At 39.8% G+C, this 288,358-nt stretch overlaps 1 protein-coding gene across 1 annotated transcript; it reads left to right on the forward strand.

Moving 5' to 3' along the window:
* The first annotated feature begins 5,386 nt into the window (after positions 1–5,386).
* Positions 5,387–239,537, forward strand: LOC124799209 (chitin synthase chs-2-like). The gene is made up of 22 exons (XM_047262745.1): positions 5,387–5,454; positions 49,198–49,442; positions 57,470–57,763; positions 59,023–59,235; positions 74,243–74,442; positions 74,570–74,711; positions 83,746–83,948; positions 101,239–101,427; positions 101,526–101,760; positions 119,695–119,948; positions 123,238–123,448; positions 129,882–130,082; positions 130,154–130,380; positions 130,506–130,673; positions 144,838–145,143; positions 160,054–160,289; positions 187,797–187,945; positions 188,025–188,197; positions 196,283–196,459; positions 210,833–211,000; positions 238,897–239,119; positions 239,242–239,537. Exons 1-22 carry the CDS (start codon positions 5,387–5,389, stop codon positions 239,535–239,537), a joined length of 4,578 nt encoding a protein of 1,525 aa, XP_047118701.1.
* Positions 239,538–288,358: the final 48,821 nt, after the last annotated feature.

Here is a 288,358-nt window from a genome sequence, read left to right on the forward strand (position 1 = left end):
GTTTACATTGAGGTCGCTAGGGACCGGGCACTAGCGCCGTTGTACATGAGAATGAGTCGGGAAATCAGCTGTGGCCGTGTAAAAGAAATAACCACGGCATTCACCAAAGATGATTCAGGGAAAGCACACAAATCCTAGGTCGTAAAGTCAGAGGGAGATATTAACCACGCCGTCATCTCACTCGGTCTCCGTGACCATACGCTGATACGCAGTTACAGAAAAAGTATTACGAATAATTTCTTAGTCATTTAATTGCATTTCATATTTGTCGTTCCCGTTTCATATATAAAAAATTTACCACTTATGATGAGGTGGCCGAGCGGTTCTAGGCGCTTCAGTCCGGAACCGCGCGACTGCTACGGTCGTAGGTTCGAATCCTGCCTCGGGCATGGAAGTGTTTGATGTCCTTAGGTTAGTTAGATTTAAGTAGTTCTAAGTTCTAGGGGACTGATGACCTCAGATGTTAAGTCCCATAGTGCTCAGAGCCATTTCAACCATTTTGAACTTATGATGAGGATAGTTTCATTCTATGAGCTAAACAAAGAGGAAGTGGGAAATTCGCCTGCTAGAATCGAGAACCGAGTATGGATTTCATGGTATCCCACTTTTGAATATTATTCTTTTCTGCCTGTGTTTAATTTAAAAATGTAAAAAAGCGTCATCCGAAAATATGAAGTGTATAAAATGCAATGAAGGAAAAATCTGACACAACGTTGTATGTTGATCAACAGACGCGACACTATAAGACAGAAAAATTTTAACACATCCCTCGGATTTTAATAGGGAAAACGATTCTTAAAGTCACATTTATGCGAAATACGGAAGCAATTCCAGTCTGACTTTGTATTCGACAGCTGTGCCCACGACATAATGCTATCTTTAATGACATTCTTTCTGTAATAGTTTCAAATAAACATTGCGTACATCGACAGAATTAGTTTCTCCACTATCAAACAATATTTATTCTTGGGGTTTTGCGGTCAATGTAGGCAAAGTGTAAGTAGGAATGGTTTCTGATTAATTCATATTTTTTCTTTTTGCTAAACTAGGCAGTGAAACAATTTACAGTACAGTAGAAACACGATGCTCCAGAGGACGTTATTATTCAAATTGTAATCGTAGTTCTTTGTCATGGACGGTGAACAATTTCCATTACAACTTCAACAGTCTTCTCCAAGCACCTTTATTTCTACTTTGTTCACGTGTTCTTCCACTGTATTATCAAACCTGAAGAACAAAAAATTCAGCACTCAGAAACGCTATGTCTGTAGCAACTGAAGAATTATAAGGCTGAACATTACTGTTCTATTATTTTCTGTCATATCTTATCTGTTGTTTGTGGCAGATCTGTGCGTCTCTATAATCTCTCTCCCACTGAAACAGAGATCATTACAACAGAAAATGGCCTGCACAAAGCCCGCAGAAGGAATGAACCCTTGAAGATGGCATTAGAGACTAATATATCGTCAGCGTCCTGATCATTAGGGTAGCAACGTTAGCTAAGTTGGAAAAGAAGCGTGGAAGAAAACGACAGTGATCTATTTAAAGAACATTCCAAGCATTCAGCCCACCTAACTTGGTCAGGGAATGAAAAATAAAATATCAGTTGACGTGGCCGAACGCTAATTTAAGCGCCGGTCTTCGTGAATACGAGTCTATTATCTTAAAAAACTGCATCGTGTTGTTCAGTCTTTTCCAGGAGAGAGGCTGTAGATAATATAGATTTCAGCAATAACTTACGAGGCAATCTATGATAAAAGGTCGTTAAAAGCGCTGCAGACACGCCCAACTGTTTGTTAACAGCCGACTCGTGACTTGTATTACGCACCATGTAGCGAAAAGCATCTGGATTGTGATCAGAAAATGCAATTAACGTATCATCATGTCCCCTTCTCATGTATCATCGTCTAGGACGGGGTTACACTGTCCATTGCCGATATCAAAATCATTTATCGCTAGCATGTTTCCAGTAATAGTAAGCAATAGTTTGGCGAAAAGCGATAAGCCTATCTTCACCCAGAAAATTTACGAAAAAGATACCGTTGTGGATATTTCAGTAGTATAGTGAAGTATGTGTTCGAGAAGATCCTTTAAATGTTCAGTAAGATTCATGTTAGGAATCTGAGCTTTGTCCGGAATCGTTATGTTTTCTTCGTGAAAGAAACGTAGGAACATTCGGCGGCGTGCTGAAATGTAATGCCTCCGAATTTTTTATATAAAGACTTACAGCTTTTTAAATAAAACAAACTCTATTAATGTTCTACACGTTTATTTTTCATGTCTACATATTTATTTCTCAACATAGTCACCCTGGCGACGAACATTTTTTCTCACAAGAGACCAGTTCGTTGATACTGTCACTGCCACAGCCTCTCCTCTGCTTGCACCGGTTCATCACTATCAAAGCGAAGTCTTCGAAAGAGTTCTTTAAGCTTACGAAAGCGATGAAAATCAGATGGGGCCAAGTCGGGGAAACGATAAGGCTGATCGATGACAGAACCCGAGGAGTCGGATTGTTGCAGATGTCGGAGTGTTCGCGCTTGGTCTAGCTTCGTCGTGCTGAATGAGAGGGTGGTCCTGTGTGGTCGGACTTTACGATTTCGAAAATTGATAACAGGCCGGTGCTTCTGACATACCGAGATAGTCACCTTACATACCACCACGCTACAGCTCTACTGTTGCGGTGGAGGGCTGCAAAGAAGTAGACATGAAGAATAAAGATTTAGAATGTTGATAAAGTTTTTTTATTCAAAAAGCTTTAATAGTATGCGTCGTCGGAGTCTTTCGCTCCGGCACCGTCTGAATAACATCTTTTCTGTTTTCAAGCTGCGTCAATTAGAATATAATTCTCGACCTTTCAATGGCTGTTTCCGCCAATGTCGTCAGGAGTAAGTGGTTTTACTCCTGACGACGACGGCGCAGACAGCCATCGAAATCTCGAGAAATCTATTCGAATTGACTCAGCTTGAAAACAGAAAAGATGTTATTCAGATTTAAGAGTGTTCACATAAAAAATTCAGAGGCACTACTTTTCAGCACGCCTTCGTATTTCTGCTAGGCGATTGTCACGAGCAAAGACTGCAGATTATCTGAGTAGCCAACATTAAACATGCATCTTTAGGGGTGAAAAATTGCTACACCAAGAAGAAATGCAGATGATAAACGGGTATTCATTGGACAAATATATTATACTAGAACTGACATGTGATTACATTTTCACGCAGTTTGGGTGCATAGATCCTGAGAAATCAGTACCCAGAACAACCACCTCTGGCCGTAATAACGGCCTTGACACGCCTGGGCATTGAGTCAAACAGAGCTTGGATGGCGTGTACAGGTACTGCTGCCCATGCAGCTTCAACACGATACCACAGTTCATCAACAATAGTGACTGGCGTATTGTGACGAGCCAGTTGCTCGGCTACCATTGACCAGACGTTTTCAATTGGCGAGAGTTCTGGAGAATGTGCTGCCCAGGGCAGCAGTCGAACATTTTCTGTATCCAGAAAGACCCGTACAGGACCTCTAACATGCGGTCGTGCATTATCCTGCTGAAATGTAGGGTTTCGCAGGGATCAAATGAAGGGTAGAGCCACAGGTCGTAACACATCTGAAATGTAACGTCCACTGTTCAAAATGCCGTCAGTGCGAACAAGAGGTGACCGAGACGTGTAACCAATGGCACTCCATACCATCACACCGGGTGATACGCCAGTATGGCGATGACAAATACACGCTTCCAATGTGCGTTCACCGCGATGTCGCCAAACACGGATGCGACCATCATGGTGCTGTAAACAAAACCTTGATTTTAAAATAATTGAACAGCCACGATCGCTTCAATCGTTTATTAGATGACCGGTTTCAGCACTCTGAAGGTGCCATCATCAGATCTGAAACGTGGATTAACATTTATAATCCACGTTTCAGATCTGATGATGTCACCTTCTGAGTGCTGAAACCGGTCATCTAATAAATGATTGAAGCGATCGTGGCTTTTCAATTACTTTAAAAACCGACTGATCGCCACACGACACACCATGTGTTCACTGCAGAACCTTGATTCATCCGAAAAAATGACGTTTTGCCATTCGTGCACCCAGGTTGGTCGTTGAGTACACCATCGCAGGCGCTCCTGTCTGTGATGCAGCGTCAAGGGTAATCGCAGCCGTGGTCTCTGAGCTGATAGTCCATGCTGCTGCAAACGTCGTCGAACTGTTCGTGCAGATGGTTGTTGTCTTGCAAACGTCCCCATATGGTGACTCAGGGATCGAGACGTGGCTGCAAAACGATGCCCTTGCTCAACTTCCATAGACCGTTGCTTTGATTCTGGTGTGACGTAGGCCACCCATGTTTCATCGCCCGTAACAATTTGGCTTAACAAATCATCACATTCGATGTGGTACCGCTCAAGGAAAGTCAATGCACTGTCTAAACGTTTGGTTTTGTGCACATCCGTCAACATTTTCGGTAGCCAAGGTGCGCACAATTTTCGGTAATTCAAGTGCTCGGTCACAATGCCATACAAAACACTACGAGAAACATTAGGAAAGTCATGCCGCAAGGAGGAAATCGTAAAGCGTCTGTTTTCTCTCACCTTATTGTCCACTTCCTGCACCAAACTTTCATTAACGACCGAAGGACGCCCACTCCGTTGTTCATCATGCACATTTGTGCGGCCATCTTTAAATGCTCTCACCCACTTTCTTACCGTTCTATCACTCATAATGTTTTCTCCGTAAACTGCATAGATCTCAAGATGAATATCGATCGCTTTTAGGCCTTTAGCACTAAGAAATCTTATAACAGCCAGTATTTCACAGTCGGCGGGACTCATGATTATCGGAAGCATCTTAAACATTCAGAACACAACGTAAACGTAAACAAGGAAGAATCAGACTGTAATGGCGTCAGTGCGTAGATTCAGATACAGGCTTTCATGTAAAGATAAAATTATTGAGCTATCTTAGCACGTCTTTTTTAAATTTCAAAACGGTACTTACTTAAAAAAACAGGCCTCGTAATTTTCTTAATAATTAGTTTCATGCAGTTTATCACAAGAATAGCCGAATAATTCCGTCGCGTCACAAGTTAAATCTATTGATATTCGGCTGCATTTATTTAAGGGAAACACAGAACAATTAGGCTACATCTCAAGTATAGGATCCGAAATCCGTAATGTCAGATGTATCATCGTTCAATTCTTCGTTCTTTTCTCCCTTAGATTCCGATTCAGATCTTCAAGAGAGGAAGAGGTAATTTCTGGTTACAGTACGGGTGTTCCGTATGCGCACATTTTAACTATCATAACATATTTTAAAGTATATAATAATAATTGTTTCTAATTTCAGCAGGCGAAACACAGTGACAAAGGCCCAGGTCAGGGATGAATGGTGTGAATCCCATAGAATCCACCGAAGATGACTCCAGCTACGATGGGGACGAAGATGTGGGGTAAGTAATAAGACAGTTCATAATCGATTGACGTATTCGCTACAGAAGCCGAAGTGCCCTTCCGCAAGAAATGTAACACCTGTGTCTCATTTTCTTCTCCTATTGTAGTATTGTATTTCGGTCCCATACTAAAGCAGAAAATAATTGTGATGAAATTGGAAAGATTTACCTAGGACTCATTCACAGTACGTGGATCACGAATCTTATGCTGCCAGATGCTCACATTCGGTGTTCAAATACTTTGTTGCGGAGACAAGCATTGGACGAAGGAACTGGATGGGAACTGAATTGGGGAGGGGAACCAGGGTTGATTCTGGTACACTATGTGGTATATACCCTTGCTTACACACCACACGGTGACATTCGGGATACGGAATAGTCTTGTGCCTATATTCTTCAGGTGTGAAGGCGTTTTTTCAACGTGAAAAGCATTGTAGCAAAGCGAAGTGCGCCTAATGTAGAAAAATGTTTTAACCAGCTGAGCTAAAATATCACGCCCTTTCACGTTACAATCATCTAAAAAGTAAGTTAAGGTACGAAATGAAAAAATACACACGCACAAATAGTTCTTTAGCTTCTCCCCTTGTATTTGCTAACAGAACAGCGCACCTAATAACAGCGTCAGCATTGCTCGCTGAAGTATTGTGGCCGTTTGACTCCGAGTACCAGCAAGAAAAAAATGTTCAAATGTATGTGAAATCTTATGGGACTTAACTGCTAAGGTCATCAGTCCCTAAGCTTGCAAACGAGCATTCTAGATCTACATCCATACCTCGCAAGCCATCATACGGTGTGTGGCTGAGGGTATGCTGTCCCACGATTAGTCATTCCCTTTCCTGTTCCAATCGCAAACAGAGCGAGGGAGAAACGACTGTCTATATGCCTCCACATGAGCCCAATTTCTCGTATTAAGCTTGCCCTTATCCTAAGGACAAACACACACACCCATGCCCGAGGGAGGACTCGAACCTCCACCGGGACCAGCCACACAGTCCATGACTGCAGCGCCTTAAACCGCTCGGCTAATACCGCGCGGCGTACCAGCAAGAGCCCCTGGAATATCCTGTCAGCAGCAATATTGCTTATTGTACCCACTCGGCTGCATTGTCTACGTTGAAGAGACAATTGTAGCTTGAGACCAATTACTGTATATTCTCTTTCGAAGAAACTTGCCGTATGGCACAATAATTCGTGAAACATCTCCACGGGTCGAGGATCCAACCTCCTTTGCTGGTGACGGACAGGAGTCGAACCCGCGGACATAGGTTGTATGTAGCTGTCACGCCAATGCCTGCGGATCTTTCCCTGGTAATTACTGCTGTGGTTCTCGCCTTGCTCCCTGCAACGGTCGTTCGCTGCAGCACGGTAATCGAAGATCCGTCTATTTGATCTAGTGGTTCTCTTCTTTCTCGTTAAAACTATTGTCACGTTTCTGAAATACAATTGTGTCCCTGGGGGTAGTAGCTCTTCTCCACAGCGAGAACCTAGGGGTCCGCGAATTTTATTACGTTGCTTGTCTCTCACACCGCGTACTCATCGACGGCCGATTTCTCCACTGTTGGTTAAAGCAGTCACTTCTAGTGGTCGATTTCATTGCGAGCAAACTCATTTCTGAACTGACCGTTTGTAGCCACTGAAAAACCACCTATCATCTCGTTCCCTAGTCTGGGTAAACCTTAGGTACATATGTCGCTGAATATTGCTATGATTCAATAAAACTAACGATCTTCATCATTATTAGCATATTTCATCACTAGTACACTACTAGGGACTCAATACAAATAAAAGACGAACTTATTCAAAGTATCAACGTTCACCTAGCGTATGCGCAGAATAATATTGCATCGCAGTGTTGCAGAATTCACCAACGAGGCTGACGTCCCGAATCACGTGTCACATGTCATTGTTTCAGCGTTGGCCATCAACTGTAACCTAGGTTTGATGTAATTCTCCATTCCCGTCGCTTGCCATCCACATCCATTTCAGCGGAACTGCTGCGTATGGCATCATCGACATTCTAGATCAACATCCATACCTCGCAAACCATCATACGGTGTGTGGCTGAGGGTATGCTGTCCCACGACTAGTCATTTCCTTTCCTGTTCCAATCGCAAACAGAGCGAGGGAGAAACGACTGTCTATATGCCTCCACATGAGCCCAATTTCTCGTATTATATCTTCGGGGTTCTTACGCAAATGTTTGTTGGTGGCAGTAGAATCCTTCTGCTGTCAGCTTCAGATGCTGGTTCTCTAAATTTTCTAAATACCGTTTTTCGGAGAGAAAGAGGCCTTCCGTCCAGGGACTCCCATTTGTGTTCCCAAAGGATCTGTGTAACAACTGCATATCTTCGAACCTACCGGTAACAAATCTGGCGCCCGTCTTTGAATTGCTTCGATGTCTTCCTTTAATCCGACCTGGTACGGATCCCAAATACTCGAGCAGTACTCAAGAATACATCGCAACAACGTCCTATATGCGGTCTCCTTCACAGATGAACCACACTTTCCTAAAGTTCCCACAGTAAACCGAAGTCGACTATTCGCGTCACCTACCACAGCCCTCACACGGTCATTCCATTCCATATCGCTTTGCAACCCTACGCCCAGATATTTAAAAGACGTGATTGTGTCAAACAGGACACTCCTACTAATACTGCATTCGAACACTACGGGTTTGTTTCTCCTACTCATGCGAATTAACTTATATTTGTCTACAGTTAGAGCTATCTGCCATTCATCACACCAACTGGAAAGTTTGTCTACGTGATCCTGTATCCTCCTACAGTCACTCAACTTACCGTACACCACAGCATCATCAACAAACAACCGCAGATTGCTGCCTACCCCGTCCGCCAGATCACTTACGTATAAAGAAAATAATGATGGTCCTATTCACTCATTTGTAGATCTCCCTCTGCGGCTTTTTCCTTCCACCGTCCCTTCAACTGCCGTTTTCATTACGACTTGTGTCGTAATATGCGTCTCACCATTCTTTCTCTTCGATTTATTTCGTTATTTACTAGGAATTTTTTTTTCGTTGCTTCGTTGCAGGTCTTCTTCACTCTTTACTCAACAAAAGCATCTGATCTTCGCCAGTCTTCTGTAACACGATACTGCAAAGGTTTTTAGTCATTTCCTTTCTGTCTTCCCGAGCGTCCTTGTATCAGACGCACAAAGAACTGTTCTTCAAATATAGCTTCCCTTTCACGACGTTTATACACTGAAGAGCCAAAAACACTGGTACTCCTGCCTAATATAATGTAGGACCCCGCGAGGACGCAGAAGTGCCTCTGCACGACGTGGCATGGCCTTGACTAATGTCTGAAGTAGGGCTGGAGGGAATTAACAGCCTGAGTCCTGCAAGGCTCTCCATAAAGCCGTAAGAGTACGAGAGGGTAGAGATCTCTTCTGAACAGCACGTTGCAAGGCATCCCAGATATGTTCAATAATGGTCATGTCTGGGGATTTTGGCAGCCAGCGGAAGTGTTTAAACTCAGAAGAGTGTTCCTGGAGCCATTCTGTAGCAATTCTGGATGTCTGGAGTGTTGCATTGTCCTGCTGGAATTGCCCAAATCCGTCGGCATGTACACAGTGAGGTACATGGCAGAAGGTACGTGCCGTTGTACCAGTCATTAGGGTTTCCTTCTGTTCCATTCACGTATGGGGCGTTGGAAGAATAATTGTTTGAATGTCCCTGTGCGTGCACTAATTATTCTAATTTTATCCACTCGATCCCTATGGGATCAATACGTAGGAGCTTGTAATATATTCCTAGAGTAATCATTTAAAGCCAGTTCTTGAAACTCTGTTAATAGTCTTTCTCGGGATAGTTTACGTCTATCATCAAGAATCTTCCAGTTCAGTTCCTTCAGCGTCTCTGTGACTCTCTCCCACGGGTTAAACAAACCTGTGACCATTCGTGCAACTCTTCTCTGTATACGTTCAATACCCCTGCCAGTCCCATCTGTTAACGGTCCATACATTTGAGCAATATTATAGAACCGTTCGCACGAGTGATTTTTAGCAATCTCCCTTGGAGATTGATTGCACTACCCCAGTATTCTACCAGCTGCTTTATCCATGACTGAACCTATGTGATCTTCCCATATTTCTACAAAATGTTACACCCAGGAATTTGCTTGAGTTGGCCGATTCCAGCTGCGACAAATTCGTATTACAGTCATAGGTTACTATGTTTTTTCGTTTTGTGAAGGGCAAAATTTGGCATTTCTGAACATTTAGAGCAATATGTCAATCTTTACACCACTTTGAAATCTTATCAAGATCTGACTGAACGTTTACGAAGCTTCTTTCAGATGGTACTTCATTACAGATACCTGCATCATCTGAAAAAGCCCGATTTTACTATTAATATTGTCTGCAAGTTCATTAATAAACAATATGAACAGCAAGGGCACAAGCACACTTCCCTGTGGCACACCCGGAGTTACTTCCACATCTGACGATGGCTCTCCATCCAAGACAACATACTGTGTCCTCCCTGCGAAAAAGTCGTCAGTCCAGCCACAAATTTCACTTGACACCGCATATGATTTTTGAAGAACTCAAGCGGCAACGCTGACAACCGTACTCGTATATACTTAATCGTTTTGTAGGGAGTCGTCCTATTACGGTTAACATAAATAGCACACCCGGCATGAGTATTGAGCACAGGGGTTTATTTATGTGTCCAATCAATTTGATATTGACAATGAAGCGTTAATTTCGCGGCTACGCACGGTACTTGTAGATTATCATACACTGAAGCGCCAAAAAAACCGGTATAGACATGCGTATTCAAATACAGAGATACGTAAACAGGCAGAATACAGCACTGCGGTCGGCAACGCTTATATAAGGCAACAAGTGTTTGGCGCAGTTGTTAAGATCGGTTACTGCAATTACAATGGCAGGTTATCAAGATTTAAGTGAGTTTGAACGTGGTGTATAGTCGTCCCACGAGCGATGGAACGTAGCATTTCCGAGGTAGCGATGAAGTGGGGATTTTCCCTTACGACTATTTCAAGAATGTACCGCGAATATCAGGAATTCGGTAAAACATCAAATCTCCGACATTCCTGCCACCGGAAAAAGCTCCTTGCAAGAACGGGACAGACGACGACTGAAGAGAATCGTTCAACGTGACAGAAGTGCAACTCTTCCGCAAATTGCTGCAGATTTCAATGCTCAGTCATTAACAAGTGTCAGCGTGCGAACCATTTAACGAAACATCATCGATATGGGCTTTCGGAGCCGAAGGCCCACTCGTGTACCCTTGATAACTGCATGACACAAAGCTTTACGCTTCGCCAGGGCCCGTCAACAACGACATTGGACTGTTGATGACTGGAAACATGTTGCCTGGTGGGACGAGTCTCGTTTCGAATTGTATCGAGCGGATGGACGTGTACGGGTGTGAAGACAAAAATGGTTCAAATGGCTCTGAGCACTATGGGACTCAACATCTTAGGTCATAAGTCCCCTAGAACTTAGAACTACTTAAACCTAACTAACCTAAGGACATCACACACACCCATGCCCGAGGCAGGATTCGAACCTGCGACCGTAGCAGTCCCGCGGTTCCGGACTGCAGCGCCAGAACCGCTAGACTACCGCGGCCGGCGGTGTGAAGACAATCTCATGAATCCATTAACCCCGCATGTCAGCAGGAGACTGTTCAACCTGGTCGAGGCTCTATAATGGTGTGGGGCATATGCAGTTTTAGTGATATGGGAACCCTAATACGTCTAGATACGACTCTGACTGGTGATACGTACGTAAGCATCCTGTCTGATCACCTGAATCCATTCACGTCCATTGTGCATTCTGACGGACTTGGTCAATTCCATCTGGCGATTGCGACACCCCACACGTCCAGAATTGCTTCAGAGTGACTCCAGAAACACTCTTCTGAGTTTAAACACTTTCGCTGGCCACCAAACTTCCCAGACTTGAACATTATTGAGCATATCTGGGATGCCTTGCAACGTGGTGTTTAGAAGAGATCTCCACCCCGTCGTACTCTTACGGGTAGCCCTGCAGGATTCATGATGTCAGTTCCCTCCAGCACTACTTCAGACATTAGTCGAGTCCGTGTCACGTCGTGTTGTGGCACTTTTGCGTGCTCGCGCGGGCCATACACGATATTAGGGAAGTGTGCCAGTTTGTTTGGCTCTTCAGTCTATTAAAAATTCTCCATTCGTTATCATGATGGTGCCCCTTTGTCACCGCATTTATACGACGTCGCGTCGTCATCGTTCGATTCAGAGATGCGTTCGTTACCGAATAGTGAACTGAATTAACAAGAGGTATATTAGCGTGGTCGAAATAAATGTGCATGCGCAACCACGTTATTCCCCCCCCCCCCCCCCACCCCACCCAACCTCCCTCAGATTTCTAAAAATTGCTCGCTGGATGTCATCTTGTACATGTACTTACGGTACCATCCAGTTCCATTATGGGGTTGTGCAGTTACTGAACTACTTCGCGCCTGTATATAGGCAGCCCGCCGGCCGCGGTGGTCTAGCGGTTCTAGGCGCTCAGTCCGGAACTGCGCGACTGCTACGGTCGCAGGTTCGAATCCTGCCTCGGGCATGGATGTGTGTGATGTCCTTAGGTTAGTTATGTTTAAGTAGTTCTAAGTTCTGGGGGACTGATGACCACAGATGTTAAGTCCCATAGTGCTCAGAGCCATAGGCAGCCCAACGAATCGGCTTCCAAAGCAGGCTGTGGTCGCACCTTCCCACACACATTTCGTCGACCGTTGCAACGAGCTTCACACACTTACTGAAGTTTGCCACATAATAAATGATGCCAATATTAAGTATTTGTGATTTGACTTGGAGAAATGACCTATCCACTGATATGTGCCTATTTTATGAATCAGTTGTTGTTTTCGTACACTCATCTCCTGAAACACCAGACGAGCTTACGAAGAATGCTGTACAATGAACGATGAACTAATAATTTACAAGATATGATTTAACGATTTGGGCACCCACAGCTTAGATACACGATAGAAATATTTTACATTTTTTTTAGCTATTAAAATCTTCAAACAAATTTTTGGTAGTTGCTTTAGCTTTTAGTAGCTCTTTTATTACAGGATCATACACAACCTGTTTCGTGACTGGGTTTTAACGAAGCAATGTTAAATTAGTCATATTCTGCTGGTGATTTGCCTTCCCACGTGAAGAATAGTCATCTCCCCGTCATGTGGCTTTTGAGGGTAATTTTCAGCACTGGTGAGCGTTCATATTTTCTATCCAAACATGGGTTCATTCCAAATAGTTTCTTTCCGAGGTCTTATTTTAATTCCTTTTCTTTTGGTCCATACTCGCAGCTCCCATTGCTCATGTACAGTGCCTGCGCATATTACCCAACGAAATTTTTGATGTTTCATCTTGTAACCGATGAAATTAGGCGGTTCTGGGAATTCGAACGCCATCCGAACGTTGGGAGACATGTATTTTTAACGAACCAATGTTCAATTAGTTATGAATTTGTTCCCCTGTCATTCTGGGTAATTGCCTTATTTTTACAACAATTATACCTTACAATTCATATTAAATATTTTCACAGATGTATATACCTGAGAGTGCGATTAAATCATCGCGAAATCAATTATGTATGGTCCTGTGGTAAAGGAATTACTACCAGCCAATGCGGCTACCAAAAGCTTTTTAAGGAGGTTTTAGTTGATTTTAAAAGAATGTAAAATATTTCTAATATTTTACAGTTGCAAGTATACAAACGTAATAATTAATAAAGAGCAGGAAATAAGAACAAATATTAATTTGAGAGTAGAGAGAATAGCAGCTGATAAAGTTGCAAATAATGCATAATTTGGGAAACAAGTTTTAATTAAGAAAATCAGAGTTACTGTTATTACCAAGTTTTCAATTTTTTTCATTGGATGAATTCGATTCTCAAAAAGTTATTTGGGGCCATATAAGAGAATTATGCGTTTTGTATTTCATATTTATTCTAAAGTGAAATAACTTGTTTCATCAGAAAATGTTCAGAATTATAGTGAACTGTATATTTGGTGAGAGTACACCTATATACTCAGGGATTTTGACAACACAAAGTGAATCTGAGAAAGATAACCATAACTGTCAGATAAAAAAAATTAAAAGTTCAGTGACAGTTACAGTAAAATAGATTTTATTGTAACTCACACTAATTTTTTAAGGATTACTAAGGTTTGTCCTGATGACTGTAGTGGCCGAAACGTCGTAATAACAACTAAAACCACATTTCGCGATCCAGAGTAAGGCGTTATTCGTAAAGCAGTATAGTCTGCGAAAACATTTTTGATGCTCCTATTTATTCGTTGGCAAATGCATTGTTGGCCGCATGGTGTAACATTGTTCCCCGCATGGTGTAACTTCTGCCAAAATGATAGCGCTCCAACTCTTAATGCTGGAAATGTCAGTTACTGTCAGACTAATATGGAAAAATAACGTGTCCCTTGGCCTCTGCAGTCACCTAATTTAAAGGTTATTGAGCCAGTGTATTCAGTGTCCATCGAACACTGAAACTCATCAACCACACTTTTCTGGTCTAACAATGATCTTAATGGATGCACGGATTTGCCCCAAAATCATCATAGTATATTATGTTATGCAAAGTAAACAAATTTTCACTTTGCCCTAGAAGAAATAGTTGAAGCTTATTCTTACAGTACAGACAAAAGCATTTCATTTCTGCACAAGCTCCCGAATGCCATAGTTGCAAGGAAGCTTTTTATCTGTACTGACGTGAGTCGTAAGAATTTAAAATGTTCGCGTCCACTGATGGTGATGATCAACCTGGGCAGTGAAATAACCCTTCTGCAAGAATTCCAAATCAGAAAATGTATGCACTGTGTTTTGTTGCCGTTACCCATAGTAGATGGGCATTATTCGTGAGGTTCCAATTTAAATTGGTTTATGACAAAACTGCAAAAAGGCTGAGTGATAAACCCTAGATTTTCGTGTCTAGCAAAGAGACTGCTCTAGTCGTCATCACCGATTTCGCCGAAATTTCTGATACATGCGTGGCTAGGCCAGACGTAAAAGTGACAGAAACAGCCAACCGTTAAAAAAATAGAAAGTGGAATTTTTTGCGGTGCTGACGCTGCAAATAAACCGAAATAATACTGAATATATTGTATTTATTAATAGTTTCGTTAAAAGGCTTGAAAAGAAGAAGCTAAGGAAAAGTTTTACATTGCAAATAAACTCCCGCGAAGGGATTGTAAGGCGTACACGAGAAGTTGATATATAAAATAAAATACTATTATTATTTTAAAGCTGATGATTTATACGTTCGGGCCGATATTCAACATAAAAACAAGGGAAGCAGTAATTTTGTCGGCGTCTTGCACACGTTTATAGACTCATCATTTTAACCTGTACCTCTTAATTACAGTCCGTTCTTCGAAAGTTATTTGCAGAGACCTCGTGGGCGCCGTAAGTACAATCACTTTTTGAAAATTAATTTGCAATCTGAAATTGCCTTCTGTATTTTCTTTCGAGCCTTTTATGAAAATATTAATAAATTTGCGCTATAAGTAGCATAAAATTAAAAAAAAAGGCTTCTGCATAGAGATTTGACCTCACGACTTGGACATTACCATTCTGTACTTCTCCCGCTGCTACAACCGCTGCCTTGAAACTAGGCCAACATAAATGGATCATGCCTCGCCTGACAGTCGCAAAAAACGCTAATTTTTCTAAACGCTTGGCCATCTCGAACTCCCATGTCTTAATCAAGGATATTATTAGGTTTCTTACAAGGGAACCTCCCCATCGCACCCGCCTCAGATTTAGTTATAAGTTGGCACAGGGATAGGCCTTGAAAAACTGAACACAGATCAATCGAGAAACAAGGAAGAAGTTGTGTGGAACTATGAAAAAAAATAAGCAAAATATACAAACTGAGTAGTCCATGCGCAAAGTAGGCAACATCAACGAGAATGTGAGCTTACGAGCGCCGTGGTCCCGTCGTTAGCGTGAGCAGCTGCGGAACGAGAGGTCCTTGGTTCAAGTCTTCTCTCGAGTGAAGAGTTTAATTTTTTCTTTTCAGACAATTATCAAAGTTCAGACACTCACACATAATCAACTTCGCTCTCCAAAATTCCAGGACATGTTCAGATTTGCTTGGACATATGCAGGATTTGACGATCTACACACGGAAACATTTGAAAACGTAAAAAACATATGTTTTGACAGAGCACAGGGAAAACTGTGCGACTGTGAAACTGTTGCATTCATTTGTTGCAGTTTATGTGACAAACTCTTATGTTTTCATCACTTTTTTGGGAGTGATTATCACATCCACAAGAAAATCTAAATCGGACAAGGTAGAAGAATCTATTTACCCATTCGCCAGGTGTGCAAGTTAGGTGGGTCGACAACGTATTCCTGTCATGTGACGCACGTGCCATCACCAGTGTCGTATAGAATATATCAGACGTGTTTTCCTGTGGAGGAATCGGTTGATCTATGACCCTGCGATCAAATGTTCTCGTTTCCTATTGGAGAGGCACGTCCTTTCGTCTACTAATCGCACGGTTTTGCGGTGCGGTCGCAAAACACAGACACTAAACTTATTACAGTGAACGGAGACGTCAGTGAATGAGCGGACAGATCGTAACTTTGCGAAAATAAAGAATGTAAAGTTTTCACTCGAGGGACGACTCGAACCAAGGACCTCTCGTCCTGCAGCTGTTCACTCTAACCACGGGACCACGGCGCTCTTCAGCTCATATTGTCCTTGATGTTACCTATCTTGCGCATGGACTACTCACTTTGTATATTTTGCTTATTTTTTCGTAGTTCCACACAGCTTCTTCCTGTTTTCTCGATTGATCTGTGTTCAGTTTTTCAAGGCCTATCCACTGTGTCAATTTATAACTAAATCTGAGGGGGTGCGATGGGGAGGTTCCCTTGTTAGTAAGTATTCATTCCCTGTCAGTGACATGTGCAACATGTACCGCGGCTCATCAGTGCAAGAGATGTTTTCCCCTGCTTTGCAAGACACGTCGCGTTGTTTCAGCGCCCATGCCCATCCCCGAGGCCCGGGAAGTTCGGGGGACCATATCACCGACGAATCAAAACATTATGACCACTGCCCGCCGCAAGATTGGATGCCGCTTTGGGGCCACGTAACGAGGTGAGGAAAGTCAGTAAGCGGAGGAAATATGAATCGGATAATCATTCTAGAGACATACGGAGCGCAAATTGGGAAATCCGCTGACAGAAGCGGCTTTTAAAAAAGGGCAGATCGTCATGGTCTTGTCCCTGGAACGAGCATCTCGGAAACTGTGAAGCTGGTGGGCTGTTTGCGTGCTTCCGTCGTCAATATCTAAAGGAAGTGGTTGAAGGTCGGGGAAATCACGACTAGGGAAGAAGGTACCGGTAGTCCATCCATAATCACGGAACATGCATGTCGGAAGCTTTCTTGCGTTGTGAAGCAAGATAGGCACTAATCCGTGGCATACTCGTTTCTGAACATGCGACTATGCAGCAGTTGCCAAGCTGACCCAGTGACACCGTCTATCAATGAAGACGTGTCTCGTGATCGGATGAATCACGTTTCTTGTCAGTCAGCTCGGTGTTCGTGTCAGGGTACATGCATCGCACCATGGACGCTGCCGGTGGGGCCGTTTTATTCCATGGAGGATACCCACCTTAGCTTCCACGGGACCTGTGATAGTAATCAAAGCTGTGTGGACTACGTGAATAGTATTACGAACCACCTGCATACCCTCATACTTAATGTGGACAGCGATGGCATCTTCCACTAGGATAACTGTCCGTGTTGCAAGGCCAGAATTTTGACCACCAGTATTCTCTGATCTGAACCCGATGGAATATACGCTCTAAGACAAAAAGAAATAAACGACCTACCACGACAGAATTATCCGATTAGGACAGAAATCGTCAGATGTGATGTACATGTGCGGAAATGATTACAATTTCAGAAAAAATTAGATGATTTATTCAAGAGAACGAACTTCACACATTGAGCAAGTCAATAAGGTGTCAACCGAGCGAGGTGGCGCAGTGGTTAGACACTGGACACGCATTCAGGAGGACGACGGTTCAATCCCGCGTCCGGCCATCCTGATTTAGGTTTTCCATGATTTCCCTAAATCACTCCGGGCACATGCCGGGATGGTTCCTCTGAAAGGGCACGGCCGACTTACTTCCCCATCCTTCCCTAATCCGATGAGACCGATGACCTCGCTGTCTGGTCTCCTTCCCCAAAACAACCCAAACCAACCAATAAGGTGTCGGTCCACCTTTGGCCCTCATTCAAGCAGTTATTCGGCTTGGTATTGATGCACAGAGATATTGGATGTGCCCCTAATGGATATTTTGACAAATTCTGTTCAACTGGCGCGTTAGATCGTCATAATCCCGAGCAGTTTGGAAGGCCCTGCCCATAATGCTCCAAACGTTCTCAGTTGGGGAGAGATCCGGCGACCGTGCTGGCCAAGGTAGGATTTGGAAAGCGCGAAGGCAAGCAGTAAAAAGTCTCGCCGTGTTTGGGTGGGCATTATCTTGTTGAAATGTAAGTCCAGAGCATCTTACCATGAAAGGCAACAAAACGGGGCGTAGAATATCGTCGACGTACCGCTGAGCTCTAACGGTGCTACGGATGACAACCAAATGTACCATGAAAAGAAATGGCACCCCGGACGTCCACTCCTGGTTGTCAGGCCGTCTGGCAGGCGACAGTCAGTTTGGTATCCAACCGCTGTCCCGGTCGTCACCAGACACGTCTTCGCTGGTCACCAGGGCTCAGTTCGAAGCGGAACGCATCACTAAAGACAATTCTGCTCCAGTCAGTGAGACTCCAGGCAGAAGACGTGTCTGGAGACGCCTCGGACAGTAGTGGGATAGCAACCTGACTGTCGTTCAGTGTATGGCCCAACATCCAGGAGCGATGGTCTGGGGTGCCTTTTCACTTCACACCAGGACCCCTTTGATTGTCACCCGCGGAACCCCTACAGCACAGCCGTACGTCGATGATATTACCGTCCCAGCCTAGCTTTGTTCTCCTTCATGGCAAGCCATCCTCGGCTTGCATTTCAGCACGATAATGCCCGTCTGCACACGACGAGAGTTTCTTCTACGTGTCTTCGGGCTTGCCAAATCCTACCTTGGCCAACAATGTCTCCGGATCTCTTCCCAACTGAGAACGTTCGCAGCATTATGAGCAGGCCTTTCGAACCATTTCGGAATTTTGACAATCTGACGCGCCCATTGGACAGAATTTGGCTCTATATCGCTGAGGAGGATATCCAAAAACTCTGTCGATCAGTGTCAAGCCGAATAAATGCTTGCATAAGGCCCAGACGTGGATCAACGCGCTGCTGACTAGTTCAGTTTGTGAAGCTCTTTCTCTTGAATAAATCATCTAGTTTTTTTCTGAAATTGTAATAATTTCGTTCCCTGTAAATGTACGTCACATCTACCGATTTCTCTCCCGTTCGGATAATTCCTTCGTGGCGTGTCTTTTTTTTTATCTTAGATTGTATCTGGCACGCTACTGGGCGCAAGCTCCACACCCGTCAACTATTGTCCCATAATTTTCGGGGATTACATTATCGGTGCGTAGACATCTGGTGTCACATTCCTTCAAATACCCACCAAGGGCATGTCGGTTCCAAGCCACAGGGAACCGCTGCTGTATTGCGTTCCAAAGATGGTCCCAGCAAGCTGCTAAGCCGGTGGACATAATGTCTTGGCTCGTCAGTGTATGAGGACGACAACTTTTGTGCACTATAGCGAGGAAGTGAATCTGCATAGTTGCACTCCTCAACAATTCAAAAATGTTCAAATGTGTGTGAAATCTTATGGGACTTAACTGCTAAGTCATCACTCCCTAAGCTTACACACTACTAAACCTAAATTATCCTGAGGACAAACACACACACCCATGCCCGAGGGAGGACTCGAACCTCCGCCGGGACTAGCCCCACAGTCCACGACTGCAGCGCCTAAGACCGCTCGGCTAATCCCGCGCGGCCTCAACAGTTATTATTGCCCAGCACTGATGTGACTAGTAACTTCCCGCTTTCTGGTCCTTCTACCCGCCGTTACAATGCCAGATACGAGCAGTTGAGGGTGATTCCCGTCATCAACAAATTGTCCCTGCCACTTGAGAATGACGATGGATGCGACTTTTCTGAAACGCGGTGCCCTTGGCACTGTGCATTAGATGCCCATAGCCTGCACGACGTCAGGGATGGTCTGTAGGATGCGCTAGGCCACCATTAAATGCACTGATACTCATGAGCGCCTTGCCAATCTTCTGGTGGATTGTGTCACCGCTGGCCAGTGCAAGACTGGATGATGTACCAGTCGTGTATCAGCTCGAACAGTTTCAATCGTCGTTGACATAGCAGCGTCATCTCTCTTCTAAAGTGGTTACGTTGAACACCCACTAACAAGCTTTGTGCTCTCACTAGCTCCATTGAACTTTCCACAGTCTGATTTAAACTACACTACTGGCCATTAAAATTGCTACGCCAGGAAGAAATGCAGATGATAAAAGGGTATTCATTGGACAAATATATTATACTAGAACTGACATGTGATTACATTTTCACTCAGTTTGGGTGCATAGATCCTGAGAAATCAGTACCCAGAACAACCACCTCTGGCCGTAATAACAGCGTTGATATGCCTGGGCATTGAGTCAAACAGAGCTTGGATGGCGTGTGCAGGTACAGCTTCCCATGCAGCTTCAACACGATACCACAGTTCATCAAGAGTAGTGACTGGCGTATTGTGACGAGCCAGTTGCTCGGCCACCATTGACCAGACGTTTTAAATTGATGAGAGATCTGGAGAAAATGCTGTCCAGGGCAGCAGTCGAACATTTTCTGTATCCAAAAAGGGTCGTACAGGACCTGCAACATGCGGTCGTGCATTATCCTGCTGAAATGTAGGGTTTCGCAGGGATCGAATGAAAGGTAGAGCCACGGGTCGTAACACATCTGAAATGTAACGTCCACTGTTCAAAGTGCAGTCAATACGAACAAGAGGTGATATAACCAATGGCACCCCATACCATCACGCCGGGTGATACGCCAGTATGGCGATGACGAATACATGATTCCAATGTGCGTTCACAGCGATGTCGCCAAAGACAGATGCCACAATCATGATGCAGAAAACAGAACCTGGATTCATCCGAAAAATGACGTTTTGCCATTCGTGCACCCAGGTTCGTCGCTGAGTACACCATCGCAGGCGCTCCTGTCTGTGATGCAGCGTCAAAAGTAACCGCAGCCAAGGCCTCCGAGCTGATAGTCCATGCTGCTGCAAACGTCGTCGAACTGTTCGTGCAGATCTTTGTTGTCCTGCAAACGTCCCCATCTGTTGACTCGGGGATCGAGACGTGGCTGCACGGTCCGTTACAGCCATGCGGATATGATGCCTGTCATCTCTACTGCTAGTGATACGAGGCCGTTGGGATCCAGCACGGCGTTACGTATTACCCTCCTGAACCCTCCGATTCCATATTCTGCTAACAGTCATTGGATCTCGACCAACGCGAGCAGCAGTGTCGCGATACGATAAACCGCAATCGCGATAGACTACAATCCGACCTTTATCAGAGTCGGAAACGTGATGGTACGCATTTCTCCTCCTCACACGAGGCATCGCAACAACGTTTCACCAGGCAACGCCGGTCAACTGCTGTTTGTGTATGAGAAATCGGTTGGAAACTTTCCTCATGTCAGCACGTTGTAGGTGTCGCCACCGGCGCCAACGTTCTGTGAACGCTCTGAAAAGCGAATCATTTGCGTATCACAGCATCTTCTTCCTGTCGGTTAAATTTCGCGTCTGTATCACGTCATCTTCATGGTGTAGCAATTTTAATGGCCAGTAGTGTAGTTGCCACCTGACTTTTAAGTTCCACAGTCGTGACGCTGTCGGGAGAAGTAAGGGGAACGTTCAATAAGTAAGGCAACACATTTTGTTTTTCTCGGTCAATTTCGCATGTAGTTCCGAAAGATGGTGGCGGTATACGCAGCCTTGAAAATAGCGTCTGTAACGTAGGTATGTTCAAAGCAGAGAGCTGTCACTGACTTTTTTTTTTTTTTTTTGCCGGAAAACAAGAGCATCGCAAATATTCATAGGCTCTTGCAGAATGTCTATGGAGGTCTGGCAGTGAAATAAAAGCACACAGAGTCTTTGGGCGAGGGGTCTGTAATCATGGCAACAAGATTGCGTAAATCAGTCAGATCTGTTGCGTGCTGGCCGGCCACACACAGCTGTGACTCCTGCAAAGTGATCACAGTAAAAACACGTTGCTGTACAACTTGGCGTCTCTATTTATAGTGCTGACACACTCGTCCACTAGCTGGGGCACTCAAAGGTGTGTGGCAGCCGGCTTCCTCGTCCTTCACCCTGGATCTCGCACCTTTCAAGTTCCATCTGTTTGGCCTAATAAAAGATTCACTCCAATAAAGATGCGCCCAATAAAGTATGCAGTACATGGAAGCTGCGGTGGTCGTTGATACAGCAAGACGCTCCGGCGTCGACCACTAGAGTGCTACCATGCCGCATACAAGCCATCCCAGTAAAGTGGCGTAATGCTGTCACGTTGAATGGAGATTATGTCGAAAAATAAGGTTTTGTAACCAACAGAGTGGGGAATAATATGGTGTATCGGAATCATGCATGAAACCGACACGCCTTGAGGAAAGAAAGTGTTGCCTTATTTATTGGACGCCCCTTGTACTATACGGACAAAATGACTTCGTCCTTTTCTAGGAGCGAAACAATGGGTGGGATGACTTCCGGCCTGTACGGAGGTTTCCACCCGTAACAAGCCTTAGGCCGGTATTACACTATCAAATTTCTTTGTCAAAGGTTTAATCAAAGATGTGATCAAATATTCCCTCAAATATATTTGACAAAGATCTTTGACGTAGTGCTAGAAGGGATATTACACTGTCATCCAATTTTTCATCAAAGTTCAAGATGGCCGACAACAACAACTTGTTATTAACCGCAGCAGTTGCATGTACCACAATTGCACTGTGTGCATATGCGGAAGAGAAGCGGGGGGCGAAAAAAGGAAACATACCTGGGTGAAGCCGTGGGTTTTACGACGACGCAATAAAAGCATTCAACAAAACTTGTTACGTGAGCTTATAGTGAAGGATGTCAAGTCGTACATCAATTACTGAAGAATTAATGAGCATACATTTCTGTATGTGCTCAATGAAGTGTATCCTCATATCACAAAGCACAATATTCATTTAAGAACTGCTACACCTGCAGAAGACGGGCTCACTGTAACACTCCGATTCCTTGCTACAGGACAGAGTTAGGTTAGGTTAGGTCAGGTCAGGTCTGGTCTCCAATCTTCGTAATCTATTTTTGTATTCAGCGTGCCTCACGTTGTAAAGCGCCTCATCAGCTTCATACATCTCTATTAATTTTGTAGTTGTCGGCACACACCAATTGTATTTACCCGCAATGTTTATAAAAACACTACGGACGACAGAATGCAGCGATGCTAGCGCTCCACGTGGTAACATGTCACATTGCAGTGAACAGAAGACAAGCGACTTCTTTGATCAAATCTACAGCGAGGCCCTAGATTTGATCAAATATTGGACTACATTTGACAAAGTTCCCTATTACACCATCAAATATCTTTGACAAAGATATTGGACAAAGATATTTGACAAAGAAATTTGATAGTGTAATACCGGCCATAGCTATTAAACAACACTCCACGCCATAACATTGTAGTAGACACTGTGAATGCAGTGTTGATTCCAGTGTGCTGGCTGTTCTGCGAGAAAAAGGTTTGGTTTGCTTCCTCCATACTTATCCTCCCGTTGCATTCTTCATGGTTCCAGTATCCCCTACAAAAGGGCCAAGGTGAGTTGTGGGTTTACTACTGTCTACAGGCAGTCGACGGAGCCCCCGGCTCCTCGCGGCCATAGAAAAACACTTTAAAATTCTCCATCGCTACAAAACTCGTGCAAATGAAATCTGAAATTTGTGTATAGTACAGAGCTCTACCGCTGTCTCTAAGCATTTCAAAAATCTGCTCTTAATTTTAATTATAGCCATAGTTACATTAATATTTAAGGTATAGATGAAATTTTCCGTCTGGTACACAGTTTCACATTAATCACACAATATTTAGAATAATGTTGAACTCAGTGACACACACATTTTCGTTGATTACCTAAATACCTCGCTCGGAGGGGGTATTTACCGAGGCTCTGTCTCGCATTGCGTTTTATATAAACTTCGGAATATGGCCATTTTTAAATTTTGTCGGTATTTAACTCATAAGTATTAAGTTATTGTCTCTATCTCCTAAAAATTCCGTTAAAAATATTGTCGCCGAGCGGTTCTAGGCGCTTCAGTCTCGAACCACGCGACCGCTACGGTCGCAGGTTCGAATCCTGCCTCGGGCGTGGATGTGTGTGATGTCCTAAGATTAGTTAGGTTTAGGTAGTTCTAAGTTCTAGGGGACTGATGACCTCAGATGTTAAATCCCATAGTGTTCAGAGCCATTTTTTTAAATTCGCTAATGGTACAGATCTCTAATGTGTCTCCCCTACGGCCCCCTTTCGACTACTTTCATCATACATCTATCTACACTAACAGAAAAAAAAAATCGAAAAACCAAGAATCTGTGCGACAAAACTGAAGTTGGTACGCGTGCTTCTACATCTGATAGTAAGTTACATGTCCCATGGATCATTTTGCACGGTAGATTGTAATGATATAGAAGGAGTCATTTTACGTTCACATCGTAAATTAATTTGTACATACAGTTACATTCTGAGCATTTGTAACAAAAAGAAAAAGAGATGTACAAATGTGAGTTAGGAATTCCTACCCACCACCTTTTACAAATTACAGTAGAAGAAATTCTTCTACGGAATAGAAGGAATTGTCAAGGAGAAACTTTCTCAGTTTTATCAAATTTAAATTTGCAGTCTGTCAGACATTTCAGTACTGGAACTGTCATCTGCCAAGTTGATAACGAGTCGATCAACAACAGAACCAACGAAGCCACCCACGCGCCGCATTTCCGCTCCTGTTTTATGACGTGCTTTTCCATATCCCACCAGTGTTCGGCACTGAGTGGCACGTGAAAAAGCTGCGTGCGTTAGTTCCAGTACGTCTGGCAGCTTAACAGTCTTGTTAGTTCTTGGGTCAAATACCCTAACTTGGCTCCAGATCAATTCTGTTGGGCTCATATTGTAATGGTACAGAAGCAAATGTAAAAATGTAGCATTTGTATGGTGTTCTCGATGAAGATTGATTTTCATGTTTCTACGGCACGTATCTGCATCTGTGGTATAAAACAATGGACATAGTCTAAATATAGAGTATTTAGTTTTTCATTTTTGCCTTAAAAATTAAATTGTTATGTTTTCTTAATTTAAGCAACCTTTATTAACAGTCTTTCATAAAATAGTGGTAACTGAGAACTTACCGGGGTGATCAAAAAGTCAGTATAAATTTGAAAACTAAATAAATCACGGAGTAATGTAGATAGAGAGGTACAGATTGACACACATGCTTGGAATGACATGGGGTTTTATTAGAACCAAAAAAATACAAAAGTTCAAAAAATGTCCGACAGATGGCGCTTCACCTGATCAGAATATCAATAATTATCATAAAAAAGTAAGACAAAGCAAAGATGATGTTCTTTACAGGAAATGCTCAATATGTCCACCATCATTCCTCAACAATAGCTGTAGTCGAGGAATAATGTTGTGAACAGCACTGTAAAGCATGTCCGGAGTTATGGTGAGGCATTGGCGTCGGATGTTGTCTTTCAGCATCCCTGGAGATGTCGGTCGATCACGATACACTTGCGACTTCAGGTAACCCCAAAGTCAATAATCGCACGGACTGAGGTCTGGGGACGTGGGAGGCCAAGCATGACGAAAGTGGCGGCTGAGCACACGATCATCACCAAACGACGCGCGCAAGAGATCTTTTACGCGTCTAGCAATATGGGGTGGAGCGCCATCCTGCATAAACATCGTACGTTCCACAATGGTGTTATCAGCCAGGCTGGGGATGATGCAATTCGTTAACATATCGACATACCTCTCACCCGTCACGGTGGCAGTTACAAAACCAGAATCACGCATTTTCTCGAAGAAAAATGCCCCGATAAAGGCAGACATGGTAAATCCAACCCATACCGTGACTTTCTCGTCGTGCATTGGAGTTTCCACGACAGTTCTAGGATTTTCGCTAGCCCAAATTCTGCAGTCGTTGGCGTTGACAGACCCTCGGAGCGTGAAATGAGCTTCGTCGGTCCACAACACGTTACTCAACCAATCGTCATCTTCCGCCATCTTTTGAAACGCCCACACCGCAAATGCCCTCCGCTTCACTAAATCGCCAGGTAACAGTTCATGATGCCGATGGATTTTGTACGGATAACATCGGAGGGTACGCCTCAGTGCCAACCAAACAGTAGTGTATGGAATGCCGGTGCGACGTGCGACTACACGAGCGCTGACTTCCCGTGCATAGACGAACCCGCTACAGTCTCCATTTCTTTCTGAACTGTCTCAGCAGCATTACGCCTTGTGCTCGGTCGGCCACTACGGGATCTATCGTCTAAACAGCCCGTGGCTTCGAACTTCGAAATCATTCTCGCCACAGCTGCATTTGTCAACGGACCTTTACTCGTTCGAATCCCCTTCCTATGGCGATAGGACCGTAACGCTGAACTAGCACATTCCCCATTACGATACTACAGCTTCACTAAAAGCGCCTTTTCTGGTAACGTCTACATGCTGCGACTGCTGGCGCATCTGATTCTCTCTCTCATTACAGCTCCTTTTATACACGATTGTCATGCGCAGTCACTGACTTTTTTTTGTTCTAATAAAACCCCATGTCATTCCAAGCATGTGTGTCAATTTCTACCTCTCTATCTACATTATTCCGTGGTTTATTAAGTTTTCAAATTTATACTGACTTTTTTATCATCCAGTATATTTGAAATGAAAACAGTAATTTCGCGTGCAGTATGTAATTAGAGACAAGAAGACGTGCATTATTCATAAAAAATGATGATGAATTTTATAATTGAAAGAGAAAAAAAACTTCAGTTGGGCGAGATTTGAACCAGCGAATATTTACTGAGTTGAATTACCAAGCAACTACGCTACCGATTTTTTTTTTTTTTTTTTTGCAGTTTGTTCATTATTTTTCGGGGTATTTGGTCGTAGCGGAAGTCACATGACATCCGATTATTTCGTTGTTGATCCCTAAGTCAGCTTTTTTATTTTTTTTACGGAGAGCAGCCAGTTCTCTGATCAACACGCTGAGTTACCGTGCCGTCTAGATTCCTCTATACACGAACGTGTATTAGTGTGCCAACTTCACTACGGAACAGCAAACAGCCTCAGCCATTTTCATACTGCATATTAACAGCGCGACAATCAGACCACAACAGTGCAGAGGCGATCACTATGCATGATTTTTTAAATAAAAGCTACATAACTAAAGTGTGATTAAGGAAAACGTTGGTCGCTGCTAATACGTTTGAATATCTTAAAGCTTCATTTAACGAAAGTCTGTAACGATATATCTAATATACAAATAGAACCTCCTTCCAAGAGCGCAACAACACCAGTGTGCATGTGCAACGGCTTCTGACCAATCATCGCATTTGTGTTGTTTACATCAGGTTTATTCTTATGATGAAGGGAGTATAGTTGCGGTCCTGAAAGACAAGTCTTAGTGATGCTCTCATTAAGCTTCTTGACAACACAAGGTGATGTTTCATCAGCGTCTTCGTAAAAATGTATAACAGCTAAAATCGTTCCCATTTCTTGGTCGAAGTACAGGATGGCAACTGGAAATAATTTCATATTTACATTATTTGAAGCATCACATGCAACGAGAATGGAGTTCTACCAACTTTTTCAGAATTTGATGCAGAGAGTGTGGAGCCAATACCTTCTCTACTATAGCTTCACCTTTAGTCCGTCCAAGTGAATTTTGGACAATATTTCGAATCTTGAAACAAAAAGTGAGATAAGAGAGCATTTGCATGGTCTTGTGAAAGGTAACTGAGCTGATGTTTCACTCCATGGTATGTTAATATTAGTTCCGTTCTGACACTTCCCCTTCCTGACTAGTTCCCGCTGGCACGAAATATCTTTGAACAACGGAGTTTCTTAACATATCCCACACCTTATCAATATACTAAGATGAGTCTTGGTACCTGTATGATGCTTTATCGCCTTCACTGAGCCGTATTTCATTGTAAAACTTACACGGCATGTTTTACAATATCCATTATATTCATTCTTTTCCGAAAGCGTTATATTCATCCTTTTCCGAAAGCCATCGCGAGAAGTCTGTTTTTTGTAGCCATTTGTCATTGAAATGACACTCACGGCGCTGTTTTTTAGCCTGTTGTATTTAAGAAGCTCACAATAATACCATGTTATAGACATACACGTGATATTCAGTCACTACAATGCCGTTCCTAATCACTTCAATTTCAAACTAAACGCATTCCGTGTGCGGTTCACTTAATATAGCCACGAGAAAATACTTCACTATATCAATCATCCGCGCGCAACATACTTAGGGCGTTCACTTGATCGACAGCAGTATTCCTTTTAAAATTAGTAGGTCTTTACTGCAAGTACCGATAGTAAAATGAAAATGTGACATTGTCACGGCTTGTTTTGTTTGTTGCTTTTTGCTGCTATACAATATAACCGTGAAGAAGAACAAATAGACACAAACTGATATTGTAACTTTGCTTTTGTCCGCGTGGATGTGACAAGCAGCTGTCATAAGACAATACAAGCTGTTATTGGCCTGCCTTTCGTAGTTTGTTCTCATTGGAGCGGTGTACAAATGACTTGACGACAATGGCCACCGCGTTCTAATAAAAATACAAAGCCTCTTTGAAAAGTTTGTCGAACAAATGAACGCGCTAACTCATATTAAAATACATTGGAATTTAAGGTTTATAATTTATAAAAAACAGCTACCAGCCACATGTATGGTTTAAAAAGGTTTATTATCTTCAGACCATGACCGGTTTCGGATTTTTCTTTACAAATCCATCTTCAGATGGTAGTTACAAGCATTCTTAGTTGGACCTAGTTTTGTTTTTGTTATTCGTTTGCTGCACTGGGAAAGAAAAGAAATATTTTTGTTGTCATATCGGTAATGGTATTTTTACGAAAGATTTACTTCTTTTACAAAATCTAATTGCTCATGAGATAGTTTTTTGTTTTAAAACTTAGTAAACGTGCAGGTTAGTGTACTTACGAGCTATGTGGTTCTGCCTGACGAAATATTCGTGCGTTTATGTTTTCGAACGCAAGCTTATTACACTTTTCAATATGCATTATGTGAGTGCTATTCCAGTCAATGGACGTCACTTTCAACCTCATCATCTTAATTACAGACGCAGCACACACGAGTAAGCTGGGCCACGTTTTGTAAACATTATACATTTTCGTGTACATGTATTTTAAATTGTAATGTTTATTGACAAGTCCTATGTCATTTTGATGATGTACTACAAGGACGCCAATAAATTGAATTGAATCTTTTCATATTGACAAAGGAAACGTAAACAGCAATGCACCAAAGTTAAACATCGCCTCGTAAAGTGTTTCTACGAATTTTCACAAGCAGTCGTCAGATTCCTGAGCAAACTACGTACCGTACGTAAGATGACGCACGTCGCAATGTGGTTAACGCCCATCATCACTAACCTGAGATAACAAAAACAATACTGTTAAGACACTTTCCCCTTCCGTCACAATGGCAATAATGAAAGAACAAATGGAAGTCAATCGCTGAATTTAAGGTTTATGTGCGTTGCATAACATTAATTTCCATGTTTTGTATGTTCCCTGTAAATCACAAAAACTATTTTAAAACAGCATGAGCCAAACTCCGTTTATCAGTCATCAGCCGATGATAAGAAGAAATCCTCTAAGAAGTGACGCACGTTTGTTTAACATGACAAGACAAGCAGTTCACAGATAATGATCAACGAATGTAGCGTCTAATCAAACGTGCGATGTCTGTCCCGCCCTGTGACGTCAGAAAATCCCGCAGGATCGATAGAAGTGTTTATCGAATCGCAAACGTCTGCAGCCTGTGTAGTGTGTATTTACCTCACAGTGGTATATCGTGCCGCTGGATAATCTCTCACACTCACGTCTTTATTGTTTGCTCACACAAATGTTCAACAATTTGCCAAGGAAATATGTACTGCTTCATTTTCTGTTAAGTGTATGTCACTGTTTGGAAAACGGTTACGATCACACACTTACTATGTGATGGGAAGTCAAACGAAGAAAAGACAGACGCAAAAAAAGTAACGTAGTTTAGGCAGCGGGCTGATTTTTCTTCGTCAATAGTATATGCCGCCACACAAAACACATCAGTTCGATGACAATAAAAAAGTATGTTGACACTATCGCTGTACTATTACAGTATTGTTTGGACGCAAGGTCGGCAAAGTCATGAAAAATGATGAATGCTCAGCTGATGTATTCAAAAATCTCCTGATTCATCAAAGGAGCAGCAAACTGCCTGTAAGACACTGGGCAGTCCATGACTGTCACCAGGTGACACCATAAGATTGTGGAAAGTAGTGCAGTAGTGTTTGTGTAGATATTGGTTTGAAGTAGGGTTTGACATATTGACAAAAATACCGAACGTTGCCTGACGAATTCATCTGCTGACTCAAGGTAGAGTGCGAACACAATAAAACGCTTAATAAACATTAAAAATTATATTTATTATTGCTTGTGACAGCTGTCAACATATTTTTGTTACCTTTGATAAAAGTCGTTGCATGTTTTAATCTTAAAATCACAACGAATTCATAATTCTGCTTTCATAATATCGCCAATCAGTTTGTTTCTAGCGCCAGACCGTACGTGATTCAGACTCGTTCCACATAGGTATTGCTGCATGGAACCGCCATTATCCTTCTGATAATTTACTGATACTAATAGAATTATAAAAATGCCAAGCCACTCATCCTTCGTTACCGATACGGGGCTGAAATACCGAACAGATCGGTATAAAACTGAATACCTAATTACGAAATATATTCCCCAATGGAAAAAGAAAGAGCGTTTAGTGGTTGCCTCAGAAGCAGCAAGAAAGGCCCTTTTAATGCTGACTGCAGTGGTTGTGATGTAAAACTTACTTCTGGTAAAAGTGATATAGTAAAGTACGCGAGTGGTAAGAAGCATACAATTAATTGCGGTGCCCAGCTAAGGCAGCCTAAACGTACCGATACCTCATCAGTTCGTGGCAGTTGAAGATTACGTGTGACACAGTTAAGGCCACTGAAATTTACCTTGCTAATTTGATTGCAGAGCATTATTTACCACTTTGGGTTATTGAATCATTTACCGAAACTCATCGAGGAAGTGTGTCCGTTTAACAAGCTGCAAAGCATATTCGCTGCGGCAGAAGAAAAGCCGCTGGGATCATAGATAATGTTAATAGGCAGGTACCCCTCGGAGCCTTGGGTTGTATTAACTTCACACTCTGGTTGGTATTAGATGCATGAGGTTTCATTTACTCATTAACAGAACTTGATGTGTTTGCACCTTGCTGAGGGTAAATGGGATAAAGAAAATAAGATGAGGTGTCCACACTAGAAAAAGTTATTTAAGGAAGTGATTGCAGTGCTCGTACCTGATGGGGGAGGAGTGGAAACAGAAAAAAAATGAGATGAGGAAGGTATGCTTGGGGAATAATCATCATTATAATCAATCGTCATCAGTTCAAACGTACGGCAATAGATGGTACCCCTTAGAGAAATGGCAGCAAGGGCAGGAATAGGCACACTCAGTGTATAAGCCTAGGGGCCTTATTCGACTTGCTGAAAGGGTTATTCCAGCAGCTATTGAGGGAACAGGGTGCAACCAACTGCAGATTGTGGCGCACGTTGGAACAAATGATGCCTGTTGTCTGGGCTCCAAAGTCATTTTTGGGATATTCCAGCAGCTGGAAGAGAAGGTTGGGAAGACGAGCCTTGTGCGTGGAGTTTCAGCGAAGCTCACAATTTGCAGCATTGTCCCCAGAACTGATCATGGATCTTTGATTCTGATATGAGTGGAAGGACTGAACCAGAGACAGAAACTTCTGAGGCAAGCTAAGCGCTGGCTTCCTGGACTGGCTGCATAGGGTTGAGAACTGGTAGTGTCCCCCTGAATTTGTCAGGTGTGCACTACACATCATACGCTGCTACTCTGGTAGCGGACTGTGTGTGGTGTGCAAACAAGGCAACACTCCATCCAGTCCAGATAATGACAGTTGTAGGAAACCTAGAAGTATCGGAGTAGGATCAAAAGAAATGCCTCCCACAGGTGAGAGTATTAAATTCCTAAAGGTAAACAGCCAAACATTCGCAACAAGCTGCCAAATTTGAAGCGCTCATTTAAAGCAGTGAAGCTCACATAATACTAAGAACAGAAAGCTGGTTGAAACCTGAAATAGCAGTGAGATTTTTGGGGAAAATTTTGAAAGAATAGGCAGATAGCAAATGGAGGTGGTGTATTTGTCGCAGACAAGAAACTCAAATCCACCGAGGTAGAAACTGAAGTTGCATGTGAGATTGTTTGGCAAGACTCAGTATCAGGGTTGGGCATAAAATGATAATTGGATCCTTCTATCGCCCACCAGACTCATCTCCTGATGTAACCAAAAACTTTAAAGACTACCTCAGTTCACTTGTATGTAAATTCCCAAAACATAGTTACTGGTTAGCATGATAAGACATCCTGTGAAACTTTCTACATGTCTTCTCTAAAAACTATCTAGAACATACAGGAACTCAACTAATGATGGAAATATATTCGATCTAATGACAACAAAGAGACCTAACCTCTTTGAGGATGTCCACATCAAACCTGGTATCAGTGACCATGGCATAGTTGTGACAACAATGTTTACCAAAGTACAAAGGGCAATGGAAACAAGCAGAAAGATATATATGTTCAACAATCTAGATAAAAAAATCAGTAGTGGCATAACCCAATGAGGAACTCAAAACTTTTGTTACAGGGCAGGGGCATGTAGACAAACTCTGGGTCAAGTTTAATAGAATGGTTGACGTAGTGGATAGACAGGTGCCCAGTAGAACAGTTTGTGGTGGGTGGGAACTTCCATTATATACAGTGACTGTAAAGAAAGAGAGATTACGTGCATAATAGATGTAAAACAAAGAGTAAGGCTACAGATGGAGATATGCCGAATGAAATGCGTTTGGCTGTCAAGAAAGGCCTTCGGTGGCTACTGTAGCAGAGCTCCAATAAATTCTGGTTGTATGTAAAGTATGTTAGTGGCATCACAGTTAGCATCTATTCCCTGGTGAATTGGGTCAGGAACTGAAACTGAGGGTAACGAAGCAGAAGCTGAAGTGCTGAACTCTGTTTACAGATGTACCTTTACAAAGGAAAACCTCTGAAAAGATGAATGAAATAAGTATTAATGTCAGTGGTGTTGAGAAACAGATGAAACTATTAAAACTGAACAAAGCTCCAGGGGCTGATGGAATTCCTGTCAGATTCTGTACTGAATTTGCGGCTGAGTTAGCCCCTCTTCTAACTACACTCCTGGAAATGGAAAAAAGAACACATTGACACCGGTGTGTCAGACCCACCATACTTGCTCCGGACACTGCGAGAGGGCTGTACAAGCAATGATCACACGCACGGCACAGCGGACACACCAGGAACCGCGGTGTTGGCCGTCGAATGGCGCTAGCTGCGCAGCATTTGTGCACCGCCGCCGTCAGTGTCAGCCAGTTTGCCGTGGCATACGGAGCTCCATCGCAGTCTTTAACACTGGTAGCATGCCGCGACAGCGTGGACGTGAACCGTATGTGCAGTTGACGGACTTTGAGCGAGGGCGTATAGTGGGCATGCGGGAGGCCGGGTGGACGTACCGCCGAATTGCTCAACACGTGGGGCGTGAGGTCTCCACAGTACATCGATGTTGTCGCCAGTGGTCGGCGGAAGGTGCACGTGCCCGTCGACCTGGGACCGGACCGCAGCGACGCACGGATGCACGCCAAGACCGTAGGATCCTACGCAGTGTCGTAGGGGACCGCACCGCCACTTCCCAGCAAATTAGGGACACTGTTGCTCCTGGGGTATCGGCGAGGACCATTCGCAACCGTCTCCATGAAGTTGGGCTACGGTCCCGCACACCGTTAGGCCGTCTTCCGCTCATGCTCCAACATCGTGCAGCCCGCCTCCAGTGGTGTCGCGACAGGCGTGAATGGAGGGACGAATGGAGACGTGTCGTCTTCAGCGATGAGAGTCGCTTCTGCCTTGGTGCCAATGATGATCGTATACGTGTTTGGCGCCGTGCAGGTGGGCGCCACAATCAGGACTGCATACGACCGAGGCACACAGGGCCAACACCCGGCATCATGGTGTGGGGAGCGATCTCCTACACTGGCCGTACACCACTGGTGATCGTCGAGAGGACACTGAATAGTGCACGGTACATCCAAACCGTCATCGAACCCATCGTTCTACCATTCCTAGGCCGGCAGGGGAACTTGCTGTTTCAACAGGACAATGCACGTCCGCATGTATCCCGTGCCACCCAACGTGCTCTAGAAGGTGTAAGTCAACTACCCTGGCCAGCAAGATCTCTGGATCTGTCCCCCATTGAGCATGTTTGGGACTGGATGAAGCGTCGTCTCACGCGGTCTGCACGTCCAGCACGAACGCTGGTCCAACTGAGGCGCCAGGTGGAAATGGCATGGCAAGCCGTTCCACAGGACTACATCCAGCATCTCTACGATCGTCTCCATGGGAGAATAGCAGCCTGCATTGCTGCGAAAGGTGGATATACACTGTACTAGTGCCGACATTGTGCATGCTCTGTTGCCTGTGTCTATGTGCCTGTGGTTCTGTCAGTGTGATCATGTGATGTATCTGACCCCAGGAATGTGTCAATAAAGTTTCCCCTTCCTGGGACAATGAATTGACGGTGTTCTTATTTCAATTTCCAGGAGTGTATAATCTATTATAGATCCCTTGAACAAAAAGCTGTACCCACTCCTTGGAAAAATGCACATGCTACACCAGTCTACAAGAAGGTTAATAGAAGTGATCCACAAAACTACTGTCCAATATCCTTGACATCTAGTTGTAGAATATTAGAACATATTCTGAGCTCAAACGTAATGAGGAATTGTGATCAGAATGACATGCTCAATGCCAAACAGGATGGATGTCGAAAACATTGGTCATGTGAAACCCAAACTTGCACTTTTCTCACATGGCATACTGGAAGTTTTCTATCAAGGCAGTCAGGTAGATGCTGTATTTCTTGATTTCAAAAAAGCATTTGACTCATAACCACACCTACACTTGTTGTCAAAAGTGCGATAATATGGAGTATCAAGTGAAATTTGTGACTAGATTAAGGACCTTTTTGGTAGGGACAACGTAACATGTTAACTTGGTTAGAGATCATTGTCAGATGTAGAAGTAACTTTGGGTGTGCCCCAGGGATGTGTGTTGGGATCCTTGCTGTTCATGTTGTATATTAATGAACTTGCAGACAATATTAATCTTAAAGTCAGGCTTTTTGCTGTTATCCATAATGAAATACTGTCCAAAAGAAGCTGCATAAATATTCAGTTAGATCTTGATAAGATTTAAAAGTTGTGCAGAGATTGTGAGTTTGCTTTAAATATACAGAAATGTAAAATTTTGCACTTCACAAAACAAAAAGTAATATCTTATGACTGTACTATCAATGAGTCACTGCTGTAATTGGCCAACTCATACAAATACCTGGGTGTATTACTTTGAAGGGGTATGAAATGGGATGATCAAATAGGTTCACTTGTGGGTAAAGTAGATGAAACACTTCATTTATTGGCAGAATACTGGGGAACTGCATTCAATCTATAAAGGAAATTGCTTACAAAACACTAGTGTGACAGTTCTAGAATACTGCTCACATGTGTGGGAACCATATCAGATAGAACTGACAAGGGATATTGAACATATACAGCGAAGAGCAGCAGAATGGTCACAGGTTTGTTTAATCCATGGGAAAGTGTCACAGAGATACTGAAGAAACTGAACTGGAGGACTCTTGAAGTCCAGTAACAAAGCTTCAGGAACCGGCTTTCAATGATTACTCTAGCAATATACTTTAATCCCCTACATATAGCTCACATAGGGATTGTGAGAATAAGATTAGAATAATTACTGCATGCACAGAGGCATTCAAACAATCATTCTTCCCACATTCTATACATGAATGGAACAGGAAGAAACCCTAATGACTGGTACAGTGGGACATACCCTCCGCCACACACCTCATGGTGGTTTACAGAGTTTAGATGTAGATATGAGTTTGGTCATAAGATAAAAGATAAGTCCGATCTGAAACAGCATCCATATTGAGTTGATGGATACCTGTAGCCCTAAATGCTGAAATTCCATTCTTAACATTAGCATGCTGAATTCAATAACTCCCAAAACTGAGATCTGAAAATGTTCTTTATGCCATTGGTCACCCACATGAGCCTCTGGCAAGTGTTTTTCCAATATATCTTTGGTGTTTCAAATGATAGAGCACAGCAATAGGTCATCCTTTTCTTGCAGGTTTTATTCGGCACATTTAGATTCCGGCAAGTGCCTAGCCATTATCAGTGTACCACTTAATAGTATCAATACATGTTCCAGTGCATCAGTCCCTGTTGTTTGGGCTTCTGTCTCAGTTCTTTCAAGGCTACTAGTAGTGTATGACCCAGTAGAACATGCATTGATAGTATAAAATAGTGCATTGATAAGGGGTAGGCTCTAGCCGAAATCTAGATTTACTGAATAAAACATGCAAGAAAAGAATGACCAATTGCTGTGCTCTATCATTTGAAAGTCATATCACAGTCCTTGAGAGCATCCATGTTCTTAATGGAAGGTAACTTGATGTATTCAATGGTTTTAAAGCAACAAGAAACAGTGGCTGAAAATAATGTGTGGTATGACCTCCATAATGTGTTGTATGACCCAGTAGGCAGGTGATACTTATGTCATTATCTGTGGCTACTTTTAAAAAAGTGGCATTGTTCATATCTGAAGCATGGCCATCCCCCCCCCCCCCCCCCCCAAGATCTTTCCATGAAGGCTTTCTGGGATTGAAATGGTTTAGCAACCCAGTAGGCAGGTTATACGTATGTCATTATCTCTGGCTGCTTTTTTAAAAAATTGGCATTGTTCATATCTGAAGCATGGCCTTGCCTGGTTTGACTACATTCCATTTCCTTTGGTTTACTTTTATTGATGTCCAGCTTATAATATCTTTTCAAGATACTGCCCATTCCATTAAAAAGCTCTTCCAAACCTTTAGTCATGACTGACAGAATTACCATCACTGATAGAATTACAGTTTCATTGACAAAATGCAAGTTTCTGTTTTATCTCCCTGATCTTTAATTCCTTTACCAATTTCTCCTTGTTTATCTTCACAATTTGTTCAGTGTGCAAATTGAATAACATCAGGGACACGCTACAACCCTGTCTCAGTCCCTTCTCAGCTGTGGGTTTTCTTTTGTGTCCTTTAACTCTTATAACTGCAGTCTGATTTCTGTACAACTTGTAAATAATCTTTCAGTCCCTGTATTTCATCTGTGCTACATTCAAAGTTTCAAAAACTGTACCATGGTCCACATTGTCAAAGCTTTTTCTAGCACTACAAATGCAGGTTTGCCTACCTTCAAGCTTTGTTCTAATATAAGTTGCAGGTTCAATATTGCTTCACGTGTTCCCACATTTCTTTGGAACTCAAACTTTCTTGATTCTTCTGTTAATAATTTGTGTCAATATTTTGCAACCATCACTTATTAAACTCATGTTTTGGTCACCTTTACCCCCGTCAGCACTTTCCTTCCTGGGAATAGAAATTATTACATTGCTCTTGATGCCTGAGGGTGTTTGGTCTGTCTCATGTATCTTGCACACCAGATGGGATAATTTTGTCAAGGCTGGCTCTCCCAAGTTTGAGCTTACCTACTTTCAAACTCTTACTCTGTACTCAGTGTCTCATAGAGGAAAGTTCATTCAATGATTATAAAACTGGTGTTGGGGAAATTATTCCAATAATTTACACCTAACAACTTTTAACTAATGTGGCTTTTCCCACATTTATTGTCGTTATAGGCAGTACGAGTACCTGTTCCAATTCTCACAAAAAATTTTCATAGGCAGGCCCCTTCACTCTTCAGATTGGTACCAACAAAATATTCACAGGACACATTGATAAACAGGTTACGACACAATCAAAACAGTTATTACAGTGGCTTCAGATTATGTAGGCAATGACTACACAATAGTTGACACAAATACACTAAGGTGAGAAAAGTTATAGGATACCACCTGGTGTCGTCATGGACCTTCTTTTACCTACCGTAGTGCAGCAGCTTGATGTGTCATGGACTCAGCAAGTCGTTGGAAGTCTCCTGCAGAAATATTGAGCCATGTTGCCTCTATAGCCATCCATAATTGCAAAAGTGTTGCCGTGCAGGACTTTGCGTGTAAACTGACTTCCTGATTACGTCCCATAAATGTTCGATGGGATTCATGTCAGGCAATCTGGGTGGCCAAATCATTTGCTAAAACTGTCCAGAAAGTTCTTCAAACCAGTCGTGAACAATTCTGTCTTGGTGACATGGTGCATTGTCATCCATAAAAATTCCATTGTTGTTGTCCGCCTGCTTAGCTGGGTGGTAACGCGCTTGCTTCTCATGCACTGGGTCCGGGTTCGATACTCGGCCAGGTTGCAGATTTTCTCTGCTTGGGGACTGGGCGTTGTATTGTCCTCACCATCATCGTTATCACTGGCTGCAAGACATCAAATGTGGTGCCGACTGAAATAAGGCTTGCACTTGCCAGCCGAACCTGACTGGGACATCCTGGTCAACAATGCCATAAGATCATTTCATTTTTTTCCATCACTGTTGTCCTGGTCAACAATGCCATAAGATCATTTCATTTTTTTCCATCACTGTTGGGGAACATGAAGTCCAAGAATGGCTGCAAATGGTCTCCAAGTAGCTGAACATAACCATTTCCAGTCAATGATCAGTTTAGTTGGACTAGAGAACCCTGTCTGTTCTATATAAGTACAACAGACACCATTGTGGAGTCACCACCAGCTTTCACAGTGCCTTGTTGACAACTTGGGTCCAGTGCTTCATGAAGTCTGTATCACACGTGAGCCTTGCTGTGAGCTTATACCAACAGAAATCGTGGCTCATCTGACCAGGCCACAGTTTCTCCAGTTGTCTACGGTCCAACTGGTATGGTCACGAGCCCAGGAAAACAACTGCAGGTGATGCCGTGCTGTTAACAAAGGCACTCTTGTTGGTCGCCTGCTGACATAGCCCAACAATGCCAGATTTTGTTGCACTGTCATAATGGAAACATTCGTTGTATCTCTACATTGATTTCTGTGGTTATTTCATACAGTGGTGCTTGTCTGTTAGCATTTACAACTCCATGCAAATGCTGCTGCTGTTGGTTGTTAAGTGTAGGCAATTGGCCACTGCATTGCTTGTTGTGAGAGGTAATACCTGAAATTTATATTCTCTGCACACTCTTATGACTACGGACCACAGACAATTGAATTCTGTAATGATTTCTGAAGTGAAATGCCCCATGTGTCTAGCTCCAACTGCCGTTCTGCATTCAAAGTCTGTTAATTCCCATTGTGCAGCCCTAATCATGTCAGAAACCTTTTGATATGAATCACCTGAGTGTAAATGACAGTTCCACCAATGTGCTGTCCTTTTATACCTTGTGTATACAATACTACCACCAACTGTACATGTGCTTATCACTATTTTATGACTTTTGTCACCTCAGTGCAAATGATGGTTCATACTACACAGTACACAATTGGATCCCAAATTATTCTCACATTGACTCATAGGAAGTGCTCATAAAAGTTAATACCAATCACTAGTTGAGTTCGGGATGTTAAGTAACTCACCCAGAGACCAGCTTGCAAATACTGGGGACAGCCATTTTTTATTTATTTTATTTTAGACATCTAATTCACTAGGACCAAATTGACAAGCAAATCTCCAAAGTCTTAGAATGTGTCAGTACATGAAATTACAACATAAGGGTAATAACAAAACAATAAGATGTTTATGAACCAGGCCGGCCGGTGTGGCCACGCGGTTAAAGGCGCTTCGGTCTGGAACCTCGCGACCGCTACGGTCGCAGGTTCGAATCCTGCCTCGGGCATGGATGTGTGTGATGTCCTTAGGTTTAAGTAGTTCTAAGTCTAGGGGACTGATGACCTAAGATGTTAAGTCCCATAGTGCTCAGAGCCATTTGAACCATTTGTTTATGAACCCAAAAAAATACAAGCCATAAATTTAAGTAAACACAGTCAACAATAGGAATCAGCTAAAGTTTTCAAGGAAATCCTTGACAGAATAGGAGTGAACCATGAGGAAACTCTTCAGTTTTGATTTGAAAGTGCTTGGATTACTGCTAAGATATTTTACTTCTTGTGGTGGCTTGTTGAAAATGGATGCTGCAGTATACTGCACACCTTTCTGCATAAGAGTCAAGAAAATGTGATCCAAATGCAGATTGGATTTCTGTCCAGTGTTAACTGAGGGAAAGCTGCTAGTTCTTGGGAATAAGCTGACATCGTTAACAAGAGATGACAGTAAAGAATACATATATCGAAAGGCCAATGTCAGAATACCTTGACTAGTGGACAGGAGTCGACAAGAGGTTTGTGTACTTACATCACTTATTGCCCATTTCTGAGCCAAAAATAGCCTTTGGGAATGGGAAGAATTACCCCAAAATATAATACCATGTGGCATAAGCGAATAAAAATAAGCAAAGTAGACTACTTTTCATGTCTAATGATCACCTACTTCAGATACTGTTCAAATAGTAAAAATGGTAGCATTAAGTCTTTGAAATCCTGAACATGGGCTTTCCATGACAGTTTACTATCCATCTGAACACCTAGAAATTTGAACTGTTCAGTTTCTGTAATCATATGGCCATTCTGTGAAATTAAATTGTCGGGTTTTGTTGAATTGTGTGTTAGAAAATGTAAAAACTGAGTCTTTCTGTGATTTAGCTTTAGTTTATTTTCTACAAGCCATGAACTTATATCATGAACCACACTATTTGAAACAGAGCCAATGTTGCACACAACATCCTTTCTAGCAACCAAGTGTCATCAGCAAGCAGGAATATTTTATAATTACCTGTAATACTAGAGGGCATATCATTTATATAAATAATGAAGAGGAGTGGTCCCAGCACTGATCCCTGGGGCATTCTCCATTTGACTGTGCCCCACTCAGACCCCACATCAAAGCCATTCTCAACACTGTGAATAACGACATTTTGCTGTTTGTTGTTAAAGTAACAGCTGAACCAATTGTGAGTTACTTCCCATATTCCATAACCGTCCAACTTCTGGAGCAATATTTTGTAATCAACACAAACGCTTTAGTTAAATCAAAAAATATGTCTAGTGTTCAAAACCTTTTTTTTAATCCATCCAGTACCTCACAGAGAAAATATCCTTGCACACACCGCCTTTTTAATAACTTTAGCAAACACTGGTGGCATAGAAATAGGTATAAAATTGTCTGCATTATTCCTTTCTCCCTTTTTTAAAGAGTTTTTACTTCTGAGTACATTAATCGTTCAGGAAACAGACCATTATTAAAGGAAAAATCACAAATATGGCTAAGTACAGGGCTAACATGTGCAGCACAGTGCTTTAATATTCTGCTAGGCACTTCATCATATCCATGAGAGTGCTTAGAATTCAGTGATTTAATTATTGACTGAATATCCCCCTTGTCAGTATCACAGAGGAGTATTTCGGACATCAATCTCGGTCATTTTCCAAGAGAGTTATATGATTCCCTGTAGAAACTAAGTTTTTATTTAATTCACAAGCAATGCTCAGAAAATGATCATTAAATACTGCACATATATCTGACTTATCAGTAACAGAAATATTTTTACTACGAACAGACTTTATATTGTCGACCTTGTGCTGCTGACCAAACATTTACTTCACAACTGGCCATAAGGTTTTAATTTTTTCCTGTGAATTAGCTATTCTATTCGCATACCACATACTCTTTGCCTTTCTAATAACACTTTTAAGCTCCTTACAGTACTGTTTGTAGTGGGATGCTATAGCTTGAATGTGACTACTTCTAACATTTTGATGTAATTCACACTTTGTTCTACATGATATCCTTATCTCACAAGTCAGCCACCCAGGCTACCTTTTACTGCTAGTACCCTGTGTAGAACATTCTAATGGAGCATTATAAATGTGTTAAGGAAAGCATTATATTTGGCATCTGTGTTATTGGCACTATAAATATCCTACCACTCTTGTTCCTTAACAATGTTTAAAACACTCTCTATTTCCATTGGATTAACTTCTACATAGTTTGTAATTATATAATAACATTTGTTTCAGTGTAAAAGTTTTTTAGTCTTAAAATTTATGCTCCATGGTCTGAAAGGCCATTCACCCTTTTACTAACAGAATGCCCATCTGGTAATGAAGAACAAATAAAAATACTGTTTGTGGCTGTTCTACTGTTCCCCTGCACCCTGGTTGGAAAAAACACAGTCTGCATCAGATCATATTAGTTTAGGAGATCTTCCAACATCCTTATTCTTGCACAATCCCATAAAAAATTAATGTTGAAGTCACTACATATAACTAATTTTTGGTACTTCGTATAAAGTGAACCAAAAAGCCTCTCTAGCTTTAGTAAAAATGCTATGAAGTCAGAGTTTGAGATCGATAACCAACAACAACTAGGAGTTTAATTTCACTAACTTCAACTGCCCCTGCACAACATTCAAATACCTGCTCAGTGCAGTGCTGTGATATGTCTACGGACTCAAATGGAATACTATTTTTTATGTACATAGCCACTCCCCCACTCCCCAAAGAACTCCTTGAAAAACAACCAGCTAATCTATATCCTGGTAAAGGAGGCCTCTGAATTTTAAAATTATTTAAGTGGTGCTCCTAAATACCAATAATGTCAGATTCAACATCTATAAGGAATTCACTAATTTTATCTCTAAAACCTCTTATATTTTGGTGAAATATGCTAATTCCTTCTTTACTTGGATACCTGACCTCCTCTGAAGGTGATTCCTTTGTTAGAGGGACTTCCTTTAAGACCGAGCGAGGTGGAGCAATGGTTAGCACACTGGACTCACACTCGGGAGGACGACAGTTCAATCACGCATCCGGCCATCCTGATTTAGGTTTTCCGTGACTTCCCTAAATTGCTCCAGGCAAACGCTGCAATGGTTCCTTTGAAAGGGCACAGCTGACTTCCTTCCCCATCCTTCCCTAATCTGATGAGACCAATGACCTCACTGTTTTGTCTCCTTCCCCAAACAACCCAACCCAACCCTTCCTTTAAGCGGGTATACCTATCAGTTGATTTCAGTCTAAAAAAGGTGTAGCTCTAACACCAACTACTACAGGATTTTTTTCCATGAGGGATCCCACCACCACCCACTACTCTGTCACCTATAAGCTTTGCCAGCGTCCCCTTCCCTTACCAATTGAGGAGCAGGCCATGCCTAGTGAAACTTGATCTATTGATGGACTCAACTGGCACCACTGCAATGTGAGCCATGCCCTCCACCATCTGTGTCTTCTCCAGCCCCATGTTAACACGACTAACAGCAGCATTAAGACAAAGCCGATCATCACGCTGAAACAGTTGCATGAAGTGCACATTAGTGCCACCAGTTTGAGTAGCTATCTCTACCAGGTCACCACCTATACTATATTCTCCACCCCTGCAATGACTATTCCCTGCATCACCCACAATCACTACCTGATACTCTTTGGTAACATTCCTACATAACTCCCCTATGCTATCAGTCACCTGTACCGACCCTGTACTAGGCTTCACAATGTAGGTGACCTGGAACTCACTTACCAACACTTCTTGCAACTGCTGGACCGCACCTCTACCTTGTGAACCATCTGCTACCGAGGTGTAACGTGGACTTGCAGAAAAATATTTCCTAGAGTTACATCTAGGTGCATACTTTACTGTACGAACTTGCTACATGATGTTGCCACCAAGTTTTCCAATTCCAGACCTTTTACTAGTGTGAGTGACACAGAGACGTTAGCATGTTACAAGTGGTGCACAGACTGCCAATTTTGGGTGGAGTTGGCCTTGGCCTGGCAGATGAACATTGTAGTGATTTGGAAACTACACAGTGATTTAAAAAACTGCTATGTTTCACTGATTGGACTGGGTTATATGTTTTCACAATTATTCAGGTTACATAAGAAAGGTTGGTTAATATAGTAAAAAAATGACAGAACTATTTGGTATGTCTATGCTGTGAATTCAATAATTACAATTGTGTCAGCCAAATTTAGATTTAGAGTCATTCATGATAACTTATGCAGATTCTTAATAAATGACTTGATCAAGTAGTGACAAGTGTCATTCGATCCAGGAAAATTAGGGATACATGAGTGTAGAAGTAGAAGGTGGTATTCAACAAGTACAATGATTAAATTTGTAGTGAAAATGTTCGATGTGTACAGACTTTAATATTAACCAACTGGTAAGTTAATCAGCATGAGGAAAATTGAAATATGGCACTGTAAAGACTGGATGCTGTCCATTCTAATGAGTAATGTCAATATTTCTAAATCTTACTGTTAGCTCAGTTCATATCTAGTATTATACACTGTAGTCATAATTCAGTTATCAGTTACTTTTAATTAACATGGTTTCTAGCGAAAATAAATTCATTATTGGGATTTCCACATTGAAAACTATAGTCTGAATATTGAACCTACATGAAGCACAGTCTGATTAATGTTTTAAAATATTTGGGCACATGAATAAAACATTCTCGGTTTTCCAGTGGCGCCAATTCGAATAAAAATCCTCAAGCTTTCAATGGCCATCTCCGCCATCATCATCAGGAGTTCACTGACTGCCGGGGCTGCTACGGTTTCTCGTTTATACAGGCATGATGACATCATCAGCAGCCAATCAGATCGATCCAATGTGGTACGCGCGCATAAGTCGACCCGAGCAGCTAGCGGAGCTATTGCCCGTGGCAGCACTGGTGACGTCAAGTGGCGCCAGGGGCAGGCACCACGTTTGAAACTGCGTTGTGCATCTGTCTCTGCTTTCTTTCGATGTCCAATGCCCGTCACCATGCCCTGCTGAGTGTGTATCCCTGGTCTCTGTTGAAATTGTTGTTTAAACGAATCTCGGCTGCTTCCTTTATGACTGAGTCCCAATATGTAGATGCATGAGCCAACACTTTTGTATTTTTGAACTGTATTTTTGTCCATTTTCTAGGCAATGCTCCACTATGGCCGACTTGTCAAGCTCCCTTTGTTTTATATGGCGCTTGTGCTCAGTACAACGCTCCACAACTGTGCGAATTGTTTGTCCAATATACATGCTGCCACATTCACAGCGTATACCATACACACCGGACACTCGAAGAGCAATGTCGTCTTTAACAGGGTGCAACATATCTCGTATCTTGGAGGCGGGGTGGAACACTGGTCTTAGACCATGTTTCTGCAGCAGACGTCTTAACTTACTGCTAGTTGCTCTACAGTATGGCAGGAATACAGTCCGTTTGACCTCTTCTGCTGATTCACCAGGTCTCTTCCGTCGGCGGCCCTTGAAAGCGTTTGCGATGTCTCTTTTTGCTGTATCCATTTTCCCCAAAAACACATTTTAAGTTCTGCAGTTCAGACTGTAGGTGGTCATTGTCAGAGATAAACGTGGCTCTATGAACCAATGTGTTCAGGACAGCTTTCTTGTGTACAGGGTGGTGGAAACTATTGGCGTTCAAGTACCAATCAGTGTGTGTTGGTTTCCAGTACACTGAATGACCAAGCTGGCCTCCTGCCTTCCGCTCAACCAAAACATCCAAGAATGGTAGCTTGCCATGCTTCTCCATCTTGACAGTAAATTTAATGTTGGGATGGACACTATTCATATGATCGATGAAATGCTGTAATGTATCTTCACCATAAGGCCATATCAGGAAGGCGTCATCAACGTATCTTTGTTGTACAAAGATCTCAGTAATACTGTATACTCATTATTTTGCTCAATACACAGCATCAGAAAATGAAGAAATATAAGATGGACGGAACAGGAACTTTGGTCGTCTGAGTTACATTTTATAGCTCTCTGTTGACAATAGCTTAACAGTCATATTATACTGATAGCACAGTTTTTAGTCCAGCATACAGTACCTACTGCAACCTACATCCTTCTGAATATGTTTAGTGTATTCATCCCTTGGTCTCCCTCTACGATTTTTACCCTCCACACTGTCCTCCAATACTAAATTGGTGATCCCTTGATGCCTCAGGATATGTCCTATCAACCGATCCCTTCTTCTAATCAAGTTGTGCCACAAACTTCTCTTCTCCCCAATCCTATTCAATACCTCCTCATTAGTTATATGATCTACCCATCTAATCTTCAGCATTCTTCTGTAGCACCACATTTCGAAAGCTTCTATTCTCTTCTTGTCCAAACTATTTATCGTCCATGTTTCACTTCCATACATGGCTACACTCCATACAAATACTTTCAGAAACGACTTCCTGACACTTAAATCTATACTCGATGTTAACAAATTTCTCTTCTTCAGAAACACTTTCCTTGCCATTGCCAGTCTACATTTGATATCCTCTCTACTTTGGCGATCATCAGTTATTTTGCTCCCCAAATAGCAAAACTCCTTTACTACTTTAAGTGTCTCATTTCCTAATCTAAATCCCTCAGTATCACCTGACTTAATTCGACTACATTCCATTATCCTCATTTTGCTTTTGTTGATGTTCATCTTATATCCTCCTTTCATGACACTATCCACTCCGTTCAACTGCTCTTCCAAGTCCTTTGCTGTCTCTGACAGAATTACAATATCATCGGCGAACCTCAAGGTTTTTATTTCTTCTCCATGGATTTTAATACCTACTCCAAATTTTTCTTTTGTTGCCTTCACTGCCTGCTCAATATACAGATTGAATAACATCGGGGATAGGCTACAACCCTGTCTCACTCCCTTCCCAACCACTGCTTCCCTTTCATGCCCCTTGACTCTTATAACTGCCATCTGGTTTCTGTACAAATTGTAAATAGCCTTTCGCTCCCTGTATTTTACCCCTGTCACCTTCAGAATTTGAAAGAGAGCATTCCAGTCAACGCTATCAAAAGCTTTCTCTAAGTCTACAAAGGCTAGAAATGTAGGTTTGCCATTCCTTAATCTAGCTTCTAAGATAAGTCATAGGGTCAGTATTGCCTCCCGTGTTCCAACATTTCTACGGAATCCAAACTGATCTTCCCTGAGGTCCGCTTCTACCAGTTTTTCCATTTGTCTGTAATGCATCTGTGACTTATTAAACTGATTGTTCAGTAATTTTCGCATCTGTCAGCACCTGCTTTCTTTGGGATGGGAAATATTTTATTCTTCTTGAAGTCTGAGGGTATTTCGCCTGTCTCATACATCTTGCTCACCAGATGGTAGAGTTTTGTCAGGACTGGCTCTCCCAAGGCTGTCAGTAGTTCTAATGAAATGTTGTCTACTCCCGGGGCCTTGTTTCGACTCAGGTCTTTCAGTGCTCTGTCAAACTCTTCACGCACTATCGTATCTCCCATTTCATCTTCATCTACATCCTCCTCCATTTCCATAATATTGTCCTCAAGTACATTGCCCTTGTATAGACCCTCTATATACTCCTTCCACCTTTCTGCTTTCCCTTCTTTGCTTAGAACTGGGCTTCCATCAGAGCTCTTGATATTCATACAAGTGGTTCTCTTTTCTCCAAAGGTATTATAGGGGTAATATATTCTTACAAGGACACATTGCTAGAGTACAGTTATCAGTTCTCTCAAAAATAGGAAATTAAAAATAAAGGGATTGGTTCTGTGCCTGCTATTGCATAAAAGTATTTCCTTAGTACAAAGGTTATGGTTTTGGAATCTGCCGGAAGAGAAGGAGCTAATAGTACACTGTAGAGAGCAAGGTGACACGTGTATGTTTTCTTTAAGAAAACAAAATGCGTAGCCAACGTATCTGCCGCCAGAGTTCAGTCTGAAGATCTCAGTTCATTGTACTGTTTGGCTGATAGTGTGTTCTGTATTAGAGTAGGGTACTCATACAGTTTTGTGGACATATTGTGTATACTTGAATGGATTGCAAATTGTAAAACAATAAATGTTTGTTGTTCACACCTGTTGGAAGACAAACATGATGAAGCCATGGAACAGCAATTCATACAGACAGTAAGCAAAATACGCACTGGGTATATCTGAAACAGTTGCAGCCACAAGCAAATTTGAACTGATGGGACTTCGCTGGTCAAATAAAAAGAAGTCACTCAAAATAGTGAAAAATTGTTTAGAACATGAATCCCAAACAGCTAACATTTACAAACCAGTCATTGCACTCATTTTTAAACAGGTCTGTTGTAAAAATATGATACTGTAAAAAAAGTTTTATGCTTACCATATCTTCACAAGACTAGGATTGAAAATGACATGAATATGGCAGCACACTGCGTTCAGTTTAAGACACTCAAATGCTTTGTTTTTCTTTTTTGTTATGTCCTAATATGAACAAAAGATTGAAATCTTGAAATGATGGATTAACAACTCCACTGCTAAATTTTAGAGAAACGATATGGATTTACTTTAGATTATCAAAGTTTGTTTTAAGAATATACTTTAGAAAATGCTGTAAATGAGGAATTGGCCTATTTATGAGAAAGTGGCAGCAACTCTCATGACACTTGTCAGTTATGCAAATATAAATTGTGTAAGGTCTAGTTTCCATGTCATTTGAAATTCTATTTTACATTTACAGTGTTGTAAAACAAGTCATATATTACATGGAATTTAAAGCATCTATTTTAAATCTCATTGCATTTTGTATAAATTATAAAAATTTCCAATACAGTGACTCATCCAATCCGGTAATCCTTTTGTGTATCTGAAATGTTAGTTGACACGTTGAGTTGCAGACAGGCATAATGAAAAAACTGTTATATATTAAGAAAGAAAAAAAAAGTGCACATTCACACAAGCAAGACACCTCACAAGTACATGGTCACCATCTCTGGCTGCTTAGCCCAGACTGGCCCAGTGGACTGGCCTGAGCAGTCAAAAATAGTGGTTGTGTATATAAGATGTACCTGTTTGTGTGAATGCATTGGATTTTTTGTTTCTGATGAAAACTTTTGCCAAAAGCTTAACATGTAACAGTCTTTTCATTGTACCTGTCTGCAACTCAGTATGTCTTATTTATCGTGAATAGCAATCTATCCTTTTCCTAATTGTCGATATTTCAACCTGTACTTCCCATTGTTTGAAATGTTATTTGTTGACATTGAACAGCTCTGCCTCATTCTTACCTCGGCCTGCTACCCTTTTTTAGAATACAATTTTCTTAGCTCATGTAATAAATTATTTATCACAAGTTCACTTTTAACAGATGGTAATTGGCAAGAGGAGTGACTCATAGACAAAATTTGTAAGCTATGTAACTTGTAAATACCTAACTCATGATTAGAATCTACAAACTAAGTTATAATATTGATTTAATAATAATAATCTTTTGTGTTGCAGCCAGAGGACACAGCAGGAGAGAAAACCATGGGATGTCTTCCGGGATCCTCCTATACGAGAGAGCAGTGGTTCTGTTAGTGACAAACGTGCCCTAGTGACTCTTACTAAGTTAGTGAAAGTATTAGCTACTATTTTCACTACGGTGGTAGTGCTTGGTTCAGCAGTCTTAGTTAAAGGAACTGTGCTATTCATGACATCACAACTCAGAAAAGGAAAGCAAACAGTCTACTGCAACAAAGGACTTGGTAAGGCACATTGCAATATTTAATTGTCTCTTACCTGATAAATTGCTTAAAGGGAATTTTTTATGCAACTAAGAAATATTTATTTGCTGTTAAAAATAAAAATAATGTTGTTTTATTATAGCTGAGAACATCTTCTAGAACAGTCACAAAAAATTAATATTTTATATATATGTAGCAGAAGGCTCCTTGTCACATTAGTAAAAAACCATAACAGCCCTTTTTGTTAAGGAATTTTGGAAGGCTTGTTAAAATAACGGATTAATCATTATTAAAATTAGGAATTTATTCATTTATTCATTCCATCTGCTTTCAAATGTTAAGAGTTTTCATGTGTTGAGTTTAATAAAATTCTGAACATTTAGCTTGGATTTAAGGACCTGTAGACTTTAGTTAAGCAGTCACACAAAATTTGTATTTAATAATTTTCTTTTTAAACTATTTGCCTGGCACTGTTTGCATGCTTAGCTTTTTCTCATTTGAACTGGAGTTCATAACCTTTTTTAGCATTCTGTGTTGCGGGACCATTTCAGACCATGGTCAAACAACTCATAGAAAATGGTCAGAGTTGGGTTCAAGGTTTGCACAAATCACTTAACTGCACCCTAAATTTGTTCAATGTACTTGGCATTAGGTGAACTGTGGGGCCACACAAGCATCCTCATGGCTACTGAGAGTTTTACCCAGTAACCTGGCACAACTTGGGAGTGATGGTGTTCTGCTTGCTCAGCTGAAGATACTGGACCCTGCATGGTAGTGCATGCAGACAAACCAATGTACATGATCGGACAGTAGGTTCCTGTTTCATTTGTTAGTAAGAAGCAATGACAAGCATATCAGAGGCCCCATTTGATCACATGTTGTTTTCCCTCATATGATAATACCTACATTATCTCACTGCTGCATAAAATTTTCGCCTAGCAGCTTGCTTTTTACAAAATGTGTGCAAATAGATGCCAAGGCAGCTGACAGATGAGCACAAAATCAAAGGTTTGGTCACAGTGTTGACATTCTTCCACTGATATTGCCCCTAGGGATGATGATGTGGGTATTGCGCATCACACCACGAAACATTCAGTAGCCATTACAATCAAACATTCAGTCTATTCTGATAAAAGTTCTTAGTATTTATTGTTTTCTTTGTGGACTTTCTTCATGGGCCTCTCCTGAGCAAGAGGCAGTGACTAGGTGATGATGTTAAACATCTACTGGACATAACTCAAAAGACACTACTGTGATCTGATTTCAGAAGCATGAATAAATGCCACAGCCTCATAATCGACACTGGTGTCCTTAGGCCTTTATGATTCTCCGTGCCTCAAATGTATTACTGTATGATAAAACGCAAAACTCAATATATTGTCTCTCATTCAGAATCCTGCAGAATAGGTTTACTGTCATCATGTCTTTAACATACGTCCAATCTAATTTTACTACAGTATATAGTGTGAACTAGCATATCTGAGGAGTGTGCTATGATCTAGCAGAATTTATGCCAAATGAAGGGGGATAAAAGTCTGCTGCAGTGTGCTACTGCTTCGTGGCACTGATGTAAACTTGTTGAGTGGTAAGACCTAGCTGTGCACGTCACAAACTGTGCACCTTGTTTATCTAATCCATATGTATTTGGCCGATAAGACAATTATGTTACGTGAGTTAGCATGGACAAAAGCTCCTTAGAACGTGCACAACTGAAGGTGTGCTCATGACCTTATCAACTGAAGGTATGCTCACAACCCTATTGCCAAGTGTCACGGAGTCTGGAGAAGCAGCAGCGCGGTAGATTGAAGTGCTGTATCCTTTAGATTGCCGCATCTGTGTTACATTTAACAACTTTCAAAGAAAAATAACCAATAAATCTGCAAGCTGTCGAAAGTTAGGGTGTTCACATGCACTCGTGCTCTTACACAGGAGCCACCACTGTCTATAAATATAGAGAAAAAGAAGTTTCACTTCTTGATGTTTTATGTTTACCATCCACTTGAACTTACATTCTGAATAACACTTGTACCATATTACTTCTCATTGTATTCTTCTGTTTTATAAATTTATGTTTACATTGAATGACTTCAGTCTTCTTCATAACAAAGTGTAAGACTTTATAATATTATTTGTAATTTAACTGAATGATTTATGCTAGTCTTTTGCTACAGATATCTTTCTTACTTGTATCTCTTATCTTTCCATTTACTATCCATTCCTGCTCCTCATTAATACTAAATCTGACACAGACGCGTGAAATTTGGCACCGACTTCAATGCGAGATGCCTTTAATAGGTTCCACAATGAAACATTGTCTCAAAATTTGGTAGAAAATCCGAAGAAATTCTGGTCGTATGTAAAGTACACAAGCGGCAAGACGCAGTCAATACCTTCACTGTGCAGTGCCGATGGTACTGTTACCGATGACTGTGCCGCTAAAGCGGAGTTATTGAACGCAGTTTTTCCGAAATTCCTTCACCAGGGAAGACAAATGGAATATTCCAGAATTTGAAACACGAACAGCTGCTAGCGTGAGTTTCTTAGAAGTAGATACCTTAGGGGTTGCGAAGCAACTCAAATCGCTTGATATGGGCAAGTCTTCAGGTCCAAATTGTACACCGATTAGGTTCCTTTCAGATTACGCTGATACTATAGCTCCCTACTTAGCAATCATATACAACTGCTCGCTCACCAATAGATCTGTACCTGCAGATTGGAAAATTGTGCAGGTCACACCAGTGTTTAAGAAGGGTAGTAGGAGTAATCCTTCGAACTACAGACCTATATCATTGATGTCGGTTTGCAGTAGAGTTTTGGAGCATATACTGTATTCAAACATTATGAATCACCTCGAAGGGAATGATCTATTGATATGTAATCGGCATGGTTTCAGAAAACATCGTTCTTGTGCAACGCAGCTAGCTCTTTATTTGCACGAAGTAATGGCCGCTATCGACAGGGGATCTCAAGTTGATTACATATTTCTGGATTTCCGGAAAGGTTTTGACACCATTCCTCACAAGCGACTTCTAATCAAGCTGCGGGCCTATGGAGTATCATCTCAGTTGTACGACTAGATTCGTGATTTCTTGTCAGGAAGGTCACAGTTCGTAGTAATAGAGGGCAAATCATCGAGTGAAACTGAAGTGATATCAGGTGTTCCCCAGGAAAGCGTCCTGGGACCTCTGCTGTTCCTGATCTATATAAATGACCCGGTGACAATCAGAGCAGTTCTCTTAGGTTGTTCGCGGATGACGCTGTAATTTACTGTCTAGTAAGGTCATCCGAAGACCAGTATCAGTTGCAAAGCGATTTAGAAAAGATTGTTGTATAGTGTGGCAGGTGGCAGTTGACGCTAAATAACCAAAAGTGTGAGGTGATCCACATGAGTTCCAAAAGAAATCCGTTGGAATTTGATTACTCGATAAATAGTACAATTCTCAAGGCTGTCAATTCAACTAAGTACCTGGGTGTAAAAATTACGAACGACTTCAGTTGGAAAGACCACATAGATAATATTGTGGAGAAGGTGATCCAAAGGTTGTGTTTCATTGGCAGGACACTTAGAAGATGCAATAAGTCCACTAAAGATACAGCTTACACTGCACTCATTCATCCTCTGTTAGAATATTGCAGTGTGGGATTCTTACCAGGTGGGATTGACAGAGGACATCGAAAGGGTGCAAAGAAGGGCAGCTCATTTTGTATTATCACGTAATAGGGGAGAGAGTGTGGCAGATATGATATGCGAGCTGGGATGGAAGTCATTAAAGCAAAGACTTTTTCGTCGCGGCGAGATCTATTTACGAAATTTCAGTCACCAACTTTCTCATCCAAATGCGAAAATATTTTGTTGAGCCCAACCTACATAGGTAGGAATGATCATCAAAATAAAATAAGAGAAATCAGAGCTCGAACAGAAAGGTTTAGGTGTTGGTTTTTCCCGCGCGCTGTTCGGGAGTGGAATGGTAGAGAGATAGTATTATTGTGGTTTGATGAACCCTCTGCCAAGCACTTAAATGTGAATTGCAGAGTAATCATGTATATGTAGATTTAGATGTAGATGTATTGCTTTTTAGAGTGAACTTGACATTAAAATTTGCAGAGAATGAGTCAACGCTTTCAGTCGACGCTTTCATCAACCATGTTTCTTCCTCTTCTGGTTCTTTGTAGTGTAAAGCATTTATGATAACTTCTTTGCTTTTGACTCTTACAGCTTTAATATGTGTGTGACAAGTCACTGAATAGTAGAAAAACTTCACTATCTTTTGTGGGGACTGCAGTTTGGCAAGTAGACGGGGGTGGAAGGTTGTGTCGGGTGGGTTGGGTGAGGGGAGAAAAGAGGCGGGCCACAGGATTAAGGGTTGGTAATGGATGGCTGACAGCTCAGAGGTGGGTAACATGTGTGCAACATAGGAATGCAGGAGGGAGAGGCAGCAAGTGCTCAAGATAGTAAAGTGATTTATGGAGACACTAGAGCCAGTGTGTTCATACAGCGCATGATAATGTAGGGGTGTGGCTTGGGTGGGGTTGACAGAATAGAGGAAGGTGAGACTGCTGGGAGAGGATGTGGGTGCAGGAGGTTACTGGAGATTGAGGTCAGGAGGAATGCAGGAACAAAGGATGTGTTGCAAGGATAATTGCTATCTACATAATTCAGAAAATCTGGTATTGCGGGGAAGGATCCAGATGGCTTGAGTTGTAAAGCAGCCATTGAAATCAAACATGTTGTACTCAGCAAGGTGTTTCATCACTGGGTGGTAAACAGTGATTTTGGCCAGTTTGGCGGTGGCCATACATTCTTGTGTACAACTGTTTGGCAGTCATGCCCACTAAAATACTGTGCAAAAATTGCAGCACAGCTAATATATGGTGTGGCTGCTTTCACGTGTGGCTCTGCCTCTAATGGGGTGGGATAAGCCTGTGGTGGGTCTGTCCACAAAAATTCTAGATATTACAGAAGTTTCACTCCTATGCAAAGGCTTTTCCTTCAGCCCTACACCTGACACCAACCTACATGCTTCTCAAAATCTATAAACCCAACAATCCTGGATGCCCCATAGCAGCTGGTTACCATGGTCCCACTGAAAGAATCTCTGCTCTTCTCAACCAACATTACAACCAGTTGCCTGTAGCCTAATTTCTCACATTAAAGATGTTAACCACATTTTTCACTGACTCTTGACCATCGCCACCCCATGACCACTTGGATTCCTACTCATCACTGTTGATGGCACCTTTCTATACACCAGCATTTCCCATGCTCATGGCCTTGCTGCTATTAAACACTATCTCTCCCAATGTCCTTCCAACTCCACACTCCACCTCATTCCTTATACATCCTACCAATTACATCCTCACTTCTCCTTTGATGGGAAGGTATATAACCAAATACATCCCTGTTGTGAGAACATGCATGGCACCTTCCTATGCCAAACTGTTAGTAGGCCCTTTGGAGTAAACCTCCCTAGTTTCCCAAACCCCTTCTCTGGCTCAGGTTCTTTGATAATATCTTCTTGATCTTAACTGAGGATCAAGACACCATATCCTAATTTCTTCAAGGCCTTAGTTCCTTCACTCCCATTCTTTTCACCTGGCCCTCCTCAACTTTGGGGCATTCTTTGTGGACACCTTGTGAACTACTGTGATTATGAAAGATCATGTCTCTAGTTCTACTTCAACTATACTGCAATACAAAACATCTCAGTACTTATTCACAAATATTTGTAACCTGTAGCATAAGAGTGTCATGAATACAACCTGCAACACCATTCTTGTGTTAGTTAGCCAGCATTAAGAAAATCTAAGTTTTTGACTTCCATATTGCTGATGAAGTGCATTTAGTGTCTCATTTTGTAGCTTTTCATGATTTGGACTTCTGACTGCAGTTATACGGTGAAATATTTGAAAATACTTTGAGCTAGGCTGAAAATTTCAAGGCATCAGTGGTAACTAAATTTTGTTGCCTCCATGCCATTCCCTTTGCCATGTGTGAAAAGGTAAAAGTCTGAGTTGTAGCATAGGGGGTATCAAGGAGTTGTTTCTCCTATTCTCTTGAGTGAGTGGGCCATCCCTTTGGAGGTGATACAAAATCCTGACAGTGCTGTGCACCTTTTGAAGCAATTTTAAACAAATGGACAACATGCAACCCGTTACGGATTTGTATCCAGTTCTGTGGCTGGTGGAGTTATTGGCAAAATTGTCAGCGGGCCAGTATTTTTCCTGGACTGATCTGCACGAGGCCTACCTACAGTTGCCATTGGACACAGTCTCTCCAGGAATTTATCAGCAGTTGATTCAGGACACTCCCTGTTGCATCAGTTACGTGGATGACATCTGGGTAAGGACCCTATCAGAGAGGAGCATTTATTAAACTTTCAGTCAGTTTTCCAATGCTTCCTGGAGAATTGTTTTAGTTGCAAGCTGGAAAAGTGCAGTTTTTTCCTCCTCACAGGTGCATCCTTTTGGGATATGTGCTTAGCAAAGATGGCCTTGTCATGACAGACAACATCAAAGCTATCATCAACCTGTTGGTGCTCAAGAACCTGCAGGGGCTCAGGTCTTTTTTGGGTAAGATTTTGTATTATTTCCAGTTCATCTCCTGAGATGCTCACATCTTCCAGCCTCTTAACTGGCTTTGCCAGAAGGGCATTAAGTTTATCTGGTCTGTGGACTGTCAGTGGGCTTTTCATTCCCTCAAGTAATGCTCCCTGTCTGGCTTATATTTATGCTGGGTAAACTTTTAACCCTGGCATGTGATGCACCCCAGTACAGAATTGGTTTAGTCTTGTCCCATGACAGCCTGAATGGTACTGACAGGCCTATCACCTACTCATCGAAGACACCGAAGACCGCACAGCATAATTATTCAAAGGGAGTTAAAAAGTTTCATATTTTCATGTATGGGGCGAGGTTCCTCTTCATCAACAAACAAAAGCCACTGGTTTCCTTCCTTGGCCCTCATTCTAAGCTGCCACATAGTACTGCCCACCAATTGCAGAGATGAGCCCTCTTTCTCAGTGCCTATTGCTACGAAATTCATTATCACTCCTCTGCCAACCATGCCATTGTTAATGTGTTCTTGCGGCTTCTGGTGGGGTCCAATCCAGAGTTCAATCAGCAGTAGGCCAAACTGTCCCCCACATTGTAGACTGCCATTGTCCGTGCATTGTTGGTTATTTTTGCCATTGAGGGATTCTCCAGGACTGCAATCTCCAATACCAGTAGGCAATATGTGTTGTAGTTGCTTGAAGACTTGCATTTGTAATGGTATCTGGCATCTGACTGCTGCCCCATTTCATCAGGCTTCTAACTTGGAGATGGTGAACTTTATGCATATATTGAGGGCCAACAGTGTCTGCCTCTTCCCACAATGCCAATTAGGCCCAGTCCTGGCAGCAGGGTTGAGTATCCGGGTTTCATGCTGAGCCACAAAAGTCGGCAGTTGTTTGTGGTGGATGTCAGTAGGGATCAGCTGACCTGTGATGCAAATCAGTTGTCCCTCACTCTGTTGGGGCGTCACCACCAATCCTATGATCTATCAGGTGATAAGGTTGGTCACGATGTTGTTATAGGTACAGGCTACCACATGCAATTGTGTGCTCCCCCAGTGCTGTGTCCTCCACTGTCCTCTCATTGCCTGCAGCCTAGGGGCCCCAGTGAGACTTGCATCTCCACTTGCTGATGTGGAGCCCATGGATTTTGATTTGCCCTTCTCCTCCTCCTCCTCCTCCTCCTCCTACTCCTCCTCCTACTCTTCTGCCTCCTCTCCCCTGGTCATTACCAGCCTGTGAAGTGCCTGAACCGACCAGTGTAGTGTAGCAGCATTGTCACACCATTGCAGGTACTAAACAAACAATCTTTAAATATTTGTACTGTATTGAAAGTTTAGCATTATGACTTCTTCCTCAAAATGAAAGACAGACTGAGAGATGTGTTTTTCATTAAAATGTGCAGTAATCAAAAATATAACTTACTAGAAAATTATTTTTTAAAATGTAAGAATTATTTTCAGAAAACAGAAATTACAGGGGAATATAATTTTGCAGGTGGTGAAAAACAATTTGCTGCAGAACTACCTGAAGAAGAAAGAGTGGCATGGATGTGGTGTATACTGATTGCGTATGCTGTCCCAGAACTAGGCACATTCATCCGTGCATCACGAATGTGCTTCTTTAAAACTGTAGCAAAACCATCCCTACCAGAGTTCCTTATTGCCTTCTTTATGGAGACGTTTCACACAATAGGCATGGCACTTCTTTTCTTTGTAATTCTGCCCAATCTTGATGTGCTGAAGGGTGTCATGTTGACAAACTGCTTTTGCTTTATTCCTGGTGTGCTTGGTAAGTTTCTTGTTGAACACATTGACATATACACTTTTTTAAATCCAAGAAGTGATCAGAATAGCTGTTTATGCACTGTCAGAGGAGGCTAGCATTTGTTAAAGGAATGAAATAATTATTTATTGCTGTGATTTGGAAATGGTTACTAACTCATAGGATGTTATAGCTTTACTAATTTATATTTTTTCATGTAGTAATTAAACTGATAACATTTCAGTTACCTATGAAAATATGTTTTGACATTTTATGGGACTGCTAATGTTCATGTATATGGGAGGATATAAGACAGCTATTTTATTTTGTATGTAATACTACCAGAGATGAATTGCATTTTATGTGATGGTGCATTTTGTAGGGATGGGATGAGATATGCAGTGCAAAATATTTCACATTAAAAAAACTAATTATGTTCGTAGATTTTATGTGGAAGTTCAGGTGGGTAATTTGAAAATCTGAATCACAGTGCCGTGTTTTTGCTGTTCCATACCTTCTGTACCTTCTGGCAATGCTTTGAAAGAGTATTTCATTTAAGTAATAAGAATAGAAAAATTTATTGTAAATTACCAACATCTAAAAGCTGTAGGCATTGTACATTTGGGAAAAGAATTATAGACTAACTAAAATTTTCAGTATTTTAAACTGAGTCTTATGAATTTTAGGATTGTGAAATCTGACTGAAATGCCTATTTCTTAAGTAATATTTCTAAATAGCTGTATTTATACATTAACAACAATTTGGAAAATATTACTGCTTACCATATAGAGGATGCATTGACTCAAAGACACAATGAAAAAGACTACTAAAATATTAAAGCTTTTGAACAAAGTCCCTCTTCTGCAGTAGAAAAGACACAACACACATTCACACAAGCATAACTCTGCTACTCATGACATAGAAGACACAATGAGTCGCAGGAAGGCACAGTGATGAAGACTGCTAAAATATTAAAGCTTTTGGAAAAAGTCCTTCTGCAGTAGAAAACAAACACATATTGACACAACCACAACTCACACACTGCAACTGTCTCAGGACACTAGCAAGCTTTGTCTGAAAGCTTTAATATTTTAGCAGTCTCTTTAGTTTTGCTTGTTGGCAATTCAGCATCTCCTCTATATAGTGAGTAGCAATCTATTATTTTCATATTGTTGTTTTTCAATACTGGGCTTTCAAATGTTTCTATTTATACATTAACTCCATGTTATTAAGTATATCATACAATTTGAACTGCGGTCATAATACATTATTTGCAACTTCACAGCTATTGCCTCAAGAAATATGAATGAGCCAGGACGTCCTATTAAATTAGTTGCTGATGTTGCTGCTACAGCCATTCAGGCTACAGGATTTGTAGTATGGCCAATGTTAGAAGGAAGTGAAAAACTTCAGTTGTGGTTGATTCCAGTCACAACTATCTTTATTTCATGTGGATGGTGGGAAAATTATATTTCTGCAACAGAAAATGCTCCTCTAGGTAAGTTAAAGTACTGATATCACACTGTTCATTACTTTCACTTGAGAGGGTACAGAATTTTTTGCAATAACTTGCAATATTATTAAGACTGAAAGAAACGACCTGTTATCCTAATACTTGCATTTTTAATAAACTGGTTCAGCAAACATTATAAAACTCTGACCAGGTTTCTGACAGTACAAATTTATTAACTTTCCATTTGAACAGACAAGGTTAATCTCTTTGAACATTTTGGATGATGTAGGATGTGATAGAACCCAGCCACCATTCCCAGACAATACTTTCGTAATGATCACTCAACCGGTTTTTGATAGTGGCCACTATACAGAGAGTTGTATTAACAGGAAATGGCATTTACCTTTGGTTGTGTAGGTAATGAATTTTTTCCTATAAAACTATGATGTTATGTTGACAGCAGCATTTAATACAAACAACTGAACTAAATCCCTCAACACTAAAAATTGATGATGAGATATCTCAAATATATCATCATCCTAGGTACTGGCCTTACCTTTGTTTTTAGCAGACATACATTACTAAAAAAAATTAAAAGGAATTTATAAACTGTAATGATTACTGATGAAATGACTAATCAAAGGCTTTATGTCAACCACGTCAGCTACAACAATCCCCAATCTTTGTAGTAATGAAAATATAAATCTTACTGGGATCATAAGTCATTGTCCAGTACATTTAACCACACCCCTTGTACTTTACCTGGAATTGGTAATGGACGCTGTTACAAGCGTCTAAAGTACTGAAACTTCCTGGCAGATTAAAACTGGGTACTGAACCAGGACGCAAATCTGGGTCCCAGGTTTGAGTCTCAGTCCAGCACACACAGTTTTACTCTGCCACAAAGTTTCAAATCAGTGGACACACTACCGAAGAGTGAAAATTGTTTCTGAATATAATTTACATTTCAAGATTTTCATGACTAATATAATAGTAAAGAACTCTCCAGGATGCATGTACAAGGACTTGACATTAAATTTTTACTACCACCAAAAAAAATTCAAGCTGTAATCATAAAAATTACATATTTACCCTTCAGTGTGAAACATTTTTCCCAACAATGTATGACTTGGTGGAGACCTTGGTTGTAGAACTCTGTATTTTGGCTATTCAGGAATCACTTTAACTGGAAATGCCTGCCAAACAAGGGTTTATTTATTGAAGAAAGAGAAAAAAGAAAATTGTTGCTACGTTAGGAGAGTATGATGAGGGAGTTGAAGACAAAATTTGATAGTGCAAATAAGCAGCATTTGTGACTGTGTCCTGTGCAGAATAAACTAGGGCGTTGTCACAGAGAAGAGGCACGCCCTTGGCCCACTTCCTATGACACTGCCATCTTGATAGCCTACTGTCACCTTGTAAGGAGATTTTCAAGTGTGCTAATGTGATGGTTTACCCTGAGCAAGCATACCTGTTAGAATCTCACCACAACAGTCCCAAAAAACACTCAGAACCACTTGCTTTTTTGTGGTGGTAAATACATAAGTTTGCTCTTCTTACTTTGTTTCTTTGTCTTAGGACCAAAGTGATATATGCAGCACTCACTCATGGTGATTAAGTAGCCTGAAACAGGTGAAACATTTCCACTACTGGCTCAGTTTGGCAGGCTTTTTGAACAAGTGTGAGCAGCTGCAGAACTCAGGAGGTGGTGACCTTCATCACATTCAAAACGTTGTACAAGATGTCAAAAACTGATCCATGACTGACTTTCACTTTTTTCACTATCACTTCATATGTGATATGCTTGTCTTCAAGCACCAGGGTTTGTGGTTCTCTTTTCATTACCAACTCTTCACAGTGAGATGATCTGTCACTTTGTTCTTTGGCATTCAAACTCATCTGATCACAATGGAAATATATGCACCACCTAACCACTTTCATATGGTGGTGCATTGTTACTGTGCACTTCCACCAACTCAGCTTGTGTTGGCACTGTTACATGTGTTAGATTGTTCTTTTGTATCCTTTAACACATTGAATATCTTTAACAGTATCAAAAAATAAAAGGAATAAAAATAAGCAACTGAATACTGATGCACAGATTTTACTCTGGGTGGAATTATGACCATCATTGTTAGCAGTCCGTTTCAAGAGCACAACAAGCAAGACCAATCATTTATTCATTAAGTCAGTCAGTCACATATCATGTTTCACAAACCTCATCAAGATGAAGAGCCTACAGGAATGTGAAAGTAGTCAAGTTAAACATTAACAGGCAGAGGCAGACACTATGGGCAACTTCTATTAAAGTATACTAACCACAAATTGCGAATGGTGCTACTCTGCTTGCATCAGCATTTACAGGAACTACTTTACGTATGTGTAGAGGATTGGTTCAAATGGCTCTGAGCACTGTGGGACTTAACATCGAAGGTCATCAGTCCCCTAAACTTGGAACTACTTAAACCTAACTAACCTAAGGACATCACACACATCCATGCTCGAGGCAGGATTCGAACCCGCGACCATCGTGCGGTTCTAGACTGAAGCACCTAGAACCGCTCGGCCACACTGGCCAGCTATGTGTAGAGGAATAAAAAGTAACAACTCACCGAATAATAAAGCCACTAAGTATTCAACAAGCTTACACTTCACTGGCTTTTGAATAAATCCTTGACTGAGCTTGAGTACGGACACATGCACATGCATGCACTTGCTCTCTCTTCTCTCTCTCTCTCTCTCTCTCTCTCTCTCTCTCTCTCTCTCTCTCTCTTTCTCTCTGAAACACACATTTTGACAATATAATGTAATTGGATAGACATAAAAACCTACTCACCAAGCAGCATCATGAGAATACACACATAAAGAAAGGTTTTACTTATGAAAACTTTTGGAGCCAGTGGCTCCTTCTTCCAGCAGAAGGGTCAAAGGATCGAATTTGGGGGCACCCTATCCACATGCCTTCAGAAACTCAACACATTATCCCCCATTCACTTCACATGAGCCTAATCAACTTGAAAAGCCACCTTCCTGGATGTTGAATTCCAGCTCAAAGATGGCTACATCAGTACCTCTGGCCTTATCAAACCTACCAAACACTAGTGATATCTCCACTTCAATAGCTGCCACCCAATCCATACCAAGAAGTCCCTTCTATACAGACTAGCCATCCATGGTCATCACATCTTTAGTGACAAGCAGCCCCTCTTGAAATTCACCGAGGGTCTCTCTGAGGCCTTTGCAGACTGTAATTACCCTCCCACTTTGTATGAAAACAAATCTCCTGTACCTTATCTTTCCAGTCACCCACCACCTCTCAAAGTCCCATAATCCAGCCACAGAGGACTATTCCCCTCTTGAATCAGTACCACCCAGGAGTGGAGCAACTGGATTACATTCTCTGCCTGGGTTTTGACACCTCTCATTGTGTCTTGAAATGAGAAATATCCTACCCACTACCCTTCTCAACCCTCCCACAGTGGTATTCCGCCAACCACTGAACCAGCACACTATCCTTGTCTATCCTTACACAACCCCGGCTCCCACCCCCTCGCCTCATGGCTCATATCTGTGTACTAGATTTAGATGCAACACTGGTCCCATACCTCCTCCCACCACCACTTACTCCAGTCTGGTCACAAACACCACCTATCCCATCAAAAGCAGGGCTACCTGTGAAACCGGTCATGTGATCTACAAGCTGACTGTAACGACGGTGCTGCATTCATCGTGGGCATGACAACCAACAAGCTTTCTGTCCATTTGATGTCCACTGACAAACTGTGGCCAAGAAACAGCTGGACCATCCTGTTGCTGAGCACACAGCCCAACATGACACTCTACATTTCAGTGACTCTTCACAGTCTGTGCCATCTGGATCCTTCTCACCAACACCAGATTTTCTGAATCGCACAGGTGGGAACTTTCCCTGCAATATAATCTACATTTCCATAACCCTCCTTGCCTCAACCATTGTTTATCATTGTCCTTACGCACCTAGCCTCTTCCCTGTTCCCATTCCTGCACTACACAGGACTCTATTCAACCACTGCACCCTCAGTCTTTTTACTGCCCTCACTTCCACCCCAATCTCTGTCTAATCTATCGACGGCACCTAGCTGCCCTGCCCTCTCTCCAGTCATCCTTGTAAGTTCTCACAAGCTGCACTTTTCCATCCCCCATCCCTACTCTGCTATCCCTCCCCCTCCTCACCCCAGTCTCCTCCTTATCCTTACCACCCGACTTCCTCACCCATCGCACTCTGCTGTTCGCAGTGTGACTTCTGCTGCCAGAGACTGTGGTCATATGTGTGTGAGTTATGTTTGCATGAGTCTGCATGTGTATGTTGTCTATTTTCGATGACGGCCTTGTTGGCCAAAACCTCACTTTCCGGCAGTCTTTTCATTGTGCCTGTCTGCGACTAAGAATAACTGCTATGTGGTGAGTAGCAACTATCCTTTCCATAATACTGTTACATTCCATCTTGGGTTTACCATTGTTTGAAATTACTGCACTGTACATACTAAATGCAAATGTCTGAAATCAGAAGATATTAAACACACAGGGATGTAATATCATACACAATGGGTTCCTTGCATAGTCTCACTTGAACAGTGTGACAAGCAGCTAGCCGACATTTCACATAATGCCTTCGTGCAGTGCCACTTCTCCTGCCAAGTGTTGTGCTCAGCTGATCAAGTGGTGATCACTGACACCAAGTCTGAAGTTCCTCACTTCACCTACTGCTTACAGCCACTCTGTGCAATGCCAGTTGCTGCCTATGCTGCTGCAGTGCCGCACCATCTCAATATGACTCACTCACTCTGTTCTCTAGCTCTTTACGTGGGGAAAAAAAAACATGCCTTGCATGTTATCTGTCCAGTTTAATACAATGCATGGCCTCTGATGCATGCTATCCTGATGTGTTTTGCTGCACTTTTATGTAAATTATAACTCTCTGCGTCCTGACATGATACTCTTCAAGTATTTTCTCCATATTAAACATGGTAATAAGAAAATGTTATCCAAAATACACATAAAAGCACTGCACACTAGCCCACTGCTTGTAAAATAAAGATAGTCAATCAAACAATGAAAATAAGGCTTCCTCACTGCTATCACTCACTATCTAGTGTCTCTGTCACTTTCTTCTGCTAGTCATCATTTTTAAACAAGACTGTTTGCATTTGTGTCATGTGATGCCAACCAAACAGTCCACTTTTTACTTTTATTTTCCAGGACCCCATACACCATTTTCTTCATTCTGCATTTTTGTAGCTGTTGTAACTCTGTGTAGTAAGTGTACACAATTAAAGAGCATGCACCTCCATGGCTGGTCTCAAGAGACCGCCTCGCACAGATGGTGCAGCATGTGCCGTGCTGTGTGCAAAACAGCCTTATATAAGCCAGCGTGCCAGGCCCTAATATGATAAATGTGTACTTCACTGTTATACTGTGCCTTAATTTACGCCTTGGCTATGTGTGCTGATTATTTTTTAATTCAGTGTCTTAGCATATTACTTCATATAGTGGTAGAATAAAAATTGGTTTGTGGAAATTATGAATCTGTGTTTGTGCAACACTACAGTAATAACCATCATAATTTTCCTAATATTTAGGGATTTCTTTGACTTTTGTTATAACAGGTAAAAGGCATTTGGAGATGCCAACTTTTGAACTTACTGAGTTGACCTCTCGTGATATTTTTTGTGGGTCTTTATTAAGTCGTCAATGTTTTCTTCTATTTCCTTATCATATTCTTCCTTCCCCTCATCATCATAATTATCATCTTCCTTCTTTGAAAAACAATCTACTTTTTCCTACTTCTCCATGAGTTCTTCAATTAGTGTTTTCTCAACTACAGCTTCTGCACTACTTGCTGACACTCTCATTATTTGTGATGTATCTGTGTTTTTTCTTTATAATTTTCACTATCATTTTGCATCTTTGAATTCCTCCTCTGTTCCTATTTTGAACCTCCTCCTGTTTATCACATCATAAATAGTTTTGCATAACTTAACCATTGTTTTGCTACATTGTCTTACTGTTTGAAATTCGAATTTCAAATCTGTTCTCAATTTGCCATTGGAGACTTTTATTGTTATTTCAATTTTCTTTATATTACTCTCATTCTTGTCAATTTCTTCCTCAATTTTATGAGAGTTATTTTCTTGTCTGTCAATGTTTTCTTCACGTTTCTTTGAGTTGCTTTCCACTTGTTAGTTTTTTCTTCCAATTCATTCATGTTTTTTCTGTTAAGTTCTGCTATACTATCTATTAAATTTGTTAGTTTTTTCTTCCAGTTCATTTATGTTCTTTTCTGTAAGTTCTGCTACACTATCTATTAAATTTGGGCTCCTTCCTAATCATGTCTTTGGTAGTTCTGCATATTTGACCTTCCTGCCTCTATGTTTTCTCATCTTATCATTTGGGGAGTGCTTGAGTTTCTGCACTATGGTCCTTGTTACTGTTTGCTTGCCAAAATTCCACATTACTTACATTTTCTGTTTGACAATTTGTTGGTACTGATGGCTCCATTTAAAATTTCTACATTGACAAACACTGATCCAGAAAATATTACCCAATGCTTGAAACTGTTACAGTTTTCCCACACAAAGTTTCATCACATGCAATTATAGCACTACTATTGCTTACTGCAGCATTTCTAATTACACATCGACAGCACATTTGATACTCGCATTTATCACTTTCTGCTGCCAGTGGCTGCTGTGTGCTCTGATGTTCCATCTGCACATTTGAAGTTTAGTCATCACGTGGTCATCCTTCTTCTTCAATCTTCTCTGTTCCCTTGTTACGATCACAGCTTTTAGTTCAATTTCTTTGCAAGGCTCATTTTCCTTTTCTTTATAGTATCTGCATCCAGGAATTGATACACTTTCATCCTGTTTAAGGACCCAGTTCAGGGTGTATACATGGACAGGGAAAAAAAATTCCCGAATTTTTCCTGGTTGAAAATAGACTTTCTCCTAGGTGAAAATACACTTTTTTGTGTTAAGTGACAGTATATTTTTCCTCGGCACTGTAAAACTTATCAATTCTTTGAATGTTTATGGTTTTGTACACTGACGTAGAATTTCCCAACACTTTAGAAAACGAAACTCAGGGGGAAAAAAAACATGTTTTGGAAAGATCTTTGATGCGCAGCAACATGTACGCTGCATATTTTCATGTTACGACGGTATAAATTTGAATTTCACCAAACACAACATGTTACTTTCTGAAGCCTAGAAATTGAGATTGCGACGCGCTTTTGTAAGCCAGTCATAGCTCACGTCACGTGATTTCACCAGCTGATGACAGCATACGACACGTGATGTAGTCAGCCAATAGCGAGACCACTCGTAAGCAGCACGAACACACAAATAAGAACAGTTAATGGTTTAAATTAATATACATAGTGTTGCTACAAGAAAAACAAAGCTTTCACATATAATATTGGTCTCTAAGATTAATAAACATGTAATGTTGATCTTTTTTGCGCATGATACATTTTAAGATACACCACACAAATGTGCCAGTAAAATTTTTAATGACGTATATGTCTGATCTTCTGGGCTCAAAATTCTTCTAGATGGTCATCCTCAAAGAGTTGATTTTTAAACGAGAGTCAAACGCTCTGTGATTTAAGAAATTCATTGTCCATCTCACACATAGTTCATCTTGCGTAAAAGGAAATTTACTTTGAAAGTAATGCTTTTCAAACCACCATTAGCAATATTTTACCTGTTAGAAATTGGTTCATTTCAGCAGTTGCCAGAGTGTGCCAGGTAACAGGTGTCACTGTGCTTGCGCAGCTATGATGATGTAGGAAGCCCGCATGTTCGTATGTATAAAATATTAAAAGATATTGCATTGTGTCATAAAAGAAACAAGACATCAGAGGATACACTTCAAGAGAATAGGAATTCTGTAAACCATACTAAAATGCATAATTCAGCTTAAAGTGCACATTCATGTATCCAGAATTGGATGTACATTTTCTTGAGTACCAGTACTGTATTATCTCATGTTTGGTTCTTTATTATGGCATAATGCCATAAGAGCTAGAAGATGGAAAACATGCACTTGAAATGCAGCGAACAGTTGAAATTAGCCAACAGTGTGAAATTAAACACTTCATTTCAAATAAATTGACTGCCTCAGTGCAAAAGATTAATAAAAGCCAAATCTTTTTAGCAAACTGACAAAAATAACTTCATTGTTCTGCAAGGCAATTAGTCATTGACTGTCATAAAGGTGAAAATAAAACCTGAAACTAATAACATATTTTAGCCTTCCATAGTTATCCGAACATATTTTAATTCATTTGATAGCTCCCAGCCCCAGAAATCTGTATTGTTTTCATTTAATGTGAGAGCTATAAATGAAGAGGAAACAGTAAAATCACTAAGCGTAAACACGGGTTACGTGGAGACTACCCACCTCCCCATTGCAACTCAGACTGCTCTGTGGATCAGCCCCGGATCTCGGATATTCCCGAACCGGGTCAGTACTAGATAGTGGCGCCCAGCCACACACATCTACAGCCAGAAGCGGGAGAAGGTACTACTCATACGCGACTCAACTGCGCATGCACAAGAGCCCGCCCGCAACTGCTCAAATAAATCTAATGTAAAAAGCTGTCACATCACGCTCATCAGAAGCAATTTGTTGTTGGGAAGCCTTGCATAGTCTTCCTAAAGCCTCTGACACACTTTGCTGTTGGCAGGCACTTGTAGAAGCACTGTGTTTTATTGTTGTATATGGCATATTTCCTTTGCAACTTAAGTATTATTTTCGTTTTTTTTTTTTTTTTTTTTTTTTCCTGTTGTTCATGTTTTGTTGCTGCAGTATTATTCTGCAGAAGCAGGATACAGTAATATCCTTTGTTAGAGTATTGGTTCTTACCAGTCAAAATCACAAAAATGTAACTGAAAACTAATACAATGAAAAATTCCTGGAATTCTAAAAATTTTCCGGGCTTTTCCCAGATTTCTCCCAGATGAAAAAATTCTCGGGTTTTTCCTGGATCTCCCAGTTGTCCCGGGTGGTATACACCCTGCAGCTGTAAATGGACTCTTCTTCCACTTCTTTGTAGCTGTCCCATCTGAAGACTGAAACACTCGTGTCACAAGGGAGCCCCTATTTTATGTCCTTTTGCATGACCTGTGGATTACTGTTGTTTGTAATCAGCACTGGATTGTCTTCCCACAGCATTGCCAGACAAAGCTACTCCCACAGTACACGTATCACTGTAATAGCATTTTTCACCATGTGTGTGTGATAGGTGTCCTCTCACTTTGACTTCCTCTCTTCAGTATAACTTTCTCAATAATCATTCTATAATGAATAAGGCTCTTGGAAATAAACATTTTATAGGTAATACTGAGTTTACTGTATATTCAGTCCATAAAAACACTCCCTATGTCAATCTAAAACATCACGTAGCTACAGGAACACACATGCCATTCACATTGTCGTGCTAGTTAGCCATTGCTCTTTTAAAGTCAGTTTGATCACTGTTAGAAAAAAATAAATACTTATTTGGACGGCACAATATTACTTAGAATAAATGATTCACAATAACCTTTGTGTCAACGAGGTTGTACCCCAACTTGTACACATTCATTCCAAGATCTCACCTGCCGACTGATCACTTGCTTGACTTTTCAGCAAGTGTCAAAAAGCTTACCCCACTCCTAGCTAACAGGACATCCATGCATCAACTGTGATCCTCAGACCAGAGAGATAAATGGGGATAAATTTGATACGTAGTAGTGGTATCAATATCTGTGCTCTCATATTGTGGATTAGGAGTGGGTGATAGAACAGAGGAAGGGGAGTCTGTGAATGGGAGGGTCTGGGTGCAGGCTGAGTAAAGTTGGGGTCCTGAGGGGGGGGGGGGGGGGGGGTGGAGATGCATGTGGTGGGGCAGGGGTCTAGTGGAGATTGTGGAGATTGAGGAGGATTACGGTAAGAAAGGATGTGTAGCAGGGACAACTGCTATCTCTGCAGCTGTAAAAAGCTGCTGTTTGGGGGAAAGATATTGATGGTATGGGCTGTGAAGCAGCTATTGAAATTGAGCATGTGCCCAAATTGATGGACATCACTTACCTTCAGGAAGCAAAAAGTTTAGTGCTGCAGACAGGTACACATAAAAGTAAAAGTGATGACAACATCCTCACTTTCGGAATTATTAACTCCTTCCTTGGGGAGGAGAGAAGGAAAGCTAAAAAGGTAAGGTAGGTCACTCAGCTGCAGGATGATAGTGCCCACCTGCAGTAAGGACAAGGATAAACAAAGATGAAGGACAGGTATCAGAGAGAGACTAAAAGGTCAGAGATAGTATGTTCATAAGCAATATGTCAGCTTCAGACCAGAGATGACGCAGGCAAAGTGAAGAGTAAAGATAAATAAATGGGAAGACTCAGATGCAAATCTTTTACATACATTACCACAGCACATCCCTTTCCACTCCCAGCAACCCAAAGGAACTAGCAAACTTTGTGAATGAATACTTTGGTGGGATTGCTAAGAAACTGCAAGAGAAAATTCCAGACACATATGTTCTACACCAACAGGACCAGTCACCACAATGGTGCCCTTTACAACAACAGAGTAAGAGGTGGCACAGAAGATACATCATCTAAAGAATAAAAAATCCACAGGGTTGGATGAAATCACAGTCAGTGTGCTAAAGAAATGTATACACAACATAAAAACTCCATTAACAATAATAATTAATAAATCTTTCAGATCTGGCTGCTTTCCTTGATAACTGAGCAAGCAAAAGTAATAACACTACAAAAAAATGGTGATGCAAAAAATGTAGAAAACCACAGACCAATTTCCTTGATGTCTTGTATTTCCAAAATAATAGAAACCATAATGAAAAATAGGATAATGAACTACGTAGAAAAATTTAATCTTCTGTGCAATTATCAACTTGATTTCAGGCCCACAAAAAGTACACAGACTACCATAGCACAGTTTACCAAAGTCGTACAAGAAGCATTAGGCAAGGGTGAGAATGCAACAGGCATTTTGTTGGATTTATCAAAGGCTTCTGACACAGCTGACCACAGAATTTTATTACACAAATTAGAACTATTAGGTGGTGGTGGTGGTGGTTAGTGTTTAACGTCCCGTCGACAACGAGGTCATTAAAGACGGAGCGCAAGCTCGGGTTAGGGAAGGGGGGGGGGGGGGGGGGGGAGGAAATCGGCCGTGCCCTTTCAAAGGAACCGTTCCAGCATTTGCCTGAAACAATTTAGGGAAATCACGGAAAACCTAAATCAGGATGGCTGCAGACGGGATTGAACCGTCGTCCTTCTGAATGCGAGTCCAGTGTGCTAACCACTGCGCCACCTCGCTCGGTTAGAACTATTAGAAATAAGGGGTACGGCAAAGCAATTGTTTAAATCATACCTGGAAAACAGAGTGCAAAAAGTTGAAATCTCACATATTTGCAAAAGATTGGTAGTAAAACACTTATACAATCCAATATATGTTAATACAGGAGTCCCCGAGGGAAGTGTACTGGGCCCAATCCTCTTCCTTGTATATATAAATGATTTCCCACAGAGTGTCAGGCATGGGGAAAAAATATTATTTGCTGATGACAGCACTGTAGTGATTACAGACAAAAGCTCAACACTGTTAATATAAAAATCCAATGAAGCTCTCAGAGACATCCACAACTGGTCACTAAAGAATAAAGTAACTCTAAATGTTAAAAAGACAAACCATATAAACTTCCAACTAAATAAAAAACCCATTGACATTACAATGAAAGTAAACAATCAGGTACTTGATTGTGTAACAGACAGCAAATTCTTGGCGATGAATGTAGACTGTCTGCTAAAATGGATAGGGCATGTGAGAATTTTAGCAAAGAGGCTATCTTCAGCATGTTACGCCCTGCGAATCCTTGCACCAGTGTGCAATATTTCATCTCTCAAAGTAGCCTACTTTGGATACATGCATTCAGTCCTCAGTTATGGGATAATGTTTTGGGGGTTAAGTGCTGGAAACATACAAACTATTTTCAAGATACAGAAAAGAGCTGTTTGAATAGTAACAAATAGCAGTAACAGGGCACACTGTGAAGAGTTGTTCAAAAAGTTAGAAATTATGACAGTTCCGTGTGAATATACACTCCTGGAAATGGAAAAAAGAACACATTGACACCGGTGTGTCAGACCCACCATACTTGCTCCGGACACTGCGAGAGGGCTGTACAAGCAATGATCACACGCACGGCACAGCGGACACACCAGGAACCGCGGTGTTGGCCGTCGAATGGCGCTAGCTGCGCAGCATTTGTGCACCGCCGCCGTCAGTGTCAGCCAGTTTGCCGTGGCATATGGAGCTCCATCGCAGTCTTTAACACTGGTAGGATGCCGCGACAGCGTGGACGTGAACCGTATGTGCAGTTGACGGACTTTGAGCGAGGGCGTATAGTGGGCATGCGGGAGGCCGGGTGGACGTACCGCCGAATTGCTCAACACGTGGGGCGTGAGGTCTCCACAGTACATCGATGTTGTCGCCAGTGGTCAGCGGAAGGTGCACGTGCCTGTCGACCTGGGACCAGACCACAGCGATGCACGGATGCACGCCAAGACCGTAGGATCCTACGCAGTGCCGTAGGGGACCGCACCGCCACTTCCCAGCAAATTAGGGACACTGTTGCTCCTGGGGTATCGGCGAGGACCATTCGCAACCGTCTCCACGAAGCTGGGCTACGGTCCCGCACACCGTTAGGCCATCTTCCGCTCACACCCCAACATCGTGCTGCCCGCCTCCAGTGGTGTCGCGACAGGCGTGAATGGAGGGACGAATGGAGACGTGTCATCTTCAGCGATGAGAGTCGCTTCTGCCTTGGTGCCAATGATGGTCGTATGCGTGTTTGGCGCCGTGCAGGTGAGCGCCACAATCAGGACTGCATACGACCGAGGCACACAGGGCCAACACCCGGCATCATGGTGTGGGGAGCAATCTCCTACACTGGCCGTACACCACTGGTGATCGTCGAGGGGACACTGAATAGTGCACGGTGCATCCAAACCGTCATCGAACCCATCGTTCTACCATTCCTAGACCGGCAAGGGAACTTGCTGTTCCAACAGGACAATGCACGTCCGCATGTATCCCGTGCCACCCAACGTGCTCTAGAAGGTGTAAGTCAACTACCCTGGCCAGCAAGATCTCCGGATCTGTCCCCCATTGAGCATGTTTGGGACTGGATGAAGCGTTGTCTCACGCGGTCTGCACGTCCAGCATGAACGCTGGTCCAACTGAGGCGCCAGGTGGAAATGGCATGGCAAGCCGTTCCACAGGACTACATCCAGCATCTCTACGATCGTCTCCATGGGAGAATAGCAGCCTGCATTGCTGCGAAAGGTGGATATACACTGTACTAGTGCCGACATTGTGCATGCTCTGTTGCCTGTGTCTATGTGCCTGTGGTTCTGTCAGTGTGATCATGTGATGTATCTGACCCCAGGAATGTGTCAATAAAGTTTCCCCTTCCTGGGACAATGAATTCACGGTGTTCTTATTTCAATTTCCAGGAGTGTATTTATCAAAACATAATGTATAGAAGGAAAAACATTAATCTGTATACCACAAACAGCACAATTCACGACCATGGAACCAAATCCAGACACTGTTTACATCTAAACAGAATAAACAAGTCAAAAACTCAAAATAGTGTTTTATATCGTGGTATTAAATTGTACAACAGATGACAACTAGAAATAAAAGATGTAAATGATCCCTATACCTTTAGTCAAAGGCTAAAAAAATATTTACTAGATAATAGCTATTACACTGCAGATGAATATTTAAAATAACTATAGATTAATGTTCATGAACATTGTACTGCATAACAAATTTAACTTGACATGATTAGAAAAGTAGTACTAACTATAGGAGCTTTATATACTGTAAAGAGACATGTTTATTTTATAAGAAATATTTTACAATCATTTGATGACATCCATGCAATGTATATTGTTCTATGGATGAATAAACCAATCAATCAATCATCCCTCAAATCCAAATTTGTATACTTACCCTGCAATCCTTGCTTAGTATTGGTTTCCTTGTACTTGGGACATGTGAACTTGTCCTCCAACATATATTCTCCTCCTGTACCTCTCCTGGACTCAACTTCTATAAACAAACCCCAATTGTAGCATTTCATTATTTACTTAATTACATATTTATTTTAATTTTTTCATTACTATTTTTCTGTGAGCTCCCCCCACCCCCTCTAAATTTCCCATCCTTTCTATTTCTTAATTGCATTGTTTATTATACTTTGCATTTCCCTTCCTTTTTAATCCATGTTTACTTTTCACTCATCCCTTTCTGTCTCTGCCAATTGAAGCTGGCACAGTTCTTATCTGTGTACTGTCTTTGACCTCCTACTGACTATGATACATTTTCCTTGATGCCTTTTACAAGCAGACTCTGAGGGACCAGCCCCCACCCCTCTTTTCTGGTCTTCCTGAACCAATTCCTTTCCCTCCTCGAAGAAAAAAATGTAGGTTTCAAAATTAGGGATTAGTATTTTCTACTGTAAGTGTTTCTCTTGGCAGTACTTGGGATTTTGACTCCTGAAGATAAATAAAGGCCAGCCAGTCAGTCACTCTTATTGTACCTTTGAAATTTTTTTGCAGTTTCTGTTGTTATAATTTTTTTTTATTCTTTCCCCTTGTTAACTCTTTCTTATATTTGTCTTGGAGTTTTCTTTTGAATATCCATCTGTACTGGGCTTTTGGTGAATAATGAGACCTCAGGGTTTGCAAGATAATGTTGTTAGCAGGTTAATGTATTTTACTGTCAGTCAATTACAGGAAGTGCCAATGCACTTTGCACTTCTTATGAGCTACTGATCATTTTTGTGCACACTGTGTCTCAGAGTCTTATCAGCTAAGGTACATAATCATATTGATAAAAAATATTGTATATGAATCTCTCATATTTCCTCCATTTTGCAAAAATTGAATTCGAGCCTTAATCAGAGTTAATTCTTAATGTTTTTCAGGTTTTGTGAAGCCATTGCATCAAATAATGAAGAGACTATCAGCAACACGTTATTACAATTATCTGTTTATATCATGCTGGAAAATACTGTGCTTCTTTGTGTCTATACTGGTAATCCTTGCTCTGCAGAACGAAAATGTAAATAATTTCTTCAGTCTGCTTCCTACAGCTTTTGGACCACATAAAATAACAGTAATTGAAGTGAGTATTTGATAGCTGAGTGAAAAATATTATTTATGAGCAGACTAAACTTTCTGAAATCATTATAGTTTGTCTTACACTAAAGAAATTTCAGTTTATGATTATTTGTTGAATAATCCTCTTTCAGGTAATAAGTTCTGATGCTGGTACAAGTGTGTTAGATGAGGCTCTTACAACTCCTGAGAAGTTTCAAATGGACGCATACTATTATGCTTCAGTCTTTGTACTTATCATACAGATATGCGCAGCATATATCTGTTATATATTTGGTAAGTAGTATAGTAAATGCCTAGAGAGTAGTACATATAAATTTGCAACACCATTCATCATTTTGGAACTTAACTACAACACTAGCATAATGATTAAACAGCAAAGACAACAAAGTAACATTTGAAAATGTGCTGAGCAATCTCATTGACAACTCCTTTTATTCCATAGAAGAATTTCTATTACTATATGTATAAAAGATGGGGGTTAGGACTTATTAACTCACAACATCTGTATATAATTTTTCTTTTTGAAGAAAAAAAAAGGACTTATAAATCTTCAGAATGTAACCATATATAGAAATTAATTTGCAATGTGAAGTTAGAATGACTCATTCCAAATCATTACAAGCTATGATGCAAAATGAGCATTACAACATGAAACTAACTAATTAATCTCTATAAAATATAGCACAGTATTGACAGCAACTAAGATATTGAATACTGTGGTCTGACTAGGTACATACAATCAAGATTTGGGTCTCCTGTAGGAGTGCTCGGATAGCCAAAGTGGTTGAGGTGATCGCTTACAACAAGCAGGAAATCCAGGTTTGAGTTCTGGCCTGGCACAAATTTTCATTTGATCTGAAATATTTTACAGATGATGCATAACCAGAATCATAATTTGCTAGTTCATTCTTATTTTAATATAGCTGTTGATCATAAATGCTGTGTCTCACACTGCTCTACAGTATTTAATTCATACCAAGGCAAAACAGTGTCTCACCCTGTACAGGAATCATGATAATACAGTGTGAGCACAAAGGAGTGTATTTATTTAAATCTTACTCCATTGATCCAACTCCGATAAACTCACAAGGATATATACATAGGTAGTATTAAAGCAATCAATCATACAAAAGTAATACTCCATGTCTGCATTACACACAAGTGGTAAGAATGTGTGATTACAGCAAACGCTAGACACAGAAAGTGAAACACATATACAAAAATGGTTCAAAAGGCTCTGGACACCATGGGACTCAACTGCTGTGGTCATCAGTACCCTAGAACTTAGAACTACTTAAACCTAACTATCCTAAGGACATCACACACATCCATGCCCGAGGCAGGATTCGAACCTGCGACCGTAGCAGCAGCGCGGCACCAGACTGGAGCGCCTAGAACCGCACGGCCACCGCGGCCGGTAAAAACAAATACAGAACCAGTGTAAATAACTATGAATATTACATGAGTACAGTACCCACATCATTGCTCAAACTTACATTATGGGATATCAACTCAAAATTTCTGCTGCACAGATCTATTAGGTTTTTTTAATTGTGGCTAAAACAACTCTTCCAAACTGTAAAATCACCATTCCAGTAGAAATTGCTTCAGGTGCTCCCTAAAAGAGGAGTAGTTATCAAATTTGTTTTTAATATGTGGAGGGAGAGCATTAAAAACTTTTACACCAGGAACTGCACACCTTTTTGTACCATGGTCAGGTTTTTACAATCATTGTAGAAATCACACATTTTCTTTGTATCATATCTGTGGTATTCATTATTTATTTTATAAAGCTCAGTATTTTTGCAGATGAAACACACAAGAGAAAATATGTATTGGGAAGTAATAGTAAGAATTTTTAGTTTCCAGAACATTTTTTTACAACTGCATGTAGAGTATACACCAGTCATTATTCTTACAACACGTTTTTGATCCAAGAGTATTTTCTTTGCTAGTGTCTGGTTTCACCAAAATATAATACAATATGTTATAAGAGAATGGAAATATCCATAGAATGTTACTTACATTGTGTCTGTATTTCCATTCTTGGACAGAAAGTGTAGGGCAAAAACTGATGAGCTGAGTCTCTTCTGGAGATTTATTTTATGATGAGAGTCAATTACAGCACCTAAGAACTTAGTTGTTTCAACTCTTTCTATTGACTCTGTGCCACACTTCAGAGTTAACTCATCCTCTGTTTTAGCAGTTCCAGTGAATATATTTAGTCTTATTGCATTTCAAAGAGAGTCCATTGATGCTAAATCTTAATAGATCCTTGAAGATCTTCACACGTATGACCATCAATCATAATGTTGGTGTCACCTGTAAAAATAGTAAAAAGGCACTGTAGCTCTGAACATTGAGGTAGATCATTTATAAATATGAGGAACCGTAAAAGACTAAGAACAGATCCTTGGGACATTCCGCATTTAATGGTACTCCAATCCGGTGAAACCAAACCACTATGGATCTCATCAGTACTATCTACTATTACCTTCTACTTTCTATCTTTGAGGTATGATTCCAACCACTTATTTGCTACAGCACTTATTCATAATGGGTCTGCTTTTTGTAATAGAATTTGGTGCTTCACAGTGTCAAAGGCTTTTGACAAGTCACAAAATAACCGTATTGTTACCACTTTGTCATTAATTGAATCCAGAACTTTACTCGTGAAAGAATACATTGCTTGTTTGACTGACAGACCTTTTAGGAAACCAAACTGACTTTTCCTGAGAATGTTGTATTTATCTGAGGTTCATTCAAATGAAACCTGGTCAGTGCATCTACCTTCTCCTTACACGTAAGGTGGCAAAATGTAACTGCGGGTATGGTGGTGCCATCTATTGGTAGACAGACTGATGCGTGTGCACTGTTTGATGTCGCATAGTGCCAGTGTGGTTTCAAGCTGAAGAGAAGGTGGTCACACATGTTATCATCCACTACCGAACGTGCAGGCAAGTGAGCAGGAACAATGAGGATTGATTCGATTTTTGGTGGTGGAGGTAGTTGGAGGCCATGAAATGTATCAACAGATGAAGGCTGTGTACAGTGAGTACAGTCTGAGTCAGTCAAGTGTTGTGGAATGGTGCAAACGATTCCTTGAGGGGCACAAGTCACTGGAAGACGATGCTCGTCCTGGACAGGCTCATTGTGTCGTCACACTGGAAGTGAAGGCTTTAGTTTTGGACAACTGTAGAATCTCTGTGGACGGGATCCATAGGTTACTGGGTATTAGCATGGGCACCGCTGAAGTGTGTGACTGGGTCCAGGCCTGGATCCGACAGCAGCCTACTAGCTTCTTCAAGGATGGAATCAACCGGCTAATGTAGCAATGGGATAAATGTGGTGACAGTTTTGGCAACTATTTTTGAGTATGTATACTGTAGATAACTACATTTTTGCGTTAATAAAATTGTTACCATTACTTTACACTAGTGACTGGGTTTCATTTGAATGCTGTTGTAGATGTTTGAAAATTCTTGTATACATAAGCTTTTCCAGAATCTTTTAAAAAGCAGTTAGAAGGGAAACTGGTCTGTAATTTGTGACTTCAGTTTTGTCACCTTTCTTGAAATTGGGTTTTACAACAGTACATTTGAGGCTGTCAGGCACAATTTCTTGTCATAAGGATGCATTAAAATGTGGCTGAGTACATCACTAATAAAAGCACAGCTCTGATTTAGTAAATTACTAGAGATATTATCTACACCAGTGGAATGTGTATTCTCAAGAGAGATGATCGTTCTTCTAATTTCAGATGCTGTGACATGTCTGATATGAATTTTACCTGTATGTTTGGGTATAGTCTTTTGCATATGACTCAGAACTTCATTAACAAAGCCCTCACAGTGTATTTGTTCTGAAACTGACAAGAAGTGCTTATTCTTAAAAAGTTCTTGCGGTTTTCCCTGTCTCCCTTCTAACAATATTCCAAATAGTCCTCATTTTGTTATGAGAGTTATCAATTTATTGCTCATAATAAAATGCTTTTGATTTTTATGTTATCTTCTTTAATATCTTACTGTACATTTTACAATGGACAGTTTTCATTGTGTCCTTAGACTTTCTAACTGCAATGTAAAGTTCCCTCTTTGTTTAACATGATTGTTTAATTTCCTTTGTGATTCAGGTTTTGTTCAATGGTGTACCAGTATTGCTTCCAACAAACTTTTTTGGGAATACCTCTTCAAAGACAGCTGACAAGTCATTTATGAATATATTAAATTTAGCATTAACTTCATTCACCTTGTATACTGGGCTCCAGTCTATCTGTTGTGTTTAAAAACTTCCAGTGCATCACTAGTCATTGTGTTTAAAAACTTCCAGTGCATCACTAGTCACTAGTCATTGATCCAATAGACATCCAGGTGAGGATTAATTTCTTGAGGGGTATACAGTCATGCAGAGTGAGGAGTTGTCAATCATGGTCAGACAGTCCATTCAAGACAGGGGTGATAATGAAACCATTGTACCTACTTAAATCTATAAATATATTATCTATCAAAGTCTGACTCTCAGATGTGATTCTAGTGGAAAAGTCAGTTACTGGAATGAGATTATATGAATGCATAAAAAAAAAAAAAAAAAAAAAAAAAAAAAAAAAAAAAAAAAAAAAAAAAAAAAAAAAATGGTTCAAATGGCTCTGAGCACTATGGGACTTAACATCTGTGGTCATCAGTCCCCTAGAACTTAGAACTACTTAAACCTAACTAACCTAAGGACATCACCCACATCCATGCCCGAGGCAGGATTCGAACCTGCGACCATAGCAGTCTCGCGGTTCCGGACTGAGCGCCTAGAACCGCGAGACCACCGCGGCCGGCAATGCATAAGATGTTGGAGCTTTACTCTGTTGTTATTTTCAGTTAAAAAGTTTACGTTAAAAGCCCCCAGAATGATAATTCCATTAATTTTAGAAAATAAAACAATAACAATAATTCTATTTGAACCAAAAAGACCCTAAAGTTAGATCCAGGTATCCTGTAAATTGCCACTACTATTATTGGGGAGCTATCTGCTGTACTTTCTATTGCACGTGCTTCAAATAGTTGCTCTAAACAGTATTTACTTACATCTATAGATCTAAATGTGACCTTAACAAAATAGCAACACCACCTCTTTCCTTGTTGTCCCTAGGGTAGGAGCTTGCAGTGTTGTAGTTAGAACATAAATGTAATAAGTTAATGCCACTTGTGATATGATGTTCTGTAAAGCACAATATTTGAGCATTTTTTATACAATTTCTGTCATTTATATTAACTGATAGCTGATCTACTCTGCTGCTAAGCCCCTTAATGTTTTGATGAAATATAGGCAGATTAGACTTGTTTGTAGAGATATCACTTACCTTGGGTGCTCGAACTATTTCAAAATTTGTGTCTGTTTTACTATTTGATTGTTACTTTCTAGTCACCTGGTTTAAACTACTACATAATTTTCAACTCGTTGATGGTTTTACTGTTTGCTGCTCACCAAAAATCCTAGTTTCTTCATTTTTCCACGAAATACGAGGAAATATTTTACCAGCAAGTAACTCCTTTCCTGATGCATTTAAATGTGGGCCATGAGCCATATAGAATCTTGGTTCCAAAATGTTTATGTCTATAACATCAGCATTCTGGACATGGGCACATATTTCCATGAAACTCTTGTTTGTGATACTAATCTCGCAGAACACACATGACCAACTTGATAAATCATGATGTTGCAGGACATTCACAACAAGTACATTTGTATGAGTTAAATTATTTAGACATTTTCTCAGTTCTGTGCTAGCCTTGTAAGTCTCTTTTCTATAAACATCATTAGATGCCCCAGCAATACAACAAAATTGTCCTTAGTCAAACTAGTTACTTCACTTAATTTTGCTAGTGTTGTTAGTTCACATGACGGAGCCCAGGCTTCACGAATAGGACAGATGGAGATTTAGGCCACTTGTGGAGGTGTTCTTGGATAGCCAAAGTGGTTAAAGCCACCACTCGCCATAAATGAGAAATACGGTTTCAACTCCCAGTCTTGCACAAATTTTCACTAGTTCAGAAATATTCTACAGCTGACGTCAAACCACAATCACAATTTGCGAGTTCATTCTTAATTTCTTATTTGGGCTGCACTTTGCTGGACTTTTTTATTTACAATATAGTCTACTAGTTGCTTGTGGAAATAGCCTATATAGTTCATAGAGAAAAAATTGTATCTCAAGGAATTTTTGTAATTTACGATACCAGTAAACAATGTGCACATCAAAATTCAACTCCCCTAAAAATGGTTTGTTTTAAGAATGGTATAACTGATTTGAAAGCCCTCATTTTTTTCTTTTGAACAAACACTTTACTTTCTCCAGAAACTTGATATTACAGTAGTTATTCATATTCAGAATTTTTGTGTTCCAGAGCGTTGCAGTCTTAAAATATATTTCTCCTCAAAATCCACTTTTATGACTTTGTGGGCCAATTTTATTGTATCCAAGAATGTATACTTTTAAAATCTAGAACATGACTGTAAACAGCAACAGTAAACCGATGGTCTTGGAAAGGATGAAAAAATCAGCGAAGCAGTGCTTAACATGGGTTTATGAGAACCCTTGACCTGATTTTGATAATTATAAAATTATCTTCTTCAGAAGGAAATTTCGATGATTGTTACATTTTGTGTTGAAAAGGTACATTAGAATAAATCTATTTGGGCCCTGTCATAGTGAATTTTTGCTTGACAAGACACAGTTTTATACTAATGTACTGGTACTTTTTCAACACAATATCCAACAAGCATCACAATATCCTTCTGAAGGAGATGACTTTATATTTATCAAAACATAGGGCAAGGATTCTAATAAACCTGAGTAATGCAACTTGTTGGCTTGTTTTTTCATCCTTTCAAAGACAGTATACTTTCACTAAAATAACATATTAGTTTAATAATTATTCCAGTTAGAAAATTTCACTTTCTGGAAAATTCTTGGCAATCTTTGTGAATCCTTGTGCTTGTTGAAACTTCCCTCCATAAAATAGTACTTATTATTTTGTCATTTTCTAGTTATACAGCTTTTGATCAAACAGTAAATATTATTGGTAGTGTGTTGGTATTGCTAAGAGTATGTTAAAAGATATTTTCAAGTTCTGAACCCTTCTTACACATCATTACCTCTTCTGAAAGTGTGCTGTTAATATACATGAATAATAATCAATGACTGTTTATTTATTTTTTTGAAATGGGCATAATGTGCCCACCCTGTAATGGGCATTATGGAAAATAAATTGGTATTCCTAGTACTAAACTTTGACAGTTTACACTAGAGTGACAGTATTAATATTAATTATTTTTTGCTGTTCTCCACTTTGTGTTACCTAAATAATCCTTGAGCTTGTGATATGAATTATTTAAAAGGTATGCCTTAACCGATTTTTAAATATTTGGATTTTAGTTGACTCTTTAATCTTCTTGGCAATTTATTGTACAACTGCTTTTCTATATGGAAAATGTTCATTTGTGTTTTTTGTTAGTCTTGATAAATGTTTTGTCTGGCTCTTGTTCCATGATCACAAATTTTGCTGTTCATTAGGTAATTGCAAATGTTTTTCTTGACATGTATAATAGTTTAGCAGACATAGTCACATAGTGCAGTTATAATCCCCATTTGTTTAAAAAGCTTTTACAGAGAGCTTTGTTACTATTTTCAGTTATTATTCCAGTGGCCTTTTTCTATAGTTTGAATACTGTGTCCATGTTTTGCAAATGGGACACCTCACAAAATGATTGCACAACTAATGATGGCATGCATATAATAATAGTGTGTGACAACAAGATGTTGCCTGGAACATTGTGATGGCAGCTCTCTAAGGGTGTAGACTGCTGATTACACTTTGCTAGTGTACCTGTGTGTTCATTCCATATCAAGTGACAGTGAACATTAGTTTGTAAAAAATCTGTGTCCATTACATTATTCATGAAATTTTCATTTGCATTTAATTTTACAAAATTAATTTCCTTCTGTAAGTAGAGATTCATATTGTTTTGTTTATTTTCAGTGAAAGTTTATTACATGATGAGTAATTGCAAATATCATTTGGGGTTTCATTTGCTTTAATTATTAGGAGTTCTGATGTTTTATCTGTGATTTAAATGTTGCTGTTGTAAACAAGAAGAATTTTTTACCTATTTAGTGTATGGATAATTTAATCTGCTTCTGTTTTCAACTTCTACCACATATGAATAACCTCCTCCATATTGGTACTTCCAGGTATTCTTTTTATATTATTTTCTGTTTAAGTGTGCTTAAAATGCACTTTAAGGTTTTCATTGATATGAACAAAAATTTCTAGAACAGCTCTATTTTCTTGTGCTTCTTTCTTCCATCTTTTTTGTTTCATTTTGTACTTTCATCTCACAAACGCCAGTGGAGAAAGCTAAACCTGGTAAACTGTGAGCAAGTATAATTTAATGTGACAGCATTATCACACAATCTATGTCTCATATTGTGCTACATGCAATATTGTCTTGATCAGCAATGAACAGCCCTTGTTCAATAGTAAGAAACCTCCCTGCTTAATAAGAGCAGGGAATAGATTATACTTCTGTACTTCATATCTTACAATTTGAAAAGTAAAAACTCATGTTGAATACAAAGGTTACCTAGAAGATGATGTTTTAGCTTGATTGTAAAGTTAACTGAACTGTGGTATTCTTTGAAAAAAAAAAAAAAAAAAAAAAAAAAAAAAAAAAAAAAAAAAAAAAAAAAAAAAAAAAAAAAAAAAACCAGCCCAGTATTATCAGAGGAAGGTTGTGAAGAGTAGCTTGTTACCCCTGATAGCAAGATTTCAAAATATTAAAAGCAAAATGTCAAAAGAAACAATGTACAGAGTACAATAAAGAAGTTGTTGTGGAAATGCTAATCAAACAAGACTTTTGGTGGGACTGATTATTTCTGTGTTAGCAAATAATACATTACATGTGATGGATTTTACTTGATATACAGTTAGACAAAAGACATTATTAAAAAAATGGATACATACAACAGGAAAAAAGATATTGGTCTAAATCACTGAATTTCTAACATATAAAACAGAAATAAATTTGTTCTTGTTTTTTGACATTTTAACACATTTCAAGAGTTCAAATTTAGCATGTTTTTGTCTGTGTTGTTTATTAATATTTTATAGTAGTTTAGAATCATGGAGATTACTTGTATAATAACAAATATGACATTTTCTGGCACACTATCAATTTTTTTATGGTTTTGTGGTATATTAAAGAAGAGTTTTGGCTAGAAGAGTTTCGTCAATAACAAGATAATCTCTTGTTTCAGGAAAATTTGCCTGCAAAATAATGATCCAGCCAATTGCTTTTGCATTCCCTGTGAATGTGACAGTTCCACTGTCTATTTCATTACTAATTGTAATGTGTGGGTTAAAGAACACAGATCCTTGCACTTACCAGAACATTATACCAGATTACCTTTTCTTTGATGCACCAAGCTCTTACACAGTTGGTGACTTCTTGGGGACACAGGTAAGTATATTATCATTAAAAATTTACATTATTGTTAATTTTATTAGTAAGTTAATAGTACATCATAGTTTCGTGATGGCCATTCATGTGAACAGACATTTGGTTACCTGTCTGCTCAATAGAATGCTCGACATTAATACCAACATAGCTGATTTATAACATGGCTGCTTTCACATGTGGTCCTGTCCTTTATAGGGTAGGAAATGCCTGTGACTGAACTGCAGTAGGAGGTGTTGGGTGAGCATATGAACAAGTCTTGCAACTGGGTCATCTGTGAGAGAATGGCCCATGGTGTGCAGAATTGGGAGTAAGACTGGAGTAGGGATGGAAAAGGATATTTTGTAGATGTACTTTCTCTCCCACCAGTCTTCCTCCCCCCATGTGGGCATTTTCTCTCTCTCTCCCTCCATCTATCTCTCTCTTTCTTCCCCTATCATCTCTTTCCGTCCCTCTCTCCTTCTCTCTTCCCCCCATTTCCCATTTCTTGTCCATCTTTCTTTCTTTTCCCCCCTCTCTGCCGCCCTTATCCCTCTTTCTGTATCTCTTATATGGTCTTCCCATCAGAACTCCTTATTAATAGAAAACAGCAACTTACTTTTGACAGCCAAGAGTGGAAATATGATTGCTGCTCATGTCTCTTTTAGCAATTTAAGCTGATAAATTAGATTCCTGTCTAACCATAGATAGGAACTGAATATTTTTAAAGTCACAACATTACCCAAAAGCAAGCAACTCTCATTATACAGTGGTAGACATAACATAATAGTTCTGCAAATCAAATAAAATATGAGAAAAAAGGGAATGGAACAAAGAACATAAATTTTTTTATAAAAGCTCCACCTCCTCCATATGTATTCAAATAAATAGGTATCAGAAGTGACCTTACATTTATTGGGACATTTCATGGCAGACCGGTTGCCCCCAATACTGTTCATGCTGGCACCTGTTTCTGGGTCTTTGAAATGTATACTATGATCTATGATTTACAGATAAATTAACAAAACCATCTTTGAGGCAGTTGTACAAACTGAAGTAATCCCCAAACAGACTTGTTACTCCCTTTCTCCAAACCACCGAAGACCCACCTACCAACTACATGCTACCCCATACAGCAACTGTGCTTCCCATATTTCGATTCATCAGTCTCAACTACTGTCTCTGTGCAACCCAGGAGATCACCACTTTCGACAGTGCAACACATGAACTCCTCAGTGGAGGCTCCTGCCCTCAATGATGGTGTGTCTCAACAAATGTAATTATATCGAGATAAAAATATCGAAGCATTTGTTGACTCACAGACGTGTCATCTTCAGATCTCCAGTACCAGCAAACCAACTCCTCTCTCGAATGCTCAGTTGACACAAGTGGAACCCCTCTTTCCTGCAGCACCATTAGAGTCCGTCTGTACAATCCTTTCACAGAACAAGTACCGTTTCCTCAGGACATTTTTTATAAGTTATTTTTGTTCCAAGCAGTCCTGTTTGAAACACCAATCCAGTTTTTCAACATGCAAATTAAATCTGCTCCATATGAGTTACAATCAATCACAAAAACTCCTAAAATATTCCCACAAATAAAGACCTCTCCAAAAAGCACATAAGTAACTAATCAGCCTTAAAATCCATAACAAAACAACTGAAACAAAGCTATCGAGCTACCATCTTCAGCCCCCCCCCCCCCCAAAAAAAAAAAAAAAAAAAAAAAAAAAATTATGTTCAGCAATTATCATTAGCATTAGACTATTATGACACCCAAATAAGTAAAGGAGTATACAATCATAAAAAAAAATCACTAGTATGAAGCCCAATATCACAATGCTAATTACACACAATTAAATTCCTACAAGGCAAACAAACTATCATTTAACTTCATTTAAGAAATGGAATAAATGATACATGACAGTGGTAAAAGTCCACTTATAGTGTTGGTGGTAGCTAACTTCATGTAAATGAAAGAAATACAGAACAACATTCTCACTGGCTATAATTCTCATTGACTGTTTCCGTCTGACTCGTGATTGGCCATCTGATCACACTTTTACCAAGATCTACACCTCACGCAAAACTGCTGACACCATAACTGCTTTTCAATCCAATGTTCAAATTGTCTGAATTAGAATGAATTAGATAAACTTGAGAATTTATTTTAGACAATGGAAAATCCAGGATAGAATAATTACAATAATATGACAAGAACAGATTGCTACTCACCATATAGCAGAGTTGCAGATGGACACAACAAAAAGACTGTTAAACAAGTAAGTCTTTGCCAAAAATGACTTCATTGGAAATAGACCACATCCTCACACACATTCACACAAATGCAAATTGTGTTTATGTGAGTGTGTGTGTGTACGTTGTCTGATTCCGTTGAAGGGCTTTCTGGCCAAAAACTTACTTGTTTGGCATTCATGCCTATCTGTCACTCAGCATCTCCACTATGTGGTGAGTAGAGTCTATCCTATTCATAATATTGTCAGAATTTACTTTAGTTTACATTTCAACCCTATTTCCAAAGTTCTTCCACAAATCAACTCAAAGAATAAACACACATGTGACACATATACTCTTTCAAGTTACAATGACATTTACAGTCATAGAAGTATAATTCAACATAGTTTGCACAAGACTTTTGTATGCTTGCTCAGTCATCATATTGTTTTTGTATGTCATTCCCTTGACGCGATCTATCATTTACTTATCTTGTTCAACTATTGGTTGCTTAATCTAGCCTGGGGCTTCATACGGTCCCTAGTCAGTGATGTCAATCTTTCCTCCTTTGAATCAGTTTGGAAGCCAACATCATAGTCCCCATCCTTCTCAGTTTCTTGCAAAAAATAGAAATGGTTTCTTTTTATTGCTTTTAATAATGAAAGAGTAAGGTGAACTGCTCTCTCCTTTTCAAGGCTATATCTATGGAAATTCATGATCTTCTTAATTTAGGAAGATACGGTGCCCAGTGATTTTTGCATAATAGTATTGTTCACTCATTTGAGTTTCTTCTTCCCATTTTTGAGCAATCTTATCTTTGCCATGTCAGGCTGTAAATGATTTGGTATCATTGGTAACACCTTGTTTGTGCATCTTCCCATTGTAATTTATGCTGATGGAAGCTCACTGGAGGCAACACTTTGTGAAGTCCTGTAGTACTCATCTCTCTTCATTAGTCTCCATTAGTCTCTTATCTTCAAGAAATCCATTGCTTTGTATGCTTTACAGACCATTCTATTGCAGACAGGGCAAATTTGTGTGCGAGTAACTTTCCAAAATGTGTCCTGTCGTCACTCACAACTTTCTCCAGTGTAGCATGATAGGGAAATATAGACTTTAGACATTTTATAACATCTGACTCATGTAAAGAATACAAAACACAATTTTTGGATACAAGAATACCTGTCAGTTGCAAACAATACCATTTGCCAGACAATTTGAATAAATAAGCTCCAACTCGCTGCATGATCATTTTGGAGATTGTGATGTTTGAGTCTAATGTGAATTCTTTGTTTCCGTAGTGCACTGTGGACATTGTCTTACTAATTCTCCAGTGTAAGGGAAAATTCTTGGCCACCATATTTATTCATATTGTTGCTCTGCATTTTTTAATTCCTTGGTGTCTTTCATGGGTTCTTATTAAGATATTATTTCATAATGCTCTGTACTAAATACAAATCAATCATCGTTTCATCAGTAAACCTATCTGTATTGAAGTTTCAGACTGACATTGCCAGTATTCCTGTATAACTGATACTTATCCAGCATACATAACAACAAAAACAATCAATTTTTGACAAGATACGAGGCATATTCAGAAAGTAGGGAACGTTTCCATCTGATGCCACTAGGTGCGCACTGATTGCGTATATTTTGGTATGTGCGTGCTTGGCAGCTCAGTCAGCATCCATCCGTGACAGTGGGAATAGTAGTAGTAGTAGTAGTAGTAGTAGTAGTAGTAGTTTATTCATCCAGAGACAATTTACATTGCATGGATTTCGTCAAAAAAATACATAGTATATATATACACACATATAGGGTGAACAATACTATACAAAATACAGATGTGCATAGTAGACTATGTAACATCAGACCACATTGAAATAGCATGTACAACTTTGATTATTTACATTGATGCATGAGAAAGACTTTTTACATGGAATACACAGTTGATATTTAGATATAACACGTACAATTCTAGCACTTTTGTACATATTATTTATTTAGATCATAGCAACAGTCAGATAAAAATTACTATTGGCACAGAGTACATAAATATAATTGTTTAGTATGGAGCTATTCCAGGTATTCTTTTACACTATAATAGCAGTTGGTAATTAAAAATTTGAATACTGCTTCTTTAAATGAAGACAATTTTTTTATTTCTTTCATCTTTACCGGTAGTTTGTTATACAATCTACTTCCTTGTATGTTTGTTTGTTTCTGCGCCAAAGCCTTGTTAACTCTTTTTATATGAATGTCATTGCACTTTCTTGTGTTGTAAGTATGTAGATCCGAGTTGGATTGGAAATTGTTAATATTTCGTTTTACATTAATTACGCTTTTCTGTATATAGAGGCATGGTAGGGGTAGAATATTCAGCTGTTTAAATAATTGCTTTGAAGGAGTTAGCCTTGAACTTAATTACGCTTTTCTGTATATAGAGGCATGGTAGGGGTAGAATATTCAGCTGTTTAAATAATTGCTTTGAAGGAGTTAGCCTTGAACTGTTGGTAATTATTCTAACAGCTCGTTTTTGTAGAGTGAAGATGGTTTTGAGATTTTTCTTACTATGACCCAAGAAGATGAGGCCATAGGTAATAGCAGAATGTATATAAGCAAAGTAAACAGCTCTGCTACATTCCCTACTACATACAAAGCTAATAACGCATAAAGCAAAGCAAGCAGAGCTTAACTTATGTGAGAGATATAGGATATGGGATTTCCAGTCTAAATTTTCATCTATATGTACACCTAAGAATTTTGTGGTAGCAACTCTCACAGTTACTTTATTTTGTATTCTGAGATCTAGATCAGAGTGTGACTTTGCTTTCCTGTAATGGATATAATTAGTTTTAGAGATATTTATGGTTAATTTGTTCACTTCAAACCAATTTTGCAAATATTCTATAACTCTGGTTGCAGATGTTGGCAATACCCGGTTTATGTCAGTTACTACAATGTTTGTGTCATCCGCAAACAGGGTTATATGAGTACCATTTACTGGAATCTTGATATCATTTATGTAAAGAAGAAATAGGAGAGGTCCTAGAACACTCCCCTGCGGTACCCCTATTGGCACAGTCTGAATATCCGATCTGTAAACAATACTTTGGTTTTTGCTGTTTGTTGTTGCAATTTCTACTACCTGTTTCCTATTATGGAGATATGACTGAAACCACTTTTTAGCTACTCCTCGTATACCGACATATTCTAATTTGTCTAGCAGGATATCATGTTGGACAGTATTGAATGCCATTGAGAGGTCCAAATTTATTCCTATTGTACTGTTGTTCTTATCTAGCCCCGTTACAATATTTTCAATGAATTGGGTGATGGCTGACTCTGTACTCATTCCTTTGTGGAAGCCGTGTTGGTTTACAGACAATAGATTGAATTTCTCGAGGTAATTTGTAATTCTGTTTTTCATGACTGTCTCTATTACTTTTGAAAATACCGATAATAAAGCTATTGGTCTATAGTTTCCCACTTCATGTATATTGCCCTTTTTATACAGTGGTTTTACTTTTGCAATTTTTGATCGTTGTAGAAAGACACCTTCTGAAAATGATATGTTTATGATGTGTGAGAGTTGGTCTGATATGACACTAGCACATCTCATCATGACTGAGCAAGGTATCTCGTCAATCCCTGAGGACATTTTATTCTTCATTGTTTTTATTATTTGATTAACTTCCAATTTGTTTGTGGGAGGTAGCAATAATGAATTCACACTTTGTTCTTCTGGGACTGATGTTCTACTAATCTTAGGACAATTTTTATGCAGACTGATTGGACTATTTATGAAGTAGTCATTAACGTAATTTGCTAAAGTACGATTTCTGACTAGCACACCTTGATCATCTTTTAAAACAAAGTCATCTGAATTTCTAACATTTTTGCTTGGGCCTATTTCTTTTTTTACTACATTCCGTATAGCTTTTGATTTGTTTGCTGACCCAGCAATTACACTGTCATTGTGCATTGTCTTGGCTTTTTTGATCACCTTCCTGTAAATTTTCTTGTATGTCTTAACATAATCTGTGAAGTGTTCATCTTTGTTATCTTTTTTGAGTTGACTGATATGTTTTAGTGTTTGACTAGATACTCTAATAGCAGGTGTTATCCACTGGCTTGTGTTCCTAGGCATGACATTGATCTTTGTGAGCTTTTTTGGGAAACACATCTCAAATAGGGACATGAATGTTCTAGAAAAAGCATTGAAAGATTCCTCGGTTGTAGTTTGTGCAAAGACATCTTCCCAGGTTTCATTAGCTAACAACTGGATGAAAGTATTTACTTTTTCTATATAGAAGTGCCTTTTGTATCCCCACTTATATTTTACTGCCTTGGGGATAGAGTAATTTATGTATGTTAAAAGTGTATTGTGATCTGAAAGACCTAAGTTTATGTTTAGTTGCTCAGTGATACCATTCTCCATATTTGAGAAAATATTGTCTAAAAGAGAAGATGACAGTTCTGTTATTCTGGTGGCATCTGTAAAGAGTGGTTTCATGTGGAAGCTGCTGAGTATACTCAAAAGCTGTCTTTTTTCATCACTTTCAATTAACAGGTTAATATTAAAATCTCCACATAAAAATAATTTCACTTCATTACTATAAAAAGTGTTTAATGCTGCTTCTATTTTTTTGAAGAATATGTTTTTGTCATCCAGTGGAGATCTATATACTGTAATGACAACTAGTTTTTCACTCTTCTCCTCAGTTTTTAACTCTATGGCATGTTTTTCTATATTTAGATGGTCCAATTCTGTTTTCACTTTGAACTGCAGTCCTACTCTAGAGTAAATGCATACCCCACCATTTTTAAAAACACTTCGGCAATAATGTGTTGCTAAATTAAACTTGCTTATATTTATGAGACTTAATTCACTAGCCTTTCACCAGTGTTCAGATAAACAAATACAAGAGACATCAGCAAGATTATTTAAAGCTACTTCTAGATCTAGTACTTTGTTTCTGAGACATTGAATATTCTGACTCATTATCCTGACTGTTTTGCAAGTATTTTTTCTTTTGCTGCTTTTTCCATAGTAGTTGTGACTTATCTGCAAATTTTCTTGCTGATTTGTCACAATCTTTTCCATTTCTTTGTCTGAAGCCATACAAAATCCTTATTTAATGATATAGATGTACTTTGTCTTTGACTCCTCCTTAGGCAGTGTTGTGTTGCTGCAACTGTTGTTGATGGTTTTGTTGCTGCTGCTACTGTTGTTGTTGGTTCAGTTGCTGCTGCTGTTGTTGCTGCTGGTGCTTCTGTGGCCGGAGGTGGTGGTGGTGGTAATGGTAGTGGATGTGGTGGTGGTGCTGACAGCATTCTTCGTGCTGTTGGTTCAGTAGTAGGTTCCTCTGTTGCTACTGTTTTTTGGATGGTCCATTTGCGTGCTGCTCCTGTTTTGCAGGTGTTTCTGCTATTGGAGATTTATACCATCCCAGTTCAGTGGCTGTCACTTTGTAATTGCATTTAATTTCTTCCCTTATTAAGTTTCCTAACCTGGCCTTTCCATTTCTGTTAAGGTGAAGCCCATGTTTCGTAAAACATTCTCTGTCAAGTGTTCTTGAGTCAATTAATTTCACATTGCTGAATAGCCTACAACTACTTTTAAGTTTCGCATTAATTCTGTGAATTTCCTTATTCACACATGACCATTCAGGTAAATCATGCCTGTGTGTCTGGTTTTTTTATATATATATATATATATATATATATATATATATATATATATATATATATATATATATATATATAATGGAAGGAAACATTCCACGTGGGAAAAATTATATATAAAAACAAAGATGAGGTGACTTACCGAACAAAAGCGCTGGCAGGTCGATAGACACACAAACACAAACACACACACAAAATTCAAGCTTTCGCAACAAACTGTTGCCTCATCAGGAAAGAGGTAAGGAGAGGGGAAGACGAAAGGAAGTGGGTTTTAAAGGAGAGGGTAAGGAGTCATTCCAATCCCGGGAGCGGAAAGACTTACCTTAGGGGGAAAAAAGGACAGGTATACACTCGCACACACGCACATATCCATCCATGTGTGGATGGATATGTGCGTGTGTGCGAGTGTATACCTGTCCTTTTTTCCCCCTAAGGTAAGTCTTTCCGCTCCCGGGATTGGAATGACTCCTTACCCTCTCCTTTAAAACCCACTTCCTTTCGTCTTCCCCTCTCCTTACCTCTTTCCTGATGAGGCAACAGTTTGTTGCGAAAGCTTGAATTTTGTGTGTTTTTACGGTTTTTGTTGGCAAAAAACCTAAAACCTATAGAAATTTATCGTGAACTGTGCAAAATGTACGGAAACAGCGTAATGAGTGAATGTTCCATCTTTAAACAGTGCATTCGGTTTAAAAATGGCCGAACCAACGTTCATGGTGAACATAAAAGTGGACGCCCGAGCATTGTGACTGACAACCTTGTCGCTAAAGTTGATGAAATGACTCATGGAAACCGTCGCTTCACAATAACAGAGCTTTTGCTTTCTTTTCCACAGGTTTCATGGATTTTTTTTTTTTGTTGGAAATTGTCACTCAAAAGCTAGGCTACCACAAATTTTGTGCACAATGGGTGCCCAAAATGCTTACAGGGCACTGTAAAGAACAGCAAATGGGGGCAATGTTGACATTTCTGGAGGCCTACCACAAAGATGGTGATTCAGTACTGGATTGAATCGTAGCACACAAGGTGCCCCCAAAAACCAAGAAAATGTTTGCAAACCTTGTCAACAAGGAAGTTGGTAGTGACAGTGTTTTGTGATAGACAAGGTGTGCTTCTTATAGATGTTCTTGAATGTGGAGCAACCATAAACTCTGCCCGGTACTGTCTAACTTTGCAGAGCCTTAGAAGAGCGGTTCAAAACAAACACTGAGGAAAGCTGATATCAAAAATTTTGTTTTTGCACAGCAATGGCCGACCTCACATGGCAAACCACACTATGGAACTCCCTAATTCATTCAAATGGGAAATTTTCCCTCATCTGCCCTACAGCCTCGATCTTGCACCAAGCAACTTCCACTTGTTTCTCAAGATGAAGAACTGGCTTGCAATGCAGCACTTTGATGACGATGTGGAAATCCAGGCAGGTGTGACTCACTGGCTTTTGCAGAATTTTATGACAAAGGTCTTTCCAAGCTTGTCCTCAATGTGTTTGGTGACAATGTGGAAAAGTAGTATGTCAGTCGCTCTTTCTGATGTATGTAATAAAATGTATTTCTCATACTTAGTTTTTTTTTTTTTTTTTTAATGCCAAAATGTTCCCTACTTTCTAAATAGCCCTCGGTAAATTACGAGGACTATTTAGAAAGTAGGGAATGCCTAGATAAAAGAATCTGCTCACCAAGCAGTTACAGAACACCCACATAAAAGAAGGTTGTAATTAGGCAAGCTTTTGGAGCCAGTAGCTCCTTCCTCAGGCAGAAGGGTTGAAGGGGAAGGAAGAAGAGTGAAGGAAAAGGACTGGAGAGGTCTAGCAAAAGGGTTAGATTGCAGGGAAAGTCACCCAGAACTGCAGGTCAGGGGAGACTTACTGCATAGGATGAGAAGGAATGACTGATTGCTGTGGACTGCTTCAGACAAGATTTGAAAACCTGCATATTACCCTGTCTTCCACCTATAAGCTCCCAGGCTTTCCGATCTTGTCTGATGCAGTCTCCAACAATCAGTCTTTCCTTCTCATCCTGTGTGTTAAGTCTCCCCTGACCCACAGTTCTGAGTGCTTTTCAGAAAATCTACCCCTTTTCCTAGACCTCTCCAGTCCTTTTCCTTCACCTCCCATTCCTTCCCCCTTCAACTGTTCTGCCTGAAGAAGGAGCCACTGGCTCCGAAAGCATGCCTAATTACAACCCTCTTTTATGTGGGTGTTCTGCTGCCACTAGGTGAGTAGGTTTTTTTATCTATCCAATTGAATTATTTTATCCAGCACACATTTAGTTCTGTAATCTTGTAAATGCTTGGTGTTTGGATTTAATTGCTGGCCTTGAGTAATCTCTTAAAGTCTCTAGTTCATTGCAGAAAATATTAGTGGTTACCAAATTTACATGAGCCATGACTTCTCATTTCAAATGTTCATCAGTTTCTTCAGTGCATTACAATGGTTTTCATGATAAGATGTCTGCTGCTTCTAGCTCCTTTCTTGGAATGATATGAATTTTGTAGAAGTATCATATTTGGTGAATTCTTTTGAATGAGTTTTGGTGTAGTATCATCCAAATCTTTTGTGCTCAATATCACAACAAGAAGCTTCTGATCTGTCTCTAATGTGAATGTGTATAGGAGTTATGAGAATGATACTTGCTACTCACAATATAGTGGAGATGCTGATTAGAGATAGGCACAACAAAAAGACTGTCAGAGAACAAGGTTTCAGCCAACAAGGCCTTTGTCAGACACATGTCTGTGTCATACATACATATATTCAAGCAAATGCAACTCACACACACATGACTGCTGAGGTCACACTCGCCATATAACGGAGATGCAGGGCAATGTGGCCCAGGAGTCAGGAGTCAGAGATTGCGGTCATGTGTGTGTGTGTGTGTGTGTGTGTGTGTGTGTGTGTGTGTGTGTGTGTGTGTGTTTGGCTGCTGAGGTCACACTCACCATATAGCAGAGATGCAGGGCAGTGTGGCCTCAGCAGCCAGAGATTGCGTTCATGTGCATGTGAGTTTTGTGTGTGTGTGTGTTTTGTCTATCTCTGACAAAGGCCTTATTGGCCAAAAGCTCACTCTCTGACAGTCTTTTTGTTGTGCCTATCTGAAACTCAGCATCTCCACATATGGTGTGAAGCAACTATCCCTTTCATAATATTGTTACATTCCATCCATTGTTGTATAGGAGTCAGTTTATTTGTAATTTACTTACCCAGAATCTTACTATCCTTCTTTATTTTTTTAATTACTAAAATTACTACCGTACCCTCCTTTATCTTTCTTTTTAAACAGATCATCTGATGATGAATTGGTAATAAGCCAAAACCAATAATGACCTGAGGCTGAAATAGATAATTAAAAAATAAGTTTTCCCTAAGGCAAAATGCCTATAGTTTTCATAAATCGAGGGCATCTGTATTTGGTTGTTTATGAGTATGTGTAACTTTTCTGCCATTATGTCTAAGTAATCATTGTATTTGGCAGCCAGTGATTTGAAAGTGCCACCTTGCCATTTCCTGGAGGCACAACTTCAATTGGAAGACCATTTATGTTTGTTTCTTGTTTGATAATCTTCAGAATCATTTTTACCTTATTCTTCTAATTTTCTTTTTAACGTAGTATGCGAATTCCACTTTGAGCATAGTGCATGAATTGCACATTTGTAGTAACAGACTGGAGGGTTTTGCAATACTGGTGACCTTGAATACAGCCTGTCATCTGAATTAAGTACAGCTCTCTCTCTCTAAGAGAAGTTACTTTCATCCAAGGAGTTGTCCATCAATTATCCTTGCTTCTTTTTGATGTTACCTTTATTTCTTGAAAAAGAAAACAGGACTTGAAGTACTGTAGGAATATGTTTAAGGAAGGGTTGAATTTTCCATCTACACTGCCTACTTTATAAATTTCTTGTCTACATGTTTCCCATAAGTTCTGTAAGCATTGTGACTAACTCATTGTTTATGATTCTGTGATACAGTAGTTTCACGTCACTGTCATACTAAGATAGACCATTGCATATTGCTTTAAACCACTGTAGGTTTTGGGGCTAAAAACAAATTGTCAATGACTGTTGAACAATGTCCTCCAATCTACATAGGGATTTTTTTACTGTAATGTGGATTATTGTTATTGATTACCTTGCAAAGATTAAAACAGTAACTGGAAGATACCACTTAAATCCTGTCAACCAAAAGCTTATATGAAGTGAGGACTGGAGCACAAAAGAAAAAGAATAACCTTTAATCAGAACGCTTTGTAAATCTAAAAACTCAGGCATTTACAGTATAGATGATTGGGAAGTCACCATATTCATGACATTTGCACATACTCCATGCCCAAACCAAATTTTTGTCTGTAAAATGTTTTGAGCCCAATAAATAGGTTAAGACAACCATAAATGAGTAGTTTCTAGTACTTTGTGAATTGCAGTTCAAGAATGGAATCTTCTCATTGGAAAACCACTGGAAAAAATGCATTGACCTAAAAGATGATCTCCAAAATAAATATGTGTATTTATGTTTGCTCATGAGAGAATACAAGATTCTTTTCATCCAAGCAGGTACTTAATGCAAGTACCATTCTATAATGTAGGGCATGGAGTTCTGAAGACTCTTATTCCTTTAATAAAAAATAATAATTAAATTTTGAGACATCCAGTGAACACAAATGTTTGAATTAATAGAAGGTAACTGATTACTAGTGGGTTTACAGAAGGTAAAAAAAGTATTATGTAACAGCTTTTAATTCAGCAGTAGGTGAGTAGTATGCAAGAAGATTTAGTGATTGAAGTTTTAACACAACTTCAGAGTTCACTATATGTATGTTCTTCATCACAAACATTTGATGTAAACCGAGTGGAACCAGGAAGTTAAAAAGACTACATTTGACATCTGTAGCAGTAATTACTACAGTGCAATGCCATAATCCAATTTTTATACCACAAAAATAAATTCATCATCTCCTAGCTCTACACATGCATACGCAACACTCATATTAGTACAACTAAAAAAAAAGTGGACTGATAACATCTGTATGTGCTGAGTCTTAGATTTAGTAATCAGAGCTATGGTACTAAAACTCATCATGCCAGTCCAAAGTTTTGTTTACATCTATCCCTCTTGTTAGTGTCTAATAGAAATGTAGAGACCTGGCCATCAATATGTGTGTCCGATTCTGTCTAGAGTCTACCAAATCTGAAGTCACCAGATGTTGAAGAATCATGGAAATAATGTATGAATGCAGAATGGAAATAGTTCAAGAAAACTGGCTGTAGATGAGCCAGGATTTTGAACAACCATTTCCATCCCATTAGATGATAGTTTCTCTTGTACCCTACTATGTTTATTAATTGGAATTATCTTTTGATCTCTTTTTACTTGCTTTGTTGATTGATTTGGGAGAGGGGGCCAAACAGATCATTGGTCCCATCGGATTAGGGAAGGATGAGGAAGGAAGTTGGTTGTGCCCTGTCAAAGGAAACATCTCTACATCTACATCCATACTCCGCAAGCCACCTGACGGTGTTTGGCGGAGGGTACTTTGAGTACCTCTATCAGCTCACCCTTCTATTCCAGTCTCGTATTGTTCGTGAAAAGAAAGATTGTCGGTATGCCTCTGTGTGGGCTCTAATCTCTCCAATTTTATCCTCATGGTCTCTTCGAGAGATATATGTAGGAGGGAGCAATATACTGATAGACTCCTCGGTGAAGGTATGTTCTCGAAACTTCAACAAAAGCCCGTACCGAGCTACTGAGCATCTCTCCTGCAGAGTCTTCCACTGGAGTTTATCTATCATCTCCGTAATGCTTTCACGATTACTAAATGATCCTGTAATGAAGTGCGCTGAAGCAATTTAGGGAAATTACAGAAAACCTGAATCAGGATGGCCTGACCTGGGTTTGAACCGTCATCCTCCCAAATGTGAGTCCAATGTGGTAACCACTGCACCACCTCACTCAGTTTTCCTTCTTGTTCAAGGTTATTGTTTTCAGCAGTTCCGGATCTTCTGTCTGTTCAACAGCAGTGTCATATAATACAGCAATACTGAGATTTTGTCCATTCTGCTGTGTTCTGCATTCCTTGAAATGCAGTTGACGTCCTTGTGTTTGCATCTGCTTTTGTATACCACTTTGAAATTGTAATCCTGAAGGTTCAGTGCCCATCTCACCATTTGACCTGACGGATTCTTCAGGCTATACAACCAGGATGGAGAATGGTGGTCCATCACAACAGTGAATGGTTTGCCAATTAAGTCTGACTGGAACTTGTTAATGGCCCAAACAGCTGCAAGACACATTCCTAGGTTGTAGAGTGGTTTATCTTGGAGAATACTCTGGAAGCATAAGCTATCACCTTTATAGCACCTTCCTCAATTTGCACTAGAACTGCATCTATCCCATAATTGCTAGCATTGATATGAAGTTCTGTCTTGGCACTCTCATCATACAACATGAGGACTGGAGAAGAATTAGCACCCATTTAAAAACGAAGGGAAGATCTTTCTCACACCTCGTTCTGGTAAAATTTAGTGTCTCTGGCAGTAGTTCTTGCAAGGACATTCCTTAGTATATCACACTAGCCAGCGATGTTAACCACTATGCCACACAGCATGCAGCACATATTGTGGCAATGTGGTAATGAAAAAGTTCTGGTAGAATGTATTTAATTTAATGAATAATGGTAACAACTCACTTAATTGTAAGGGCACTGATTCATTAAAAGGCACGTAAACAAGACCAAGAACTTTGCTAGCTTTTGTAGGAATTCTTTTTGAGACATAAAGTCACACACACACTTCTGAGTGCTAAATTGTGCCAGCAATGCAGTTTGATTGGGGTGAAGGCTTGTGTCTGGTGGAGTGGGTGAGAGGAAAAAGAAGGTGGGGAAAGGGAGGGTTGGAAAAGGGTGCTGTTAACTGGGAGAGAGAGGCAGTAGGTGTTTGGGATATGAATCCTGGAGGGAAGAGCAACAGGTGCGTAGGGCAGGAATGTGGGACCAACAGAGGTGAGCTCCTTTTGGCCAGAGGCAGGAGGAGTTGAAGACAGCATGTGATGACATGGAGGAGTGGAAATAGGAGGGAGAGAGAGAACAGAGAAGGGGGAGACTGTGGTTGTGGATGGAGGATGAGTTTGGGTCCTATTGTGGTGTGAAGAGAGATGTGGGTCTGGGAATAGCATGTAGACCGTGGTCAGGACAACTGCAGGACAGAAGGATGGGTTGTAGTGACAGTTCTCATACGCATAACTCAGGGAAACTGTTCCTATGAGTAAGAGGGATCCAGATGTCACGAATTGTAAAGCTGGCACTGAAGTTGAGTGTGTTGTGTTTAGGGAAATGTTTTGCCACTGGTTGGTGAATTCTGTTCTTCTCCAGTTTGTTGATGGTCATTCATTCTCACTGGAAATATACTGGTGGTTACACTCACATAAAAGATTGTGCAGATTTGTTTTCACATATGGCCCTGCTTTCAATGACATATGTGTCCTGGGACTGAAATATGATGTGGTGGGTGAGCATGACAGGTCACGCATCTGAGACTTGCCTGTAGATATGACCCAAGTGGAAGGAGATTTGAAGTAGGCATAGCATAATGAAAGACCAGGATATTTTGTAGCCTAAGTTGAGCGGGTAATTGAAGTTATTTTTAAATTAATGGTTGGTAATTTATTTTCGTATAATTGACATTAAGACCTAGTTAATATCCGAAAAGCTTGAATTAGTTTATAACATGCACGGTCAATGAAGAACGCCAAACTTATTTTGAAGCGTCTATGTACATTTCTATGTCCTATTTTATATTGTAGGTAGTAGTTAAAGTTTTGAGTTCAGAGAATATATCCTTCACATACTGTTTCAGTGTCATAGACCCTGTATGAAAATTGCATTCATGTGCTGTATTATAACCATAAATGTCACAGTTAGACTTGAAAAAATTATCGTGATTACTGTGATAAATATGCAAATACTAAAATGTTGTTGTTGTGGTCTTCAGTCCTGAGACTGGTTTGATGCAGCTCTCCATGCTACTCTATCCTGTGTAAGCTTCTTCATCTCCCAGTACTTACTGCAGCCTACATCCTTCTGAATCTGCTTAATGTATTCATCTCTTGGTCTCCCTCTACAATTTTTACCCTCCACGCTGCCCTCCAGTACTAAATTGGTGATCCCTTGATGCCTCAGAACATGTCCTACCAACTGATTCCTTCTTCTAGTCAAGTTGTGCCACAAACTCCTCTTCTCCCCAACCCTATTCAGTACCTCCTCATTAGTTACATGATCTACCCATCTAATCTTCAGCATTCTTCTGTAGCACCACATTTCGAAAGCTTCTATTCTATTCTTGTCTAAACTATTTATCGTCCATGTTTCACTTCCATACATCGCTACACTCCATACAAATACTTTCAAAAATGACTTCCTGACACTTAAATCAATACTCGATGTTAACAAATTTCTCTTCTTCAGAAAGCGTTCACTATGCTGTTGGTAGTAGCTTACCCACACTCCTATTTTTTTTATTCATTATTAAACCTACTCCTGCATTACCCCTATTTGATTTTGTATTTATAACCCTGTATTCACCTGACCAAAAGTCTTGTTCCTCCTGCCACCGAACTTCACTAATTCTGACTATATCTAACTTTAACCTATTCATTTCCCTTTTTAAATTTTCTAACCTATCTGCCCAATTAAGGGATCTGACATTCCACGCTCCGATCTGTAGAACACCAGTTTTCTTTCTCCTGATAACGATGTCCTCTTGAGTAGTCCCTGCCCGGAGATCCGAATGGGGGACTATTTTACCTCCGGAATATTTTACCCAAGAGGATGCCATTATCATTTAATCATACAGTAAAGCTGCATGCCCTTGGGAAAAATTACGGCTGTAGTTTCCCCTGCTTTCAGCCGTTCGCAGTACAACAACAGCAAGGCCGTTTTGGTTAGCGTTACAAGGCCAGATCAGTCAATCATCCAGACTGTTGCCCCTGCAACTACTGAAAAGGCTGCTGCCCCTCTTCAGGAGCCACACGTTTGTCTGGCCTCTCAACAGATACCCCTCCATTGTGGTTGCACCTACGGTACGGCTATCTGTATCGTTGAGGCATGCAAGCCTCCCCACCAACGGCAAGGTCCATGGTTCATAGGGGGGGAATACTAGAATAAAAATTAGTTATTTGGACATGGAGGCTCCTGCAGATTGAGATTACAATAGTTATTTCTCTCTAATAAGGATCATTCAAGTATTAAATTCTCTGAATACTGTTATGGTTTGATTTACAGAAAGTTAAATGTGTATTTTTTGATTTAATTGTGCATACCTCTTTCATGTCTATGTAAAGAATACAGTAAATTGCATATTCAGAAAATCATGTAGATATAGTTTTTTTCTTCTTCTTTTTCTTCCAGCATGCATGGATTTGGTTATTGTGGCTGTTTTCTCAAACTTGGATTACGATTCACCTGTGGTCACCCCAATGCAAACGTCTTTCACCAACAGACAGGTTATTTGTGACTCCTATGTATAACTCACTGCTCATTGATCAATCTTTGGCATTAAACAGAAGGCGAGATGATACAAATATGCAAGTGATTGAGGTAAAGCTGAATTTATATGCATAGCTAAAAGAAGACTGTTTGCATTTTATTTTCATAACATTCTGTACTTTGTGCTAAAAGCATCTAAAAAATTGCAGCCCGATATCTTTGCTGATGATGAACTTGATGATGCACATATCACAGAGAAAGAGGTGCTTGGGCCTTCTGATGAGGTTACTCGAATTTATGCTTGTGCTACCATGTGGCATGAAACAAGAGATGAAATGCTTGAGATGTTGAAATCTGTTTTTCGTATGGATATAGATCAATCAGCTCGGAGACTGGCAAGAAAATACTTTGGTATTGACGATCCTGACTACTATGAATTTGAAAGTAAGTAAGGCCTGTGAATTGTTATCAGTGATTCAGTTAAATGGCATGGCCAACAACATGTTTAATTTATTAGTGTTAAGGAGAAGACAAAAGTGCAAAACTAATTTAAATCTATTTATTGTAAATTCCCTACACTCTATTAACAATAAAACGAAAACTCCTTTGTCCAATGCATCCAAATGGAAACAGATTCTTGTGCACTTTAGTACAGAATGAATGAGAGTAAGTTCAACAATAAACTACAACTTATTTGTATTCTTACTGTGGTCTGGTCATTGTTTTACTTGAGCAGTGTATAGTAATTTGAATTCCACAGCTTTCGTGCTTGGTTCCTAATACATGATTAGGCTGGGTTAATGTAAATAATTATAAGATTTCATTTCCAAATTCCATTTCTACAAGCTTGTTTTTTTCACATAATTCACAATACAATTTCCAAGACCAGTAGGAAAATAGAAAATGTCCTATATTTTCAACATTCTGATAGAGAAAGACACTACGAGGGTCTCCCAACTACTTGCTGCTATGAAATTCACATTAGTACTGGGTGCAACTGGACATTGTTAATGCCAAAACAAAAACTGACACAACTGCATGTTTTATTACTATGTTAAGTGAAGAAATTTACAGGCTCTTAAGATATTGTTACCTTACTTTTATTTTACACAAAGTAACCTTTCAATTAGGGAGAAAACCGGGAAAAACCAGGGATATTTTTAGAATTCCGGGCATTTTTCATTGTTTTACTTTTCAGTTAAATTTTTGTAATTTTGACTGGTACGAACCGATACTCTAACAAAGGATGTTATTGTATCCCGCTATTGCAGAATAATAATTCAACAACAACGCATAAACAAGAGAAAAAAAAAACGAAAATAACTTAAATTGAAAAGGAAATGCGCCATATACAACAACGATACACAGTGCTCATGCAAGTGCCTGTCAATTGAAAATGTGTCGAAGGCTTTAGGAAGACTATGCAGTGCTTCATAACAACAAATTGCCTCCAATGAACATGAAGTTGCAACTGTTTACATAGATTCTCCCTCTTCTGGCAACAGGAATGTGGCTGTTGGCTGTGCAAGCAGTCGCAACAAGCAGCTAGATGCTACCGGGAAAAGGGGGTGCCAAATTCATATTCTTGAGGAAAAAAACTTGTTTCACAAAGCACCTAGCATCCAGCGCACGTTTGTCTATCGATTATTCATATGATTTTGAAACGCTTCCCTGTTGGTTTTTGAGCATTTTTGAACACATTTTAAGTTGATTTCTGAATGAATCAGAAGTTGACTTTTGAATTCATGCGTAGTGTATGTGAAGTCACTATCAGGAGAATCCTCATCACATCTAGAAATAAACTTTCCGCAGACAAAAGTTCTATTCTGGAAGTAACGCGGAAAACATGTTATTCGAACATGTAACAACGCCTAACCGGAAAATAATCGCGGGATAACTAAACCTGTGATTCTGACAGGGTTAGTGAAGTTTATCGGCGAACAGATTTTGACAGTGGAAGCAATAGCTAAAATTGGTGATGACAAGATTGTTTGTTAGAAAGTGGAAGGAGAAGAAACGGGGACATCACACAAATTATGGAAGAATAAGACGATTCCAAATTTATATAAAAATTTCGTAATACTACTTTTCAATCTCATGCTTGAGAATCTGGTGCGTATGAATGAAATGTGAAACCATTTCCTGACATAAAGCTTTTTGCTGTTATAAAAATGGCCATTTGTGCCAAAACAGTCTCGTTTATTTGGTGTGTTACAAAATTGCTGCCATATTAGAAAGGCCTATTTTGTTTTATCTAGCAGACAGTGACAAAATAGATGCAATCAGATCGAGAAACTACACCCGTCTTGGGTATTATTTGTATTAACATCTTTTTCAGTATTAGATAACGACATTTCGATTCTTCATGTAGCAAAATGTTTGATGAACTTTCATGAGGTAATAGATTCTTTCGCAGAAAGGAAAGCACTCCATGTAAAGCTGTAGCAAGATTAGAGAGAAAAAATGCTAGAAGCTAAGGTTTGAAGAAATGTGAAATTCCTGCGTACCTCTTGTCAGTATTGGTTTTATATATCCTATATTTAATTTTATGTCACACAAAACAGCAAGTTATTAACTAATAGGCAATAAAGAGTTCAGATTTTCTGAAGAGTTCTTGTTCTCTCGATTACAAATAATCCCATCCGCTATTAATTGCGAGATTTTTTTAAAGAGGGGCAGGCTGTCAAACCGGCCGACTGGGAGCAGGAGACGCACCACAGGACATTTCAATTTCCACTCTCCTGAATATAGTTTGGACATGAGGTAGAAAAATGCTTTATGAAGAGGCATGGCACTGCACTTTGGCATATTTAAGACCAAATAATATGTCTTACATTTCCTCGAATACATATGTTTTATGTTCCAGACTTTTCAGAAAGATGTGCGCTACAAGATGAACATATTTTGAAAATTCGATTTTTTTTTGTATTGACCCGGTTCGCAAATGTCGTAGATCTGGGGCTGATGCGCAGAGTTATAGTGGGTAGTCTCTACATGACCCGTGTTTACATTTAGTGATTTTGCTGTTTCCCCTTCGTTTACTCTCACGTCAAATGAAAACAAAATGGATATCTGTGGCCAGGAGCTATCAAATGAATTAAAACACATTCACATAATTACGGAAGACTGAAATATGTCATTAGTTTCAGATTTTATTTTATTTCTACCTTCTGACAGTCAAGCATTAATCACCTTGCGGAACAATGAAGTTATTTTTGACTGTTTGCTAAAGAAATTTGACTTTTGTTAATGTTTTCCGCAGCGGCAGACAATGTATTTGAAACGAAATGTTTAATTCCACAGTACTGGCTAGTTTCATCTGTTCGCTGTATTTCAAGTGTGCGTTTTCATTTTCTAGCATGTATAGCATTATGCCATAATAAAGAACCAAACATGATATAATACAGTACTGGTGCTCCAAGAAAATTTACATCCCGAAAACCGCACTGAAAAGCTTAATATCAGGTTGAGGTCTACGTCATTGGAATCTGAACATATGAATGTGCCCTTTAAGTATGCACTTTAAATGTGCACATTTTAATATGGTTCACGACATTCCAATGCTCTTGCAGTATCCTCTGATGTCTTGTTTCTTTTATGACATAATGTATGATCTTTATATATAAAAACAAAGATGAGGTGACTTACCGAACAAAAGCGCTGGCAGGTCGATAGACACACAAACAAACACAAACACACACACAAAATTCAAGCTTTCGCAACAAACTGTTGCCTCATCAGGAAAGAGGGAAGGAGAGGGGAAGACGAAAGGAAGTGGGTTTTAAGGGAGAGGGTAAGGAGTCATTCCAATCCCGGGAGCGGAAAGACTTACCTTAGGGGGAAAAAAGGACAGGTATACACTCGCACACACGCACATATCCATCCACACATACAGACACAAACACTTCCTTTCGTCTTCCCCTCTCCTTCCCTCTTTCCTGATGAGGCAACAGTTTGTTGCGAAAGCTTGAATTTTGTGTGTGTGTTTGTGTTTGTTTGTGTGTCTATCGACCTGCCAGCGCTTTTGTTCGGTAAGTCACCTCATCTTTGTTTTTATATATAATTTTTCCCAAGTGGAATGTTTCCTTCCATTATAATGTATGATCTTTCAATGTTTTACATGTACGTTTATATGGGCTTCCTGCGTCATGATAGCTGCCCAAGTGCGGTGTCACCTGTCATCTGCGCTCTCTGGCAACTGCTGAAACGAGCCTATTTCTAACAGGTCGAGGGAAAATATTGCGAATAGTGGTTTGAAAAGCGTTACTTTCAAAGTAAATATCCTTTTATGTAAGGTTGAACTATGTGCAAAAATGTACCATGAATTTATTAAATCACAGAGTATTTGACTCTCATTTAAAAATCAACTCTTTGTTGATGAGACATTTAGAAGAATTTAGAACCCTGAAGATCAGACATTTATGTCATTATTAAAAATTTTACTGGCATATTTGTGTGATATATCTTAAAGTGTAACACGCACAAAGAAGATCAACAGTATATGTGAAAGCTTAGCTTCTCTTGCAGCTTGAGACCAATATTGTATGTGAAAATGAGATTTTCACTCTGCAGCGGAGTGTGCGCTGATATGAAACTTCCTGGCAGATTAAAACTGTGTGCCCGACCGACACTCGAACTCGGGACCTTTGCCATTCGCGGGCAAGTGCTTACCAACAGAGCTACCCAAGCACGACTCACACCTCGTCCTCACAGCTTTACTTCTGCCAGTATCTCGTCTCCTACCTTCCAAACTTTACAGAAGCTCTCCTGCGAACCCTGCAGAACTAGCACTCCTGAAAGAAAGGATACTGGGGAAACATGGCTTAGCCACAGCTTGGGGGGTGTTTCCAGAATGAGATTTTCACTCTGCAGTGGAGTGTGCACTGATACTTCCTGGCAGATTAAAACTGTGTGCCAGACCGAGACTCGAACTCGGGACCTTTGCCTTTCGCGGGCAAGTGCTCTACCAACTATGATACTGCAAGAGCATTGGAATTTTGTGAACCATATTGGTAGAGCACTTGGCAAAGGTCCTGAGTTCGAGTCTCAGTCCAGCACACAGTTTTAATCTGCCAGGAAGTTACTATGTATATTAATTTAAACTATTAACTTTCCCTGTTTGTGTGTTCTTGCTACTTAACAGTGATGTTGCTGTTGGCTGACTACATCACGTGTCCTACTCTCTGAATATCCGCTGTCATCGGCTGGTGATATCACGTAACATGAGCTATGAACGGTTTACAAAAGCCCATCGAAATCTCTATTTCAATGATTCGGAAAGTAACAAGTGGTGTTTGGTGGAATTCCAATGTATGCTTTTGTAATACAAAAATACGCCGCGTACATGTTGCTGCACATGAAATGTATTTCCAAAAATGTACTAAGTTAGCACGTGTGACATATTTGTTAGGTAAACTAAGGTCATGTGTTAGTGGTAAGTTATTACTCAATGCATACTATGCTTTTTTTCACACCCATTTAACATATGCCACTTTGTTGTGGGGAAACTCACCCGTAGCAAAACAAGAAGACAGTCAGATGCATCCATGGAGTCAGAAATAATGAGGCTTGTAGACCACATTTCAAAAATCTAAAAATACTAACAGTTGCAGCCCTCTTTATACTAAGTTGTCTGATACACACAAAAGAAAACCAACACAGTCACAAACTACGACAATCTATCCATCACCATGACACATGTATAAAACAGCAAATTGACATCCCAGCCCGCATCTCGTGGTCGTGCGGTAGCGTTCTCGCTTCCCACGCCTGGGTTCCCGGGTTCGATTCCCGGCGGGGTCAGGGATTTTCTCTGCCTCGTGATGGCTGGGTGTTGTGTGCTGTCCTTAGGTTAGTTAGGTTTAAGTAGTTCTACGTTCTAGGGGACTTATGACCACAGCAGTTGAGTCCCATAGTGCTCAGAGCCATTTGAACCATTTTTTGACATCCCAGTTGCTAGACTAAAGAAAACTCAAGATAGTTACAGGTACATGGGAGTAAAACTATTTAACATGTTGCCAATAGAGGCACATAACGTGTCACTGAATGAGTTTAAAAGTGTCACAAAGAAATGGCTTAGAGAGAAAGCTTTTTATACAATAGAAGAATTTATAATGTGCACTATAGAAGATCTAAAGTACTGGTACTAATATAGTTTCACTTAGATTAAACTTATACATGTAAATATAATGCAAATACCTTGTGCAGCATCAAGGACAAATTTTTGTATCTTATTAGACAAAAATGATCTACAATACATTACACCATTTCTTTTAGTTGTGTAAACTGTATATGTACACATATGATGACATCAATTGCATTTTTTATGCCTAAAGATGGATAATAAAACAAATAAATAAATGTCTTTTCCCCTGAGTTTTGTTTTCTAAAGAGCCGGGAAATTGTATGCCAGTGTATAAAACCATAACCATTCAAAGGATTGATAAGGGAAAATATACTGTCAGCTGGAAGAAAGTGTATTTTTAACTGGGAAATCCAGGAATTTTTTTTCCTTGTTCACGTATACACATTGCAATCTGATATTTGTGTTAGATAAAACTCTACTTTGGTAGTATATAGATACCTTACACGGAGGTGACAAAAGTCATGCAATAGCGATATGAATATATACATATGGTGGTAGTATCTCATACATGAGGTATCAAAGGACAGTGCACTGATGAAACTGTAATTTGTACTCAGATTATTCATATGAATAGATTGCCAACGTGATCATGTCCACACAAAATGAATTTAGCGACTTTGAATGTGGAATGGTAGTTGGAGCTACAAGTGTGGTGCATTCCATTTTGGAAATTGTTAGGGAATTCAGTATTCTGAGGTGCATAGCGTCAAGAGTGTGCCGAGAATAACAAATTTTAGGCATTGGAAACCATTTGCAGCCATTCTTGGATTTCATGTTCCCAAACAATGATGGAATTTTTTTGGATGACGATGTGCCATGTCACCGGACCACAATTATTCGCATCTGGTTTGAAGAATGTTCTGGACAACTCGAGTGAATGTGGCCATCCAGATAACCTGACATGAATCCTATCAAACATTTATGGGACTTAATCGAGAGGTCAGTTCGTCCACAAACTCCTGCACCAGCAACACTTTCACAATTTTGGACAGCTATAGAGGCAGCATGGCTCAATATTTCTGCACGGTACTTCCAACAACTTGCTGAGTTCATGCCATGTCAAATTGTTGCACTATTCTGCACAGTAGGTCTGACATGATATCAGGAGATATCCCATGATTTTGTCATCTCAGTGTAATGTGGGTTCCAGGTCAGTGGGCGGAAGTGTATGAAGAAAGGCCACACCGGATGTGAGTAGATAAGGTGAGGTTTGTGTGTGTGTATTGGAATAAGCCATGAGAAAGAATGGGTGGTGGGGAGGGGATTGGTAGCATGAGGTACAAGTTTGTGTATCAAAGGAAAGAATAGAAAATAAAATGCAAAAATACATGAGAATGACAAGGAAGAGTGATCCATGTGAAGGCCTAGGATTAATTATATTGGTAGGGTGATGTGGAATATGAGATGCAGCACCAACAATCAGTGTGGTCACAGAGACCTGGGCTGTGCATGAACAAGATGATTGATACAGTGTGGTTTGTAATTCAAAGTATGTGGTGTGGTTTGGAAGGCAATGTATAAAATACAGGAAAGAAGGAAAGAAAAGGACGGACAGTGAGTAGAGTAATGTGATAGAAAATAATAACAAAGGAATATTGCACTGGGGTACGGGTTGGAAGAAAAGCCATTAGGCAAAAATCAAACAGTGGTAAATCCAGGATGGAATAATGACAGTACATTGAAAAGGATAGATTGCTGCTCATCATATAGTGGAGAAGTTGAGTCACAGACAGGCACAACAAAATGACTGCTAAATTGGCCAAAAGGCCTTCTGGAACAGACAACACACTCATACATTCACAACTTGTCACTTTCTGCACATAACCACTGTCTCTGGTTGCAAACAACGATGCATGATGGGAGAAGCAATCTGGATGTTGGGGTAAGGAGGAGGTGGGGATGAGAAGGGGGAGAGACAGCAGGTTGTAGGTGGGGAACATTGAAGTGCTTCTTGTGGAGGCATACAGGGACATGGTGGGAGAGGGTAGGGCAGCTAGATGCAGATGGAAAGAAGACGGAGGTGAATGGAGGCAACAGAAAAGGAAAGAAATAAAAAGGGTGTGGATGCATTGGTGGAATAGAGGGCCATGTAGTGCTGGAGTGGGAACAGGGATGGAGATAGGTGGCTGAAAGACGGTGACTATCTGGGCTTTGGACCAGGAACTTAGGAAGAGATTTTTATACTGTCTTCTTTTTTATATATTTTTTGCATTTCCTTTTGTAAAAAATTATTCAGAAATGACAATTTGTTTTGACTCTCAGGTGTAGTACTTGAAGGTTATAATACTTATTTCTATAATGAGTCTTGAAACAGGACAACACATTATGGTATGTTACAACTTTTGCATATGTATCTGGAGTCTTGGCACACTTTCTTTTCCAGCAAACCACGTTTCTGTGTATTAGCATACTTTTCTGTGAATATCTCTGTTGTTACTTATATAACCAAAGAAAAAGCTTTCTACATCTACATCTACATCCATACTCCACAAGCCACCTGACGGTGTTTGGCGGAGGGTACCTTGAGTACCTCTATCTGTTCTTCCTTCTATTCCAATCTTGTATTGTTCGTGGAAAGAAAGATTGTCAGTATGCCTCTGTGTGGGCTCTGATCTCTCTGATTTTATCCTCATGGTCTCTTCGTGAGATATGCGTAGGAGGGAGCAATATACTGCTTGACCCCTCGGTGAAGGTATATTCTCGAAAGTTCAACAAAAGCCCGTACCGAGCTACTGAGCGTCTCTCCTGCAGAGTCTTCCACTGGAGTTTATCTACCATCTCCATAACGCTTTTGCAATTACTAAATGATCGTGTAACAAAGCGCGCTGCTCTCCGTTGGATCTTCTCTATCTCTTCTATCAACCCTATCTGGTATGGATCCCGCACTGCTGAGCAGTATTCAAGCAGTGGGGGAACAAGCATACTGTAACCTACTTCCTTTGTTTTCAGATTGCATTTCCTTAGGATTCTTCCAATGAATCTCAGTCTGGCATCTGCTTTACTGACGATCAACTTTATATGATCATTCCATTTTAAATCACTCCTAATGTGTACTCCCAGATAATTTATGGAATTAACTGCTTCCAGTTGCTGACCTGCTATATTGTAGCTAAATGATAAGGGATCTTTCTTTCTATGTATTCGCAGCACATTGCACTTGTCTACATTGAGATTCTGCTTTGTTCAGCAGAGCTCCTGATTGCCCATTTTTGCATGTTCTCTTGTAATTCCATGGTGTTAAATTGTTTTATGACTAACAAAAATGTACACATTTTATTCTATTGCGATGGATGTACACAGAGATTTAGTTTAATGCCACTACTTTCATTTTGTAGCTTTAATTGCTTTTATGATCACTTGTCACTTTCTGCAAGATTGCTTTGCACACCCTGATATACACTAAATGTGTACTCTTTTATTATGCAGGGGCCTGAAGATGACACAGTTGAATGCCAAGATAAAATAAAATAACACCTCAGTTACATGGCTGCTGGCGAATTTAATTGATATTGACAACTTTCTGTGAATGTTCACTCACTATAACATTCAGAAAATGCCTCCCTGTAAATCATAGAGGATTCTCATTGCTGGAGCACCTTCCTCGCCAACTTTTTTCTGTGCTGTTGCATGTTTTTCTACAATTTCCCTAACGACAGACATGAAACTCTGCAAATGCCATATTTGCCTTGTAACTGAATTGTGAAGAGAATTATCATTTAAGGATAATTCCGGAGTGTGAGAAAAAATTTTCACACACTGGTCTTACTGAGTGACGTAATTGTTAACTACACCCTTACTTGAATTGTAATTCCACAATACAATGTTTTTTTTTTCACTTTTCAACAATATTTCTGCCAGTCTTCTCTGGTTCAACCAATTGAGTTGTGTTACATGTGGTCAACATCCACATTTCTCCACTAGCGCACCACTTGATAGCAAGCATCTTGTCAGTTGACTTAAACTCAGTTTCTGCTCATCTCAATTTTCTCTGAAGTTTTGACTTATCATGTCTATTCTTATGAAAAGTACCACATGCAGTTGTCATGTGGTTGTGAAGCCATAGAAGCAGGTATGAGCTGGAGTACCAATTGCCACATACAACAAGTATGTGTAGTGTTGCAAACCTCTTAAACAAGTACTTTGTTTCTGTTACCAACAGCTTGTGGTTATCAGGTTCAGTAAACAGTGCGATGGAGTATTTGAGACCCAGGCCCGGATCTAAGATTCACCCCCCCCCCCTCCCCTCTCCCCCCCACCCTTGTGCATTTGAGGCAGGATGTCAAAAGTTTAAAAGAATCCAGTTTCAAAAAAAAAAAAAAAAAAAAAAAAATGGCATTTTGTAGCACACATCTTTCTGAAGAGTTTGATGTATAAAACATGTATGTTCGAGGAAATGTAAGACTTTTTATTTGGTCTTAAGTTTGATGTATAAAACATGTATGTTCGAGGAAATGTAAGACTTTTTATTTGGTCTTAAGTTTGCAAAAGTGCAGTGTCACATGTCTTCACAAAGCGTTCATCTACCGCACTTAACTGTATTTTGCTCTGTGGAATTCAAATGTGTATACTTTGTAACGGAAGCCATCAAACCTATATTTAGGACAGTGGAAATTAAAATGTCCTGTGGTACCTTTCCTGATCCCAATTTGTTGGTTTGACACCCTAACAGCATTTTTTTTTTTTAAATAAAAAGACACCCTCACAATTAATACTGGGTGGGATTATTTGTGACTAGGAGAATAAGGACCCTTCAGAAAATTTGTACTCTTTATTGCCTTTTAGCTAATAACTTTCTCTTCTGTGTGACATAAAATTCGATATAGGAAAACGTAAAACCAGTAAAGACAAGAGACAAGCAAGACAGTATCCATTTCTTTAATCCTTAGGTTGCATCATATTTTTCTCTCTGATTTGCTACAGCTTTAAATGGCATGCTTTTCCTTTGTGTGAAAGAATCTATTACCTCATCAAACTTCATCAAATGTATTGCTACATGAAAAATCAAAATGTCATTGTCTAATAGCCCACTGAAAAAGTTGTTAACACATATAGTACCCAAGATTGGTGTGATTTCTTGATTTGATTACATCTATTTTGTCACTGTCTGCTAGGTAAAATGAAATATGCCTTTCTAATATTGCAACAATTGTAACACATGGCAAATAAGCGAGACTGTTTTGAGGCAAATGGTCATTTTTACGTACCTCATTTACATAAATAACACAACAGAAAGTAATTCATGAAGTACCATTGTCAAATGCATATCAAGCCTACTACAAGCAAAAAGTTTTATGTTAGGAAATAGTTTCAATTTCATTCATATGATATCCAGTTCCTCAAGCTTGAGATCGAAAAGCAATAGTACAAAATTTTTGTATAAAATTGGAATCATCATATTCTTCCATATCATTTGTGTGAAGACATCATTTCTTCTCCTTCCTCATTCTAACAAACAACTGTGTCATCACTATTCCTGCCACTGTCGAAACTTTTTCTCTGGTTAAGGTCATTAAGCCTGCCAGAATAAGTATTTCAGTTATCCCACATTTAATGTCCGGTTAGGCATTATTACATGTTTGTACAATGTGTTTTCCACACTGTTTCAAGAATAGAATTTAAGTGGCTGCTAACTGGGGACTGTACAACTGGCTCTTAGTAGTGTAGTGATCTGGCAAAAATTTTCTGTCAAAATTTCATTTTCTTGGATACACCGAGAACATAATATGTAATCTTTCTTACCTGTTATTCATGTTAACCATTTATTTCTGCTCTGGTAGTCTGAATCTATGGATTTTGCTGATAATTATAACAATGTTGATCATTTGCACACCCAGTCAAACACATAAATGATCAACAACTGCCATTCACCCGTTTGGGTTTATTTGGCTCAGCTTCTATAGCCTCGTCCTCTTTTGTCTGCAGGAAAGCTTTTTATTTCTAGGTGTGACAGGGATTCTCCTAGCAGAGACATCATGTACGCTATGCATGCATTCAGAAATCAACTTATGATTCATTCAGAAATAAACTTAGAATATGTTCAAAAACAAACAGGGATGCTTTAAAAATCATATGAATAATTGATAGACAAACTTACACTGGATGCTAGCCACTTTGTGAAATCAGGTTTTTGCTTCAAGAATATGAATTTGGTGCCCCCTGAAATTGCCCCCTCAAGCAGATATCCCAGTTTGAAACCCCTGCTCCGTAGATCTAGGACTGCTGCGATCAGAATTTACAAATAACTTCAGTAGAACGAAAATGACACTCAAGTCTCCCAAAGAAGTAGCATCTATCAAAAAATCCTTAAAATCTAAGTATTCTGTTGGTTATGATAACATATCAATGAAGTTAATCAAAGAGTGCTCAAGTGAGTTGAGTTCTATCTGAAGTTATTTGTGTAATCAATTTCTTATCAGTGGAATATTTCCAGACTGGCTAAAATATGCTGTAGTTAACCCTCTTTACAAGAAGGGGTAAAGAGATACCATCAAACTACTGACCAATTTCATTTTTGGCAGCTTTTAAAAAAAAATATTTGAAAAGTTTGTATTAAAGCATCTCCTCTGTCTGCAAATAATATATTGTCCAAGTCACAGTTGGCATTCCTCAAGGGTTCTGATATAGAGAGAGCTATCTACATGCACAGTGAGAATTTTCTTAATTCATTAGATTATAAATTAGAGGCTACTGGCACTTTCTGTGACCTCTCAAAAGCCTTTGACTGTATGAACCGCTGCATTCTTTTAAGTAAATCAGAATATTATGGTGTCACCGGCAGCGCTACGAAATGGTTCGTGTCTTATGTAAGTAACAGGAAACACAGGGTGTTGTGAAACACCTGTCCAGTAAGCAGTCTGTCTTCATGTGACTGGAAATTAATTACATGTGGTGTTCCTTAAGGTTCCATCTTGGGTCAGTTGCTTTTTGTTGTGTGCATTAATGACCTCTCGCTATTACATTGCCAGATGCTAAGTTTGTTTTGTTTGCAGATGATACAAACATTGCAATAAGTAGCAAGTCAAGTATAGATTTAGAAATGGCTGCTAATCAAATTTTCACTGATATCAGTAAATGGTTTAAAACTAATTCATTCTCATTAAACTTTGAAAAGACCCACTATGTTAAGTTCAGCACCTGTAAGAGATTTATTTGCAGATTGTGTGTAACATATGAAGACTTGCAGATCAAACTGAGCAAAAGCTGAGCTTTTATCATGCAAAAGTGGGCAATGAGATTCATTTGTGGTGTACATTAAAGAACATTGTGTAGAAACTGGTTCAAGGAACTCTGTATACTAACCACTGTTTCTCAATGTATGTATTCCTTAGTGAAATTTGTTGCAAGTAATATATCTCTATTTTGACCAATAACTCAATACATAGTATCAATGCTAGAAATAAGAACAATCTAAAAAAAGACTTAAAAACCTTATCTTGGTCCGAAAAGGGGTCAAACATTCGGGAACACACATTTTCAATAAATTGCCAGCAACCATTAAAAACTTGTGGTTTCAGATAAAGCAGTTTAAAACGACACGGAAATACTATTTTAATAGACAACTCCTTTTGCTCTGTAGGTGAATATCTTAACAGGGACTGTTAGACCAGCTTAAGTAAAAATGTCTGTTAGATTTCAGTTTTGACAGAACTTGGTAACAATAGTCAAGATTAGGTATTTTATGTATAAAAAAGTTATTAAAAGTGCATAACTATTTTTCATTCTGGCAGTGTATTAATTCTGTAAATATTAGCTGTTCCAGTTTACTGTAATGTATTCACCTACTATGGCAATCTCCTCACGAATGATCCAGGTAGTGAGTATTATATTGAATTTTTTTTATGTTTTTTATGGTGTACTCTCTGGCTTGTTCCAGACCCATGAAAATCTCTCATTTTTGGGTCTTTGGAAAAAAATTCTGAAATCCATTGTCTTCCCATTTTTACTGTCAAAAATGCATGGATTTGCCCTGGTGTAGACATAAAATTGATTCGTAGTGTCAGCTATGAACTGCCACAGGTCTTCTGACTGAAGTATAAGAAAAAATGACAGTATGCTTGACACTTTAACCAACTGATTTTTGCGTCCTGAAGCCCAGTCATCAAACATGTGCTTTAATGTCTGGAAATTGGTTTGTTTGTAATCAAAAGTGTCATTAGGATGTGCTTGTTTCTAAAGTGTTTAACTATCACTTTCTGAGCCTTTGGATTCTGAATAGCTACTGACTACTCCTCTTGCACAGCCATCGAACTGGCGTGCTGTAGCAGCTGATGTAAAGGGCTGAGGACTTTTACTTCACAATTCTGTTAAATTCACACTCATTGTCAGTCCTAGTATGTACCTGCATGATCTCTCAGTCTGTGCAACCATGGCAACATGACAGTAGAAAAGAAGAACACAAAGTTAAACCTGATGACAATATCCAAAGCAAAATTGAATTCTCCAACAAGGGACCACAGCAGCAAATGTAGATGCACACTCAAACATTGAACTGGACCTCTGAGCGACTACTAGAGGAATGGTGCAGAAATTGTATACACATTTGTAGCACACAGGTGCCTGTGACTCAGAATGCATTAACACATCCAAAGCGATGAAGAACTGCTTTGGATGCTTAAACGTGTCAATAGCTCTGTAGCTAAACCGAAAGGTTGTGCCTAAACATGACAGTAGCACCAGCGGAGCAGTGGAACAGAGTGAATTAACTTGTCCAGAGCAGTCAAAGAGTTAATTTATTACTCACTGCCTTCATTAAATATCATAAGTAATCAGTTTTAAAAAATATTAAGTTTGACTAACACATTTTCATTTACGAATGCTTTATTCACTGGATCAGAACTATTCAGTACCAAAATTAATTACAAAGATGTTATACATAAATCAAGGATGTTTCAAAATACAATGGAACAGCAGTTCACAGTGAATCCCAAAAAATCAATCAAATATATAAATTTAGAATTACTGTTTGACTTTCTGCATATAAATTAAATTGAACTCATTCAACTGGCTTCAACAAAAGATTGCCCAGCTGGTTATTCCAATCAACATGTTCCAACAAAATTTCAGCATTCAGAAATCTGTCATGAACATAAAAGTGCCAAATCTGTATATATGTTTTGGCTGTTGATCGTATTCAGAATTTTTTGCTAGTTTTAATGCAGTAGCGTTATAAGCATTAAGTACTGCTCAGGCATTTCAGCTAATTAAATTGCTGTGTGATGCAACAAAATTAATTCTTTGGCTCCTTCACTTGTGGAAATAATTTATGCTTCTGTCTTAGACAAAGCCACTACCTTCTGCGACTGACTAGTCCCTGATACTGACTCATAAGAGTACTTTGTCTTAATGCTGGTTGTTGAACACCTTGCCTGCTTGTCACTAACAAAATCAGCATCATTATAAACCGCCAAAGCTTCTTCCCTATCATAATACTACTATGTACTTTGCGGTTTGCCTTGCCTCGCCAGAGAGGTCCAATGCATGAGTGTCTAGGGAAGTGATTCCAGTGGTGGTTTCCTGATGAAATGATAATTAGTATGACACAACGCCCATTCCCTGAGCAGAGAAAATCTCCGGCCCAGCCAGGAATCGAACCCAGGCCCCTTGGCATGACAGACTGCTGCGCTAACCACTCAGCTATCAAAACGGACCCTATCATAAATCAAAGGATAATTTAATGTGTCTTCCAAATACCATAATATGCATTTAACTTGATTCCAGCTCTGAGCAGTTGGTTTTTCCACAGCTTGAACAGTGTTATTCACCATAAATGTAATGGATGAGGTGATATTAGAAGATAAATAAAACATCCATTTGCCTTGTGACAGTGGACAGAGGGTGAAACTGCTTCATTTAAATCATTCTTTTCATGTCCAATAGGAGTTGAGATAAACAGGATTCGGACATTTGAAATCTTTCCAATATTTGTTTTGTGTATTTTTCTTAACTTGTCATAACTGCTCCATCTCCATTTTGTTGTATTGTTATGCCAAGAATACTGTCATGTTTACCTGCTGTATATCTACATAATTCACATTGTAAAGAATTCTGAAAAGCTGTGGTTTCTTCTTTTGTCTGCCAAGAATTAGGTCATCTACATCACAAATTATAACCCAAAGCCTATTGTCATTGTTGAGACAGCAACCAAACACAAATTTATTTTAAATTTCTTTATTCAAAAGGTACTGTACCAGTTTCGAATCATTACAATTCATCACCAGATGGCTTTCATGCTCTCATTAGAACATGTGGTGCGTAAAAAAAAACGCACCACATGTTCTAATGAAAGCATGAAAGCCATCTGATGATGAATTGTAATTATTTGAAACTAGTAACAGTACCTTTTGAATAAAAGAACTTAAAATAAATTTGTGGCTGGTTGATGTCTCAACACCATAAACATTTGTCTTCAAATAATAGCCATGGTCTCCAACCATGTCATTATATGATAAAATTGTATTGTCATTGTGTTTAAATTAAAATAGACAAAAAGACATGCACATGATCTGTATTATCATTGAAACATTGTGATTGTTCTATATATACTTCAGGTACACCATTCAAAAAAGCTGTTGTCACATCAATTTCTTTTACCAGATTTTTTTTTTATTTTTCATTTTTTATGCAGCTACCTGTAGCTAAGATTGACTGGTCTCATAATGTGCAACAGGACTAAATGCATCTTCATAACTGAGTCCTGGTTTCTGAACGTGCCCTCTATCAATCAACTGGGCTTTGAAGCAAGTACCTCCATCGGGTGAAACTTTGCAATATAGTACCCAGTGATTCAGCAATACTTTGGTATTTATAGGATGTTCAACTAACAGTCGCATATTGTTTCTCTCAATGCTTTCCAGCCTGATGGGACTTAAAAGTCCCTTCCTATTCATAGTTTCATAAAACAGCATGGAGGTGCATTCATGCATCCCCATCTGTTGGGAAGTCTATGTCCTTCTCCTGTGCCAAAGGAAACTTTTTGCTGTGATTGTTCAGCATCTCTGCCCACAGATGACAATAAAAGACAGGTTGTATATCTGCGATGTTCATTACATCATAAGAGTTAATTAATCCTGCTGACGTGAAAGGACATTATAATGAAACTTTTGATTTGTATTATCTACTTTTTATAAATTTTTCATACCTGCTTCCATAAGTACTACTAAATAATTTATCTGATCAGACAGAGTGACTATATCCTTTTTAACAATATAATGGAAAGGATAGATTGCTGCTCATCATAAAGATGTCACATTGAGTTGCAGGTAGGCACAACAGAAAGACTGTTATGTACTTTTCTTTATATTGCTGGTATTCCGACCTGGAATCTCTGTTTTACTTGCAATGGTAATAGTCTCCACAAATTTTAAATCTTTTGGTTTAATACTTCATAGTTTGGGTAGGAAATTGTAAAGCACTTCAGTTTCTTCATTAGTAGCTTGCATCCATTTTTCGTTTTCATTTGACTGTAGTACCCCCAAAAATAATTCAAAAAGACACAAACATACATGGCATTCTTAACATTTTCATATGCTATCCATACTCACTTTTTACCATTTTTACAGCTTATTTTTCTTAACAAAACAGTGGTGTTCAGCATACTCATTCAAGCTCATAATTTCCATTCCTACTAAAGCTTGTGTTGTGCAATTCTTAGATGGTTGTCTCCCAGACTCTTTATCATTCAGCATTTCCTTCTATTGTAGTATTCTCTGATTGACTTTATCCATGACCTGGTCTCTCAATCTTTTCATGGTCTTCCAAGTTCTGTTCATTCCAAAGCTCTTCTTGGTAGTCTTTCTTTTCCCATTCTTTGTATGTGGCCAAACTATTTTAGAAAATCCAGGATGGAATGTAACAATATTATGAAATGGAAAGTTTCCACTCACCATATAGCGGAAATGCTGAATTGCAGATAGGCACAAAAAAAAAAAAAATGTCACAAATAAAGCTTTCAGCCCATAAGGCCTTTGTCAAAAACAGACGACAGACAGACAGACAGAGACACACACACACACACACACACACACACACACACACACACTCATGCAAACGCAACTCACACAAACGACTGCAGTCTCAGGCAACTGTAGCCACACTATGGCAGAGTGGCTACAGTTGCCTGAACTGAACATAACAATCTAGATTACAGCTGTAAGGAAAACTGTTTTTGCAATTATATAATCATTGTGTTGATTAAAGATGTGATGTAACTGCTGACATGTTTCCTCTCTTTACAGCACACATATTATTTGATGATGCTTTTGAAACAACTGATGGAGATCGCGTTGTCAATAGCTATGTAAAGCTGCTAGTGTCAGTAATTGATGAGGCTGCCACACTTGTTCATGGCACAACTATCAGACTTAGGCCTCCTGTAAAGTACCCAACACCTTATGGTGGCCGTCTTGTGTGGACCCTTCCAGGCAAGACAAAAATATATTGCCACCTTAAAGATGGTGACAAAATTAGAACCAGGAAACGTTGGAGTCAGGTGTGTATTCTGAATTTAACATATATAATGAGTTGTAAGGGTTAATCACACGTTTTTTCATCTAGAAACTCCTTTTAAACCTGTGTGTTCCTTCCATTTCACACCCTATTTTGTTATTTCCAGATATAACTTTAAATGTGGACATTTTAGTTTAGACTTTACTGTGACTGTTATTGACATCGAATGAAACAACAAGTTTGCTGTTACCAGTCACTGTGTATTTTTCTCCATGATGCATTTCAAATGCTTAAACCTCCATCATCAGGTGGAGTTGCGTTTGATAGTATGGCGTATGTTGTTGTATTATGAATGTTAGAGGAACTTGTGTTGAAGCAAGCTGGGATAATTTTAATTCCCCTATTGTTTTGCCATCTAAATTCGTTTTTTTTTTAAATTTGAACTAATTACCATTAACATACATAAGTTTTAATCCGCATTTCCATAATGGTGAAAGATTGACCCTTAGTTTTAAAGAATATAACACCAGATCTAATTTTGTGCTTAGTTTTATCTATCTAATTGATTTTCTAATTTATTTCAACTATTCCTAGTTAGTATCTTTCATTATATGGTGAAATCAGTAATTGTTTTGTAACTTAAATTCTATTGTTGACATATAAACAAATATAAATTCTATACTAATTACAAACATTTGGAAGATGAAATACTAGTAATCGTATAGTATCTATTTGACTCTACTCGAAAACAAGTCAGCAAAGCCAGCCCTTAATTAATTCGAAAGTAATTAACAATTTTGTCAAAAGTATTGTTTGCATAACTATATATGTTAATTTCATGATTTAAACAAATACGTCAGCTTAACAGTTGTAGTAGAAGAAATTGTTAAACAGAACCAATTTTTCAATGTATTCAGTTAATTTAATGATTTAAGTTTTAATTGTAATTTCTGTAAGTTTAACTTTGAACAATGTGTAGTTTCAGTGCCTATTATTGTGATGATATATAAGAGCGCAATTTTTGGTCCCGAGACAGTCAGCCCACAGCCGAATTTCAGATGAGAAACCTGTGTTGATTAGAACTTTAACAATGTTTCAACTTAACTGCAAAATAAGTATTGCACAATTAGACCGTAAAAACAATGACAGTGTCTGCTGCATATGTACCTGATTATTCTTCAAGAACTGTGAACTTTTATGTTTTTACTGCTCGTAGATGTTCAATAGTAAACTATTGTAGCAGTATGTGGGCATTCGCCTGCAACCTGTTAATGAGGATTATGGAAAGTTAAACAGTAGTGCACTGGCCATATTAAATGTGTATATGGGGGGTTGTGAAAAGTGAAAGTAAAAGACAGTGAAACGCAACTGTGCATCTATAGGCTACATTATTTACAGTAGACAGTGTCCAAATTAGAAGCCCCATTTTTCAGCCAGTGTAGCAACGCAGTATGTCAACACCGAGAACAACAAACGAAATAAATAAAGCAGGCAGAAATGTCTCGAAGTTGTGACACTGTATCCAATGACCACAACTTCCTTTCACTGTTGTAACATATCACACGTATGCTGTCATATTTTGTAAACAAAGGTGGCATCTGGAAACTATACTTTACAAAATATGGCAATATTCATGTGATATGTTATGGCAGTGAAAGGAAGCTGTGACCACTGGAGACAGAGCCACAAGTTGCTCCAAAAATTGTACCACAACACGCACATATGTCATATTAACAAATGTAAATCCACCTGATAAAGGTTTAAACCTCTGAAATATGTCATGGAGATAAATAAACAGTGGCAGTTAACAGTATGTGTTGTTTCATTTGACTTCCAGATGTACTATTTATTGTATGACTTACTTCATAAATTATTGACCCTATTACCAAATGCTAATAAGTTTTTATATGTACTCAAGAACACAGCTCTGCCTTTCTCCACATTAAAAAAAATAAAAAATAAAATGAAAAAATAAAATACAGTGCATCATTGCAGATAAGGTCATATAACAAAAGTTTGATGTTACATTTCATTCACTCATTCATCAATATCTAATTTGAGTAATATTGGTCTAATCACACATTATGGTTGGAAATGAATTTCTTCTGTTTCTGTTGACATATATATTACAATGAAACAGACATATCTACAGAAAGTGTGGTTCCAAATACTGTTGATAGACGAATATATGCATTTAAAAGTAGAAAAAAATTGTTATATGGCATTCAGAACTGTTAGTTCCTTCCTCCATCTGCTGATTAATATTGCACAGTCCTTCTGTCTGTTATTTTAATAGGTGGCAGTGTTCTCTTATTTCCTAAAAACAAATTATGACACTTGCAATGCAAGTGATCTCCACATAGTTGCAGCAACTATTAAAGGGCTTGGCAACATTGGGCACAGGGGAATGTTTACATACAATAAGTTTCCAGAAAATACACGTATTAAAAAACAGGCTTAGGGTAAAAATGGGAAACAGAGCTCCTAAGATTGTGAGAGGCTTTGTAAATGACCTGAATAAGCAAAAACATTTCAGGTAGAAGAAGACTAAACACTTCTTTGTAGCTGTTGGAAGTGTCACTATGTGATTCTTTTATTGTTTATGTAACATATTGTTGTTTCCAGCCTCATATATTTGTGTAACCACAATATAAGATTTATGGACTTCAGTACATAAATAAATCATCAGTATTTGCAGGAGAAATATTGGCTATAATATTAATCATCCATTGGTTTAGTACAGAGTGAAAGTTTACTGGTTTTAATTGAATGAATTTGTGATAGTTGTCTTAATATGCAAAACATATTTCTCTTAGTGGGGTAAATCTGTTAATAACAATGTCAAGACAGATGAACATTGTGGTACAGCTATTTGGGCTGTCAGATTAGCTAAATTTTAGAGAAAGAAGTTCATAATTTTATAAATCTATAATTCTTTCAGCACTTCTTCACAATATTGAATACTGTGTACTTACAAAAAGAATTGTGGATAAAATACGAACTGCAGAAATGAAATCTCTCAGATGAACAAGAGGTTACATGAAAGTAGACAACTTGTGAAATAAAATATTTTGACAGAAGCTGGAAGTAGAACTGCCAGTTAAATGTAGAATTAGTAAATACAGTAACACGCAGCACAAACATGTACAGAACGTGGAAAAACATCACTTTTCAATGCAGACTTATTTGGTAAACTGGCTGCTAGATTAAATGTAGGAAGATTTAAGATGAGATTGTAGACAATTTGTGCAGGCAGAACAAGATTAACATGTAAAGTAAAGAAGAAGAAGACAATTTTCATAAATTTTTTTAATCATGAAATTAATTTTCAGGTAATGTATATGTATTACTTGCTTGGACATAGACTGATGGAAAAACCAATATCAGTTCATCAAAAGGAAGCTATTGCCAGAAACACCTATCTTCTAGCTATGGATGGGGATATTGACTTTCAGCCTGAAGCTGTGCTCTTATTGGTTGATCTAATGAAAAAGGACCCAAATTTAGGTGCCGCCTGTGGACGTATTCATCCCATCGGTTCGGGTAAGATGCATGAAACAAATGCACAAAAAAATGCATGATTGGTTCATAAGTTCATTTGTCAGAAATACAGTTTAGATATGAACATCTAATATTTGTGTAAGAAGTAAAATTAAATTAAAAAAGTATTAAACTGACTAAAAGACAAAAAAATCTGATCAGTATTTCCATTTAGGAGGTACAATGCCCATTATTGCTGATAGAAGTACTTAAATAGGGAAACAGTACACATACCTTTTGGAATAATAGGTTCCTTCTTCAAAGAGGCAAGGAAAAATTGTTTTGGATGTTTAAAAAGGGAAAGGGTAACAATTCACTCAACCCTAAACTGAAAAAGATGAAATGAAGGATTGTTGCTGTTTGGCTTTATGCCAGTGATGAGATCATTGTAGATGAATCATGAGCTCAGATGTGGGAAAGATAGGGAAGGGAATAGGCTGTGTGCTTCTTATCGTAAGAGATTTAGGGCAGTACTCAGACTAAATTAAGAGGGGTGAATGGAGAGAGGAAAAGATGAAGTAAAACACACCAGAGAGAGTAGCAGGTCAAAGATTGTGCACAGGTAAGCAACTGTGCCAGCTTCAGTTCAGAGTTGATAGGATAGAGTGAGAAGAAAATATGGAGAGAAAATGTAAAGTTAAAAATTGGTGTAATAAAGATTAGGAAAAGGAGAAAGTAGACAAGGAAAAAAGACAGAGAGAGTAAAATTACACTGTCCAGTCACTTTAATGTGATCACCAGTCAAAAGCCTGGGTAACCATCTTTTGCAACTAGGACAACTGCAAGACATGCAGAACTTCAGCTTCAATGAGAAATTGTTAATTTAATACAACTATAGTATATGTAGTACATACATAATCGACAAAAGGGAAAAAATTATGTACTTAAAGAGTAGAATTGTAGCATGTGGAGACCCTTCCACCTTGCTACATTTCATAGGAACTTAAACTTGTTGCATATGATGCAATTATCTGTAATGAAATACTGTGTGAAAAAAGCTACAAAAATATTCAGTCAGGTGTAAAAAGATTTTAAAGTGGGACAAAGATTTGCAACTTGCGCGAGATGTTCAGAAATGTGAAATTGGGGACTTAAAATAAGTACATGATATCTTACGACTACAATGTCAGCAAGTTACAATGTGAATCAGTCAACTCAAACAAATAACTGTGTGTAACAATTTGTAGGGATATGAAATGCACTGACCTCACAGATTAAGTTGTAGGTAAAGTCAGTGATAGACTTCGATTCATTGGTGGAATACTAGGGAATTGCAACAAGTCTACAAAAGAGATTCATTACAAAACACTCTTGCAAACCATCGTTGGTTACTTCTGAAGTGTGTGGCAGACATACCAGATTGGAGTAACAAGAAATATTGAACATATATAAAGAAGAGCAAGTCTCACAGGGTGCGAAATACACTGAACTGGTAGATGCTTGAAGATAAGAGTAAAGCATCCTGTAATGAAGAAAGGCACAAAACAGTCTGAGAAAGTCTACTTAACAATGTTTCAGGAACCAGCTGTAAGTGATGAATTTGGGAATGTAGTGCAACTCTCTCCATAACGTTCCTTTAGGTATTGCAAGAACAAGATTGGATTATTTACAACATGCACAGAGGGGTTTGAGCAATCATTCTTTTCACACTCCATAGCTGAAAGGGATGTGGAGAAGCCATAATAAGAGGTACAATGTAACGTACTCCTTGTCATGTGTATCACAGTGGCTTGTAGGGTATGGCTGTAGAACATGTTTAGCAGCTGGGTACTGTATGTAGCCTAAGCAGACCATTCTTTGGTGGTGGTGGTCTTCTCTGTACAGAGAGCTGTCTAGTTAACACATGTTACCTGGTAAACAATACTGGAATTTTTACATATTGCCCTGCCTTTAGTATTGTATGTCCTTTCAGTTGTAGGTTGATGTTTTAAAATGCTTTGTAGTGGGAACTGTTGCAGACCTTCAGGTTGGAATGTTGGCTTGGGAAAGTCTTATGGTTTGATGTGTATGTTCTGAAGATTGAGATGGTGACTGACTTAGACAGTGGGTTATATAATCGGATGTTATCACGGAGAGATAGCCTCTTTTCAGGACTTGTCATTGTGAAATTATACGATTGACGTGTTCAAGTCCTGGGTGATTCTGAGTGACTAGAGGTTTGCCTTTGGCATTTTTCAAAGGGAGCTATGTTGATTGAAGGGACAGAAGAGGAGACTATGTGGAAGATTTGTATGTGGTCAAGGTCAGTGGGGTAATTGTATGAGAGAAAACTGTGAAAGAAGGTACTTGTACAGGTGTTCAGGGATTTGGTGTTAGAGCAGATATGTTAATCATGGATACCTCATCTGTAGGGGAGGGATTGTTTAAGGTGGAAGGGGTGGCTGCTCTAGAAGTGAAGATATTGTTGCCTGTTGCCTATAAAACAAAGCACCACTGTAACTAAAAGTCGTCATGAAAGTAATGGAAACTACTCATGGAACGTGTTTAGAATAGTTTTGCAACAGTCTTTCTGTTGCATACAGCTGTAATTGTTCATGTTATGGATACATACAGGGTGATCCATTTGAGATGTCAGAAAAGTATAATATTATTTTTATTACATTAATATATGTACATCTGAGCATTTTTCTGTAATGTACATGAAAATGGTCAGAGCCAACAATAACTGACCATGCTCTGGGAGGCCCACCAACAGCTTGAGTCGACACAAATTAGCACACTCGGTGTGTCTTGATTATTTAATGAAAATGGTCATTACAATATGTCATATAGTATGTGAAGCCTTGAGTGTTGTAGAGACACAGTGAGCTTTCAAACATTTGTACAATGTAGGGTATGACCCATCACACATGACCCGTCACACCAAGACATTGATAAATAGTACAATATGTTCATGGGAAATAGATTATAGATGCCTCATACAAGCAGAAGGCGGTGTGATGGAAACAAGGAGGAAGATATTCAACTAACCATGACTCAAAGCCCTCGAAAGTCACTCTCCTGCATATCAGCAGAGCTGAATACATCAAACACATGTCAGAGGACTGTTAGACAGTACCTTAACATGTATCTGTACCATATTCAGTGCACACAAGCACTAGCACGGCTGAATTATGGAACTCGACTCCAATTCGTTACAATGATGTGTGGGTGGTAGGAAGCGGATAGTCATTGGCTGAGTCAATGGCTGTTCACAGATCAAGCCACATTTCATGTGAGTTGCCAAATCAACATGCTTAACTGCATCATTTGGGGAACTGAGAATACACATGTCTCAGACGTCTACAAACCAAAGCCACATTTCATGTGAGTGGCTGAGTCAACACGCTGAACTGCAGAATTTGGGGAGCTGAGAATACACATGTTTCATACAAACTCGAAAGAGCCACCTGCAAAGTGAAAGCGTGTTGCAGAATGACCCCTTGAGAAAGTCATCAATCCATTCTTTTTTGTGGAGAAGATCATTTGTGCCTGCAGTTACCTTGAAATGATTGAGCAGTGTGGTTCCTCTATTACAGCAAGGTGGGGTATTGGACACCATTATCTATCACCAGGATGGAATTGCAATGCATTGGGCTCTGGTAGAGTGGGAACAATAAAACCAAATATTCAATGATCACTGGTGCTGCTGTGGTGGACCTATCCCATGGCCTCCGAATACCCCGACCTAACACCTACAGATTTTTTTTGTGAGCTGTGTCAAGTCAACGGTGTATGAACAAAGACCACAGAATCTGGCTGACCTATGGAAGCAGATTTCAGCAGCCTTTCAGCAAATCACTCCAGAAATGCTGCACACCATGTGGTGCAACATGTATCTGAGATATGATGTGTGGAGCAATCGCATTGGCAGACATGTTGAGTTCTAAAGTGCTGTGCCAAAAACTTAAGAACACAAATTCCAGGCCCTCCTACATATGTATGTACAAATAATAAATTTGCATAGTTTGTTGCATATAATGTTTTATTTTTCTGACATCTCAAATGGATCACCCTATATAAGTAGTGCGTTGCTAACAGATAAACACTGTACAATTGATCTGGCATGGCAAAAGTCTGTGATGATGAGGGAAGAAATCTATACCAGGTTCTCTTTCTGATTGTAGGTATTTGATAATGTTCTGTTCAGGTGGTTGGATGATGATGTGAATGTGTTGAATTACATCTGCATGTTTTTCAGACCACATCAGATTTCCCTCCCCCCCCTCCCCCCCCCCCCCCATTTAGACACTGTCATTACAGAAAATTGCGTACTTGTTATACATCAGAATCTTTGCTATTGGCTAATTCTGGCAACAAGAATTGTCTACATAATACTTCATCAGAGTACATATATGTAGAAAGTGGCCAGCCTGACATGTAAACTCTCTTGCAGTGTGCTTTTCACTTGTGTTGTCACACTGTGTGAAGAAACACGTTTTAATTCCCACATGATGGGTAACATTTGTTAACTGCAGACCATGTTTATATTGCAGGTTACAAATGCTGCTTAACGTTATGACCATCTGCATCCACAACAGCCTGCAACTGCACTAGAGCTATATCATTTCACAGTTGTTCACAGCACTGTTTGAATGGTGAACCATGCATGCTTGTTTAACTGTCATGACAGCTTGTGAAGTGCTTGTAGACCACACATCATGGCCAGTCTTCTTAGCATCCTCAGCAACAGTAACTTCTTCAACAATTTGTGACACAGGAACAAATCCCAAATCGCCAGTTAATTTGAACTTACGAATCATGTTCTTCAACTTCGGTATGGGAAGAGGACCTTTTCATGTTACTTTAAAGTGTTGACACTTTGTGAACTGCAGCAGCACTGTTGCTATTATTTTGATAAAACAGTTCACCTTGTCCAGACCCATGTTGACTGTCTGCAACAGTAATGCTCACTGATGCTTGTATTTCAACCATGCATCGCTGTACCATTACCAACGCCTAATGGCAAGTCATGACACTAACACTGCTTACAATGCAAAACCAGCAACCCAGAGTCTGAACATCATTGCCATAAAGTTGGATATACATACAATAAATAGTTTTCCATCCAAACTGACTCAAGAAGCAAAAGTTTAATTATGATGACCCAGTGTGTATGAAGTAAATAAACGTTGTGTGACTAGGGCCTCCCATCAAATAGACCATTCACCGGGGGCAAGTCTTTTGACACCACTTCAGCGACTTGGGCGTCAATGGGGATGAAATGATGATGGTTAGGACAACACAATATCCAATTCCTGAGCGGAGAAAATTCCCAACCCAGCCGGGAATCGAACCCGGGCCCTTAGGATTGACATTCTGTTGCACTGACCACTCATCTACCAGGGACAGACTGTATGAAGTAATAATATAGATATTGCAGGCAACTTTGTCTTCATATCAATTTTTAATAAACATTAGGATTTATACTTTTTGGAGGTAACACAATTTTTCCAAGTTTCAACAAGTACAAACTGACTAGTTCTTTGGTCCGTATCCCAACAACTTGTCAACTCAGCACTTCATAGCGAAGTGACCGATACAACAACTCACATAGTCATCAAAGATGCTGTAATTACACATCAATTCTTTTAAACCCAGATAAACTTTCATATGATTTATTGTTCACACCAAAAAGTCTTTTACATTATTTTTCATAACAATTACAGAAGCAACAATAATTTTTAATGTAAATTGCCTCAATTGCAATTACAATTTTAAAGTACATTGAAAATATAAAAAATAATTACATATCTGAAGGACATTAAATTTATGTTAAAGTCATGTCTTCTGTTTATAAGTATGTGAGATTATTCTATTTATGTTGCCAAAATTACACTAAATTTATAATTACAATTTGTATTCTCTTTGATAGTGTTGTAAATTTATCTGTGTGTTGTATTCTTCAATATGTGACAAAAATTGGTATGCTGACCAATTTCACTACAGTTCCTAGCAGGAGCTGTGATAGAGTTTTGTATGTGACAGGCAGTAAAGATATCCCTCTGTAATTGCTAACATTGGTCCTATCCCTTTTCTTACATAGAGGGTGTTTAACAGTGCACTTCCAGCCTTCTGGTATTGCTTTGGTCTCCCATATGTCTTCTATGATATTTGTATTCTTATTAGAATTTATTATTATCATTGTCTGCCTTGGTAGCTGAGTGGTCAGCGTGACAGACTGCCTTCCTACGGGCCTGGGTTCGACTTCCAGCTGGATCGGGTATTTTCTCCACTCAGGGACTGGATGCTGTGTTGTCTTCATCATCATTTCATCCCCATCTGGCACGCAGGTTGCCCAATGTGGTGTCGAATGTAATAAGACCTGCACCAAGGCGACCAGACCTGCCCCGCAAGGGGCCTTGCGACCAATGATGCCAAACGCTCATTTCATTTCCATTATTATCATTATATATAATCATCATTATTGTTATTATTATTATTATTATCACTTTAGGTCCAATGCAGTGGTATCAGGTCTTTGAATATGCGATTGGACATTGGTTACAGAAAGCTACTGAGCACATAATAGGTTGTGTGCTTTGTAGCCCTGGAGCATTTTCATTATTTAGAGCAAAAGCTCTTATGGATGATTCTGTGATGAACAAGTATGCCTTTCGCTCGTGTGAAGCTCGACATTACGTACAGTTTGATCAAGGTAAGTTACACTGAAATAAGTATACTGTAACAGTGGAACAAAGTACCACCACTAATTTATTGAATTCACAGGTGAAGACAGATGGCTTTGTACATTACTTCTGCAAAGGGGCTATAGAGTAGAATATGCAGCAGCCAGTGATTCATATACACATTGCCCTGAGGGTTTTAATGAATTCTTCAACCAACGTAGGCGATGGATACCTTCAACTACAGCTAATATTCTGGATCTTCTAATGGACAGTAAAAGAACAATTAAAGCTAATGATAACATCTCTCTACCATACATCATGTACCAGGTAATATCAAAGAATTATCTACAGTTTTTTATTTTTGTGAAGCACAATTCATTACACAAATCTTTGGAGAACACATAGCTAAGGATGAAAAGCAATTTGTATCTACTGGATGCATTTATTTACAGATCCTCTTAATGGGTGGAACGGTACTTGGACCTGGAACTATATTCCTGATGTTAACAGGAGCATGTGTGACAGCCTTCCGTATAGACAACTGGACAAGTTTTCTTTATAATGTTACTCCTATTTTGTTATTCATGCTAGTATGTTACACATGCAAATCAGATATACAGGTAGGCATGCATAATCTTTTTCTTAACATTTTATCCAAAAGGATAGGGTAATGCTTTACATTAAATGTTGCATTTGTGACAATATTATCTGTATATATTTAATAAATTTTCTGGTAGTTTCTTGAGTTGGGTGCTCAGTAACTTGATGCTGAGCATCTAGCAAATTTTCTTTCTGATGTTATGTCTCTGTCATTGGTAATAAGCAGCCATACATGTATGTTTGCACAAGAAGAGCCCAGTCCAGGTCAAGATTTATTTAAGCCTGGAAAGTCCTAATAAAGAAAAAAATATCAGATTATCAGTGGCCTTAGATTGCCAAGGAAACACTTCCTTGTCCTGTTTACAGCATTTTAAAATTGTTTTATTCTGTGTGCTATATGTCTGTTAAAGATGTACATCACTTTTGGATACATTTTTCAACAACAGAGGCCTCATCAGTTTGTGCAATGTTTTAGATCGGTGCCGTTTATTTGCCTCTAAAGAACTGTAATTGCGTAGGTGAATGGAGAATGTCCATCTATCAACTATAAATTATTGAAAAGTTTTCTTTATTCATGCGTTAAACTACATGTGTACAAACTGCACCTGATGTGAAGGCAACCTGTGTCAAGGACAGGAGAGGGATGAATTGTGAGCACCAGAAGGTAAACAGTTTTAAATGAAAGAATTAATTAAAGGAAACTCATGATATACTGCAAACTATGGATGAAGGGCTACAGGCAGATTGCATATTTCTAGATTTCTGGAAAGCATTTGACACGGAGCCCTGTTGCAGGCCATTAATGAAGGTACGAGAACATGGAATAAGTTCACAAATGTGAGTGGCTTGAAGACTTCTTCAGTAATGTAACCCAGTATGTTGTCCTCAATGATGATTGTTCATTGGAGACAAAGGTATTGTCAGGAGTACCCCAGGGTAGTGTGATAGGACTGCTGATGTTCTCTAGGTACATAAATGATTTGGCAGACAGTGTGATGAATGGCAGCTAACACTAAATGTGGAAAAATGTAAGTTAATGTGGTTGAGTAGGAAGAACAAACCTGTGATGTTCAGATACAGTACTAATAGTGTCCTGCTTGACAGAGTCAAGCCATTTAAGTATCTGGGCATAACACTGCAAAGCGGTGCGAGATGGAACAAGCTTACGAGAACTGTGGCAGGGAAGGTGAATGGTTGACTTCAGTTTATTGGGAGAATTTTAGGAAAGAGTGGTTCACCTATAAAGGAGACCACATATAGGACACTGGTGTGACCTATTATTAGATTAGATTGGATTAGATTAGATTAAATTAATACTACACTCCTGGAAATGGAAAAAAGAACACATTGACACCGGTGTGTCAGACCCACCATACTTGCTCCGGACACTGCGAGAGGGCTGTACAAGCAATGATCACACGCACGGCACAGCAGACACACCAGGAACCACGGTGTTGGCCGTCGAATGGCGCTAGCTGCACAGCATTTGTGCACCGCCGCCGTCAGTGTCAGCCAGTTTGCCGTGGCATACGGGGCTCCATCGCAGTCTTTAACACTGGTAGCATGCCGCGACAGCGTGGACGTGAACCGTATGTGCAGTTGACGGACTTTGAGTGAGGGCGTATAGTGGGCATGTGGGAGGCCGGGTGTACGTACCGCCAAATTGCTCAACACGTGGGGCGTGAGGTCTCCACAGTACATCGATGTTGTCGCCAGTGGTCGGCGGAAGGTGCACGTGCCCGTCGACCTGGGACTGGACCGCAGCGACGCACGGATGCACGCCAAGACCGTAGGATCCTACGCAGTGCCGTAGGGGACCGCACCGCCACTTCCCAGTAAATTGGGGACACTGTTGCTCCTGGGGTATCGGCGAGGACCATTCGCAACCGTCTCCATGAAGCTGGGCTACGGTCCCACACACCGCTAGGCCGTCTTCCGCTCACGCCCCAACATCGTGCAGCCCGCCTCCAGTGGTGTCGCGACAGGCGTGAATGGAGGGACGAATGGAGACGTGTCGTCTTCAGCGATGAGAGTCGCTTCTGCCTTGGTGCCAATGATGGTCGTATGCGTGTTTGGCGCCGTGCAGGTGAGCGCCACAATCAGGACTGCATACGACCGAGGCACACAGGGCCAACACCCGGCATCATGGTGTGGGGAGCGATCTCCTACACTGGCCGTACACCACTGGTGATCGTCGACGCGACACTGAATAGTGCACGGTACATCCAAACCGTCATCAAACCCATCGTTCTACCATTCCTAGACCGGCAAGGGAACTTGCTGTTCCAACAGGACAATGCACGTCCGCATGTATCCCGTGCCACCCAACGTGCTCTAGAAGGTGTAAGTCAACTACCCTGGCCAGCTAGATCTCCGGATCTGTCCCCCATTGAGCATTGTTTGGGACTGGATGAAGCGTCGTCTCACGCGGTCTGCACGTCCAGCACGAAAGCTGGTCCAACTGAGGCGCCAGGTGGAAATGGTATGGCAAGCCGTTCCACAGGACTACATCCAGCATCTCTACGATCGTCTCCATGGGAGAATAGCAGCCTGCATTGCTGCGAAAGGTGGATATACACTGTACTAGTGCCGACATTGTGCATGCTCTGTTGCCTGTGTCTATGTGCCTGTGGTTCTGTCAGTGTGATCATGTGATGTATCTGACCCCAGGAATGTGTCAATAAAGTTTCCCCTTCCTGGGACAATGAATTCACGGTGTTCTTATTTCAATTTCTAGGAGTGTAGTTCCATGGATCATGAATACGATATTTCGTAATGATGTGGAACGAGTCAAATTTTCCAATACATGACATAATTAAGTTAATTTAACAACATACTTAAGTTAATATAACAACTTTTTTATTTTTTTGTGTTTTTTTTTTTTATTTTTTATTTTTTTATAATTTTTTTTTTTCTTAATTTATATCTAAAAATTCCTCTATGGAGTAGAAAGAGTTGTCGATCAGAAATTCTTTTAATTTCTTCTTAAATACTTGTTGGTTATCTGTCAGACTTTTGATACTATTTGTTAAGTGACCAAAGACTTTCGTGGCAGTATAATTCACCCCTTTCTGTGCCAAAGTTAGATTTAATCTTGAATAGTGAAAATCATCCTTTCTCCTAGTATTGTAGTTATGCACACTGCTATTACTTTTGAATTGGGTTTGGTTGTTAATAACAAATTTCATAAGAGAGTATATATACTGAGAAGCTACTGTGAATATCCCTAGATTCTTAAATAAATGTCTGCAGGATGATCTTGGGTGGACTCCAGCTATTATTCTGATTACATGCTTTTGTGCAATAAATACTTTATTCCTCAGTGATGAATTACCCCAAAATATGATGCCATATGAAAGCAATGAATGAAAATAGGCTTAGTAAGCTAATTTACTAAGATGTTTATCACCAAAATTTGCAATGACCCGTATTGCATAAGTAGCTGAATTCAAACGTTTCAGCAGATCATCAATGTGTTTCTTCCAATTTAATCTCTCATCAATGGACACACCTAAAAATTTGGAATATTCTACCTCAACGATATCCTTCTGATTAAGGTCTATATTTATTAATGGCGTCATACCATTCACTGTGCGGTACTGTATGTACTGTGTCTTATCAAAATTCAGTGAGAGTCCATTTACAAGGAACCACTTACTAATTTTCTGAAAGACAATATTGACAATTTCATCAGTTAATTCTTGTTTGTCAGGTGTGATTACTATACTTGTATCATCAGCAAAGAGAACTAATTTTGCCTCTTCATGATTATAGAATGGCAAGTCATTAATATATATTAAGAACAACAAAGGACCCAAGACTGACTCTTCCCCCATTCTTGATAGTTCCCCAGTTTGAGGAATGTGCTGATCTTTGCATATTATGAGAATTGCTTATTTCAACTTTCTGCACTCTTCCAGTTAGGTACGAATTAAATCATTTGTGCACTGTCCCACTCATGCAACAATACTTGAGCTTGTCTAGCAGAATTTCATGATTTACAAAATCAAAAGCCTTTGGGAGATCACAAAAAATCCCAGTGGGTGGTGTTCGGTTATTCAGATCATTCAAAATTTGATTTTCTGTTGAAAAACCTTTCTGGAAACCAAACTGACATTTTGTAAGTACTTCATTTTTACAGATATGTGAAGCTACTCTTGAATACATTACTTTCTCAAAAATTTTGGATAAAGCTGCTAGAAGGGAGATTGGACAGTAATTGTTGACATTAGATCTATCCCCCTTTTTATGCAAAGGTATAACAATAGCATATTTCAGTCTATCAGGGAAAATGCCCTGTTCCAGAGAGCTATTACACAGGTGGCTGAGAATCTTACTTATCTGTTGAGAACAAGCTTTTAGCATTTTGCTGGAAATGCCATCAATTCCATGTGAGTTTTTGCTTTTAAGCAAGTTTATTATTTTCCTAATTTCAGAGGGAGAAGTGGGTGAGATTTCAATTGTATCAAATTGCTCAGGTATGGCCTCTTCCATTAACAGCCTAGCATTTTCTAATGAACACCTGTATCCTACTATATCCACAACATTTAGAAAATGATTATTCAAAATATTTTCAACTTCTGACTTTTTGTTCGTAAAGTTTTCATTCAATTTGATGGTAATACTGTCTTCCTGTGCTCTTAGTTGACCTGTTTCTCTTTTAATAATGTTCCAAATTGTTTTAATTTTATTATCAGAGTTGCTGATTTCAGACATGATACACATACTTCTGGATTTTTAAATAACTTTTCTTAATATAACACAGTAGTTTTTTATAATGTTTGATAGTTTCTGGGTCACTACTCTTTCTTGCTATTAGATACATTTCCGTTTTCCGGTTACAAGATATTTTTATACCCTTAGTAAGCCATGGTTTGTTACAAGGTTTCTTACGAGTATATTTAATTATTTTCTTGGGGAAGCAGTTTTCAAATGCATTTATGAAAATGTCATGAAATAAATTATATTTTAAATTGGCATCAGGTTCACAGTACACCTCATCCCAGTCTAACTGCTGTAGGCTTTCCCTGAAATTTGCAATTGTTAAATCGTTGACTGAACATACTACTTTGGATGACTGTTTAGTATTGCTGAATGGAGCTATGTCATATATTGTAACTAGCTGTGCACCATGATCAGAAAGACCATTCTCAACAGGCTGAGCATTTATCTGGTTACACTTATCTTGGTCTATAAAGAAGTTATCTATCAGTGAGCTGCTATACTTTACCACCCGAGTAGGAAAATCAATAATGGGTGTCAAATTGAAAGAACCAAGTAATACTTCAAGGTCATTTTTCCTATTACCCTCTTTCAGAGAATCTACGTTGAAGTCCCCACAAATAATAATTTGCTTCCCCCTGTCAGACAGATAGAACAACAAGGAGTCAAAATTTTTCAGAAATAGATGAAAATTTCCTGATGGGGACCTATATACAGTTTCAATTATAAATGTGCCTTTATTTAATTTAAGCTCACAGGCACATGCTTCTGTATGTTTCTCTACACAAAACGTTTTTGTTTCTATACTCTTTGCACAATGATAACTTTTGACATATATGGCAACTCCTCCTTTCTCCATATTTTCTCTCATTACATGTGCAGGGAGCTTATATCCACTTACATTTACCTTATCCATATCAGTAACAATGTGATGCTCAGACAGGCATAGTATATCTATTTCATCCTCAGCTTCTAAATCTTCTAAACAAACCAGAAGCTCATCTATTTTATTCTTTGAAGTCCCAATATTTTGATGGAATATACTTACATTATTTTTAATTATACTTTTATGAGAACCTTTCCTTATTCTAACATTTGCAGTACTCTCCTGTCTGAGTTTCTCATTGTGCTTATGCCTCATTCCTATACCAGTTGAGTACTGTTGAGTGTTTGGGATCCATACCAGGTTAGATTGAAGGAAAACAGTGAAGCAATTCAGAGGTGGACTGCCAGATTTGTTTCTGGTAGGTTTGAACAACACATGTTACGGAGATGCTTCAGGAATTCAGATGGGAACCCCTGTAGGGAAGGTGATGTTCTTTATGAGAAACACTGTTGAGAAAATTTAGAGAACTACCATTTGAAGCTGACTGCCAAGCAATTCTACTGCTGCCAACATACATTGCACTTAAGGCCCACGAAGATAAGATATGAGAAATTAGGGCTCATCTGGAGGTATATAGACAGTCTTTTTTCCCTTGTTCTATTTGCGAGTGGAACAGGAAAGGAAATGGCTAGTAGTGGTAAAGGATACCCTCTGCCATGCACTGTATGGTGGCTTGCAGAGTATCTATGTAGATGTATATTCTGAAATTACAGAATACAGAAGAGCTTGTCCAGGCTGATCTGTAGGGGCATCTGACAGTTAGAGTGATAGCAAAATATGGAAATAGGAAGGAAGGAGGAAAGTAGTTCACATCTGTACAATAGCAAGTGACTGATTGGAGAGAACAGAGATGGAGGCGGATGGCACGAGGCTGCCTGCTCTACCTGAAAGCTAGAAACCATTTGCCTGGTACAATGGCTGGAACTCAAGAGAGTGACTTCACTCTCCTCTGCTCTGCAGGACACAGCCAGCAGCAACCATGTGCCCCCTTTCTTATGCCTTCCAATTGGCTAGTTGATGGGGGAGGCACTTTTAGTGTATTCAGCAGGTGGCTGAAAGCTTATCCTGTCAGTGGCTTTTACCAATAAGAACTGGTTCTTTTCTGAAGGGATGGATCTGTTGGTAATGCAGGCACTGTAAGAACTCATGCTAGATTCGAAGCATGTATCTAAGCTGCAACTACATGTACGAAGGAAAATTTTAAATTCTCAATAAATTATCCATGAATTACACCCAATAATCCAAGCTGGCAAGGGCCCTGTGCTATCCTTTCCCTATCTGTAAGACCCATGTTAGTGTTGGAGTGACACTTGTGGGGGTTTAAAGAGGGATCTGTTACATTGTCTTTTGTTTCCCATTTATTGTATGTTGAAGGGGACTTACACATAGTCAAGTTTCTTAAAATTACAGTTAAGTAAATGACAAAAAATACTAAATGTCCAACACAAAAGTAGTCATTGAATGTTCCATAAAAACTCATAAAACAATTTAAAGATGCTACTGGTTCCCTTTGAGATTATGTCATATTATACTACTGTGAATTACCAAAACCCAAGTGGAAGACATATTTCTTTATTCTTATGTATCTATGCAAGGAAATGTAAATTACACACATCTCATCTGAATAGGTTCAGAATGAATCCAATTCAAATTTAATAAGACCACACATGTCAATTCATGAATGCAATAAATTTTCCAAACATAACTATTTTTTTTAAGTTCAAATAAAAATACCTCATTAACAGGTAAAACCATGTGAATTGTTTCTTTAAGATACCATATTCAGTTATCAATTGTCAATTAATACTCCAGTAGTGTTTGCACAAAGGGACTGGGGCCCATTGTGGTCACTTTGTAAAAACTCATACTATAAACCCAATAAAAATGGCAGAGATACTAGAAATTGATCAGTCTCAAAAATGTTGGGTGGATCTTAGTAACAGGTCAATTAAACGTGAGCACCATCTCCCAAACATCAGCGAACGGTAAATCACACAAAAAATGCTAATTACTTAAATACTAAGAAAAGTGATAATATCACTATGAAAAATTACTAATTCTAATTATTTTAAAGGAGAAACTGTAAAATTATACAAGTACAAACTTATTCCACTTTAGTGCCACTACTGACAAGGCCTGGATTCAAGCAGTCCTCCAACATCTGTTACTAATATGCCATTACACAAAAAGCTATCATCTAATGACAATGCATTAATTAATGGGTATACGCATCTCGTGGTTGTGCGGTAGCATTCTCGCTTCCCACGCCCGGGTTCCCGGGTTCGATTCCCGGCGGGGTCAGGGATTTTCTCTGCCTCGTGATGGCTGGGTGTTGTGTGATGTCCTTAGGTTAGTTAGGTTTAAGTAGTTCTAAGTTCTAGGGGACTGATGACCATAGATGTTAAGTCCCATAGTGCTCAGAGCCATTTGAACCATTTGAATGGGCATAAAATCTACTGGCGCAATATGTGGACTACATTTCCCCTGTAGTACATGAGACTATCCTCAAACACATAAAGAGTTTAACACAAAGCAGTTGCAAGTATCATAAATTGCAGTAGTGCAAAAGAAAAATGCCTTTTGCATGCTGCACATTAATTTTTTTTCTTTAATTTGTGCACCCAGATGTGGTTCACCTTAGTTACAAGGCATCTTCAGTGAGCTTCAGATTAGTGTATAATTCATTATCTGTAAGCCAAACAGCTTTCTATCAGTAGCAAAATTGCTAAAAGTTTGCAGTTTGCTTTTGGTCACTGTTTTCGAAATGTAACACTGTTACAGGACCTTAATTAGTACTTTATTCATCTTTAGCAACTGTAGGTATATTTGTTGAAAAAAATAAGCAACCAGCTACACAAAAGAAATTTTTGTTTTTACTTGTTTCACACACTCTTTTTCAGAAGATTAGAATTATCACATTATTATTGAGCATCAAAAATACACTCGAATATGCAGCATGATATTGTAGTCATAATGGCCACAGTACTTTTTATTTAGTGTTCTTATACCATATTTGTTCATGTACTATGATCCACATGACTACAGTACTATGCTGCATACACCTGCTTATTTCTTACGCTCACTAAGAATGGGTTAATTCTTATCTTCTGAAGAAGGGAACTAGATGCTTGAAACTGGGAAAGAAATACAATTTCTTTTGTGTTATTTGTGGCTGATTTTTTTCTGCAAAGGACCTCTTTTATAAGAAATGTAATGTCACTTAATTTTGTGTTTGGAAACATTTCTGCCAGAAATCATCTCCACACTCCACCAGTCGGGATTTTTAGTAGGCCTATGTTGTTCTTGGCACTCTGTCCAGTCACTGTCCAAAAATGTTTGACTACATGAATTTTTTTGTCCTGTTCTACTTGTTTGGTCTTCATTGACTAGGCTACAGTGAGATATTTTTATGCTGATTGCATATATGAGTTATGTAACATTATAAGAGTTAAACTGGTTTTTGTGAACGGTTGTATGTCTGTTCCCCTGTTCTCTGGGATATTTCTGGGAAGGATACATTGTTTTTTATCTGTGAACTTTGGATTAAAAAAATTTGTTCATTAATATTAGCACTAATCATGTACATATATCATGTAAATTCTCATTCCATATCATTCTGATAAAAGAATCACTCAAACAGTTGCATGGAACATGTAACTAACTAATTAATTGGCTTGTATCTGCTGCAGACCTTACGAGTCCCCCATTTTCCTCTGACAATAAATTTCATTTTAATCATCTAGGATATGGGTCTGTGTTTAGAGGTTCCTTACTTATCTCCACCTTTAGAGTAAAGATTATATGTATGTTTTATTCCAGTAGATCCATAGTGAGGATATCTTCCAGGATGTAGAACATGTCAAGCAAACAATAACACACAATAAATATTTATGCTTGTGTCTGTATATGTGTGTGTGTGCGAGTGTATACCCGTCCTTTTTTCCCCCTAAGGTAAGTCTTTCCGCTCCCGGGATTGGAATGACTCCTTACCCTCTCCCTTAAAACCCACATCCTTTCGTCTTTCCCTCTCCTTCCCTCTTTCCTGATGAGGCAACAGTTTGTTGTGAAAGCTTGAATTTTGTGTGTATGTTTGTGTTTGTTTGTGTGTCTGTCGACCTGCCAGCACTTTCATTTGGTAAGTCACTACATCTTTGTTTTTAGATATATTTTTCCTACGTGGAATGTTTCCCTCTATTATAACAATAAATATTTACACAGAAAAGCAAATATGCTAATGTGCCTTCCACAAACACCATGTGAAATGATCTTCATGGATGTGGAATAAGTAAAATAAATCTTAAATGTATTTTCATTTAAAAGTTAATAAGTAATTTGACATAAAACATGTAAATAATCAGCACACTGATGTGCATTTAATAATTATTAGGCTATATGTAGCCATGCATCATCAAATAGAAATATCATTTTACAACACTTATTTGCAACGATCGCATTACTGCAATGAATTTGTACAGAAGTTAGATTATACTAATACATTATTTGATATTATTAGTGACATATACACATCAGTTGGTTAAATTTTGAAATTCATCAGAGTAGTAGATGTTAGCCATCAATGAATCCTTTAGACTTCCCTTAAACTGAACTTTATTAATGGTTAAACTTTTTATGGCTGTTGGACCAAAGTAAATGACTTTAAATCCTGGTGAAGATTATTCTTATTTCTAGAATTCATTCCATGAACTGAGCTGTTGATTTGAAAAAGCGATGTATTCTTAATGACAAATTTCATTAAGGAATAAATGTATTGGGAAGCAGTAGTTAGTATCCTTAGGTGCTTAAACAGGCCTCTGTAGGATGTTCTAGAATTTATATCACAAATAATTCTAATAACACGTTTTTAGATGTGGAATACTTTAACTTGACTTGATGAGTTACCCCAAAAAATAATCCCATATGACATTAAGGACTTAAAGGAAGAATAATATGGGAGCTCTTTCACTTTTAAATCACTTATGCCTGACAACATTCACATTGCAAATGGAGGTCTGTTTAGGTGCTTCAGCAGTTCTGTGGTATGTTCCTCCCAGTTCAATTTATTATCAAGCTGTAATCTGCAGAATTTAACACTGGCTAGTTCTTCTATTTGTTTGCCATCGTATTTTAGGCTTGTACTGGTGGGAAACCTCTTACAAGTTCTTAACTGCATGTAGCAAGTTTTCCACAGTTTAATAACAGAGAATTGGCAAACAACCATTTATTAATGTCTCTGGGTTTGAGGCTACATTGTCAACTATAAAATTCTGTTTACATTTATTAATGTCCCTTACAATTTAATAAAAGACAAAGCAGAACATAAATATTAGTATTACATATTTTACTCTTTCAGGAAATGTAAATTGATTCATTGTGTGTGACTACAAATGTAACTAAAGGGAATGATGCCAGCAGAAGAAAGATGGGGGAGATGGTGATAGCAAGTTAGTACAGGGTTCTGGTACCTTGGCTGAGATTCCATTGTAGCCAAAAGGGTACTGCTTTTCAATGACCTAATGATTTTTGCGATCTGTTTAACAGTTGAGTTGGCAAACCTTACATCTGCTGGTGGAGTAGGCAATGCCTGTATAAATAAACCTAATGAATCTGCTTTTGATGGGTCTACTATTGAACTTTGGCAAACAGATTTCGAGTTAATTTCATATTATGCAATATTAAGCAGGCAAAGATACTGCTAGCATCAGAAGTGGGCATTAATTATGATACACAAAATGAAACACTGTGAAAACTTTGTTGGATCCCAGCTGGATAACAGGTCAGAAAGAAGTCAACAAATAGATAAACTAATCAAGAAGTTCAGGTTGCCATGATTTGGTCTTAGGTTGGTTGGTTGGTTGTTTGGGGAAGGAGACCAGACAGCGTGGTCATCGGTCTCATCGGATTAGGGAAGGATGGGGAAGGATGTCGGCCGTGCCCTTTCAGAGGAACCATCCCGGCATTTGCCTGGAGTGATCTAGGGAAATCACGGAAAACCTAAATCAGGATGGCCGGATGCGGGATTGAACCGTCGTCCTCCCGAATGCGAGTCCAGTGTCCAACCACTGCGCCACCTCGCTCGGTCGTTTGGTCTTAGAGATATATCTTATTGTGTTCACCAAACAACAATAGTGCTGGATCATTTTGCAGACAGTTACTTCTTATTGTCTTATGCACAATGGGGCAATGCATCTGAAGTACACCCTCAGTAGAAGAAGTGAGCTGTAAGAATACTGTGTCAAGTACGGGGTGGTTATAAAGATACTTTCACCACTTGAGAGGGCCTTCATGAAAAACAGATGACTGTATGATAGCGAAACATTGTACAAACATTTTTAAAGACATGCAGTAAAGAAATTATGAATAAACCTTTGAAATAAAAACATTTTAGTTTCCATGTGAGAGGTAACATTTGCTAATTGCGTAGCACACTTACATTCCAAGTTACAGATGTAACTCAATGTGACAATCATCTCGATTCATGTCAGCCTGGAAGTTTTTTATGGATACCATATCACAGTTGTTTATAGCGCTTTTCAAATGGTGAATAGTGGAATGTTCAGCTGTTGTGACACAGCTCATGCACTGATTAAAGACCACACATTGCAGCAGCATTCTCAGCAACAGTAACTTCTTCAGTAATCTGTGGCACAATAGTCCTTCTGCCTCTCCCAGGAGCAGTTACCAGATTGCCAGTTAATTTGAACTTTTGACTCGTGTTCTTCAACCCCGATGTGGGAAGAAGACCTCTCTGTATTCCTTCAATTCATCAATACTTGCAAAGAGCAGCAGCACTATTTCTGTTTTGATAAAACAGCTCACCTTGTGCAGACTCATGGTTACTGTCTGCATCAGTAATGCACACTGATGCTTGTTTTTCATCCCTATGTTGCTGTACCAGTATTGGCACATGATGGCAACTCATGGCACTAATACTACCAACAATGCAAATCCTACAGCACACAGTCTGAACATCATTCCTATGAAGGTGGGTACACATATGGTAAATAGTTTTCTGTCTACACTGACTCAAATTGTAAAAATTTATTTACAACCACCCTCTACATTGACTTCACGTGTTGCGCACGTCTCTTTGAGCATATTGGAATTCTTAAATTCAGATCCCAATACTTTCACTATTTAATATTGTTGTAACTCCTAATAAACAGCTATTTGAGGTGAACTGTGACTTTTAGTATCGCAATATTGAACACGTAAATAATTTTTGTGCAGATTTTGCCTCCATGTGTAGGGTTAAGAGTGAAGTTATATACTCTTGTGGAAAGGTATTCAACCTTCGCATCTAACATGAAACAAGAAATTGGAAGTGATGACCCTTGTTGAAAGGTATTCAACCTTTTTGGGGCACAATAGCCTGTGGGCCTCTCTGAAGAGCAATTCCCCAATTGCGAGTTATTTGAAATTCTGCCTCTTAGGAATGACATGACGACAAGTACAGAAGAAAATTAAAAGCAATTGGAAATTGGAATTGATGACCAGCACAAAACAAAATTAAAAGCACACTTTATTTGCTAGTCTTTCTACAAATTTCCTGCTTATCTGGCATCTAGGAATGAAAATTAAAATTCCTATTAACTACCTGGTAAACAGCAGTGCCCATTGTAAAGTTACATGGCAAGTAGTAGTGTAGTAGTACACTACTAGTGTACTGTAAACAGGCATTATTAGATGCAGGTAACTATTTTCCCTTAAAACTATTAATGTACTCAAGTAAATATTAAACTGCACTGTTTAATAGAAACATGGAATCAGTGACTTTTCACAGAGTAGCAACTTTGTTTCTAATTTACTAGGTTAGCTTTAGCTGGAATAAGTACAAATGGTATTATGCAGTACAGTGATAGTTCATTTTTAATGTAGTTTACGGATAATTTCCTACGAATTTCTTAACTGTTGTTATATATACCTTCACTTGTTTCGCATCCCTGAAGGTTCTCCTTCTTCATGGGATCTATGGAACATGAAAATGGTGAATGAGGCTTCAGACCTCAAGGTAACCATGATATATTGTTTACAAAACATATAATAATCCTCTCGTTTTCCCATCATACACTTACTATCACTTTGTATAGACTGAGTAGTCCCCTTCCTATGTACTAAAGAGTTGCAGAATGTGATACTTTTTCACATCTGGCATGTGACCACAATTTACAAAAAAAATGAGATTATTGTACATAACTATTTAAATAAAGTGGTTTTGCAGACAAGTTAATAATCTTTGATTTAAAGCCATGAGGAAAACATTGCACAGTGATAGACTAAATGCCGGTGGAGACTGCATAAGGAAATATCTCACCCAAGAGAAGTGTTTGGTCCAACAAGGAAGCTCAACACTTTGGAGACCATATATAGTACGATGAAAGTCTAAAAGAAGTCTGTGATGTCAGATCCTGATATCATATATCTTTCTGTTGTTATAATGTAGACAGAGTGATGTGGCATTTTCTGCTGGTTTGGAAAAAAATGTAAAACATCTATTCCACAGTTAATTAATATGCATTACTAACAATACTTATGTAATATTCTTTCTGATATTAACTGAAGATTTTGTCTGATTCCAGCTGACTGTTGCCATGATTATCACAGTGGGTTATTCATTGGTTATGATGGCAGTACTAGTTGGTCTGATACTACAGATACAAGAGGATGGAATTCTCGCACCTTCATCGCTTTTCTTAGTTCTCTGTGCAGCTGAATTTTTAATTGCAGCTATATTTCATCCAAAAGAAATGTACTGCTTACCACCTATTGTGGTGTATTATATCACTATACCAAGCATGTATCTACTTCTCATCATTTACTCTGTTTTCAATCTCAATAATATTTCTTGGGGAACAAGGGAATCACCAAAAGCACAAACTCAGCAGGTAATACTGTTTTTGATATTAATCTTGTAAATAAAATATAATTTTAATGTTTGAGGAAAATGTGTAGTGCTTCTAATGTTTGTCACTGTTAACTAAAAAGCTTCAGTTGTTATTGGCATGCCAATATAAGTGAATGCCTATTTCACTCATTCAAATAGGATGTAATTTTATGATTATCTTACGATAAAAAGAGCCTGGAACACAGGTGTCCATATGAAACTTTTTCTTTCATCAACATTTCCATTACAATTTGGATTGAACAAAGTTGAATGAGCCCTGACCAGATCTGAGCAACTAGGAATGATTGGAATAATTCAGCTAAGTTATTATTCACTAAATCCAGTGGCAGATTTAAAAATTTTGTGTCCCTAGGCAGATCATATTATATGACCCCCCCCCCCTCCCCCCCACCAAAAAAAAAACATGATTTAAATAATAACTATTACCCAATCGCTTCACAATTGCCATTTTGGGTGGGAGTGCTGTGAGCTATTTCCGTACTCTGCTATTCATTGTTCTGAAGGATGTGTCTGTCAGCGGTCTAGTCGCACTCAATCAAAATGTAATATTGTTTCTGAACTTTACTTGGTGTACAGCAGCGGATAAAACAAACTTAAAACTGCACTGTGTTAACACATTATTTTGTTGAAAGACAAGAGGAAAATAATTTTTCTTTTATGGCATAAAAATTCAGCAGAGTGTGTAGGAGACAATGGATTTTTGTTATACATTCACTTTTAATATGTTCTTTTACACGAAACCATTGAAAATGAAAATAAAGTTGTGTTACCATCTAACAATTGAAGTGAACGTGTCATACATTTGAAATTAATATGTACTTTTACAGATATGCGTTCAAAATTAAAATTAAACTCTTGTTTTACAATCTAATAACTTGAATGTGTAGCAGGGGGGGGGGGGGGGGGGGGGGGGGGGGAAATTTTTACACAGGCTAGTGTGGAAAAATCAAATTTGTTTTATAATCTAATACTCGTAGTTAACGTGTAAGGCATTAGGGTCTGTGTAGCTAGATGCTGCATAATAAGTGTACACAATACCTTTAATCCATGTAAGAGCTGAAAAGTTTTGTACTGCAGCTACTGCTCTCGCCATAGCTCTTTCTAATAGTAGAAGCAAAGCTTTTACGTATTTATTGACTGAACCATACTACATTATTTATAAACACTTTCTCATCTGAGTGTACACTCCGATAACATATATTTCTACAATAACTATACACATTTCAGGAGACGCCAAGAATATACATCAGTTGTAATATAGTACAGTAGCAGTATGAGTCTGTACAGCTCCGAGCGGCCTGGGTCATTCAGGTATTGTTTAGTACTGTCGGGTGCCTTCAGTCATGTCTGCATGTAAATGAGTTTTAGTTCCGCATTCTGCCATCAGAAATTGTAAAATAAACAGGTAAAAAGTAGTTTGTAAATCCAATGAATGTGCTCTGAGTTATAACAAAAATCACATTGTAATCTTAAAATTTCAAAATTAATATTAATAAATAAACAAACTCACCAGCCAGCAAAGTTTGCATCTGGCTTTGACAGCAGAAAACTCGTTGATCATATCTTCACAGTTCAGAGGGTTATCAGTTAGGAGGTAGGCTTCGGCATGAAGAATAGACAAGGCGTTCAATCTCTCCTCAGACAACGTAGAACGTAGGTACGATTTAAGTCTTTTAAGCGCCGAAAACAAGCATTCTGCTGAAAAATTTGTAAGTGCCATACATAGAATTATGCAATGTCAACATTCGGAACACGGACTGTAAACTCTCTTTCCATAAAAATTTACTCATTTTGACTGGTTTATCACTAATCTCAGAAGATTTCAAAAGTTCTGCGAAACGTACACATTCACTAGGGAAGGACAGCTCTAAATAAGTATCATAATAATGTCTGTGAAATCTTATGGAACTTAACTGCCAAGGTCATCAGTCCCTAAACTTACACACTACTTAACCTAAATTATCCTAAGGACAAACACACACACCCATGCACAGGGGAGGACTCGAACCTCCATCGGGACCAGCCGGACAGTCCATGACTGCAGCGCCTTAGACCGCTCGGCTAAAATCTGTATGACGCTTGAAGTTTTGCTGCAAATTCAGCAATAACAGGGGAACTGTTCTTAAGGTCACTAAAAACTGTGAAGGAGTCCAACAATGTTCTATATCTTTCCTTCCTTCTCACTAATATGGCATTCAAGTTGTCAGATACTGGGAGCAATATATGAAGATAGTAACTGTTCCCGAAAGAACAGATATCATTGATGACTGTGCAGCTTTAGAATAAATGATAATTAATTTCAACCCTCAGCTGCTGGCAGGTGTTGTTGATATACCTCGATGGGGACAACTGAAAATATGTGCCCCGACCAGGACTCGAACCCGGGATCTCCTGTTTACATGGCAGATGCTCTATCCATCTGAGCCACCGAGGACACAGATGTAGAGATGAGTAGCGCAACTGCAGGGACTTATTCCTTGCACGCTTCCCGTGAGACCCACATTCCCAACTGTCCACAATCTGCATAAGTAATGTTCCTAATAGATATTTACCCATCCACTCATTAATCGTGCCCTGCCCTCTAAAGTGATGATTCCCGTAAGAGTTCGGGCAACTTGTGCACATTCACACAGATGAAGGTCAATGGCCGGGTAGCCTTTCAACTATATGAAGATAGTAACTGCTCCCGAAAGAACAGATACCATTGATGACTGTGCAGCTTCTATCTATATCTATTAGGAACATTACGTATGTAGATTGTGGACAGTTGAGAATGTGGGTCTCACGGGAAGCATGCGAGGAATAAGTCCCTGCAGTCGCGCCATTCCTCTGTGTCCTCGATAGCTCAGATGGGCGCCGGCACGGTAGCTCAACGTGTTTGGTCAGAGAGCTGGTTGGCCTCTGTGATAAAAAACTGAGTGGAAAGACCAAGAAACGAAGTAGAAGTGGATAGTTCCTGTGAATTATTATGGGTGGAGGTTACGCTAAACAACCGAACTAGGTTAATAATTGGCTCCTTTTACCGACCTCCCGACTCAGCAGCATTAGTGGCAGAACAACTGAGAGAAAATTTGGAATACATTTCACATAAATTTTCTCAGCATGTTATAGTCTTAGGTGGAGATTTCAATTTACCAGATATAGACTGGGACACTCAGATGTTTAGGACGGGTGGTAGGGACAGAGCATCGAGTGACATTATACTGAGTGCACTGTCCGAAAATTACCTCGAGCAATTAAACAGAGAACCGACTCGTGGAGATAACATATTGGACCTACTGATAACAAACAGACCCGAACTTTTCGAATCTGTATGTACAGAGCAGGGAATCAGTGATCATAAGGCCGTTGCAGCATCCCTGAATATGGAAGTTAATAGGAATATAAAAAAAGGGAGGAAGGTTTATCTGTTTAGCAAGAGTAATAGAAGGCAGATTTCAGACTACCTAACAGATCAAAACGAAAATTTCTGTTCCGACACTGACAATGTTGAGTGTTTATGGAAAAAGTTCAAGGCAATCGTAAAATGCGTTTTAGACAGGTACGTGCCGAGTAAAACTGTGAGGGACGGGAAAAACCCACCGTGGTACAACAACAAAGTTAGGAAACTACTGCGAAAGCAAAGAGAGCTCCACTCCAAGTTTAAACGCAGCCAAAACCTCTCAGACAAACAGAAGCTAAACGATGTCAAAGTTAGTGTAAGGAGGGCTATGCGTGAAGCGTTCATTGAATTCGAAAGTAAAATTCTATGTACCGACTTGACAGAAAATCCTAGGAAGTTCTGGTCTTACGTTAAATCAGTAAGTGGCTTGAAACAGCATATCCAGACACTACGGGATGATGATGGCATTGAAACAGAGGATGACTCGCGTAAAGCTGAAATACTAAACACCTTTTTCCAAAGCTGTTTCACAGAGGAAGACCGCACTGCAGTTCCTTCTCTAAATCCTCGCACAAACGAAAAAATGGCTGACATCGAAATAAGTGTCCAAGGAATAGAAAAGCAACTGGAATCACTCAATAGAGGAAAGTCCACTGGACCTGACGGGATACCAATTCGATTCTACACAGAGTACGCGAAAGAACTAGCCCCCCTTCTAACAGCCGTGTACCGCAAGTCTCTAGAGGAACGGAGGGTTCCAAATGATTGGAAAAGAGCACAGATAGTCCCAGTCTTCAAGAAGGGTCGTCGAGCAGATGCGCAAAACTATAGACCTATATCTCTTACGTCGATCTCTTGTAGAATTTTAGAACATGTTTTTTGCTCGCGTATCATGTCATTTCTGGAAACCCAGAATCTACTATGTAGGAATCAACATGGGTTCCGGAAACAGCGATCGTGTGAGACCCAACTCGCCTTATTTGTTCATGAGACCCAGAAAATATTAGATACAGGCTCCCAGGTAGATGCTATTTTTCTTGACTTCCGGAAGGCGTTCGATACAGTTCCGCACTGTCGCCTGATAAACAAAGTAAGAGCCTACGGAATATCAGACCAGCTGTGTGGCTGGATTGAAGAGTTTTTAGCAAACAGAACACAGCATGTTGTTATCAATGGAGAGACGTCTACAGACGTTAAAGTAACCTCTGGCGTGCCACAGGGGAGTGTTATGGGACCATTGCTTTTCACAATATATATAAATGACTTAGTAGATAGTGTCGGAAGTTCCATGCGGCTTTTCGCGGATGATGCTGTAGTATACAGAGAAGTTGCTGCATTAGAAAATTGTAGCGAAATACAGGAAGATATGCAGCGGATAGGCACTTGGTGCAGGGAGTGGCAACTGACCCTTAACATAGACAAATGTAATGTATTGCGAATACATAGAAAGAAGGATCCTTTATTGTATGATTATATGATAGCGGAACAAACACTGGTAGCAGTTACTTCTGTAAAATATCTGGGAGTATGCGTACGGAACGATTTGAAGTGGAATGATCATATAAAACTAATTGTTGGTAAGGCGGGTACCAGGTTGAGATTCATTGGGAGAGTGCTTAGAAAATGTAGTCCATCAACAAAGGAGGTGGCTTACAAAACACTCGTTCGACCTATACTTGAGTATTGCTCATCAGTGTGGGATCCGTACCAGGTCGGGTTGACGGAGGAGATAGAGAAGATCCAAAGAAGAGCGGCGCGTTTCGTCACTGGGTTATTTGGTAACCGTGATAGCGTTACGGAGATGTTTAATAAACTCAAGTGGCAGACTCTGCAAGAGAGGCGCTCTGCATCGCGGTGTAGCTTGCTCGCCACGTTTCGAGAGGGTGCGTTTCTGGATGAGGTATCGAATATATTGCTTCCCCCTACTTATACTTCCCGAGGAGATCACGAATGTAAAATTAGAGAGATTAGAGCGCGCACGGAGGCTTTCAGACAGTCGTTCTTCCCGCGAACCATACGCGACTGGAACAGGAAAGGGAGGTAATGACAGTGGCACGTAAAGTGCCCTCCGCCACACACCGTTGGGTGGCTTGCGGAGTATCAATGTAGATGTAGATGTAGAAACCAATGTCATGTACGTCCACAATGACCAAATCCAATGCAACGAGGAAAAAAAAAAAAAAAGATGGACAGAGCGTCTTCCATGTAAGCAGGAGATCCCGAGTTCGAGTCCCGGTTGGGGCACACATTTTCAGCTGTCAACGTGAAGGCATATCAACAACACCTGTTGGCAGCTGAGCATTTCAATTAATTATCACTGGGAGAAATGTTTCTACTCCAAACTTTTCCCTTCCAGTCAGAAAAACTTCTTCAGAGTCCGCTTCTTCGTCGTCGTGTAGTTTGCATTTTCATGATCTTTTATAGGTGCATTCATAGTCTATGTCAGTCACAATCTCCATGGATTTATTTTCATAATAGTTGAACATACCATGAATAGATGCAATAAACTCTACAAGTGCATTATTTTAGTATCAATATTTACACTTTGCAATTTCAGATTTACACTATTAAATCTCTGGCGTATGTCCTTCCAAGCTGTCATCATGAATACTGTTTCTAGTCTGCTGAGTTGATTCAATAAAGCTGATGCCTCATTTCACACAAGTAGTTTTTCAAACATATCATTGGCAATATGTGTGAGGGCATTTGTAATGCACGACTAGACCGCTGACAGACACGTCCTTCAGTACAATGAATAGCAGAGTACACAAATAGCTCACAGTGCTCCCACCCAAAATGGCAATTGTGAAGTGATTGGGTAATAGTCATCCACATAAGAATGACCCTTGGAATGCAGTATTTGAAGGAGGTTTGGAATAAGGATGGACTAGAATACTGTTCAGATTGGATGAGAGTTAGAGTATCACTTTTGGTAAGGATGATAGAATTCTGAGTGGGAAACTTCTCTTTTTTTAAATCGTGATGCTAGGTAGTTCTAGGTCTGGTGAAGGATGTAGTTGACTTTTTCAGTGTTTGATGATATTAAGTGCTAAGTAGAGTACTAGTCAATGACTAGTTTATAGTGATGACAGGTGTTTTGGTGTCACAGGAAGAGACAGCATGAGAAAATGTTTCTGGATTCTCTGGGCAAGATAGCCTATCTGTAAATGATCATAAAGGTTATTGGCATGCAGTATTTGGGTAACTCTTACTTCTCACTGTAAATGTATTGCTTATGATTGTAAGTGCTTTAAGAAAGAGACTCTTTGCTGTGTTATGGGTGACAGGAGCAATCTGAGAGGTTGGCATCAATGTCTTGGAAGATAGGTTGTTGATTTGGCAAGGATCAAGTGAAGTGGATTTGACAACAGATGTTGAGGTCCTGGAGGAAATAGCTGATATTGGCCATGCCATGGGTCCAGACCAAGACATCTTCAATGAATCTAAACCAAACAAGGGATTTTAGATACTGAGAGGGTACAAGGAGTCCTCCAAGTGCTCCATAATTGGACTAGCACAGGATGGCAATTATGGAGGTGCTTATGGGAGTAGAAGGGATTTGTTTATAGATTTGACTTTCAACAAAGAAATAGTTATGTGGATAAGAACATGATTGCCTCAAAGGATTAGGAAGGAGGAAAGGATTAGGAAGGAGGTGATGGGTTTTGTATCAGGAGGACACTGGAAAGGTAGTGTACTATCACAGCAAGGTTATAAGGGTGCTGGATCATCATGGTGTACAGGAATGTAACTTCCCCATTGACAAGCAAGGATGCTTATGGTAAAGGGCCAGAAATTGTGCTGAGTTAGTGGAATAAGTGTTTATTATTTTGCCTCAGGGAAGGGGACTGTTGATAAATCAGTTGGAGGTGCTAGGCAAAAAAGGTAAAGAATCTTTCTCAGGAGTGTGTAGCCAACCACAATAGAATAACCGGTAGGGAAAACAGTGGAGTTCCTTTAGTTGAGCTTGGGGGTTAGGTAAAGCATGTGTGTGTGTGTGACTGACAATGTGTGGAGAGACATGGATTCAGATGACAGGTTTTGGAGTGGAAAAAAGGTGTTTTGAAGCTGCTGGAGGTTGTATCGGACTTTTGGGGTGGAATCATAGTGGTAAGGTTTGTAAGCAGTGTGAAAAATATCTTTAATTTTGCAGCTTAATAGTTTGAAAAATGCAAAGTCAGTGACCCATGTTAATAACCAGATTATGGGATTATTTTTCTACAGAATAATACATTAATCAACGTGCATTCCACAGGGATGTTACTGGGTCCACTGTATTGGGATTCAAGTAAGGAAGGTGAAACCAGTTTGGTGATGAGGAGTACCTGGAAGGTTACCAGGAGAGTAAAAGGGTGAAGAATCAGGACTGGAGGGAGACTGGAATTGGTTAAGTCACTTTTTGATGTGCACATTGGCCTGGCAACGGTTGTTAAGATGGGAAGTGAAGGAATTATTCTAGTGACGAGAATGGGTAAAATAGAGCAGGTCCTTCCCACGTTCAGTAGTTTTACATATGTGTATATATATTTTTTAATTTTCTTAAATAAGAATGTGAAGTAGAGACTTCATGAGGAATGAGTCAGAAATACATTACAAAAATTACTCTGGTTGACCATTTTTACATATATTAGCTGCCAGTAACTACTAACATTGTTTTTTAATTAATTTTTTAAGAATAATATGCATCTGATTTCTGTCTTCATCATTATCATCTGCTATTTGATGTCCATTTGTAGATAAATTGTTTCTCTTGACTTTCCATGTGTTAAGGTGGTCTTCAGCTATCCATATCCATGTTATTTGAAAATATTTTCTACCCGTCTTTCACTAGGTCATTCTCTCAGCCTTTCCTTATCTCTAGGTGGCCATTTACCATCCATTCACCTGGCACTATGTCATGTCCACCTCCATGTCAATGTCATTACTACGACAAGTAAGTCTCCCATTCAAGTCTGTTTCCTGATCCATTCATTTGTTTTCCTCTCTCCCCCAGTAATTATCAGTGTGTGTCTGTCCATTGCTTGCTGAGCAGCACTTAGTTTTTGAATATGTCCATGTCTGTGTGCCACAAGTCAAAATAAGTAATATGTATTGATTGTAAACTTTCCTTTTCAAACACTTCATAGTCTTATTTTTAAAGCCATACTTATTGTGCAAAGAGTAATTTTTATTCATTTATTTCTTTAGTTTACCAACCAGTTGTTGTCCACAACTGCTATAAATACAATCGCTCCTTGGTTGTATAAATTCATTATTAACTTGTAAAATTTTTGTTTTACTGTGTTCATTGCACATTATTCCATTCTTAATATAATTAAATTACAGACCTACATTCAAGCACACTGTATTAAGTTCTTTTATTTGTTGTTGAAGGTTTTCTTCTCTGAAGCAAAATAATACTGTAATCACCACAATGATGGTGATTCAAAAATTTCCCATTAATACATAGTCTTTCTTCATTTCCACATCTTAAAAATTTGAAAACTTCCACTAGGACTGTTTTGGTGATACAGGTGTGGGGTTTGACTCCTCCGTCAATTTTGGATTTTAAACAATGGAAAGTCCAAGTAGGAGTATCAACAATATTATGAAAAGGATAGGTTTGCTACTCACCATTAAGATGACACATTGAGTTTCAGACAGACACAATGGAAAAAACTGTTATACGTTTAGATTTTGGCCAGAGGCTTCTTCAGGAAAGAAAATACACTCAAGCAAATGCACCTCACATACACACAACTGCATCTCCAGCTTCTCTAGCCAGAATGCAATTGTATCACACTGAACACAAGCAGCAATCCAGAGTGGAGTGCGGGTGTGGGAACTGCGGTAGGGGAGGGAGGGACCACAGGGTACATGTGTGGGGAGAGCAGTCAGCACTGCATGCTGGGCCTACAGGGGGGAGGGAGGGGAGAAAAATGAGAGGGGCAGAAAAAGGAAAAAAGGCCAGTGGGTGCATTGGCAAAGAGCATTGCACAAAGAGGGTGAGGGGATGTGTATTGACAGGGCATGTAGGACAGAGGGGCAGAAACTGTTAAACCTGAACCAGACCAGACGTTTGAGACTCTGGGATGCAAGGAATGTTACCTGGACAAGCTGGCAGAGGAGGGTTCTGTGCAGGTGCCCATGGCTCTACCCTTTACCTCCTGTACCCCTACTCATCACTGTTGATGCCAGTTCCCTATCACCAACAACTCTCTGGCCCATTGTCTTGCTACTGTTGAACACTACCTCTTGCTATGTCCTTCAGAGTCCAAGCCCACTATCTCATTGCTCGTACACGGTACTAGCTTTATCCTAACTCACAACTATTTCTCCTTTGAAGGGAAGGTATACAAACAAATCCATGTTACAGCCATTGGCACCTGTGTAGTACCCCCTGTGCCAGCCATTAACAAATGTGATATGTATTTGTAAGCATTTCTCCACGCCAGAGTTTTGTTTATGACTAGCACCTGCTCATTTTGCTATAACGTAAATCTGTTATCAAGCCAATGATTAGTCTGAACACTGTAGTGCTGTATTAAGCATAGTCCTATTAGAGTTGATATGCCATTGCCTTTCATTAACTTGATTTCCCCTGTCAACCTTAGGGGGACCCACAGTTTAGTATGAACTGCAAACTGCAGTATGGATTGTTGCTTTTCAAATTACCAAGTCATTACCAGAAGTGACAGAAAAATTCATTGGAGTGACTGGGGATTGAACCCTAGACTGTCAGACATAGAAAAGGTGTACAACTTTGCTTCCGCCGTTTGCCGACAGGTGACGGCAACGGTAAGTAGCGGTCGAAAGAAACAGATCGCAGATGTCAGGCAGTTAGCTTGGAGCTCAGTCAACGTAACCTCATTCAAACATTAGTTGATTTGTGTCTGCATCATAAAGTTGTTCTTGATTGAAAATGTCAGTTTACGAGCCAAATTCTCATCATTTGCGGGAGGTGTTACTGTTTTGTTTCAGTATGAAGAAAACAGCGACAGCGGCTGAGTCTCATCAAATGCTCTCAAGTACGTATGGTAAGGATGCTATTAGTGAAAGAACATGTTGTGAGTGGCTTCAACACTTCAAGAACAGTGATTTTAACATCGTAGACCGGCTTAGTGGTGGAAGAGAGAATCTTTTGAAGATGCAGAATTGGAGACATTGCTGAGTGAAGACTCGCATCAGACTCAAGAAGAATTGGCACGATTGGTGGGAGTGACACAGCAGGTCATATCAAAACGTCTCAAGGCTATGGGCATGATTCAGAAAGAAGAAACTTGGGTCCTGTGTAAGCTGAAACCAAGAGACGTTGAACAGCGTTTGTGTGTTTGTGAACAGTTGCTTCAGTGGCAAAAACAGAAGGGATTTCTGCATCACGCTATGACCAGGGACGAAAAATGGGTTCATTACGATAACCCTAAAAGCAAAAAATCATGGGGATATCATGGCCATGCTTCCAAGTCGACGGCCAAACCGAATATTCACGACTCCAAGATCATGCATTTGATGGGACCAGCTCGGCGTTGTGTACTATGAGGTGTTAAAACCCAGTGAAACAATCTCAGGTGCTCATTATTGAATGCAATTAATGTGTTTGAGCAGAGCATTAAAAGACAAATGGCCGCAATACAGTGAGAGACACGATAAAGTGATTTAGCAGCGTGAAAATGTTTGACCCCACGTTGCATAAGAGGTCAAAACGTACTTGGAAACATTAAAATGGGAAGTCCTACCCCACCCGAATTATTATCCAGACATTGCACCCTCTGTCCATCACCTGTTCAGATCAGTGGTGCATCGCCTGGCTGACCAACACTTCCGATCTCATGAAGAAGTCACAAATCGGATCGATTCGTGGATCGATTTGTGGATCGCTTCAAAAGATGAACAATTTTTTTGATGCAGGATTCATACACTACCCCAAAAGATGGGAGAAAGTAGTGACCAGTGATGGAAAATACTTTGAATGATACATGTGTAACCAATTTGTTTCATTAAAGCCTCAAATGTTGGGGAAAAAATGGTGGAAGCAAAGTTGCACACCTTGTAGCCTACAACTTATACACCGAGGCACTGAGATTTATGTTAAAAGTCAGATGACTCCTTCGTTTGATTAAAGTCTAAGTTAATTCTTTGGACTTCATGATAAATTTAGTGATTTGGGTTCAGTGATAATTTTAGTGAATATCTTGTGAACTATAAAAAGGAAGATGAAGGATCAATAGCTTTTTCTGTCTTATCTGACCCTTTTATTGTGAAATAAAAATATTACAGCTTTGTCCAAGTTTTGGGGAACTGTTCCTTGCCCAAAAATATTATAAAATATTTTCCTAATTGCATTGTACTGCACCAGCCTTGACCAACACTCACAGGAGTTCTTCCTTTCTTCATACCTCAAAAGACTTTGTACACCTCAAGTGGCATTACTCATGGAAATTTATTATTTTCATTACCACTTCTCTGTTTTTAATATTCACATTTATTTACAACACCAAATGAAAACCAATTCTGTGTAATCGAACAGTCCACAGATGTACTGCCGAACCTTAGTGTCAAATGGGCACAATATTTTGGCAGTCAGACATTTCGCCATTAATAGGTGCATTGATGAACTAAGCTCCTTAGGGCACACAGATGACATATATCTCCTCCCACAGCAAACTGTTCCCTCTCTGATCTGCCCATGAAGATGTGCACCGGGAGTCATAGAGACACTTATGTCAGTGTCTGTGGTAGTGTTGATGTAGTAGCTTGGTTGCCCTGGTCACCAGATCATTATGTTTGGTGAGCATCTTCTTAATTAGACTCAAGTACTAGTTCCCAAGCCTTACTGGGATTATAGCCACAGTCGCCATTGATAAGATTGTGTTTGGTTCGAATTTCAATGGCTTCTTTAATGGGACTGTCACAGTATCCGGAAGTCTGCACTAAATTCCAGATAAGTTCATATTTCACAGCATGATTCTCTGGCAGGCAGTGCTCGGTGGCAGCCAACTTGTTAGATTACATTAGTGGAGTGTGCTGTTGGTGTTCTCGGCATTGATCTTTGACGATGTGCACTGCTTGTCCAGTATATGTCTCGCCACATTGTCATGGAATTTGATATACCCCAGCCTTCTGCAAACTGTGGTCATCTTTGACACACCCTAGTAATGCCTGCGTTTTATTGGTTGGGCAAAAGACAGTTCTTATCCAGTGCTTTTTCAGTAAGCGCCTAATTTTTCCGGATAGCATGTCAGTGTGCGGTATAAAGGCTGTACTTATCTCTTCCTCTATGATTTCTTCTGTTTAGGGATGTGGTAAAGAGTGCACCTGATCTGCCATTTTAGTATTAGTTTTTTCAGCACACGGTTCTGTGGTGTTCAAATTCCTGAGGCAGACACCTTGCACATGAGATGGTGTGTACTCTGTGTACTAGTGTTTTCAATACCCTATTCCTTGGCACAGAGTGGTAGCAACTATCTGCATGCAAATACAGGTTAGTTTGTGCTTTATTTCAAGACATACCATGGCCCAGAGTGCCATCAGCTCTTCTCCTGGCCATAATGTCAAGGAATGACAGTCTTCCTGCTGACAAAGGCAATGATACTGTTGTTTTCTCCCACAAGGACTACACAGATGCAGAACTTGTTAAATGAAGACTCCTACAGGAAGATCAGTGCTGATCCCACCAAGTAAGTGGAGGACAAAACCAGGGCACCTCTCAAGGAATTGGAAGTACCAGAGAGGGTCATCAAGAAACTGATATCGTAGTGAGCTTTGACATTGTTTCATTATTCCCGGGGTTCCTCTCGCCATAAATTTGGCAAGAAAATCACTGACATTTTCAGGCTTGTCCTAACATCCTAGTATTTTCTGTTTAATGGAGAAAACTATGAGTGAATGGAGGGAGTTGCAAAGTGCAGCCAACTCTCACCAGGGATTATGAATTTGTATATGATTCACTTTGAAAAAGAGGCCGTGAAGGCATCCAAATGGAAACCCACCTGCTTTTTCTATTGTGTGGGTGACGTGTTCACCATCTGGCCCCATGGAAGGACAAACTGCTTGACTTCCCAACATCAAATTTGCTATGGAGACTGAAGAATAAGATGCACACTGACCTGTATTTACATGCAGATAGCTGCCACCACCCTCCACAGAGCAATAGGGTACTAAAAACACTAGTTTACAGGACAGACATCATTTCAGATGCAGAGAATCTGCCCCAGGAACTGGAACACCTCAGAACTGTGTTCTGAAAAAAAACAGATACTCAGAATGAAGGCACATTTACCATATTCTTTGCCCCGCCACTAAAGTACAACTGCTTGAGATGGAAGAAATCATGAAGGAAGAGGTAGCCACAGTTTTTACACTGCAAACTGCTGTGCTTTCAGCAAAGGAGGGCACGTTCTGAAGAAGCACCGCATAAGAACTATCTTTTGCCCCCACAAAAAGACACAGGCATTACTGGTGAGTGTCAAAGATGACCTCAGTTCGCAAAAGGATGGAGTACATCAGATTCCATGCAAATGTGGCAAGACATATATTGGACAAACAATGCACACTGTCAAAGATAAATTCCAAGTATACCAGTGGCACACTCCACTAACTTAAACTAACAGATCGGTGGTCACAGAGCAGTGTTTATCAGAGAATCATGTGACGGAATATGAATGTGCCTGGATTTTAGTGGAGATTTCCAAATATTGGGACAGCGTCATTAGAGAAGACACTAAAATTTGCACCAGAGATGATCTTTTCAAGTGGAACTGCAGCAACAATCTCAGCAAAACTTGGGAACCAGCAATGCGTCTAGCAAGAAGATTCTCACCAAACATGATAATCTGGGGACTAGGTGGACTGAGCAACTACATTGACATTACCACATATGCCAATACAAGTATATTCTTGGCTGCCAACATGCACTCTCATGGGCGGACCTTGGAGGGAACATCTTACAGGGGGTGGGGTGGAGGGAGGGGGTGGGGCGGTGGGTGAGGAAATAAGACAGCTGCATGCCCTGAGAAGCTCAGTTTGTCTATGCACTTGGCAATGGGGCCATATTTGATCACTGTAATATTGTGCCTGTTTGACATTAAGGTCTGGCACTCTGATGGGCTGTTTGATCAATGAATACACCAGGAGAAACTGAAGAATCAGTTCTATATTCTTTTAAAATGATTATGAAACAAAACTGTTGCAAGACATAAAATTCTTTGTTGAGTGTCCCAGAGATTCTGTGTTGTTCTTTGTGATGGATTGGCACCTGTATCTTCATTTAATTGAGAAGGTAGTAATAGCATGTCCCTCAGTACAGTTTTTTTGTCTACATGTGGCCCAAATTCAGTGCACTCAAATTTGAAACAATGTGTTATGACAATATTCAATATTATTTGATTTTTATTCATTAATGACTAAAGACATGTATTGAATATGAGTGTGGTACACTCAGATATTGAATCTTTAGCAACTTAAACATTTTTTTCAAAATTGATAATCATAATTATTATGTCTTGTGATACCTTTGAAATCTTTGTGTAGGAACAAGCAGTGGCCATAGAAACAAAGAAAAAAGATAAGAAGAAGGGCATGTTTAGCTTCCTGACAAAGTTCACTGACAAAACAAAGAGCAACAAAGGCTCCATTGAATTTTCTCTGGCTAATTTATTTAAATGCATGTGCTGCACATATCCAAAACCTTCTGAAGAAACAGAACGTCTACTAATGATTTCTGGAAGTTTAGAAGCGATTGGAAAGAGACTGGAGACCCTTGAACGGTGAGACCTGTTTTATGAACATTAGAAAAGTCAAGTAATGTGATAGTATCATGAAACAGTGTACTTATGCAGCACTAACTATTAACTGTCAATAATGGTTGTCTGTTTAATTTATGTTAATCAAGGGCTTTTACTATTACTTTTTTCCCAATAGATTCATAATAATATCATTGCTTAAAAATTCATAATTCGCACTTACGTGTCCACCCAAGGGAAATAATTATTTAGTATGTGGTTTAAGAATGCAGATTTATTTAATTAAAAACACCATTCACTCTGACACTAAAATTAGTTTGGAATTTCTTAAATCAGAATATGGAACTCCACTCAAAACATTACACGGTGGTGAATAATTTTTTTCCAAATTGTCTGATCAATCATGTTAATTATTGTGACTCTTCAAGCTTTCCCAGCAGATATGGTGGAATAAACTTCACAGGTTTGACACTGGATGACATTCAAATTTGCACAATGTCATCCAGTGGAAATTTAGTTATTATTAACTTTACTGGACACATTGGATCCTGAGTTGTTCCACATCCAGTTCTTCTTTGAAGGTTGTATTGTTCAGTTCTGGTGATCTGCCCAGTACCATTTCATTCTTTCTGATTGTAATTTTTGCAACTCGTCTGAAATCTCTGTAGACCTCCTATGCATCATTTCTGCTGAAAATGTTTTTTTCTTAAGAAGAATACTAATTTTATCATTGTCCTCTGTATCTGTTTTCTGGAGTTTATCTGCTTTAAGATCTTGCTGAATGTTTGGATCCATTGTCCTCCTGTCTTCTTTCTAAGATTCCTCATCACAAGTTGTTGTAAAATCCTGTTTCTTTTTATTCACTATAAGTGAAAGAAAGAATACTCTTTTCTTATTCATTATGCTGGTGACTGGGTCAGTCTCCTGATAGACAGATTCAGTGGGGAGACTCCTTTGAGCTTCTGTTTTTATTTGTGTAAGTTCTGATGATTCTTCTTTTAGTTTTGAAGGGCTGAGCAGTTCCTCTTTCATTTTTAATGTGGAACAAAGTTTCCCGAGTATAAGTGACTCCCAGAAGAGTTATGGTTTTGTATTGTTGGAACTTAGTGTCTATTGAGAAGCATTTCTTATTATATGTTGACCAACTAGAAAGTGAGCCTTTATCATTTTGTTGGTTCTATTTATCCCCATTTGTTTCTCACTTAAGTTACACTTCATAATTCAGCTATGGTGTTTAAACAGTAGAACTATATAAATTTTTTAATTGCGTATGAAGGCTTTTTCTTATACACAGGAATTTCATGGGCATGGTCTGAGTTTTCTGAAAGGATACTTGTTATCCTGTTTTTAATTGATTATGAAGGCTTTTTCTTATACACAGGAATTTCATGGGCATGATCTCAGTTTTCTGAAAGGATACTTGTTATTCTGTTTTTAAGTTGATTTTGTGAGACTGGAGATCTGGGTATGATCTACTTTGATGTCATGAGTTAAGAGAGCTAAATGATCAGCAAGCTGCAGACAGTTTGTTCTCATTGAGGGTTTTGCTCCAATTTTGATTTTAGGCAGATTTTCTTTGTGTCAAAACCTCATGACGTAGTTGATGGCAACATTGAAAAGCAGTGGAGACAATCCATTGCCTTGTCTAAGACTTTTTATTGTGAAAACATTTGAAATTGTATCCCTAACTTTACCTTGGAATTTGTCTTGGTTAAAGCTAGTTTTACGGTTTTTGTTAATTTGAGATGAAGACTGTATGTTTTGAGGATTTTTAAAATTGTGAATCTGTGAATATTATCACATGCTTTTTTGAAGTATGTGAATGAAATAAGGAGTTGTTTAGTTCTGTATGTCCAATGACCTTGCCACAGTGGAAACATTGGTTCCCATCAGGTCACTGAAGTTAAGCACTGTTGAGCTTGGCTAGCACTCGAATAGGTGGCCATCCTGTCTGCTAATCTCTGTTGGCAGACAACAGCAAGGAGAGTGGTGTGCCGTCCATGTGACCTTCCATATCTGCATCCAGTGATAGGCTGAGAATGAAATGGTAGTCAGTCTGTACCATTGTGTCTTACGAGGCACGTTTGGACATAGTTTATTTCTGTATTTGTAACATTCTATTACTAGTTTCAGACTGAAAATTTGGCATGGGCAGCTGCTGTGTGGATGAAATCTTCCTAGTATTCTCCAAATTGTGCTTCCAGAGTGTTGTTGATCTTGTTGTAAATTGTACAGGAGAAAATATTGTTTGTAAAGTCTGGAAGTCCCTGTAATTATCTATGTTGGTTTTATCACCTTTTTTATGTAATGGGGAGATTATTTCTGTGGTCCAATGCTCTGTAATTTTCTTTACAACCCATATTTTGACCAGCTTTGGTGGAGATATATGACTGCACGTTTTCCTTGTTTTTCCAGATTTCTGCACAGATTAGGTATTTGCCAAGAGCCTTGTAATATTTTAGTTTTCTGATTGTGAGTTTTATCTCATTGCTGTTGAGTATCTATTAGACCATGGGTGGTTAAAATGAATTTGTCCATATTTCTGTTTGGTCATCACAATTTAAAAATTTGTTGAATGTCTCTGTAAGGATCTCTTCTTTTCTTACTATGTGGCAACTTTCCTGATTTGACTCTCAGTTTTAATTTTTTTAGGGTGATTCATATTTTTAAGATATTTGCCAAAAGTTTTTTTAATAATGTGGCAATTGCTTTTTTTTAAAAAAAGTTACATCTATTATTTCTAGTTTTTTTTTTAAGGATTTTTGCTTTGTTCATCTAATGATTTTATGAGTTGGACTTCCTGTGTTTTATTAGCTCTAAATTAATTTTTTCTTGAAGTTTGGACTTGATGGTTAGTTCATGCAAGCGTGGTGTCTTGTCTGTACCACCTGGCTGCATTCGTTCCACCAATCATGTTTCTCCCTGAGATTGGAGCTAGTTCTTCTGCTGTCAACTATAATTTGATGATCAATTCTTGTAGTGATTTGATGTTGATAGACTCTTTCCAGATTTCGTGTAGGACATGTTTCATTCATTTGGTTTGGAAGAATTTTCTCCAATTTTTATTTGGAAGTTCATTCTTTACCCTAGGAGTTAATTTTATTTTGATCTTTACAGTGTAGTAGTCAAACTGCATGTATGTTATCTTTGGGACTTCAAGCTTGTAGATTTGATGATGGTACAATTTATACAGGGAGACATGATCTAGCTGCCATTCACATTTTATGAATGCATAATGTTTCCAAGTTTTTTTTATTTGATTTTGTTATAAGTTTGTGGTTCCTGCAAATTTCAGTTTGACCAGTCTTGTTTGTTCATTTATGAGCTGGTCATTTTCCATTAACATCTTGGCCTCTTGTTACTTGTTCCAGTTGTGCATTTAAATACAGTTAATAATAATAATGACAATAGTAGTAATAATAATAATAATAATAATAATAATAATAATACTTTATTCGATATAAAATGATTCATTGCATATATGCAAAAATGTGAAGATTTAATTTTTCTCTTATGAATTAGCCAGTTGTAATTGAAACTAGCTTACTCCCCTTTTACAATATTATCTCAGTTCATCAGTCAGTCTGCTAGTAACATGACATCAATTACAATGACAGTTCTTTATTGTTCAGCTCTCATCAGCACAAATTCACACCAAAAATAGCAGTTGCACCACAAAGTTTCTGACAATATTTGTTTCTGACAGCCCATACCATGTTCACACCACAAATCTTTCTCTCTCTGCCAGAAATGAAAGACTGACAGTACTTAAATGCTGAAGGCATCTGGAGCCAAAGACATATTTATAACTTTTTGACTACAAGGATATTAGAAAACAATACAGGAAACACGTCTTACGACAATATGAGGAACAGGTCATACAATTGTCATTTTAAGAACCTGAACACCACTTTGTATGTAAACTCTATATTCTTTGATTGTATAAGGCATGTTATGTGATACTAAAATTGAACTGAATTATTAAGAACACTGAACAAAACATACTATTACATGCCAAGTGATGGAATAAGAGTGAACAAACTGCAATGGCGGCACACATTTGAAAAAAGTCAAAGATTTTGGTAGTTCAAAGATAGCATGTTGTGTCAACAATTGATTCTGGTGCTCGAAGACCACCACGAACCCCACTCCTCCCTAGTGGGGAACACGGAGAGAGGTGGTGATGTAGGTTGGTGTGGCACTTGGTCTGTGATTGTAGATACCGTTGATGATGAAATCGTGTTGCCACATTGGTGGGCAGAGCAAGTGCTGAACCAGGAAACTGGGATCAGGCAGCCCAACGGTGTGGGGGCATGGAGCGCCATGAGTGGCATGCAAATAGTGAGGGGGCCATTGTTGTCAATTGAGGCAGTGTTGGCTGTCTCCTCTTGTATGGAGGGATCACAAACGCTCAGAGGAGCATGATGTGTGAAGCTATTCACATGGGTACTAGAAGAAATCTGCTAAATTTCGATTACATGGTAAGTCACTCAAATCTTAAGGCTGTAAATTCAACTGCATACTTAGGGATTACAATTACAAATAACCTAAATTGGAATGATCACATAGATAATGTTGTGGGTAGAGCAAACCAAAGACTGTGATTCATTGGCGGAACACTTAGAAGGTGCAACAGGACTACTAAAGAGGCTGCTTACACCATGCTTGTCTGCTCTATTCTGGAGTATTGCTGTGCGGTGTGGGATCCACAATGGTTGGGACTAACAGCTGACATTGAAGAAGTTCAAAGAAGGGCAGCTCGTTTTGTATTATCATCAAATAGAAGAGATAATGCCACGGACATGATATGTGAATCGGAGTGCCAATTATTAAAACAAAGGTGTTTTTTGTTGTGATGGGATCTTCACATGAACTTTCAATCACCAGTTTTCTCCTCTGATTGCAAAACATTTGTTGGCATCCACCTGCATAGGGAGAAATGATCATCATGATGAAATAAGAGAAATCAGGGTTTGCTCAGAAAAATTTAAGTGCTTGTTTTTGCTGCGCACCATTCGAGAGTGAAACGGTAGAGAGACAGCGTGAAGATGGTTCATTGAACCCTCTGCCAGGCACTTTATTGTGAATAGCAGAGTAATCACGTAGATGTACATGTAGATGTAGACATAGATGTGGGCGATTGAATCGTCCAGTTTGGGTGGAGGAGCATGCAGGACGGACAGTGTGTCGACGCGTAGCTGCAAAGAGAGATCCTTGATGGGAAAGGATGACATGTCAACGTGGAAGATGACAATGTAGGTGTCATCAGATGGCATTGGCTGCTCAGTGGAATCACTGTGGTGGGGGCAAGGTGAGGGTAATCCTTCATATGCAACCTCTGAACTGGGTGCAATACATGAAGCACTATTGTCACATGCAGTACTGGAGCTGGAAGGAGAGCTCGGCCCATTAGGAGCATTGGGAGTGAGGGGTCACATGAAATACGGGGTGGGGTGGAGTTGTCCTCCAAATCTGCATCTTTGTTGAGCCACTAAGCAGGTTCGAGATGCAAGACGGACGCTGTTTCTCTTTTACCATGGAGCAGAATGCCAAAGTTCTGCAGTGAGTGGCGCAACACTTTATGTGGGCTCAAGTACAGTGGGGGGGACAGCGCAGGTTGCATTGTGTCATCACGCAACAATACATAGTCACAAATGTGTAGGTCTTTGTGCAGTAAAATGTGAGAGCCTGTGTGTGCCCTTGCTGGCGCAGGGCTTATCTACACAGCAAAGTGTCAGACTCGTTCTACTAGAGTCAGAAGTTTGGACTGCACATGCGTGTTAGAGTCCTTGATGAATTACGCCTGAAGGACGAGAGGTACCCTGTACAATAAATCTGCTAGGGAGATTTCTAAATCCTCTTTGTAGGCCATACAGATGCCAAGGAGGATCCAGGGGAGAGTGTCTGACCAAGACGTGTCATGGCACATCATTGCGCCTTTTAACGTACAGTGTCAGTGCTCAGCCAGCCCGTTGCTCTGCAGGTGATAGGCTGTTGTGCATAATTTTTTTGCACTACATTGGTCATACAGCTTGGAAAAAAGAACAACCTCAAATTGTGATCTCTGGTCCATTGTGACTGAAGACAGGCAGCTGGACCACTTGGTCCGGGAGGCTATAAAGGGTCATGCGACAGAGTCGGCTGTTATATCCTTGATCAGAATGGTCTCGCCCCACCAACTAACGTGGTCAATGATGGACAGGATGTAGCAAAAACCCTTTGAATGGGAAGGAATGTCAAACGAGCCCAAGAGTGGGTATGCATGGCAGTCAGCCTTGGAGTGTTGGCAGGGTACACATGAACGGGACCAGTTTTTGCAGTCTGGCCAGCCCCTGTCTGCACAAAAGACTCCGTTATTAGGCACCATGTGCCTAATAACAAAGCACTTCATTATTCAGCATGTGGTGGCCCAAATACTAGGATGTGTGAGGTCATGGACAGCAGCAAATATCTTATGGCACAAGACAGCCAGAACCTTGGGGTGGGCTGTGCCTGTGGAAATGTCACAGAGGACAAGTAGGGAAGAACCTGCAATTTGGTGGGGCTCAATTGAGAGCAAGGTAGACTCACTGTGTAGTAACTGCTGTATGTCATCGTCTGTCTTTTGCGGGATCACTAGTTCATCAAAGTCCAAAGAGAACAAGATCATACCAATTCATAACATGTTGTCGGCGACAATGTTGCCCACCCCATTGGTGGTGAATTGACATATTAAGTCCATGTGTCAGAAGCATCAAGGAGGAAGGTCATCTGTTGGGTTAGACACTGCATCGGCCAGCAGCTTGTGGTCGGTATATATAGTCACCGATCTACCCTCGATGAACTGCTTCATAAACGAAAAAACAGTCTCATTTGAAAGTGACCTGTTTACACTGTGAGGCAGACAACTTTCATGAGAAGAAACAAAGTGGTTGCGCAGAACCCTCGATGTGCTGAAGGAGCACAGTGCCAGTGGTTGCATCACTCGTGTCTGCCATGATCGATATTGGAGCTTTGGAGAACGTGTGCATGGAGTGACAGCATTCGCTAGTGCAGTTTTTAACTTGATGAACGCTCGTTGCAGTCACACCGCAGAACCTTGCGAAGTCCGGAAGTATTCTTTCCTGCAAGTGTATCAGTCAAGAGTGCTTGCAGGGATACAGCACGCAGGATGTGTCATCAAAAATAGTTTATCATGCCTAGGAAACAGCATAGGTCACAGTAAGTCTCAAGCAGAGGAAGGTCACAGAAAAAGGCGACCCATTCCAACATGGGGTGGATCTCTCCTGCAGAGACAGTATAGCCTGGAAATGTCACACTAGCAGCTCGCAGCTGCTATTTATCATCGTTGATCTCAACACTATTCTCGGCAAGTAAATTAAGGACTCTTGACAGATATTGTTCATGCTTCTTGGAGATAGTTGATGAAATAAGAATATTGTCTAGGTATGTGTAACAGTACAGCAGCGAGAATAGTACAGAATCAATAAAATGTTGCCATGCCTGTGTGGCGTTTTTATGCCATATGGTATGTGGCAGTACTCATAGAGTCTGAAAGGGGTGATTATTGCAGTCTTGGGGATGTTGTTCTTATGCATTGGGATCTGGCGGTATGCTTCCTGACAGTGTTTCACACTGAAAACCTGCACACAATGGAGCTGTTGGGCGAAATCCTGTATGTATGGTATCAGATAGTTATCTAAGATGGTCTGGGCATTCAGTTGTTGGCAATCACCACACAAATGAAATGAGCCATCCTTCTTAGGAACTAAGTGGATCAATGAGCACCAATTACTGTTGGGTGAGCTGACAATACTGGAGTCTAGCAATTCTTGTACTGCGGTTTTGCATGCTGCAGTTTTGTGGTGCTAAGGCATCGAGCTTTATGGCATGCTGATGGGCATCCTGTGGTGTTCAATTAGTGAAAAGTACTGTTAGTAACCACCAATAGGATTCCCTGAGTAACAACAGTGGGGGTAGGTGTTGGAACACTCATGACACTAGAGGCTAAAATGTCACTGACCCATGGGAGGAGGCATCACTGCGAGGGTGTCTGCTGCATCTTCGCCACGGTGGTATTGGCATCATCTTGTCCCTGTGGTGTGGCCGCATCCTCTGCTGCCTCGAGTGTGCGTCTCAGGTAAGTTGACGTGGTGGCGATCACCTGTTGTAGGCGTATGTTCTCAGCATGGGGGTCGGTGGACTCATAGTGCTGAGTTGTTAAGCAGGCCGGGGCATCGGTGAGCTCTGCAGTGAGGCAGGCACATTCAGTTGTAACAGCAGACAGGGCGTCACAGTGTGAGTCAGGAGGTGGTGTGGTGGTAGCAAAGGTCCCTGGTATCCAGTTGTGGGTACCATGCTGCAGGGGGGCTCCTGCTTCAAGGTCCGGTGAGAACCCGCAGTTGTGTGGGAAATCCATGATGCTAACAGGCGCAGTCAACACCCACAATGCAGAATATCCAGGTACAGCATAAGGCGGACTAGAGGTGTAGTTGAATTTTGGCCAAGACATGGTGTTGTCGGTTGCCTGGAGTGGCATACGAGGTGCATACAAGTTCTAAGGCCTCCAATTTTTTTTCTCCGGATTGGAAAGAGATAGAAGCATGCGCATTGTTTTAAAATGAGGCCGCGTTCATTGTCAATACATCCCAGAGATGGCAGCACCGTACGGAAGATGGAATTTTACCGCCAGCGACGAGAATGAGAACTATTTTAAATACTTAAAATGGCGACGTTTTCCTTACTTGAACAGCGTGCAATCATTCGTTTTCTGAATTTGTGTGGTGTGAAACCAATTGAAATTCATCGACAGTTGAAGGAGACATGTGGTGATGGAGTTATGGATGTGTCGAATGTGCGTTCGTGGGTGCGACAGTTTAATGAAGGCAGAACATCGTGTGACAACAAACCGAAACAACCTCGGGCTCGCACAAGCCGGTCTGACGACATGATCGAGAAAGTGGAGAGAATTGTTTTGGGGGATCGCTGAATGCTTGTTGAACAGATCACCTCCAGAGTTGGCATTTCTGTGGGTTCTGCACACACAATCCTGTGTGTGTCATCCAGGTGGATGCCACGAATGCTGACGGACGACCACATGGCTGCCTGTGTGGCATGTTGCCAAGCAATGTTGACGCGCAACGACAGCATCAATGGGACTTTCTTTTCATCGGTTGTGACAATGGATGAGACGTGGATGCCATTTTTCAATCCAGAAACAAAGCGCCAGTCAGCTCAATGGAAGCACACAGATTCACCGCCACCAAAAAAATTTCGGGTAACCGCCAGTGCTGAAAAAATGATGTGTCCATGTTCTGGGACAGCAAGGGCGTAATCCTTACCCATTGCATTCCAAAGGGCACTACGGTAACAGGTGCATCCTTCGAAAATGTTTTGAAGAACAAATTCCTTCCTGCACTGCAACAAAAACGTCCGGGAAGGGCTGCGCGTGTGCTGTTTCACCAAGACAACGCACCCGCACATCGAGCTAACGTTACGCAACAGTTTCTTCGTGATAACAACTTTGAAGTGATTCCTCATGCTCCCTACTCACCTGACCTGGCTCCTAGTGACTTTTGGCTTTTTCCAACAATGAAAGACACTCTCCGTGGCCGCACATTCACCAGCTGTGCTGCTATTGCCGCAGCGATTTTCCAGTGGTCAAAACAGACTCCTAAAGAAGCCTTCGCCGCTGCCATGGAATCATGGCGTCAGTGTTGTGAAAAATGTGTACGTCTGCAGGGTGATTACGTCAAGAAGTAACGCCAGTTTCATCGATTTCGGGAGAGTAGTTAATTAGAAAAAAAATCGGAGGCCTTAGAACTTGAATGCACCTCGTAGAAAATGGTAGGAGCGCAGGCAGAGCACTCGACATGGGAGTGATACTAGCATCGCCACCCGTGTCTACATGGAAATAGAGCATGTTGACCCTGTCATAGATGTATAGTAAGCCAGCATGAACATTTCGCATTTGGATAGTTACATGACGCGCAACAAGAGCGCGCAGTGTCCCCAAACGTGGTACCAACATAGTGGGTATGCTGTGTGTGGCGCCTGGCCCAGTGATCTAAAGATGTCCATCCTGCTGGTGAAGACACACCAGAAGTTGATCGCTGTGGTGTGACAATTGTCTCGAGTGAAAACTTTCCTGGACAGCGCAGATTCTCCGTTGTCCTGAATGGCACCAGACTTTCAGCCAGGAGTCCCCTTCCGGTTGTCATCCCACAGGATTTGGTGACATTCACATGGCTGCTCCTTCTGCTCCCATATTGCTTGATCCAGGTGTTGCCCCTTGAACCTCCTTACAGGTGTGTATGATGAAGATGAGGCCGTCTGCGTAGGTGCGACATTTGAATGTGTGTCCCTGCAGAGTGATCCTAATAAATGAGGCTGCAGAGAAGTGGTTCTAGTGGGATGGCATGCTTGATCTTTGAAAAGGGACAACCCTGTTGGATTGACAGCGCAATCGATATTACAGCTGTCAACAGTCCATTTACCATCACCCTCGAAGAAGCATCACAAAGTAGGCATGTGGTTCTGAGGTTGGTGGGAAAGCTATCCGTTCCATCACCTTTGTGAGGGAGATGTTGTCACACGATTTAATCCCTGGTCAAAGTCAACAGAAATGATAGCTCCCAGCAGTCGACAGGCTGTTGTAATGTGATGACACCTCTACAATCACATACTGTTGATTGTATATTAGTATCTCCCCCCAAGAACGTCTGCACAAACGACAGGACTTGGTACAACACTTGTCTGAGATGCATCGTGAAGAGGCACATAAAAACCTCATTATCTGAGCTGAATAAAGTGACAGAACAATAGCTGTCAGGTTGCGGCGTTGGGGCGGGTGGGGCAACTGGGTGAGAAGTGGCAGCAGGTTAGGTGGTCTGACTGCCAGGTGGCACAGTCAATTGCTGTTTCATGCTGCATGTCCAACCTATGCTGGCTGGCCAATGAAATGCAAGAGTCAGGGATGGCACAGTGCTACCAACTTCAGGCGTACCCAAAAAAACTGGTGGATGTGAGCTGGTGCTGTTTGATGATGCTGTATGCCTGGTCCACCAGGTGCAGCTTTTCTTTCAGGGTGTGGTTTTTGTGAGCCAACAGATGTTGTTGGAAATCTGATGGCAATTCTACAAGCCACAACGACCCAAGTATGAGGTCAGGAAGTTCATCCATTCTGACCTGAGCTCATAAGTGGTGCCAAAGTTGAGAAGGCGTACAGTCCACAAAAGACACTTCATGATAATAGAGTGGATGGGTTCTGCAGGAGGACATGTTAAGTGCTTGATGATGTGGGTTCTTGTGGGTGTGTATTTGTGCTGGCTCAGAGACGTGACCAATAGATCGCTGACCAGGTCTGGCTCATCGTGTAGGTGGCTCATGAAACACATGAAGCCTGTGTCATCTCCCAACATGCCATGGATGTAAAGAATATTATCCACCAGCATGAACCATGTTGTAGGGTTGTCCTTTTGAAGTTGTGGAAGCTTCGGAAACCACCCGACAGGTGGCTGCTCTACCATCATTGGAAGATGGTGGGGGGGAGGGGGGGTTGGTGGCAGCTGGTACCCAGAAACTGATATGTGATCTGTCTGTAATGCAGCACGAGTAAGTGTCTGTCAACATGACACACAAGGCATAGGAGAAAACAATGTAGGCGCAGGCATCGCAGCAGATGCAAACACCCTCGCAGGTTGTTGATGTAGCAACGTAATGACATACGAGTTGGGTGGGAGTACCTGCTTGTGTGTCAGACTGGCAGGAAATGTGTTCCCTTCAAATGTTTTGGGGCATTGCACTAGGAAAAACAGGCGCGTGGTTGTAATGAAGAAGTCCGGGATCACCACTATGGGGAACAGGTCATACAATCGTCATTTTAAAACCTTAACACCACTTTGTATGTAAACAGTGTATTTATTAAGAACACTGTACAAAATAACCATCACATGCCAAGTGCCGTCATAAGACTGAACAAACCGCAATGGCGGCATGCATTTGAAAAAAGTCAATGATTTTGGTGCATCGAAGTTAGCACATTGTGTTGACACTTGCTTCTGGCAGTCGAAGACCACCACAATAACATTACATGCATCAATTCTTACAGGGGAAAGCAACTTATGATGGTGCACCCTCCCTCCCCATCCCCAGTTTCTTTTACTTTTTACTATTGCAAATAAGACACTGTAAAAGTTAGCATAAAGCAAAATATTTCATAATTACCATGGAATATCATAGAAATGAAAAAAAAATTGGAAGTCCACACAGCACATTTCATACTAATGAAAAATTTAAATAATGCCACGAAATTTCCTACAAATAATTGATCGAGTTCCTTATGCTTCATCTGATTTACAAGTACACGTACTAAAAGTACAATATGATATACTTCATGTCTTCAATAAAAAGTCATTTGATGACAGTATGAATTTTAACAAAATATGACAAAATAATGTAAAAAAATCCATTGATTATAGCCCTCCTCTCTGTCAATAAGTTGAAATGGTCTGTATGGCACACACAAGCCCTTAGTTGATTTCACTGTGTCATCAGTATTGCATTAGTTGCTTCCTCACCACTGATCTGTGGTCTCACACCTTTTCCAATGATCTAACATGTAACACAACCAGTGAAGAAAAATACTGGCATTAATATTTAATCTACATATCAGTCTGCTAGCAGATGATTAGAAGCCATAGCCAGACATTTCTTGAACAATACTGCTAGTATATACAAACACAAACACACACACACACACAACTTAATATTATACACTTACATTCAATGAATTGGATCTTCTTGACCAAACAGATGGAATGACACCACTACATTCCTTCAAGGGAACTAATACACTGATCAGCCAGAATGTTATGACCACTGACCTACTATCAATATAAATGCATCCAGGTGACAGCAACTGCACCTGGTGAGGAATGACTGTCAGTCAGAGACACGCACTGTGCATGTAGTATCAGTGAGTGTGCCGTCCGTGTGTAGAATGGGAAGGTGCACAGACTATCTTAATTTTACTGAGGGCAGATTTTGATGGCTTGGCACAACTTGTCGGGTGTTCAAGGAGTGCTGTGGTGAGTGTCTTTGACTCATGGCGAAATCAAGGTGAAACCATGTCCATACATCACGGGGTTGGGTGGCCACCCCTCATTACAGATGTCAGACATCATAGGCTGGGCAGACAGAGAACACAGGACAGGCGGCGAACTGTGGCAGAACTAAGACCGGTATTACACCATCAAATTTCTTTGTCAAATATCTTTGTCCAATATCTTTGTCAAAGATATTTGATGGTGTAATGGGGAACTTTAACAAATGTCGTCCAATATTTGATCAAATCTACAGCGAGGCCCTAGATTTGATCAAAGAAGTCGCTTGTCTTCTGTTCACCGCAATGTGATATGTTACCACATGGAGCGCTAGCATCGCTGCATTCTGTCATCTGTAGTGTTTTTATAAACATTGCTGGTAAATACAATTGGTGTTTGCTGACAACTACAAAATTAATAGAGATGTATGAAGCTGATGAGGCGCTTTACAACGTGAGGCACACTGAATACAAAAATAGATTACGAAGATTGGAGACCTGACCTGACCTAACCTAACCCTCTCCTGTAGCAAGGAATCGGAGTGTTACAACGAGCCTGTCTTCTGCAGATGTAGCAGTTCTTAAGTGAATATTGTGCTTTGTGATATGAGGATACACTTCATTGAGCACATACAGAAATGAATGCTCATCCATTCTTAAGTAATTGATGTATGACTTGACGTCCTCCACTATAAGTTCACGCAACAAGTTTTGTTGAATGCTTTTATCACGTCATTGTAAAACCCATGGCTTCACGCAGGTGTGTTTCCTTTTTTTTCCCCCACTTCTCTTCTGCATGCGCACACAGTGCAATTGAGGTACATGCAACTGCTGTGGTTAATAACAAGTTGTCATTGTCAGCCATCTTGAACTTTGATGAAAAATATGATGACAGTGTAATACCCCTTCTAGCACTACGTCCAAGATCTTTGTCAAATATATTTGACGGAATATTTGATCACATCTTTGATCAAATCTTTGACAAAGAAATTTGATAGTGTAATACCGGCCTAACATCAGACTTCAATGCTGGGAAAAGTACAAGTGTGTCTGAACACACTGTGCACCAAACACTCCTAACAATGGGCCTCCACAGTTGATGACCCATGAATGTGCCAAAGTTAACATCATGAGGTCGGCAATTATGACTGAAATAGGCACATGGCCATTGACATGGGACATTGATGCAATGGCAAAGCATTGCATGATCTGATGAATCCCAAAGCTTTCTTCATCATGCTGTGGGAGGGTGCACATACATCGTTTTCCAGGGGAGTGGCTCTGTAACATCTGTACTGCGGGATGGAGACAAGCTGGCAGTGGCTACATTATACTGTGGCGAACATTCAAGTGGGCATCCATGAGTCCAGTGGAGCTTATGCAAGGCACCGTGACACCCCAGGAGTATCTTACACTGGTTGCAGAGCGTGTACGCCTCCTCATGACAATCGTGTACCCTGATGGCAGTGGCATTTTTCAGAAAGATAATGTGCCATGTCACAAGGCACGGAGCATGATGGAGTAGTTCGAGGAACACAGTGGCGAGTTCCAGTTGATGTAATAGCACCCAAACTCACCAGATCTGAATCCGATTGAACATGTCTGGGGTGTGATTGAATGTGTGTCAGAGCTCATCGACCCAATCTCCAGAATTTTTTGGGAATTAGGTGACTTGTGTGTGGAGATGTGGTGCCATTTCCCTCCAGCAATCTACTATGGTGTCATTGCTTCAGTGCCACAGCTTCTCACTGCTGTTATCCGTGCCAAAGCTGTACATACCGGTAGATGGTCATAATGTTCTGGCTGATCAGTGTTAAGCCTAGTTTACACAACGACACTAGGTTGTAGGCAACTGTACTACCGGCCACTGTGGACGCGCGCCACGTGTTTCCACAACTCGTTGGTGAAACTAGACAGTTTCAGCATGTTCCAACTTTGGTGACACTAGCTGCATGAGTTTTGAGGTTATGTGTGTTCGTAGAGTATAGCCAAACTGAAATATGAAGTGGGAAATGGAGAATAATGTTCACTTTTGGGATATCTATGCTTCGCATAAGTGTTTGTGGGATTTCAGTGATGCCGATTACAAAAATAAGCAACATATTGCTGCCGCTGAGATCATCATGTGCTATCATAACATAGATGCTTTGACAATATCTGAGGTGCAGGACAAAATTTATTGAGTTAGCAGCACACATACAACTGAATTAAGAAAAATACAACCATGTGTAATTCTACCTGTGGCAATGCTCTCATCTACAAGATGGCCACGTTGGCCGACTCTTTTGTTAAGGAATATTTTTGACAGGGGGGAAGGCTATACCAATTCAAAAAGCTGCATTCTTTATTCAATATTCATCTATTTAAAATGCTGCTGCAGTGCTCCCCATTCACATATGTTAGAATTTTTAGATATAGCCACTGTACAGATTTATCTTCAAGAGAGTAGTTTGCAAACCATTCTCTTCTTAATGCGGCCTGCTTCGAATAATTGTTGTTGCAAATGTTAATAATTATTACTGTTAATATTAATAACAATTGGTGTTAATGAAATAGCTACATAACCAACTAAAACCATATCTTATAGCACGCCTAGTGTTCTCGATTGTAATGCACGTAATATGATATGTAATGTCAGTTATGGCAATATTGCTTCATGCATTACACTACCTTTATTCCTTATTGCATAATTAACTCTATTTAGAAAAAACTTGAACAGTTGCAGTTACATTCTAAGATAATTAAAAGAACTTCTTGGATCTTCAGTTATAAATTATTTCAGCAAGGATGCTGAGCAACCGAGCTGACGTCTTTTCTTCATCCCGTGACGAATCGAAACACGTTTCTTATTTTTTCTTATGCAGTGATTCCATGCAACAAGCTTTAAGTTCATCACAACTTGTGTGATGGGCAGGTGCCAAAACTTCCATTTCAGACATGACTCAGGGACCCACAAAGTGATGAAACTGAAGTGTATACTGGTGTTGCCACATCTACAATCATATATGAAACCACTTGTGAGCAACTCATTCCACGCAACGAGTGGCGCAACCCAATGTCGTCATGTAAAGTAGACTTAAGTGAAGCTTGCCAATGAAACCGCTTAGACCCATCACATCCCCATCCAAAATAATTTATGCACTATATCAACATTCCTCACTTTAGAAAATATAGCAAAATAAATGAGTAACTACTAATGATTTTCATGACAGGTAACAAAAATTTCTTATAATTTACTTAAAAAAATCATTGAGTCAGTTAGGCAAATACTACTCATATTTATCCTGCTTGAAATATTTTTTAAGTATACACAAATTTATAATGTGAAACATTTAAAGATATGTAGTTTATCATTTAGTGAGCAGTCCTTTCTGCTGTGCTAAACCAACACTCACCAAAATTCACCAGTTAGACACATCATAAATCAGCCCATCAGTAATTTGTCAGCTGATACAAACTTATAACTCCTAAGTTAATGAAACTGCAGTTACTGAAATTATCAATTATAATATGTCGTGGGTCATGACACATTCCTAATAAATAATATCAATTTAAGTAACTTAAATATTCTAAGGAGTCTCATTCCTTTCCATCACATTGGTACACATTTTATCCAAGTTGTCAAGATGTATTTAACTTATTGGTACATTTACATTATCATATAGGTAGAAAGTATGTGCAGAAAATTTATTATTGCAATTCATCATCTTTTCAAAGCAATATATTCTTGCAAGTTTTGCTAACTTTCACTCCAAAGAAACCCCCTTACCATTGGAAATATTTGTTAAGTGAATTGTGACAGTTTATCGTAATATTACCTGCTGTCTCTGCTGAATCCATTGCCATCAAATGTGTACTTCTTCTATCTTGTCTACATCCATTCCTGCACTGACATACACATTAATGCTTCCCCCGTTCCATCCCATTCTCCCTCTTTTTTTACTGTATCAAAGTTGTTACGTCCAGCAGTCGGCATCACCTACTTCATCCCTATATATATGGTTTCATATTTGTAATGTTTCTCAATCCAAATTCCCTCTTGGATTTCGGATATTCCTGCAAATATGTGTGTTCTTGAGGTGCCTGTATCCCTTCAAATGGATCATGGTACACAAAGCCAAAATTCCTCTTTTTCACAATCTATTTTCCTTGGCCATTTCAGTGCCTTAACCAAAGCTAGCGATGAAATTTCAAATAAAGTAGGTTTTAACCCACTATTGTGCTATCTCTTTCTTTTTCTTCATTTGGTTTTCACACTCTTCTCCTTTTCTTGAGCAATTACCTCTTGAATAACGGGAACACTGCTTCTTTAATAAGATTACTAGGTCCAACTCATGTGGAGAAAACACAATGGTTCATTGCCATATATTATCTATAATTGTGTCAAATTTGGGTACATGTATGGTCCATGAAGTATGTTTGTATGGCAGTAAGTCCTGCACAACCTATTCAGTTCCTTCATAACTCTGCCAACAGTATGGCCTCTGGATTACCCGACTGGGTACATAATCTTTTTCCAGTTTATCAATGAGAATCCTTGCATTTTCTCTCTTGATCAGATAAAGTTTGACAAATATAGAAAAATTTTCTAGGATAGCAAAAGTATTAACTACATGTTCATCTTGAAACCAACAAAGGACCAAACAAATCTACTGCTATTAGTTCTTTAGGTCTGGTGGCCAGTACCCTTTGTCTCAAATTGCATGGTAGCTGCCCTCACTTTCTTGCTGGCACTTATTGCACATGGCTTACCTCTTTCTTACTCTCCTCCACAAATTGTTAAATAGGACACTTTCTTGAAGCTTAGCAATATACTTGTGTGGGCCAAAATGTCCATAACTTTCATGCACTAGGTTAATTAATTACTCTAAAAGCTGGTCCAAAATTGTAGATCCCTGTTTCCCACTTGACTGTCCTTTCTCTTAAAAAGAACAACCTTGTGTACTTTATGACAGACTTTGATCTTTGGATAATCATTTGAGCTCCACTAATGCTTGACCAACTTATTTCTGGTCTGTGATTTGCTCACACCTAATACTCTTGCATGCCTTCCTAATCATGCCCTCATCTTTAACCTTTTCAAAGTATTGTATTTTTATCTCACTCTTGACAGCCCCCATTCACCCTGGCATCTGAGACAAAGCATCTGCTACAATATTTTACTTCTTATATATTGTATCTCTATTTCAAATTGCTGCCAATACAGCACCCATCCAATGAGCCTACTGTGTCACAATCTACAAGTTCTAAGAAACCTCAGTGCCCCATGTCAATGAGTACAATAGTTTTGTTTCCCAGTAAGTACTGCTCAAATTTACAAGGGCGGTTTGAAAAGTTCTCGGAATAGAATAGAAAAAAGTACTTACATCAGTGAAACTTTTTTTATATTTTTCAGTGTAGTCTCCCTGCAGATTAATGCACTTGGTCCAACAGTGTTCCAATACCTTGATCCCATCTCGAAAACAAGTTTCTTCCAGGCCTGCAAAATAGTTGTCAACTCCGGCTATCAGTTCTTCGTTTGAAGTAAATTGTTGTCCACCAAGAACAGTTTTCAGTTTTGGGAAGAGATGGAAGTCTGACAGTCATATCAGGTGAATCAAGTGGGTGTGGCAACAAATCGTACCTTAGTTCATGTAATTTTGCCATGGTGCTGGCACGTGTGTGAGCACGCATTGTCCTGATAGAAGATGACTTTCTTCCATGCTAAACCTGGCCTTTTTTCACATATCTTTTGTTGCAATTTGTACAGGAGGTTAGCATAGTATTCTTTAGTAATTATTTACCCAGTGGGGAGATCATCTACAAACAGAATCCTCTTCGCATCCCAGAACACTGATGCCATGACCTTTCCCACCGAAGAAATTGTCTTTGCTTTCTTTGGTGGCAGAGAATCAGGATATTTCTACTGCTTTGATTGTTGTTTTGCCTTTGGGGTACAGCAGTGGTCACAAACTGGCGCAAAAAATCTTGTTTGTTTCTCCTAAAACGGGCCAAACATTGGCCCGATATGTCCATTCTCATGCGTTTTTGATCCAGCATCAAGAGTTGCGGCACCTGTCTTGCAGATAATTTTTCCGTTTCTAATTCTTCATTTAAAATGTGATATACCCTTTCAGATGACATCTAGCAAGCATGAGCAATTTCACGTGCTTTCAATCGGCAATCCTCCATGACCATTTTGTGCACTTTTGCAATGATTTCTGGAGTAGTGATACATCTTGAACAAATTTAAATTCATTAGTCCACTTGGCAACAGTTATGTATGAAGGAGCAGTGTCCCCCAGTGTATTCTGGAAATCAGCATGAATGTCCTTTTCTTTCATACCTTTCTTTACAAAGTACCAAATCACTGCTCGAATATCAGTTTTTTCCATCTTCGCAAATCACTATGCAGGAACAACAACAGAGCCACATCACTGCCACAGCTCTCTTCCAAGAGCAGCCCAATGGATATCATGTGAACAACTTGTTGTGCTACCACTGACCTCCCATGGTGATTCCAAGAACTTTTCAAACCACCCTCATATTGTTGGAACTCCCACACCACAGCAAGGTGCTGACAATGTTGGACTGCCAAATGCAATTGTCTAATGCTATGTCTTCCCCTGTAATATGCGTAAGTTCTGAAATGCTTCCACCCCCAGCCCACATCCACATCCATCCAAACTGATACAAAATGTGATACAAAAATCTGCATAGTACAGTATTTTGCCCCAGAGTAGTTCCTCCTTCAGACTTGTAGATTAGATTAATACTAGTTCCATGGATCATGAATATGATATTTTGTAATGATGTGGAACGAGTCAAATTTTCCAATACATGACATAATTAAGTTAATTTAACAATATACTTAAGTTAATGTAACAACTTTTTTATTTTTTGTGTTTTTTTATTTTTATTCTTTTTAATATTTTTTATATTTTTTATTATTTTTTTCCCTTAATTTATATCTAAAAATTCCTCTATGGAGTAGAAGGAGTTGTCATTCAGAAATTCTTTTAATTTCTTCTTAAATACGTGTTGGGTATCTGTCAGACTTTTGATACTATTTGGTAAGTAACCAAAGACTTAAGTGGCAGTATAATTCACCCCTTTCTGTGCCAAAGTTAGATTTTATCTTGAATAGTGAAGATCATCCTTTCTCCTAGTATTGTAATTATGCACACTGCTATTACTTTTGAAGTGGGTTTGGTTGTTAATAACAAATTTCATAAGAGCGTATATATACTGAGAAGCTACTGTGAATATCCCTAGATCCTTAAATAAATGTCTGCAGGATGATCTTGGGTGGACTCCAGCTATTATTCTGATTACACACTTTTGTGCAATAAATACTTTATTCCTCAGTGATGAATTCCCGAAAAATATGATGCCATATGAAAGCAATGAGTGAAAATAGGCTTAGTAAGCTAATTTACTAAGATGTTTATCACCAAAATTTGCAATGACCCTTATTGCATAAGTAGCTGAACTCAAACGTTTCAGCAGATCATCAATGTGTTTCTTCCAATTTAATCTCTCATCAATGGACACACCTAAAAATTTGGAATATTCTACCTCAACGATATGCTTCTGATTAAGGTCTATATTTATTAATGGTGTCATACCATTCACTGTACGGAACTGTATGTACTGTGTCTTATCAAAATTCAGTGAGAGTCCATTTACAAGGAACCACTTACTAATTTTCTGAAAGACAGTATTGACAATTTCATCAGTTAATTCTTGTTTGTCAGGTGTGATTACTATACTTGTATCATCAGCAAAGAGAACTAACTTTGCCTCTTCATGATTATAGAATGGCAAGTCATTAATATATATTAAGAACAACAAAGGACACAAGACTGACCCTTCCCCAGTTCGAGGAATGTGCTGATCTTTGCATATTATGAGAACTGCTTATTTCAACTTTCTGCACTCCTCCAGTTAGGTACGAATTAAACCATTTGTGCGCTGTCCCACTCATGCCACAATACTTGAGCTTGTCTAGCAGAATTTCATGATTTACACAATCAAAAGCCTTTGAGAGATCACAAAAAATCCCAATGGGTGGTGTTCGATTATTCAGATCATTCAAAATTTGATTGGTGAAAGCATATATGGCATTTTCTGTTGAAAAACCTTTATGGAAACCAAACTGACACTTTGTTAGTACTTCATTTTTACAGATATGTGAAGCAACTCTTGAATACATTACTTTCTCAGAAATTTTGGATAAAGCTGTTAGAAGGGAGATTGGACGGTAATTGTTAACATCAGATCTATCCCCTTTTTTATACAAAGGTATAACAATAACATATTTCAGTCTATCAGGGAAAATGCCCTGTTCCAGAGAGCTATTACACAGGTGGCTGAGAATCTTACTTATCTGTTGAGAACAAGCTTTTAGTATTTTGCTGGAAATGCCATCAATTCCATGTGAGTTTTTGCTTTTAAGCAAGTTTATTATTTTCCTAATTTCAGAGGGAGAAGTGGGTGAGATTTCAATTGTATCAAATTGCATAGGTATGGCATCTTCCATTAACAGCCTAGCATCTTCTAATGAACACCTGGATCCTACTATATCCACAACATTTAGAAAATGATTATTCAAAATATTTTCAACTTCTGACTTTTTGTTCGTAAAGTTTTCATTCAATTTGATGGTAATACTGTCTTCCTGTGCTCTTGTTTGACTTGTTTCTCTTTTAATAATATTCCAAATAGTTTTAATTTTATTATCAGAGTTGCTGATTTCAGACATGATACACATACTTCTGGATTTTTTAATAACTTTTCTTAATATAACACAGTAGTTTTTATAATGTTTGATAGTCTTTGGGTCACTACTCTTTCTTGCTGTCAGATACATTTCCCTTTTCCGGTTAAACATTTCTTCACATCACTCAGTTCACGCTTCAATGACATTCCTCTTTAGCAGCTGCATTAGACTCGGATCATTGAACAAGTAGCTCCAAACATAATAAAAGATATGGTTACAAGAAATCCACATTTTATTATGTCACAGTGTTATAGTGTAAACATGAGTAGCAAAATACAGAATAGTGACAAGTACAGCACTGGTGCGGAACTGTTTGGTGACAGGTAAAGACATGCACAGATTGTTTGGTGACATGTACAGACTGCTAGCTGGTGTTGGTACACAGAAATATGTAGAGCATTTGCCTGCCAGGGGTCATTGGCTGCAGGTGATTGAGGCACTGGAGCATGATTGGTGACCTTTGGTGGGGGCCTGGAGCAGCCAAATAGTGTGCTACTCAAACTGTGTGGTACACCTATATTGGAGCAGGAAGCACATCTGACGATGTGGGATGGACTTATTTGGTGCAGGAGGCACCTGCATCAATCTGGGATGCACCTGCATTAGCGTGCAGACACCTACAACAAGGTAGGAGGTGCCCGCATCTGTACAGAAGGTGCCCGAAGGCACCAGCGCCAGTGCATGAGGTGCCCGTGTCAGTGCAGGAGGTCTTCACATCAGTGTACAAGCCACCCGAATTGGTGCAGGAGGCACCTGGAGGCAACCGCATTAGTGCAGAAGGCACCTGTGGGCACACTGAGGAAGCCTGGCATTCCTTCCCACAAGAGAAAGGCAGCGCAGGCCAAATTGTGTCATCCACATGGCATGGTCCACTGGTGGGAGGGTTGGGAAGGCACAGCCTGGGCGATGTGTTGCCCAGAGTGAACTTTGATGCCATTGGATGCCATGGCACGAGCAAAAATCTTGAAAAGAGTGTACCAACAATTGAGGACTATTGTCTGAAATCACTAAATTAGATAGGCCTTCTACAGAAAAAATGGTTAACAGTGCCATGACAGTTCTGTCTGCTATGACAGATAGGCAACAAACAACATGAGGAAAAACAGTAAAGTTATCAGCAACCAGCAACCAAAACATGACTAAAAAAGATTCAGCAAAATTTGCTTGAATTCTTTCCCAAGGTAGCATGGGTACTGACCAAGGGGAAAGAAACAAAAGGTGTGTGGTGCCACATGTTTATTTGAACACTTGCAGCAGGCCGAAAACCAGTATTCCACCTCACAATTAATGTTTTTGTGCTGGGTCTGTAGTAGCTGGGGGATGTCATTTTGGAATTGGTGATTGGTAAACTATCGATAGTCTGCTGTGCTTCTGGGCAAGTGGAAACATGATTATTCCTGAGGAAACAATGGATCAGGCCCCATGGGCAGCCAGAACAATGCATCTGTATTTGGGTGCCACAACATAGGTCAAAAAGACAAAGGGTGTGTTACAATAGCAGAAAATTCAAAAGCAATGATAGCATCAAACTCAAACAATGTCTCAATATGAGGATAATTAATGACCTAATAAGTATGAGGACAGACTACAGATTTGGAAGCTTTGGCAGCAGCAAATTGACCAAGAACAAGAATATGTTATTTATTGTAGCGTACCAGATGGTATTTGACAGGGGCCAATGGTGGAGTGCCCTGCCATGCCTGCATTTGAGAGCTGAGGAGTAAAACAGCTGCTCCATTGTCCACATGCAGCTCTCTCATGTTCCACAAAGCAGGAGGGGCCAGATGAAAGTGCTACATGGTGCCCTTGTTGTTGTTGCCAATGGGGGTCATCTGTTGTGGCTAGGATTCCTAGTGTGACCTGTTGGAACTTCCTCTTTGCTTGATTAGACTATTGCTATGCACTGATGTCGTCCACTAACAATGAAAACCAACACTGCTTTCAATTGCTTTCAGTTTGTGAGTGCTGCAGATTCTTCTATAGCCTTCAGCTTCTCAGGATCTGGTGCTATCCATTAAAAGGTATGACCCCTGGCAGATTCTTCTATAGCCTTCAGCTTCTCAGGATCTGGTGCTGTCCATTAATAACATGTCCCAAAAAGTTTACTTCTGTCTTGGCAAATTCTGATTTTGCTATCTTTACACTTCCCCATGTCCAAAGCTGTCTGTACATTGTTCAATAAATTACAATGCTTTTTTCAATTTGGGTTCATAATCAAAATATCATTGACAAAAGCATTATTTCTGCCCTACCCAACATCTCATCCATTGTAATCTGAAGAGGCCACCCAGAATTGTCAACATATTCCTTCCTGGGGGAAAGCAGTGTACTTTATTAACTCTTGTACAAGCTTTGTATTCCAGTACCCACAAGTAGTGTCTAATGATGTTAAGAACTTGGTCCTGTAGATCTTTTGTAACATTTCCTCCGTGTTGTCTGGTCTGTAATTCTGCCATACTACAATTTCTTTCAAACGGTGTGCGTCAATGACTATTTGCACATTCCCATCCTTTTTTCTCACAACTTGCAAAGATTTGCTATACATGTTCAGGCACCATTCAGTGATCTCCCTCAGTCTGTCATTCTTCGGATTTCTTTATGTACCACCTACTGTTTCTAAATAGATTTGGAATACAGCTTTATAAGAAAAAAGAATATGCTCTTTCACATTTTAAATTTCATTCAGACCCATTCACCAGTCCTGGTCTACCTAAAAAAGCCATTTCGTATCTACACAGAATCTGTCTTATGTTTTCACACAGTTTGTCAGTTATTGTACACCTTTCACTGGTCACTGCCATTGCTCCAGGTCATATTCATGCAGCATCTTTATGACACCCCATTTCCAAATAGATACACCTTAAAAGGTAATTCCACCTATTTTATCTACACTTCAACTAATGGAACCTCCTGAACATTCCCACCTAAATCATAGCAAAACACCCCTTTCATAAAGTCATTCTTCTGTTTCAGTTTGTTGAGCAGTTCTACAGCAAAATTTGGAAATTTGTGGTAAGGTCTTATGGGACCAAACTCCAGAGGTCATCTGTCCTTATCTACAGCTGAACACAGTTCTACTGTTAACCCAGGAATTACTAGGAACTGAAATTCTGTTCCTTGTCCCAGTACTGAAATGGGCATTACAACTTCTCACTTAATTACATTAATCAATTGCCTGTCACTCTAACAGTCTTCAGCCCCGTTACTAGCATGGTTACCACTTCTGTCTGTTTAGCCATTGACTCATACTATACCTGTGGTATCCAGCACACCCCATTTCCACTATCTAGTAAAGCATTCATGGGAACACCACCTATTTCAGCTTGAATGACTAGTTGGTTCTTTTTTGATTCATCTTCCAAGGACTTCTCTTCATCTAATAACTCGGTGCTATTCTGCTGTCTCTTACTGTAGTTGCTTACCTCTGTCTTATTTTCTCCTCCAATTTTACATATAATCTGCAGATGTCCAAATCTGCCCAATAGATTCACACTGCAACATTATCATAATTCTTCTGCCACTACTGCTTTATCCATGACTGAATCATGACAAGCATATTCAGGTTTACTAACTAACAGTTTGTCATCATCAAAAACATATTCCTACATAATATTTTACTCTTTCTCTTCACCCTCACCTCCCATTCTATCTTCCCTTTCAGACATCCTCTCCTCTTCCTTCTCGTACTCTTGTCTCAAATATTCTTCCACTCTATCCTCATTGGACCACAATTTAGCAAATTAATGTCTTTGCATCTGTTGTTTTGCTTTACATTACTAAAGCAATCTTGAACCCCCTGCTGGTACACACTCTCCATGCTGTGTTCAGCAAACTGTTCTATTTCATCCACCTGTCTCTCCAGAGATACAGATTCCATCTTTGGTCCTGAAGAAAGTATCTTTCCCTTAATCTAAAACTACATCTTGGCTATCAGGTTATACCTATTTTCCGATTACCCTGACACTTCCTCCATTTTTGCAACTAAAAGGACTCTCTGCTTTATCTCTACTTCCTATTCAGTATCCTACTCCCCATAGGGTACTTCTTCCAATTACCATTTCCTTGTGGGTCTCGCTCCACTCTTGCACAGCAGGAGTTAATGTCTATTTCCTGGTCCTGCTCTTTCAAGGTTTCTCACTTCTGTCTGGGATGCAACAATCCAGACCATATTATTTATCCATCACCTGCCAGGTCTCTTATACTACCTGTTTGTTGTTGTTGTTGTTGTGGTCTTCAGTCCTGAGACTGGTTTGATGCAGCTCTCCATGCTACTCTATCCTGTGCAAGCTTCTTCATCTCCCAGTACCTACTGCAGCCTACATCCTTCTGAATCTGTTTAGTGTATTCATCTCTTGGTCTCCCTCTACGATTTTTACCCTCCACACTGCCCTCCAATACTAAATTGGTGATCCCTCGATGCCTTAGAACATGTCCTACCTACCGATCCCTTCTTCTAGTCAAGTAGTGCCACAAATTTCTCTTCTCTCCAATCGTATTCAATACCTCCTCATTAGTTATATGATCTACCCATCTAATCTTCAGCATTCTTCTGTAGCACCACATTTCGGAAGCCTCTGTTCTCTTCTTGTCCAAACTAGTTATAGTTCATGTTTCACTTCCATACATGGCTACGCTCCATACAAATAATTTCAGAAACGACTTCCTGACACTTAAATCTATACTCGATGTTAACAAATTTCTCTTCTTCAGAAATGCTTTCCTTGCCATTGCCAGTCTACATTTTATATCCTCTCTACTTCGACCATCATCAGTTATTTTGCTCCCAAAATAGCAAAACTTCTTTACTACTTTAAGTGTCTCATTTCCTAATCTAATAACCTGAGCATCACCCGACTTAATTCGACCACATTCCATTATCCTCGTTTTGCTTTTGTTGATGTTCATCTTATATCCTCCTTTCATGACACTGTCTATTCCGTTCAACTGCTCTTCCAAGTCCTTTGCTGTCTCTGACAGAATTACAATGTCATCGGCGAACCTCAAAGTTTTTATTTCTTCTCTATGGATTTTAATACCTACTCCGAATTTTTCTTTTGTTTCCTTCAGTGCTTGCTCAATATACAGATTTAATAACATTGGGGATAGGCTACAACCCTGTCTCACTCCCTTCCCAACCACTGCTTCCCTTGCTTTGCCTTTCCTTGATCTATTTTCTAAGATAAGTCGTAGGGTCAGTATTGCCTCACGTGTTCCAACATTTCTGCGGAATCCAAACTGATCTTCGCCGAGGTCGGCTTCTACCAGTTTTTCCATTTGTCTGTAAAGAATTTGCGTTAGTATTTTGCATCCGTGACTTATTAAACTGATAGTTTGGAATTTTCACATCTGTCAGCACCTGCTTTCTATGGGATTGGAATTATTATACTCTTCTTGAAGTCTGAGGGTATTTCACCTGTCTCATGCATCTTGCTCACCAGATGGTAGAGTTTTGTCAGGACTGGCTCTCCCAAGGCTGTCAGTAGTTCTAATGGAATGTTGTCTACTCCCGGGGCCTTGTTTTGACTCAGGTCTTTCAGTGCTCTATCAAACTCTTCACACAGTATCGTATCTCCCATTTCATCTTCATCTACCTCCTCTTCCATTTCCATGTTAAGAACAATGACTTCAAGTGTATGTAGTTCTTGGTGCTTCTAAATTTTGTTTATCTTTGTATTTTTTATTTATTTAGGATCCTTGACCCTAGCTCCCATCTTAATGGAAGACTAAGAGTGCGCCAAAATATGCGAGAAAATCCACTGATGCCACATCCAGAACTCCCAGAATTTGATCAAGAAAGTAAGAAAAACTCTGATGATGATAATGAGAGTGTGACATCAGGCAAGTACATGTGCAGAGTAAGATAATATTCCTAACTCTTATGGTTTTGACAGACTAGATTAATTTGAATATTTTTCAGAACCCAAAGAAGATCGTATTGATGATGTAAATCCATTTTGGATAGAGGATCGAAAACTGAAGAAAGGTGAAATTGATTATCTCTCAAAAACTGAGAAGGTATTCTGGACGGATTTAATAGCAGCTTATTTGTATCCTCTTTTTGAAGACCGTGAGGAAAACAAAGAAGAAAAAGTAAGTTTAGAACATACTAATTATCATGAACTGACATTCAAAAAGAGCTCAGTCTTCATCTGTAAACCTTTAAGTACACTTCAGTCCCTGGGACTTATAATGGCATGAAAATCAGAACCTGACCATAGAAGCTGAATTCATGAACTTGCACTCTTCTTCAGAGCATATAAAAGATATTTACATACAATGCTACATTGTCCTGATACTGTTGTCAAATGGAAGATAGATATTGTCTTAGGAGTGAGTGAAGTAAATAATGAAAAAACCCTCCCACACTTCTACGTAACTCATCTGTTTTGCTTCACTCATGATAGTAAGAAAATCACTCAAGTTAAACCACAGTTCTGGGCTAATACAGTTTGTGTGTATGTGTGTTTGTTTGTTTTGCTAAAGAAGAACACTCATTTATAAGTTCAGTTAACTGTGTTCCAGTCACTGTTTGTGTAGTAAGCTACTGTTCACTGTTTCCACAATATGATACCTAGCAGAATAATCTGAACTGATGCATCGACATTGAATTTGAATTAATATGGCATAGTTAATATTATGCATTACATAAAATAAAGGGAAGGAAAGCACTCCTTTATAGTGGGGTGATGTGTGGAGTACAGAAACAAGTAACATAAAACAGTATCCACAAGCTAGGCTTCATGCATTGGTACTTTTCCTAGCAACAACACACAACTACACAGACACCCAAATGCAGTCTCCCATAGCCCAGCAAGACTATTTATTGATACTTGATTATTGAAAGCAGTTATCTGAACTGATGGGCATGGGCTGGTGGTAGGGGAGGATGCAAGGAGGGATTGGTGACAAATGAGCAGGTGTTTGGAAAGATGACTTTGCGGCCACACTACAAGATGAAAAGAGTAGAGGTTACAACTAAGAAAGATGTAGGGAGAGGAAGAGGGAAGGAAGGGGAGGGCAGGAAAGAAGAGAAAGGTGAAAGTGAAGATGAAGAAGGAGAAAGAGAGGGAGAAATATGGGAGAGGCGTTGAAAAGGGGGAGGTGGCAGAGAGGAAAGGTATTGGGAGAAGATTGTGCAAGATCTGCATGGGATTGAAAGGAGTGGTGGTGTGTACAGAAGAGAGTAGGGAAAAGGCAAAGTGACACAGTAGGAACAAGTTAGCAGAACTTTAAATCGGGAGGATTGCAATAGTGGAGGATGTGTTGGAGAGACAATTTCCACCTGTGTGGCCCAGAGAAACATGTGCTGGAGGGGAGTATCCAAATGGCCTGTTTAATGAAGCAGCCGCTGAAGTAATTTTTGTTATGGTATGTAGCATGGTCACAAACTGGATGGTCAAGTTTGCCATTTTCCACAGTTTGGCAGTGGCTCTTCATGCAAGTAGATGGATGGTTACTTGTCATGCCCACAGTAATTGCAGTGTAGCTTATATACAATGAGGTGACAAATGTCATGGGATAGCGGTATGCACATATGCAGATGGTGGTAGTATTGCATACACAAGATGTTTATTTTTTATTTATTTATTTATTATCATCCCAATGATCACATTTGTGATATAGGATTTGTCAGGGTACATTTTAACAACTATATAATATCTTTATAAAATTTGTATCTGTGCTGAATTCATATTAATTTATCTTATGTTTAATACAATATACAACTAATAAGTGTTTTTATAACATAATTTATTATGCACTGATGTAATTTCATTTGTCACATTAACTTAAACATATATTTTATACAGTTGCGCAGAGATATTTGCTTATGGTGTAATAGCATTTGTCAAGCATGTGGTTCTTTAGAACAGTTTTAAATTTATCCTCATTTTCCAGCTCTTTGATATGTTTTGGTAGTGCATTAAAAAGTTTGATGCCTTGATTACATACATGTTTCTGGCTTCGGGTCCTTGTTACAGCTTGTATGTGGAGATCTTTACATTGCCGTGCATCGTAATTATGGAAGTCTGTATTGGCTTTCATTTTGTCCTGATTTCTTTTGATCACCAACAGACATTTCAGAATGTATAATAATGGAATTGTTAAAATTTTCAATGCTTTAAAAAGGGGCCTACAATGTGTTTGAGGTGGGCTGTGGGTCATTATCCGAATAGCACGTTTTTGTAATTTGAAAATCTCATTTAGACGACAATTTGTTTTTCCCCAGAATACTATCCCATAGGATGCAATGGACTGAAAATAGCCAAAATATACTAATCTGGTACAGTCATTACTACAAACTCTTGAAATTATTCTAAGCACAAAACATGCTGAATTTAGTTTTAGTGCTAAGTTCAACACATGGTCCTTCCAATTAATATTCTCATCAATGTGCATACCCAGGAATTTTGCACACTGTACTCTTTCAAGTTGTTTGCCCTCCATGGTGGGACAGTGCATTGGCAGAGCTGTCATACAACTCAGGCAAGTCATATGAAAAGGTTTGTAATGTGATTATGGCTGTAGAGTAGGAATTAATGGACTTGAATGCAGCATGAGCGGTAGTTGAGATGCATAGGACATTCCATTTCAGAATTCAATATTCTGAGATCCACAGTGTGAAGAGTATGCCAAGAATACCAAATTTCAGGCATTACCTCTCACCACAGACAACGTAGTGGCCAACAGCCTTCACTTAATGATCAGTAGCAGCAGTGTTTGTGTAGAGTTGTCAGTGCTAACAGACAAGCAACACTGTTTAAAATAACCACAGAAATCAGTGTAAGATGCATGACAAATGTATCTGTTAGGACAGTGTGTCAAAATATGGCATTAATGGGCTGTGGTACCAGATGACCAAAGCAAGTGCCTTTTATAAAAGCACAACATCATCTGCATCGCCTCTCCTCGGATTATGACCATATCGGTTGGACCCCTAGACGAGTGGGAAATGGTGGCCTGGTCAAATGAGTCCCAATTTCAGTTGGTAAGAACTGATAGTAGGGTTAGATTGTGGTGCAGACCCCACAAAGCCATGGACCCAGATTGTCAACAAGGCACCGTGAAAGCTGGTAGGGGCTCCATCATGGCATGGGCTATGTTTACATGGTGTTTACATGGAATGGACTGGGTCCTCTGGCCCAGTTGAACTGATCACTGATTGTAAAGGGATATGTTTGTGTACTTGGAGACCATTTGTAGCCATTCATGGACTTCATGTTCCCAAACATTGATAAATTTTTATGAATGACAGTGTGTCATGTAACCAGACCATGATTGGTTTGAAGAACATTCTGAACAATTTGAGTAAATGACTTGGCCACCCAGGTTGCCCAACATTAATCCCATCAAACATCTATGGGACATAATTGAGAGGTCAGTTCATGTACAAAATCCTGCACTGCCAACACTTTCACAGTTATGGACAGCCAGAGAGGCAGCATGGTTGAATATTTCTGCAGGGGACTTCCAACAAATATCTGAGTCCATGCCACATCAAATTGGTGCACTACACCAGGCAAAAGGAGGTCACGCACAATGTTAAGAGGTATCCTGGGACTTTTGTCACCTCATTGTATAACATAGTTGCTTACACACATGGTCTCGCCTTTTATTTGATAGGAAATTCCTGTGACTGGACTGCAGTAGGAGGTCATGAGTGGGTGTATATGACAGATCTTACACCTGAGCTGACTACAAGGGAATGACCCAAGGGGTGCACAATTAGGAGTAGGTCTGAATAGGGTTGGTCAAGGATATTCTTTAGGCTGGGTGGGCAGTGGAACACTACTTTGGGGAACATGGATTAGATTTTGGATAGGATATTCCTCATCTTGGGACACAACAAGAGGTAGTCAAAGCCCTGGTAGAGGATGTGTTCGAGTTTATCAAGGCCAGGGTAGTACTAGATGATCAGAGGAATGCTGTGCAATTATTAGTTAACAGATTTACTTCTGTCAGAGGAGTAGATGACATGTGAGCCTTGTTTCCAGATGAGCTGAATAGGATAATGTCTCTCAATAAAGGTTCTGGTAAGGTTATCAGTATATTTTGACAACTCCTCCTTTCCGCTGCAGAAGTGGTATTTACACATGGTGAGGAAGACACTTTTGAGGGGAAATGGGTAACAGTCGTCAATGTGGAGGTACTGTTGATGGTTTGTGCACAAGATATGGACAGACATACTTATGGAACCATCTGAGAGCTGGAGATCAACATCGAGGAAGTAGTTGAGAAGGACCAGATGGAACGAATTTGGGAGTAGGTGCAGAGGCTATGAAGGAAAGAGCAGAGATTGTTCTTGCCATGAGTATTGACCATGAAAATGTCATCAATGAATCTGTACCAGACAAGAGATTTTAAGTGTTGAGTGGAATAGGAAGGATTCCTCAAAATGGCCCATAAATAAGCTAGCATAGGATGGACGCATGTGAGTACCCATGGCAGTACATCATTTGTTTATGGATTTGGCCTTCAAAAGTGAAGTAATGTGGATCAGGATGTGGTAGGCTAGAAGATTAGTAAACAGATGTTAAGTTTGGTGTTAGGATGGCTCATCCATAAACAAGTCATGTGCCATCTGCTCCTCGAACACCAGTAAATATGTTGACCAACCAGCAGCACTCCTCTGATCACCCAGTGTCTTCCTGACCACAAAAAACTCAACTATGTCTTCCACAAGGGCTTTGCCTACCTCTTGCCATGCCCTGAGATGAGGAATACCCTACCCAAAATCCTTCCCATGTTCCCTGAAGTAGTGTTCTGCTCCCCCCCCCCTCGCCCCCCCCCCCCACTCCCAATCTAAAGAATATCCTCGACCGTCCCTATTCCAACCCTACTCCTGATCCTGCACCTAATTCCCTTATGGTCAGCACAGGCACAAGATCTGTCACATATATCTCATACACCCACCCATCGTCTCCTACTGCAGTCCAGTCAAAGGCATTTCCTACCCAATAAAAGGCAGGGCCATGTGTGAAAGTGGCCACACTATACACTGAGGTGAAAAGTCACAGGGTACCTCCTAATATCATGTCTGACCTCCTTTTGCATGGTGTAGCGCAGCAGCTTGATGTGGCATAGACTAAACAAGTCACTGGAAGTCCCCCTGCAGAAATACTGAACCATGCTGTGTCTATAGCATGAGAGTTGTTGTTGCGTAAGGACATAGCATCCACAGTGACTGACATGGAGTTTAGTGTTAATGGGACAGGAACTGTGGAGAGACGGTGAAGGAAGTCAGTGGTGTCATGAATGTATGATGGGAGGTTGCAGAGGTGTTGATCAACAAAGGCAGAGGTTCATTCTGTGGGAGCATTATTCACAGCCATAATGGGACAACCAGTAGAGACCTGCAGGGCACTTGTTTTAAAGAAAGTTCTGTGCAGGGTTTTGGTTGGATGTTGTCAGTGGGGTGTGGGGTAAAGAAATGTTTCCACTGGAGAGAAAAGGTAAAGGGAAGGAGGTTCTTTACAAGTCCACCATGGTTGAACCTAGGTTTTAGGATAAATGTGAGTCCTTCAGGAAGTACTGAGATTTCTTCATGGGTCAGAGCGTTGGCAGAAAGGTTGACAACATTGTTACAGGTGGTGTTCAGGAGCAGTGTGTGTTGTGGAAGGTGACTTATTCTGAGTTCCACATCCCAAGAAGTTTTTCCACAATTCTCAGTCCTCAGATGGCTCCATAAGTACTCGTACATATGCTCATATCAGCCACACCAACTGCCAACAGTACTTCCATTTTGACAGCTGTCACCCATTCAATGTCTCTTCATCACAGCCTTGCCATCCATGGATATCGCATCTGCAGTGGAAAACTGGAATTGTTAACATATACCGATAGCCTTAAGAAAACATTTATTGACATACAGTGTCCTATCCAGCGTATCCATAAATGAATCTCATTTGTTATTAGCTCCTCTATAACACCAGTAGACCTGTTAACCAGCCACAGAACTGATCATCCATATCACCCCGGCCTTGAAAGGCATCCATTTCAAACCCACCTCTCATTGTGCCCAGAGATGAGAAATGTTTCCAAAAATCCTACTCATGTTCTCCAAAGTAGTGTCCACAGCCCATCCAACCTACAGTATATCCTTGACCATCCCTGCTCCACTCCTACTCCCAATCCTTCACCACACAGGTCATTCCTTTGTGGTAGACCCAGTTTCAAGACCTGTACCATACTCCCACCCACCATCTCCCCTGCAGTTGCCACAGGCATTTCCTACTCAATAAAAGACATGGCTGGCCATTTGGATACTACCTTCCAACACAAGTTTCTCTGAACTACGCAGGTGGGAACTATCTCTCCAACACATCCTGCACTGTCGCAGTTCCCAAGGCCTAAATCTCCACAAAATTGTTCCCACTGACTCACTTTGCCTTTTCCCTGCCCTCTTCTGTCCACACCACTACTTCTCCAATCCCTTCTCCCCCTCCCCATGTGGGCACTCTCGCTCTGCATCCATTTCAACCTTTGTCCCTTCTCTCTCTCCTCTTTTACTCCCTCTTCATCTTCACCTTTCTCTCTTTATCCCCCTTCCTTTTTTCTCTTCATTTGTCCCTTCTCTCTATGCTTGCCATGGCCACAGAACCCTGTGTTCGGGTGTCTGTGTCGTTGTGTGTGTGTGTGTGTGTGTGTGTGTGTGTGTGTGTGTGTGTGTGTGAATATGTGTGCTATTGCTTGAAAAAGAGCAGGTGCTCAAAAGCTAGTGTGAATGCTGTTTTCTGTTATTTGTTTCTGTACTCTATGCATCAACCCACTATAGGTGAATGGTCACCTTTCCCTTATTTTACATATTGCTCCAACCAGTAATTTCTGTTATTTTCAATATTATACCGTATTATCAGCAACATTTTAATTGTGACTTTCCTTCTAATTTTCTAGGTCACATTTAGCTGTCATCAGCACATTTTGTTCATTTTTTTAAGCTCCTATATATTTTTGACTTCTCAATATAAAGTTCCAGATGGTTGTATTTTATACCATTCTAATTTTTCAAGAAATAGAAGAATGAATGGGACTCAGTATGGAAGGTGCAGAAGATTGTGTATTAAAGCTTTGGAAGACTTGCAATCAAACAAGGCAGAAAGGATAGATAACATTATTTCAGAGTTCCAAAAATTATTGTAGAAAGTGCCAATCCAGTGACTATTCAATTTGGATTGTAGAGACTGGAGACATACTATCAGACAGTATGAAAAACATCACCCTCACAATCCTGAAGACTGGAAGGACAGATAAGTGTGAGAACTGTCACACTATCGGCTAACAGCTCATGCATCAAAGGTCCTTGGGCGGAATAATATACAGAAGAATGGAAAAGAAACTGGAGGATCTATTAGATGATGATAGATTTGACCTTTGGAAAGGTAGAAATACCAGAGGGGCATTTTGATGTTGTGTCTGATAATGGAAGCAAAGCTTAAGAAAAATCAAAACAGTTTCATTGGATTTGTCTACCTAGAAAAAGGATTTGACAATGTAAAATTCTGCAAGACATTCAAAATTCTGAGAAAATAGGAGTAATGTACAGGGAAAGATGAGTAATACACAAAACATACAATAAGCAAGAAAATGTGCAGAATCAGTGAACAAAGGAACACAAGCAACAAGAAAAATACAAAAGGGGCACAAGGTATGCTGGAATTGGAAAGGAACATATGCAAAATACTGACAAAAAATGGGACAATAGGACATTATATTATGATACCAAGTAATAATTTATGTGGTATTGGTGAGCTCAAGTTAAAAAGTTTGTAAGACAGTGTTGCAGTCTTTCACCCTACTGTTCATTCTATTAATCTTCTATTAATCGAAGCCGAATGTCCACTATTTTTATCACATAATACTACATCAAATCTTATGCTTCAAACCAGTACAAACATCAAAACTGCAATAGTGAAATCAAAACACTTACAGCTAAAAGCAAACATGGCATCTTTTAAAAAATATGTAGAAGCTTTGGACACATACTCCATTAAGAAATCCCTTTTTTACTGTAGTGGTAAGATTAATATCCATGCCTCACTTTATCTGTCAAGATCTTCTGCAGGTACATAATTCCTAAACATACATTTGATTTGTATGTCTAAATAATATTACAAAAATGATTATTTATAACTCAGTATTAGTAGCAATATTTGTTTAATGTTTGTTCTGTTTCCACAGGCACGTATCACCAAAGACCTGAAAGCTCTACGAGATACATCTGTTTTTGCATTTTTCATGATAAATGCACTCTTTGTACTTGTGGTGTTTTTGCTGCAACAAAACAAAGAAACCATATATATTCAGTGGCCTCTTGGTGCAAAAGCAAACATCACATTTGTTGAGGATGATAATGAGGTATGAAACTAACACAGGTTGTCTCATTATCTCTTTTATTCTTTGTTAATATCATTATGCAATTATGATAGGAAATCTTAAAGGGTTATTCCAAAGAGTATCTGTAATTTCAAATTAGTAGGCTCATTCACCTTGTGGCGTTTGCCTGCTTTATATCTTCATTGATAGTCCTTGGTGTTGACGTACTGCATTGTTATACTGGCTGAAACATGGGGGGGAGGAGGGGGGGTGGAAGCTCAGCACTGACTAGCTCAGCACTGAGTAGAAAAGTATTCATTCCTCAAAAATGTGTAATCAGAATAATTGCTGGAGCCCACCCACGGTCATCCTGCAGACATCTATTTAAGGATCTAGGGATCCTCACAGTAACCTCACAGTATATATATTCACTTATGAAATTTGTTGTTAATAATCCAACCCAGTTCAAAAGTAATAGCAATGTGCATAGCTATAACACCAGGAGAAAGGATGATCTTCACTATGCAGGGTTAAATCTGACTTTGGCACAGAAAGGGGTAAATTATGCTGCCACAAAAGTCTTTGGTCACCTACCAAACAGAATCAAAAGCCTGACAGATAGCCAACCAACATTTAAAAATAAATTAAAAGAATTTCTAGATGACAACTCCTTCTACTCATTGGCTGAATTTTTAGATATAAATTAAGGGAGGGGGAAAAAAAACAACTTAAACATTAGTGTCATGCAATATTTTGTGTAATGTAATATCTTGTACAGACATCTTTTATTAACCTGACACGTTCCACATCATTACGAAGTGTCGTATTCATGATCTAGGGAACAATTATTCATCTAATCTGATCTAATCTAATCTATTGTGAATGATGTAGCTGACCTAATTCCGCTGTTAAGTTGATGAAATGTTGTTACTTGAAACAGTACATAATTTCCCTCTGAAAATCAACCCTAGACTGACTGTGTGGAGACCAAAAATTCGTCCTTTATATATTCTCACAATATCAGATACTGAAATTATACATTGTTTGATGTTTAATTTACAGAAACTACAGTTAAAACATTACTCATTCAATTAACTGAATACATAAAAAAATTAATTCTTTTTAACAGTTTCTTTTACCACCAAAGTTATGCCAGTTTATTTGTTTAAATAATGAAATTAACAGATATAGTTACACAAACAATGCTTTTAACAAATCTGGTAATTATTTTGGAATTAAATATGAGCTGGCTTTACTAACATGTTTTCGAATAGAGCCAAATAAATACTTTAAGAATCCTAGTAGTTCTTCTTCTAAATGCTTATAATTATTACAGTATTTATATTTGTTTATATGTCAACAATAGATTCTTAGCCACAAAACAATATCGGTACTGATTTCATGCTATAACAAAGGTATTAACTAGGAAAGGTCAAAATCAATTAGGAAATTAATTACACACATAAAACTAAACACAGAATTAGACCTGGTTCTATATTCCTTCAGACTGAGGGCCAACCTTTCTCTTTTAGGAAAAATGCAGATTGTACTCATGCATGTTAATCGTAATAAGGCAAAAATGAAAATAAAATGAATTTAAGGAGGCAGATGGCAAAACAAGAGGGGAAGTAAAAAGACCCCAGCTTGCTTCATCACAACATATAGACCATTTGGTAGTTGGATGCTATATTGAGTCTCTTATTGCAGTCTTCTAATACAGTCCCCTTTGCTGAGTGCCTTCTATTCAGACTGCTGTCTAAGATTTTATTACTCATTGAGCCTTGTGCATCCCCTGCTGAATTTTTCTGGGGTGAGCAGTGACAACTCCCTGTAGCACTCAGAACTGTCACATATGAGACAAAATAAATAAAGAAAATACTTTTTTATTTCTATTTTTTGACACTTAAGTTTCCGATTATGAAAATACTCTGGAAACTGAAGTAATTTATGGACAAATACATAAAGTAAAATTGCTTTCATGGCTAACAATTACATGTGTCTGTAAGTCTAACATGATGTTGTAGCCTGTGAGGAAATTAATGTCCTACATCTAATCTACATCATTAATTCACTGTTTCTTCTTAGGTATCCAAGCAGACTACATATATAGGTAAAAACACATACTCATCATCTTTGATACCCATTTAATATATCAGCATTCACTGCAAACATCAGTTACAATTACTTTGGTCCAATTCTATTGAATCTGTACCATGATACCTCTTCTGTAGGTTCATGTATCATTTAATCATTAGACAATAGCAAACTAACTGCTATGTTATAGGAAGAAAATGGGCTGCCAGTCGGTAATATGTACAGAATGTAAACAGTGTGATCAGCTCAAATCTGACTTGTCTTGTTTAGTTACTTATTGATGTTCTCTTATGTTTTGAATAACATTTTGTTCTTGGATGTAGGCTGCTATCTGAAACTTTTTTTGAAGCCATAGTGGTAAGTCTTAATTTTTTCTGTGTAAATAATAATGCTATAGTATTCAAAATGTCAAACTCTGTCTACATCTACACTCTACAAATAATTATGAAGTGCATGGCAAAGGGTATGCCACTCTGCAGCAGTTATTAGGGTTCCTTCCTGTTCCATTCATGTATGAATTGTGGGAAGAATGATTGTTTAAATGCCTCTGTGTATGCTGTAATTAATCTAATCTTATTCTCATGATCCCCATGTGAATGATTCATAGGGGGTTGTAGCATATTCCTAGATTCATCATTTAAATCCAGGTCTTGAAACGTTACAAACAGGCTTTCTTAGGATAGTTTACATCTCTCTTCAAGAGTCTGCCAGTTCAATTTCCTCAGAACATCTGTGACACTTTCCCCCAGATGAAACAAAACTGTGACTGTTCATGCTGCCCTTCTCTGTATACATTCAATATCCCCTGCAAATCCTGTTTGGTATGTCTCCCACACACTTGAGCAGTATTCTAGAATGGTTCACTTGGGTACGAGGTGCATTCAAGTTCTAAGGCCTCCGATTTTTTTTTTTCCGGACTGGAAAGAGGTAGAAACATGCGCATTGTTTTAAAATGAGCCCGCATTCATTGTCAATATGTCCCAGAGATGACAGCACCGTACGGCAGATGGAATTTTACCGCCAGCGGGGAGAATGAGAACTGTTTTCAATACTTAAAATGGCGACGTTTTCCTTACTTGAACAGCGTGCAATCATTCGTTTTCTGAATTTGCGTGGTGTGAAACCAATTGAAATTCATCGACAGTTGAAGGAGACATGTGGTGATGGAGTTATGGATGTGTCGAAAGTGCGTTCGTGGGTGTGACAGCTTAATGAAGGCAGAACATCGTGTGACATCAAACCGAAACAACCTCGGGCTCGCACAAGCTGGTCTGACGACATGATCGAGAAAGTGGAGAGAATTGTTTTGGGGGATCGGCGAATGACTGTTGAACAGATCGCCTCCAGAGTTGGCATTTCTGTGGGTTCTGTGTGCGCAATCCTGGATGCCGACCTGAAAATGCGAAAAGTGTCATCCAGGTAGGTGCCACGAATGCTGACGGATGACCACATGGCTGCCTGTGTGGCATGTTGCCATGCAATGTTGACGCGCAATGACAGCACGAATGGGACTTTCTTTTCGTCGGTTGTGACAATGGATGAGACATGGATGCTGTTTTTCAATCCAGAAACAAAGCACCAGTCAGCTCAATGGAAGCACACAGATTCACCGCCACCAAAAAAATTTCGGGTAACCGCCAGTGCTGAAAAACTGATGGTGTCCATGTTCTGGGACAGCGAGGGTGTAATCCTTACCCATTGCATTCCAAAGGGCACTACGGTAACAGGTGCATCCTACGAAAATGTTTTGAAGAACAAATTCCTTCCTGCACTGCAACAAAAACGTCCGAGAAGAGCTGCGCGTGAGCTGTTTCACCAAGACAACGCACCCGCACATCGAGCTAACGTTACGCAACAGTTTCTTCGTGATAACAACTTTGAAGTGATTCCTCATGCTCCCTACTCACCTGACCTGGCTCCTAGTGACTTTTGGCTTTTTCCAACAATGAAAGACACTCTCCATGGCCGCACATTCACCAGCCGTGCTACTGTTGCCTCAGCGATTTTCCAGTGGTCAAAACAGACTCCTAAAGAAGCCTTCGCCGCTGCCATGGAATCATGACATCAGCGCTGTGAAAAATGTGTACGTCTACAGGGCGATTACGTCGAGAAGTAACGCCAGTTTCATCGATTTCGGGTGAGTAGTTAATTAGAAAAAAAATCGGAGGCCTTAGAACTTGAATGCACCTCATAATTCCAGCTGTGACCCATTGATGTCATAGTCATAGGATACTATGTTTTTAATTTTGCGAGCAGCCTAATTTTACATTTATGAATATGTAAAACAAGTTGCCAGTCTTTGCACTACTTTCATATCTTATGAAGAACTGACTGAATATTTATGCAGCTGTTTTTAGACAGTATTTCATTATAGATAACTTCATGAAGCAGTACTTAATTACAGATAACTTCATCATCTGTAAAAAGTCTGAGGTCACTATTAATATTGTCCACAAGGTCATTAATATACAACATGAACAGCAAGGGTCCCAACACACACTCCTGAGGCACACCTGAAGTTACTTCTACATCTGATAATGACTCTCCCTCTGATGTAATATACTGCATGAAAAAATCCTCGATCAGTGACAAGTTTTGCTTAATATACCATATGATCATACTTTAGACAATAAGCCTAGATGGGGTACTCAGTCGAATGGTTTCCAGAAATCAAGAAATACTGTGTCTACCTGCCCTCCTTGAGAATCCATGCTGGTTGGCATGGAGGTCATTCTGTTTGAGGTACCTCATTATGTTTGAGCTCAAAACATGTTCTAAGATTCTACAAGAAATTGATATCAAGGACATTGGGTGGTGGTTTTGTAACTGGGTCTGACCCATGCTTTCTTCCAACTGCTGAACATAATTGTTTTTCAAGGGATCTGCAATAGATTATAGTTAGGAGATGGTATAATTCAACCTCAAATTCCTTATAGAATCTGATAGGGCTTCCATTAGGCTCTAGAGGTTTGTTCAATTTTAACAATTTCAGCTGTTTCTCAACACCACTGACACTTATTTCACTTGTCTTTTAAGTGGTACAATGATTAAATTGAGGTAGTTTTCGTGGGGTTTCCTTTGTAAATGAACAGTTGAAAACAGAATTAAGCATTTTAGCATTTGCTTTGTTACGCTCAGTTCAAATCCTGTCTCATCTGGATGCTGACTTTGGTGCTACTAATAGACTTTACATATGACCAGAATTTCTGTGGGTTTTGTGAAAGATCATTGGACAGTATTCAGCTATGGTAGTCGTAGAAGACCTCACACATTGCTCTCTCAACAGCTAAATGCATTTCATTCAGTATCCCTCTGTCTGTAGTACTATGCTTTGTTTTACATCTGTTATGCAATAGCCTGTATACACGTAGGATCCTCCAATTATGAACAGTTCTGCTGGGTACATATTTATCCAGTGCATGGTCAATTATTCTTTAAAACTGGAGCCATAGTTTCTCTACATGTTGCTGCCCTGTGCTGAAAGTTTCAGGTTTCTCAATCAGATATGACACTACTGCTTTTTACTGAACATATATCTTTTTCTACTTTTTTTAGTTGTCTTTTGTGCTTTGGTAATCATTGTTGCTACAAATGCACCATGGTCACTGATATCAGTTTTGACATGAACATCCTCAAAGATGGCAGGTGTAGTTCTTCATAGTTTTCAGAGAAGGCATTTAGCAATGTTTCACAGGATGCCTCATTATGCCCACTACTAACAAAACTGTAATTTTCCCAATTGATAGTTGGATGATTAAAGTTTCCGCCGATGAATACAGTATGCCTGGGGAACATATGTACAAGTAAACTGAAGTTTTCTTTAAAGTTTCCTGTTACATCAAGAGATGAGTCTGGCAGATGATAGAAGGATCCAGTTACCATTTCATGCCCACCCCTGATACTGAGTCTTGTCCAAGCAGTGTCACATGCAGCATCAAGTTTCTATCTCAGTGGATTTGAGTTTCTTGTCTTCAGCAACAAATACATCACTTCCTGTTTCCATTAGACTATTCTTTCAATACACACTTAAATTCTCCCTAAAAATTTCATTGCTATCAATTTCAGTTTCAACCAGCTTTCTGTACCTAGTATTATGTGTGCTTCACTGTTTTCAAGAGTGCTTCAAACTCTGGCACTTTGGGCAGCTAACTACAGTGTAGACTCAATTATCCAGATTAATTTTTGTTGAACTCATTTGAATAATCAAAAATCTGGATAACTGAACATATGAAGTAAACTGATTTTTGTATTACTAACTCTAGAAAAATAACCTATGTTGCTGGTTGTCCTTTAGGTACATTCTCATATGCTTAACTGTCTGTGGTTAATACATAATGTCAGGTGATTGTTTTTGTAAAAACCAACAGTACAAGGCTTCTTTCAAAAGTTCATTTTTCGGTTTCTTCATAACTTTTCATATTTACTCCCATCGTCACTATCAAGTTTGAAAGTGCACTTCAAAACTGAATCAGTATTCTTCTTAATATCGCTTACGCAGCTGAACTAACTCAAGTGCTGGGCAGAGATTGCATGTGGCACAGGTGGGTAGTGCCAGCACTACATATATGTGCAAATGTGGGCTAGACTACAAAGATCTTTGCTTGCAGCTGAAGATCCAGATAATTGTGAATCTGTATAACAGAAGTCTGGATAATGAGTTTCCGCAGTATTGAGCTTTTAATTCTCTCACGTGAGGGGCACTCTTTTGGATCTTACAGTTATAGTTCTAGGTCTCCTACAGCTGTCATTATCTGGATTGGACGGAGAGTCACTTAATCTAAAAAAACTCTTGTGTGCACCCCACACACAGTCAGTTACCCGAGTAGCAGCCTCTAATGGGTAGTGCACATCTGACCCATTAGAGGGACCCAACAGCTCTCAACCTTACAGCCCAAGTCCAGGAAGTAGCTCTTTAACTTGTCACAGAATCTATGAAGCCAGAACCAGGGGACCATGGTCAGTTCTTGGCCCACTGCTAAAAATTGTGAGCTTTGTTGAAAGTCCATGTGCAAGGCTGGTCTTCTCAACCCTCTCTGCCAGTCACTGGAATGAGCGAAGTATGACCTCAGAGCCCGGACGATAGGAACTGTTTGTCCTAACATGCATCACAATCTGCAGTTTGTTGCACTGTTGTTTTATGAAATAGTTATTTTATACTTTACTTGCTTATATCCTCTTGTTTTCATGTTCATAAAATATCGTTCCATGATATGACATGGTATAACATGCATTTGAGCTAAAATGTATTTTGGAAAAGTTCAGTTACATTTCATGCATAAGTCTAATAAATAGTCCAAACCTGCCTTACAAGTTAAAATATCTGCAATTTTATTTTATTAGTTCATTGCGTGCCACGATGTAATTTTTATAACATTATGAAATAGATAAATATTACACTCTTTTCAATACACAAAGAAATCTGTGTTTGGAGAAGAGTGATTGATGCATAACTTACTTTGACACAATTGTGTCTACAATAAAAAGAAGTAAAGGAAGATAGTATTTTAAAATGTCTGGTCTGTTTGTTTGTCAGATTAGTTATTCATCTGGAGAATGACTTCAGAGTTGTTAACTGTTACCTGTCTGAATACTCTTACTATCACAGTAATCATCTCAGTTTTGGACTAGAAATGGTAATGCTAAAAATATGCTTTTAGTTTGTTTTTATTTTACCTATCTTATCTGTTACTTCTTTTTAATAAGTTAACAGATTTTTGTTGTTAACCTGTTGGGGTCACTGTTTTCATCTGATGGAGACATTTTAATCATGTTGAAACCATGGTCAAGGGGTTTAAATAAACCTTCCATTTTGCAACTGATTGGCTGTTTATTATTTCTTCAGAGACTGTAAATTAAATTGACAATCACAATAAAATAAAATTAATGCAAGAGTACAATATCAAAGAAAGAGGTGTTACATATAGAAGGGGATGAACAAACTGAGTGAAAGATAGAACCGTCACTTATAACAGGAAATGCATAAACTAAGTTATATATCAGTGGTATGAAGAATTTCTTTTACCAAAGGGAGTATGTACATATAAAATATAACAGAATATATTGAGAACAGAGACAATCCAATAAATACACTGACTGACCAATCATGGGCAGAAGTACTGTTACAAACTAGCACAAACACTGCATATAATGTTTTTTCTTCCCTGTTTATGCTGAATTTTGAAATGTGTTTTCCTAAGAAACTTGTCAAAACAAACACATATGGGCATACACATGCTAACTCCTGGATCACAACAGGTATTAGAAATTCCTCCAGGACCATGAAAATGCTTAACTATAGACTGAAAAGTTGGACTGACCCCAAGTTTAAAGAATATGTAACAAATTACAAAAAAAAATATATGAAAAGTAATTACAAAAGCAAAATTACTAAGTAATGATAAATTAATAAGAAAATCAGGCAATAAATCAAAAACTATTTGGAAAATTGTGAAAAGGGAAACAGGTAAGGGCTTCAAGGATCAGGAAATAGTACTCAAAAATAGTGAAAATATTGAATTAAAAGATGAAACTCTGGCAAATTACATTAATAAATACTTTTTAGTGTACCAGTGTCATTAAGTAAAAACTTTACTAAACATGAGAAATTAACAGCCCCAAAAGTAGACAGTAGTATGTTCTTAATTCCCACAAATGATAATGAAATATGAAAGGTGATAAAGAGTCTAAAATCAAAAATGTCTGCAGGTGTGGATGAAGTGCCTGTGTCAACAATAAAAAAAGTTGCCCAACAAATTATAAAGCCCCTGGTACATATTGCCAATTTGTCTTTCAGCGGAGGTGTGTTTCCTGAGAGGTTGAAAATCTCTAAGGTTTGACCTCTGTTTAAAAAAGGAGATCTATACGAGGTAGAAAATTATAGACCAATATCCCTTCTCCAATCATTTTCAAAAATTCTAGAGAAATTAATGAAAACCAGACTCATAAATTACTTAGATGCTCACAAACTTCTAAACTGCAATCAACATGGCTTTCGCTCAGGCCACAGCAGATAATCAGCTATCCATGCCTATACCAAAGAGATTGTCAGGAGTCTCGACACTAAAAAATGTGTAGTGGGAATTAACTTAGATTTATCTAAAGCTTTTGATACAGTAAATCACAAAATTCTGTTAAACAAGATGGAGGCAATAGGTGTAAGGGGAGTTGTGAAGCAGTGGTTTGAATCTTAGCTTCCAGATAGAACTCAGGTGGTAGAAATCATCGCAGAGCATAAAAATCAGAAAATCAAGTGGGGTCTCAGATGCAAAGAAATTGGAAATAGGTGTCCCACAGGGCAGTGTTCTCGGTCCTTTATTATTCTTGCTTTATATAAATGACATAAAAAAATCCTAATATTTCTACCAAAATAATGTTGTTCGCAGATGACACTAGCATAATTATAAGTGATGATAAAAAATCATTAACCGCCACAACTGATATAGTCCTGAAATATATTCAACATTGGTTTAATGCTAATGAGTTAACACTTAATCTAAGTAAAACAAATTATATACAGTATGGCAAAGCAACTCAAGATATGGACCTCCAGTTAAAACTAATGGATAAGAAGATAGAGAGTGTACAATCCGCAAAGTTTTTGGGCATGCACATTGATCAGAACTTAAGCTGGAAAGACCATCTCAAGTACTTATCCCACAGGCTCAATTTGGCATGTTTTGCATTGAGGATATTATCTAGAGTATGTAGCACAGACTGTACTAGACTAGTGTATTTTGCTTACTTTCAGTCCATCGTGTCTTATGGCATAGTGTTCTGGGGTAAAACTAAATCAAGCTTAACAGATATCTTCAAATTTCAGAAAAGAGCTGTACGAATCATAACACATAACTCTCCAAGAACTCATTGTAGGCCCCTTTTCAAAGAACTGCAAATATTCACAATACCATCACTGTATATTTTTAAAAGCATTCTGTGTACAAGAGCACATATGAAAAATCTACGTACAAATGAGGACTGCCATAATTATAATACTAGAACTCGTAAGAATTTGTATGTAGAAAGGGTAAGGACAACACAAACCCAAAAGCATGTAAGTTATTTTGGAATAAAACTCTACAATGCTCTGCCAGTGTACATGAAGGCAATAATAGATGAAGTAAAATTTAAGACTGAACTTAAAAATTACCTTTTAAGCAAAACTTTCTATGATGTAGATGAGTACTTTGATTGTGTGTAAATTTATTGCCAAAAATTTTAATTTGTATGTCTAAACTTGTACTTTTAAAAAATGTCTTGAAAGTGATATTCCATTATTATGTCTGTAGTACTTGTACTAGTATGATAACTTTGTTGTGACAATTCCTACATCATGTAAATGATATACAGGAAGATAATAAAATGAAAAATGAATGAAAAAAATGAATGAAATGAAATGAATGAAAATAAATACAGGAAATAGTGGGGAATGAAATGGAAAAGATACTGTAGGAAGAACTGAAGAAATATGGAGCTTAAGAGAAGTAAATGTGGGGCTTAAGAGAAGATTAGGAGAAGGGAAGTACCGAGATGAGTTCGTTGATTTAATTGTAAAACAGGATTTTGAGCCAGATGTTTATTGATTTGTTTCTCCTCCAAAAGATTAAGTTTTTGGCCTACATTTGCGAAGTGGAAGACATGGTACTGTGGGTGGTAGCTGGTAGCACTATATGTACAGTAGATGTGGACTCAGAATTCTGCCTGACTGGCCCATGTAAATCTTATCACAGTTAGCACAAGTAATTTTATACACCCCACTGTTGGATAGTTGTTTTTTCCTATTGAAAATATGCTTGGATGTGGCATTCCCCACACTGTATTTAAATATAAAGGAAACAAACCAGGAAAAAGACATTATGGAGTTAAAGTAATTTAGGAGTGAAGGTAACAACTCACAAAACAGTAGGAGTGTCGAGTCATGATAGGACCGCAGAAAAGCATGAAAATTTCACTAGTTTTTGGATGCACCCCAATTTGAGCTAAAGCATATGCACACACCCCTCTCCCCACCCCCCTCACACACACACACACACACACACACACACACACACACACACACACACACACACGCCTAAACACACAAACACACACACACATACATACAAACACACACACCTGTATAGCAACACTGTGAGGACTGAATGCACAGTCCCAAAGGCAAGCAGACCAGGGTGAGGGGCTGTGTTGAGTGTTGGACATGAGGGATGAAAAGAAGCATGGAATGAATGGGGGTTTTGGGAAAGGATGGCTAATGGTTTGGAGAGAGGCAGCAATAATACAAGGTAGGAATATGGGAGGGAGAGTTAGCTGATGCATAGAATTGGAATGCGACACTTGGACACCAGAACTGTTGAGTTTGTGCAGCTTGCGAGACTGAATTGGGAAGGCGTGAAAGAATAGATGAAGGGCAGACTGTGGTAAGAGGGTGTGGGTGCAGAAGATTAGTTGAGATTGAAATTAGGAAGATTACAGAAAATAAGAATGTTGCAAGGATAACTCCCATCTATGTAGTTCATAACAGCTGGTGTTGGATGGAGCAGGAGTATAAGCTCCACATGGCACAAGTTGTAAAGCAACCATTAAAACTAATCAAGTTGTGCTCCAGCAGAGTGTTCTGCCATGTAGTTGTCAACTCTGGCTCCTGGCCACAGTATGACTGTGGCCAGCGATTGTAGCACAGGATAAGCCTGTGATGGAATAAAGTAGGTATGCTAGGTGGGTTAATCGGGCAGGTACACAAGGATATGACCCTTTGGAGAAGGATTATGGGTAGAATGTCTGTCATTTACAGGCATGGTGATAGGTAGCAAAGCTCTGAGAAAGAACTTGTTCAGTTCCTCCAGTTGGGGATGATATTTGGCCAGGAGGGGGTGCTCCTACGCAGGTGGTTCTTGGTGGTGTTAGAAGGGTTAGGGCAAGAGTAGTCTCATAATTGCAGATATGCTGTCCACATAAGGCCAGGATGTGGAAGGGATGACAGCCATCAGAAGGCAGGTACTGTTGATGATTAGTAGGTTAGATATGGGGGGAGCCATCAGGGGGGCAGAAGTCAATGTCCCAAAAAGTGGAATGTTGGGCCGAGGAAGAGGAGGTGAAGCAAATGGAAGAGGAGAAGTTGAGGCTATGGAGGAATGAGGATAATATGTCATGACCCTTGGTCTAGATCATGAAGATATTGTCAATGAACCTGAACCAGACAAGGGATTTGGGGTTTTTGAGGGACCAGGAAGGTTTCATCTAGATGACATATGAACAGATTGTCATAGGAAGGTGTCTTTGAGGCGTATATAGTTGTGCCACATATTTGTTTCCGCCAAAGAAATAGTAGTTATGTGTGGGGATATAATTAGTTAGATGTTTAAGGAGGTAGTGAGTTTTAGTGGAAAGCATGTTGGGAGAGGTAGTACTTAACAGCAGCAAGGCCAGGGGCATGAGGGATGTTGACATACAGGGAGATGGCATCAGCAGTGCCGGGTAGGTATCCAGGTGGTAAACGGGTCAGAGAAGGAAATGGTTCCTATCTTTATTACGAGAGGCTAGGCTATGGGTAATTGGTTGGAGGTATTGGCCGACACGAGGGGAGCACAGTAACCAGCTACAATGAGTCATCCAGGATTGTTGAGATGTGTGTGGAAGGCAGGTGTGCAGGGGTTTTGGATTGAGGAAGGACATAGATTAAGGAAAAGATTCTGGGAGAGGGCTAAGGATTTCAGTGGGGATTAGGTGACTTCTGCTATGGGATCACTATAGCACAGCTTTTAGGCAGAGGAGTCAGATAATTAACTGCAGTTTTAAGAGTTGAAAGACATGAAAAGGAGGTTGTACTTGTGAAGAAAGTGAGACAGAGTTCTAGAGTAATCCCCCCACCCCCCACTTGGTATTAAATCTATCTTTGAGCAAGCAGTGAAGGGAACCAAGGAGAAATTTGAGCAGTGTATTAAAATTCAGGGGGAAGAAATGAAAATGTGAAGGTTTGCCGATAACGTAATTTTGCTGGAGATGACAAAATACTTGGAAGATCAGCTGAGTGGAATGGAGTCTTGAATCACATCAGGAAAACAGAAATTTAAGGCAGAGCTTGAATTGAAAATGTGATCAGTTGATATGATGCATGCTGAAACATCAAGAAATAGTGTGCTTGGAAAGAGAGAGAAGTGTGTGGGTTAAAATCATAGAGGGAGGCCAAGGCTTGACTGCAGTAAACTGGCTCAAGTAGGTGTATGCTGCAGTAGTTTTGGAGATATGTGTACAATATAGACTACTGTGATGAGCTGAATCTAGTGTTGAACTGAAGACCAGAAAAATGTTTTCTCTACTTCCTAGGAGATGTAGTTCTTCAAATAAGACAAGTTGGAAATGTAAATACTATTCAGGCACAACCACACAAAAATAAATTACTGGGTGTTAAGTCATGCTATCAGGGAAGCCAGAGCAACATTGACAAATTAACATTTTAAGAGTGACCAATCCAGTGTCATGGAAGCCTGGCATTGAGATGTTCATGAAAGTTCTGATACAAATTTGGAGGACAATGTCATGTTGAAAGACAAAATAAGGGACATTCTAGTTGATGTTGTAAATACTCCATTAATATGTCCAGTTTTTTGGGAACAGAGAAAAAGAAAAGGAAAAAGACGCTCTGTGGGAGGGAAGAGGAGAGCATACACTTCAATTCTTCCCAACATGCAAAATGTTTTTTTTGTTTTTTTGTTTTTTTTTCCATAAGAGTCTGTCATACTCTATAATGCCAAGTGGGTTTTCTGCACCCCAGGTTCTAAAGCTACAACAGTTAACCTTTCATCTGTGTGAATGTCAATTCCAGTTGGAATTGAAAAACTCTTATATGTTAATTGTACTGTGCTTTGTTCCAGATGAGTTTTTGTTATAGAAATTCACATTAGAAGTTACTTTACAGTATCAGAAAAAAGTCTTTATAACACATTGTGACTGCTGCAGTTGTCCTTTCTGTTGCAGAAGATCATACTGTGTTATGTTTCTGCTGCATCTTTCTCTGAAATTTCAGTAATAGTACTGTATCAATTGCCAAACAAGTTATTAATTTTTTTGCAGTGTAAAATGTAATCATATTCATTTATATTTAAAAAAGTTAGTATTTCCAAGTCTTCAGAAAAAGTTTATGACAAAAATAACACTGTATACATTTAACTGATTTTGCTGTTACTCCAATAGTTATCCTTATAGTTGTAGCAACTAAATGACTACTAAGTTAGATGCATGTGCTAATATCATAATTTCAGATGCTATTGAAATGATTTATTTGCTTCTAAGTCACTTGAGTTAACTTACTTGTTGTCTGTTTTCAAGGCTAGAGTCACAAAGGAATACCTGGAACTAGAACCAATTGGTCTCGTTTTTGCACTTTTCTTTGGAGTTGTGCTAATAATTCAGTTCTTTGCAATGATGTTTCATCGACTTGGAACTCTGTCTCATATTTTGGCATCAACAAATGTAAATTTATTTTCCTGTGGAAAGGTATGTATACTACATTTAAATAACTCCGTTGGATTATAGAACAGTTGTAAGAAATTGTTTTTATTCTTCAGTCACCAGTAGTAATTTCCAATAAAATAGGCTTTTTCAGTGCTACATATAGAAATTATAACAGTAAATTCAATAAAAATCTTTTTTCACCTTGCTCCAAAGAGCATAAATTATACTAGTAACATGTGTTGCTTCAATTCCCACTAACTGTGGTCACGTACATGTGTGTGTGTGTGTGTGTGTGTGTGTGTGTGTGTGTGTGTGTGTGTGTGTGTGTGTGTGGTCTATTTTTGACAAAGGGCTTGTTGGCCGAAAGCTTATTTTGTGACAGTCTTTTTGTTGTGCCTATCTATGACTCAGAATTCCACTATATGGTGAGTAGAAACTATCCTTTTCATAATATTTTTACAGTCCATCCTGTATTTTCCATTGTTTAATACCAATAACATATATGGACAGATCCAAGATAGTAGTTTTTATTTACAGAATCTAATAGCTTTTAAAAAGACCCACTTCGGCTTGATTATTAACTCCATATTATAGCATAATGTTTGAAAATATGATATTCTGTGACTAGCCTAATGTTGTTTGGTAATTGTGCCACTGTTTTACTACTATCATAAGATTTATTTAATTACAGACACTGAAATTCAATGCTTTGGTGATGTCAATTTTAAAACTCTGTCACTGTACACAACTGCACTTGTGTGGGAATTTAAAACTAGGTTCTTTTCATCGTGAGGTGTCATTCACCTGACATTTTAAACCTTAATCAACCCATCCCCTTTTCTTCCCCAAAGAAGAAAAGTAGTTCCAAAAGCTAGGACAGTTTCTTATCTATATCTTCTATAACAACAATAAATCTGTAAAACTGTTATGTCTGTTCAGTTAATCTCCAAAACTACTACGCAAATTTCAAGGTGTTTTCATTGGTAACTTGAGGATAGTTTGGGAGACTGTGTAAGCTGTAGTTTAACAAAATTGGATCATGACAAGAAAAGATATTATGATTTAGTTTTACTAAAACTTTATTGTTTGTCTGCCTGAACACTCTGATCTTCAAAATTACTAGATGGATTTTTGTGGGGTTTTCACTGGTAACTTCAGCGTAGTTAGGAGTCCTATATAGGCTATATTGCATCAAAATTGGATCACAGAAGAAAAGATATGTATATATATTATAAAAATATATGTACTGATATGTGTTCCATATCTCCAGAACCACTGGATCGGTTTTGACAGAACTTGGTAGACATATCACTTACTGTATTTGGGACTTCATACAGTATTTGGGAACAAAAGTGCTTAGTGATTTGCAGCAAACTTCATACATAATTTCAAACCTTTACAAAACTTTTTCTCACTGAGCCTCCACCCCGCAGGAAGGAAAAAAAATTTATCGCTTACTACATTTTCGTGGATTATTTTTATATCAGGCACGCTATTTTAATTTATCACTGCTTTTCTGCTAACTGCATTCATGACACATTTTTCAGACTGTGTTCATGCATGCTACTGAATGTATTTGCAAAATTATATCATTGCGTGACACAGAGATAAGGATGTATGCCATCATAAACCTAAGATGCATGAAAAACTGTCACATCACACATGACATGTAAATTTGTTATTACTAACCAGCTGAACCGATATCGATGAAATTAGGTAAGGAGACAGCTTAACCCTTGGGAAGAATATAGGCTACTTTAGAAAGTGTATAGTACAAGGTACCTACTGGTCTGAAGAATATTATGCAAATTAGGGAAAATATTTACTCTTTGGAATAGCTATTTACCCTCTGAGTTTTGAACTTTACCATATTTGTGAAAATTATTTTCTTGGTTAATATGTGCTAACTGATATGATTCAAAGTAATAAATACGATGCATTTACAATCTTAAATGTGTTTAATCCGTACTTTTACATTATTTGTTGCATAATGTATACATTATGTAATGTAGAGCCACGATGTGCTCTATCCAGCATTTGAGAATGAAAGCACTTAGTGACTTGCAACAAACTTTACACATTATTTCAGACCTTTAGAGAGATTTTTCTCATTTATAATCCCCAGAAAATGATGAAAGGAGAGAAGATAGTTTATCACTGACTACATCTTCGCTATTCATGTGGTAAAAATGCCTAATGTTTTAATTTGTTACTTCTTTACTACTAACTGTATTCATGACATATATTTCAGACAGTGTTGATATACACTGCTGTATGTACGTGCAAAATTATATCAGTTGTTGTGCATTGGGACAGCTCAGGAGGGGGGAGAGCAGTAAGCACATCACGATCTATGCTGATCCAAAGGGGCAGACACATGAGGGCAGCTGATATGATTGTGCATACAGTAGCTTACTTAATCACCATCATTCTTCATAACAGCACAATAGATAAGTGTGATCATAGGTAACAGCTTATACTTGAATATATCTACTGGTACCAAGAATTGCACCAACTGATGATCAGTACTTACCAACAATTTTTTCCCATAATTTTAAAATGAAAAATTTCAGTTAGTAGGGATAAGTATATACTTCTGCTGAAGTGATTTAGCTCTTGTACTGTTTAAAACACAATCACTAATTTGTGCTCGTCTTACTGTCAGTGTATTTCAGTACATAATCACAAATCCATACAAGCAGCTTTTCTCAGTTTTGAGCTACATTTCAGTTTACCAAATATCTCCAAATCTGAGGCAACTCTGAATGCAAGATGACCCCCCATTATGACACATGGGATTACAGAAAATCATGTATACACATACTAAGTTAATTTTGAAAATTTAAAAATTGGTGCCTTATTACAGGTAAGTGAAGGAGGCAATAAATGTACTGGGAAACAGAAAATAAAATTAGAAAAGACCTCCCTTAGTCAGATACAGATGCCAATATTCCTGTTGGCTGAATATACTTCCCATTTGTGATATCCAGGAAAATTTCTTTTGTATCACACAACATAGCCTTCTTTAGCAGGCAATGATAAGCATTCAACATTACAGAAAAAAATCCCTGGAATTGACTATCCCTGGACAGGTTGGTTGGTAATGATTTCCTGACATTTTAGAAATTGTTTTGTGGAAAATTTTCATCTGCACTACCCTCACCTCATAGATAGTTGCCATGCTTAGTTTTCCAGAATTTGGTGGCAAGGCAATCACTGATCCCTCTTTACTGCTGCAATGGGAATGACCAAGGTACAGTGATGGGCTTGGTCCCAGAGGTCAATTATAATCATCTGCTGTTGACTGGCATGATAGAACCGTCATGACGCTTGGCTTGTGGAGGCACAGTAGTAATTGAAAACTTGCCCTCTCTCTCTGCAGCAGTGTACAATGTGCCCAAAGTGCCAACAAGCCAACTGAAAAATTAAATTTAGACAGATCAGCAAGTGCTGATCAAACATAACTTTATGAACCCAATCTTCTGCCCTTCCAACCAAACTACTGAGATTCCATTGTACTGTGCTTGTGATGTCATGATTAATGATGTTACAATTAATATTATTAATTTATACTTATGCAGTGGTAGTTAATAAGTGAGATTACAAGTTCAACTCTATTACTGTAAAAGATATATTGGACAGTATTTGGTAAATTAGATTCACTTAATATGATGCTCCAAAAATTTGGAAACAGAGTGAAGTAGAGGTCAAGTAAGCCATTTCAAGTTCATTATGAATATATGTGATGTCATTAGGCTAGGCATACTAAGCAGAATCCACATAGCTGTATAATATAGATCCAGTAAGATATACCTTTCTTCACTTTCTACATTCACGTGTAAGGTAAACTTCCATCTAGTTTCATGTGAGTGAATGTCATAGTTGTGTTTGAAGAACTTTCTTCTAAGGATGCTTCCTTTTGTAAAGACTACTAAATCATATGCACATAAACAAGACAGAGGAAGCATTTTTAGATTTTTAAATAATGGTTTATAGGATTCTTTGTATTATCACTCTGATAATCTTTTTTGACATTCTAAATGTTTTGTGCAAAATGTGGAATCCCAGTGCTCCCCCCCCTCCCCCCCCCTCCCCCCCCCCCGCCCCTCCTTTTCCTCCCAAAATAATCCTGTGCGTCATTAGTGACTGTATATTGCCATGGTCATTTACATGGAGCAGAAGTGGAAAATGTCCCACAACTCATACTTGAGAGACTCCATGCTTGCATTTTTGCACTTTAATGTAAAAATTGTTTATTGATTGTTGCCTCAGAATGTGTCCTACCAACCATGGCTGAAGACCACAACAACAACAATGTAAAAATTAGCAATCAAGATTGTCGACTATTATGTTCACATTTTACAGCTGTCAAAGAGTTAGCGCAGCAGTGTCAGAGTGGCACTTGTTTGGCATCGGCAGTTGATTTGTGGTCTTTGTCCTTGCGACTTTCCATGAAAGTTGAGTGTGAGAACTTCCTTGTGCAAAGAGACCAATCTTGATCAGCAATATTCTAGTGCTTAACTAGTCTCAAGTTCTTATGGTATATCTCCTTCTGTGTTCAGTATTTGTTAATAAATGTTTAATGCTCGTGGTACATGAGTATTTATATTTTGTATACTCTTGTGCAACACAGCTAGCTCTTTATTCCCATGAAGTAATGAGTGCTGTTGACAAGGGGTCTCAGATCGATTCCACATTCTCAGATTTCCAGAAGGCTTTTGATACCGTTCCTCACAAGTGACTATTAATCAAATTGTATATAAAAAAACAAAGATGAGGTGACTTACCGAACAAAAGCGCTGGCAGGTCGATAGACACACAAACAAACACAAACATACACACAAAATTCAAGCTTTCGCAACAAACTGTTGCCTCATCAGGAAAGAGGCAAGGAGAGGGGAAGACGAAAGGAAGTGGGTTTTAAGGGAGAGGGTAAGGAGTCATTCCATTCCCGGGAGCGGAAAGACTTACCTTAGGGGGAAAAAAGGACAGGTATACACTCGCACACACGCACATATCCATCCACACATACAGACACAAGCAGACATATTTAAAGATAAAGAGTTTGGGCAGAGATGTCAGTCGAGGCAGAAGTGTAGAGGCAAAGAAGTTGTTGAAAGACAGGTGAGGTATGAGTGGCGGCAACTTGAAATTAGCGGAGATTGAGGCCTGGCGGATGACGAGAAGAGAGGATATACTGAAGGGCAAGTTCCCATCTCCGGAGTTCGGATAGGTTGGTGTTGGTGGGAAGTATCCAGATAACCCGGACGGTGTAACACTGTGCCAAGATGTGCTGGCTGTGCACCAAGGCATGTTTAGCCACAGGGTGATCCTCATTACCAACAAACACTGTCTGCCTGTGTCCATTCATGCGAATGGACAGTTTGTTGCTGGTCATTCCCACATAGAATGCATCACAGTGTAGGCAGGTCAGTTGGTAAATCACGTGGGTGCTTTCACACGTGGCTTCCCTACCCTCTGGCTCCTATCCTTGTAACCGCCCCCGATGCAAAACCTGTCCCATGCACCCTCCCACCACCACCTACTCCAGTCCTGTAACCCGGAAGGTGTACACGATCAGAGGCAGAGCCACGTGTGAAAGCACCCACGTGATTTACCAACTGACCTGCCTACACTGTGATGCATTCTATGTGGGAATGACCAGCAACAAACTGTCCATTCGCATGAATGGACACAGGCAGACAGTGTTTGTTGGTAATGAGGATCACCCTGTGGCTAAACATGCCTTGGTGCACAGCCAGCACATCTTGGCACAGTGTTACACCGTCCGGGTTATCTGGATACTTCCCACCAACACCAACCTATCCGAACTCCGGAGATGGGAACTTGCCCTTCAGTATATCCTCTCTTCTCATCATCCGCCAGGCCTCAATCTCCGCTAATTTCAAGTTGCCGCCACTCATACCTCACCTGTCTTTCAACAACTTCTTTGCCTCTACACTTCTGCCTCGACTGACATCTCTGCCCAAACTCTTTGTCTTTAAATATGTCTGCTTGTGTCTGTATGTGTGGATGGATATGTGCGTGTGTGCGAGTGTATACCTGTCCTTTTTTCCCCCTAAGGTAAGTCTTTCCGCTCCCGGGAATGGAATGACTCCTTACCCTCTCCCTTAAAACCCACTTCCTTTCGTCTTCCCCTCTCCTTGCCTCTTTCCTGATGAGGCAACAGTTTGTTGCGAAAGCTTGAATTTTGTGTGTATGTTTGTGTTTGTTTGTGTGTCTATCGACCTGCCAGCGCTTTTGTTCGGTAAGTCACCTCATCTTTGTTTTTTTATATATAATTTTTCCCACGTGGAATGTTTCCTTCCATTATATTGATATTATTAATCAAATTGCTTGCATATGGAGTATCGTCTCAGTTGTGTGACTGCATTTGTGATTTCCTCTCAGAGAGGTGACAATTCATAGTGATAGATGGTAAATCATCAAGTAGAACAGAAGTGATATCTGGCATTCCGCATAGTGTCATAGGCCCTCTGCTGTTCCTGATTTACATAAATGATCTAGGTGATAATCTGAGCAACCCCCTTAGATTGTTTGCAGATGACACTGTAATTTACCATCTAGTAAAATCATCAGACAATCAGTTCCAATTAAAAAATGATGTAGAGAGTATTTCTGTATGGTGCAAAAAGTGGCAACTGGCACGAAACAAAGAAAAGTGTGAGGTCATCCACATGGGTACTAAAAGAAATTCAATAAATTTTGGGTATACAATAAATCGCAGAAATCTAACGGCTGTCAATTTGACTAAATACCTAGGAATTACAATTATGAGCAACTTAAATTGGAAAAACCACATAGATAATATTGTGGGGAAGGCGAAATAAAGACAGCGCTTTGTTGGCAGAACACTTAGAAGATGCGACAAACCCACTAAAGAGGCAGCCTACATTACACCTGTCCATCCTCTGATGGAACATTGCTGTGCAGTGTGGGATCCTTACCAGGTAGGATTGATAGAGGACATCGAAAATGTGCAAAGAAGGGCAGCTCATTTCGTGTTATCACGCAATAGGGGTGAGAGTGTCACTGATATGATATGCGAGTTGGGGTGGCAGTCACTGAAAAAAGGTGGTTTTCTTTGTGACGAGATCTATTTATGAAATATCAATCACCACCTTTCTCTTCCGAATGCGAAAATATTTTGTTGACACCCACCTACGTAGGGAGAAATGATCATCATAATAAAATAAGACAAATCAGCGCCCATACAAAAAGATTTAGGTGTTCCTTTTTCCCATGCACCATGCGAGAGGGAGTGGTAGAGAAGTAGTATGAATGGTTTGATGAACCCTCTGCCAGGCACTTCAGTGAGAATTGCAGAGTAACCATGTAGATGTAGATGTACTGTATGTCTGATTTACTCAAACATGCAAACATAATTTATTCAAATGGTTATTGGCTTTGCTGTGTGACATTGATGACCCTGATGTAATCAGCTTGCAGAGACCAGAAGAATGAGTAAAAACTCTCAGGAGTGACAAAAGAATTTTCCTCAGGCTATGAACATTCACACCTCAGTGGGCGCAGAAGGTCTGTCAGTATGACGACTTGCCGTAAGGTTGCCATCATTCTTGCCTCACAATCCAGCAGCCTAGTTTGCACAGCTAGAAGCAAGTTTCCATTATGCAGGAATAACTACTGATAAAACCAAATTTGCTCTAGTGTTCAGCCAGCTTGACCACCATTACATGGCTGTAGACATAATTACAGCTCCTCCTGCACTAGAGTCTTATGACACCCTCGAGACAGAGTCAGTTCATCACAAGAAGGCATGTGCATCAAGTTCTAACACAGGGAAGCAGAGGAGACACAAAATTCATAATACCTGAGACACCTATGCAGTTAAGTTGATGCAGGAACTGTAAATGACATCTCGTTATGTACGCTTCGTAGTAGCTGTTTTCTGGCCCAGTTTTAAACTATAGTTGCATCTCAGGAAGAAATTTCATTAGATACTGTTGCAGATCTGGCTGGCAGAATTCAATATGCAATAATGTTGCCATCAATCAATGTTGTAGTGGTGCCATGCAACAGTGCTTCGTCATCAGTAGAGATGGCTGCAAGTTATGACTGCCTGTCAGGCAGGGTCAGTGCTCTGGCTAGACAGACAAGTGAACTACTGTCTCATCGTAACTCTGAGAATGACAGATGACGTTATCTTAGAAGTCTGTGTAATTATCTCATGACAAACTCATCTGTGCTCAGTGGTGCAGAGCAACCTCCTGTGGTATGCTGGTATCATTGAAAGTTTGGAGATCAGGCACACAAGTGCATCTCACCATGTGCTTACCCAATTAGCAGTGGCAGTCAGATGTAGCCCCCATCTTATTACTAAACAGTATCTCAGTATCTTTACGTTAGTGATCAGAAAAATGGAGAAAAACTTCTTTTAGACACTAATTTGGATTTGCACATTTACCCTCATACTCACCTGAATAATTGCCTTTATTGAATAATAACCTTATTTGGAATTTTATGTTTACTGACTGTAGTGGAACTGGTCCTTCGGGAGCAGTGGTGCTGGGTTGAGAGATGTGCACACATTTTCAAAAACATCTCTTTATTTTCCAAAAGCCCACTGAAAGAAAAAAAAATCCCCTCCCAGAGGTGAGGTCCAGTCCCACTCACAAATACGCACAATATGAGGTGTGGTTGGAAAGTTTTAAGAATGGATCTGCTACTGCTTACTGATTTGGCAGGCAGGCACATGGAGGGTGGAGAGTGAGTTATTGCCTTGTCCTTGAATGCCCTCTGACAGGAAACTGCATTTCCTTTATTCAGTTCGTTGTGGCAGCTGGTTAAGTGTGGGTCTGTTAGGGCTTGTTGCTGGATTCTGTCTGCGTGAAAATGAATGTAAAAATGGAGAACGAGTTTGTGTGAAATTTTGTTTTAAAACCAGGAAATGAGATTCTGAGACTTACAAACTATTAAAAACAGCTTTTGGAGATAATTGTACGAGCCAGTCAAATGTTTTTGTCTGGTTCAACAGATTTAAAAATGGCGGTGAATCATTTGAAGATGGACCACAGTCCAGCTGTCCTTCTACTTCAAAAATAAATGAAAATGTTGTGAAAGTTTGTGACTTAAAGCGCTCTGATCGTAGACTTACAATTAGGGAGATGGCTGATGAACATAATTTAAGTTTCTATGTAGTTCACTCAATTTTAACTGAAGAACTGAACATGTGTTGAGTGTCCACAAAATTCATTTGAAATGTGTTGTCAAGTGACCAGAGACAATACCGACTTGAAGTGTGCCAAGAACTGATTATGCTAAAATGACCCAGATTTGTTAAATAGGGTAATTACAGGTGACAAATTGTGGGTATATGGATAAGATCCTGAAACCAAGTTGCAGTTCACCATGACCGAAAAAAGCACTGCAAAGTTGGTCGAAGGTGAAGACAATGTTGGTGACTTTTTCGATTCTACTAGTATTGTGCATCATGAATTTACCCCTGGAGGATAGACAATTAACCAGGAATACTGCAAATGTACCTTGAGCATTTGCGCGGAAAGGTGTGGAGCAGAACGCCTGCATTGTGGAAAGACAGGAGTTGGGTGCTACACCATGACAATGCTCCAGCTCATCGTGTCTTCTCCAGCATTGAATTTTTGACCAAATTCAAAATTCCTGTGCTTCCACAACAGCCATATTCCCCTGATTTGGCCCCTGCAGACTTCTACCTGTTTCCTAAACTGAAATTTTCACTGAAAGGGAAGCAATTTGACTTGACTGAAGACATCCAGGCAAATCTGGAGAGCGTCCTTAACACCCTTTAGGAAAAAAAATTCCAGGAATGTTTCCAAAAGTGGAAACACCATTGGAGTTGGTGTGTCCAGTCAGAAGGGGATACTATTTTGAAGGGGATGCATCACAGTAGCATGTAAGTACCGCTGCTGTACAATTACAAGCCCATTGTTAAAACATTCCAATCACACCTCGTATATCCACCATTTTTTCTCAAGCAGCAGCAACACTATTAATAAGAACATTTCAAGGCACAAATACAAGTCAGCCTAAAACAGTTATTGGTCAAGCTCCTGCCTCACTTAACATGAAATGTCGCTGAAGGTGTCCACCCAAAATTCTTACAAAGAGCTCAGTCATTTAACAACAAGAACGTTAGCAGATATAATTCAAGCACAATGCTGGTCAAGCTCCAGCTTCAGTTAACACCAGACGACTACTGAAGGTGCCCACCTGAATTTCTTATGAAAATTTTTGATTATTTAGTATTAGCATATTTAATTCAAAACACAATGCTGGTCAAGCTCCTACTTAACTTCAAACCGGCAATGGAGCTGCCCACCCAAAACTTCTTACACAAAATTTAATTTACTTAAAAAGCAGGAACATTAGAAGGTTAAATTCAGAACAATGCTTGGAAAGCTTCTGCTTCAATTAACATCAAACTGGTATTGAAGGTGCCTCCCCAAATTTATGACGCAAAATGTCAGTTATTTGAAAACTGAACATTAGCAGATTTAATTCAAAGCACAATGCTGGTCAACCCCCAGCTTCAATCAACCTCAAACTGGCACTAAAGGTCCTGCCAAAAATTGTTGACATAAAAATTAAGTTACCAAGGCAAGTACCAACTTTTTGAAACACAACTACTGATCAAACTCTGGCTTCAGTCACAACCAATTAATTCAAGGCACCAGTTGCATCCGGTATTGGTAGCATAACTTGAGTGAGAATGAAACGGATCAAATTTTTAATCCCATTACAAATATTATTCCAGGTTCAGATCCAATTACTGTAACTGTCAAGGAATGAGGTGATGGCAATGGCTGCCATACATAAACAAAACGTAGATAATCTTGAGATACAACTACTCGCAGCTCACACTGGCCCACTTGCTCAAGTGACCACCACACATCGGTTTTAATTTGACAGTCACAGCCCGTCTCCCAGCAGGCCACAAGTCTTCATCAGCCAGTCATAGCCAAACTCACAGGCACTCTTAGTGCTTCTTCTTAAAATGGTGCTGACACTTGAGACAAATTCAGGCAGCTCTCAGCACCACTGAAGACATGAACATCATTGCTGCTCTGACAGGCTGTCTCTGTTTGGCCCACATCTCTGAAACGATGTTTTCAAGTCACTGGCCACTCACTAAGAAGGCTGCTCCAATTGATGCTGCTCCAGGTCGCACCATCAGCAGTTATGGCTGTCCAGGCCTTAGTTACAGTTGCGCACTCTTCAGATGCAGTGAGTAGTTGCAGGAATTTCAGCTTGTCGCACACTTGGTGATGGGTTGTACTGTCGTGTTGATATCGTGGGGCTGATTATTGGAGCCAACTTCCTGGTATATTACCGCCTTCTGCCTATTGTGGTAGATATGAGGTTTGTCAGTAGCATTGCTGGACTTTAACTGTTGAATTCTCAGGTGGAGCAGCAATACACAGCATCAAGCTCATGCAGGCAGCAGGAAGAAAATATGCTGGGTCACTTGACCAGTTTACAGCCATAATATGATCACCAGGCACCCTGAGGTGGGTATGTCACAGTACTATGCATTACTTATGCCATCCCAAGCTCCTAATCATCTCACTATTGCAAGGGCAAAATTTGACTTGATGCTCAGGGAATGGATTATTCACACTTCTAGCAGACCATAGTCATTACTTCTCCATCTGGTACTCAAGAAGAGTGGTGCATGGTGCCTGTGTGGTGATTATCGTATGCTTGATCTAAGGACAATTCAGGACAGATAGCCAGTACACTTCTTAAGAGACTACAATTATGTTCTCCATCATGCCTCTGTCTTTAGTAAGACATATGGACTATCAGACCAATTGTGTGTTTGGATTGAAGAGTTCCTAGATAACAGGACGCAGCATGTCATTCTCAATGGAGAGAAGTCTTCCGAAGTAAGAGTGATTTCAGATGTGCCGCAGGGGAATGTCATAGGACCGTTGCTATTCACAATATACATAAATGACCTTGTGGATGACATCGGAAGTTCACTGAGGCTTTTTGCGGATGATGCTGTGGTGTATCGAGAGGTTGTAACAATGGAAAACTGTACTGAAATGCAGGAGGATCTGCAGCGAATTGACGCATGGTGCAGGGAATGGCAATTGAATCTCAATGTAGACAAGTGTAATGTGCTGCGAATACACAGAAAGATAGATCCTTTATCATTTAGCTACAAAATAGCAGGTCAGCAACTGGAAGCAGTTAATACCATAAATTATCTGGGAGTACGCATTAGGAGTGATTTAAAATGGAATGATCATATAATGTTGATTGTTGGTAAAGCAGATGCCAGACTGAGATTCATTGGAAGAATCCTAAGGAAATGCAATCCGAAAACAAAGGAAGTAGGTTACAGTACGCTTGTTCGCCCACTGCTTGAATACTGCTCAGCAGTGTGGGATCCGTACCAGATAGGGTTGATAGAAGATATAGAGAAGATCCAATGGAGAGCAGCGCGCTTCGTTACAGGATCATTTAGTAATCGCGAAAGCGTTACGGAGATGATAGATAAACTCCAGTGGAAGACTCTGCAGGAGAGACGCTCAGTAGCTCGGTACGGGCTTTTGTCAAAGTTTCGAGAACATACCTTCACCGAAGAGTCAAGCAGCATATTGCTCCCTCCTACGTATATCTTGCGAAGAGACCATGAGGATAAAATCAGAGAGATTAGAGCCCACACAGAGGCATACCGACAATCCTTCTTTCCACGAACAATACGAGAATGGAATAGAAGGGAGAACCGATAGAGGTACTCAAGGTACCCTCCGCCACACACCATCAGGTGGCTTGCAGAGTATGGACGTAGATGTAGATGTAGATGCTAAACTGCACAAAGGCCTTTACATGAAGTTCCATGGTGGATGAAGACATTCCAAAAATAGTGACAATCACTCCATTTGGCTTGTCTGAGAGTCTCTATATGATACTGGTTTGCACAACACTGCTCAGTCTTGGCAAAGGTTCATTGACTACATGCTGCAAGAATTGTCATTCTGTTTTGCTTACCTACAAGACCTTATCTTTTCAGTCACTGCAGAACAGCACCAGCAAAACTTGGCGGAAGTTTTCAAGTGCTTAGAACATCATAGTGTAATATTAAACACTACAAAGTGTGTCTTGAGTAAACCAGAGGTTATCTTCGTAGGTTGTCTAGTTTACCAGCAGGGTCATAGTTGCAGCATGGGGAAATAGAAGCCATCTCATGAAGGTCTCACAGCCAGAAACCATCAAAGAACCATGCTGTTGCTTGAGAATGCTGAGTTTTTACTGGCATCAACTGCCCTGCACAGCCAAATTGCGAGAACTGCTGCTGCAGCCCTCACTGGCCCCAAGACAAAGGGAAATGCACCAATCCACTGGACCAATGTGATGAGCTCTGCTTTTGTGGCCTTGAACTGAAGCACAGCAAATGCTAGACTCCTAACACATCCTGCATTGGATGCACAACTGGTGTTGGTTGTTGATGCTAGCCAGACATCTGTGCAGTGTTGCAGCAGCAAGTCAATTGTGCAAGACAAAAACAAGTGTTCACCACGAGAGTACAAACTTCTGGAATTCGTTGTCCAATTTAGCACTGACATTCTCCACATTTCAAATATTAACAAAGTTGGTGTCAACAAATGTTACTGATTTAATCCAACTTGCAAAAACACAAGAATGTGATCAGGAACTCCAAACTACTGAATGATGCATCATTCACCCATCAGTTACAACTTGTTGATTTTTATGATTGAGATCTGAAGTTTTATTGTGACATTTCCAGTGGAGGATCTCATCCTCTGCTGCCAGCTGAGTTCTGCTTATGAGGTTTTGATAGCCTCCTTAACCTATGCCACCCTGGCATTAGACCAACAACTTGCCTGGCTCCAAGAGGTTTTGTCTGGCCTGATATGATGATTGTCACAAGTGGGCTTGTGTTTGCCTTGAGTATCAGTGCAGTAAGATATCCCATCATATGCGTGCACCAGTTGGAGATTTTCCATCCAGACATGACAACATGCTTCATACATGTGCACATAGATATAGAAGGTCCACTCTCACTGTCCAGTGGTCAATGATATCTGTTGACTGCAACTGATTCATTTCATCCATTGTATAGAAGCTATACTGATCAATAATATGTTGGCAGCAATGCTAGCTTTTGCCTTTGTGTCAAATAGGGTTTCACGCTGCATGCCATTATGAACTGTGGCCGACAGTTTGAGTCAGAGCTATTTAGTCAACCCAGTAAGTTATGTGGCACTCTCCATTGCAGGACAATCAGTTACCATCCTGCAAGAAATGGCATGATTGATCATTGGCATTGATGTGTCACAACACAAGTTGGACCACTGACTTATCTGTGATCTTACTTCATCTTTGAATCACTTAAAACATGACTTGAATTCATCATCAGTGAAACTACATACCACGAAGCTCATCAACTGCGTGGCGAATTCATTGATGCTAGTTCTACACAGCTACCTGATCATGACCAGTCAGACTTCATTTGTCACCTGCGGGAACATGGCACATGCTTTCAACCTTCTCAATTGTCTACACATTAACAACATCTAGCTATGTGCACCTACTGCTCACACATCATGTTACATATGGACAGTGTCAGACCTTCACTAAAACTTACATACACAGGTCACCAAAAAAGAATTGCTATCTTAATGAAGAACACACCCTTGATGTTGGGTACTCTTTCCTGCAAGATTTTTAGATGATGCTCTGCTACTCCCTAGGGGGCTGATGTAACAGTCAAGATCATCTACTAATGTGTTCACATTTCACAGCTGTCAAAGAGTTTGCACACCAGCTGCCAAAGGTGCCCTTGTTCACCATCAGCTCTTGTTCTGTTCTCTTTGTTTTTAGCAACTTTTTATGAAAGTGCCAGTATGAGAACTTCCATGCAAATAGAGACAGATATCAACCAGCACTACTCTAGAGCTTAACTTGTCTCAGGTTCTTGCGGAATATCTTCTGTGTTCTGCATTCATTAGTAAATGTTTAATGTACATGGTACACAAGTGTTTATATTTTGTGCACTGTTTTGGCTACTTGCTCAAACAAACAAACATAATTGATTCGGATGGTTACTGCTTTGCCTTCACCAAACAGCATCATCAGTAATATCAAGTTTTTACTGATATATTACATATGTGATATACTAGATATACTACACTGATATACTAGATATGTGTTTGCTTTAACCATCCACTTGATTTAAAAAGTTAAAAATTTCTGACTAGATTGACTTTCCAGCTCTGATTCCTTGCTGTGGATCTGCAGACAATAAATCATTTGTTATATTTTATGTGTTGCATAGAGCGTTTGATTATTGGTATTCTTTCTGGACTTTAAACAAATGACTGATATATAGATGTTCTTGACAGTTTAATGGATATACAATTTAATTAGCCATTGTGTGTTGTATTAAGTAAATAGTGTATTCACACAACATTTGGTCATTGCGAGTTCCCGAATCTTGCATCAGAATGCAAATGCAAATGTTTTATTCCACTGTTGAGCATGTTTACATGCAATTGGTGTGATCAGTGTTAACATAATAACAATAGCAATAATAATAATGTGAACTTCAACATGACAAATGTTATTAACTACAATATAATAATCCAAGATGGATACAACACATATTTGTGCAAATGTCAATAACAACAAGAAGTTTCCTAATAAATCAATTACAAGATAAATGAACTACATAGTTCAGTGAATGACAAATAAATAATCAAACAGATAATCAACAATAAATACATGAAACAAAAATAAAATAGTTGCACAGTGTGGCATATGTGTAGTTTGCAGTTACTTTATAGTTCATTCTCATAAGGAAAGTGGGTCATTTGTCACATATTCAAGGAACTATTGAGCAGAGTAAATTGCTTTACTTTTGATCCATCTCAAAAGCCTAGTTTTAAATTTATTCACTGGCACTGTGTAGGCATTTTCACATAATTTGTTGAAGTAGACAGAACCAAGATATTTGTAGCTGTTATGTGTCTTTGCAAGCCTACCATATGGCATATTAATTGCATGTCCACTTCTTACATTATGGTCATGCACTGTTCTCCTTAAGTCAAATTTACTCAGATTCTCTTTAACGAAGACTAGGCAATTGTAAATATACAGGCCAGGAACTGTCATTATATTTAGTTTCTTAAAATAATCTCAACATGATTCATATGGGCTAAGTTCTGCTGTGCACCTTATGGCTTTCTTTTGCCATTTAAACACTAATTTTGAGCCTACGGAATTTCCCCATAATAGTATTCCATAACTCAGGTGCAAATGGAAGAAGCAAAATATGCATATAACAGAAGCTCTTTACTGACACTGCTCCTCAGCTTGTACAGCAGATATATGGCTCGTGCCAATTTGCCACATATCTTCCCTGTGTGGGTATCCCAGCTGAGCTGTTGATCTATATGAAATCCTAATAATTTTACTGTTTTGTTATCATGACTGGGAGCATTCAGATTGAATACAGTAGCTTCAGTTTTACTATCATTCTTCTGCAGTACATTTGCCTCAAACCAAGTAGTGCACCTCTCCAGTGCCACTGCCGCATGGCAGTGTTGCACACTTTCAATTTTGGTATCACATGTGATGAGTGTTGTGTCATCAGCATATAGCACTCCATTACATGATACAACTGCAGGTAAATCATTTATATAAATAATGAAAAGGAAAGGTCCAAGCACAGATCCATGGAGACATTTTGACATTTGATTATTTACCTTAAATAACTGTTTTCTGTTGTCCATGTATGACTGCATTAGGCATAGAACATTCTCTCTCACTCCGTAGTGGTAGTTTCTTTATCAGAATATTGTGGGAGACCATATCAAAAGCTTTCCTGAGGTCCAACAGTGTTGTTCAGATAATATCTTTATTTTCAAAACAATTGTATATTTTTGCTACCATACTCTCAACTGCTTTGACTGTAGAAAGGCTGGATCTGAAACCATCCTGTGAGGAGGTGAGAATATCATTATGTTCAAAACATTGACTCATCTGTTTATGCATGCAGGATTCTATTATTTTTAATATTATGGGATAAGTGATATTGGTCAATAGTTATCTGGTGTTGCTATATCTCCTTTCTTATGTACTGGTCTAACTGCAGATATTTTTAAACATTCTGGACAATTACCTTCATTTAAAATTTTGTTGAATAATTTAGTCAGTGGTGTTACAATTTGATTTCTGATATATTTAATAACATAATTTGAGAGACCATAGTAATCCTCTGCTCTAGAATTACTGAGCTTAGCTACTGATTCATTGAGCATTTTCTCAGTTACACAAGTCCAATGAAAGCTGTCTGTCTGTTTACTGTTCATTTCTGGCAGCAGTGCATCTGCCTTACTCACATTCTCCATTATGTTGTTATCTGATTGAGGACTGACGAAATGTGCATTTAGAATATCAGGTGGAATTGGTGTCTGGTATACTTTATCATCACAGTTAGTTTGTTTTAACAATTTCCTATGCAGCTTTGCATTTATTTACTGAGTTCAGTATATATGTATCATTTGCATTGCACTTAGCTGCCTTGATTTCACCTGAAATCTTTTTCACTTTCATGTACATTTATTTGTCAGCTTTATTGTGCTTGGACCTATCATTATAGAGTAGCATTATGATTCTTCTTCTACTTAGATGTGTACCAGCTTTTTAGATTTTGTGGTTTGTTGTAGCGATTTTGCTTTTATATTTTCTTGCTGTGTTTAGGACAACATGCTTCAAAATTTTCAGTTAACAGTTCTAGAAATTTGTTGGTAGATTCACTTGGACCTGCAGTGGGTATTATTTTATCCTATTTTATTAAAGTCAATTTACTTATCAACTTGTTTAGCTTTGATTCATTAATTGGTCTTATAATTTTTCTACTGTCTGTGGAAGTTTCAGTTGATTTACTGTTAAGAATTTGTCTGGCCATAGTCCCTCATAATCTGAAATGCCTAGCTTGATTGTGTTGAATTCTGTTTTTTTTAGATGAAAATTACAAATTATGTTATCTATACATACTTCCTGTCTTGTGGGTTTGTCATTCATGCAACTGAAGTTAAGGGATCTTAATGTATTTAGCAAGTGATCAACCTTTCTATTCTTAAATCTAATGTCTGTATTGATATCACCAAATATTAGTATTCTGTAATTTTTGTATTTGAGTAGCAAGAGAATCAGTTTCTTCAGAAGCTCCACAAACAGGTCTTCATTGTTTTTTGGGGGGTGGTATACTGAAGTTATTATAATTTCCTGGTTTGGCAACATTATGGCTGCAGCTTCAAACTTTGATTTTATGCACAGTCCACTTACATCTATAACTTCATAGATTAGGGTCACACTATTTTTAACATTACAGATACACTACCACATTTAATACTTGTTTTACAATAGCTGGTTGCCAATTCATACCTATTTGGTACACTTAATTTTAGTTCATCATTGCTAAGCCAGTGTTCATTTATTGAAATCACAGTGCAGTTGAAGTTTTCCAGCCAGTACTGAAGTTCATTAAGTTTGTTCTTAAGAAACTGCACATTAATATGTAAGAATGTTACACTTGTACTTATCTTACTGTGGTTTTCCTGTAGCCCTGCAGCAAAAAATCATTGAGATGGGATGGAACTGCTGCTTTCCTCTTACTCAGTGTACAACGGTTTGATGGAGGAACAACTGAATCTCACACTGGAATGATGAAACAGTTTTTATTTAAGTTTTTATGTGAACTGCAGAACTACTCATGACACTCATATTGCTTAATCAATGCCTCCCAAGGCAAACAAACAGAATTCTGCAAGTGCTGACTTATCAATGGTAAACGTTATCCTTAGTTCAGTTGCAGTTGCAGTTATGGTTGGAAAATCCAGTACAGTGGTTTGCCCAGCTTGGGTGACAATTTGTCTTGGCCCATATTATTGCACATGAAACTAAATGAAATTATGTGGTGGTGGAAGCAAATGGCTATGGAAATACAAAACATTCTTGTTTACCACCCCCCCCCCCCTTTCTGCTCCTCACAAGTATTGATAAATACACCTCTATCAAAGAAATGATTGCAACATGTTTGTAACAGTCATAAGCAGAGTGACACAAATATTTTTCTGTGCTGAAGAACTTGATGACTGCACACCATACCAAATAATTTGATGTCTTCGCACACTGACAGGCAATGCAGTGAATGATAATGTACTATGGAATATATGGATGTCATGCTTGGCTGTGCATGTACAGAAAATATTCACAGTTTGCACTAGTGATTGATGCTTTTGCTCAAATTGATGGTCAAATGATCACATCTTTCTCATCTTTGAAGCCACTGTAGAACAGCACTAGCAACACTTAGTGGAAATTTTCTCACGCTTAGAACAGCATGGTGTGGTGTTAAATACTGCCAAGTGTATTTTGGTATATCACAGATTACCCTCTTCTATCATCAAATTTTGTCATATGGGTCATTGCCACTACCTGAGAAAGGCGTTACAGTTATCTCTGCCAGGTCAGTGACCCCTCTGTAGGTGCCGCAAATCCAAACTGCTTAGTTATCTCATAAATTCGCAGCCCTACAAATCCAGTGCTCCATCTGTGTGTCACAACTGCAATACTCTTCCAACAGAAATAAGATTTCAACACAGAAACAGCTTAGTATATAGACAAACTCTGCAACCGCCTGGCAAATTCTTCATTCACACAACGAAAAATAGCACTGAAGCATCAGATTTAGCACAACATCTGTACTTGCAGATTCATAATCTCTGCCCTGCTATTCTAAAGGATGACCATTCTTTTTCTACAATTTGCATTCCTGCAAACAGGCTGTCGTCTGACAAAATTCCATTCAGAACTCTCTCCAACTACTATACAGTGGACCATACACAGTAGCTGCCCACCATGATTGAAAATTTGTTGTTGAGATCAATGGCTCTTCTGTCATGATATCCATAAACAGATTTAAGCCAGACGTCATCTGTGCTGAGATTTTAGCTGGTTCAGAGACAGCAGCTAAGGCTGCAATACTACCTACGTGCAATTCCATGCACTAAGTCATTACAGACTGAGCCTCTGGTTAAATCTTCAGGCACCACTTGTTCTAGGCTATTGCATACGCTTCAGTGTCAAATAATGTTCAGACTTGGGGGGTGGGAGGGGGGGTAAAGTGATTTGGGCAATAAATATGTCTGCTACATTTTATGTGCCTTGTAGATTTGTTGATTATTGATTTTGTCTCTGGCCTTCAAACTAATGATGTTTTTGGCAGTTTGACAGTTACATGCTGTAATTTGCCATTATATGTTCTGCTGAATAAATAGTAGTTTCACATAACAAATTATTTACTAGCATCTCTTTATTTAAGTACACAGAAGCACACACTTGGTGCTAAGAGGATAGAGACAGCTTATCTTCCAACATGTTCCACTACTAGAATTGCTTAATTAAACATAACCTCTGGTAGCATAAGCAAATTCCTCAATTTCTGAATGCTGATTGAAGTCTACCATCCGTAGGCTAATTCCTTATTTTAAGAGGCCACCATAGTTGTAGTGAAGACAGTTAATTCTGCTGTTTATGGAGGGTGGCCTTCCCCATGAACCATGGACCTTGTCGTTGGTAGGGAGGCCTGCATGCCTCAGCGATACAGATGGCCGTACCATAGGTGCAACCACAACGGAGGGGTATCTGTTGAGAGGCCAGACAAATGTGTGGTTCCTGAAGAGGGGCAGCAGCCTTTTCAGTAGTTGCAGGGGCAACAGTCTGGATGATTCACTGACCTGGCCTTGCAACATTAACCAAAACAGCCTTGCTGTGCTGGTACTGAGAACGGCTGAAAGCAAGGGGAAACAACAGCCGTAATTTTTCCCGAGGGCATGCAGCTTTACTGTATGGATAAATGATGATGGCGTCCTCTTGGGTAAAATATTCCCGAGGTAAAATAGTCCCCCATTTGGATCTCCGGGCGGGGACTACTCAGGAGGACGTCGTTATCAGTAGAAAGAAAACGCATTCTACGGATCGGAGCGTGAAGTGTCAGATCCCTTAATCAGACAGGTAGATTAGAAAATTTAAAAAGGGAAATGGATAGGTTAAAGTTAGATATAGTAGGAATTAGTGAAGTTCGGTGGCAGGAGGAACAAGACTTTGGGTCAGGTGAATACAGGGTTATAAACACAAAATCAAATAGGGGTAATGCAGGAATAGGTTTAATAATGAATAAAAAAAATAGGAGTGCGGGTAAGCTACTACAAACAGCATAGTGAACGCAGTATTGTGGCCAAGATAGATGATGATGATGATGATGTTCGGTTTGTAGGGCGCTCAACGGCGCGGTTATCAGCGCCCGTACAATTTCCCAACCTTTGCTCAGCCCGATTTCGCCACTTTCCTGGATGATGATGGAATGATGAGGACAACACAAACACACAGTCATCTCGAGGCAGGTGAAAATTCCTGACCCCGCCGGGAATCGAACCCGGGACCCCGTGCTCGGGAAGCGAGAAGCCAAGATAGACACGAAGCCCACGCCTACTACAGTAGTACAAGTTTATATGCCAACTAGCTCTGCAGATGATGAAGAAATTGAAGAAATGTATGATGAGGTAAAAGAAATTATTCAGGTAGTGAAGGGAGACGAGAATTTAATAGTCATGGGTGACTGGAATTCGAGAGTAGGAAAAGGGAGAAAAGGAAACATAGTAGGTGAATATGGATTGGGGCTAAGAAATGAAAGAGGAAGCCACCTGGTAGAGTTTTGCACAGAGCATAACTTAATCATAGCTAACACTTGGTTCAAGAATCATGAAAGAAGGTTGTATACATTGAAGAATCCTGGAGATACTAGAAGGTATCAGATAGATTATATAATGGTAAGACATAGATTTAGGAACCAGATTTTAAATTGTAAGACGTTTCCAGGGGCAGATGTGGACTCTGACCACAATCTATTGGTTATGAACTGTAGATTAAAACTGAAGAAACTGCAAAAAGGTGGGAATTTAAGGAGATGGGACCTGCATAAACTGAAAGAACCAGAGGTTGTAGAGAGTTTCAGGGAGAGCATAAGGGAACAATTGACAGGAATGGGGGAAAGAAGTATAGTAGAAGAGGAATGGGTAGCACTGAGGGATGAAATAGTGAAGGCAGCAGAGGATCAAGTAGGTAAAAAGACGAGGGCTAGTAGAACTCCTTGGGTAACAGAAGAAATATTGAACTTAATTGACGAAAGGAGAAAATATCAAAATGGAGTAAATGAAGCAGGTAAAAAGGAATATAGACGTCTCAAAATGAGATTGACAGGAAGTGCAAAATGGCTAAGCAGGGAGGGCTAATGTAAGGATGTAGAGGCTTATCTCAAAAGGGGTATGATAGATACTGCTTACAGGAAAATTAAAGAGACCTTTGGAGATAAGAGAACCACTTGTATGAATATCAAGAGCTCAGATGGAAACCCAGTTCTAAGCAAAGAAGGGAAAGCAGAAAGGTGGAAGGAGTATATAGAGGGTCTATACAAGGGCGATGTACTTGACGACAATATTATGGAAATGGAAGAGGATGTAGATGAAGATGAAATGGGAGATATGATACTGCGTGAAGAGTTTGACAGAGCACTGAAAGACCTGAGTCGAAACAAGGCCCCGGGAGTAGACAACATTCCATTAGAACTACTGATGGCCTTGGGAGAGCCAGTCCTGTCAAAACTCTACCATCTGGAGAGCAAGATGTATGAGACAGGCAAAATACCCTCAGACTTCAAGAAGAATATAATAATTCCAGTCCCAAAGAAAGCAGGTGTTGACAAATGTGAAAATTACCAAACTATCAGTTTAATAAGTCACAGCTGCAAAATACTAATGCGAATTCTTTACAGACGAATGGAAAAACTGGTAGAAGCCGACCTCGGGGAAGATCAGTTTGGATTCCGTACAAATTTTGGAACACGTGAGGCAATACTGACCTTACGACTTATCTTAGAAGAAAGATTAAGGAAAGGCAAACCTACGTTTTTAGCATTTGTAGACTTAGAGAAAGCTTTTGACAATGTTTACTGGAATACTCTCTTTCAAATTCTAAAGGTGGCAGGGGTAAAATACAGGGAGGGAAAGGCTATTTACAAATTTGTACAGAAACCAGATGGCAGTTATAAGAGTCGAGGGACATGAAAGGGAAGCCGTGGTTGGGAAAGGAGTGAGACAGGGTTGTAGCCTCTCCCTGATGTTATTCAATCTGTATATTGAGCAAGCAGTAAAGGAAACAAAAGAAAAATTTGGAGTAGGTATTAAAATCCATGGAGAAGAAATAAAATCTTTGAGGTTCACCGATGACATTGTAATTCTATCAGAGACAGCAAAGGACTTGGAAGAGCAGTTGAATGGAATGGAGAGTGTCTTGAAAGGAGGATATAAGATGAACATCAACAAAAGCAAAACCAGGATAATGGAATGTAGTTGAATTAAGTCGGGTGATGCTCAGGTAATTAGATTAGGAAATGAGACACTTAAAGTAGTAAAGGAGTTTTGCTATTTGGGGAGCAAAATAACTGATGATGGTCGATGTAGAGAAGATATAAAATGCAGACTGGCAATGGCAAGGAAAGCATTTCTGAAGACAAGAAATTTGTTAACATCTAGTATAGATTTAAGTGTCAGGAAGTCTTTTCTGAAAGTATTTGTATGGAGTGTACCATGTACGGACAAGAAGAGAATACGAGGGTTGTTTTTTAAGTAAGGGCCGTTCGTGCGTATAGTCCCGTAGTTCGCGCGGACGCCACAACAAGCCACCGCGCCACTTGCCGGCAGCCTTCCCGTTCACACTGATGCAAGTTGCAGCTCTGTAGCTGACGTGTATGCATCGCTGTGCTACTTTATAATGTTTACGATTATTGAATCGCCCGCTGCATGTGAGATATGGTCAGTGATAAGTTTTTTGACCGCGAGAGGCCTATCAGCTGCAGAAATTCATCGTCAGTTAACAGAAGTTTATGGCTTGAATGCAATGAGTGAAGGTAAAGTGCGTCAATGGGTTAGAGAGTTTAAAAATGGCCGTCAAAACCTCCATGACGAAGAACGCTCAGGCCGGCCCTCTGTGATCACTGATGATTTGGTGGCTGCAGTCGAAACAAAGATTCGTGAGGACAGAAGATTCACAATTTCCACTCTTTCTTTGGGATTTCCACAAGTTTCAAGATTGGTTTTGTACAAAATTGTGTCTGAAAACCCAAACTTTAAGAAACTGTGTTCTCGGTGGGTACCCAGACTCCTCACAGAGGATCACAAAGGGAAGAGATTTGCCACTTCATTGGACTTTTTGATTCGTTACGAGGAAGAAGGGGATGACATGTTGAGTCAAATTGTCACTGGAGATGAAACATGGGTATCCCATATCACTCCCGAAAGCAAGCAACAATCGATGGAATGGCGACACACAACCTCACCCATCAAGGTCAAAGCCAAACAGACACTGTCAAAGCGCAATATTATGGCAACTGTGTTCTGGGACCAGCACGGTGTTTTGCCAGTGGACTTTATGCCACGAGGAACAACAATCAATTCAGATGCCTAGTGTGCAACTCTAAAGAAGCTCCGCAGAGCAATTCAAAACAAAAGGCGCGGCATGCTGACAAAAGGAGTTTTGCTCCTGCACGATAACGCTAGGCCTCACACCTCTCAAAAGACTTGGGATTTGATTGATTCTTTTGGCTGGGAAGTTTTCGACCATGCACCATACAGACCCGACCTTGCTCCTAGCGATTTTCACCTTTTCCGGTACCTGAAACACCATCTTGGCGGGCAGTGCTTCAATGACGACGATGAAGTGAAAGCGGCCGTGAACTCTTGGCTGTTGGAGCAAGCGGCCGAATTCTTTGAAGCGGGAATTAAAAACTTAGTTGTACGGTATGACAAGTACTTAAATAAACAAGGCAACTATGTAGAAAAATAGGTAAAAGTGTGTAGAATCAGAAAATGAAAGTTTTTTTACAAAAGTATTTGTATCTTTTAAAAAAAATAAAAACGGCCCTTACTTAAAAAACAACCCTCGTAGAAGCTTACGAAATGTGGTGCTACAGAAGAATGCTGAAGATTAGATGGGTAGATCACATAACTAATGATGAAGTATTGAATGGAATTGGGGAGAAGAGGAGTTTGTGGCACAACTTGACAAAACAAAGGGACCAGTTAGTAGGACATGTTCTGAGGCATCAAGGGATCGCAAATTTAGCAGTGGAGGATAGCGTGGAGGGTAAAAATCATAGAGGGAGACCAAGAGATGAATACACTAAGCAGATTCAGAAGGATGTGGGTTGCAGTAAGTACTGGGAGATGAAGAAGGTTGCGCAGGATAGGGTAGCATGGAGAGCTGCATCAAACCAGTCTCAGGACTGAAGACCACAACAACAACAACATGGTGCAGAATGTTTTGAGAGTGATAGGAGTTGTGTAGAGTCCATCTTGAAGAAAGCATATGTTATTTAATTAACCCTCAAAAGGGCGTACCTATGTATAAAGTGCACCGATCACAAAAAAAACATTGTCTTGTATCATTCCGTTGTAGTTTTTCAGAGCCCATACCTACTCCATCATTACTGTTTCAGCTTATTATAAGTTGTGTTGTCATACCTCCAAGTGAGCAGCAGAACTATACAATAAACAGTGAGCTAGGTGAGAAAAAATTTATGACCAGTGCACGAAAGTGACCCAGATTCTGAACTACAGCACAATTCCAGATGAAGCACCTATCTACGAGTTAAGTAGTCACCAAATAAGTACTTGGAAGGGATCTGATGCAACTGTGCTGTTTGATGCTTTGGGTGGATCATTAGTGTGGAGTAACACTTGTACATGACAACTGAGTGATCTGATGAAAGTTTATTTTATTATTGATTAATGAAACAGTGATCTATCTCATATAACATAAGTTTATTTTATCACTGTTCAATTAAACTAAGATTAAACTGTGATTTTGCTCCTACATGTTTATCTTGGTAAGATATAGATGACTATTGTTTACATCTGTACAGAGTCCACCAAGCACCCACTCATGTTACGAAAAATGGTGCACCCACTCGAGGGTTAGTGTAGAGATACAAGGGGAAACAAATATCTTTTCAAACTCGGCTACAAAATAAATGTGTTACTTCCTTCTCAAAGTGTAGAATCACCAGATAAAACAAACTAAAATTAGGAACAGAGAATCAGAACAGAGTACTTGTACCATGATCCTGTGAAATTTTAAAAAACATCTTGAAGGTCAAAGAATAAAAAATATGAAATGAGTGATCACAGTCTTTAGAGGACAGTAAGTAATTTTACAAGAGTGAGAACCAGAACTAATAATACAAAAAGGGGTATTTGGGGAAAATAATTCTGGCAATGATGCCCTTGGATAAAATATTTTTTATTTTCTTTCACCACTAGATTTAAATAACATATTAAACATATGATTTTCCACCCTCCATGTTGTTGTGGTCTTCAGTCCTGAGACTGGTTCGATGCAGCTCTCCATGCTACCCTATCCTGTGCAAGCCTCTTCATCTCCCAGCACTTACTGCAACCCACATCCTTCTGAATCTGCTTAGTGTATTCATCTCTTGGTCTCCCTCTACGATTTTTACCCTCCACGCTGCCCTCCAATACTAAACTAGTGATTCCTTGATGCCTCAGAACATGTCCTACCAACCGATCCCTTCTTTTTGTCAAGTTGTGCCGCATACTCCTCTTCTCCCCAATTCTATTCAATACTTCATCATTAGTTATGTGATCTACCCATCTAATCTTCAGCATTCTTCTGTAGCACCACATTTCGAAAGTTTCTATTCTCTTCTTGTCCAAACTATTTATCGTCCATGTTTCACTTCCATACTCCATACAAATACTTTCAGAAAAGACTTCCTGACACTTAAATCTATACTAGATGTTAACAAATTTCTTGTCTTCAGAAACACTTTCCTTGCCATTGCCAGTCTACATTTTATATCTTCTCTACTTCGACCATCATCAGTTATTTTGCTCCCCAAATAGCAAAATTCTTTTACTACTTTAAGTGTCTCATTTCCTAATCTACATCAGTCAACACCTGCTTTCTTTGGGATTCGAATTATTATATTCTTCTTGAAGTCTGAGGGTATTTTGCCTGTCTCATACATCTTGCTCTCCAGATGGTAGAGTTTTATCAGGACTGGCTCTCCCAAGGCCGTCAGTAGTTCTAATGGAATGTTGTCTACTCCCGGGGCCTTGTTTCGACTCAAGTCTTTCAGTGCTCTGTCAAACTCTTCACGCAGTATCGTATTTCCCATTTCATCTTCATCTACATCCTCTTCCATTTCCATAATATTGTCGTCAAGGACATCACCCTTGTATAGACCCTCTATACACTCCTTCCATCTTTCTGCAGCCGGCCGGTGTGGCCGTGCGGTTCTCGGCGCGTCAGTCTGGAACCGCATGACTGCTACAGTCGCAGGTTCGAATCCTGCCTCGGGCATGGATGTGTGTGATGTCCTTTGGTTAGTTAGGTTTAAGTAGTTCTAAGTTCTAGGGGACTGATGACCACTGATGTTGAGTCCCATAGTGCTCAGAGCCATTTGACCCATTTTTTGACCTTTCTGCTTTCCTTTCTTTGCTTAGTTCTGGGTTTCCATCTGCACCATGGTTTAAATTATTTCATTCATGTGTCATCCAAGCTATATTAGCTACTACTGTTTCAGTTAGTTGGTGTTATTTCTTATATCATTTTTCCTACCTCAATGTACCTGTTCTTCTCTATAATTGCTCTATGCAATTTGGCAGAGACTTCTGTACCAAACCAGCTTGACTTATACTTGTTACTGTCTAGCACACAACAGAAGCCATGCCAAAATTAAGTCATAATTACTTCTCATCATAGATTTTGCTGTAATAAGAACATGTTTGTGAATTTGTTTACAGGATAATGATCAAGAAGATGAAGAAGCCCTTAGGAAAGAGATCATAGCTGTAGTTTCACATATGCAACAGATGCCACCGGAAGCTGATGAAGAACAAGATAAAAGGAAACCATCACAGAGAAAATTGACGTGTTTGATGCCTTCTCCACAAGCACCTAAGAGTGTAAATTTAGCTGATAATTTCAAAGTCAGCATACAACAATTTATGAATGATGGAGAGCGTGGTAAATAACTTACTGTCACACTTTGCAAATTTACACTGCAATGAGCTTACACAGTTAAATATTTTTAGCTAATTGATCATTACAGTTGAATTAAATTTGTATTATTTCTGTTCCTTTGACAGGTATTGACCATTTCAGTCACCGTTATAGTCTCAGGAAGAGAACAGCATCACACTTAATGAACATGCACAGAAGGACAACTATAGAAAGGCGAAATTCTAAGGCACTGGCTGGAAATAACAAGATGTCGACAACCTATCCTCATTTGACATCACCAGCACACACAGAAATTGCTAATGAAGGTCATGTGAATGCAGGATTTGATGGTTTTTCAGAGGATGTAGGAATAAATAGAAGACCTTCTCAGAAGAGAAAGAGTATAGTTACTTTTGCAGATACCGATGTTAAATACAGTTGACAGATCTGAGAATTATTTATTCATTAAAAGCCATTGCTTTAATCATTAATTATTTGTAAAGAACAGTGTAAAAAGCTATAACAACATTGAATACTACTCTGTAAATAAAATTTCATTGCTGGTCCTAGGTAGTAACACCAGTACATTTCAGGTATCATAACAACACTACAACAAATGTACCAAACCTAACTGCCTTCCAGATGATATTTCTGTGATTTAGAATTAAAAAGTATGCATTATTTTTTTACTGTAAAATCTTTGTTCATTATTTATGTGAACAGGGTTAAAATAAGAAAAACTTATGCTTCTACAAAAAAATGGATTGGAGTAAAATAAGAAATTATTATTCACTTATATGTGGGTTGATGCTGAATTTCACACTTCCACAATCATGAAAGGCTGCTTGGATTTTCTTACACTTTCTTGGATGGAGAGATATTTGAAGTCCGTGACTAAAATTGTCTTTAGTTTTGGTCAGTAATTTATTGATCACTTTGGCTACTTTAAGTATATTTGTTCAATTTTTGAAACACCAATCTTAATTTGAAACAACATATCCAAATATAACTATCTTGTATCATGTGAAATGTCAAATTTCAAAGGAAGAGTCCTGTATTTATAACAACAGTTCACTGTCATCATCATCATCATCATTTTCCTTTCAAGGATTAGTCCATTACCTGTTCCAGACCCAGAAACAAATAAAACCATTCCCATCTTCTTTGAGGTCTTCCAATGTCTCTTTTCCCAATTTTCTTGGCATTTTCTTGAGGTGTTGCTTCCAAACTTCACAATATTTTTGAATTTTTTCATTCGTGTTGAAAATATTTAATTGTGTTCTAAAAATCATTGTTTCTAATCATGTCTCTTCTTGTGCAGCCCTTTGTTTTCCTTAGGAACCTCATCTCTGTTGTTTCTTTGACCCAGCTTTTGTTTCTGTAGGATAACACAGGAACTGCCATCACTTTACAGATTTTCATGATGATCTCTTTTTGCTCTTTATGGTCCAATGTTCTCCTGTGGTACCACAGACAGGCACTCATAACAAGAGTTATGACAGTAAACTGATGTGAAAGGTAGTTCTTTCCATTATTCTGAAAATAGATGTTGTGGCTAGTCTCTTACTGCTATCTTTTCTCAGTTATCAAGAAGTAGAGAAAATAGAAATCATTCTACATTTTGTGACGATGTTCAATTTCTGATATGTGCATTGCAACTGTATGCCATTTACAATAACATCTGTAGCAAGGATTTAAAACATCCCTGCTGCAGATAATGCAATTTGGAAGAGAGCCTCTTAATTATGATTTTGTGTACTACAAAGACAAAAATAAAATCTGGAGACAGATGTGGATATTAATCCAGAAATCTATTTACTGTTCAGAAACACTAGTTGATGAGGCTTATTTTAAGTCTTATTTACAAAATAAGTGATGTTAAATCTATCTCTCTGCCTCATATTATATTTCAATTGTGTGATTTATGATTAAGTGGTTCTCATGACTGATATCAAAAATGATTTCACAAACAAATAAACACTGGAACTTTCCAAGCTGAAATAACAGTTACAAAAATGGTAAAGGAAAGTTCTTGAAGGAATACAAATAAGGAAAGGAGTAGAGGTAACAATTTACCTTACATTTGAGTGGTCAATAAACACATAAACAAAACTGTAAGTGTTGCTAAGTTTTCAGACAGGTAATGGGGGGAGGGGGGCGGGGGGGGGGGGGGGGGGGGAGGGAAACGTGTGTGTGTGTGTGTGTGTGTGTGTGTGTGTGTGTGTGTGTCTATTCATTGTTAGCTCTGGTGTATGACATTCAGTGGCAAAGGCTGATGAGGCTATTTGTAATGACTGCTACAAAAGCACTCAAACATCTTTCAGTATGTTTCATTAATACCTTGCCTGGATGTACTTATTACTGATATAAATCCAAAGAAATCTCTTAAAAAGCTCTTAATATTGAACCACCACACTTTGGAATAATGAAATGGCAATATGGCCTGCATTCAGAGGTAAGCAAATCCTCAAACAGATGACAACTGAGGACATAAAATTGCAAAACTGCACACAAATATTTTTATTCGATTTTTGGTTCTTGCTGCCTTTTTCTTGTCATATGATGCAAGGTACCGATATGCCAACTCTACGCACAAACCATCCAGTAAGGCTTTTCATAAAATTGATCAGGACACTCTTCTTGTTTGTGTAGTTGGTGGACCATATGCTTCTAGGCAAAAATAATTATTAATACTAGTATTGTAAATAGCACTGTTTCCGATCTACCCCAAGACTTAGCAGTTGTTTTCAGTTTCCTTTTCCTGGGAAAAAGCAACATATCAGATTCATAATATTCTGTGTTTGGTGAAAATAAGGCATATTTCATGCACAAATGTTGCACATAACATTGTAGATTGATTATTTTGACATCTGTCTCATTAACCTCACCTGTATCTTGAATGTTACACTTTTTATTTTAGACACGCCGAGAGACTTGCTTAGCTAAACAGTTTCATTTTTTTGTTTTATCATATTTAAGATAAACATTTGATGTGCAACCAGTCAAAACTACGAAATGTGCACATTGCCAATGGATGTGGAATACATGAATGTATTAAATGAATGGATGTAGTAGGGACAGAGTACAATTGCTAGGTGCAAGTGGGGATGTTAGACTGCACAGGACAGGGGGAGGGGTGAGTGGGGCAGGGGCTGCTAAAAGGAGAGAAGTAGAGGAGTAGAGAGAATGACTGGGGCTGCATTCGTGGAATAGAAGGCTGTGTAGTGCTGGAGTGGTAGCAGGAAAGGGGATAAGTGAGTGAAGGACAGGAACTGACAAAAGTTCTCGTAACCCCCCTGGCCTCCATTTTCGTTAATCCTTGCCCTCCCCTGCTCTCACTCCAGCACTGCACAGCCTTCTATTCCACAAATGCACCCACAGTCTTTTCCTCTACTTATCCCATTTTCTGCCCCCCCCCCCTCCCCCACCCTGCCCCCTCCCCATCTAACATCCTGACTGCACCTAGCTCCTTTACCCTGTCCCCACCATGTTCCTTCATGCTCCTGAAAACAACACCTTACTGACTCCCAATCCTACCCTATTTCCCTCCCCCTCCCTCCCGCCCCCAGCCAAGTCCTCACCCTCCACCACTCAGACTGCTTCTCCTATCATGTTCAGTTGCTTGCAGTCGGGCCTCAACAGCCAGAGATAATGGTCATGTGTGTGTGTGTGAATTGTGCTTGCATGAATGTGTATGTGTTGTCTACTTCAGAATGTGTATGTGTTGCCTACTTTAGAAGACTTTTTGATCAAAAGCTCTCGTGTTTAGTTGTCTTTTCACTGTCCCTGTCTGTGACTCATGACCTCCTCTATACGATGAATAGCAGTCTATCCTTTTTAAAAATGCAGAAACATAATAGATGAAATGATTCCATCTTGCTATGTCACAACATGCCCCACTATCATAGATCGTTCTTCATATAATCTCATAGGTAGTAGTTGGAGCAGGCCTAGTCCATGACTGGAGTTTGTGTTTGTGTTTAGTGACAAAAGGAGCTGTGATGCACTATTGAAATTCAGTTACACATATTTTCAAAAGTAATGTTCATTCAACTGCCACTAGAGGACAAAAGACCATGTTCTACACATACAACAGTAACCCAAATGAGTCAGCTGATTTAATATTATTAAAATATTAATCATAATATTAAATTATTTACAACTTCAAAAATATTACAGACTTGCAAAATCTAACACCAGTTTTGGAATCACCACAAAATTTCTTTAAGATGAGACATTTTACACATCAGTTTGCAGTCATTTTAAATTTTGTAAAAATTGCATTTATTTTATTTTGTTAAAATGGCACAATGAGTTGAAGAAAGAATAAAGGAATGAAATATGATTGCTTCAGCATGTAATTTATTATACAATGCAAAAACTCATTTGACTTAAAACTATTATAAATTAAGTTAATGTAAACCATCAAGCAGCTTAATTCTACTATACTTCATGTGAATGGCTTCCAGAAGTATGTTGGCAACAATGGAAAAACATGGCTGTTAGCTGTTGTTATTGTGTAGTTGTATTGTGAACTGCATTTAGGAAATAAATATTGAGGTATGAATACATGGTTCTGACTTACTAACTACACAGCACATGCATGCTGTCTAAGCAAGAAGAGATGGCAACTCTCTGACTGTAAAAATGGCACAGTGGTATTTTATATTATAGTAGCAGGTGTAGTAATAGTAGTGGCAGTAATGTTGCTAATCTTAGTCATGATATTCACAAAGGAATACCGACATTCAATAGGTAGAAATGATAAACTAAAGATAAGGTTGAGATGGGACTACAGGTTATATGTGCGCCTCGCGGGCCCTGAGGAATTGCTTCATGATGTCATCAAAAAGGACGAAAGCATGACACCGTTGCCTGGTGACTAGAACTTTAAGCAGCTCTATTGACATAAGTGATGTCATTCACTTGCTGACCAAAGCCTTTATACAGACCCATCCACAGCTGTCATTTTGGAACGTTAAGTCAATATAGATTGCTTGAATCAAGCTTCTGTTATGAGAATTAAATGTTCAAATGCAAATAATCTCAATTATGGTGACGTACTAATCCATAGTGTAGTCAGAGTTACAGATTAAAGTGTATGTGATCAATTGGAACCAATTGATTGCGAATTATTAGTTGGATGACAGTCATTTATAGCATAACACATAATATTGCACCTTCAGCACAATATCTTTAAATGTTTTTCAATATATTAAGTGCATTTTATTAATGTAATTACCACTCAGACACTTGCAATACTTAACTACAAATTTGTCTTTGCATCCATACCAGTAGTATCAAATGCAGAAAACCACATCGAATATGAGTAAAAGTTACATAATGGAATGTCCCTGATATTTTTGCAGTTTGTCTATGATATATGTATGTAATATGCATAAAAACACACGTCGGATGCTTGTTCATTGTCTATTATATGTTTTTGTGTATGACCCAGTTGTTCTCGTTTTTATTATGAAAAATGCATTAAATATGGGAAAGAGCACTTAAATATGGTGCAAACAAAATATTAGGCAATGCCAGAGGTCTGTCTGTTACCACAACCTTTATTTCACATTCTCTGAGTTCCACAAGCTATCAGTTATACACAATAATTTTATTCACATGAATAAAAAGGTCTGCTAACTTGCCATGTCAAATCTGTATAAAATCCCAAACTTTTCATAACAGCCTCCATCACCATCAGCAGGGACTAAGTCTGACCGTCATAAAACTGGTGCGGCTCATGCATGTAAGCCCAGTGGACACCATCTGATTGGCTAAATTACATCTTGATGACGTCATGGAGATGGTGTATGCTAAGGTGATGTTCTCTGTATCCATAGTCTACAGTTGTATTGCTGTCCAGCACAGCTAGCAGCACCATCACTCATATTGGATGGTGAAATCCATACAGAATAGGTATGCAGATATGTGAGTGGTTTGAAGACTTCTTAAGTAATAGAACCCAGTAAATTGTCCATGATGGCAAGTATTCATCAGAGACAGGGGTATCATCAGGAGTGCCTCAGGGAAGTGTGATAGAACTCGTATTATTCTCTGTATATATAAATAATCTGGCAGACATGGTGAGCAGGAATCGGCAGCTGTTTGTTGATGATGCTGTGGTGTACAGGAAGATGTCTTCGTTGAGTGACCTCAGGAGGATACAGGATGACTTAGACAAAGTTTCTAGTTGGTGTAATGAATGGCAGCTAGATCTAAAGTGAAAAAAAATGTAATGCAGATGAATAAGAAAAACAGTTGTATAATGTTCTAAATACAGAGCTACAGTTATATTGTTTAAATATCTAGACATAATGTAGCAAAGCAATATAAAATGCAACAGGCATGTAAGAGTTGTAGTACATAAGGCATTAATGGTCACCTTTGGTTCTTTGGGAGAGTTTAGGAAAAGTATGGTTATCTGTAAAGGACTCTGTGCATAGAGCTTAAGTACTGCTAGAGTACATGGGATTCTGGATACGGATCATAATATATGTAGTAAACAGTTCCCAAGTTTTCTATATACACATAGGTTTTACCATAAAGACTGATACACTTGAACACTGCATGAAGTACAAAGGCAGACTGAATTAAACATGGCAGCTCATCAGTGTAATTAATGTTCCAAAGATTGTAATTTGTGTGGTCGATGTGACCTATCAACGCCACACTGCCCCCCCCCCCCCCCCTACCCCACCACCACAGTACGGCCTAAGAGCCCTGAAGGGGTTGTTGTGTGAGTGTTAGCGTTGGCGTGAGTGGTGCGAGATGGCAGGTGCACGACCGGAAGCTCCATCTCCGTCGGCTCGGTGTGCGAAGGTGCAATGGGTGGCTGCCGGTCCAACTCGTAATCCGAAAATCAGCGGGTAGAATGATGTGTTGGCCAACTCAGGAGTAGCGGTATGGAAGAGGAGGCGGTGTGTGAGTGTGCCTTCCCCGAATGCTTACTGAGCCGCCCGAAGAAATGATAGCTCAAATACATGACGGGTCATACTCTTGTGGGAGGGACAAGCTGTGCCCTATCTTGACAATGAGTTCCTTGGTGGGGGTCGGGTCTGTGCTGTCGGTGAGCAGTACAAGCACACAATTATCTAAAACCATAATCGACACGTCGTCGACGCAGTCGGGTGTTATGTTGCAGTGCAAAATGAAGGACGGTGTGTCAAGGTGTCTAGTACCAGAAACGTCTTCAAAACCTGTGAATAGGGATGATGATGACATTTCTGAGGAACCCACGAACTGCGGTGGTGAACGGTTGGATCGAGAAAACCCAACCGTAGGTTGAACAGACTTGTTAGCGGGTTCGTCAAGAGAACATGTGCTCAGGCAGTCCGACTGGAATGGCAGAGAGGTGTGAGAGTCTACGAAGGCAGGCTTGAGCCTATGTAGAGAAACGGTTTGCGGACAATCTTTTATCATCATGTCGAACATCATCTCGCCCCTCCAGAGTACTTCGAAGGGGCTGAGATAAGGAGGTTGTAAGGGTTGTCTGACAGAATCATGCCTGAGCGTGACGTGTGAGAAAGAGCTGAGTGCGGTCGGCACATAAGTGTCAGGTGGGGAATGGCTGACAGGTGTTTCTAAAGTGTGCAAGCACCCTTCCAATCAAGTCTGGGAAGGAGGGGGAATCTCCGGGATCTTGGGGGAGAATTAGTTCCCTAGATAAAACCGGGTTTTTGCCGAAATGAATTTGGAAATCGTCCCATGTAAATCTGGTTTAAATATAGAATGTAGTGGAACAGGAGGGGAAAATTGCTGCCCTTCAGGCTGAGCTAGATCAGGCTAGGGAAGATCTGGACAGCTTAAGGAGGGAGAAGGGCCAAGAGAGGTGGGAAGTGGCAACCGGTAGCAGAAGGAACAGGCCTAGAACTAAGTCTGACAGTTTTGTGGTGAATGTCAAAAATAAGTTTGACCTGTTGCTTCAGTTAGAAACTGATGAGCCTCAAGCAGAGGTAGGTGTAGACAGGGCACGACAAACTTTCAATAGGAAATTGAAAAAGAATATAGGAAAGTCATTGAAAAGGAAGAAAGTTTTGTTGTTAGGCAGTTCTCATGCCAGAGGTGTAGGCCAACTTCTGCAGGAGGAATTAGGACCAGAATACCAGGTCACAAATTTTTTCAAACCAAGTGCTAGTCTGGATCAGGTGACAGAGGATTTAGGTTCACTCTGTAAAGGATTTACCAGGGAAGACACCGTGGTTATTGTGGGAGGGCCAGGGAACAGCATCGACAGAGATCCTGGGTACAGTATAGAGTGTGACCTGGTAAAGATTGCGTCGGCATCGAGACACACCAATGTTGAATTTGTATCTGTCCTGAGACGCCATGACCGGCTTCATTTGAACTCTTCTGTTGGGAGAGTTAATTTTGAGTTGGAACAGCTGCTTGGGTCGGGTGCGGGGGCTCATATTGGTGTGGTTCCTGTTGATTATCTCAGTAGGTGGGACTATACCAGGCACGGCCTACATCTCAACAGGAAAGGGAAGGGGAAACTGGCTGGGGTAATAGCAGGAAATTTAAGGGGGGGAGGCACTGCCATGAATGGTAAAATACCAGTGGTTACAGGTGTTGGAGCAGCACCTTTTTTAGGATAGGTAAGACAGAAAGATGTCAAGATCTACGAGAGGTCAGGATTGAAACAAATCTTCAGTTTAGGAAAGAAATTAAACAGCACAATTCTAGCACATTTGATCACCAATCACAGCTATCAATTATAAATTTTCAACAATCACCAGAAATTTTATCTCCACCAAGTTGTATCTCAGTCCTAGGTAATTGCATTGATGAATTAAAGTCACCCAACCCAGTTGACATAATCTGCCTCTCTGAACACCATGTGACCACTGGTATAGGAACTAGGCCTAAGCACAATGAGAAACTCAGACAGGAGAGTACTGCAAATGTTAGAATAAGGAAAGGTTCTCATAAAAGTATAATTAAAAATAATGTAAGTATATTTCATCAAAATATTGGGAGTTTAAAGAATAAAGTAGATGAGCTTCTGGTTTGTTTAGAAGATTTAGAAGCTGAGAATGAAATAGATATACTATGCCTGTCTGAGCATCACATTGTTACTGATATGGATAAGGTAAATGTAAGTGGATATAAGCTCTCTGCACATGTAATGAGAGAAAATATGGAGAAAGGAGGAGTTGCCATATATGTCAAAAGTTATCATTGTGCAAAAAGTATAGAAACAAAAAAGTTTTGTGTAGAGAAACATATAGAAGCATGTGCCTGTGAGCTTAAATTAAATAAAGGCACATTTATAATTGTAACTGTATATAGGTCCCCATCAGGAAATTTTCATCTATTTCTGAAAAAATTGGACTCCTTGTTGTGCTATCTGTCAGACAGGGGGAAGCAAATTATTATTTGTGGGGACTTCAATGTAGATTCTCTGAAAGAGGGTAATAGGAAAAATGACCTTGAACTATTACTCGGTTCTTTCAATTTGACACCCGTTATTGATTTTCCTACTCGGGTGGTAAAGGATAGCAGCTCACTGATAGATAACTTCTTTATAGACCAAGATAAGTTTAACCAGATAAATGCTCAGCCTGTTGAGAATGGTCTTTCTGATCATGGTGCACAGCTAGTTATAATACATGACATAGCTCCATTCAGCAATACTAAACAGTCCTCCAAAGTAGTACGTTCAGTCAACGATTTAACAATTGCAAATTTCAGGGAAAGCCTACAGCAGTTAGACTGGGATGAGGTGTACCGTGAACCTGATGCCAATTTAAAATATAATTTATTTCATGACATTTTTGTAAATGCATTTGAAAACTGCTTCCCCAAGAAAATAGTTAAATATACTCGTAAGAAACCTTGTAACAAACCATGGCTTACTAAGGGTATAAAAATATCTTGTAACCGGAAAAGGGAAATGTATCTGACAGCAAGAAAGAGTAGTGACCCAGAAACTATCAAAAATTATAAAAACTACTGTGTTACATTAAGAAAAGTTATTAAAACATCCAGGAGTATGTGTATCATGTCTGAAATCAGCAACTCTGATAATAAAATTAAAACAATTTGGAATATTATTAAAAGAGAAACAGGTCAACCAAGAGCACAGGAAGACAGTATTACTATCAAATTGAATGAAAACTTTACGAACAAAAAGTCAGAAGTTGAAAATATTTTGAATAATCATTTTCTAAATGTTGTGGATATAGTAGGATCCAGGTGTTCATTAGAAGATGCTAGGCTGTTAATGGAAGAGGCCATACCTATGCAATTTGATACAATTGAAATCTCACCCACTTCTCCCTCTGAAATTAGGAAAATAATAAACTTGCTTAAAAGCAAAAACTCACATGGAATTGATGGCATTTCCAGCAAAATACTAAAAGCTTGTTCTCAACAGATAAGTAAGATTCTCAGCCACCTGTGTAATAGCTCTCTGAAACAGGGCATTTTCCCTGATAGACTGAAATATGCTATTGTTATACCTTTGCATAAAAAGGGGGATAGATCTGATGTCAACAATTACCGTCCAATCTCCCTTTTAACAGCTTTATCCAAAATTTTTGAGAAAGTAATGTATTCAAGAGTAGCTTCACCTATCTGTAAAAATGAAGTACTAACAAAAGTCAGTTTGGTTTCCAGAAAGGTTTTTCAACAGAAAATGCCATATATGCTTTCACCAGTCAAATTTTGAATGATCTGAATAACCGAACACTACCCATTGGGATTTTTTGTGATCTCTCAAAGGCTTTTGATTGTGTAAATCATGAAATTCTGCTAGACAAGCTCAAGTATTGTGGCATGAGTGGGACAGTGCACAAATGGTTTAATTCGTACGTAACTGGAAGAGTGCAGAAAGTTGAAATAAGTAGTTCTCCTAACATGCAAAGATCAGCACATTCCTCAAACTGGGGAACTATCAAGAATGGGGTTCCACAAGGGTCAGTCTTGGGTCCTTTGTTGTTCTTAATATATATTAAAGACTTGCCATTCTATATTCATGAAGAGGTAAAGTTAGTTCTCTTTGCTGATGATACAAGTATAGTAATCACACCTGAGAAACAAGAATTAACTGATGAAATTGTCAATACTGTCTTTCAGAAAATTACTAAGTGGTTCCTTGTAAACGGACTCTCACTGAATTTTGATAAGGCACAGTACATACAGTTCCGTACAGTGAATGGTATGACGCCATTAATAAATATAGACCTTAATCAGAAGCATATAGCTAAGGTAGAATATTCCAAATTTTTAGGTGTGTCCATTGATGAGAGATTAAATTGGAAGAAACACATTGATGATCTGCTGAAACGTTTGAGTTCAGCTACTTATGCAATAAGGGTCATTGCAAATTTTGGTGATTAACACCTTAGTAAATTAGCTTACTACGCCTATTTTCACTCATTACTTTCATATGACATCATATTTTGGGGTAATTCATCACTAAGGAATAAAGTATTTATTGCACAAAAGCGTGTAATCAGAATAATAGCTGGAGTCCACCCAAGATCATCCTGCAGACATTTATTTAAGGATCTAGGGATATTCACAGTAGCTTCTCAGTATATATACACTCTTGTGAAATTTGTTATTAACAACCAAACCCAATTCAAAAGTAATAGCAGTGTGCATAACTACAATACTAGGAGAAAGGATGATCTTCACTATTCAAGATTAAATCTAACTTTGGCACGGAAAGGGGTGAATTATACTGGCACTAAAGTCTTTGGTCACTTACCAAATAGTATCAAAAGTCTGACAGATAACCAACAAGTACTTAAGAAGAAATTAAAAGAATTTCTGAATGACAACTCCTTCTACTCCATAGAGGAATTTTTAGATATAAATTAAGAAAAAAAAAATATATATTAAAAAAATAAAAAAATAAAATAAAAAAATAAAAATAAAAAATAAAGAAAAACAAAAAAACACAAAAAAATAAAGTTGTTATATTAACTTAAGTATGTTGTTAAATTAACCTAATTATGTCATGCATTGGAAAATTCGACTCTTTCCACATCATTACGAAATATCGTATTCATGATCCATGGAACTAGTATTAATCTAATCTAATCTAATCTAGGCCCAGCAACACCCAAGGAAGTGTCTCGGACCAGAGACAGGAATGGCACCTGAGTGCAGTTTTAAGCGTGCAGTGCCATCGTTCCACCAACCCTTTGCTTTGCGGGTGGTAGGCTGTCGTATGGATCTTTTTAATACTGCAAAGATTACAGGGAATCGTAAAAAGCACAGATCTGAACTGTCGAGCATGGTCGGTTGTGACGGTGGACGGACAGCCGAACCTAGTGGTCCAAGAAGAAATGAATCCCTTGGCCACAGTTTTCGCTGTGATGTTGGGTAAGTGGACAGCTTCCACCCAACAAGGCAATCGGTCTATTGTGGACAGGATATACGTGTGGCCCTCTGACGGAGGCCGGGGACCGATAAGGTTGATACGTACATGACGGAAATGTCCCTTAGGGATGTCAAACTTGCCGAGTGGTGAAGAGGTGTGACATCCTATTTTGTTTCGCTGACAGGAAATGCAGCTGTGTGCCCATGTTTGACAGTGCCATTTCACATCTTTCCACACAAAACACTCTGTGATGAGGCGAGTGGTGGCTTGGACGCTGGGGTGGGCGAGACTATGCAAGGCGTCAAAAACCTGTCGGCGCAGCGTGGGTGTGAGCAAAGGCCGCAGTCTGCCCATAAAAGAGTCGCACCTCACTTCGTCCAAAATGCCAGGGAACTTAGCCTTGGTAAACACGAGCGAAGACAGGGGTCTGTGAGCAGACCCTAAGTGTCCTTGTTTGAAGCTTGTAGAGCAGTGAGGTTGGACAAATCGACAATACTTGAAACAGCATTGATCCGCGAGAGGAAATCAGCAGGGATGTTCTCTGTGCCTTTGATGTAGCGTATGTCTGTAGTAAACTGAGAGACCAGGTTGAAGTGGCGGAAATGTCGGGGACGGGTGGATCCTCCGGCAGGTTGCAGAAGTCGTCTGCCAGTGGTTTGTGATCAGTAAGAATGATTAGATTAGATTAGATTAATACTAGTTCCATGGATCATGAATACGATATTTCGTAATGATGTGGAAAGAGTAGAATTTTCCAATGCATGACATAATTAGGTTAATTTAACAACATACTTAAGTTAATATAACAACTTTATTTTTTTGTGTTTTTTTGTTTTTCTTTATTTTTTATTTTTATTTTTTTATTTTATTTTTTTATTTTTTTAATATATTTTTTTTTTCTTAATTTATATCTAAAAATCCCTCTATGGAGTAGAAGGAGTTGTCATTCAGAAATTCTTTTAATTTCTTCTTAAATACTTGTTGGTTATCTGTCAGACTTTTGATATTATTTGGTAAGTGACCAAAGACTTTAGTGCCAGTATAATTCACCCCTTTCTGTGCCAAAGTTAGATTTAATCTTGAATAGTGAAGATCGTCCTTTCTCCTAGTATTGTAGTTATGCACACTGCTATTACTTTTGAATTGGGTTTGGTTGTTAATAACAAATTTCATAAGAGAGTATATATACTGAGAAGCTACTGTGAATATCCCTAGATCCTTAAATAAATGTCTGCAGGAAGATCTTGGGTGGACTCCAGCTATTATTCTGATTACACGCTTTTGTGCAATAAATACTTTATTCCTCAGTGATGAATTACCCCAAAATATGATGCCATATGAAAGCAATGAGTGAAAATAGGCGTAGTAAGCTAATTTACTAAGATGTTTATCACCAAAATTTGCAATGACCCTTATTGCATAAGTAGCTGAACTCAAACGTTTCAGCAGATCATCAATGTGTTTCTTCCAATTTAATCTCTCATCAATGGACATACCTAAAAATTTGGAATATTCTACCTTAGCTATATGCTTCTGATTAAGGTCTATATTTATTAATGGCGTCATACCATTCACTGTACGGAACTGTATGTACTGTGTCTTATCAAAATTCAGAGAGAGTCCGTTTACAAGGAACCAGTTAGTAATTTTCTGAAAGACAGTATTGGCAATTTCATCAGTTAATTCTTGTTTCTCAGGTGTGATTACTATACTTGTATCATCAGCGAAGAGAACTAACTTTGCCTCTTCATGAATATAGAATGGCAAGTCATTAATATATAATAAGAACAACAAAGGACCCAAGACTGACCCTTGTGGAACCCCATTCTTGATAGTCCCCCAGTTTGAGGAATGTGCTGATCTTTGCATGTTACGAGAACTTCTTATTTCAACTTTCTGCACTCTTCCAATTAGGTACGAATTAAACCATTTGTGCACTGTCCCACTCATGCCACAATACTTGAGCTTGTCTAGCAGAATGAAGAAAGGATGGACCTCGATGACAATGTGGAAATGTTTGACAGCCTCGTACACTGCCAGAAGCTCTCTATCAAAACCAGAATATTTCTTCTGTGCTATAGACAGTTTTGTGGAGATGAAATGAAGTGGTGAAACTGTGTCACCTTTGCTCTGTTGTAATACTGCCCCGACCGCAACATCGCTGGTGTCCGTAGTGATGAACAAATCAGCAGACGAATCAGGATGGGCGAGTACAAGTGTGTTAGATAAAGCTGTTTTAAGAGCCCTGAAAGCCTCTAGCATGGGTTCAGTCCAACGGACTAGTTTAACGCCTGAAGTTTGTTTGTCAGAGAGCGAGTCCATCAGCGGGGCCTGCACAGTGGCGGCAGAAGGTAGATGACAGCAGTAGTGATTTATAGTACCTAGGAAACGTCTGAGTTCTTTGTACGTAGCTAGGGGTGGCAATGACGTTATAGCCTGAACACAGGATTTGGGAGGCAGTATTCTGTCTGCAGAGATGGTGAAACCCAGAAATGTCACAGAAGACTGACGAAATTGGAATTTTTCTTTGTTGACCTCAACACCGTTGGATGCCGAAGTCTGGAGGACCTCGGATGTATGATCTTCGTGGTCTTCAGTTAATTTGCCGAAAATGAATATGTCATCCAGGTATGCGAAGCAGAACTCGGATCATCATAAGCTTGAGTCAATCAAACGTTGCACACGTTTGTGTCATGTTCTTGAAACCGAATGGCATGAAGTTGTACTGGAACAAACTGAGTGACATGATGATCATAGTCTTTGGAATGTCTTCTGGCACTATGGGAATCTGGTGATAAGCACGTTTGCAGTCAATCACACTGAAGATTTTGGCGCCCAATAACATATGAGTAAAATCATTTATGTTTGGCACGGGGTGATTGTCCATGACAGTGCGAGCATTTAAACGTCTGTAATCACCACACATTCGAAAAGAACAGTTGTGTTTGGTGATGAGGTGAATTGGTGAATGGCTGTAGGACGCCTGCCTCCAGAAGTTTATTAATTTGCTGGCAGGACTTGCACAACTTAATGGGGTTGAGGTGTCTAACTTTGTGTCTAATAGGAGGGCCAGCAGTGGTAATTATCTTGTGTGTCATTCCATCAGTGACAGAAGAGTGAGAACTGCACACGAGGCTGAGTAATGTTCTGCCATGGAGTTTTGGGACGAGTGGGGTTTGAAGGGGCACAGCCGTTAGCGCGAGTGGGAAAAGGCAGCACGAAAGTCAAATGCCTATACGTGAGTGCTTGTTTGTAGAGGTCGGCTGCACGCGCAGCACGGAGCGGAGTGGGGTGTGCAGCGACTGTGTGTTGTTAACTTTTCCTTGGGCAACCGGTGCGGGTGAGAGAGGTGCTGGCATTTTGCGAGGGACAGTGATGGCCGCCGAGTTGCTTGGCTGGCACGTGGGAGAGGGGGAATGTTTATCAATAAGCGAGCCGGCTGCCTGCATAATGGGCGTGGTCGTGCTGTGCGAGTGACTGTTATTAGAGACAGTGTTTGAAACACGAGGCACTGTGCGTAGTGGGTGCTTGGACAGTGTGGAGGTCACTGAACGCGAATTTTCACATACAATGAATGTTTTTGAACTAACCTGATGAGTGTTCAAACTGATGCTTGGTGATAAAGTTCGATCTGGTGAAGGAACTGCAGATTGCAGTTTCAACAGCAAGGTGCAGGCCTCAGCAAGCTCATTGTAAGTGTGAGCAATGCATTGTTTCAGCTCGTCATTCTCCCGGTGGAGCTGCATTGCTGAGTCATATTCTGAAAGTAGGTTAGTGACGCAGGTCACAATCTTGCCTGTGAGGGCGGAACACTCTCGAACTAAATCCCATGTTGCGGCGGAAACGGAATGAGGAGTATGGGTGCTGGAGCATGGTATCTGAGTGTTAGGCGGGTGATGTAACACTGAACACTTGACTATATTTGGGGAGAGCTTGTAATGGGACAAAAAATCCATACCTGGAGCTTAAAGTGGCAACAACGAGAGTTTTCTGCACACACTGGCCATGACCCTTTGTGGTAGGACCATAAAACACTGGTGAAACCTGTTGGCAGTCGCACTGTCCTAGCACAATGTTGCTGGGTGAAGAAGATATGTTGGGTGCACTTGTACCCATGTGGTCACGAAACTGGGCTGCTGATCCGGTGGTTTGTTGTGGCAAACTGGATGCATAAAAATGCTCCACTCGAGGAGCAGTCTCAGGTCGCACCTGATGAAGGTTACGAGCTACGTGACCGAAATATCGTGCAAGTACGACGCTGATATCCGGCAGAACACCTGACAACCCAAGATGTCAATCTTGTGGTTATTCATTGGGCTGTTCTCAGAAACTGCTATTTTTAATGTTTCTCTTGAAAACTGCTGTTTTTAATGTTTCTGCACTTAATATGGCAATGTTCGACACAGCAAGTAGCATCAGTCTGTATAGACTGCCCTACATAACTCATGCCCCACTTGCAAGGAATATTATACATCCCTGGTAATCTGACGCTGGAGTATCTTTGACAGATTGTCTTCCTTTAATTTTCCTGGGTGGCCAGAAGACCAGTCTGTTTCCTTGGCCAGTGCAGACTCTACTTATCTTACTCATTGTTGCACCACAGAATGGAACTTGTTCTCCGTGTTAGACCACATGGCTCAGTTGAATGGTATCATGTCTGTTTCCTTGACAGATTTGACTTAATTACACAGGCAGAGTGTGCATTTGGGTGAGGAGTGGGGGTGGATTAGATTTTGCATGAGTAATGGAAAGGTGAGCAGGCATGGGCAAGGGAAGAATTAATAAGAAATAAAGGGGTGAGGATGGGGGCTTGGGGAGATGAAATGTACAGAACCATAAATTATACCATAACATTAAGATAAGACTGTGGACCACATGTCCTAATGCACAGCTGCAATTTTTATAGCAGTGTATTATACGAATTAACAGCAACCCCACTTTCATCTGGTAATTTGTATAGGTAGCCAATGCATATGTTACATAATACTGCAAAGAATGCAAACACTAAACAATCTCATGCTTGGCTGAATATGTAAACACATGCAACATTTTAGTAATATTCTATGAAAACAAGTCATTAATTATGCAATAAAGTAAACAATATACAAACATGGGGAGAAGAAAGAAAGCCTTCGCCTGATTGCAAAGCCACATGCCAGACCAGTTTCACAAAGACCATATTACTGCATCCAACACCTAATGACTGTCAATACTAGTCATTATAAAGTGACATATAAATTTACCCATTAGTATTGGTATTCACAATCACCAATACTAGGAACAGTAAAATGGTGTCTGTTTGCTCTGTGGTTCCACAATCGACTGAAGGCACCATTTCCTATTCCCTTCTGCCCTTGTTTCATATGACTCCCTGATCCCCCCCCCCCCTCCCTTCCTCGCACAGCTTAAGTCTATTTTCTGTTTACATTTTCCTTTGACCATGCATGGTCACATGGTCACTTTCTATTTAATCATGCACAATCAACTCCACCTTTTTCTCATGCTCCTCTCCCCTCACTTGTGCATCCCACAACTAATCATTATAAAATAAACTGACGTGGTTCTTTTAACCAGGTTGAGTGATTTTTATTTAACTGATAGATGATTTCTTATTAGATTTGGGATACAGTACTGCAATTTTAACGTTATTCATGGTGTATTCAAATGCATGTCATTTTCCTATGTTTAATGTTGGAGTACATGATCTCTTCTAAGGCCTGGAGAACACTGTTGCTGTTCTTCATTGCTTTTTTGTAAATTTTAAGGTATTTTATTGTATTGTGGCTTTGTTAGTGCAGTGGCATTAGAAGTCAAAAAGACAAATTTTTCCGAGTGCTCTATACTCCTCCGCAATCCTCCTACCCATTCCGGTGCATATTCACCCATGCTTCTCCCTATCCTGACTTACTCGTCAATTGTAAATAACATTATATGGAATGTCTGCTTGTGTCTGTGTATGTGCGGATAGATATGTGTGTGTGTGCGTGAGTGTATACCTGTCCTTTTTTCCCCCTAGGGTAAGTCTTTCCGCTCCCGGGATTGGAATGACTCCTTACCCTTTCCCTTAAAACCCACATCCTTTCGTCTTTCCCTCTCCTTCCCTCTTTCCTGATGAAGCAACCGTTTGTTGTGAAAGCTTGAATTTTGTGTGTGTGTTTGTGTGTCTATCGACCTGCCAGCACTTTTGTTTGGTAAGTCTCATCATCTTTGTTTTTAGATATATTTTTCCCACGTGGTATGGTTCCCTCTATTATATACATTATATGGAATACATTACATGTTCATGCATATGCAGCTGTGATAATTTAATAACATGTTTATGCACTTAGAAGAAATTTGTCTTTCACCTTATTGTGTCTTTTTGCAACACCTAATAGACTTACAGCAGGTCTCTCTTCCATATTTTAAGTTTGCCAATGCTAGAGATTGCTGGCTGTCAAGCTGAGATTATTTTGTGTTCCTTGCAATGTGTCCCTCTTGTCCTCCTTTCCTTCCCTTCCCATTGCATCATCCCTTCTTCGTACCACATACATTAATGGTGAATTTTTGTTTGAAAGTGATCTTTTGCACTTTTATGATTCGTAGTTTTCATAAAGGAAAAAACCCTTTACCATGGTTTATGGTTATTCTATGGTTTTATAGCTGATTTTGTTAACAACTGTCCATCGAAATTTGACACAAGATCCCAGCACCCCAACATTCATGCTACCTAGTGGTACGTTATGATAGCTAATTTTGTAATGGCATAGCACTGTCAGGTGAGTACTTGTGTTACAATAGATAACAGTGGACATGATATTCTGAAGTAAGGTTTTTCTGTGGTATGTAAACTTGTTTGTTGTTGAATCCATATACTTGCTCTTAATGTCATACATAGTTTGGGCTTGCATGGCAGCTGTGATGTTTTTTGACAGATATTCTGAAGACGGGCATTGCCTGAAACACAATAATAAGAAAGTTTCAGTAACAATTGATCTCTTGTTATTAGCGACTTAAAGTAGTAATAGGAAAATGCAACATGCTCAGTTTCTCATATAATTGTTGCAGGCCTCTTGTGTGACTTCAGCTTGAAAATTTAACCAAACAGGGCCTAGAAACTGCAATAACTTATTAGTATAATTAAATATCTTGCATCTCAAAAGAGCTGCTGTGTTCCAGGTACAATATTTAGCTGTCATTTATCTATTATTGCTTGATTAACATTTAGTCAAGTATCTACACCCGTGCTGGTGATTCATCCATTAAAATTTTACATTCCATCCTATTTCCTTGTGCATTTATTTAAAAAAGAAATAATTAAAATACTCCCAACTCAGAACTAACAGTATCACACTGCTGGAAAGCCTGTCTTTATTTGTTCTATTTCATGGCCCTGCCATTGTTTCAGTTTTTACCTTTTTTTAAATGAATCAGTTTACAATTTTTTTGCTACCTTCCATGAATTTAAAAGCAAGTAGCAGATTATTCATACAAGCCACTGAAATACTAAGAAGAGTTTAGTCAAGCACTCCCAGAAATTCTATTGAATGAGTTTGTGGGGACATAGAACCACTGGGTCTACCCCCCAATAATATCACTGCCGTACCGCAGCAAGAACAACTGTATCTATCAGATCAGTTTTCTGCAGTATGCACTCTGTGCTAAATGCATTGTGTATATGCTGCAAGAATAAAAGTGTGAATGATTATTTATTGTTGTAATTACCATGCCCACTCCTCACCTCCGACAGTGGTGACCCTGTTATTTTCTTTTCAACTGCATCACGAAATATTGAGTTATACTTGTGCCAGCACACTGCCAATCACACGCATACAAACTTCACGCCATGAAGAATACGCCCCATGGTGGTGCTTCATCGCCTGGCATCACTACAGATGATTTATTTGTGCATCTATTTGGTGTTCTTGCTGATTCACAGACGATATAACCAGTGCAACTGTGGTTCTTGAATGGTCAACAATGCTCCCATTGTTTCAACAACCGCTGAACCAGGGCATTGTTACCTCCTGGCAAATAGACAAACCACACTAAATTGCAATTCAAGTATGATGTTGTCAGTGAAGCTGGTGAGACAAAGTCTGCCACTCCCTTAATTAAAGGTGCTACTGCGACAGTGACCATATACGGTGAACAATGGCTGCCTGCCATTGTCTCCACCTCCAACCTAACTAGTGCTACTAATATATTGATCAGTGCCAGTGTTAATGAACTACACTGCAGTTATTTTCATTCTAATGACTCAAAGCATATCGACATTTCATGTGCAACTTATCAAATTACAGACATCCTCCAGAGTAACGCAATTGTTGACAGACAACCGCCACCATATATGACTGCCTTCCACTGCAGACAACCAATGTTTATGGGTTATTGTGGACAAATCTGCTCTACAAGTGACTTCCCTGTGCCAGACCATGTTTTCCCATGGACTACGCCTGAACTTTACATTCTGCGAGATACTGTATGTCACCTGGGTGACATTACACTTGTTACGGCCGCGGAGCAACCTGCGTAATGCCATCACGACAACATCACACTGACAACAGCTGCTCTGGGCCATGACTGCCGTGTGATGTCACTCAACAAGCAGGTACACCATGTCTACCTGCAACCGCACAGGGTTTTCACACCTCATGACCACATCATATCAATAAAGCGAGCCTGATCGCAACTATGACGCACACACCATGAGAACACACCATGAGAACGCACACACCATGAGTGACGTACACTGATGCATCATCTGCCATGATTGCCACCAAACACGACCTGTCCACTGTGCCGCATTCCTCGGGTCCCCACTACAACGCAGTCCTCCACAGCGCTGATGCATCAACTGTGACTCCCGCACCACGTCCCGTGATAATCGGTCACGACACCCACATTACTGATACACCTACTGCAACTACCATGTCACAATGCCAGCTGCTGCCTCTACCAACGCCACCAGACAGTGTTTATGTACCCACACCATGTACTTCAGATGATTTAATACAGGTCCTGGCCCCTCGCCACCAGGCAGATTACAGCCAGCCACACATCGAGTTACATCTGCCACTGCTACGAGTTGATTTTCCACAAGCTTGGCTTGCACTCTGTGAGTGCATGATGCAGTCAGCTGAGAGCACAGATGACCACAACAAGTTTTTGGTGCTTTTTAACCACCTCCACACCAACATGGATCTTATCATTGACCTCCTACTGCATGCACCATCCAGTGACAGATATGAGACAGTGAAGATGCTCATACTATAGCACCTGTCATATTCACCTGAACAGTAACTCCACCTAGCCATTCCTGAAACACTGCAGGGCCATGATATTCCATCAGCATTCTGACACAGGTTACGCCTCTGAATCAACACAAACCTCTTACCAGATCATGCTCTCTGGTCACTATGATTCTCACGCTGCCCGAAAACCTACAGATGGCCATCCTAATGGATGAGAACAAACTGCTAGAAACGTGGTTACACCTCGCTGACCGGATGCTTGCCCTCACACACTACGCCTTGACAAACACTCACATTGGCTCCGGCACTGACGTCAACACCTGTTACATCCACAGTCAGCAAGGGCCAGCCTGCACAGTGGCCGCACCCATGGAGACCACCACAAAGTGTTCAATGCGGCCAACTGACAGTTGCCGAGCTGCTCTGACCTCAGCTGAGCCCTTCCACACCGCGCCAACAGCAGCCTCGCAAGACTCCACTGTGGCGAGGCATCAAAAATGAAATACCATGACTAACCTTAGTACCACATTTGTTGCGGAATGTAAACAACCTCCCACCGCATTCACACCTGGCCGTCGACCCATGCCTAACCATCACAACAACTAATCCAGCCAGGATGCTGCACCTACTCGTCCACACTGCCCCTGCCGGTTCTATGCCCGCTTTGGTGCCAACACTGTCTCTGTCGTCCACCCTGCAGTTACCCGAACTAGTACAGCAGCCTGACACAGGCACCTCAGGTCGCTCCCCTTCTTGAAGCCACCTCGCTATGAAACATGACAACACTCATCATATCCTGTGTCTACATTCCAATGGCGCACAGCTCTTTCTCTGTGACAACCATCTTAGAGCATATTTCCTAGTCAACAGGAGCGCCGACATTAGCATGCTGCCACCTCAGCTGGCACCTGGAAAATGTACACCATCCAGTATACAACTACATGCCACAAATGATTCAGTGGTTCCTGTGATAGGCATGGGTTCCATCACAGTTCAACTGGACAACCACACCCCTCACCCATAGACATTTAAACAGCAATATTCCTGTCATGAGCGGATCAAGTGTAAACAGTGATATCACCTCCATGAGCGGATCATGTGCCTCATGTGTTACTCCACATCAGCCCCATAGAAAGATTAACATCATACGTGATGGTATTGCACACAGAATTAATACTATCATGCTGCCTTGCCTCTCACAAACTAAAACCAGCCAAGGCTGCGATTGAGGAACTGTTACGTGAGGGCACCAGTGCGTGGGCCTCACCAATTACTACGAGAATGAAAAATGTGGTGCCTATGCGGGGACTACAGTCATTTGCACAGGGACACCATCGTTGACAGTTACCCCATGCCCAATTTTCAGGACTTCTCCCACGAACTGGCTGGTGCAACCATCTTTAGCATGATCGATGTCAAAAGAGCTTATCCACAGATCCCATTGGCAATGGAGGGCATCCCAAAGATGGCAATAATTACACTGTTTGGCCTATTTGAATTCTTCTTTATGCCCTTTGGACTAAAGAATGCAGCCCAGACTTGGCAATGATGGCTTGTTTTTACCATGCTGTTGTTACTTGGATGATGTAATCATCTCCTCACAAACAGCTCAGGGTCATTAGAACACCTCCAAGCAGAATTCAACAAACAAGCAGAGCATAGTGTTGTGGTCAATGAGGACAAATGCCAACTCTGGGAAAAATATATTACATTTGTAAGCCACCTCACAGACACTTTGGGCATCCACCCCACCCTAGAAAAGATAGACCAAACCCGTAACCTACTACCCCCAATGGATTATCAAGAGTTGTGCCGTTTTTTAGGGGTAATTAATGTTTACTGATAACACCTCCCCCTTGCCACAGGAACACTTCTGCCGCTCGGAGAGTCACTCCGCGGCAAGATCACGTCAGGCAAATGTAAGCTCAGTTGGACTCCCGATATGCAAGCAGCTTGTGAGATCATCAAAACCGAGCTCGCTCAGATCACCAACCTAGCACTCTCATCACCGGTCGCCCATATGGTTTTAATGGCCAATGCCAACGACCAGGCGATAGGGGCAGTGCTACAACAGGAAGTCCCCAGAGCAACTGAGCCCCTATAGTTTTTCTTGTGGAAACTTGCCGACTCCCAGAAAATGTGGTGAACCTTCGACCATGAGCTTTTGGTGATATACAAAGCACTTTGGTACTACCAAGATGACATCGAGGGCTGGCCACTTACTGTCTACACAAATCACTGCCCTCTGGCTGCTGCTATGAAAAACCCACCAGCCAATACCTCCTCTCAATGATTCCACCATGTGGACTTGATTTTACAATATGTTATGGACGTCTGCTATGTATGGGGAGCAGAAAACATGGTGGTTGACTATCTCTCATGACTTGCCAGCACATCTTGGCTTCGACCACTTAGCAGAGCCACAAGCAACTGACACCGACCTTCAAAACCTGGTGTCTGGACACACAATGGGCCTCCAGGTCAAGCAGTGCACCACTGCAAGCACAATAAAACTAGCTCGGTGGGATGTATCCCATGGCAGGCTACAACCAGTCATCCCACAGAACTTCAGGAAGGCAGTTTTCGACCTCCTCCACAACTTGTCTCAGCCTGGAGTACACCCGACACTGAAACTCATAACCAAACATTTCGTTTGGACTAACATTAAACAGGACTGTGCTGTGTGGATGAGAGCCTGCATCCAATTCGAAGACAGGACATCACACCCAACCACCTTTTAGGAAATTCCCCATCCTGAAGGGCCGTTTCCAGCATGTCCACATAGACCTGGTGGTGCCACTCCCAGATTCAAATGGATACATGTTGTCAGCCATAGATAGGACAACTCAGTGGGTGGAGGCCACATGTCTGACTGATATCTTGGCCGACATCATTGCCCGGGCTTTCATCATACTATGGATTGCATGCTTTGGCTGCCCAGAGTCCCTAACAACTGACCAGGTCCAGCAGTTCAAGTCGGCCCTGTTCGCCAAGCTCTGCCGCCTCTGTGGGTGACACCAGTTCTACATGATGGCCTACCATCACCAATCCAACAGACTTATGGAATAGTGGCACTGCACCCTCAAGATGACACTCATATGCCACGACCAGGAGTGGACAGAGGCCCTCACCTGAGTGCTGCTGGGCATATGAGCTGCCTACAACAAAGATCTGGTTGCCTTGCTGGCAGAGATCCCACCATGCCAAATCGACTATCTTCGTGCAGCAGGACCTCCAATTGTGTACATATGTCATCATGCTCAGGAATGACACTGTGAAATCTGTCCTCCACTATGTGTACACTCGCCTGTACAAGGTGTTGAAACAAGGGCCAAACACTTTCGATACCTTGTAAGCTGGAGAAACGACAACACTGTCACGGAACTGCCTAAAACCAGTGTGGACTTTAGCGGACCCACACAGTGTTTACCTCCACTGTCTCCAGCTCCAGGCGCCTCAAGCCAATTTACAGTCAGCCTAGACCTGGAAGACTACCTCCCAGAAGACATTTTTGTAACACTGGAGGGCTCACTACTCGTTGTTATGGCCAAATTCAATAATAGATAGTTGGGCTACAACACCATCTGGAGGTCATTAGAGCACTTCACGCCTCTTCCACCTACAATTGACACAGCAGATCTAAAATCCACTCTTTCTTTGAATGGCTACCTGCACTTCGTAACGATGACTGACACCCCAGACACTGCTGCCGGCAGACCGATAGTCTTACCGGATGATGCATCACCAGCCACCAACACCTCATTGGACTCCGACACTGCCCCATTGGCACCACTGCTGATGTCACATGCCGGCCACCCTTTACATCCATCCATGTACCTGGTGGACTATGACATGTCAGCCCTCACCATCTCCAGCAGACAATGCACCATGACGTACACCAGTCATCGTGCTCCACACTTGTGGGGAGGGGGGGGGGGGGGGGGGGCTCTGTGGGGACGTAGAACCACTGGCTCCACCCCCGTACCCCCGACCCCGATAATATCGCTGCCCTACCACAGCAAGAACAACTATATCTTTGCCAGGTCAGTTCTCAGTAATATGTGCTCTATGCTAAACATATTGTGTATACACTGCGAGAACGGACGTATTCATAGTAAGTGAAGGGAGTGATTATTATTGTTGTAATTACCATGCCCACTCCCCACTACCTACAAGTTAATACTGTAGTTAAGATCATTTCACAGAGAACTCTCAAAACAGTCCTTTAAACTCTAACTTTGAAATTTATCACCGTATTTGGTGAGATGCAAGAACTTTTATAAGATTCTGGCATCCACAACATTTTAATTGAAAATATATGTACAATATTATGCCAGTATTTATTTAGGCAAATATTTTATTGACTTAACCTGAAAGTTCAGTGGTTTCTAGAATACATGTGATTTGGAAATATATTCCAATTATTAGACAAAATTTATTTCCTGTATTTGATTTTCAAGAGCATCCATATTTCAGTTATACTTTCTCTTTACCTTCACTTGATTCTTTTATTTCACTGCCCCAATTAACTTCCTTGTATTTTATTGTTTTTACAAATGCCTGCCAAGTCATCAGACCTAACCTATTTAACCTGTAATGGTTGGTTGGTTGGTTTGGGGAAGGAGACCAGACAGCGTGGTCATCGGTCTCATCGGATTAGGGAAGGATGGGGAAGGACGTCGGCCGTGCCCTTTCAGAGGAACCATCCCGGCATTTGCCTGGAGTGATTTAGGGAAATCACGGAAAACCTAAATCAGGATGGCCGGACGCGGGATTGAACCGTCGTCCTCCAGAATGCGAGTCCAGTGTCTAACCACTGCGCCACCTCGCTCGGCACCTGTAATGGCTAGGTCATGTGGACTGCAGGGAATTTTGTTTTCTGTTTAGTTTGAATGTTTGTAATACCACGGCACTGCTATATCAGTACCTTTCAGTCCATCTGCTCTGAATTGTCAAACAGACTGGTCATGTTTACAGCATGGAAGTTTGTTACTACATCAATTTTTGTTTTAGTTAGGATGAGACTGACACCATCCTACTACTTAGATTTCTCTCCTAGACTGAAGTGGTGTTACATTCTCATAAAAAAGTGGTGTTACATTCTCATAAAAAAAATGAAAGTAAGTGAAAACATATGCTATTATATGAGGATACAAAAGTACTCACTGAACTGTTACATGAATTTATGAGGACCAGGAAGTTTGCTGTTGGTAATATTTTTACATACATGAGCTGTTGTATGTGTGTGTGTGTCCACATAGCATGAAACTGGTTACAGACTGTGACATACACATCACCAATATTACACATTTGAAACTGGCAAAGGACGAGAACTGGCCAGTAATGCAATAAAAGCAACTTGCATAGTAAAACAGACAACTTACAGTGGTTTTTCAAAATGGTTTCTTCATTTAGGAATGTGGCAGTGGATAACTGGTTCTCTTCAATAATAACAACTATTATAGTCAATAAATTTTTCTGGGTTTGTGATCACATTGTCAACTGTACAATTCTGATGTTTCGGCAGATATTGCAAGACGCCTTCCTCAGGGTGTATTGGTAACTGCTAAATGGGCACTAGTTTGATTACTTACATAGGAAATATGGAAGCGTCAGATCCTGCCCATCTGCTTTGACCCATGACGTCACAAATATGGCTGAAACGACCATAAAAGGTACGTACACATTATGAGGACGAAAATACATCGAGAAACAAACACACACACTTTCCACAAAAAGCCTAATGACATTAATGGGACAAGCGCGGGAAATGGGGTGTTTTTGGGTGGGGGCAAACTAAATAAAAACAAATTTAGACACCCACCCCCATACAAAACCACACAAAATGATGAAAAAAACCGACATCACAAAGCTCCCCAAATACCACTAAACACAATATCATCTGGAATTGGACACTTCCCTTGACCTATATAGCTCAACAGCAGCTCTCGATCCCATAAATTAGGGTCAAACACTTCCCTTGGTTTATATAGCTCAAAAACATCTCCCGATACCAATATCAACATACAGAGCCACACATTGGGATTGAACACTTCCCTTGACCTGCTCACTGTTAATTTTATCCGTCATATTCATTCCTGAACAAAAACAACAACGGATTAATTTTACTTAAATTACCACATGATGTACAACAAACAACACTAAATTAACCTTCACACAAAATTGTTAACTCACTGAAACGAATTCCACTACAAAACACAGCCGACACTCTAACAATTCTGGATAATGAGCAAAAGCAAACTGAGCCCATTACACCACACAAACGAAAACCCTGAACATACCACCAGAGAGCACAACAAACCACCACACGATGACATCTACAAACACGCCACACTCACAAACCAAACTCCGCACCTTCATGACGTCACACACGACAACAGCCTTACGTCACGGGTCAAAGCCGACGCGTGGGACAGGACGCTTCTGTCGACCCCTTATATACTATAGAGCAGTGCTGTCATTGGATATGAGGCTGAGGAAGAAAGGCATTAGGTGTTCTTTTTTGGTCTTTGCATTGTATGTTGTCATTGGTGGAAATAGGTGTTTTCCATTGGAGTTTTTTTTGTTGCTTGCCATTGGTGGAAATCAGCAAAAAGGAAATGGCGACTGAAGGCTTAGCACTGTTTACTAACTGCCTAGTACTGACTAGGGCACATCAGCACTCTGTGAACCCTCCGCTGCTGTGGCCTACCGCACACCAGTTGCTTTGCGACCGCTGTCCTGCCAGAAAGCTGTCACTACTGGCAGCCAAGATGCTGGGAGTTGATACCCATCTTCTCTATTCATGTTGCCGGGACACTTGGCTATATCTATAGCCTCTCTGACCTTCCTCCTCAGGCTAAATGGCCATTTTCCTGGTACGTGGGCCTCTCAGAAATCAATCTTTATCCTGCGTCATTCCTGGTGTTCTGCCACCACTGATTACAATTATAATAATGACAAGAATTTTATTCAACATCATACAAAACAAGAATCATTTAACTGAATTCATCAGTTCATAACAGATGGCTACACATATGTATATTTTTTACAACAAACTGTGATACAATAACGCACAGGTCAACAAACAATTTACTTATAAATGAGGCTTGAATTGGAGGAAGAGAGCACTTCACCTTAGCAGCTAAGATCTGTATCAACAATATAAGGAAAATGTAGATTACTAGTCACTGTAAATATGACACATTGGGTTAAAGACAGGTCAGGCATAACAAAAAGACACTTTAAACCAAAGCCTTCTTTTCTTTTAATTTTTTTTAAAGAAGAAAACACCACATGCACACTGTGAATGAGCGAAATGTGTGTGTGTGTGTGTGAAATTTTCTAAAGAAGGCTTTGGTGTGTGTGTGTGTGTGTGTGTGTGTGTGTGTGTGTGTGTGTGTGTGTGTGTGTGCGTGTGTGAAATTTTCTAAAGAAGGCTTTGGGGTAATGTTTAGTGTCTTTTTGTTGTGCCTGTCTGCAACCCATCTTGTCATCTTTGTGGTGAGCAGCAGTCTCTCTTTTCCTTATATTGTTCATATTCCAACCTGGAGTTCCCATTGTTTGAGTTCAACTAAGATCTATTTCAGATTAGTTATTTAAGAAAAAACTTAAGACTAAAACTGGATGATAAAGCATTTATATTAAATGATTCTAAATGATACGCCCGCTAACTAAACCCGCAGGGCAGAACAGGTGACTAGGATTGTGGAAAGGGCCAAATAAGGTGTTGGTCAGGTTCACTCAAAATTGTAATTTATTATAATTTAATAACACCTTTAAACCAAAATGGCACATAGCCGAACCTTTAGAACTACGAGTTCCAAAAAGCCAATTATTTCAGGCTGATGGCCTACAATCAAGAAATCTTAAAAGTCAACAAAAATAAAACGCATTTAAAATAGCAAATCAAATAATTAAAATATATATTGTATCACAGACAGGCTGGAAAGCCTCAAGGCAAAAGTAGATAGAAGAAACATATGAAAGGTGCAATACAAGCAGCTGAGGGCCACAATTAAATTTGAAAATTTTAAAATATATTACCATAATCTTTTAAGGCAGAAGGCCGCAATGTTTTTGCATAAAGGGTAATTTAAAGAATAAGGTTTCAGGTGGCTTAAGGCCCTCAATTGATTTTTTTTCAAAATTCAAAAATACATAAAAGTCCAGTAAAAACAAGATTTTTAAATCATTGGCTATGGTAGATTATAAACAGACAATTAAACACCTATGAGAAGGACAATAAAGAAAATGGCACTCAGAAGCCTCCAGGGAGGTCGGTCTGCTCTCGTTCACTTAGGTGAGACAGGTGGTGAGCCCAACTACACTTGATCCGTCAGAATCCAACCAGGGGACAGCCACAGACCAATTGACGCAACGACTTGCTTGCCACCAATCAGTACATGAGAACTCAAACACAGAAGGTTACGAACATGGTTATCCACAATGAAATATGTATTAGCTGTCAAAACTACACACCATGTTGGACAGCAACAACAGGTGAGGAAAGGATGCTGCCTGAATTTATGTTAATGGCCAGGGCAGGTAACCGGAACACTAACTACCACAAGGCAGAAAATTCTGCTGGTGCACTTGAGTTGTAGTCAACCAATATAGTTGGCGGCTAAATTTCAGCAATAGAAACACTCAGTGTTGCTCACAGGAAAACCTCCCCAACAGCGAACCACCGAGATGAACCGCACAACATGAATGGACTTGGCTTGGGTAGTTGAAACCACTACTCAAATTTGACGCCCTGGGTTGGTGAACCACGAAGCTAGTAGCGATTGGACAGCTCCACACACTCTCTGACACTGTGCAGGGACTGCCAGCAGACCAAGTTGACTGCGCTGCTTGGAGATAACTTCCCTGGTCCGCAACAACCGACCAACACCTGCAAACTCCCAGCTGGAAACAATATGCCCAAAACCAAAGATGGTACGTGGTGCAAATATTGATACACATCACTGCTGCCACACGTAGAAGGAAGAAGAACCATCATGTAACCACAACAAGGGCGGGAAACCAAACACAGATAGGTTTTCCGTGATTTCCCTAAATCAATCCAGGCAAATGCTGGGATGGTTCCTTCGAAAGGGCATGACCGACTTCCTTCCCCATCCTTCCCTAATCCAATGAGACTGATGAGCTCGCTGTTTGATGTCCTCCCCCAAACAATCCAATCCAATCCAAACACAGATAGACAGCGAAGTTCACGAAAACGTATAGTTGGGAGAGAGCACGGCTCAACCTCCCCCCCTTCAAACTTATCCCAGGAAGGGGTTAATCCAAAGCCAGAGCTACTTGAACTTAACTTGACTAAGGTGAACCCGATATTGCTTGCCCGAGCTGTTCTCCTGGACCAAGAGATTTATTGGTCCTAATATACGCATAATAGCGCAAGGCCCCTGAAAACGTGGAGTAAATTTACTAAGGTCACCACCAGGCACTAGCCTCCCATGGAAATTGCAGATGTAAACTTGGTCCTCCAGCCTACCCTTAAAGGTTTCCCAATTATGATTCTAATGCTCGGCTTGCTTATTATGAGCTCTGAGTATATTACGCCTGGCTTGATTCCAATTTTCCTTGATGACCCGCAGATTAACGACAGGTGGAATAAGATTCTGAATCCCCCACAAGGTGGAAAGAGGGGAGTTAACTGGGCAGGAAAATATCATGGAGGCAGGTGTAACTCACAAGGCTTCATGAATGGTGGTATTATAGGCAAAACTGAGCCAGGGAAGATTGGAGCCCCATTTGCTGGGTGTTTTCTGATGATAAATAATCAAAGTGGACTTAAGATTCCAATTAACCCTTTCTACAAAGGACCTCTGGGGATAATATGGGGCATGCTTCACTCCATTCTGAAAGCAGAAAGCCTTAAAGGGGGGAGCGTTATCATTAAACAGCTGCTTAGGTGGCCCGAAAACATTAAAGACATTAGTCAAGTGATTAATTGTGGTGGTAGCGGAAAAGTTACAGCTCAGAAGGAGTCAAGTAAACCTAAAATATGCATCAATCATAATGAGTACATATTGATAGCCCCTTTTAGTCCGAGGCAAAGGCCCCAAATAATCAATATAGAGCTTGTGCATGGAAGAGGACTCTTGTTCAGAAATCAACCAGCCTTGTTGAAGGGTATTGTTGGGTTTGGCTACGTTACACAAGCGACATTGAGCTACCATTTGTCTAACCTCCTGGTCCATAGAGGGCCAAGTTAAATGCTTCTTGATCTTTTGGAGTGTCTTATAAGTCCCTAAATGGCTGCCCACCAATGTATCATGAAAATAATGAAAGACCAGAAGCAACAAGGTAGCAGGCAAACAGATCTTAGACTGCTTAGCATTGCCCACCTTTCTGCAAAGAATCCCCCTCTTAATCTCATATTCTTCCGAGAGAGCTCCGGCCAACACACGTTGCTTGATACCAGCTCACACAGGGTCCTGCTCCTGATAGTGTGCAATGTCTTGAAACAAAAGGGGAGTTTCACCTAACACCATACAATTAGGATTGTTGCCGTCTACCTGCTTGTTTCCCTGACTAGACATGTCTTTGGCAAACATCCGGCTGAGAACATCCACCAAGACATTTTCAGAACCTGTAACATGTTTAACTTTGAACCGAAATGCTGAAAAGCATGCTGACCACCTGGCAATACAGCCAGTCTTATGCAGCCTTGCCAGTACCCAGCTCAACGCTTCATTATCAGTTTCCAATTGGAAAATCTGATGCTCAAGGTTTACTTCTCTAATGCAAACAAAACGGCCAAGGCCTCGCACTCATAGACAGAGTACTTAAGGTCGACATCTGTTAATCACCGAGATGTGTAAGCTAATGGTTGTCTCTGCCCCTCAAATTCATGGAGGAGAAAAGCTGAAATACCAGCATTAGAAGCATCAGTCTGTATGATAAACCTCTTTCTAAAATCGGGTACCCCAAGGACCCGTGGGTTGGCTGATCGCAGTCTTAATATGCTCAAAGGCAACCTCCTGGGCAGGTCCCCATTCGAAATGCATGCCTTTATGGCGTAACTGATTTAAGGGTGCCACCAACTGAGCAAAATTGGGCACAAAACATCTAAAGTAATTTGCCATGCCTATAAACTTAGCGATTCCCCACTTATCAACAGGAGGAGGCAATGCTCACAGGGCTTTTGTCCAATCTTGGTCAATGTGAATACTCTGAATCGAGACAATATGGCCTAAGAAAGATACCTCCCGCGTAGCTAAAGTAATTTTACTAGGTTTAACAGTTAGACCAGCTCGCTGTAACCTCAAAAGAACCTGCCAGATATGCTCCAAATGATCCTCAAACTAACGACTATAGATAACCAAGTTGTCCATATAATTATAGACACAAACTAACTTCAAATCCCCAAGAATATTATCCAATAAACGAGTAAGCACCACCACTCTGGTAGCTAACCCAAAGTGGACTCTGTTAAACTTGAACAAGTTCCAATCAGTACAAAAGACAGCAACATGTTTACATTCCTCAGCCAACGGAATCTGATAATAGGCCTGATTCAAATCAAGAACAGTAAACCAATTAGCGCCAGCAAACCAAGTAAAAGAATTATGCAAATCCAGCAAGGGTACTGATTTGAGTACAGCCTTGGCGTTCAAACGCCGGTTGTCAAAGACAGGTCTAAAATCCTGCCCCTGATTCTTAGGTACAAGAAAAATTGGAGAAGGTCTGATGACTCTTTGTTCCAGCATTTGAGATATCTTAGTCTTGAGTATCTTAAGCTTTGGGGGATCAGAAAAATGGATATGATATTCAAGAACACTGGTGACACCCAGGTTATCGCTAAGCAGTTGAGAAAAACTGTGCAACAAATTGCGTAGCTGAGATGCCTGATTAGGCAAGAGATCGGCTAGATCAAATTCATTAGATGCCACCTCTACACTGAAGGTCCTGGCAGTTCACCATGCACCAGGTTTAGCGCACTTGCAAAGGCCAAACTTGTCGCCAGGAGAGAACCTAAAGGAAAAGGTGCATCTGGAATAATCCAAAATGAGCCCTGTTTTATAAATGAAATCGTACCCCAATATTAGATTAACAGGCAGTTCCTTAGCCAAAGCTAAAGTTACAGACCAGTAAAAATGGGCAACCGATATACTCCCCTGGACTCAACCCTGCAAAGGTAACACCTGGCCATTGGCCACCTGACATCTCTGCACTGACTGGGGATGGGACCGAACAAAGTCTAGTAAGATGCCCAAATTTCAAAAACCAATCAAAACTCATTAATGACGCGGAACTACCGGAATGCAAGAGAGCGCAGACAGTCTTGCCACCTACCCAAGAACAAACATAAGGCAAAGGGGATGCTGCGGGGGTGACCACGCAAATACACCAAGGCCTAAAGGTTCGAACCCGGGTTCATGTACCAACCCGGCGTCATCTACTAGCTCTAAGAGCATGAGGCTGATCACAAGAGCGTACCAAATGAGCTGTACTGCTGCATCTGAAACAACACCTGGGTTCCCTTCTGCTAACTTCCACAGATGTGGTAATCCAGAATCGGCCCAAATGTCATGCCTTACAACCTCCCTATGCCTGTGGCTCTCAAGGAGTAAGGCAGATGCTGCTACAACCACATCACAGAGTTCTCCCCAGGTCTCAGGCTGCTTACGAAAACAAAATGCAACTTATCCACCGCACACATTCCCTTGAGAATGATAGAAACTAGTTCACATTCAGGTAATCCAACCAGCAAGGCCTAGGAGGCTGTGTGGACTCTATCGACATACTGATGAAACTGCTCATCACCTCGATGCATTTCCCAAATGTGGCGGCACTCAAGTAGTTTCTGAACCCCGGTGGTTAATCTAAAGTAAACTCTTTGGCCACGGCCCATTAGAAGATGTTCTACGACTCGCCTCTAGCTAGCACATACACCAACGCCAAGATCACGTGGTGCGGAACGCGAAAGGCGGCTGCGTGCTGTTTGAGATGAACCAACAACCACAATAGATTTTCTACTTCATCAATCCACTCTACAATAAATTCAGTTAGACCTTGAAAGAAATAAGCCAGAGGGTTAGGCAACTTAGCAAACATGGTATCTAACTTAACAGCCGCTGTAACAATGCCACCCCCGGCCTGGCCCCCATGTTCCCCCTGTCAGCGCAAGTCACTATCTTCGATCTTCCTCCCATCCAACTCCAAGCATGTAAGGTTAAACTGCAACACATTCACAAGAGTTCCCAACTCAGTGGCCGATTTTTTGTGATGCTCTCCCAAATCTAACGTACTCAAATCAGCCACCCGATTAGTTAAATGCACCAACTGTGCCTGCACCCGACCCAACTGACTGTCATTAGGTCGGGTTCCTTCTAGATGACCAATAGTATCCTCAAGACCCTTTGGGGGCCTCAACAAGAAATCAGATGGCCACATCGGTCTCACCGATCACTGCCGAGGTGATGTCAACCAGCTGCAGCAATGCAGAGCACAAACGGGCTACCGATTCTGCAATACTGCCCTCTGTCGGTTGACGCCTTACTGCCAACTCGTAAATGAGATGGTCTCTTCTCAGCAGGCCAGTCCCCAGACACTGTCTGACTCTCATTATCTTAACATCTGAAATAATACAAGCCAAACAATATTATGCCACAGACACAACTGAAACAAGAGTGAAACTGACCGCAACTAAGTTGGTAAGCACAAGCGTAACCACACTCTGCTACCAGTGATACGCCTGCTAAACCTGCTGGGCAGAACAGGTGATTAGGATTGTGGAAAGGGCCAAATGAGGTGTTGGTCAGGTTCACTCAAAATTGTAATTTATTATAATTTAATAACACCTTTAAACCAAAATGGCACATAGTCGAACCTCTAGAACTACGAGTTTCAAAAAGGCAATTATTTCACGGCTGAGGGCCTCCAAACAAGAAATCTTAAAAGTCAACAAAAATAAAAATGCAGTTCAAATAGCAAATAAAATAATTAAAATATATATGGTATCACAGCTAGGCTGGAAAGCTTCAAGGTAAAAGTAGATAGAACAAACACATGCAAGGGGAAATACAAGCAGCTGAGAGCCACAATTAAATTTGAAAATTTTAAAATATATTATCAAATCTTTTAAGGCAGAAGGCTGCAATGTTTCTGCTTAAAGGGTAATTTAAAGAATAAGGTTTCAGGTGGCTTAAGGCCCACAACTGATTTTTTCAAAATTCAAAAATACATAAAGTCCAGTAAAAACAAGATTTTTAAATCACTGGCTATGATAGATTATAAACAGACAATTAAACACCTGTGCAAAGGACAATAAAGAAAATGGCACTCAGAAGCCTCCAGAGAGGTCAGTCTGCCCTCGTTCACTTAGGTGAGACAGGTGGTGAGCCCAACTACACTTGATCCGTCAGAACCCAAGCAGGGGACAGCCATGGACTGACCAACGCAATGACTCACTTGCCACCAATCAGTACATGAGAACTCAAACACAAAAGGTTACGAACGTGGTTATCCACAATGAAATATGTATTAGCTGTCAAAACTAGACACCATGTTGGACAGCAACAACAGGTGAGGAAAGGATGCTGCCTGAAATTATGTTAATGGCCAGGGCAGGTAACCGGAACACTAACTACCACAAGGCAGAAAATTCTGCTGGTGCATTTGAGTTGCAGTCAACCAATAAAGTTAATTGCACCACATGGCGGCTAAATTTCAGCAATAGAAACACTCGGTGTTGGTCACAGGAAAACCTCCCCAACAGCAAACCACCTAAATGAACCACACAACATGAATGGACTTGGCTTGGGTAGTTGAAACGACTACTCAACTTTGGCGTCCTGGGTCGGTGAACCACAAAGCTCGTAGCAGTCAGACAGCTCCACACATGCTCTGACACTGCACAGGGACTGCCAGCGGACCCAGTTGACTGCACCGTGCGGAGATAAATTCCCTGGTCTGCAGCAACTGACTGACTCACTGCAGATCCCCTAGCTGGAAACTATATGCTCAAAACCAAAAATGGTACATGGTGCAAATATTGATACACATCACTGCTGCCACACGTAGAAGGAAGAAGAACCATGAAGTAACTGCAACAAGGGCGGAAAACCAAACACGGATAGACAGCAAAGTTCACGAAAATGCATAGTTGGGAGTGAGCAAAGCTCACTAAACATACATCATGAACCCTATATGAAACTGCCTTTTTACTGTGCAAAACAGAGATACTTTCCAAGTGATTAATGTGGGTAGGAAATCAATATTCTTTTTAGTTTGGCTTTAAATTTTGCAGTGGAGAGTGATGTGACTGAGCTCTGTAGCAAACTGACAAGCCTCAATCCTTCATGATAAAGTGCAGTTTGGTGGCTTATAAAGTGAAACTGATCTATGTTTCTGATATTGTGTTTGTTCAAGTCAGATTTTACATTTAGGTTAAGCACTTGGGGCAACATAATAGGTTTAAAAATATACATTGGTCAGTCAGAACATTGTAATCCGTGGTCTACTACTGGTATAAACCCATCCAGGCAATAGCAGTGTCACCTGGTGAAGAATGACTGCTAGTCATTGGTGAGTGTGCTGTCCACGTGTAGAATGGAGATGTGTGACCAGTCTGAGTTTGACTAAGGGAAGATTGTAAGGCACTGGAGGTTCAACAAGAGCATTTCGAAAACTGCACGTCCTGTTGGGTGTTTGAGTAGTGCCATGCTGAGTGTCTTCACGACGTGGTGAAACCAAGTCCAGACATCATGGGGTTGGGCAGCCACCACTTAGTACAGATGTTGGACATCATAGGCTGGGCAGACTGGTAAAACAGGACAAGTGGAAACTGTGGCAGAGTGAACATCAGACTCTAATGCTGGGCAATATGAGAGTGTGTCTGAACACAAAGTGCACCGAACACTCCTAATGATGGACCTCCGCAGCTGACGACCATTATATGCCAATGTTGACACCACAACATTGGCAAGTGCAACTGAATGGGCATGTGACCATAGGTACTGGCCACTGGCACACTGGCAGAGTGTTGCATGGTCTGATGAATCCCAACACCTTCTCCATCATGCCGATGGGAGGGTGTAAATCCATTGTCCTCCAGGGGAACTGCTCCTTGATACCTATACAGCAGGATGCAGACAAGCTGGTGGCAGCTCCATTATGCTCTGGAGAACATCCACTTGGACATTCATGGATCCAGTGTAGCCCGTGCAAAGCAACCTGACAGCCAAAGAGTATCGTACATTGGTTGCACATATTCACCCCGTCATGATGTTTTACAATGACAGAGACATTTTTCAACAAGATAATGTGCCTTGTTACAACTCCAGGAGTGTAATGGAGTGGTTCAAGGAAAACTGTGGCATGTTCCAATTGATGCGCTGGCCCCCTAACTAGCCAGTTCTGAACTCATTCAAACACATCTGGGATGTGATTGAACATGGTGTCAGAGCTCATCATCCATCTGCCCAGAATTTGAGGAAATTAGGTGTCTTGAGTGTGCATAAGTGATGCTGACTCTCTCCAGTGACCTACGAGTGCCTCATTGCTTCCTTGCCATGATGCATTGCCACTGTTATCCATGCTAAAGGTGAACGTACCGGGTATGAGGCAGGTGGTCATAATGTTCTGGCTGATCATTGTACCTATTTGTAACACTTAATATCCTAACTTTAGGGAATAGAACACAGCATGAGTCTCTTGGTTTTGCACCACAAATTATTCTTACAGCCTTCTTTTGTAACACTAGAAGCTTATGACAATTTGCTTGTGTTGTAGCATTCTGTACTTCAATTCCATACTTCATACTAGAATACACTGACATATGATAAGCAGACCGCAGTACATGGGTATTGTTTCAGTATTTGCTCTGTATATTTATCACAAATATATTTTAAGCCAGTTTGTTTGCCAGAGACTGGTTTTCTTTGATGGCAATATCAGTTCCAATGCAAAACTGAATTTCAAAATCTGTCTTGTGGGGTTAAAATCCATTACTGCTGTTATCTCAGTGCTGGCAATGAGATGACTTTCATTGAAATACTGAATTATTTAATAAAAACTAATATAATCTAAACTAAAACTTAACTCCTCCCAAACAGGCCATGAAGGCCCAACGGTACCGACCGGCCGCCGTGTCATCATCAGCCCATAGGAGTCACTGGATGTGGATATGGAGGGGCATGTGGCCAGCTTGAAACACCACCATAAGGCTTGGTATCCTGACTGAACAATGAGCAGAGATTCTTTGTTAATTGGTACATAATAAGATTCTTCTTTGGTATACCAGTGCTCAGTACTAACTGAAACATCTGTTTTATAAACACATGCTATGGTGTCCAAATCATTGTGCTTATTTCTTAGGTTTGTAAAGTTTTGGTGGATAATCTTGAAACTGTATTTGGATTGGTGGATCATACCTGCAGATTTAACTCCAATCTGTGTACTAACTAAGTTTGCGGACTGAATTTGTCACCACGTTTTCTTTTTTCTTTTTCTTTTCTTTGTTTGAAGCTATAAATATCCTCATTAAGCAAAGCAAATGTACTTGTCGAACTGGTAAGAGGACACAAGAAAGCCACACATGTAAAAAACAATAACAAAAAGAGAGATTCTCAAGGAGTTCCTCACAGCTAAATGTAAAACTTATTTGTTTTTGGAGATATTACTTACCCATATCCTTTCATCCAAAAACTTAAGAAGGCTGTTAGTTTAGTGTCTTTAAGGCATAATACTGCTTCATTGAGTATGGCAACAAACAATTCTGAGATAATAAGGGTACTGTGATACTGCCTAACAAGAAATTGATGCACTGGATGTGAAATGCACTATTTACTCTACCAGCAGGTGTTCCAGAAGATGGCCTTGCACTGCTCTATACCATCATGAATACTTCTGTGGTAAATACATTAGTGATATACTCATCACTGACAGAAAATTGAAGTGTGACATTTTTGCTTCACGTCCCTGCAATGGCAGTTGATCAGGCCATATCTGAAGAGACAGCTATCAACCCAAACTTTCCACAAGGAGGTAGGACTGCAAATTGCCAGAATTCTGAAATGAGGGTCTTGTAAACCTAGAGTTGATCTGGCAAAATGAGTGAGCTGTGACTTGTGTCTCAGATCAAAAATGGGGAAACAAAAGGTTGCTGTATTAGTTATAGCACACAAATGTGCAGTGACTAAGAAGTGTGTGTAATGACTGTGTTGAAAGCTATGTAGATTTGTTTAATCCCTGGTGTATTTCATTGCTATGGTTCCTACTGTCATCCATTAACATCAGAATGTCAACAACTACTTTGTCACTTTAAAATCTTCAACATGTTCGCTGTAGCCAATGCTTGTAAGTGTCAATACAAGCCACTAACCCTGTGTTTTTAAGGGTCAGCCACAGTGAATGAAAGAAACAAGAAAATTTTTGCAAAGTCCTATTTCAGTTTTCTTTTTGAGACATGTTCATTTTGAAATATTAAACCTGATATAGAGTTTAATTTCTAGGCCCCTGATTTTGAAATCCAGATGACCTCACCATCCCAGCAGTACAACAAAAAGTGTGCCATACACATGACAGGTTCACTGTAATCTCTTCTCTCCCAGAAAGTTGTGCCTCACACATATTTCAATCACAGGAAACTGCACCAAACATGTCAATATAATACTGCAGTTCATTTTCTATATAACGGGACGAAACCACTTCTTGCCTGCCTGAGTTTCTCTCACCTATGCACTGCATCCTTCCTTTAAGTGTAGTATGCTATACAATAAAATTTGTATGAAAGGTTTTCTGAGTAAATTACCTATTCTATTCCTACAGTTAATGCTTGTGTAACCTAGTGTGCCATTCAGATGGTTGTACTTGTGTGTCAATACAATTGTCAGGTTTTATTCTGGAGGGTTTCATGAAATATATTCCAGCATCAGTTTTTAAGTATCTGTCCTATTTGCAAAATATATTACACACTGTCAGTACCATTTCAATGTAAACATTTTAAATAATGCCGGGGAACATACCGATAACATGGTTCCACAATACCTCAGAAAATTAATTTTAGTTGCTTCAACCAAAGAGAACTAGGGACCAAGTCTTGTTCTGCCCACTTTTTTGTATTAACTCGTTGGCTGGCACAGAGATGCAGGTGGCCACAGCAGATAGCTCTGCTGTGGTTGTCAGTGATCTTGTGGTAATCAGTGTGGTAAAAACAAAATATCAGCATTTTTACACTTTAATCTTACTGAGCAAAAGTATTTGTTTATATCTGATATTCCTCACTATTTTCTGAAGATTATGGGTCTGCAGTATTTTTATTTCAATGTCTTACAAGACCAAATGATTAAATGACTAGAAAGTTGTTCATGAATTCAGTTTTAGATACATATTTTATTACTTTATTACTATATCTTCGTCGTTTACCAGCCATGGCTGGACAGACTGCGTCACAAATACAATGTTTATCAACTAACATTTATACAACACCATATACAAAATTTATATTACAAATAAAAGAAAATATTTACGCAGTGCACAAAAACACATAGAACATAGAGAAAATGAAATATAACTAAACAGGAAAGTAAAACTTCATAGCAGCAAATGAAAATACCATAAACCAAAATGTTTACAAAACCATGTAGATCACACACATAAAGTTTCGTTTTGGCAAAATATGTACTTTAAGTAAAACACAAAATTCAATGCGCAGTTAACTAAGAACATAAAAAGAAGATTAAATTTAGGCAAATTTATATATAAAACATAACAATATTTATTATTTTGTCAATTCACTAGAACCACTGTTGAAAAACTGTTCCAAGGAATATAGTGGATGTTGTTTCAAGTCCTGAGCAATTTTTTTCCGAAATAATTCAGGTGGCAGGGATTTCACTTCTGGAGGCAGTTGATTGCACATTTTTATGGCAACTGTTGGAAAGCTGTCTTGTGTGCTTGATAGGCAACACCTTGGCACTTCAATGTTCCTCTTACAGCGAGTGTCATGATTAAGTATTTCTTGTCTTATGCTAAAATTCCTTAGATTTTCTTTTATATAAATGAGGCAGAAAAACACAAACTGGCTAAAAACAGTCATTATGCCTAGCCTGGTGAAAATAGGATTACAGTGGTCCAGTCTTTTGTTAGAGGATATGATCCTGATGGTTTTTTTTTGTAATAGCAACACATCTTTGCAGCCTGAGGAGTGTCCCCACAACAACAGTCCATAGCTAATGTGGCTGTGGAAGAGTGCATGGTAGACTATTGTGAGAAACTGGTCAGTTATTACTCTCTTCAGCTTCCTCAGGAAGTATATCACATGAGAAAGTTTGGTGCATACATATGCAGTGTGATCATTCATGGAGAGTTTGCTGTCAATCTTGAAGCCCAGTAGTCTGACAGTCTCCATGTTTTCTTGGTCTTCAATGTTTGTTAGACTGCATATCAAATGTTGGGTTTTTTCATCATTGATCTTCGTTTTGTTTATGATGAACCATTCTTTTATTTCTTCAAACATCAAATTTGATGCACCAAGAGCTTCTGCGGCTGTATGTCCTTTGGCAACAAGGGTAGTGTCATCTGCAAACTGCAACATGTGACTATTACAGCTCATATCATTGACATGTATGAGGAATAGGAGAGGTCGTAAGACTGATCCTTGGGGTGCTCCATGTTCCAGTTTTTGTTCAAGAGAAGTTGCTCCGTGCACTGATACTACCTGCTTTCGGTTATCCAAATAAGATTGGAGTGTTGATAGAACAACACCTCCAACACCATAGCATCTTAACTTTGCTATTAGTGTTGTGTGTGAGATGCAGTCAAAGGCTTTGCTGTGGTCACAGAGTGTCGGTGCCAGACTCTCTATCTCTTCAAAACTCTGTCGAATCATTTTTAATAAGTCCAGTGTGGCTGTCACTGTTGATCCCTGTTTGCGGAATCTATGCTGTGTGTTTTGGAATAAGTTGTTTTCCTCAAAGTAATTCAGAACCTGGCACTGCATCACAGACCCAGTAACTTTGGCTAGTACAGGTACCACTGAGATTGGTCTGAAGCTGGACACCTCGCATGGATCCCCCCTTCTTATATATTGATACTGTGCATGGCAGTTTAAGGAAGTCTGGATGCTGAACTACGTAAAGGGTAACCCTCAAACAGTAATTAGCATTCTAGCTGTATCTTTTTGGCCAACACTATTACAGATGCACACGTTTCATGCTTCCGGTTCCTAAGAGCCTGCTTTACACATTGACTGCCATGCTGCTGCCACCAACAACAACAGAACCACACACCTGACTTTTTGTGGCCTCTGGCAGCCACAGCAGAGCAGCACACTTAAAGCTGTATGCTTGAATTGGTGGTGAAACATCCATCACTAACCATATCAATAAACTTGTTAAATGGGATATTCCATTTAAAGTAGGACTAACTTACAATATTTAAAAGTTTAAAATTTGGTACTTTTTATATATTTTTGTAAAGACTGGACTTTTTACTGTGTGGCAACAGTTTGTGTCCCATTATTGCTTTTCCTCCATAATTTGACGCCATTTTTGTAATGCCATATGTTTTTCATGTGATGAGAGTGTAAATTATTGGAGATTTTGGACCTTCATTTCAATTAATTGCAAGGTAAGAATTAGCATATCATTATTTGTATTACTGTTACATACCCTAATTTATTGCATAAAGAGTATAAAAGTGAAGTAAGTAAATCATAAGTTGGGGTAAATAATATAATACAACAGCATGAACTTTCATGTAACAGGAGTCACTTTCATGTAATTAAATTTTTATACCAATATAATGGAAGGAAACATTCCATGTGGGAAAAATTATATATAAAAACAAAGATGAGGTGACTTACCGAACAAAAGCGCTGGCAGGTCGATAGACACACAAACAAACACAAACATGCACACAAAATTCAAGCTTTCGCAACAAACTGTTGCCTCATCAGGAAAGAGGGAAGGAGAGGGGAAGACGAAAGGAAGTGGGTTTTAAGGGAGAGGGTAAGGACTTGTGTCTGTATGTGTGGATGGATATGTGCGTGTGTGCAAGTGTATACCTGTCCTTTTTTCCCCCTAAGGTAAGTCTTTCCGCTCCCGGGATTGGAATGACTCCTTACCCTCTCCCTTAAAACCCACTTCCTTTCGTCTTCCCCTCTCCTTCCCTCTTTCCTGATGAGGCAACAGTTTGTTGCGAAAGCTTGAATTTTGTGTGTATGTTTGTGTTTGTTTGTGTGTCTATCGACCTGCCAGCGCTTTTGTTCGGTAAGTCACCTCATCTTTGTTTTTATATATAAATTTTTATACCAAGAGAGATAGTAGTGATAACTTTATCTTGTTCAGTAATTTACTTCTGAGTGGGAATGTGTAACTAATATTACTACTAAAAATTTCCCAATTTCAACCAATACTGTAAAAACAGAAAATTAAATGTGTAATGTGAGTCACGTAATCTGAGTCATAGTTGTATTATTTTAAAGCTAGATGAAGAGGATGCCCTTAACAGCAACAGAAAGACAGAGGAGGAGGAGGGAAAAGTTAAAAAGTGAAGGAAAATATGAAGAATTTGAGAAGAAGCATCTGGAAGAAGTTCGAAAAAGCCAGCAGAAGCAGAAACAAAAGTTTCTTCAGTTGAGTCAACATAAGCAAAGAAGAAAGAAGAGCTAAAAATAGGGTGAGAGTTACAAAACATGGTCAACATAAGATGCAAGATCAGCAATCTAGTAAAGCAATTTTGTTACCGCATGTCATATAGTGCTCTGGATAAAGTAATGGCTCAAGTACTGCAACTGCTTACATTAACAAGGTACAGTCAACTATACCTGAAAATGTGAAGCTAGTTTCAATCTGGTCAAATGGACCTGCCTCACAATTTAAAAATAAATATATCACTGCTGCTGTACCGTAATTTCAGTCATTTGATAATGTGGAAATCTACTGGAACTAATTTGTTACACCCCATGGTAAAGCAGCCGTAGATGGAATTGGTGCAGTTGCAGAATGGCTAACAACTTTCGCTCAGGTAGCTGCAAGTACCACAACTACGCAAGTTTTTCATGTGTCTGTTGATGAAATTGAAGGAATCAATGTGAAACTTAATCTGGGTCATATTTTCTTCAGCACCATCAGTACCAAACATAAAAAGTATTCACTGCTTTCACTACAAGAAAGAAGTACTACAAACATGTCTGCTGTCTCCAAATCATACTGAAGAAATTATAGAAAGTGTGAAAATTGGAGACTACTACAAAGTGGAATATGACAAATTCAATGCTGGAGAATTATGTGCAGTTTTTGGAAATTCTCACTTAATCAGAGCAATGGAGAGTGCTGGTCACTATTGGAAATGGCCTGTAAAATGTGATGAAATTATAAAGAAAATTAATCCACTTGATGCTGTCAATGCAAGAGGATATTCAAGAATCAAGAATTTTATTCACCATAGATCATTTTATAATGATATTGGCCTCGTCATACAGGATGTACTAGTACATACAGAATAATAAAATAAACAAGTGTCAGTACATCATAGAATACATTTCAAGCATGGCAGTGTACCAAATTATACCAGGATAGCTTCTAAAATTTAATGCAATAAGCTACACTATAATCTAATATACTATTGTATTGTTTATCGTATATACTATGTAATTACATATGATTAACCACAGAAACAGTAATATGTTAACTACAGACAACTTTTAAATGCTAACATCCTCCTCAGGCATCTCAAAGAATTCTTTACTGTCATAGAATGGATGATCTGACAGCCAGCTGTAACACTTAATTTTAAAAAAAATTATATACATAGACTAAACATGAATTGACAAATTATTGAACATTTTGAGTGGGTTAACTTTGTGGGAATTTCCTGTTCTTGCTAATCTGTGACGCATTATGTCTATTTTCAGTTCTACAACTTTTAGTTGTATTTATAGTTCATTTTCCCAGGTGTCATGCTCTTGTAATTTTTCACAGTGTTTGAAAATGAAATGTTAAGTTTATCTTATTTGGTATATAATGTCATATTTTCATTTCTCTGCTTGCAGGAAAAAAGTTTTCCCAACAAGAAGTTGCAAGTAACATTGAGTCACACACCTTTTTCAATATATTACAATATTTCGCATGGTAGGCCCATGTTGCCAACTGCATTTATCTATGGTTGCTGCAAAAACAGGTCACTCTTCCTGTTTTGTTACTTTTAGATGGACATAAGTCTCATTTAAACTTAGAACTAAGTAAGTTCTGTTCAGAGAAAGAATACTTACTTTTAGTCTGCCACCAAATGCAACAAATGTCCTTCAGCCTTGTGATGTTGGTGTTTTCCAGCCACTAAAAGCATCATGGAAGACTACTGTTGGATGCTGGAAACAAAAGCATGGTGGATAAAAGTCAATTACAAAAGCAAATTTTGCTTCTCTCTTCAAAGAATCTGTTGTGGATGAAGAGAAACTACAGAAAGCTTTTAAAAAATGTGGAATCTTTCCTTTCAATGTTGAAAACTTAGATTTCAACAAATGCATGCAGACTCGCCATCAAGAGCTAATGAAAAATACATTGAATGAAGGAAATCTATGTTTACAGAAGGAAACACTTACATTTCTACAAAGTATGGAGTCAGAATTACCTTCAAATTCACTTGAAACCAGGCCCCGGGAGTAGACAACATTCCATTAGAATTACTGACAGCCTTGGGAGAGCCAGTCCTGACAAAACTCTACCATCTGGTGAGCAAGATGTATGAGACAGGTGAAATACCCTCAGACTTCAAGAAGAATATAATAATTCCAATCCCAAAGAAAGCAGGTGTTGACAGATGCGAAAATTACCGAACTAACAGTTTAATAAGTCACGGCTGCAAAATACTAACATAAATTCTTTACAGACGAATGGAAAAACTAGTAGAACCTGACCTCAGGGAAGATAAGTTTGGATTCCGTAGAAATATCGGAACATGTGAGGCAATACTGACCCTACAACTTATCTTAGAAGCTAGATTAAGGAAAGGCAAACCTACGTTTCTAGCATTTGTAGACTTAGGGAAAGCTTTTGACAATGTTGACTGGAACAATCTCTTCCAAATTCTGAAGGTGGCAGTGGTAAAATACAGGGAGCAAAAGGCTATTTACAATTTGTACAGAAACCAGATGGCAGTTATAAGAGTCGAGGGACATGAAAGGGAAGCAGTGGTTGGGAAGGGAGTGAGACAGGGTTGTAATCTCTCCCTGATGTTATTCAATCTGTATATTGAGCAAGCAGTGAAGGAAACAAAAGAAAAATTCAGAGTAGATATTGAAATCCATGGAGAAGAAATAAAAACGTTGAGGTTCGCCGATGACATTGTAATTCTGTCAGAGACAGCAAAGGACTTGGAAGAGCAGTTGAACGGAATGGACAGTGTCTTGAAAGGAGGATATAAGATGAACATCAACAAAAGCAAAACGAGGATAATGGAATGTAGTCGAATTAAGTTGGGTGATGCTGAGGGAATTACACTCCTGGAAATGGAAAAAAGAACACATTGACACCGGTGTGTCAGACCCACCATACTTGCTCCGGACACTGCGAGAGGGCTGTACAAGCAATGATCACACGCACGGCACAGCGGACACACCAGGAACCGCGGTGATGGCCGTCGAATGGCGCTAGCTGCGCAGCATTTGTGCACCGCCGCCGTCAGTGTCAGCCAGTTTGCCGTGGCATACGGAGCTCCATCGCAGTCGTTAACACTGGTAGCATGCCGCGACAGCGTGGACGTGAACCGTATGTGCAGTTGACGGACTTTGAGCGAGGGCGTATAGTGGGCATGCGGGAGGCCGGGTGGACGTACCGCCGAAATTCTCAACACGTGGGGCGTGAGGTCTCCACAGTACATCGATGTTGTCGCCAGTGGTCGGCGGAAGGTTCACGTGCCCGTCGACCTGGGACTGCATACGACCGAGGCACACAGGGCCAACACCCGGCATCATGGTGTGGGGAGCGATCTCCTACACTGGCCGTACACCACTGGTGATCGTCGAGGGGACACTGAATAGTGCACGGTACATCCAAACCATCATCGAACCCATCGTTCTACCATTCCTAGACCGGCAAGGGAACTTGCTGTTCCAACAGGACAATGCACGTCCGCATGTATCCCGTGCCACCCAACGTGCTCTAGAAGGTGTAAGTCAACTACCCTGGCCAGCAAGATCTCCGGATCTGTCCCCCATTGAGCATGTTTGGGACTGGATGAAGCGTCGTCTCACGCGGTCTGCACGTCCAGCACGAACGCTGGTCCAACTGAGGCGCCAGGTGGAAATGGCATGGCAAGCTGTTCCACAGGACTACATCCAGCATCTCTACGATCGTCTCCATGGGAGAATAGCAGCCTGCATTGCTGCGAAAGGTGGATATACACTGTACTAGGGCCGACATTGTGCATGCTCTGTTGCCTGTGTCTATGTGCCTGTGGTTCTGTCAGTGTGATCATGTGATGTATCTGACCCCAGGAATGTGTCAATAAAGTTTCCCCTTCCTGGGACAATGAATTCACGGTGTTCTTATTTCAATTTCCAGGAGTGTAGATTATATAATGGTCGAAATAGAGAGGATATAAAATGTAGACTGGCAATGGCAAGGAAAGTGTTTCTGAAGAAAAGAAATTTGTTAACATCGAGTATAGATTTAAGTGTCAGGAAGTCATTTCTGAAAGTATTTGCATGGAGTGTAGCCATGTATGGAAGTGAAACATGGACGATAAATAGTTTGGGCAAGAAGAGAATAGAAGCTTTCGAAATGTGGTGCTACAGAAGAATGCTGAAGATTAAATGGGTAGATCACATAACTAATGAGGAAGTATTGAATAGGATTGGGGAGAAGTGGAGTTTGTTGCACAACTTGACTAGAAGAAGGGATCGGTTGGTAGGACATGACTTGAGGCACCAAGGGATCACCTATTTAGTATTGGAGGGCAGCGTGGAGGGTAAAAATCGTAGAGGGAGACCAAGAGATGAATACACTAAGCAAATTCAGAAGGATGTAGGTTGCGGTAGGTACTGGGAGATGAAGAAGGTTGCACAGGATAGAGTAGCATGAAGAGCTGCATCGAACCAGTCTCAGGACTGAAGACCACAACACCAACAACACTTGAACTTTTCAAAACAGCTTTAATTGATGAATCAAGAACCACTGAGATGAAAGAGCCAGTTTTGTTTTCCATAGGAAGAAGTATTCAATCAGAGTAGGCCTAAGGCAAAATAGACAAAACAATACTTTAGATGAACTATTAATTCACTCAATAGCCCAACTGGAAACTAAATTTTAAAACTCTGCGGAAGCCAGAGCATTGAAAGCAACTACTTCTGTAACACCCGAAAGAAGATACTCATCGGAGAGTCAAACACAAGAGATGGTTTCAGAAGAATGCACCTCAGCCACATCTCTTCAGTCTGAAACACTCATTTTGGATGCACAAGAAGGCATTCATGGTTCTCAGGATCAGAACTCCCAATCCCCAACAGCAAGCTCTTCTCAGGAAAGTCATCGAACCCCTGAGGATATCTGGAAGGGCCACCTTCATTGGCCAGTAATTGAAAATAAGAAAGGGAAAAAGAAAAGAAATGCAAATAAACTTCCTTATGCAGTTACTTCAGAAAAATGGATAGAATATCATGAAGCATTAAGAAAAACCAAAGAAGATAAGGAAGAAAAATTAAAAAGGAAGAGGGGGAAAAGGCCCTGAAACAGACGC

This window comes from Schistocerca piceifrons, chromosome 5 (assembly GCF_021461385.2).
Source record: "Schistocerca piceifrons isolate TAMUIC-IGC-003096 chromosome 5, iqSchPice1.1, whole genome shotgun sequence".
NCBI lineage: Eukaryota > Metazoa > Arthropoda > Insecta > Orthoptera > Acrididae > Schistocerca > Schistocerca piceifrons.

Bases quoted from the DNA above. Each gene is read 5' to 3' on its own strand.
- LOC124799209 (XM_047262745.1), top strand. From the start codon at position 5,387: ATGAATGGTGTGAATCCCATAGAATCCACCGAAGATGACTCCAGCTAC. The intron at 123,449-129,881 runs GTAAGATGCATG...TTATCACTTTAG, and splicing joins TATTCATCCCATCGGTTCGG to GTCCAATGCAGTGGTATCAG. The intron at 130,674-144,837 runs GTAGGCATGCAT...GTCTGATTCCAG, and splicing joins CATGCAAATCAGATATACAG to CTGACTGTTGCCATGATTAT.